At 40.6% G+C, this 229,794-nt stretch overlaps 12 protein-coding genes and 2 long non-coding RNA genes across 28 annotated transcripts; 5 read left to right on the top strand and 9 right to left on the bottom strand.

Annotated features, from left to right (window-relative positions):
* Nucleotides 1-13,746: 13,746 nt before the first annotated feature.
* Nucleotides 13,747-20,433, bottom strand: LOC105042527 (uncharacterized). 4 transcript variants are annotated; one of them, XR_003800941.2, is made up of 6 exons: nucleotides 20,150-20,432; nucleotides 17,978-18,562; nucleotides 16,220-16,535; nucleotides 15,997-16,074; nucleotides 15,510-15,888; nucleotides 13,747-15,402 (listed from the first exon to the last, which is right to left on the bottom strand). XR_003800941.2 is itself a non-coding variant. In XM_073252825.1 (5 exons), exons 1-5 carry the CDS (start codon nucleotides 20,155-20,157, stop codon nucleotides 13,859-13,861), a joined length of 1,074 nt encoding a protein of 357 aa, XP_073108926.1. In that variant the 5' UTR covers nucleotides 20,158-20,433; the 3' UTR covers nucleotides 13,747-13,858. The 4 variants fall into 4 exon arrangements, 3 of the variants coding, with proteins under 3 accessions (XP_073108926.1, XP_073108927.1, XP_010918088.1); XM_073252825.1 differs by lacking the exon at nucleotides 15,510-15,888 and having other exon boundaries at nucleotides 13,747-13,945; nucleotides 20,150-20,433; XM_073252826.1 differs by lacking the exon at nucleotides 15,510-15,888 and having other exon boundaries at nucleotides 13,747-13,945; nucleotides 17,978-18,559.
* A 9,847-nt stretch (nucleotides 20,434-30,280) lies between these two features.
* LOC105042520 (uncharacterized) lies at nucleotides 30,281-33,175 on the bottom strand. Its single transcript, XR_831544.4, has 2 exons — nucleotides 32,904-33,175; nucleotides 30,281-30,622 (listed from the first exon to the last, which is right to left on the bottom strand). It is a non-coding gene; the product is annotated as an uncharacterized lncRNA (long non-coding RNA).
* A 4,198-nt stretch (nucleotides 33,176-37,373) lies between these two features.
* LOC105043033 (serine/threonine-protein kinase D6PKL1) lies at nucleotides 37,374-47,696 on the top strand. The gene is given in 4 exon segments (XM_073251259.1): nucleotides 37,374-37,472; nucleotides 37,474-37,894; nucleotides 37,897-38,236; nucleotides 47,507-47,696. Coding segments are annotated over 4 exon segments (1,050 nt in total).
* A 3,070-nt stretch (nucleotides 47,697-50,766) lies between these two features.
* Nucleotides 50,767-54,987, top strand: LOC105042512 (uncharacterized). Its single transcript, XM_010919769.4, has 2 exons — nucleotides 50,767-53,499; nucleotides 54,499-54,987. Exons 1-2 carry the CDS (start codon nucleotides 50,883-50,885, stop codon nucleotides 54,834-54,836), a joined length of 2,955 nt encoding a protein of 984 aa, XP_010918071.1. The 5' UTR covers nucleotides 50,767-50,882; the 3' UTR covers nucleotides 54,837-54,987.
* A 30,641-nt stretch (nucleotides 54,988-85,628) lies between these two features.
* LOC105043027 (probable purine permease 4) lies at nucleotides 85,629-87,309 on the bottom strand. Its single transcript, XM_010920421.4, has one exon. It carries the CDS (start codon nucleotides 87,275-87,277, stop codon nucleotides 86,153-86,155), a length of 1,125 nt encoding a protein of 374 aa, XP_010918723.2. The 5' UTR covers nucleotides 87,278-87,309; the 3' UTR covers nucleotides 85,629-86,152.
* Nucleotides 87,310-91,927: 4,618 nt separating this feature from the next.
* Nucleotides 91,928-99,449, bottom strand: LOC105042496 (uncharacterized). 3 transcript variants are annotated; one of them, XM_010919741.4, is made up of 9 exons: nucleotides 99,066-99,449; nucleotides 98,066-98,130; nucleotides 97,742-97,886; nucleotides 97,588-97,670; nucleotides 96,156-96,608; nucleotides 95,527-96,066; nucleotides 94,428-94,640; nucleotides 93,327-93,482; nucleotides 91,928-92,673 (listed from the first exon to the last, which is right to left on the bottom strand). In XM_010919741.4, exons 1-9 carry the CDS (start codon nucleotides 99,091-99,093, stop codon nucleotides 92,542-92,544), a joined length of 1,815 nt encoding a protein of 604 aa, XP_010918043.1. In that variant the 5' UTR covers nucleotides 99,094-99,449; the 3' UTR covers nucleotides 91,928-92,541. The 3 variants fall into 3 exon arrangements, with proteins under 3 accessions (XP_010918043.1, XP_010918049.1, XP_010918057.1); XM_010919747.4 differs by having other exon boundaries at nucleotides 97,588-97,664; XM_010919755.4 differs by having other exon boundaries at nucleotides 98,066-98,122.
* A 7,107-nt stretch (nucleotides 99,450-106,556) lies between these two features.
* LOC105042485 (large ribosomal subunit protein eL43z) lies at nucleotides 106,557-109,987 on the top strand. Of its 2 annotated transcripts, XM_010919729.3 has the most exons (5): nucleotides 106,557-106,698; nucleotides 107,725-107,764; nucleotides 107,868-107,956; nucleotides 109,517-109,599; nucleotides 109,691-109,987. In XM_010919729.3, the coding sequence occupies exons 1-5, from the start codon at nucleotides 106,696-106,698 to the stop codon at nucleotides 109,752-109,754; spliced, it is 279 nt and encodes a 92-aa protein (XP_010918031.1). In that variant the 5' UTR covers nucleotides 106,557-106,695; the 3' UTR covers nucleotides 109,755-109,987. The 2 variants fall into 2 exon arrangements, with proteins under 2 accessions (XP_010918031.1, XP_010918022.1); XM_010919720.2 differs by lacking the exon at nucleotides 106,557-106,698 and having other exon boundaries at nucleotides 107,719-107,764.
* Nucleotides 109,988-111,778: 1,791 nt separating this feature from the next.
* LOC105042476 (peroxynitrite isomerase Rv2717c) lies at nucleotides 111,779-115,373 on the bottom strand. The gene is made up of 4 exons (XM_010919712.4): nucleotides 115,116-115,373; nucleotides 114,876-115,016; nucleotides 113,742-113,810; nucleotides 111,779-112,033 (listed from the first exon to the last, which is right to left on the bottom strand). Exons 1-4 carry the CDS (start codon nucleotides 115,281-115,283, stop codon nucleotides 111,914-111,916), a joined length of 498 nt encoding a protein of 165 aa, XP_010918014.1. The 5' UTR covers nucleotides 115,284-115,373; the 3' UTR covers nucleotides 111,779-111,913.
* A 10,896-nt stretch (nucleotides 115,374-126,269) lies between these two features.
* LOC105042469 (aspartic proteinase NANA, chloroplast) lies at nucleotides 126,270-128,564 on the bottom strand. The gene is made up of 2 exons (XM_010919701.4): nucleotides 127,683-128,564; nucleotides 126,270-127,157 (listed from the first exon to the last, which is right to left on the bottom strand). The coding sequence occupies exons 1-2, from the start codon at nucleotides 128,264-128,266 to the stop codon at nucleotides 126,344-126,346; spliced, it is 1,398 nt and encodes a 465-aa protein (XP_010918003.1). The 5' UTR covers nucleotides 128,267-128,564; the 3' UTR covers nucleotides 126,270-126,343.
* A 2,977-nt stretch (nucleotides 128,565-131,541) lies between these two features.
* On the bottom strand, nucleotides 131,542-144,647 carry LOC105043005 (uncharacterized). Of its 7 annotated transcripts, none has more exons than XM_073252822.1 (7): nucleotides 143,605-144,112; nucleotides 143,117-143,239; nucleotides 142,123-142,208; nucleotides 140,009-140,092; nucleotides 136,979-137,128; nucleotides 133,262-133,380; nucleotides 131,608-131,950 (listed from the first exon to the last, which is right to left on the bottom strand). In XM_073252822.1, the coding sequence occupies exons 3-6, from the start codon at nucleotides 142,189-142,191 to the stop codon at nucleotides 133,273-133,275; spliced, it is 411 nt and encodes a 136-aa protein (XP_073108923.1). In that variant the 5' UTR covers nucleotides 142,192-142,208; nucleotides 143,117-143,239; nucleotides 143,605-144,112; the 3' UTR covers nucleotides 131,608-131,950; nucleotides 133,262-133,272. The 7 variants fall into 7 exon arrangements, 6 of the variants coding, with proteins under 6 accessions (XP_073108923.1, XP_073108924.1, XP_019710631.1 ...); XM_073252823.1 differs by having other exon boundaries at nucleotides 143,134-143,239; nucleotides 143,709-144,106; XM_019855072.3 differs by having other exon boundaries at nucleotides 143,134-143,239; nucleotides 143,605-144,105.
* A 12,361-nt stretch (nucleotides 144,648-157,008) lies between these two features.
* Nucleotides 157,009-157,672, top strand: LOC109506139 (uncharacterized). Its single transcript, XR_002165190.2, has 2 exons — nucleotides 157,009-157,251; nucleotides 157,475-157,672. It is a non-coding gene; the product is annotated as an uncharacterized lncRNA (long non-coding RNA).
* Nucleotides 157,673-181,032: 23,360 nt separating this feature from the next.
* LOC105042456 (uncharacterized) lies at nucleotides 181,033-200,208 on the top strand. Of its 2 annotated transcripts, XM_010919685.4 has the most exons (17): nucleotides 181,033-181,187; nucleotides 181,273-181,336; nucleotides 184,316-184,424; nucleotides 185,609-185,671; nucleotides 187,323-187,423; nucleotides 190,774-190,840; nucleotides 190,957-191,028; nucleotides 192,110-192,271; nucleotides 192,664-192,737; nucleotides 192,819-192,916; nucleotides 193,716-193,823; nucleotides 194,696-194,793; nucleotides 198,003-198,140; nucleotides 198,402-198,449; nucleotides 198,804-198,918; nucleotides 199,609-199,706; nucleotides 199,876-200,208. In XM_010919685.4, the coding sequence occupies exons 1-17, from the start codon at nucleotides 181,100-181,102 to the stop codon at nucleotides 199,960-199,962; spliced, it is 1,590 nt and encodes a 529-aa protein (XP_010917987.1). In that variant the 5' UTR covers nucleotides 181,033-181,099; the 3' UTR covers nucleotides 199,963-200,208. The 2 variants fall into 2 exon arrangements, 1 of the variants encoding a protein (XP_010917987.1); XR_003800958.2 differs by lacking the exons at nucleotides 199,609-199,706; nucleotides 199,876-200,208 and having other exon boundaries at nucleotides 198,003-198,300; nucleotides 198,804-198,895.
* A 1,366-nt stretch (nucleotides 200,209-201,574) lies between these two features.
* LOC105042443 (small ribosomal subunit protein bS20c) lies at nucleotides 201,575-205,223 on the bottom strand. Its single transcript, XM_010919667.3, has 3 exons — nucleotides 204,992-205,223; nucleotides 204,693-204,865; nucleotides 201,575-201,910 (listed from the first exon to the last, which is right to left on the bottom strand). The coding sequence occupies exons 1-3, from the start codon at nucleotides 205,149-205,151 to the stop codon at nucleotides 201,686-201,688; spliced, it is 558 nt and encodes a 185-aa protein (XP_010917969.1). The 5' UTR covers nucleotides 205,152-205,223; the 3' UTR covers nucleotides 201,575-201,685.
* Nucleotides 205,224-208,087: 2,864 nt separating this feature from the next.
* Nucleotides 208,088-214,023, bottom strand: LOC105042430 (MACPF domain-containing protein NSL1). 2 transcript variants are annotated; one of them, XM_073252821.1, is made up of 7 exons: nucleotides 213,613-214,023; nucleotides 213,158-213,384; nucleotides 211,600-211,804; nucleotides 210,960-211,043; nucleotides 210,691-210,874; nucleotides 209,816-209,982; nucleotides 208,088-209,046 (listed from the first exon to the last, which is right to left on the bottom strand). In XM_073252821.1, the coding sequence occupies exons 1-7, from the start codon at nucleotides 213,883-213,885 to the stop codon at nucleotides 208,366-208,368; spliced, it is 1,821 nt and encodes a 606-aa protein (XP_073108922.1). In that variant the 5' UTR covers nucleotides 213,886-214,023; the 3' UTR covers nucleotides 208,088-208,365. The 2 variants fall into 2 exon arrangements, with proteins under 2 accessions (XP_073108922.1, XP_010917939.1); XM_010919637.4 differs by having other exon boundaries at nucleotides 213,158-213,396; nucleotides 213,613-214,020.
* Nucleotides 214,024-229,794: the final 15,771 nt, after the last annotated feature.

Raw genomic sequence — 229,794 nt, 5'->3', positions numbered from 1 at the left:
TTTTTTAATAGAGATGTGCGCGCAGCTCATGCATAATACTTAGCCATCGTTGAAAAATACGGTCGAAGTTGGGATGAATAAAATCCGAATTCATGCATACTTGAATTGGATGCTGGAGAATCCAATGTAGATTTCTTTGAAGGAAACGACATTTGAGACTTTGCTGTGCGGCCTTTGGGAGGGAAGCCTCGATTCCATCAAAAATGCAAGCAAGCACGAGGAGCCTCTCCCTTCGATCCTTCTCCTCTATTCAAAGTAATCGTGGATGAAAAAATTTCGATTAGGCTGGCATATGGTCCGGACCTAATGGGGTTCGGGATGGTGAGGGTCGATCATCCTAGAGTGATGGATTGTAATAGTGAATGACCTAAAGACTGGTTAGGAGTATGGATCGATTCAAAATTTTTGATTAAGATGTTGAAGTCGAGGTTTCCCTTGGCCCCGCACCTGATGCCCGGGTATTACCTTGGGGCTGGTGACTGAAAGATCGACTGAAGCTAGGATCAGCTATTCAGACTTCGATCTTTGGGTGAAATGAGGTTCGCTGACTGATGCCTGGATCGGTAAGAAGTCAGGGTTGATGGCTGGGGTGGGGATCGACGTTGTGGTCTTCGTCAGAACCTGACATCAATAGGGACATGCTTCAATCCAAGTGTGATACCCTTTCCCAATATGCACTCTCCTATCTTTAGGTATCGGGCGAAGGGAGTAATCCTGCATGTGTTGATCGAGAATGTGAGGTGCCAACTTGACTGCGGGTTGTGCATGCGTCGAGGCACATCCGTGCCTTTGTGTATGCATTGAATGCACGTCGCCTCGAAGCACAGAAGAGAGGAGGCGAAGCGGCACGGCCGCTCCACTTGCGCTTGAATTAAATGAGCATCAGCAAAAGTGGTGCCTACGACCAATCTCCAATCGATATGTATCATCAGTTAATAGGAGTAGTTACGGGGTGCTTGAATTTGGCTCTTCTTTTTATAGAGGAAAAATCTCCCTCCCACCTCCGTCTCATAGTGGAGGCTCACTCCCTGTGTGCTATGGTGCAATGGGGCGATTTCTTTTGCCACAAGCGTACAGTGGGCATCTTCTCTGCGAGTGGGGGAGCCCATCATTTTGGTCAAGGCTATCTTCCATCATCCGAGGGAGGAGAGTCGTCTCATAGATTGCAACTTGGCTTGGGAAATATTGCAAATGACCATCTCGCTCGGGGGTGTTGTGCAATTTTTTCGGATCATGAAAATTTGAGAACACCAGCAAACCACACACGAAAGGGGTGGCATTAGAATTTTGCTTAAAAAGAGAATGCTTCCCTTCTTTTAACTTTTGGAGGTGGCGGCTAGGATTTGCTCCCCTCCTATGATGGCATGCAACCAAAGAGAAAAGAAAAAATGAGGGTTTCGAGAGAAAAAGATTCGATTCATTCCACAATATTACAGGTTACATATATATATAGCCAACGCAATAGGTCAAAACCCAAATCTGAAAAACTTTCTGGACTAACCCAAATACACTCACCCAAACCCATGTACACCCATGATCTGATCATGCACTCCCCCTTGAGTTAGTCCCCTTCAGATCCATCAAATCAGGCCTTAAGATCCTAAGATCAAAATTCGATCTCAGACCCAAACAGAAATCTTGCACATCTATTTTTGCGACTTGAGTTGACTCGATCAGAGCTTGAGTCGACTCGACCACATTCAAGTTAGCTCAATCGAATTTTGAATCGGCTCGACTGTTGTACCACCATCATGCCACGAAATGCTACTCTCTATTTGGATTTCGAGCCGACTCTCTTAGAGATTCGAGCCAGCTTAATCTGATTCGAGTCGACTCCTCTTGGTGTCGAGTCGACTCCTCTGCTAGCAGAAGGTCTTTGCTTGATTTCTTGCTCCATCTTGTGTCCCAGGTGTCTAGAACCCCAACCAAGCTCCTCAAAGTCCTCATCAATTTCGAACCTCGAGCCCATGGAAGCTATGCTCCACCTCTACCCTAGGACCACTCCCATCTTAGCGAACCTGGAGTCTATCACACAGACTCTATCTGTGATCACCTCCAAGACTATGGGGGCACCACAGAATCCCTATAATCTCCACCCTGACACCCCCAAAGCCTTGGAGAGCTCCACTCTTCACTGAGCTCCGATCCTCTGCATGACTTGGCCAATGAGGAGTGAAGCCAACTATGCAGACCTCCTCGCCACCGCAGTATATCTCAGCTCTGGAGCTGTCCGGGAGGCTACCACCCCTCCCTTATGGCTGAAGCTCTCATCCTGCATCTAGATATCTCTCTTGTAGGTCCTGTCATCAATGGCTATGCCCACCACTGATCTAATAGCTGTTCCCGTTGATGCCCTCACAACACCTGTTGCACCACCAGCTACTCCACTTACGACTTTTAACTGTCGGAGCTCTAGTGACTCTTCTCGTCGCTGCTCTAGTGACTCTAGTCACCATTAAGCCAATGGCTCTGACCGTCACTGCTCCTGCGACATACTCTATTGCAGCATCGAAAAATTTTGGAGTGACCGCAGCTCCACTCCATTACCTCTGACCTACCTATGGTCCGTGCTGGTGGAAGTCTCCTCATAGGTCTTCGGATCCTCTCCACATCCTGTCTCTATCGTAGCATATATCTCCAATGCATACGCCTCTAGGCCCTCTCTTGGTGCCCGCTCATTGCTACCCAAGTGCTTGAGAGACTCCACCTCCTTGCCTAGAGATCATACCATAGCCATGATTTTCATCACCACTTGTGAAGGAATCTCTCTTTGGTGCTCCTCCTCCACATATGGATGCACCTGTCCTCGGTGCTCCATCTCCCTATGATCCGACGATCCCGCAATAGGCAGCTCCGATAAACATATCATCAACTGTCTAATCTGTACTGACTGGACCTCTGACTGATCCTCCATGACTGAAGCAATCACCTCGACCTCCTTGGATACAATAAATCCCTTTATCTGGTACAGACAACTCCTCAACCTCCTCCCTCTCATCACAATCCTGTTACCCTTGGAGACATTCAGCACCTCTGAATCGCTTCTAAGAATGAAGTCTTTTTTCTTCAAGTATCCAAGTGATACTACGCTCCTCTTGAGATCCGAGACATGATGCACATCTGTCTAGATCTGCACCCTCCCGTCATACATCCTCAACCTGATGGAATCCACTCCTGCTACATCATAAGAGCTCCCATCTCCTAGTATCACTTGATGTCCCTCACCCATCTGTGTATAAGAAGTAAACCACACTCAGTGAGGTGTACAGTGATAAGAGCTAGCAGAGTCTAGAACTCACCGATCTGTCTTCTTCCTGTGTCTAGCTAAAAACATCAGAAGATCATCTGATACATTGCTCTTAGCCACTGCACTGGATCACTCTGGTCTGAAACCTTCTCCCTTTTCTTTCTTCTTCTGAGGACAATCTCTCTTCATGTGCCCTAGCTACCGACACATATAACACTTTATCTCCCTAATACACCTTGAAGAATTCTGCATCCCTGCTACCTCGCATCTATCCTTCCCCTCCAAGATCTTTTACCAACCACCATGGCATCTTAGGAAAGCTCCATACTATCTCTCACCATCCACTCCCTCTGCTCGTATGTCCAAAGGACGGACACTGTCTCCTCATAGACTAATGTCTCCTTCTCATATAACAGAGTCGTCACCAGCGGATTGAAACTCTTGGATAGCGAGCACAATAACATCAGAAACTTGTCCTCCTTCACAGCCACATCCAAATTGAGTAAATCTATACTCAATTGGTCGAACTGCTAAATATGTCCAACACATCTCCACGTTCTTCTATTCAAAGGCTATAGAGTTGTTTCTTCAGCATAAGCTTGTTGCACATATTTCTTCTCATGTACAGAAAGTACAATCTTGACCATAAATCTTTGGGTGTCTTCTCTTCCAACACGCCATATAGCACTGAGTCCATCAAACACCATCTGATCAGCGAAGAGGCCCTCTTCTCCAAAGAACTCCAAGCCCGATCTATCATCCCCTCTGACTTTTTCTCCAAAGCCATATCCAGTTCCTGTCGAACCAACAGATCTTCCACTCTTGTCCTCCACATCGAGAAGTTTTTCTTCCTATCAAATTTCTCAAAATCAATCTTTGGTCAGCTGCTCATGATGTTTCAACACCACAACCATAAACAATGCAGATCTGATTGAGAAAAAAATTACTTTGATAGGAAACTTCAGATCTTGACGTCTCATTCTTTCTCCACGCTCCATCTAGCTCTGATACCAATTGTTATGCAATTTTTCTAGATCGTAAAAACTCGAGAACACCAACAAACCACACACGAAAGAGATGACATTAGATTTTTGCTTGAGAAGGAAACGCCTCCCTTCTTTCAACCTTTGAAGATGGCGGCTAGGGTTTGCTCCCCTCCTATGATGGTGTACAACCAGAGAGATAAGAGAAAATAAGGGTTTCGAGAGAAAATGATTTAATTCATTCTACAATATTACAGATTATATATATATGTGTGTGTATATATATATATGTATATATATATATGTACATATATATATATGTATATATATATATATATACATATATATATATGTACATATATATATATATATGTATGTATGTATGTATGTATATATATATGTATATATATATATATGTATATATATATATATGTGTGTGTATATGTATATGTATATGTATATATATATGTATATGTATATATATATATATATATATATGTATATATATGTGTGTGTATATATATATATGTATATATATATATATATATGTATATATATATATATATGTATATATATATATATAGCCTATACAATGGGTCAAAATTCAAATTTGAAAATTTTTTTGGACTAATCCAAATGCACTCATCCAAACCTATGTATACCTATTGTCTGATCATGCAGTTTTCCTTGAGTTAGTTTTCTTAAGACCCATCAAACCAGATCTTAAGATCCTAGGATCAAAATTCTATCCTAGACCCAAACAGAAATCCCACACATCTACTTTTGCGACTCAAATCGACTCGGTTAGAGCTTGAGTCGACTTGACCACACTCGAGTTAGCTCGATTGAACTCTGAGTCGGCTCGACTGTCGTGCCACCAGTGCGTCATAAAATACTGCTCTCTATTTGGATTTCGAGCTGGCTCTCTCAAGGGTCCGAGCTGGCTTGTCCTTATCCGAGTCGACTCTTCCTGGTGCCAAGTTAACTCCTCTGCTAACAGAAGACCTTTACTTGGTTCTTTGCTCCACCTTACATTTCAAGTATTTCGAGCCCCAATTAAGCTCCTCGAAGTTCTCACCAACCCGAACCTCGAGCCCATGAAAGCTGTGCACTGTCTCCACCCTAGGACCACTTTCGTCCTAGCGAATCTAGAGTCTATCGCACCGACTCCACCTATGGTCACCTTCAAGGCTATAGGGGCACCACAGAATCCTTATAGAGGGGAGTGTGGATCCGTGATCTCGAGGGATTACTCCGATGCCATGTTCAGAGCGGACATGGCCTCAATGACAATCTCTCATGATGTTTCTGCGAAGTACGGGCTTCCAAAAGGGATGGCCACCGGACCGTGCAGTTGTTCTTAGTGGAGATCGCAGTCTTCACCATCAGGAGATCTCCTCCTCGGGACCCTCAGAGGCCTACTGGTGTGGCCTTCACCCGCCACCACTGGTGCCCCATCTACTTCCCAACTGGATCAGTGAGGACATCAACTGCCGTCAGTCGTCAGACGTGAGAGCGCCTTTTTCTCCTTCTCGCAAGTTGGGAATGCGGAGTCAGAGAGTTCGAGGCCTCTACCATGTGCGGAGAAGAAGTCGCCAGCGTAGTCACTTCCACTATTTCGAAGATCGGAGGGTCGGTGCAGGGAAGGTGATGGTGGACCCAAGTTTTGATTTTCTCCTCCTTGGCAAAAGAAAAGGGAGCCTTTCTTCGGACGAGGTGCAGAGTCGGTGCTAGCATCTGTTGTTTCTTTTTTTTTTCACCTTTTTTGTATGATCGTATTTGCCGCAATCCTTTTTCTGTAATTACTATAAATAAAGTATTTCATTCGGAATTGGACTTACTTCATGTTCGTTTGATCCTTTGCAATTCTACCTTCGAGCTTTAGCGAATTCACGCTGATTAGGTAGAATTATCGGGAACACCATCTATCTCAAACCCTCCTTCCAATAGGACGGGCCTTCAGCCCTCCGTAAGGTAGGGTCTTTAGGTCTTCAGGCTCTCCACTAAAAAGTGAAGCCTTCAGTATCGACCCTATGTACATGAAACGAGAGAATTTGCTAATTCGATTCTAGTTGGTCCTTCTGACGCCCAGCTTCAAGGAGAATTAGATCATAGAAATCAACTTTGTAAAGTTTGGTGACCTCAATTCGATCCTTAAGGATCGCGTCAGTTTAGGCTTCGGTTCTGCCTCAATCAAACTTTGGATAGGTCTTGATCCTTGCTTTAGCTTGTCATTAACCTTGACTTCGGCTTTACCTATGAGAGTTACGGGTCTTTTAAAGCCTGTTCTCTCCAGCTTGGATTGCTTGTCCCCCAATTTCAGACCTAGTCGAGATAGTCTGAGGTACCATCTCCTATTAGGAGATATCGGGAGGGCTCGATCATGGGTCCGGAGGTCTCTACAGGGCTCAGACCTGTGATAGACGGCTTCGACATTGCCCGAGATCGGATCGTCGATGCCGCTTAAAATAGGGTTGACCGCAGTCTTGTGGATGTTCGGGGCTTTATTCACTAGCGGGTAGCCTCAATCCTGCTCACAGATAAATGTGGGGATGCATGCAGGGAGCTTCGGAAAGCTTCGGATTACTTACTAGTAGCCTCACAGCTATTGAGGAATGATTTTGCTGGTGGAGGCTTAGGCGTTGCTTGAAGACAAGTTGTTCATCGAGCAGCTTCAAAATTGCCTAAAGCAGGTGCTTCGGCACCACCCAAAAGTGAGTTGCCGACGTGTTTTGACACCATTAGAGGTCGGGTGCAAGGGAGGAGATCGGCATCATAAACTTCGACACCATCCATAGGAAGCCACTATAATAGGCTTCGAAACCACTTTCAGTCGAACTCCCCAATTTTCATGAAGCCCTCCTCGAAGGCACGGTTCCTATCTGCTGCGTCACTCCCTCATCCGTCTGTCCGCTTGTGAACAATCACAACCCCACAATCACACGAACATTCAAACTGAGTTCTTTGGTGTCGTGGGAAGTGGGTCGGCACCGTGAGATGCACGGAAGGTGTGCGGGAAGCTCCTTAGGCCAGAATCGTGTGCCTCAGTTGGATATACAAGAGAAGCGGGAGGTGCTTCAGCTTCGTGGGCATACCAGAGAGGGTTCAGGCCTACGAAGATCAGTTTGGAGCTACCCAAAGTATGATGCACATGTGAAAACTTTATTTACGATGGGGCATATGGAGGTAGGTGGGATTAGGCCATTGAGGTGTAGATCTAAATGGGCTTTAGCTACACTGTTACTTTATTAACGCCCCCAATGGTCCCTCACGTGAGGCTATGGTAGCAACAATTGCAGATGGGATGCATAGGCAATAGATGGGACATTGCCATATCATGTAATCGAGGCTCACTATTATGACTAATTCTCTCAAGTATTTTTACTTTATCTCAGCCATTGATCGTTGTCGCAGATGACTTCGGTGCTAGCTGGGGATTTGCATGTGAGAAGCTTCTCTATTTCGATAGTAGCTGGTGATCTTCGATCCCTCACCAAAGAGAGGTCTACTCTACTGAAGAGTGGGGTTTTTAGCTGATGGGTTTCGGCTTCTGCCTTCTTGGGCTTATTCTGTCCTACTCTGACCCAGTCTTCTCCTTTTCCACTTGAAGAGAGGGATCTTCGATCGATAGATTCTGACTTCTATCTTCATGATGTACTCTGGCCTACTCTGCCCCAGTCTTTTTCTCTCCTACTTGAAGAGTAGGATCTTCGATCAATGGATTTCGACTTCCACCTTCATGGGCATACTCTGACCTACTCCAACCTAGTCTTCTCTCCTATTTGAAGAGTGGGGTCTTCAACCGATGGGTTTCAGCTTCTATCTTCATGGATGTACTCTATCCAACTCCAACCCAGTCTTCTCCTCTCCCACTTGAAGAGTGGGATCTTCGATCAATGGGTTTCGACTTCCACCATGGGCGTACTCTGACCTACTCCGATCCAATCTTCTCCTCTTTCACTTAAAGAGTGAAATCTTCGATCAATGAGTTTCGACTTTCACCTTCATGGGTGTACTCTGGCCTACTCTGATCCAGTCTTCTCCCCCACTTGAAGAGTAGGATCTTCGATCGATGGATTTTGACTTTCACCTTTATGGACATACTCTGGCCTACTCTGACCCAGTCTTCTCCCCCACTTGAAGAATGGGATCTTCGATCGATGGATTTTGGCTTCCACCTTCATGGACGTACTCTGACCTACTCCGATCTAGCTGGCATGGCCTCTGTCCCTCATGAGAGGCTTGGCGCATCTTTGACTCGAGGCTAAGTGATATCTTTGCTCTATCGAAACTCGACAGCATCTTTGCTCCATCGAGATCCATCTTCAGCTCCTTCAAGACTCGATGGCATCTTTTCTCTTTCGAAGCTCGATGGCATCTTTGCTCTATCAAGGTCTGAAGGATTTCGCCTTACCTCGATCTGACAGAAGTGGGTGGCTACTTTGATCCCTCGCTAGAGGCTTCACCACACTCGACACCGTGGACCTTGAGGATGCAGGACTCGATAATATTTTTTCTCTATCGAAACTCAATGGTATTTTTGCTTTATCGAGATCCGTCTTCGGCTCCTTTAGGACTCAACGACATCTTTGCTCTATCGAAGCTCGATGGCATCTTTGCTCTATCAAAATTTGAAAGATTTCAACCTATTTCGATCTGACCGATGTGTGTGGCTACTCCAACCCCTCACAGGAGGCTTCACCATACTTGACATCGTAGGCCTTGAGGATATGGGACTCGATGGTATCTTTGCTCTATCAAAACTTAATGACATCTTTGCTCTATCAAGAACCGTCTTTGACTCAAGACTCGATGGTATTTTTACTCTATCGAAACTCGACGGTATCTTTACTCTATCGAGTCTCATCTACGACTCCTTCAAGACTCGACGGTATCTTTACTCTACTGAAGTTCGATGGCATCTTTGCTCTATCGAGGCTCGAAGGATTTCACCCTACTTTGATCTGATCGATGTGGGTGGCTACTCCGGCCTCCATGGGAGGCTTCATCGTACTTGACATCGTAGGCCTCGAAGGTGCAGGACTCGATAGTATTTTTGCTCTATTAAAACTCGACAGCATCTTTACTCTATCAAGATCCATCTTCGACTTGAGACTCGATGGTATCTTTGCTTTATTGAAACTCGACGGCATCTTTGCTCAATCGAGGTCCGTCTTCGATTTGGGACTTGGTGGTATTTTTACGCTACCGAAACTCGATGGCATTTTTACTCTATCAAAATCCATCTTTGACTTTTTGCTGAAGAGCAAGGTCTTAAAATCTCAGACGACTAAAATTTTCATGGACGTTGACTTACTGAAAAATAGAGTTCGGCCTTTGAAGATCTGGATCGATTATTCTCCACTACTTAGTCATCGAGGGCTTCAGCCTCTTGGTGAAGAGCGAGGTCTTGTTTGCTGATCTTGGATTGCCTTTGGTTGCCTTCATCTTAGCCTCCAGAAGCTTGATTTTGAAAGGTTGTCCTCACTTCAGCTTTGGATTTAAGCTTTTACTAAAAAGCTAAGGATCTGTTATTCTGCAAGAAGAAAATAGAAAAGTAGAAGAGACTTAGGTGCCTGTTACTATGGAAGTTATTTCTGTTGGAGGGCCCTTGGATTTTGCTTGACTTCGCATCATTCATCTTGGCTTGGATGTGAACTTTACCTCAGCTTGGTGGTTTATTTTTTCTTTAGATCAGTCTGATTCTGGACTTCGGATTTGTTTGAATCTGACTTTAGATCGGTCTAATTTTGGGGTTTGGATCAGTCTTGATTTTGGCTTCAGCTTCGATCTTGATTTTGGCTTTGGCTTCGGTCTTGATTTTAACTTCGGCTTCGGCCTTAGTTTGGATGCTCACAGACCTACAGTCTTTTTCAGAAGAAAAAGAAATAAAGTAAAGAATGAGGACTTAGGAACCCCTTATCGAAAAATTTTATGCAAGTCTTTTGAAACTTGTTTCCTCTTCCGATCTGAATTGCGTGCCCCCTATTGCTTAGGCACAACTGGAAGTGCCTGGGGGGATATTAACCGATCCATTTGGTTTGTTGCTATTGGTGCTAGTTTCTGTCTGGTATCGGAGCGGTTGGAGTTAGTGGTGCATCGGATTGTCGAGGGGGAGGGGGCGAGATCTTTTTTCGAGATCCCTTTTGGGGCTCTTTTATAGATGGAGGCAGGAGCTTTTGAAGGATAATTTATTGGCACAATCACAGATGTCATGGCAAAATTGTTGCTCGACAGTTGTTGCCGGACCCGTGGGGGGGCCTTGAGTGGTGCTTAGGGAGTAGTAGTCAGCCGGGCATGAGGCTATTGTGAGACTGAGAGAACATCCAATGAAGGGTCAGCCAACCAAAGGTTGGCCGCCTTGAACTGCCTTCCGAGGAAGGGGGCCATACACAGAGGGATAGAGGGGGCCGTCCCATCCAGTTTATCAAAGATTTTCTGTCCTCATTAAATATTTTCGAGAGCCATGCTTGGCCTTCCAACTTTTTTGAGTTGGGTGAATAATATCATTTCATGACAAGTGGGGGGCCACACCCATTAATGACATAAGTTGATAGCCGGAGGCTTGAGGATGGTTTGGCTTTTACTTCACTCCTGGCCACCCACTTATTTCAACAAGATGATGTGATGGGTCTATACAAAACTCCTTTGGGGTCATCATGGCAAGCCATTGGGTACATTGATTGGACCAAGGAGGAACAAGCTCCAACAGCTGGTCATGCTCTGGTGGGCAGTGAAGTCAGGGCGAACGTCTGAATCGGGGCCAACGACTGAAGCTGAGACTGACGGTCGAAGATAGAGTCAGTGGTCAAGACATGAACAGGAGGTAACAGGACAATGATTGAAGTGGGTCGGCAGTCAATGAGGGCAGGATTGAAGGCTGATGGAGGCCTGATAGAGTGGACCGATCAAATCGACAACATCTTGGGCCTTCGATTCTTTCATATCTTCAATCCAAACGAAATTTTTTCCAACATCTCATGTCTTCGACTAGTACGAAGTCCACCCCCATCTTTTTCTCCCTTTTTTCTTTCTCCCTCTTCTTTTAATGTATATTTGAAAAGAGAAGAAGTTATGAGGAGAGAAAGAGGGTCCTTAAAATGAGAGGAGGTTTCTTCTAAAGATTGAATGTTGGGCTAATTTTTGTCCTGGGATACTTGATGCCGTTAAGGTGGCGCAACGGAGTTCCTTTGATAAAATGATCACTCCCTCCCATGAACAAGCTTGTATCCTCCCTACTTAAATTTGTTGCTCTCCATTCTTGAACCTAACCAAGAGAGCTTAAAGGGAGGGGCGCCTCTCGTTTAACGAGGTAGAACTTAATAGTTGCATGGTGTGGACCACCTTGTTTTTTTGAAAAGTCGGTAGAAAGAGTTGTGAGGCTTCCTCCGGTGGCTAACGTAGAGCGTGATTTCTATCCAAAGCTTCTGCCGGCGAGCATGCCTTGGGTTAAGACACTGTACTCTTCCCCAAAAGTCGACAAAAGCCACCCTTCCTCTAGTGCCAATCTATTGCAATGGGAATCTGTTCTGGACCGGAGGCGCTGAAGCAGAGCGACATCCGATGAGTCAACGGTGATCAGGCCTGCAAGAAAAGTCTCCACTGGAGGTGGCTCCGGCAGGAATCCTTCGACACTCAAGTCAGATTTTTTGCAACAGGTGGGAAAGAGCGAGCATTTATGAGGGAGAGAAAAAGCATATCTTTGGGTCTCCTTCTTACCTCTTTTTATAAGGGAGGCTGGAGCCATGAGAAAGCACGGGGTTCAGAGCTATCCCTTAATTGAGTGTCTTTGAAATCCATGCATAGCTGTTAGGTTTTCTTGAGTTTGATGAGTAGTCACTTCATAGCACATGGGAGCCCCATCTATTAATGGTATGAGTTGACAACTAGAGGTTGAGAGTATAGGGGGCTTGCCTTATTCATGATTACTCTTTCTTTTTAGTGGATGACATGATGGGCTATAAAGAGGTCTCATGGGGGCTAACGACCAAAGCTGGTAGTGAAGGTCGATGCTGAGACAGTAGCCAAATATTAATCGGCTAAGAGTGAGTCGGCAGCCGATGCAGGGGCCATGGCCACCATAGGGGCTCGTAGGCTGAGACAGGGGTCGAACGAGCGCAGGGAGCTCGGGCACCTACGGAGAGAAGCCGAACATCCTAAAATATTTTGATATAGTCACTGGCATAACATATGATTAGAAATAAGGATCGGTCAAGGATCCTTGAAGAAAAAGCTTGAGCTACGATTCCTCTTAGATTAGTGCCTGAAGTCCGAGAGCTATCTCCAGACTGAAAGTTGACTTGATAGCTGCTTGGAGACTTCGAATATATGCCATCAGGCACGACAGTCGAACCATAAATCAGGAGAGATAGGCCTCGGGCTGGTCATGTGTCAGCAGACGGAGAGCTTAGCGTGAATGCTAAGATCAGGGCCAAAGGCCAAAGTTCGAGGTCCACTGGTTCGGGTTGGATGCCGAAGTGGTTTATTCCCTCATGGGGTGACATGACCTGAAGGGACCGTGCAAGGGCCGATCCTCCTAAAGTAATGAGTTATACTAGTGAATAGCCTTGAGGCTGGTTAGGAGTAAGGATTGGCCAAAGATTTTCGAGGTAGATACTAGAGTTGGGGCTTCCTCCGACTCGATGTCCGATGTTCGGGTTTCGCTTTCGAGCCGACGACTAAAAACTCGATCGAGGTAAACATCAGCCGTCTGAGCTGAGATAATCTGTTGAAGTCTCGATTGATAGATGAAGCCAGGCGATCGAAATAGAAAATCCGTTTGTCTGGGAACTGAAGCTAGCTACTGAGATGGGGTCGGACGCATGCGGAGGGCATGGGCATCCGTTGGCCGAAGTCGGACACGCAGGCACATCCTTCTGCCCCTCTTCCTTTCCTGCCATCTTTTCTCTTTCTTCCATCTCTTTTTCTCTCCCTTTTATCTTGTTATGATCTCCCTGGGAGGATGGGATGAGAGGGAGGGAGGCAATTAATGCCTCTGTCATATTTAGATGACCCAAGGCAATGCTCATAACATGTGCACAGTGGACAATGCACAGCGGCAATTAATGAAATATACGGGGCAATATGACCGATGGAGGCCTTGTAGCCCTAACAATGGGCTGGTTAAATTGTTACCATGCTGGACCTCCGATCTCTTCTTATCTTCTGCCGAAACGAAATTTTTCCCAACAAAAGCTTTATCCTTCATTTCGTTATATTGATGGTTGTTTAGTTTTCTTAGTCCCTGATCTATGTGGATCACAAGTTATAATTTCTAACTTCTTAATTTCCATAGATGCCATTAGATTTATTGCAAAGAGATTAAAATAATACTAAATTAATTCGAGAGAGGAATCATTTATGTATAAAATCAGTATAGAAAGATACAAAAACATGCATAAGCATGTATATCCTTAAATACAAGTTGCATCATGCATCAACTATTAGAACGTAAATGAAATATCACTCCAAACAAATTGTCATATTGTCAAATTGTAGTCAATGGCTGAGGAGAGATTTCTCCTTTTTTTTTTTTTTTTTTTTGAAAGGAGAAATCATATATCTCTCAGTGACAGTTTGAAGTTATCTACATGGTTAAACCGATACTGCTTGATCCTCCCAAAGAAGGCTACACTCCTGAAACTAAATTTGCCCTGCTGCCTGAGAAGATAGAGCCCCCTGTTTTTTTCTCTTTTGGTGAAGAGAAGATAGAGCCCTGTGGAATGCATGAGGATTATGATGGGATGCAATAATTGAATAAATAAAAAATGACGTTCTATGCATCTTCACCCAAAAAAAAAAAATGATGTGGTATGTATGATTGGCCAGAGCAACAAACTTGTCACATCACAAACCGAGCCAAGGGTGTGCCTTCCTCCAACACCAAGGTGCGCAAAAGGCATAATTAGGATTGCGTTTGTATTTCCAAATCACCCTCATGGATGGGAAATTTGTACGTTTCGCTGTCATATCTTTGCAGCAAGTCTTCCATCCTTCTTAGCTGCACAAACAACTTTGTCGCCCTGAAAACAAAAACTTTCTTTATAAAGAACCCTATCTTGGGCAGCCAAACACTTCTTACACCCACCGCTATTTCTCCACCGCTATTTCTCCGGAGTGCATCGATAACGTTGCTCTTAACTATAAAACAGCACGCGGGCATGTATGGGAAACTAGCAGACAGGCGCCATAAAATACAAAGAATGGAGAAACGCAGATGATTAGGTATGTACAGCCAATGGCCAAAGAAAACAGCATCTAACTAATAGTTGGACTTTTAAGCGACTAAAGTCACTCGATTCATCGCCAGACCGCTTCCTAGGCGCTATTTTGGAGCCAAGGCCATCGGATCGTTCTGTATTTAACCTTGTTCCAACTCTTGTCAGGCAGGGGACCCGCACCAAAAAGGAAAAACATTGGAGAGGGGCGTAACTCGGAATTCAAACTTCTCCAGTTTTTGCCCTTTGCTGACCCAGCATTTAGACTGGCCGATCCTCGAAATCCAAGGGATGCGGATTAATTATTCCGGATAATTCTCAACAAACTTGTCCCACACTGTGTACCTTGTCGCTGGCTTGACTTGCATGTGAGGTCGGACGCGTTGGAAAAGTCCAAAAACATGCAGCTTCTCAGTCAAACAGATAGCCCAATCCCATAGAAGAAGTGAAGAAGAAATCATGTCCACGTTTAGGGCCCTGAGTGCGCACCCACTACCCTTCTTCAATTCCCAAAAGCCTCCTTGAAAAGTTTACCCACGGACATCACAGGTATTACTAATTTCATTCGATGAATTTCTTCTCATTAAAATGGGAACTGGAGATCTGTACAAGAGCTCGAGGATTGGAAGGGCCGACACCACTCCTCCATCCGCTTGAGAGAACAACCAAAAAGATTAAAGAAAGCAAAGAGAAAAACAAACGGGAAACCAAAGGTTTAAGGGAAGAAAAATAAGCGAGAAACAGAAAAGATGCCTAGCGTCGGGCATCTTGCGGGGGAGAACACCTCAAAACAAAAGCATCACAAACGCTCCACCATCCGATCTTCGCTTCCTCTTTTTTCCCCCTTAATTTTCTCTTATCAGCCCTGGCTTCGGATTCTTATCGCTCTTACTCATCTCCATCACTACTCCGAATCACTGTCCATGCTCTCCATTCCCTTCAACCCTCTACGCTTCTGCGATCAAAAGCAACAAAAATTTATTGCGACCACCCACAAGATTCCAAAAGAAAATAATAAGAACAAAAAATAATAATAAAATAGGATAAATCTCAGGGGAAAACCTTTTGGCCCCAGAGGGAAGGGGAAGACCAAAAAGGCAGAAGGGGGGAAGAAATAAGGATGCCTTTATTAATTGTGACCATCAATGAGGACAGCACCCACCGGTCGGCACGGCCCCACGTGACAGCGAAAGCCAACCAATTATTTTCCCCCTTTTATTCAAAATTATTATTATTATTTTAATAATTTTATTTGTCCTCTACCCATAAAAAAGAAACCAAAGGGGAGGGAGAGCAAAAGATATAAAGCGGGGAAAGTGGCCAATCGATCAGACGGCTGCAATAAGAGGCGGACATCCAGGAATGCTCCTCCAAAAGGCAATACTCGCTAGGTCACAGGATGGACATAGTGCTAGACACCATACGTCCACGTCCATGTACCCTATTTGTTCGGTATTATTATCAGAGTAGGAGTGGTGTAAATAATAAGAAATCAGGAGCCGAAGATTCAAGAAAAGAAGATAAAAAAACTGATAATAATAGTTAATACCTTCTTCACGCATTTCTTCTCCCTCACTTCGTATCGTCCTCTCGTCAAGTCCGAAAGCCACATCCCTGGAAAACAATACTGCACCCACCCCAAAAACATATAACAAATTAGGGAAGACCATAGATACAAAATAAATATAAATAAATAACAAAATGCGAAGACAAATTTGGTATAATTCCAATTGCAAGAAATAGAACAAAGAGGTAATGGAAAGGAAGGAAACCTGGAGGCTTTTATCGATGTTCTTGGCCCGTTTCTTGGGGCGCTGGGGAAGCTTGGTGCCTTTCATCGCCAAAAAGTCGTCCTCTTTCTCCTTTCTTGAGAGGGAGATGTAGATCCTGGGCCACTCGAAGTGCTCCAGGCTCACCTTCTCCACCGTGTTGCTGCCGCCTGTCTCCTGATCGGACGGCGGCTTCGAGTCCGCTGGGTTGGCGTCAGTGGCGGTGCCGTTGGGGGCCGTCTTGTGGGCCTTCTCCGGCGGGGAAGGCGGGGATCGCTTGTCGGATCGTGACAGGCCGCCCGATCGCTCTTCGACGCCCCTGATCATGGCGAGAAAAGAAGAGGGGAATTTTTTTAGAGGTCCGAAAGGAAAGCAGGTGAGAAACGGACGGGAAGACGGGACACTCGCGATGACCAACTAATATCCCTTTGGTTCCCACTCAAAAGATGTGGAAAGTGGCAATATTTATAGCCCACAGTAGCTCTCCTTGTTACCGTGTCGAACCGAGGCGATACAAAGAACGCAAAGGATGAGCCCTCCGCGCATAGCGAACACATTCCGAACAAATTAAGCTACTACTTTCAAAAAAGAAATTCCCAAAAATAAAAGGGAAAAAAATTCCCAATGAAGAAAAGCTAGGGTTTGCTGTAACCAGGAAAGGAGCCCAAAATATTTCCAGAGAGGGGAGGAAGATTAGACCGTAGAGGTAAGATCAAAATTACTACTCAATAAATAATGTATTTTTGGGGCAACAAGAACGGCGCAGGGGCAGCAAGGTATTTTTGGCTATCAAATGGGTGGGATTCTTGCTCTCTCTCACATGGAACCGATTGGGATAAGACACAAAGGAGAGAAGATCTTTGCATTACCCATCGAACGAACAAAAAATGTTTAAAAAAAAATACAAAAACCCTACAGAAATTATCACCTGTCTAATCAAGATCTATAGCTAAGACAGCCGAAATTAAAATTAAGTAGTTTCTATGAGAACTTTATTATTAACCATCGAAGATAAAAACCCACAGGAAATAAACCGAAGCCAGAGGTACACGAAACCAAAGCATGATATCAAACACGCTCACTTTTTCGCACTCCACCTCAAACGTTCGCGTACAAGTAATGAGACTAAAAAGCTTATGTAACAAAAAAAATAAGACTAAAAAGCCAAAAGTTCCCGTCTGAGCTTCGTGAAATATCCAAAAAAAAATCACGAAAGGCATTCTTCAATTCTATCAAAAAGAAAAAATATATATTTCTCTTAATTACAGTTTTCTCTATTTATTTTTTACATTACAAAATAAGAAGTAATTTTACTTTTATAATATACTTTAGATGTCATAAAACTAGTTCTTCTACTTATCTTTTCAAACCAAAAACTTTTTAAAAATATATACTCTACAAAATAGACCATCCCAAAAAGAGATATAGCCTTCAAACTTACGCCCGGATAACACAGCTTGCATATACCATATATAGGGTTTTCAGGACAACTAAACCAAGATGAATTTGAAAATTAAAAAAAAAAAAAAAAGAAAATCCACGAATTAAAAATAAAAAATCCGATAAGTTAAAGCCAGGAGAGAAACGAACTCACTCTCCTGGCTCCAGGCACCCAACACAATAGCAGCATCCGTTCTTTCCCCTCTAACCATAGGTTACCATAGGGGGAAAAAAAAAAAACAGAGAAAAAGGTCGAATAGTTTTTTTTCCTAAAAAACAGAGAAAGGGGGATAACAGAGAGGAGTTGTTGAAAATGGATACCTGTGGAACGAAGATGTCATGGCGTCGCGGGTGGCAAAGCAGGGGCGGAGATTGGCACCGCGCGTGTAGGACCCACAGGGCGGGGGCATCGCTGCCGATGCCGCCGCGGCGGCGAGCTTCTCTGAACCAGCGGCCGCCGATCTCCGCTGGATCTTGATGCGTGAGTGGGCCGACGAATCATCCCCGGCCGCCCCCCGGCTCTCCGCCCTCGCCCCTCGGGATCTCTTGTTGTGGCCCCACTGAAGCAGCACCTCCCCGCCCCCGGGCGACACCCCGTTGATCTCATGGTGCTGGCTCGGGGCCTTCACGGCCGCGGAAGTGGAGGCGACGGCCGCGGCGGCGGCGGCGGAGGAGGAGGGCGGTTGGTTCTCGGAGTGGGAGGGGTCGGAGGGGAAGGAGACGTGGGAGAAGTGGTGGTCCTGATGCGCGGTCGATCCCGATCCGGAGCGCCTCAGAGGTTTGCCTTCGAAGGGGGAATAGTTTGGGGTCCGGACACCGTTGTCGGCGTCGTCTTCCTTGCAGGCTCTCAGGCTGTGCTTCCTTCCGTTGCTGAGCGGGACGCAATCTGGGCTTACTCTGTATCTGCTAACAAAGAGAAGATAAAAAAAGAGGTCATCAAGGGCACGGAAACGAACAATATGTGGAGGATCTAATGCTATAGCTATCCAAAAAGACCAGAAATGCAGATCGAAGACGGATTCGGGCAAAAGGCAACACATCCAGCTTTCAGAGAAGGGAAAAGTTTAAGAAATGTGGATTCTTTGTATGCCAAATAGCATCGAGGCCTTTAAATGAGCAAAATCCAGGCTTCTTGCCAAAATTACAGCGGAGAGAGGATTTTGCTCGATTTCTTAGGTAATATTCAAGAAAAACATGGAAAATCAATTGGATCAATCGAACTCCGAAGAACTCGATCCATAGAATCCAATACAATCAACTCTTTGTCTCGTAAAGAAGAAGGGCAGGTAGTAAAAGAGGGGGAGATAAACCAAAAAAAAGGTCATGTATCTTCTAGAAACTAAAGCAGAAGGCCTCGAACAAGAGAACAACAAAACTCCTTATAAAACTCTGAAAGATCTTTCAACCACCAAGAAATGAAAAGGAAACACCGCAACACACGCAATAATCTCATCTTACAACTTCAAATAAAGAGTTTTTTAAGAAAATCTTAATGAAGGGAAAAAATAAGAGAAAAAGGAACACAGAAAGCAGGAGAACCACCACAGAGATGGCCATCCGGCGAATTCTTAGCCCGCCGGCTACCATCGCCGGAGATCTCCAACAATCACCACTGGAAAACAAATTGGACTAAATCCCAAGAAAAACCAAACGAGAAACAAAGGAGAAGAGGAATAAAATAAAAGAAAATACGGAAAAAAAATAGCTCTGGGCTTCCATCTAAATACTAGCCTTGCTTTCCTTCGACCCTGGAATTCTCCCAAATGATTCTAGAGAAACCTGATACGCCTCTTAACTTAGTCTTCATAGGAAGAACGAAATCAGGCAACGCTCCGCCGGAAATCCACAAACGAGGCAGAGGAAAAAGAAGTCCCAGAGACCATCTCTTCCCAATATATGGCCGAAATCCAGCGCTAGCCGATCTAAAAACTCTAAGACTCAGGGAAAACCACCAGAAAATCGATGACAACAACCGATACAAAGGCACCGCAGGGGAGCAGCGTGATCCAAGACCCTCGCTGCAGATCAGAAAACCTCGACGAGAACCGACGTTTGCTCTCCTTTTCCGGTCAAAAGCCTAAAATGACAAAACCACAGCCGATAAGAACAACAACTAAAACAAAAATGGTAGAGAGTCGAATTGCCGGAATCCCAGAAAAGCCAAGCCGGATTCGGCAAAAGGAGAGCAAACCGTGCCAGAACCGACCGGCTCTCCGCTCCCAAGACCAAGGAAACTCGATCTATAACCAAAGACCCGCTGGAATACAAAGCAATATTCGACCAGAGAAGCGCTCGAGGCCTCCATCCTCCACAGTCCAGCGATCTCTTTATCAACAAGAAAAGAAACAAAACATCGATCTCAAACTAGGAGACCACATGAGAACGAATCCAAAACCTTCGAAATTAGAACGCCACAAAAAAGTACCAAAACAGAGAGACAGATGGAGAGAGAGAGAGAGAGAGAGGAAGAGAGAGCGAGAGATCTGAGCAAACCTCATCATGTCCAATGCCGAGGGGATTCACCGAGCGTTCGCCGTTCAAAACTCTCGAAAAATCGCATAGCTTTCTCGAGAGAAGCGCATCGATGGCGTTCTCCAAAGAACCGGAGTTCTCGTCTCTCGGATGCGAGAAAGATTCAGAGAAACAGAAGAAATCTATAGGAGATACGAGAAGAAGAGCTTGAGAGATAGAAAGAGGAGTCAGTCGGGAGGACAGGGGAAGAGAGAGACAGAGAGAGGGGAGGAGGAGGAAGAGAGGCAGCAGCGAGGACGATGAAGGAGAAATGGTGTTAAAATAGCGGCTTTATCGAAAGCGGCCTTCCCATAATACCCCCGCTTCTTGCCTTCCAATTTCCGAAATGCCCCTTCCTCCGCTCCGCCCTGGTTTCCTCCCGACGCCCAGGGGCGTTTTCGAAATTAGGGTGGCCTGCTACGGGCTTTTCCGAAATAAGAAGGGTCCCGCTTGCGGTTCGTGCGTGGGATTACTTATTCCATCCTTCATCCGTATAATGGTCCCAATGCGATCAGAGATACCTACCTGCCATCCATCATCTCTGAAACAGATATCACCCTCGATTCGGTATGACCTTTTATGGTGACCGTCAGATGGAATTGCTGTTACTCGCTGTCGCTTATGTGGCAATCTATATAATGTATTTTCGGTAAACTGGCAAACTATACTATCACACCGGTTATTGGAAAGCCCACTCCTCTTTTCTAGAAGCACTAGGCCGGTAATTCTGCGGCCGCCAATAAAGCCGGTTCGCGTCTGGGCGAGAGAGTGAAAGTCTGAAAACATCCACGGTTTACCATAACGGCCGTTATAACGGTTTAAAATAATGAGTTCTATATAACAACCCAAATTATATAGGTGGCCGATGTGTTTGACCGGTCGTAAAGAACGTGCTCGCATGGCGCTTGCCAAAATGGAATCCAAGTCATATCATCCTATTACAACAGTGATTAAATTTATAATAAAAAAAGTATTGTCTAAGACTATAGTGACACATTATTAGCTGATTCGTTAAAATCTATTCACTATTTTTTTTACTTTTGGTAAAGATTTAATCACTATTTTTGTTATAACAATAAATCGCAAGTTTGAAACAGTATCCATCGGTTAGGCGCCGAAGGCATCGTAGCACGTTGGTTGGTGATTACCTTTGGACTGTCGTGGATCAGGAGTGGCTAACGGATCGGATCAATTATAAATGAATCGAATCGTAAATGGATCAAATCAAAAAATGATCAATTCAAATATAATCTGTTTATTAAACAGATCATAAATTTAAATCTGAATCCGACCTATTTATTAAGCAGGTAACTCGATCCGATCCGTTTAATCCATTTATTAAATAAATTAAATTAGGTTAAACAGGTTAAATAGATTAAACGGATCAAGTTAAATGGATCAGAAACAGATTAAACAGGTTTTAAACAAGTTAAACAGATCGAGTTAAATGGATCAGAAATAGGTTAAACAGGTTAAATGGATTATCTGATTCAATCCAATCTAAATATTAAACAGAGTTAAATGGGTTAAACGGATCAGATATATAAAATACATATCCGACCCAATTATTAAACGGATCAATCCGTTTATGATCCGAACCCGTTTAGCCTAAATCCAAACCTGTTTATGGAGAGTCGAACACTTATCGGATTGATGGATCGGATCATATTTTGCCAGCACTACCGTGGATCAGTGGGATACGGGTATGCCACTGTAAACCATTCTGCCATGTTTCATTTTTTCTATATATTTTGAAAAAAATAATAATATAAGATTTAAGGTATATTTATCGACACCAGCAATTAGAACTAAAACTAGATCGGATACCACCATATCTACATCCATATTTGTTGTCCGATGAATACTGTTGGGGTAAATCCTCGTCTCTCAACCGATCAAGTGTAATCCTCATTTCTCTACCGACTCAGTGTGCAACTGATTAAGAGGACCACGCCAATGTTGATACCTGTTGAAGAACTAATTCAGAGTTCCAACGACCATGGTCAACTAGGACTTAGTCAGGTTTTAGTCCACTAAATTTGGCGCACGGCTCGTTATCCAGTTAGTAATTTTTTTGATTTTTTGCCAACTTTCTCAATCACGAGATAATAGAGGCCGAGCGATAGTTATTCAACGTGGGTGTTACCCACGATCTCATCTACCCACGACCATGAGAACGTGGGGCACAATAACCATCCACTATTCACCCCTTAGTTTTAATGGCAGCTTAATAAGGTAACTGTCCACTAAAGACAATAATTCTCGTGTCTCGAATTTTAAAGGGCAAAATTTACACGATATTGATTTGCTCTACTCTATCTAAAGTGGTAAGCGGGAGGACTGAGATAATATTTTTTCAGACTATTAAACATTTTGCTCTCATATTTTGGTCTTTTCGATTGTTCCCAATCTCCGATTGACTTTAGCATTGAAGGATTCTCCATCGGACAACTTATAGCAATCGGATTTGGTTTTTCAAGTTTCTCGCCATCTAGCAACCAAGCACAAGATTTCGACTCACGATCAATCATCTCATCAGAGATTTATGGCAACAGCTTGGTGCATTAGGTAGGGGAAAGCGAAACCATAGCCAAGACAAGAGCACAAAATATTCCGCTCAACGTTCATCCCGGCATGAAGCACTTCCGATGACTAATACAGAACCCAGTGCCTCACATCCGATGATTACAGCAGACCAGCAACAATTCGCTATCCTGATGCAGTAGGTGAAAATCTTTACAGAAGCTATGTATAATCTGCAATAGGCTACGGAGCAACAATAGCGGCAGCAATGGCCGGAGGAACCGACGCTACAAACTATGCCGTCTAAGCATAGTCGACGACCCCTTTCTCCATCCCATCAACAAACTTGACATTCTCACTGTACTGATCTTCAACCTGTTTAGCACTCGCATAGTGTTGATTCCCGACATATTCGATATACTGATTCGAAGGATCACCGATCTCTCTCCCCTCAACGAATCTCGAAAAAAGAAAAGAGACCGCGATCACCTTCTAATTCTTTCGGGAAAGGTTCTACCCTAGGATATTTCTGACATTTTGATGAATCCCAACAACGATTAAACGATTATGACCGTAAACTACAAGAGCTTGACCTTAGACCGCAACAAATACAAATATAAAAATAGATATTATTTAGATATAAAAACTTATATCTATATTTATTTTAAACGGATATAGATACAATTCAGATATTAGAAGTATAGATATAATTATAGCTATTACTTAGATAATTAAATTTTATAACTATAAAATCAAAGATATTATTAAATAAATGATAAATCAAGTTAATAACATGTTTATATAGCTATATATTTTTTTTAAAAATTAATAAATATTATATAAAATTATATAGATTCAGATATTTGGATGCGGATCGGATAATTATCTATCTATATCCATTTTTCATTGATGGATATGAATATGGACACAGATATTGGTCAGATATCTAAATTTTTATCTATATCTAAATTGATTCGGATATAAAAATGAATCTGGATAAATAACATCCATGCTACCTTCACCTCCTATCAGCAAAAGGTTTTTTTTTATGACAGTCTTTTCATAATTCGAGCGGTAACTTAACTTACTTAATTACTTATTTTTATTTTAATTTTAAATATTCCGTTACCTATATGTCCCATCCATTGATTCTAGGGCAACCTGAGATCCCATTCCCCAATCGTCCGATCGAAAATCTAAGGAATGGCTTATGTACCCTCCCTCCCCTTGTTTCAGGGAAACGGGTTCTTCCCGACCAATTTTCTTCGACAATCACGGAGCGTGCCATTTGACTCTAATTGGCTTGCGATTATTGGGTTCAATTTTTCTTAGTAATGTAATATGGGAACCACAGCCGATCGTACGGCCAGGGATCGGGATGGAGGTTGATAAGAACCCCGCAGCGAATCAATCCAATCGGATGGACGGCTATGATGGACGTAGAAGGGGATGCTATCTTTGGAGTACCTTCACTCGCGGGCACGTGTAACCCAGCACGTTAGATTCGACGGATGACACTCGTAGGATGCGACTTGGGACCCACCACCAACGACGGATTGGTAACTATGATTTGGAAACGATGAAGCGACCAACACCTGCCCTAAGAGCCCAATATATTGGTAAGGGTTTCGTGATGGCTTTATTTTTCCCATTTCCGTTTAAAAATTAATATTTAGAAAAGGGGCATCTTTTTGACATGCTGATGGATAGGAGGCATCACGCCGAATGGATGATCTTGATCGTGTGATGAATACGGATTTCTCCTCCAATTGTGACGCAGTGGAGTGGCACCGCCATTATATCATCCATCCAGAATGCGAACCACTTCAAACACCATCCAATTCTATTTACCTTGGTTTAGAATGATATGTAAGTATTCAAGTATGTGGGTTTGTTGTTGATTGTTGGATCGGAATTCTTTCTGATGCCGACTTGGACCCGAAAAGTCTAATCTTCCAATCAAGATCTATAATTTGTCTCGAGGTTGTGATTGGATAAGATCAACAATGACAAATAGAGCGGTGCGTCTCATCAAATTATGTGAGACTTGAGGAATCATAGCTATCACACCAATCATAAATGAACCAATCTCTCCAAACCAAGTTGACTCCAAAAGAGTTTAAAAAATTCTTGATGATTTTTATGCAAAATATTATCTATTTTTATGATGAAATTCATGAAAAAAAAATAAAAGCTTTTCAAAAAAGAAAAAAAAAATCAAAACTATAGTAGTAAGTTCTTCAACCTTATCATTTGAAAAATAAATAATCAAAATATTAGATTATTTTTACAAAAGTAAATTTTGTGACAAAAGTAACTTGAAAATCTGTTAATCAAGATATAGAAACCAAAAAGTTCAAATCTCCGAGATTATATGTATTCTTATATATGTGTGCATGCAAGCGTGTTTCAGAAAACCAATATTGACCAAAAGGATTTTATGCAAAGTATGACCAAGTGACCTTATTTGGCAACAACCATGCTTCCAATTTTTCACATTCAATATTGGGAGCGTGATTAACATTTATGGTAAATAAGAAAGCATTTGACTTTCGGTAAAACCTAGGTAAGCTGGCCATATTAAGAATAATAGAACCTTAAAAGCTTGACTCTGCTATTCGAAAACGTATACAGCAGCAGATGTAGCAAAAACTATAGTTGTTAAAGATTAAAAGTGAGAAAATGCTTCAGGATGCCCGTTTTGCAGATAAAAAAATTATCGGTCCCGCAGCTCCAAGTCGAAAACTATATGATCAGCAGACTCTCGTGTACGACAATAAATCCGGTAAGTTTTACGGGTCCTCCAGAAACATTGCAAGAAAATTATTAATATCTATCACACATAAAAGCTGATGGAGATAAGACGTTTTTTTATTCCTCCCTCCATATTGTTCAGAAAATGATGTTCCACGGAGGACCAAAACACAATTGTGACCCCATGAAGACGATTAACAAATCTTGGAATTAATATTAGTCACGTCAAAGAGACCATGAAAGTATAGGAACCACGAACCAATTTTTGTTCAGGTATCCGATAGTGGAAGGCAGACTAGCTCGATTCAGGAACCTGGTAACTAGATGAAATCAACTCTGTAAAATCATTATAGTTTAAAGCCGATGGATATCATTTAACAAAAAATACGATATTCTTCGTTTGCATAAATACAAAGCTATAATGCAATTATACTAAATAAAATTAGAAGCAATTTCGGTAAATAATATTCTTCTTGACTTGCAGTTCCAGAAAGGGGAATGAGAGTTTAATTTCAACCACGGTTGCCAAAAAGGATAAAAAGAGTAAAGTTTAAGCACCTATCTGCACTAAAATCCTCTTATGCATCAACGGTAGATTTACCGTAACCTATGGCTTCCCAACCACAGACCCCACAACTAACCAGAATCCTTTTTGAACCCAACTGATTTGAAATCTAGACCCATTTCTGCCTGCATGGGTCTCAACTCCGGACCTGACCCATGGTAGCCTCACTTCGGTCTTAACCACCACAAAGCCGGCCAGCCCAACTTATATGACGGAAAACCAGGCACACATCCTAGACCTTGAGACCAACAGTTGGGTCCAGGCCGACTCAACCCACTTCCATTCCCCACTCACAGGATTAATGGTCTAGCCAGGGTCCACGAAGCTACATAAAAATAAAGCATGATGTGTGTGTGAGAGAGAGAGGAATGGATACCGAAATCACTCGAAGACGTCACCACCTTCTGATCTATTGGCCATAATGAACGTGTGCGCATGTGCTCCATAAGGTGAGGATAGATACCAGTCTTGCAGCCATCTTATTTTTATTACTCTCTTCATCTCATAGCGGTTGTGTATTGAAGTCATGGCCTGATTAAAAGAACCTTAGAATAGCAAGATAAAAATTTATCACCCTTTTTCCCCCTCAGTCACGGGCATGGGCCACGCAACGTTACGGACTCGTGACAAAACTTTAATATATCTGCTGAGATTAAATGAGGGCAGTCAAAGATTATTGATTGCATATAGATAGATGGGAATTCTTTATACGAAGCAAATTGTTGGAGAGTAGATCAGGATTTCTTGACAATATTTTTGGCCATCCCTACTATTTATGATGCAACCTGTTCTCCACATAAAAGCAAGCTTGTGCTTTCCTCCTGCTAACCCCCTAAAAGCTGGAAGCCTCGTTCCAGCTGACAGATAGATCATAACCATCCGTCAATCTTGATTCCAGGCCACGCACCAAGCTGGATACGGATCCTACAGAAAGATACAAATGATGTGCAAACCGAGGGTAGATGGTGGACCTCGCTTATGTTACAAATGTTCAGAGACAGCAAGATATTTGCTCTGATAAAACATAGCAAGCCACCAACTTAATTTTAGCAACGGGAAAAAATAAAAAGGATGGTGAAACTTTGACTCGTAGGGTAAAGAAATCTTGCTTCCCAGATAGGCTCTAGGATAGTAAATATGTTATTAACCACCTAACAACAGCTAATTCTGACTTGTGGTTAGAACCTAAAGCAAATAAAAGTAGGGAAGGGAAGGGTGCTAACGGAGAACCAGCAGCATAACTGATATTGACAGGTGGTCACAAAATTTTGAAACAATACGGGCTTTTCATCTACCAAGTATTCATACAGAAATTGAATCGATAATGAAGATTTATTTTTCTTTTTCTTATTTTGCTTCAAAACGCAAACAAATCGTTCTTAGGTGAGTTTAATATGATTATCTGTGATAGAGTAAACAACCTTTTGTAGAAACAAGAGAGATTTGACCGAGACAAATCTCCAGTGGAAGACAAATTGTCAAGGCTATCCCTTGACGGAGCATGATAGATGGAAATTATCCTTTCCAGATCCTGATCTTGAGTCAGATTTCATCACTCTTCAGTTGACTCCATGCTCCTCTACCTGTGATTCCCTTCTACACGAATTCATCCAGAAGAATCAAATAGTTAATAAAACCATTAGTATCAAGCCTTATCTCAACTACAGGGTGGCTTATAAAAGCCTTCTGCACCAAACTCTACCATGGATGTCGCTCCAGCAGTACCTAATGCTGAAACCTTAACAGGTTGTCCGCCAAACATCAACCCTCCCACCTTTTCAACAGGCTACCAGGCACCGGCATAGGCCCAGTGAGATGACTTTTTCTCCAACTTAGATATAATAGCCTCCAAAAACGATCCCTCAGGTTCTCTACTAATTAGATTTTTCTACATGGATTTCCTTACAGGATGGTCTCCTCTGACAGAATCCTTGCTACTTTATTAACCTTTACAATTTTATGCTGACTCAACTTTTTTCAGTGAATAGTGTGCAAATATTTGCTCTATTATTACTATCTCAGCTTGACTTGATAATGTGCAACAACATATCATAGAAAACCTGGTTCAGACCTCTTCATAGACTGGTTCTTCTGAACACCATTCTACCACCGCAATGTTATAGCTTTCTCTATACATGAAGATATGACAAGATGATGACTAACAAAGTTCAATGTCGCAATCATCATTCATGTATAATGTTTCGCAGAGAAATGCTGCTGCATTAATAATATCTCAGCATCTCAAACAATTGAAGTACTTGTTATCATACCGCTGACCATAAAATGTCTGACTATACAGCCGTGTTAAAACAAGAAGTCCATGTTACAGGTGCCATTCAATTCTCATGTTTGCCAGAGAAATAGTCACTATTACCATCTTGACAAGACCACAGACAGGATTTCACAAATAAAATCAGATACTTCATTACAACTAATTTAACTTATTGAGATGGTTAACCCCAACTCTGTTACAATGTTGCTCAACGAACGGTGCCTTACAAAATAACCATTATCCTATTAATTCAACAAGAAACTCCAAACATGATGAAATGACAAGATCCAGGTTTTTAATAAGAACCTCCCGCAAAATCTCAGTTTAGTCATCTAATAGTCATTTTTGTTATTTTCAATATGCAGGTAAGTTGGAAAGTGACTTTGAGAGCATATTTCAGCAATATGCAGAAATAAGTTACACACGGCAAAACTAATTAGAAATTATGCCTAATTTGTAAGCAATTGCTTCAAAAGGAACTTCAAGCATGGGACCAAAAATCACCTGATTTGAAGCTTGATTGGATGTAGTACCACAAAGATAGGTCTAAATTATGATCATTTTTAAGCTTTGTTCATCTTCGATTTTTTTTTCCTTTTTTGGTAAGAAGCTTTGTTCATCTTCTCTAGTGAGCTTAAGAAACTTTTGGTCTACATTCCAAGAAAAGAAGCATAATCAAGTCCCCCATAAACCAAGATTCAGAAGGATATCTTCGAAGAATAATCCATGTAGGTGAAAGAGGCCTTAAGAGTGAGAGTTAAGATCATCAAAGTGACTAACTAAAAAACTAAGAATAATAGATGAATGAGAAATCCACTCCCAAAACTTTGTGAATTATGGGAAGCAGTGCAAGTAATTGAGCAAATTAATCTAATATATCAGAATGTCTAAGCAATCAAACAAGAAAGGAACGGAAGCATGCACAAGCTCTTTCTTCATATCTGCCTGTTTATCACCATCATCTCCTTCCTCCTCCTCACTGAAACCTCAATTGTGATTTATTAGAAAATCAAAAACAAATTGTTCAAAAATGCTTCAGCAACACTTATTGTTAAACATAAAAGCCTGATCAACAATATGAAGTAACATAGATCCATAGCAGCAATCAAATAGTTGATAACTTGAGTTTCTTTCTCATACATAAAGGTGAAATTCGATCAAAGTCAATTGGCAAATTTATTTACTTTTGCCATTTGGACTTACTTAGGTGCAACAAAATATCAACCCCAAAAGCTTATGAATTCTTCGAATGATGCAATGAGTGATTAAAGGTAATATCTGTGAATGTCTTAAGATTCAGATCCATGCGAACCTCTCCAGATATAATTCCTACAATCTCAAGGTGTTTTATGATTCAGTCATTCACACATGCACATGCATTATAGCTGCTTCTTTGTTGTATTATCATGATTATAACCCATGGATAATGCTGAAACATTTTTGGGCAATTCGTTCAAATTTTATTCTTCTGAATCACATGTAAGTGGTTTGCTTTTATATACTTAAGATTTCAATCAATCATACAGGAATACAATGCAGATTTGTATAAGTAATTCTGTAGTTGATAATTGAAATTTAAATCAAAATCATTTTGCAGACTTGTTTACTTCTGCTAATCGGACTTATTTAACTTCTCATTCCACCCTCAATGAAGTAAACAGAAAATCATACTCCTGACGTTTGGAAGTGGCTTACCCTTTCCTGCATTTGTTTGATTACCTTTCACCACGAATGAAGTGGTAGAATCTTAAATGTACTAAATATGTAATGATCGCAGCATAAATGCTATATAGAGACTATGCATCGCTAGCTTGCAGTCAAAGAGGAGATCAGATATAAAGAAACAGGAGGAGAAAAGTTTTTTTTTTTTTTTTTTAAGTACACAAGAGAACTGAATCATTTACCTGTACAAGAAGTCATTTTGCCAATGAAAACATTAAGAAGATTCGTATATCCTATAGCTATGAGGCACAAAGAATGCAAAAAGACAAGTTTCACATTTTCTGAAACAACATTCTACTAATATTTGGTCTTGCATTTTACTCCAATAGATACATATGAGAAGAAATCATCAAATATGCATAAACCAAGCATTTGTAGACCAATGCCACAAAAGATGTAGCAATCGTAAGCAGAAGCCATCAAGCACAAGCAAATGTAGGCCTGACATTACTTTAAAAGAAAGGTTGCTAGACAAAAACCTGATAAATCCATTCAATAATGATCTAAACTCCTCTATTAGAAAAGCCTTGATATCCATTCTTCAGTCTTCTATATGCTTCCCTGGTGCAACAAGGCCTGAGGGACCCACTCTCTTTTCTTTCCATCATGACTATTCTAGCTGCAATATATCAACGAAAGTTTTTAATACATACATACATGTGTGCCTGTATATTTAGGAACCTATATCGGTATCTGTTTATCCCTCGATCTATATATATAGATGAATTACTTTCCTCTCAAGAAGAGAGGGTATCTGTAACATCCAAGTAACACTACTAAGCAAATTTGATGATTATGAGGAAGAACCAAACTGAATTTCATTGAGCCACTATCATAGATCAGGATAATGAATGACATTAGCAATTGAGATGGAAGATCATTAGCAACATTACAATAAAAAATCCAGCTTATGAATCATGATGATTGAAAATATATGTCATCATGATTGCAAATATCATCAAGAAAGTCAAGTCATTTATACAAATGGTAAAGAAAAAAAGAAGTGGGCAGCTTCCAGTTTGATGATATTTGTGTCCCTACCCACTAGTGATTGCTAAATTGTCAAAATCTCATGAATTTGTTTGGAACTTAGATATCATAATCAAATTTATAAAACATTATGCTGATGCTTTATTACAATAAATGGAATGGATATGTAAACTTGCTAATGCACATAAGATGGTCTATTTCCCATGTCAGACTGGTTAGTATACGGACACCACAGGGATATGTACTTGCACATGGACAGCAATTACCCTAGACATGTTACATGCAGTAACTTGCTCATAACAGTCTCTCCAAATTGGTAATATGCACACAATTATAACCTACAGATACCAGCTTGGTTACCATTACAATGCTCACATGCACATATACAAGAATAACATTCAGAATTACTTGTATAAGCACAAATATAACATGAACACAACAATATCACTTACTCAAATTTCCTGTTTCCTATTTCTTTACTAAATAGCTTTTTCTGGGTGGTTTACTTCAACCTTTCAACATAAGCCCAAGAACCTATCCTCACTAAAACCTCCTCAAATACTCATTACACCTGCCCACACCATCTAAGTTGTCTCTTCTCAGTTCCATGCCCATAAACAATCTGATAGATTTAGAAAATTAGGTGACTGCAATCTAGCCATGTGAAGTTGCAAGCCTTATTTTATTGAGTTGATCGTGCATCACCTTAGAATTACCTGTCGACTTCATCCACCTAGCTTTAGGTATACCAGTCATGTCTCTGGTAATCCTGCATTCTTGCACACAACAGGCCTCAGATAATGAAAATGATCATACTATAGCGCTTCTTGACAATTACATTCCGCATACAACCTTCTAAGTAAGATTTTCATCAATCAGTTTCCAACCCCATCTTATCAATCAGCACTATATCATCAGCAAACAACAACTGAGGTGCATTTTCATGTCTATGAACAATAAGTTCATCTAATACGAGTGTAAAGAATATATAACAAGATCATGTATAAGCTAAGCTCATATTAGAAGGGAAGAATCAATATCAGGAGCAAGTACATGATGCAGCTAACAAGACTAGCTCTTTTACGTCCTCACTATGGCTCATTACTTTTATTATTGCTGCAGTCACAATTAGGGTTTGAGGGTTAGTTCTGTTCAAGGCCCCAACTTCAAGCTTGCCTGACAGCATTGGAAGCCCTCCCTCAATCACTGATATAATAAACCTTGCCCTGAATGCTATCAATCAGCTTTTTTGCTTAGTTGAACATCTGTTCAAGAAAAAGGAAAGGATAGTAATAATAACTCAGTAATACAGTTCTCAAATGTCCCCTCCTCATAAGATTCATCTTGCAGACATGATGTAGACTGCTGAAAGAAGGCGGCAAAGACAACTCATGAACCTGAAACACCCCAACCAGAGCCCCCATGCCATGCAGTGGCAAATTAGTCCCTAGGAATCAAAGCTATTCTTATCATGTACAATTAATTCATTTTGGTAAGAAGCATGAATCTTTCACTCATTATTTGAACATTTCTCGAGCTTCTAAAAAAAATCTCCAAATAACCATTCCTTAGTTTCTTGATAAACCTTTCAAGTCAGTATAGCGCATCCTAGCATTCACACGAACGCTTCCACCACTAGCCCCAAATTAATGATCATTAGCTGACAAATAATTTCTGAGTAAAGATCCAAGCATAACAATCCTTACAGTTTTTTAAAGGAAACAAAGAAAAATATGAAAAAATATCAAAATGTGCGATCCTGCACGTAATTGGATCCCCTATGTGACAAAAAATAAAAAGAAATCAAGGAATATCCAGTTGATATCGGTCAAAGGGTACATATAAACGGTGGTAAAGAAAGATTCTTTGTAAACGGAGTGATTCTTGTAGAGTGTGAGGTGGGAACTTACTGCGCCTTGGCCGTCTTGGGTCACCGCTGGAGGGAAATTTGCCGAGCTCCCCCATTCTCTCCTCCTCCTCTTCCTCCTTTCCCCTCCCTCCGATGGCGGTTGCGACCGCACGTCGACCTCCTCCTTGTCACCGACGGCGTCCTTCTCCGGCGGGATCGGCGATTCTGGTGGAGATTCTTAATCCTTAACGGTGGCTTCGAAAGGATCCACCTCTCCGGAACCAAAACCCTCTTGTTTTCTCGGCAAAGAAGGTGGCGCCCACCGGCCCACGGGCGGGCCCTCAGGCCCAAACTCTTAGTCGGGTTTCAGGCCTGATTCATTTAAATTGATATTTTTCTGGCCCAAACCCGGCCCGTGATCAGCTCCAGTGGTGGGAGCTCGGCGGTTACCAACCAACTCTACATCAATTCGAAGTCAGTTAAATATGTATTTAGACATTAAGCCTAAGGTCCGCTGCAGAGTTTATTTTAATTTTATTAGAATGCATATATGTTTCCATAATTGGCCAAGGTTTGCCTTTGTATCTTTTTTCTATTTCAACCAACTAATTTGTGATCTCGTAACTCAAACTTGCAACCTCCCCCAGGAGGTAAGAAACTAACTTATAGAACAAGTTTTTTTTTTTTTTTTTTTCTTTTTTTTTTTTCTTTTAAATGCTAAATATTACATCTTTTTTTGTCTTTTCATGATTTTTAAATTAATTACAAAAATATAACTATGGAGATGCAGACAAGCTGAGCTGAGCTGATTAGAGCATCTAAAGTAGTAAATGGTACTCGAAATCTTAATGATCTAATCAGATTATTTTAATAGTAATCAGTTTTGATAATGATCAGATTTGGATCATATTTGTATGCGACCTAATTTCTTATCAAAATAAACTCAGATTAAGCTATGTTTGAATCTGAAAAACCAACAACTAAATTTTGAAACACATACCATGTCCTTAGTAAATGTAAATATAAGAATACGAAGAAAATTGGTTACATGATGTCTATTAATTCATTTTCTTTGTATAGATTTTAATTCCAAAATTCCAACCATTTTTATGTTTCAATCAAATAAAATATAAATAAAATTTCAATTGTATTTCAAAAGTAATTAGGTTTTTCAAAAGATCAAGTATTAGCTTCCCATATCATACTCCTTATATATTACCATCTGCTATGGACAATTGTAATAAGGGTCATTTTAGTTTTGAAAATTGTTAACCCTTGATTAGTTGCACCGCTAAAATCATGTACAAATTGGACCTAAAAAAAATTCAAATATGAACTCTAATCTGATTATTAATAGAGTTTGATACAAGTTTGGAGCTTATTTGTTTTGAAAGATTCAAATCCGAATCATAAATCAAATTTTCTTTTGAAGTTCGATTGCAGAAACTATATGGGTAGGATTTGAATTCAACCTATCATAAATCAATGTATTTATAATTGAAACATTATAAATATAGCTAGGACAACTTGTATATAAATCTTATTTGTGTGAGCAGCATTGTGTATAAATCTTATTCATGTCAGTGCAATAACTAATTTCATATGTAAGAAGAATCTAAATGGAGATGCTTAACACATCCATGTCAGGGGACTTGCTTTGCAAGTAGTCCATGATATTGTAGACACCTTTCGTGCCAACATACCATGCTTATTCCCCCTGCACCTCCAATGCTGCAAAATAATAATAATAATAAGAAGGAGAAGAAGAAAAAAAAGAATAATAATAATTATTATTATTCTCATGTAGAGGTTCCTCCCAGCAAATTCGGATTAGTACCTTGAAGCATCTAGATCTGCTGGATTGCAACTGTTTGGGTGAAAAGGTGACCTTTGCAATTCATGAATCATTATGTGAGAAAGCACAGAAACTCATGATGAAAAAAATATACAACCAGCTCACATAACAAGAAACACTTCAGTAGAATAATTGAAAAGCTGATGACCCATACGAACTCAGCCCCTATTGTTGTTCTGTATAGTTATAAAATAAACATAAAAAAAGAAAAATGATGGGAAAGGAAAGATTGAGCTCTTTTTAAAGACCATATTTTTGAAAAGTTAATCATAGAATATTTTCTTAACAAGAAAAATTTAATAAAAATTTAATTAAGACATAGAAATCTATAATGAATGATTAAAAAATATAAATAATATGTTCACATAATTTTTACAGAAATGATAATGACAAAGATGTTGACATGATAAGAAGAAATCAGCACCATACACCAATTCATTGTGAAACATGGTAAAGACAATCTTGGATCAATACTTAGAATGTTTGAAATGACAAAGCTATCGACACTGAAAATATGTCACTGCTAAAAAATCAAGCTACGAGCAAGGTCCAATCTTTAGCTAGTTAATGAGGAAAGAAGCACAAAAAAAATATGATAAGGAAACAAATAAAAAAATAGACAAAAGAGTGAATACCTGTTGAACACAAACCTAGAGCTTGGTGACCCTCTTAGCTGATAGTAATCTCAAATTCTATTTTCTTCTTTGAAATCAACCAAAGAATCTCATTTAGGTGTAAATTGACATCTTTATCATCTATTTTTATATAATGATCCTTAGAGATAAATGAAAAAAAAATGGAGAAATCAAAATCCATGGAACCTATCATGGAACAAAACAAAGGCTACTCTAGAACAATAATCAAACTTCCAAAATGGTGAGAAAAATTGACAACAAGAAAAGATACACCCAATAGCATTATTTATCACATCTAAAAAAAAATATGTTATCCACAGAGCATTAGTTTGTATTAATCAATATTAATTATAATTAAAAGTCTAAAATACTATCAATATATATATATATATATATATATATATATATATATATATATATATATATGTTATGTTGGAAGTTCCTGATCTATTCATATTAGAATTTTATTTTTAATTTATTTTTGTTCTATATTTCTATACTAATTGAAATAGTTTATTTTTTAGTACTATTCTATTTTAGTTAAATTGAATCTTAGTATTAATATATTTAAATTTATTTTTTTGATTATAATACGAGAGAGATCACGATTTTATAAGTAGTTTGAGAGGGTTACACAAAAAGTGTATAAATGTAAGTTATCTTTATAAGAAATTAAATTTATTATTTTAAATTTTATTTTTAAAATATTTTTTATATTTAATATTTATTTTGGATTTGGATTGGTACATTCAATTTATTCTAATTAATTTATATATAATATCATTTATATGTACATAATATTGTTTGAATTTGAACTAATTAAATAGTTCCGTACACAATAACAAGAGTACAACAAGCTTATCAAATTATAGGAGATATTTTAAATATTTTACTGGAAGCGGTCCTAATTCAGTTGTACCACAACAGCTATAGATTCCTCATAATTTTCGGTTATGCCATCGCCATTCGTTTTTTCCCTCGGGCGTGCCAGAACGATACCCTCGCGCTAAATCTGGCCGGTGCTCGGTTGAGGCCTTCTTTTTCCCATTGGCGACCGCTGCCATCGTCTCTGTTACCCACCCCCACCCCCACCCCCACCTCTCCTCTCTATCTCTTTCTATTTCTGAGATATATTTATCTATCCATATGCCTGCTCTAATTCCAGGTCTATATTTATCCAGCTATTTATTTATGTATTCCACGCTCTCTTCTCTCTTCCTTCTCCCCTCTCCTCCACGCTTTACTCTTCCCTCCCCACGACCCCACCAACATTCTCGATGGCTTTCGTGGTGGGCTCTCATCACCAAATCCCATTCGGGATTGTCCGTTTAGCTTCTGGTTCTGGGAAATTTCATCTCGTAGTCTATCTGACAAAGGGTTAGAGATCGTGGAGTTGGTCGGGAATAGCTGACGGTTATAAGAGAATGTATCAGATTCTAAGGATAATTCTCAGATGGACCAGCTTGGTATAAAGTTATTCCTTCTTCCCCCCTCTGCGGATTATTATTAATTGGACATGGAAATATGAATCATGCCTTTAATTAATTTAGTATTTGTTGTTTGTAGGCATCCTTCGGAAACCTCTAATTATTTCTGATTATTTAATTTTTTATTGGGTGATATTTTAATGATGCTGGGTTATTGAATTTTGGGTTGATTGCACTATGTGGTTTTTTCTCCTGTTAACCGGTCCCCCCTTTTTTTTAACTCAATTTGATAGAATTCCCTCAAATTTAATAGTATACATTTTGCCGTTTGTTTCTCTTTTCCCAACTATTGGTTTATTGCACATTTTATGGTTATTAAATTAACGGTATGCAAAGGGAACATCATTTCGTCAAAAATTTTAATACATAACATGGTTGTAAAAATGCAATTTTTGTTGCTATAATTTTGGTAATATCTTATATTGCTTTCTTGATATATGCTCAGAAATCGGTTATTGTGTATTTTGTTCCTGTTTCTGTCCATGCAACATTTTAACTTATCTGCTTGTGGTGTGATAACATAAACCAGCTTGTTGCCTGATGCACATATTCGCATGGACTGTCAGATGAATGCTGTTTCCTCAGAGAAATCATTGTGCGGGAACAAAATATTGGATCCAATTTCAGAGTATAATAGTGATACAATGAGAAGTCTTGAGTCATGGAACTGGAACTACCCAGTATCCTATTTCTTGCCCCTGTCCAAGCCCAAGCCGAGTACCTGCTGCAAATATAGTAGCAACACTGGAGAAAGCATCAAGGAACTGGAAAAATTTGGAGCCAGTCGCCAGATATGGTACTGCTTTGACAACAAAGCAATCATGGCCACTGTCAGGCCCCACAAACCCCTGAACTAACCAGGAAATACCAATGAAATCAGAGACATCATCTTCAATGACTATGTCGACCTTGAGGACAACATCATGTATGAAATAATACGATGCAAAGATCAGCGATTCACATACCTCTGTCGACCAAGGTAGCACTGGTAGCACCTGTAGTGACAGCTTAGACAGTTCCACCACAGCATCCATCAAGCGACACATTGGAAGTGATAAGGCAATTTGGACAGTTATTCGAAAGATCCCCCTCTTGGCCTAAACCATTTCAAGATCCTCAAGCACCTTGGTTATGGAGACATTGGCAGTGTTTATCTTGTCCATCTCAAGGACACTAGCACCTTTTTTGCAATGAAGATGACGAACAAGGCATCACTTGTTAGTATGAATAAGCTAATCCGGGCACAAACTGAAAGGAAAATTCTCTGCCTCCTTGATAACCCTTTTCTGCCAACTTTATATTCTCAATTTGAAACAGACAAGTTTTATTGCTTAGTTATGGGGTACTGTAGCAGTGGCAGTCTGCACTCTCTGCAGCAGAAGCAGCCTAACAAGTATTTTAGTGAGCAAGCTGCATGGTGAGCTTCTAACTTCTATTCTGCTGCTTCCATTTATTTCATTTTATGTTAATTGATTTTCTGCAACCGTGATAATGTATTATAGTAAGACATAAGAAAATTATATATAGTCTTCAGGTGGAAGGCACATTGTAGCATTTAGTCATTCCATTGCAAATATTTTCAATATTTTTCCCTTAGTGAACCTTCCTGTAGGCATCTTCCAACTTTTGTTTCCACATTGGGCTTGTGATAGGGTCGCGATGTTGTCATTAGAATACCATGATTATCAAATTAATTTTGATTTCAATAAAAATTTTAAAAAAAATCGTAGAAAGTAGAGAGTCGGATAGAATCCACAGAGAAGACATGATTTTGATTTAAAATCTTTGATTTTATAAAAAAAATAAAATTTTAAGGAAAGTAATTTAAGTCAGAAAATAGAAATTAAAAATACGAAAAATAAATCGGATACTAAGTTCTACTATTTAGATCCTAGCTTCTACTTGCAATAAAAATAAATAACAAGAATTTAAAGAGTATAAAAATAAATTGGTACTAAGATTTACTAACTAGATCTTAGCGTCTACTTGCAATAAAAATAAAAGACAGAAATTTAAAGTGCAAAAAAATAAATTTTGCATTAATTGAAATTGAAATTCAAGTTTAAAAAATTTAAAAAGAACAGAAAAATAAAATAAAACTGTAACAAAGATCTGAAGTTGACCGACGCAGCCCCATCGGAAAGATGATTGATGATCTCTCATTCTTCCTTCGTACTCCGTAGAGTGAACCGGCTTCTCTTCTTCTTCTCCTTGGGTCTCTAAATTTTTCTAATTTTTTTTAATTTTTTTTATTTTTTCACTGCTTTTTTCTTCTCTTATTCTCGGACCTCCTACTTATAGGTGAATTTTTTATCTTTTTCTGATAGCAAAAGGAGTCCTAAAACTCTTAAAAATCGTATTATATCCGTAGCATTTAATTCTGACTGTTGAATTGCATTTGGACCGCCCAGATCAGCTCAGAAATCAGCGTTTAAATCCTTCTCTCGATTGAGAATGATATCAGCCGTTGATCAGAGCGATTGATTTGATTTCAGCCATCGGATGGCGTTCAATCTCTTCTATTCTCAGTCGGAAATGCTGTCAGCCATCGGATCGAATGATAGATGGATTTTCAACTGGCAATGAATGTGGACCGTTGGATCTCGCTCAGAATCGGTTTGAATATCGATCACACACTGAAAGTGGGCCACCATCGCTAGATATGGGATAACATAATATCAGCCGCCCGATCACGTATTCGGAGCGATATCAGCCGTCGGATTGCGTGAATTTCTTTCATTCGTTTGTGAACCGTGCCAAACACGATAAACTATTTTTGTGGACCACGCCCTTGAATCCATGGATCGATCGGCCGGTCCACTGTGCACCGAAGGCTATAAAAATTATTTTTAAGGTATTTTGGCTTGATTTTTGCTCCGATTTTGTGCCTGAAAAATAGAAAAAAATATACGTTAAATTATTCATTAATTTTTTATTATTTTGATGCTTAAATTGCTCGATTAAATTAACATCTATTTTTCATAAATATGTTCTAATTTTATATTTTTTAAAATTATTTATTTTTATAAAAAAATCTAATTTATTTATGAAATTAGATTTTTAAGAAGATGTTAGCACCATAAAATATCAAAAATATCTAAAATAAATATAAAAATATATCACTTATCACATCTTCCAACTTGAACTTTGCTTGTTCTCGAGTAAAGAAAGGATTTAGAATTAAGTACCGTTTAACTTAGAGTTTCGAATTTTACTAGGTAATTTTCAAAAAGACCATTGATGTTCCGTAGAGCGTGAGTGAAGTATGTCATTGAAGTATTAATACTAATCAATGTGGGAGTTAAACTAAGAATACTAAATTTTTTCTGAACTTTTTCTAAATTACTCTACTTTTATCTCCAAATCATCCAACTTTCATAGGGACGAGTATATTGTTACTTCCATCTTTCATTTGTTATAAAAAAATATCTCCATATTGTCCACTTTTTGACGTGAACCACAATGCTTACTTAGGCAAAGAGTTCCAGTTACTTGATAGGAGATCAATGTTTCGATTTTTTTTTTAATATTGTACGCTATTGAATGTCTTAACCCCTTAAGCTTTCTATTTGACCCATATAGCGAGTTTTCAGTCAATGACTCCCGAACCAGATGACTTTAGGGCACTAGGTATAGAATACCCTTCGGACCTACTTTTTCGAATCAAACAGGCTACGAGTTAAAACTAGCTTTACAACAAAGCTTTTTTGCCCTTCATACCTTTTGATGCGAAACTCAATATTTGCTTAGGCAAAGAGGCCCGATTACTCAGTATGAAGTACTTAAAATTTTTTTTCTCTTTTTTTTAATATATGAAGAAACGTATAGTTATTCTATACAAGTCCATAGAAAGTAAACTCTTCTTTGATGCTGATAGAAAAATTTAAAAATACTCAAGAAAAAACTGTTTAAGTTCTAAACTTAACTCTTTATTGAGTTTTCTTAATACTTGATCCTCAATATCTCACAAACTCTCTAGTTTGTGCATCAATTTTTTTAAAAAAATAATACTTGATTTAACTCGATTCTTAAGTGTAATCAGGTGCTTAAATGCTAAATACTTACTTGAGGATTTTAAAAATTTTAAAAATTTTTATTCTCTCCCTCAACTTAATCAACATTGTTCTCAATGGAGTAAAAAAAATAAAGGGTGCATACAAAGAAAAAGAAAAAGGAGAGATGTCACTTGATCTAGAAGTCTTTTCAAAATTGATTCTCCTCTCAACTTAGCCAATATTATCTTCAAATCTCTACAAAAGATACGAAGTAAGATTCGATTAACCTAAACAAAATATAAAAAATATTAAAAAGCAAAAGTTAAAACTGGATTGCCTCCTAGAAAGTATTAAGTTTACTGTCTTTAGTCAGATCATATCGATTCTCTTACCTATCCTGTGTCAAATATTGGATTGACAAATTTCAATGATTTTGAATTGTCAATCTCAGAAAGATGGCCTACAATAAATTTTAATATTTTATTGTCAATCTTTAGAAAATATTTCACGTCCCTATTCTTAATTTTAGGAAGATAATTTACAAACACATTCACAGTCTTTTGTTTGTTGAGAATTTCTCCTATTTGTTCTTCTAAAATGCTCATGAATTGAGTTTTTGGATTAGAAGTTGAGTTCGATGCAATGGGTACCGAGAAGGGTGTCATTTGATTCTAAACATGCATACTCAGATGTGATCAAGGACGATTTTAGTTCTGGAGGAGATGATGATTTTAAAGAAGAAGAACCGACTTCTAGGGCTGAAGAAAATGAGACTCTTAGTTTATATATCTTGGGTAACTCATCCGCTCTCTTCTTTGTTTTTCTCACTTAAATTGAAACTAACATCAGTACCAATTTCGAACTTAGGTTCTTCTATACGATTAGTCTCAGTACCAACTTTCTTTTCTAAATTCATATTTTGGCTAGCATCAGTACTGGCCTTACTCACCTGGTCTTGGTATGGATCCTTAAGAATCTTACTACTTTTAAGCTCAGAGATTATTTTGTCATTTTCAAATTAAGAATTTTTAGACAGGACAGTAGATTGATGATTAGGTCCAGATGGTTGGTGGATGGATGGGTTGTTTTTGAAATTCGATATTGGTTGGTTCGGTAATTGACTTATTTCTCTCCTCATGGTAGACTCAACTAACTGATCTATTTGTACTTCTAGCCTGGCGATGGATTGCTTTTGGATCATAATCATTTGTTAAAGTTGGCTAAACCTATCGTTGGCTAGAGGGGTCTGTTGAGGAGGTGGGTATGAAGGTTGATTGTAATAGGATGGCTAGGTAGGCTGACTAGGCTGACCTCTATTATAGGCATAATTTTGATATTGGGGTATATTTTAAAAGTTTTGCACCGGAAGAATTTGGATCTGAGCTTGAGTCTGTTGAGGTCTCCAAGAAAAATTAGAGTGATTTCTCCAATCTTGGTTATATGTGTTTAAGAATGGGTCATTGACAGGATTGGAGTAATCTTGAGCAGTTTAAACTTGTTTTTGGATGAAAGATAGAATCTGTGTAGCTGTGGGATATTTACTCATATGATGGCCTGGACTAGCACAGATAGAACAAATCTCCTGATAATTAGAAGATGATGTGTATTGCGCAAGAGATTGTTAATTTAGAACTAGAAATTTATCTATAAGAAGGTCGACTTTATCTAATTTTTAGGCTATCAGGTTCAAATCAGCCTTAGGACTAGAGTCTGAATGTTTGATCCCATAGAATGATGAAAATATCGATGGATTATAGGTGGAAGGAATAAAATATTCCCTCATCTGTCTAGGTAGTTTTTCAAGATTTTTAGCCATTTGATTATCAGATTTAACATGAATCAGCCGTTCAATTTCAGAATTAGATTCAACTAGGTTAGAAAAAAAATTCTACCGTGCATCTACCAGTGTAAACCCTAATGTGTGTGGTTTAGATTTTTTTTTTAAGAAGAAGAGAGAAAGAAAAGAGAAGAGGAAGAAAGAGAGAACTTCTAAAAGTGAGAACCTTAAGAAAGTCCTAGATCTAAAGACGATAGATGAGAAGAATTAGTTGTGGTTAAGTATTAATTACAATCAAGTTAGCAAACAATTAAACTTAGACACCTATAGGTTTCTTAGATCTAACAGTTCAATGTAGAATGGCTCGGTCTAGATGTAAATTGGGTATGTTTTTACTTCCTTTAACTAGCCAGGTAAGAGGTAGGATCATGGGGGTCCCCCCGTTGCTTACCTTAGACACCAATTAAATTGATCAGGTAAGCTAACGGAACCAATTAAATAACCACGGTCCACTTAGGCTTAATCTTTGTAACTTCTTGCCTTAGACACCAGCTTCAGGAGTGAGTCCAAACTTATTTTGTACTTGACTTTACCACAATACTCAAACTGAACTCAATTGTCCTAGGGGTCAACGTCTACTTAATTTTAATTAAGCTTGGGTTAATGCGGGATGCTGGTTGGTTGTTTTTAGACTAAGAAAGGATGATGAAATCCCCACCTTATCTTATTATGGGTGTTGCCCTTAAGTTGATTTGAGATGAATATGTACAACCAATTTCAAACAAGGGGTTCTATGCAACTAAATTAGATGCATAAAACTAATCAAACTTGAAAGCTTACCTTGTCTTCAGCGATCATCAAAAGTAAATCTAAGATGATGAATGCTTCTAAACAATTAAGTTTCTACTCTTGTCATTCGATTTTTATTAGATTTATGTGGGTGAATTTTATGTTAATTTGAAAAAAAAGAGTAATTAATACTAAAAAAAATAGATAGGGTTAGGGTTAGGATTGATCTCACCAAATTGAAGTGTTTCACCCTTCTTTTCTTCTCATTTTTTTCTCTGCAAAAAGATTAAAAAAATCAAAAAAGTTAGTAAGTTATATTCACAAGAAAATTAAAAAAAATAAATATTAAAATTGATGCCTTCTCCGACAATGACGCCAAAAAATTGATAGGGTCGTGATGTTGTCGTTAGGACATCATGATTATCAAATTAATTTTGATTTTAATAAAAATTAAAAAAAATACGTAGAAAGTAGCGAGTCGGATCGAATCCACAGAGAAGACAGGATTTTGATTTGAAATCTTTGATTTTATAAAATAAAATAAAATTTTGAGAAAAGCAATTTAAGTCAGAAAACAGAGATTAAAAATATGAAAAATAAATCGGGTACTAAGATCTACTATTTAGATCCTAACTTCTACTTGCAATAAAAATAAATAACAAGAATTTAAAGAGCATAAAAATAAATTGATACTAAGATCTACTAACTAGATCCTAGCATTTACTTGCAATAAAAATAAAAGACAGAAATTTAAAGTGCAAGAAAATAAATTTTGTATTAATTGAAATTAAAATTCAAGTACAAAAAATTTAAAAAGAATAGAAAAATAAAATAAAACTGTAATAAGGATTTGAAGTTAATCGGCGCAGCCTCATCGGGAAGATGATTGATGATCTCTCTTTCTTCCTTCGTACTCCGTAGAGCGAATCGACTTCTCTTCTTTTTCTCGTTGGATCCCTAAACTTCTCTATTTTTTTAAATTTTATTTTTATTTTTTCATTGCTTTTCTCTTCTCTTATTCTCGGATCTCCTATTTATAGGTGAATTTTTCACCTTTTTCTGATAGCAAAAAGAGTCCTAAAACCCTTAAAAATCATATTATACCTGTAGCATTTAATTCTGGCTGTTGGATTGCATTTGGACCGCCCAGATCAGCCCAGAAATCAGCGTTTAAATCCTTCTATTGATCGGGAATGATGTCAGCCATTGATCAGAGCGATTGATTTGATTTCAGCCATCGGATCGCTCAGAATCGGTTTGAACCGTCGGATCACGCACTGGGAGTGGGCCACCACCTCTGGACATGGGATAACATAATATCAGCCGTCCGATCGCGTATTCAGAGCGATATCAGCCGTCGGATCGCGTGAATTTCTTCCACCCGCCTGTGAACTGCGCCAAATACCGCGAACTGTTTTCGTGGACGGCGCCCTTGAATCCGTGGACCGATCGGCCGGTCCATCGTGCACGGAAGGCTGTAAAAATTATTTTTTCAGGTATTTTGGCTTGATTTTTGCTCCGATTTTGTGCCTGAAAAATAGAAAAAAATATACGTTAAATTGCTCATTAATTTTTCATTATTTTGGTGCTTAAATTGCTTGATTAAATTAACATCTATTTTTCATAAATATACTCTAATTTTATATTTTTTAAAATTATTTATTTTATAAAAAAATCTAATTTATTTATGAAATTAAATTTTTAAGAAGATGTTAGCACCATAAAATATCAAAAATACCTAAAATAAATATAAAAATATATGACTTATCAGCTTGCATTGGACGTTCCCTTTTCTTGTACTATTGTACTCCTTATCTACTTACTGCCTTCTTAAGTTTTCTTTGTTTTTCTTTTGATGCAATACTTCATCCTTAAATTGAATCAGTAATTATAATCTTTGCATACCTGGGGACTTGCAATCATATCAGGGCTTCAGGTTCTGGTTGATCTGTTCTACTCACTGTTGATTAGTTCTACCAGGCAAAATTACAATTTTGCCTTACTCTTTCTACAAATGTGCATGAGTCCTCCATTTGGCATGGATTATATGGTAATGTTTTATTTACATGGCAAACAAGAAATGGGAAGTTTCATGGTTGAAGTATTCAGAAAGACTGAGTGAGTGGAATAACTTTTTCTTTTAGTATATAAAATGACTTGTGCTCATTATATTATTCAACATACGGAATCTTTACTTTCATGGCTTAGAAATACTCTTGGGGCTTCCTGGATTCAACTGATTTCAGTCCACAGAGAAGTCTGTTATTTCTCTATCATTCTGCTGTTTTGTGTCCTTCTAACTGCTGCTATCAACTGCAGAGTTTTGTTTCCCTTTTTTTTTCAAAAGAGCAAGCAGCAGGTTCTGTTAACTCATACATTCTTATTCTCTACTTATTCTTGTCTCAACAGAATCATGGGGGAAGCATTTCACTTCCTCCATTTCCCATCAAGGAAAAAAAAAGGAAAAAACTCTTGTGGCATCTCCTTCTTCATGACAACTCATTTCCAGCAGAAGAAAGTTAGAATGTTCATGTCATGGAAGAGATGCTCTGTAAGTGGTCTGAAGTTGATGTCAAATCCTATATTTGGCACTCCACCTATATGTAGAATCACCTGTCTCAATGTGTTTACAGGAGTGGCAGAGAGGATTCTATGGGAACTAGGAGTTTGTTTTGGGGGTTGGGAGATGTACACTTGGAATAATCTTTAAACGTGTAGAAAATGTGGTAGCTTATCAAGATGCTCGCTTATTTTAGTTTGAAGAAAGAAAGGAATTTAGGTGGGTCCTTCTGGAGAGTCAAAGAATTCCCTTTTTCTCATGATAAAAAAGGGCAAGAAGGGTATCATAGTGGAATTTTCGGATGATATTAAGAGAAGGCGAGGAATATATCATATCTCAGTGATGGTAAAGCTTTTCTTGAATCTGAGATGGTAAATACCTTATAATAAACTATATGAAATTATTGGGAAGGCATTTCTTATGGGGTTCTCAAATGTTATTGAGATTGTGGGGCCTATTTCGGGCTAGTAGCTCTAACTTTGTTTTCTTTCCTTTTTCCCCCTCTGTCGAATTGATCCTCCAGAATCCAATAATGTTGTGTTCATGAATGTTGATTTAGGGATGGTATTTTGGTTTAGAGTTCAGATTAGATTAGGGGTTATTTTCTCAGTTAGAACTGTTTATGTGGATTCTAGTTTGGAATCCTCGAGAATCCAACAGTTTTATGTTCATAGACATTGGTTTGGGGATGGCATTTTGTTTTAGAGTTCATATTAGATTAGGAGTTATATCTTCAGTTAGAACTGTCTGCGTGGACCTAGTTTGAAATCCTCAAGAATCCAACAATCATTTGCATTTTATTATAGAGTTCAGATTAGATTAGAAGTCATATTCTGAGTTAGAACTGTCTGTGGATCTTAGTTTGGTTCTTCTTCTTCTTGCTGCTGCTCCTGCTGTTGCTGCTGCTTCTTCTGCTTATTCTTTTCTGAGACCAACAATCTGCTTTAGGTTAGGCTAGGCAAGTCCTGTTCACAACCTCCAAGCATGATTACATAGTACATGTGTAAAGCATGTATTTTCTTTTTCCTGGTTGAACGTTAGAATGTTTTGTGCCTCTTTTCTTCCTCACCTTTCTCTCCATTTCCATTCTTCAAAAGGAGCAGATTATTATTGTATATTTAAATCACAAACTCAATCATACTTTCTTTCTAAAGATAAACCCCATTCACAACTCCATTATGTAGTATCAGCCGTCAGTAAAGAAAAAATAACAAAAAAATACATTTGTCTCACTCTCTTTAGTCACAAAATTCCTCTTCTTTATTGTCACCAGGATCTTCCCTTCTCGTATACAGGTCTGTCTGAGCCCATATCGACATATCCTTAGAGCCCACATTCAACAAATCAATCTAACATACGTGGTAGGAATATTTCAAATTTCTTTCAATTCAACAATTTGTTTACATGTTTCTGTATTGCTTGGAACAGCTTGTTTTTGCTTCTGAATGTTGGTTGCACGAGCACTTGCGCATGCTTGGTGTTATATATAGGGACCTGAAACCAGAAAATGTGCTTGTTCAAGAAGAGGGTCATATTATGCTATCTGACTTTGACCTGTCGCTGCAGTGCTTCATCAACCCAACCCTTGTCAAGTACTCCTCAACCCATGCTGACATCAGCGAAAGCATGCTTGATAGCGAGCATGCAGTGCAGAGCTTTATCCAACCAACTACATTCTTTCCCTGCATACTTCCTAAGAGGAACAGGAAATCCAAATCAGACTTTGGCCTTGGCAAAGGGGCCCTCCCAGAACTAATGGCGGAGCCAACGAATGCACGCTCAATGTCATTCATTGGGACTCATTAGTATCTGGCCCCTGAGATCATCCGAGAAGAGGCCCAGGGGAGTGCAGTTGACTGGTGGATGTTTGGCATCTTTCAATATGAGCTAATGCATGGGACGATCCCTTTCAAGAGGTCGGGAAATCGAGATACACTTTTTAATATGGTAGGCCAGCCACTGAAATAGGTGCCAGTCGTGAGTTCAGCTGCCCGAGACCCTCATTGGCAGCCTTCTGGTGAAGGACCACAGAAAAGGATTGCATGCTGAAGAGGTGCTACAGAGATTAAGCAACATCCATTTTTTGAGGGGGTGAACTGGGCGTTGGTGAGGAGCTGCACACCACCTCATATATACCTGAACCAGTAGACTTCGCACGATTTGCTCACAAGGAAGTTCTTAATGTTGGGAACAAGGCTGCTGAAAATGGCATTAATGGCAATGGCATGAGTAAGGGCAATACAAATGATTCTCCTCATCTTGATTTTGAGTATTTTTGCCCAAATATTTTGACTAGTTCTAGTTAAAAGACTAGTAAAATCATTGTTATACATCCTGCTTGGAATGATTTATCAATAGAATTTATTTGTGTGAAAGTGAAAGTTGTGTCTTCAATCAGCAAAAGGTGCTTGGTCTGTTGTGGTTCAATCACTTGTGGTAAGAATGGCCTTCTTGCAGCTCTTTTCTCCTTTCTTTTCTTCTATATTTTTTTTCCCCTTGGTGATTTGGTTGATGCTTCAGCTTCTCATTTTTATTTAGAGAATATACATGGTATATGGTCTTTACTGTAAAACAAACTTACCTATAAGAGCAGCTATTGGATTGTGTGACTTCTGTCAGGAATATGTTGTATTTTGTTTCAGTTGAGATGAAGAAAACAAATTTTTCTTAATCATTGCATATTATAGATTATTAATCATATTACTCATCTTATTTGAAGAGAAGCAGCTCTGGACCCTCCGGTGAGGAAGTTTTTGCCATGCATTAATAATGTTTTGCTCTTGCGAGGAAACCACCATCTTTCAAATTTTTAGTTTCAGATGGTCACCCTTGGTGAATCAAATTATTTCCCAGTGCACAACCCTCTCACTTTATCTTCTTTTTAACATGCATGAACATGTGTGATGGATGATTTGTTTCCTGCCAGTGTCTATGCACATGCTTTTTTCACGAGGATCTGACCTATGTCTTTAGGGTTATTTTTGAAGGCAAAAGCAGCCTTCATTAATCAAATAAATCTCTTCATGGCTGACAACGGGAAAACTCTCTTTTGCAACCATGTGTTAGCTGAAGACAGGGAATGGGTACATTCTTTTTATCCACCAAAATCAATCTTTTCTTTTGCATTGTGTAGTCTGGATCCAAAGCAGGATTTACCCAAGATATGGGGTAAAAGTATGAGATGGTCCCGGCAGTAAAGGTAGATGAGGATAGTACCATGTATCGCTCTCTTACGTGAATCTCTAGGCGATGTCGTCTTTCTGCTAGCTAGTAGTAATATCCTCACCATCATTCTTCTCATCATCATTTTCTGTCTTCTTTGCAGCAGTTTCTACAGTGATTGGAGAAGTGAATTTATGGTGGGTGATAAACCACCAGGTGTTCATAGTTGGACAAACTTGTACTTGCATGTTCCAACCAGAGTTTCAGGCATATGATAGAGAACTTTTTTTCTTGTTGTGGCTTAGGCTTTTTTTGAATGTTGTCAAAGTGAAGGAAAGGAACAAAATAGAGATCTAAATCCAAGCGTGGATAAAGACCTATTGATCTAATTATTTGGGGTGCGAGATTTCTAGCGGAGGTTACATTACTTGCATGCATCTTGGCCCTTTATGGTAGTACCCTTCATCCAGAAATGCATATAAGCTTTGAAGAATTCCAAATAACCTGATGTCATCTCATTACATCAGAATAAAATTTTGATGTTAAATCTTTGTTTCACTCAATTCATTGCCTCATTCACCAATGCAATTCACAAGGGTTGGACAAATCATTAAATGCCACATCAGAAGCATATTGGTCTCTGAATTGGGGTGAACAAAGTGGCTCTAATGGCACCAATTTTCCTTTGCATGACCAACTTTAAACCTTGAAGCAGGCTCCACTAGACAAGTTAAGTACTCGCTTTGTCTTGCAAAGTTACTAGCATCTACTTCTCTCCTCCATTAAATAGAATGATCAGATATTGACCGTTGAATTAGCCTTTGACTCTAATTATTGGGGTCTGGAATAATTATAGTTCTTTGGATCATGGATTGCACACGTAGACCCCTCATCAGGGTCAATGTTGAATACTAGCTTAAGGTCTCTAAAGGGTTTATCAAGACCCCAGCTCTTTATATAATTCCTTTTCCATTGCCTTTTGACCTCGCACTACTGAATCATAAAGATTCAGCAATATGGTTCTAACAGCTGCTCTTTGCCATGATAGGACCCCACATTATTCCTAAATCATTCAACTTCAAATAAAAACTTCCATAAACGCCTCAATTACCTAAAATATCTGTGGTTTTGTCGACAATTAAGTCTTTCAAAGACTGCATACAGAGGCTTCGATGCCAACCAAAATGGTTTCAGGAGCCTGCATGCTGTTCGTATTGCACGACAAATGCATCTATCTGCTTCGTGGCTGATATAATCTGAAAAATTTTCGAACACCTCAGAGAAACCATGCCCATTGTCCCTATCTGAACAAAGGATCGATTGGCAATCCTTTTTATATTAATAAGTACTTGTCAGTGTTTTCTTGTGAGTAAAAATAGTTACATGACACAGTGGATGCATGGTAATTCCTCTTGTCATGATTTGGAGTTGTGAACTAAGCTGACCAGTCTTTTGACTGCTCTACTTTAGCCAGCAATATTGGAGGATGCGGAGGGTGTTTCGGGAAATTTGTTCATGCAGAGGGGCTTTCACCAAGGGCTCCCCTCTGATCCAACGGTCGCTTGGATCCGCTTTTAATACACTCGAGCGCTTTAGCTTTTCTTTTCAAAAAGAAAAAGAAAGAGAGCCCAAGGGCCTAGACCCACCTCCATTTCAATGCCACCCAACTCTCGGAGCTTTCCTTGAAGTTGCTTTGCTTTCTCTTTTCCTTCACCCCTCACAGATAGAAAGATAGAACCTCCGGAGAACCGACCTTCTCTTCCCTCCCACAAAGCTCACCATGGCTCTCTTCCTCTCTCTCCTCCTCCTCTTCCTCTTCTCTCCTTCCTCTGCTTCTCCCAACAATTCCCTGAGTTCATCTCTAAGAAAGCAAGCTTCCATCTTGGTTTCCCTCAAGCAGTCTTTCTACACTTCAGACTTGTTACTCGAGAGCTGGAACATGTCAAACCATGCAGCCCTTTGCTCGTGGGCTGGTGTCCGATGCGACGACACCAAGCGTTTAGTGGTTGAGCTCAATGTATCCAACTCAAACATCTCTGGTTTCATCTCCCCAGCAATAGCCGAGCTCAAGAGTCTTCGTTACCTGTCAGTCGCCAGTAACAGCCTCTCGGGGGAGTTCCCACCGATCATCACTAAGCTCTCGGGCCTCCAACATCTCAACATATCCAACAACCTGTTTAATGGCACCTTGGCGTGGAAATTCTATACAATGGTGGAGCTAGAAGTGTTTGATGCTTACAATAATGACTTCTCTGGCTTTCTTCCTCTTGGCCTTTCTATGCTACCGAAGCTTCGGCACCTTGACCTTGGCGGAAATTACTTCTCAGGAGCCATCCCAGCGAGCTATGGTGATTTCAAGGGGCTGAGCTATCTCTCGCTCGCCGGAAATGATCTGAGTGGGTTCATACCCGTCGAGCTCGGTAAACTCGGTAGTCTAGAACAGCTCTACTTGGGTTACTACAACGAGTTCGATGGCGGTATCCCGGCCGAGCTCGGGACGTTGGCCAATCTAGTCCATCTTGATCTCTCCAGCTGTGGCTTGGAGGGCGAGATCCCACCCCAATTGGGCAATCTCAAGAAGCTGGACACCCTCTTCCTGCATGCCAATCAGCTCATTGGCATCATTCCTCCCCAGTTAGGCAACTTGAGCAGTTTGAGATACCTCGACATCTCAAACAATGCTCTCACCGGCGAGATCCCAAAGAAGTTCTCCCAGCTCCGGGAGCTCGTCTTGCTGCATATGTTCATGAACCGGCTTCATGGAGAGATCCCAGAGTTCATGGCAGAGCTGCCCAATTTGGAGACCTTGATGCTCTGGCGGAACAATTTCACCGGGACAATCCCTCCTGAGCTCGGGAGGAACGGGAAGCTCCGAGAGCTCGACTTGTCTAGTAACAAGCTCACCGGAGTAGTCCCGAAAGCACTCTGTTTCGGTAGGAGGCTGGAGATACTAATTCTTCTCAACAACTTTCTCTTCGGTCCCTTACCGGATGATCTCGGTGAATGCACTACACTCTCGAGGGTTCGTATGGGTCAGAATTACTTGAGTGGATCCATTCCTCGGGGGTTTCTCTACCTACCGGAGCTGTCACTGATGGAATTGCAGAACAATTATCTTACTGGAGTGATAACAGAGGACCCAACAAAGAAGCCTGCCAAGCTAGGCCAGCTGAATCTCTCGAACAACAGGTTGTTTGGGCCTATTCCATCATCCATCGGAAACTTCTCGGCGTTGCAGATTCTTCTTCTTGGCGGTAACCAGTTCACGGGGCTGGTACCACCTCAGGTGGGCCTTCTGAATCACATGCTGAAGATAGATATGAGCAGGAACAACTTCTCTGGCACAATTCCTCCTGAGATAGGGGATTGCCTCCTGCTGACATACTTGGACTTGAGCCAAAACCAGCTCAGTGGACCGATCCCGGCTCAAATCTCTCGAATTCGCATACTGAATTATCTCAACGTCTCATGGAACCATTTGAACCAGAGCATTCCAAAGGAGATTGGAAGCATGAAGAGTCTTACTTCAGTAGACTTCTCGCACAATGATTTCTCCGGTAGAATTCCGGAAACCGGGCAGTTTGCTTACTTCAATGCCTCATCTTATCTTGGCAATCCTCAGCTCTGTGGATCTGTTTCGAATCCTTGCAATTTCACGTCGACGTCTCAGTTCCGATCAGACCGACATGTCGGTGCCAGATCACAACTCCCTGGAAAATTTAAGCTCCTCTTCGCGCTGGGCCTCTTAACATGTTCTATTGTTTTTGCCACAACGGTTGTCATCAAGACCCGGTCGATGATAAGAAGGAACTCAAAGTCATGGAAGCTCACAGCATTCCAAAAGCTAGAGTTTGGGAGCGAAGACATCGTAGAATGCCTCAAAGAGAACTACATTATTGGGAGAGGAGGAGCTGGAATTGTCTACAGAGGAACCATGCCAAACGGGGAGCAGGTTGCAGTGAAGCGGTTGCTGGGGATAACCAAAGGGTCTTCACATGATAATGGATTCTCTGCAGAGATACAGACTTTGGGTAAGATCAGGCATCGGTATATCGTGAGGTTGCTCGCATTCTGTACTAATAAGGAGACTAATTTGCTTGTCTACGAGTACATGCGGAACGGAAGTTTGGGAGAAGTACTTCATGGGAAGAGAGGAGGCTATCTCAATTGGCAGATCAGGCTCAGGATTGCAACTGAGGCAGCGAAGGGATTATGTTACTTGCACCATGACTGCTGTCCTCCCATACTTCACAGGGATGTCAAGTCCAACAACATTTTACTGGATGCAGACTTTGAAGCTCATGTCGCAGACTTCGGCCTGGCGAAATATTTGAGGGACACTGGAGCCTCCGAGTGCATGTCAGCCATCGCTGGTTCTTATGGCTACATTGCTCCAGGTATGTGCTGGAAGCGTTGTTTAGAATTTAGCAGCTTGAACTTAAACCAATTGATCCGAAATTTTCGATTAATTTTAGCTATTTTGATCACTGACCTTCTCTAGTGTTTTATGTTCTTGCTAATGAGTAGAAAAAGCGGTGCTACTTGCACTTCCATTATCCCAACTGAGGAACTGTTTGCATATCTATATATCTAATAAGTTATTCCTTGAAAAACATATCATATTAGTTATATATTACAAGGCCTTAAATCGACTCTCAAAACCATGAATATTCCTCTTGCCTTTAGACCAATCATCTCTGATGCTCTGATATTTTCTAGTTATTCTTTTGATGGAGGAGATATACTGAATAAAATACACCAGCAGACAGGGCTAAAGCAATGAGCTTTATCTAGAGCAGTCCTAAGAAGGAGAGCACTGAGGACCCAACTCCTCAAAGAAAGAAAGTAGCATCCCTTTTGCTTTTTCCCTCCTTCCACCGTTTGGTGCCACCAACCCTCTCTCTCTCTCTCTCTCTCTCCCTCCCTCCACACCTCCCTCCCTCCCAAACCAATTCCCCTCCTGGCTAGCTTTCGAAACCCAGGACCAGTTTGTTTCCAACACAATAACCTCACCTTTTTGACCCAACCCCATCATTCTGTCAATAACAAACTCCGGATTCCAAACACTGTCTCTTAGGAATCCTGATTGGGATCCATGCTTTATATTTTCTCTAATTCCTAGAAGACAAAAGCATATATAACAACAAAATAAAGTATTGGCGGCACCTCATTTGCTTTTTCTTCCCATACAAGTGCTCCATTGCCCATGTTTCACATCATGTTGGTCTCCTTACTTGGAAGATATTCTCACTTCCAACCTCCATTTCTTGACATAGAATCCAATGTTATCTTACATATAAAATTTCAACTTTGCCCAACCTAAAAATAATATTGACATTTATCTTCAAATGCGGCCATAATAATGCTCGGTTATCCAATTTTTTATCTTCAAACAGAATATGCATACACTCTGAAGGTTGATGAGAAGAGCGATGTTTATAGCTTTGGAGTTGTTCTATTAGAGCTGATCACCGGTAGGCGACCGGTGGGTGACTTTGGGGAGGAAGGACTAGATATTGTCCAGTGGGCCAGGATGAACACAAATTGGAGCAAAGAAGGGGTGGTGAAGATTTTAGACCCAAGGCTGATCAATGTTCCATTGGAGGAGGCAATGCAGGTGTTCTTTGTCGGGATGCTCTGCATCCAAGAGCAGAGTGTCGAGCGACCAACCATGCGAGAGGTTGTCCAGATGCTAGAGCAGACGAAGCAGTTTTTCGGGTTTCAGTCACGCTGATCTTCTTCAATGTTTTAGAATCACTGCAATTTTACAGAGAGCTTTCTCTTGGTGCATGGTAGGGATTATAATGGGGTAGGGTCCTCAGCTTGTTAGGGGTGTTTTTTGTCAAATTATATGTGCATGGCTTTTAGATGGTTGTTAGCTAGTGTACGTAATGGGTGCAGTAATGTGTACGCTCTGTCTGCTAATTTTATATGTTACCTGATAAAAATCTCTTTGATAAATCCCTGCGTGAGAAGCTTGTTAGATGTCCCTACTTTTTGGATACCGGGCTTTTATTAGCAGTCCATCCGTGGTGCTTGGTATACCATCCAATTCCTTGTTATCAATTTAATGGGGGTGCTTGTTAACTACCTAAGAAAAGCTAAACATAGACACCTCTGACAAGTTCTGCTCTGTTACTATCTTATCTTATTGACAGATGGCACTGAAAGGATTATATTGTATTGCCACTGATGTGATACAAAGTGAAGCCCATGTTTTAGGTTGGTGCGGGCATGACTCAATTCCATGGATAGTCCTTGTAGTCCTAATGCTGTTAGGTGGTCGTGATGCAGGTACATACAGGATCCAAGTGACTGTGGGGAGGTGCAGGGGTTGCCATACTCAAGAACAGGTCCCAGCTTTTGTGCATAATTGTTAGTGGAACTAGTTACTGGTGATCAACACAGCACCATCATGCTATTTTCCTCTGTAGAGTCTCAGCAACATGTCTATATGGTAGCCTGTGAGCACTGAAACATGCTTCTATCATTCAGGAATCGGGAAGGAAACCAATAGTTGCACGGTCTGTGAAGAGATGCTAATCGGTGTCGTAAAGAATCTACATAGAGACATGACACTGCGAATTTAATTGTACAACTTTGATAGAGCAATGCTGTATGTGGACTCTTGACTCACTAAAGTGTGGCTCCTTTTCGCCGACTATACCTGAAAATTTGTGGCACGAATAGAGTCCTTGAGCCCATGATGCGAAGAAAGGCACGAAATCCGATGCAGCGTGTTGATTATGTAGCTAGTATTGGAGGGGCAATACCATATGTCAGAAGAGGATAGAGAGGTGATGTTGCTAGAGTATAGTGTCCATGTTGAGTATTACTGTCACACTTTGTGCATTTGCAACTTGGTAACATGATCCAAATAACACCATGCGAACTTTTATATTTTTTATTTTCATCAAAGTTCAACGTAATAGCTGCAACTGGCTCCACCGCATGCGAGGAGAACACTGAAAATTTAAGCGTAGACTGCTTATATCCACCGTGCTACTAGCATGCCATTGTGTAGTCCCTTTCACTCCCAACAAAAGCAGCAGTGTGATAAAGAACCCAAAGAGAAAAGGCAAGAAACACTCTTTCTTCCTTTGTTTTGCCAACCATATGATGAGAAAATAATGAAGCCAGCATGCCTGCACCAGTTGGATCAAAATTTATGCAACACAAGATGACAGAGACGATGACAAAATTTCTTTCTTGAATCATTGATTTTGACCTCACTTGACTGGACTTTGCCAGTCTCAGTTTTCTAGCTTGACAGTATGAATAGATGAGCATCTGAATTCATCTATATTATGATATTTTAAATTTAAATTTTAAAATATCAAATTTTATCTATTTATGACCTTGTGTATATATGACTGTAACTTATGAGGATTGATTGGATCAACAATTTGTTTAGAAAATTTGGATTAGCTTTCTTATTCAATTATTTGATTTTAGGATTGATGGCTTATATTCTATCTATATATATCAAATACCTTGTACACATTTTTCAATATGAATGAACAAGTTTTTACATGGTATCGGAGCTATTGTGAAACTTGAATCCAGTTCATCATCTCATCCAAACATGGATTCAGCTTCTCCCTATTACCTTGCTCTGATAACCCAAGTATTATTTTGATTTCTTGTTTACTCACCGGAGAGAATTATCCCATTTGGGTACGTGCCATGACAAATGCAGTTCGTGCAAAGAATAAACTATGTTTTGTTGATGGGAGTTTGTCGAAGTCGGAGACATCTTCATCAGATGCTTCGATGTGGGCAAAGTGCGACTCCATGGTCATGTCTTGGCTGTTCAATTTTTTGGCCAAAGAATTATATTACATTGTTGCATATACAGGCATCACCATGGATATGTGGACGATCTTGCTGATCGATTTTCTCAAGGAAATGCTCTCCGGATTCATCATCTCCATCGGAAACTCAGTTTATTATCTAAGAAAGGTCTCTTTATTTCTTCTTATTTTATAAAGTTGAAATCTTTATGGGATGAATTGACTGCATATGTCTCGGTACCAAAGTGTTCATATGGTGCAGCAAAGGAGTTTGTGCAGGAACGTGAAAAGAAAAAATACACCAGTTTTTTATGGGACTTGGTGACTCTTTTAGTTCCATTCAATCACAAATCCTCAATCAGGAGCCTTTGCCTAATTTGAGTCGAGTTTATGCCTTAGTTTGCCAGGATAAGAAACAGCATGCCCTTCATGCTACTCATCAGATAAATATTGAAGCCACTGCTCTACATATGCGAGGCAACAAATCTTTAGCCTCTTCAATATAGTTCCTTCTACATAGAGTAAGGACAAAAAATGAAACATCTACGAGCATTGTCGAAAGCCAGGGCATGATGTATCTCACTGTTATAAACTTATTGGCTTCTCATCTTATTGGCAAGTTAACAAGTTTCAGCAGAAAAAAGGTGGCATGTCTTCATCGAACCATAGTTTTGGGGTTTCTACTGCTCATCATGCCCAGGCCGTAGGGGGTTCTTCTCCACTTTGTGGCTTATCTGCATATCAATACCAGGAACTTCTTTCTCTTCTGAACAATGATGAAACCGTGGTGAATGAAAATGTGTCTGGTAACATTTCTTTTATTCCTGTACTTGTTAATTGGGTTTAGATACCGAAACCTCTAATCATATAACTTCGAGTTATTCATCTTTGTCATCCTCTTCTAATTCTTCTTTTGTTCGGTTGTCAAATAGAATATAATTACCGATTTCACATGTTGAGAATATTTCTCTTAATACCGACTTAATTTTCAATGTAATTTAATTTCTATTCAAAAGCTTACCCATGATGCCAATTGTTTTGTAACTTTCTTGTCAATTTTTTGTGTCATTTAGGACCAAGTATCGAGGAGGCTGATTGGATTGGGTGACGCACAATATGGAGTTTATTACCTTTGTTTTGTGACCGCTTCTCTTGTTTCATCAGTATGTCATACCACCAATATGGTTTTGTGGCATCAACGTCTTGGTCATGTTTCTTTTCATAGTTTATCTAAGCTTTGTTATTTGTCTTCAATTCCTAATAATGTTATTGCATGTTATATTTGTCATTGATCAAAACAAACGTGTGTTCCATTTTCATTAAGTCAAAATAATGCAAGTACTCATTTTTCTTTAATACACTGTGATGTGTGGGGGCAATATCCAACTACTTTATCAGGTGCTCATTATTTTTTAACTACCATTGATAATTTTAGTCATGTTACTTAAATTTTTCTATTGAAACACAAGTCTGATATTTATCATTATTTTACTCATTTTCATGCTATGGTTTGCACTCAATTTAATATTTCTATTCAAAATGTGCACATGGACAATGGCATCGAGTTTACATCTTCTCTAATTCAAATTTTTTTTTTCAACACGGCATTATTCATTAAACTTCATGTGTTGACACACCTCAATAGAATGATCGTGTGGAATGTAAGCATCATCACCGTTTAGAAGTTGCCCAAGCACTTCATTTTTAGGATAATCTTCCTATTCATTTTTAGGGCGAATGTGTGCTTACTGCTACCTACATAATTAACCATACACCTCTTAATATTTTATCTGGAAAGATACCTTAAGAGCTCTTATTTTCTATCACTCCTTATGATCATTTTCGAGTCTTTGGTTATCTTTGCTATTCTTAAATTCATGATCGATCTCGTATCAAATTTGATGCTCGAACTGTTAAATGTATTTTTGTGGGTTACCTCATAGTAAGAAAGGCTGGTGGATTTATGATTTGGCTACTTATCAAATTTATGTTTCATAAAATGTTATTTTTTATGAGTATGTTTTTTTCTTTTCGGATGGCTCCTTGGGTATTATTATGGATAGTTCATCTTCCCCAGTTATATCCAACATAGTCGATGATGATGATGTTTCCTACGTATCCATGTCAACCTCTCTGGTTCCCAGTCCTACATTTGATGCCTTGGTTCATGACCATGATTCCGCTATTGGTCATGAATCTGGTAGCTTCAATTCTTCTTTTCTAGCTATTGACTCTACATCCTCCACACATGATCGGCCTCCAACTTCTCTCTCTATAAGGCCTAAGCATGTTACTCATCCCCTATCATATCTACAATATTACATTTGCCAATCTTTAGATAATACTTCATGTCAGCTTCCCGCCAATACTGCTTCTTCAGGTACTAATCATTTTTTTTCTCATTTAATTTTATATCACCATTTTTTTACCACTCATCATGCTTTCTTAGTAGCTCTTAGTTCCCATGAAAAATCTAAAACCTATTTTCAGATAGTTCAATATGCACATTGGCGTGATGCAATGGCCAAAGAGCTTGCTGCTCTTGAGACCAATCGCACTTGGGTTGTCACTTCTCGACCCCCTGGAAAATGGCCTATCACTTGCAAATAAGTGTATAAAATCAAATTTAATCCAGATAATTCGATTGAACAATACATAGCTCATCTTGTGGCTCGAGACTTCAGTCAAGTAGAAGGTCAGGATTTTTATGAGACGTTTGCTTCTATGGCTAAGTTGATCATTGTTCGGTGTTTATTGGTTGTTGCTGCAGTGAAAGGTTGGAAACTTCACCAACTTGATGTTAACAATATTTTTTTATATGAAAATCTAAAAGAAAAAATTTATATGACTCTTCCTTTTGGATATAAATCTACACAGCCAGGAATGGTGTGTTAGCTGTGTAAATCTTTATATGGCTTATGTTAGGCATCTCATTAGTGGTTCGAAATATTTTTAGATACTATTTAATGGTATGATTTTATCTCATCACCTGATGATCCTTCTCTCTTTACTTATACACGTGGCCATATTTTTCTTATTATCTTGATATACGTGGATGATCTTATTTTGATAGGCAATGGCCCACTCAAATATTTTTTGGGTATTAAGGTAGCCCGATCTCCTTCTGACATTTTTTTCTCTCAAAAAAAATATACTTTTGATATTTTAACGGAATGTGGGATGCTAAGAGCTCGGCCTTCTGATTTTCCTATGGTTCAATAGCATCGTCTTTCTAGTGACTCAAGTGATCCTATTTTAGATCTCGTGCAATGTCGCCGCATTATTGGGCATCTAATTTATTTGACTATCACTCGATCAGATATCACCTATTCAGTGCATATATTAAGTCAGTTCTTACAGGATCCTCACTAGAGTCATCTTGATGCCGCTATGTATTTGCTCCGTTATTTGAAGGATTCTCTAGGATAAGGTATTCTATTTCCTACAGATAGTGACCTCACTTTACATGCTTATTGTGACTCTGATTAGGCGGCCTGTCCTATGACTAGACGATCGATTACTGGTTACTTTATCATGTTGGGCTCTTTTTTTATATCTTGAAAAATCAAGAAATATAGTACCATCTCTCATTTTTCAATTGAAGCCGAGTATCGTGCCATGACGGCTACAGCTAGTGAATTTGTTTGGCTCAAACATTTGATAAGTTCTTTTGGTATTTCTTTCCTATTGCCTATCTTACTATACTGTGATAATTAAGCTGCGCCTCACATTACTGTCAACCCATTTTTCATGAGAGAACCAAGCATATCGAGATGGATTGCCATTTTGTCTGAAATTTGATTTAATAGGATCTTCTTTCTCTAGCTCACATCTCCACTTCAATGCAATCAGCTGATTTATTCACCAAAGCCTTAGGTCGATGTTAATTTCAGCATTTACTATCTAAGTTGGGCATTTGTGATCTTCACACTCCAACTTGAGGGGGCGTATTATGATATTTCAAATTTCAAATTTTAAATATCAAATCTTGTCTATTTATGTATATATGGCTGTAATTTATTTGGATTGCTTGGGTCAACAATTTGTTTAAAAAAATTGAATTGACTTCCTTATTCAATTATTTGATTTTAAGATTGATGGCTTGTATCTTTTATATATATATATATATATTAAACATCTTGTACATTTTTTTCAACGGACAAGTTTTTACAATCCATCAACTAAGAGTTAAAGGATAGACGTATAGAAGCAAAAGAATGGAACAAGAGAAACAGAGAGATTTGTTTTTCTGTTTTTCTTTTGGATTTGCTTATATTTCACACAGAACATACCTTGCTGTCATTGTACCTGATTGCTTCATAGAGTTTCCATGATGATGGAGCTTGAGAAGATTCTCACGTTTGATAGTACTATGGCATGCAGAGTAATGGAAGAAAAAGGCATTTCTGATTAATGAAAAGGATGCCTAGATTCTTTTTCTTTTTCTTTTTCTTTTTTCAATTTTTTAAATATATTTTCACAAACATTGCTGGCTAGCCCAGTGCATTGTGGGTGTTTTTGGTGCTGCTGATTCCTGAGGAAAGGGCTGTTTGTTTTCTTAGTTGGGGATGTCATGGTCCGACATAGACCATAACCAAAATCTGGAACACAAACAAACCTCCTAATTGTCATGCATAGTGCATGGAATTACCTTGTTTTCTTTCCCAGTATGCAGGTGATTATAGCTGAAACGATGATGCATCTCTAATTAGGTGGGCAACTCTTTTTTTTTTTTTTTTTCCTTTTTCTTTCCCCTACTTGGATCAATTTAGAGGTGATTACTAGTTTGGAAATTGATGATTTGCTTGCATTGAAGAGTGTCTCTTATCGGTATGGTTGTACTATTGGAATACTAAAAATTGAATGAATAATCATACCAACAATCGCTCAGCAAACCAAAAAGATGCTAATGAAATTCAATTGTTATAATTACCATTCATCATTGACAAAGTACAAAATCGGTCGAAAAACTAATGGTAAACTTTACCATCCCCTGATCAGATCAACAATTTGGGTATTTTTGACATGCATTTTAGAAAGAGACCAACTCATGAAGAAAGACATGCCTTGCCTTTTAAATAATTTAAATTATTGTAGAATTAGTTGTTTATTCTAAGGGTTAAAACTTGAAAGAATTAAACGTGGTCATAAACTTGTACTGCCTCTTCTTTTTTGCCTTTGTGTGCGGGGACTGCGATTGAGACCTTCTTGTACCCACCAAAAAACACACAAGCTGGATGGATCTGCAGGCAAAATTGCACGGCCTGCCTCATCTCAAACTTCCATAGCCTTTTTTTTTTTTTTTTTTTTTCTTTTTTTTTTTTTTGCAGCACTGTACACGACTATATCCCCCAAGAAACCCCATTAAAACTATAGAAAAATAGACTTCTCGGAAGCGAAGTGCAGGGTCATTGTCGCCCAACGGCGACGACAACCACGGCAGCTAAACGACACCGCTCTTAGAGATTCGAGTCCTTCGTCCTCTTCCCCCACCTTTAAACTTCGATCCCGAAAGAGCCGGCCGAACTCGTACGTGCCGCGCGACGAGATGGCGCGTGGTTATGCGTGTATGGGGAGCCGAGTAGGGGATCTGGATTCCGTTCCGGTGGTCCTGCGGAGTCTGTTTACCGCAGCGGTGTCAGGCGAATAAGGACAAACAGGGGAAGCGCCGGTCGGTCGCGCTGTCGTGCGTGACGTGATGGGTGAGCAGTGCATGGACCGACGCAGGGCTCCCCCTGAGGCTTTTGGTCCGCTCGGAGACGACGGCTTGGAGTTGGAAGGGATGGAAGAAAGCTGTGAGCAGCGCGCAGGAAGTACGTCGCGGCCGAAGAAGAGCTTTTGAAAGGATCCAAAGAGACCGATGGAAATATATGGATCTTTTCTCCTGGAGCAGCTGCAGCTAACGACGCTCCTCTCGCTGTAGAAACGCATGCTTGCTCACCGTCCTGGTCGGCTCCTTGGATGTAACCAGTGTTTGTGTGAGTGCGAGAGAGAGATGGACATGATGTATGAGATACCTACATCTTGGTTGCTGTGATATTTGGTACTACTGAAAATTTTCTGATGACTCTTGACACTGCATACATATGAATATATGGTAACCAAGTTGGCTTGGCCAATGCTGCAAGTCTCGGATACATATTCCTCTTGCATCAATCATGAATATTGCTATATTATATATGGTGCAAGATCTTGCATCATCCAAGTCCTTTTTCTTTTCTTTTCTTTTTTTTCATGAAAGAATCAAGTCTTAAAATTTTCACTTGAATTAACTTTGATTACTCAATGAATGTGTCCAAGTCCAAATCCAGTAGGATCTAACTCAGCAAGATCCATTTAGAGATGGTGAATTGGAGGCTATTTTAGCCTCTTAGCCAAGTTTAAGCTGACTCAAACCAAGCCAAACTTAAAACACTCAATCCCGCATTGAAACCGCTGCTGCTCAAATCACATACATAGGGAAAGCACCTTACCTCCTCTGCCTTCTCAAATAAAATAAAATAAAAAGAAAAACCAACCTCTGCTGCTCAAATCAAGCACCAGCTCGATTCTTGGATTCGTAGAACGTGTGGCACCAAGCATACTAATAGATCCAGATTTGGATTGAAAGGTCCAATAGCACCCTTATCAAGAGCCCCAACCCCAATTCTCCGCAATGCATGTGTGGCACCGTAGACCATAAGAAGTCTACAGTCATTCCATATACGGTGTATATTATTTGATGATTGTCCCAACTGTACCGTACTCTAGGGTATGTCAGTACACTGTGTACACTGCCGAGATTCCTACCTTATCAAAACCAACAAGTAGCCGTTTGGGCTAGCGAGTTTACCGAAGCTCACAGGGGGTCCATCCAGCTGACTTGGGACCACCTGCTTGCCTATGGCTGAAGTCCAAACCCGGTAGGACCTAACTCAACAACATGCATGTACAGATGGAGAATTGGAGGCTATTTTAGCCTTTTAGCTAAGTTTAAGCGGACTCAAACCAAGCCAAACCTAAAGTACCTGATACTACGTACAATCAAACCTCTGCTGCTCAAATCAAGAACCAGTTGGATTCTTGGATTTGTAGAACTTGTAGCACGGAATTTAGAATGAGCACATTCATAGATCCACGTCCGGGTTGAAAGGTTGAATAGCACCCTTAGCAAGACCACGGATTCTCTACTGTTCAATATCCGGTGCATATTATTTAATGGCTGTCGATCCTCTGCTGGTGTCCATCCGTACTGCACCATTCCCTGTGGTACCGTATGCGCGCCATGCAGAATCCTGTGCGCCTTAACAAAACCAACAAGTACGTAGCATCTTGCATTAAATCAACATGGGCTAACGAGTTTACCGAAGCTGACATGGGGCCCATGCTGCTGACTTGGACCCACCCTGTTTTCCCTTGGCTAAAGGCCCGGCCCATCCCATCTGCCTTTTGCGCTCTATGTTGTAGTCTTGTAGAGGCGGCAACCTTTAGTTGTTGGTTTTGGACCCGCGTGGACCATTCTTGACCAAATCTCCGTTAAAAGTTGCAAACTCCTCCTTTTTTTTCTTTTTTTTTCTTTTTTTCTTTTTTTTTTGTAAGGAAGGCAAAGAGTCATCCATCACTTTATTGAAAGAATAAATATTTGTCGCAATGATAGACTAGCTTTAGGATGAAATGTTGTAGTTGGAGGTCCACCGACTTCTTCCTAACATCCGGATCTATTTTTCTGGTTTCGCCGTGCTATCTATTCATTATATTTTTCGAGAAGTAAACAGTATTATCGATGAAAATTTTTTTATGGCTGAGCATACTGATGATTAGATCTGATATCAAAATCGGACTATGAATCTTACATAATATTTTATTTTTTAATTTTTTGAAGTGTTCTCATAGTAGATTTATATGAGTATCTGTTTGTACCCAAAAAAAAGAAAAAAATGGAGAGAATGATAGTACTGTTACTATACAATGGGAATCAAAAAAATTAGCACAGTGCGGTAGGTAGTGCAACAAAAAAATTTAACCAAAGAAGAGATGCTGCAGGGAAAATATCCTCGTTCTGGATCTGACAGAAACAACGAACAAAATTGTGAATAGTTGGAACCGGTTCATCTTTCGTAGAGTAGACCAGCCACCCTAGCAAAACCATAAAGTTGTTCCTCGCTACAGGGAATGGACCGATCCTCGAATAGCTGCAGCACCTCCTTCCGACCCACAGCAATTCTCTGCAGTTGAGCTTTTACTAGGGAACATTATTGAGTTCGTTTCCCCCAACCACACCAAGTTATCCCAGCAGCGATCACGGAGAGCAAATTTCAGCAAAGCTTCGAGGAACAAGAGGGATATTCAGGTCATCACAAAACCAAGTCCAAAACATAGCCACCAAGATCTCTACCAAGCTTTCTTTGAAGGAAATGGCCAACCACGATCAAGGAGGCTCTTATATATCTTTCAGACCAATTTAGCCATTGACCATGTCACAACTCTAGAATTAAGAAAATTATATAAAGAGGCTGACGAGAAGCTACCAGAGTTATCCAGCAGCCATATAACTTTGTATTGATCCGAGTGCAAAGCAATGTTCGCTAGAAGGGACAAAAGATGAGATTTTCCGGTGGATTTTCGTACTAGAAGAGACAAACACTTCGTTTCATCTGGCAAGCCAAAGAGCGAAGTGCGAGATCTATTTTGCAAGCAAAAACAAGTTAGCTAGCTAGCACAAGGTCACATCCGTCTGGGGTGGAAATTTTTCACTCAAATTTGGTAACCCATTCAATCCCGCTTGGAATTAACAAGTTTTTGGGAGGAATGGAGTTCATAGGATCACGTGAGGGTTTTTATAATTTAATTGAGTTTACCTAGGATCAACCAGCTATGAATGAATTTATTTTAAGTTTAGTCCCTACACCCCAAGGTTCATCATGAATACATTAGGCAATCCTCAAAACCTAGCCCCAAAGTCCCCTGGGTTTGTAACATATCATAGACGGTATAACCCTTGTTAGAATGATGAGGAAGAACAAGTGGAAGATCACATACATTATTTAGTCCCATATGGAATAATTAATGTGAGAGAGTATTGTTATATATGATTGAGTTCCAAACCAAAACGGTTAAGGTTTTTGGTGGAATTAGATTCATTATATTTAGAATTTATCATGTTTTCTTCCCTACATTAACACCCTCCACCAACCCCATCCAATTGATGTTTCTAACTGCACCAGTGGATTGGACGAGGATCTCTATAAAATAATGAATTCAATACGATTCGTTGAACATAATTGTAAATGGGTTGGATATAATTTGGGAGATTTTTTTTTTTTTTTCAAATCAAATTTGACACGGCTCAGACCTGACTCCACCCGTTGCTACCCCTACTTTCCTCCCTCCCTTTCAATTTTCATACAAACTAATTAAACCCATTAGTTTTTGATTTAGTAACTCATATTCCCTTAATTTGTTGTCTATTTAACTAACCTAAATGTCTTCACCTGATAGCTTGTGAGGCTCCACGGCAAATCCCACTGGGCTTATACCTGACTCGTGAATCCGATAGGTGGGTTGTCTGGATTGGGTCAAATTGGCCCAATCCAGGTCAACAAAGCCAATACCGGTTGTTTACTATACATTAGCCTCTTCAGAAAAACCAGAGGCTACATATTAAGACCTCAATTCTTTCTTCTCATTAAGATCTTTAAACATTCAAACTGCTGTGCCTTCACGTGGCAGTCACTCTAAGTCCCTACACCTCTAATTATTTCTTCTTATTTCAATAAAAGATTGGTGGTCATGCATCCCTTTCCCTCGATATTAAAATATTGCCTCATTAGCATGACTTTTTTGGTTATGTTTTTGCATTTTATCGTGAAATTCACAATTTTATGATTCGAAAAATTATTACTTTTTTTATCAGTAAAGAACATAAAAAATAAAAAAGAAGTTGATATAAATGCATCATTTGACATCTCAATATCTAGAAGTACAGAATTTAGACTATTTCCCAAGGTGTCTTCCCTGGGACATCTACAACTGCAATGAAGGTCCCCATTGAGCACTTGGATACATTTTTGTCAAAATTCTCCCTGCCTACTTCATGAATTTCACTCTCATCTGGCAAAACAGGTGCTTTCATAGCTCCACCTTCACGAATCATATCATTTGTTAGACAGAATTATGATCTATAAATTGTGAAAAAAAAAAAGGGAAGTTCCTTATACCATCAGACTCTACCAAATGGAGCAAAGCTGCCATTGCAAAGAACTTACCGCTGTGCAGGTAACATGGCACTTGATCATAGAGCTCGATCCCTCTTATGCCAGCATGCCTTCCTCTTCCTTCAACTCGCCTGCGCCGACGCTTATCGGGACTTGCTGCAGCTCTCAACCTCTAGATATGGAGGTTGAGGGTATTCCTGAAGTGGCTTCATGAATTCATTTGTTTCACATAGTGCTGTGAATTTTGAGTCACTGATATTTCTCAAGGGGATTTAGTTGTCAGTTTTTTATTTTACCATTATAGGTTGAATTGCTGTGTGTGTCTATATATATATATATATATATATATATATATATATATATATATATATATATATATGAGAACTTCTTGAATCAAATGGAATCTTTTGGATATGTGTGTCAAAGTTTGCGTGGACAATTGAGCTTGTTGCGGCCAATCCCCTCATCGCCTGGTCGTCGGGAACGAGCGCCTGCAAAAGAAAGTCCGCACAGACCGGAGGAGGCTCCGGCGGGGACCCTCCGACGGTCAAGTCAGAGAGGAGACTAGGCAACAGTAAAAGGAAACAATGAGCTCAACGAGAGAGAGAGAGGGGGAGAGGGAGAGCTTGAGAGTTTTCGAAGGGATCTCCTGCACTGTTGCCTTCCCCGATATATATATAGTAAGAGAGGGTATGGTCCCGCCGTCGATGATGTAGACAACTGAAGAGTTGTCAAATCACCAGGGTTGTCACGTCATTGACGAGCTGACAGGTCCTAGGAATTAATTTGCGTCCTTGGCAGGACAGCGCCCCAGGCTTCCTGGCAGGACAACGCCTCCTGACGTTCGTACGGCATTTTCTTGATAGGACTGCAGCCCATGCCGCTCATTCGGCTTCTAGAAGGGCCTATGGAAGTCGGACGTCAGTTGTCCAAACCGACGGTGAGTCGGTGGTGTCCCCTCCGACAGGGAGTCGGCGATGCTAGATCGATTTTCAGACGATCAGAGGTAGAGTCGATCGGTCCGGCCGATCCACTCCGACCGGGCACGATCGGTAGTCGCTGTTGGTATTGCCCATCGTCGGACGGGCGGAGTCGGTCGGTCCTTCCTCGTGAATAAGTCGGCATCGGGACCCGTCGGAGTCGGTGTCGAGGATGGATCGGCGTCGTGACTCGTCGGTGAGTCAGCACTGGTGAGTCGACATTAGGGTCGGTCGGTATATCCCAAAAGTTGCCCCCCCACTCCTGAGCCTGATGTCACATCGTTGCGCGTTTCCATGCGGGTGGGGCGTTGGGCGAAAGGAGTGGATTTTTTGTAGCATCATGCCTTGATTTTGCTGATCTCACCAGCAGACGATCCGGACAAATCGACATCATGCGTCCTGACGTTCGATGATTTGACGTCGGGTGATCCGGTGTCAGGTGACCCAGTGCCGGATGATCTGGTATCAGACGATCTGATGTCAGACGATCCAGTGTCGGACGATCTGGTGTCAGATGATCCGGCGTCGGATGGTCTGGTGTCAGACGATCCCGTGTCAGATGATCCGGCGTCGGATGGTCTGGTGTCAAACGATCCCATGTCAGGCGCCTTCTGGGGAACGCCAACCACCGCCTGGCACCATCTTTGGGAGCGCGGACCGCTGTCAGGCGTCCCATCGGGGACGCGAATCGCCGTAGGCGATTTAATTCAGAGGCGCGGCTTTCCTGCCACGCGTCGGGAGGTCGTTGGGCCGACATCATTCGTATTAATGAAGGCGACGTGGCCCGATCTGGGATGGGTGCGCCGAACCGTCGGGCCGGAAGAGGGCCCGGATGCCGCCACGTGTCGACCATCCGAGAGGTCTTGGTTGGCACGGCCACATCCTGGCCGTCGGAAAACCCTATATATATGGGGCCGCTCGTACTCAAAGCCTCATTTCTCACGGTCTTGCTGCGGAGACTCTGCCCAAACGGTCTCTCCTTCGTCGCAGGTAGCTGCCCCCATCCCCGTTCTTGCAAAGGTTCATCCGGAGTCCGTGCTCCCTTTTGCTTTGCTCATGCTTCCTTTGAAATCTTTTCTTTTCTTTCTCCTTCTTCTCCGGTTTTCCCTTCTTCTTGGTTCCGGTGTCATGGCCAGGACCTCTCCTCGGGAAGCTCGGTCGGGGAACCCGACCGATGATCTTCGGTCGACCCCGGAAGTGGAGGTTTCCTCGCTTTCGGGGTCGAATGTCGATCGGCTTCGGGATCAGTACCGTATCCCGGAGCAGTTCCGACTCTCCGCCCTTGGGGCCGGAGGACGGGTTAACAACCCGCCCGCGGGCCAGGTGGCTCTGTACGTCGAGGACCTCTGGCCTGGTCTTCGACTTTCGATTCCGGAGTTCGTTCAGAATCTGCTGGATTATTACGAACTTTGTCCGGCGCAACTGGCGCCGAACTCAGTTCGGCTAATAATCAGCTTCGTCCTATTGTGTCAGCTCTTGCCGACCAACCCTCGGATCTCTCTCTTTCGGGCATTCTTTGTCCTCCGACCCCACCCTAAGGCCCGAGGGTGGTGGCTCTTCAACCCCCGAAAGGGCTTTTCTTTCATTACTGGTCTTCCATCGTCCATCCACGGGTGGAAGAACCAGTTTTTCTTTGTTTCTTCTTCTTCTCCCTGGGGCTTCCCTTCTCATTGGGGCGTGCCTCGGACCGAGGCAAACGAGAACAGCCGAGTGAAGGCGGACGACCGGGAGGACTTCCACCGACTCAAGGATATGTCGGTACCGAAGCAGAGGGAGCTTGTTACCGAACAAGCCCTCTATGATGCTGGCCTGAGCCTGGTCTCCCGTCTAGGTACCGCCCGATCCATCGGTTGTCTTTTCATTTCGCGTTTGTCCCCGAACATACACTGATTCTCTTGTCGAAATCGCAGGGATGCCGCCGAGGATGAGGCCGACCGACGCCGAAATCAGACAGTATGCGGCGAGGAAGAGGCCGGCGTCCGGGGCCGGACCCTCACGACCGTCGAAGAAACCCTCAACAGCACGCCGACCGTCGCCGCATCGACGGTCGATCAGTCGGAGCCGGTAATTGCACTTTCGGCTCCGACAGTGCAACCGGAGGAGCAACCGACGGAGGAAGCAGCTGAAGGAACATCGGTGGTTTCGCCGATTGAAGAGGCGTCGGACGTCGTTCGAGAACCCGAACGTCATCCGTCGGCGCCTGCTGCTGCGATGGGGGGTGCTCAGTCAAGCTCGAGCATCCCCTCCTTACCCGATCTACGGGCATGGGCGGCCGATCGGGGGAAAGCCCCGATGGCCCCTGCTGACGACCTAAGGTCGGAAAGTCGCACCGCGTCAGCTGGCGCTCGGGCCCCCAAAGGAGCGTCAGCCCTGGCCGACCACAACTTGGCCAGGAGGCTATGTCAGGGAATCCTCCTCCCAGCCGACGTGGAGGTTCTGAAGGCTCGGCAGGTGATCGAGATGCTGTCTTCGTTTTACCCGACCATGGTTGGGGTAAGTTCCGCTTTGTCCCTTTTCTTCTTACTGTCTTCGTTATTTCGCCTTCCTGACGGTTAGTCCATGTTTGCAGCTGATTTACACTATGTTCGAACTAGAGGCCGGGTACCGGAGGTTCGGGGACATCCGGGCGGCTTGGAAGGACAGGGCGACAGCCGTCGAAGCTGACAAGGAGGTGCTGGTCGAACATTTGAAGCAGTCGACCGACCGGGAGGCGAGGCTTGAAGACGAGATCTCTCGTCTCGGGTCCGAACTTAAGTCGGCCCGAAAGGAAGCCAAGCGTAAGGGTTGGACCGCGCACCGACTGCGGCACGAACGGGATGGCGCGCCGTCGAGCTTGAGGCTGAACGCGACAGCTCCGGGTTAGCATGGAGAACTCGCCAAGGCCGAGGAGGACTTGTCGATTGCCCAAGCCGATGCTGACATAGCGAAGGCAGAGGCGGAGTCGGCGAAGGAATCCTTCGATTGGGTGGAAGCGGAGGCGAGGTCGGTGAAGGAGTCACTGAGTCGGGTGGTGGAGGACTTCCGCGGCTCCGACTGATATCAGGAGGAACTCCTGAAAATCGGCTTCGCGTCATACCGGGTGGGGTACGAAGACGGTCGGAATGCAGTCCAGGCCTTGTACCCGGAGCTGGACCTCAGCGGTATCATTCCCCCAGGAGCCGAGGACCAAGCTACGGAAGAGGTGGCCGACCCATCGTCGGGAGATGCCGCTGCGGTGGAAGAGACCGTCCCAGAGCAGATCGCCGAAGAAGAGACGGTCCCGACTCCCGACCCAGCTCCGATCTCTGATCCAGCACCGACCTCCGATCTAGCACCGACCTTCGATCCAGCGCCGACCGTCGATCCAGCGTCGATCATGGTGGATACATCGGTCATCCCCGAGCTCTCCTCGGTCGAAGAGATTGACTCCGAAGAATGATCGAGGTCTTATCTTCTTTTTGTTTTTCTTTGCGCACTTGTAACCGGGCTTCGGCCCAATTTTGTAGACCTGAATGTACTTAAGAAATTTTTGATTTCGTTCTCAACTTCTTTCTCTTGCCTGTCAGGATGTGCTGCGACTTAGAGTCCTGGAGTCATAGGGTCGGAGAGTCGCAGACCCGACGTACCACATTAGGACACTTAACGACATCCCAAGTTGTTAGTCGAGATAGTCGGTAGCACGCCATAGGGTAGGCAAGATGAACTCCGACCATGAACCGCCCGTCCTAAGGCCTGACCCGAACGTCCGTCGCTAGGTCGTGAATCGTAGGCCAAAGTCGAATGTGCGTCGTCCTGGCATGAGTCGGGGGTCGACCGACTTCCAGACACGAGTCCGTTGAGTCGGGCGCGCTAGCGGAGTCGAAGGTCATTCGTGGGGACGAAGGTCGACCGACCTTCGGGCGTACCCCGATGACCCGAATGTCGTCCGATACGATCAGTCGGATGGCATCTGATACATCGTCGTACGGCGTCGACGTGTTTGGTCGAGAAAGCGATGGTAAGCCGACTTTCCACTACCCAGACTTAGGTCGGGTGCTTACATCGCGTCGTGTGATAAACGGTGGTAAGCCGAATACCCTTCGATCGGTCGCGACCTGGTCGGTAAGTCGCGGAAGCGACGTCGGTCGCATTGGCCCTTTGCCTTTTCCGACCGGGGTCGGGTCGGCAAGTCAGTCGATCGTTCTGCTCGATCGTTTTGGCCCAGTGTTTTAGCTGTAGAAGGAGTGTAACTCCCGTCGTCGCAGATGCGTCGGTTTTTTAAGCATCTGATGCATCATCGGCGGTCGGTCTGTGGGTCCGCAGTGGAACGTCAAGTCCGAGTTGGGACGTCGGGGGCTCGCACCCCTTGGTGAGCGTCGAACAACAGTCGAAGAGTCGAAATTTCAGACTCCGAAGTTTAAAACTGAGTTCGTATTCCAAATGGAGAGATACAGAGTTCACTGATAGTACAACCTCAGATTGTCGGCGTTCCAAGTCCGTGGGATGGCTGTCCCTTCTAGGGTCTCTAGCCGATAAGCTCTCGGCCCGTAGGTGTCGGCTATCTTGTAGGGTCCCTCCCAATTCAGAAACAATTTCTTCGATCCAGGGGTTTCGAGACTTCCACCTTTCTCAAGACCAGGTCTCCAGGTCGGAAGAGCTTCGGCTTCACCCTGGCGTTGTAGTACCGGACCACCTTTTATCGGTAGTAAGCCATACGGAGTTGTGCCTCACGTCGGAGTTTGAGTAAGAGGTCCAAGTCGGCTCTCCGACACTCAGAGTTGTCTGGCTCACGATACTGCTCAACCCTGGTTGATGGTAACCCGATCTCCAGCGGGATCATGGCTTCCGTTCCATAGGCCAAGCTGAAAGGTGATTCCACGATCGGGACCTGGGGTGTCGTCCGGTATGCCCACAAGACGGAGTTCAGCTCCTCGACCCAGAGGCCCTTGGCTTCATTCAGTCGGATTTTGAGCCCATGTAGTATGGTCCGGTTGGTCACCCCGACCTCACCGTTGGACTGTGGATGCCCGATCGAGGTTAGTCGGTGCGTGATTTGAAACCTTGCACAGAAGTCTCTGAAGTCCTGGTTGTCGAACTGTCGCCCATTGTCGGTAATGATGGTGTTTGACAGTCCGAACCTGAAAATGATGGACTTCTGTACGAAGTCTTCCATCTTTCGCTCAGTGATTTGCGCTAAGGGTTCGGCTTCCACCCACTTAGTGAAGTAGTCGATCGTGACGACGATGAACTTCCGTTGTCCAGATGCTGGAGGAAAGGGTCCGAGTATGTCAATTCCCCACTGGGCGAAGGGCCACGGGGCGACGACCGGAGCAAGCTGGCTGGCGGGTCGGTATTGTATGTTGGCATACCTTTGGCACGGTTCGCACCTCCGAACTAACTCAGCTGCGTCCTTCTTCATAGTGGGCCAGTAGTAGCCCTGTCGCAAGACTTTGTAAGCCAAGGACTTGCCCCCCAAGTGATCGCCACAGATTCCTTCATGTACTTCTCTAAGAGCATAGTCTGCGTCGGTCGGTCCTAGGCACTTCAACAAGGGAAGGGAGAATGACCTTTTGTATAGTCGGCCGTCGATCATCACATATTGGGAAGCCGCCCATCGGAGTCGTTTGGCTTCCGCGGGGTCTTCAGGGGTAGATCCGTCGGTCAGGTACTGAGCGATCGGGTCCATCCAGCTCGGCTCTGTCGCCAATTGCAGCACCTCTTCGACCTTGTCGATGCTCGATCGTTCAAGATTTTCTACGAACATCCGGCCCAAGGTGCCGTAGTCGGATGTCGCGAGCCTGGAGAGCGCGTCGGCCCGAGCATTTTCCGTCTTGGGGATGTGAAAGATCTCGAAGTACTTGAAGGGTGCCACGAGATCTTTTACTTTTTGGTGGTATTTAGCCATGGTCGGATCCCATGCTTCGAACTCGCCTTTGACCTGTCCGACGATCAGTTGAGAGTCGGAGAAGACTTTGAGTCGGTCGACTACGAGCTCCAGTGCCAACCTCAAGCCCGCGACGAGCGTCTCATATTCAGCCTGATTGTTGGAGGCCTTGAAGTCGAATCGGAGGGCGTGCTCGGTAACCACTCCCTCCGAGTTGGTGAGCAGAAAACCGGCCCCGCTCCCTCGAGCGTTGGAGGCTCCGTCGATGTGCAACACCCAGGTTGAATCGGGGTCACATTCGGAGGTCCCAACCTCGTCGGGGCTCCCTTCTTCTGACGGTCGGCCGGTCGTTGGGCATTCGGCGACAAAGTCGGCCAGAACCTGGGCTTTGAGAGTAGGTCACGGCCGGTATTGGATGTCGAATTTGCTCAGTCTCACAGCCCACTTCGCCAGCTATCCCAATGTGTCAGGGCGATGCAGGATTGCTCTCAGAGGTTGGTCGGTGAGGACCACGATAGCATGTGCCTGGAAGTATGGACGGAGCCGCTGTGCTGAACTGACCAGAGCGAAAATCATTTTCTCTGCCTTCGAGTACCGAGTCTCAGTTTCGTGAAGCACTTTGCTGACATAATATATCAGTTGGTGAACTCGGTTCTCGTTCTCTCGGACGAGCACCGAACTAACTGCCTCCGGGGAGGTAGCCAGGTAAAGGTACAGGATCTCTCTGACCTCCGGCCTTACAAGTAGGGGCGGAGAAGCCAGGTATTTCTTCAGTTCCTCGAAGGCTTGTCGACACTCGTCCGGCCAAGAGAAATGCTTGGCTTGTCGCAGGATTTTGAAGAACGGGAGGCATCTCTCGGCCGATCGAGAAATGAATCGGCTGAGTGTGATGATCCTTCCGTTGAGCTGCTGCACCTCCTTCCTGGTGTCCGGATGTCGCATATCGATAATGGCCTTGATCTTCTCGGGGTTAGCCTCGATTCCTCGTTGCGAAACGAGGAACCCAAGGAACTTCCCCGAGGTCACTCCGAAGGCGCACTTAGTCGGGTTCAGCTTCATCTGGTGTCGTCGTAGAGTGCGGAAGGTTTCTTCGAGATCCCGCACATGATCCAAAATTTGTGCACTCTTCACCAGCATGTCGTCGACATATACTTCCATGTTGCACCCGATCTGGTCTTTGAAGACCTTGTTGACAAGTCGTTGGTAAGTGGCGCCAGCGTTCTTCAATCCGAAAGGTATTACTCTGTAGCAGTAGAGGCCCTTGGCGGTCATGAAGGCGGTGTGTTCCTCATCTTCGGGCGCCATCCGGACCTGATTGTACCCGGTGAAAGCATCCATGAAGCTGAGCAGTCGATAACCGGACGTTGCATCCACCAGCTGGTCGATCTTCGAAAGTGGGAAGCTGTCCTTCGGACAGGCCCGATTCAAGTCGGTGTAGTCGATGCAGATTCTCCACTTTTCGTTGGCTCTTTTCACCATTACGACGTTGGCGAGCCAATCGGGATAGATGGTCTCTCTGACGAAGCCTGCCTCGAGTAGCTTATCTACCTCCTCGTCAATGGCCTTCTGTCTTTCAAAAGCAAAAGACCTTTTCTTCTGCCTCACCGGCCTCATCGCTGGGTCGATGTTGAGTCGGTGTGTCATTGTCTCTGGGGGGATTCCCGACATATCCGCCGCTGACCAGGCGAATACGTCGGCATTGGCCTTCAGTAGCTCCGCCAAATGTCGTCGCTCAAGGTTGGGTAATTGAGACCCGACCCACACCTTTCGGTCGGGATTCTCTGCTATTGAGATGGGAACGAGCTATTCGGTCGGTTCACCCCGCTCTTCTTCTTCCCATTGGTCCAGCTTGTCGACCGTTAGGGGGCCTTCGATTCGTCGCTTTGAGCAGAGATCTGAAAGCATCGTCTGGCGAGCCATTGATCTCCGCGCATCTCTCCAACTCCATTTTTGATCGAAAACCGAACCAGGAGATGATATGTCAAAACTATCGCCTTGAGGGCGTTTAGTCCGGGTCTTCCAAGTATGGCGTTGTAGGCCGAGGGCACTTAGACGACCGCAAAAGTCAAGTGAACTGTGCTTTGTCGTGGTTCAGCTCCACCGTCACAGGCAGGGTAACCTCTCCTTCCACCGCGATGGCATCTCCAACGAAGCTTATTAGGGGTGCAGAGACTTTCTTGAGTCGATCGGTCGACAATCGCATCCGAGAGAAGGTCGAGTAAAACAAAACGTTCGTTGAACTTTCATTATCTACAAAGATTCTTTTTACATCATAATTGGCTATTGTTGCCGAGATAACAACAGCATCATCATGGGGGGTTTGGATGCCCCGAACATCTTCATCTGTAAAAGTAATTACATTGTCCGGGCGCAGCTTCTTCATCGGTTCCCCTCTAGCGGACGTCCCCGGGCCCAGCCGTTTGGAAATCATATTGATGACCCCGGTCGTAGGTTGGTTATTCGTCGCTTCTTCAGTCGGTTGGGGTCGTTAATCGGCGACGGACCGGGTCGGCGGATTCCTCCGGAACTTACCGAGGTATCTCCGGTGTATGAGGACTTCGATCTCATCCTTAAGTTGGATGTATTGCTCGGTATTGTGGCCGTGGCCCCGATGGAATCGGCAGTACTTCCGTCGGTCGAGGCCCTTTGCCTTCAGAGGTGGAGGCCACCGCAGGTACTCTTCCCCTTCGATCTCCATCAAAATCTGCGCACGAGGAGCAGAGAGAGGAGTGTAGGAGTCGTACCTGGGGCGTGTCGGCCTTGGGCTCCACCGTCGGGGTGACCTCTGGTTCTGTTGTGGGGGTGAGACCCGACTGTCGGTCGGGGGCCTGCTAGACATGGCAGGGTCCCGACCCTTCCTTCGCTTCTCCTTCGGGCCCTTGGGCTCGGTCAGGCGCCGGTCGGAAGCTCCTTCATCCGCGCGCATGTACTTGTACGCGCGCTCCAGCAATTCAGCGTACGTTCGGAGGAGGGTTTTGTCCAGGGAGTAGGTGAATCGGGATGCCCTCAGCCCGCGCTTCATGGCCGAGACGGTCATGTCTCCATTGAGGTCCTGAACCTCAAGCGTGGCCACGTTGAATCGCGCCACGAAGTGTCGGAGCGTCTCGTTTTCTCTCTGTTTGAGGGAGAAAAGGCTGTCCGACGTTCGCGGCGGCTTCCGACTGGTGCTGAAGTGGGCCACGAAGGAGTGCTCGAGCTTCCCGAAGGAGTGGATACTTCCCGATCGAAGGTCGGAGTACCAGGCCCTGGCAGCTTTACAGAGCGTAACGGGGAAGCCGATGCAAAGGAGAGCGTCGGTTGCCCCTTGGATCGTCATGAGAGCTTTGTAGCTCTCTAGGTGGTCGATTGGGTCGGTGGAGCCGTCGTAAGGCTCTACGTGTAGCATCTTGAACCGACTGGGGATCGGTTCATCGAGGATGAGTCGAGAGAGAGGTTGGACGGTCTGAAAGTCAACGTCGTTCGAGAACTTCTGCCCGTCCACCTGCAACTGGGCAAGCCGACGGTCGATTTCCTCGAACCTGCATTCGTAGTCGTCGATCCGTCGGTACTGAGAAACCTCGGGGGTGGAGTCTCCCGACGAATCCGAGAGGGAAGCAGACGGTGTTCGCGACCGCTTCTCCTTCCTCGCTCGTTCCAGCTGGGAAGGAGATGGCCGTCGAGACCGATGGGTGTCACACCGCGGGCGCCCCTCCTCCTCTCAGTGGGAGCGCTGTGGCAGGTGCTCCGGAGGAGGCGGCGGAGATCGATGCGGGCGTCGGCGGCTGCTCCTGGAGGGCATCGGACGTGCCGCTGATTGTTCGGTCGGTGAGAGCGGCAACCGGATCGGTTGTTGCTGAAGGCTTTTGACTGCGTCTGTCAGCATGGTCATCTACCATACGATTGCCGCGATTTGTGCCTCCGTGGTCACTGCGGGATGCGGAGAGCTAGGTTCCGCCATGGAGGGTGGAGGAGAGGCCTCTTTCCGACAGAAAGAGTGCCTCGCCGATCCAGTGACCCTCGATCGCTGAGCTCTTGTCTTTGTCATCTTGGATTCCGTGGGGGGACCTCCCTGGTGCTGTTGATGGAAGAACCCATCCCCCTACCTGGCGCGCCAAATCTGTTGCAGCCAATCCCCTCGTCGCCTGGTCGCTGGGAACGAGCGCCTGCAAAAGAAAGTCCGCACTGACCGGAGGAGACTCCGGCGGGGACCCTCCGACGGTCAAGTCAGAGAGGAGACTAGGCAACAGTAAAAGGAAACGAGGAGCTCAACGAGAGAGAGAGAGGGAGAGGGAGAGCTTGAGAGTTTTCGAAGGGACCTCCTACACTGTTGCCTTCCCCGATATATATATAGTGAGAGAGGATATGGTCCCGCCGTCGATGATGTAGCCAACTAAAGAGTTGTCAAATCGCCAGGGTTGTCACGTCGTTGACGAGCTGACAGGTCCTAGGAATTAATTTGCGTCCTTGGTAGGATAGCGCCTCAGGCTTCCTGGTAGGACAACGTCCCCTGGCGTTCGTACGGCGTTTTCTTGATAGGACTGCAGCCCATGCCGCTCATTCGGCTTCTAGAAGGGCCTATGGAAGTCGGACGTCAGTTGTCCAAACCGACGGTGAGTCGGTAGTGTCCCATCCGACAGGGAGTCGGCGATGCTAGATCGGCTTTCAGACGATCAGAGGTAGAGTCGATCAGTCCGGCCGATCCGCTCCGATCGGGCACGATTGGTAGTCGCTGTTGGTATTGCCCATCGTCGGACGGGCGGAGTCGGTCAGTCCTTCCTCGTGAATAAGTCAGCATCGGGACCCGTCGAAGTCGGTGTCGAGGATGGATCGGCATCGTGACCCGTCGGTGAGTCGGCACTGATGAGTCGGCATTAGGGTCGGTCGATATATTCCAACAGAGCTAATGCAAGCATCCAGGCAAATTGGATATATTGTTTCAGAAAAGCCTGTTTGGAATTTGATAGAATATGGGCAGCTTTTCTCCAAAGAAAAGTAAATGGTAGAAAGAAACCAGAAGAGGAAAGAGAAAAAAATGAAAGGTCCATTTGGATTATTAGGCTAAACATGCTATTGAATTTGTGGATTGGATCAGTACAGCCAACAAAATCATGGGTTTACAGGCTAGGCCCAATCCATCAATCTAATAAAATTTTTGTTCAAGCATCCAAATGTGTCCTAAATGGGAGAGGATTTCGCTCTGAAGAAAGGATCCAATATAGATATTTCATAACATATATTCATATAAATAATATTGGGTTCATCTTGTGCTTCGACTTGGGAAGATAGCTCGAAACCTGTACTCTTGGGCCCAAAGAGAAGCCCTACACATGCTAATGTCTGATGTCCCATAATAGGCCTATATATGTAGGTGTAACCAAAATTTGAAAAAAGCCCATTGAGGCATCACGGAGCAATCCTCCAAATGAATTCTTTGAATTATTCGTTTTTCTCATGTATGTTTGCCTCTTCTAGGAACGTTGTTTGAGCAGAGTCCAGAACTTGGGATCCCCTCTGCGTCATTAGAAAATTTTAAGGTTCCGTTGGAAAAAATTATATTCAAATTTTTTTTTTCCCATTATCTTTGTTCTCTTCCATTAACAGGGAGTTTTCCCCAAATATCATCATCATCCATGGATGTAAGGCACAGAGCCACAAACTAAACCACATAAATCTCTATAGCTCTTGTATGCTCTTTATTTGTTTTACTTATTCTATATTTAGATTTTTTTTGTACAACACACTAAGATAATTTTTGAAAGTTTATACCATTTTACTTTCAAGCTTACAAATTTTTCGAAAAAAATTTATAAATAATTTTTTTAAATAAATTACAGAAACATCTCCTTAATTTTAACTAAATTTTATTTATATCTTTATACTTTTAAAAATACGAAACTGACCTTTCTAATTAACGATATTTTCAATATGATCCAACTGTTCATTTTATCAATAAACGATGTTAGATTTCTTGTTCATTAGATGAAAATGCTCTTTGTTCATAGATAGACTTGGAGAATGAAGAAGATGATAAGAAAAAGTGGATGAAGAGGAAGGGAAGGAGGAGAGAATGGTCACGGGTAAGGAATGGATTAGAAAATAAAGAGAACAAGAAAGAAAAGAGGATAGAGAGGAAGAAAAGGAGAAAAAATGAGTTATTGATGGGAAGGAACGAAGGTGGAAGGGACCACCGTAAAGAGGATGGCTTATCGGCGGTTTGGAGAAAAATAGGGATGAGAAGGTGAAATGAATAAGGAGGAAGAAAAGGAGGTGGAGGAAGCTACCATGGAGGAGAAGAAATGAGTGAAGAAGAAGAAAAATGAGAAGAATTTTTTTACCGATGTGAAAAAGTAATGTAGAGGGGGTCATCTAAAAGGATAAAGCTCATAGGTTGGTTTAGATGAGAAATAGGATGAGGGGGAGAGGCCGTCAGCAAGGAAGAGGGTGGAGGAGAAGAGGATGCAGAGGAAGAAAATGGAGAAGACAAGAAAGAATAAAGATGGAGGAGGCCGTCATATAGGGAGATGCTTTATGGGCGGCTTGGAGGAAAAGTGGATGGGAAGGAAATGGAGGAGAAATGAGAGGAAAAAAATGAGTGGAGAAAAGAGAGGAGAAGAATGGGTGGAGAAAAAGGAGAAAGGGGAGGAGGAGAAATGAATGAAAAGAAAAGGGAGGAAGAGAAAGGAGAAAAGGAAAGAAGAGGAAGAAAGAGGGACATCGGCTATGGAGGACGAGGGAGGAGGAAAGATATGGGTATTTTTGTTATTTTAAAAAAATTTATTAATAAAGATTGATGACGGGATTACATCGAAATATATCGACTACTAGAAGGGCTAATTTGACACTTTTTAAAGTACAGAGGGATGTAAATGAAATTGAACTAAAGTAGAAGAGGTGTTCATGTAATTTACTCTTTTTCTTAATGCAGTTATGCTCTCATAGATGAGAATATTAAAAAAATAAATAAATAAAAATTTTAAAGTAAAAAAAAGGAAAAAAGAAAATAAATTATTTTTCAATCTTGCCTAATTTCTATATAAATACAGACTACAAAGAGGAGTACGATGATAATTTTGGAGACTGGACTGTCTTTTATTTAACCTCGCCAGAATTGATGTTGTTGCTTTGCTCATTTGGCTAGTCTGCTGTTATCTGGATCTGAATTATTTCGTGCTAATGTTCATGATGGTTAACATCATGCGATGAAGGTGGAGGCTTTGAACAATGATTTTCGTCATTATTTTTATTTTTTTTTATGAAAAAGATTGTCCTTGTCTTTGATTTCTAGCCAGCATACGTCGTTTCTGTCATGGTGATGAACCTTAAATCCATGCCTTTCCACTCATCCAATGCATGAAGAGAGAATGCTTAAAGAGGAAAAGAAGCTGGGCCAAACATGATGATGACCCATAACAATTCATACTTTTTAAAGTGGTGATGGGAAATGATATGCCAATATTTTTAATGCATGTTGCTAGTTCTTTGACATATAAAAAAATTGGGCTATGATCACATCAATCCGCACTTTTAATTAACTGTTGAGACTATGGATTACCACAAGTTGTGTTTTATAATGATAAATGATGGTCCCTATGCCAAAACGCCAGACGATATCAGGACACTATATGCCAAACTACTTTAGAATTTGATTTGATTCCATTCACCAGGGGTCTCTTTCATTGTTGGGTGCTGCAAACTATTCGAAATAATAAAAAAATGATGATAGTTAGAGTGAAACAAATAGTCGGTAATTCAAAATATACGATGCACGTGCATCGATTTTGATTTGAGTCTAATTTAATAGTAAAAATTTAACAAAATAAAAACTTATTATTGTGATATACGAGGACGGCATTATTAGATCTACATTAATTATTAGTTCAAAAAAATTTTAATTTATATAGGATGAAACTTTTTTTTCCGTGATACGTGATACCTTTTTAGAAGAATAAAATCGAAAAATTTCATGCCATAGTGGCTAAAGATCAAAACGGATAATATCTCTTGTATATCAGAACGGATCTATAAAATATCTTTTGAAGAGTAAAATTATGAGATCTCATAAATTAAAATTTAAAAAATATATTTATATTTTTTAATTGGCTTTTAGATTCAATTGTAGTTCATAGTTATCAGCTATTCGGATATCATCCACATATCCATGATCTAATGTGCCATAATCTAACAGAAGATGATGCGCACGCTGATGCATGCCTCCAAACATTTAATAGTTTCTTGATCCGCTTCTTCTTGAAGGCGACGCGCACAAACCCTAAGCTAAAAAGATTTTCTTAAAAAAAAAATTAAAATCAAATCTTCCGCCACAAATAAAGTGAAAACCCGAATCTAATCACAAGGCTGACCTTTTTAACGACGTGGAAACCACCGCGGGTGTTTCGGGATGGGATGAGAACGGTGACCTGATCCTCTTTCTTTATTCCGATGGGCCAGCCCTGCTTTTAGCTTAACGCACTCTTTCTCCAGATAAAATATATATTTATATGTATGTTAAAATTATAATCCATTTTTTTAATTATCTAATTACGTGAGAGTACATTGGATGTGCTGACGGACAGCTGGGAGGATTTATTCTAGCTAGCGTTCGGATCCTCCCCGGTGCATGTATTATACTGGAGACTCCACTGCTTGTTCGGATCACATGGCCATCTCACCTGAGATCCAACGCCTCTCGGCAAGAATAAAGTAGCACATTTTGTTATATCTCCACTGTCTCCCATCCAAAAAGAAAGAAAAGACATGTATAGATGATTATTGGCCATAACATGACAACTTTTCTAATAATCTATATCCGAAGCAAAAGGTTGCTCCTCGAGATAGGCATGCCAAAGTCAAACCAGGAATTTTAGACCTATAATATTCCGGGAATAATCTCAATAGCTGAATAAGTTCCTGGACCAATTCAACAATAGAATCATGTTTGCATTACATCTACATCGATAACTATGATCTAAAGACCGACACATAACAAAATGCATGAGCTGAAATATTAAGAATACAGACCGAACAAATGCCATGTAGATCGAGAAAGACAAGAATCAATCTAAGATAAAGCTTTTGTGGATCAGAGTATAAAGATAATGGCTGGCCAACAATTACCATTATCCACGTATAGAAGAAGTGGGTGGTACATCTGATTAACCACTATCATGAATATGGAGAAGTAGTATAACTACCGAGAATATAGGAACAAACAGAGGAAAGATAACTACAATGCGTCACTATAATAAGCTTTGAGGTATACAATAATAAAGACAGATGTCAAGGTTCAATAGGGATACTTACCCTAGTAGTTGAGTTGAGCCATATATAAATATCACATTATAACACTAAAGAGGGACTCTTTCACAAATTAATGAAATCGGCTTGTCATTAAGGTCCTTGCTTTTATCTTTTTAAATTCCTCACTTTTACTTTTTTCAACAGAATTCTAATTTAATTACAAGTAGAAGTAGCAATAAATATTTTGAGCATAAATCCAACCATCCATATACATTCTTGTTCTTCTGAACAGCTAGTGCATGATGAAAATCCTCGAAGATCAAGCCATTTGGACCTAGACTATTCTAATCATCATCTACTTATTATCCTATTTCCAGATACTTCAATGCCGATGTTACGTCTACTTACAATCTAGTCACAAAACTTATTATCCTTCTTCATCAACTGCTTGTCAAACTAATTCATATATAGGGTCGTCAAAGCAATTCATAATAGGTCCCAATTTTTTTTTGCTTGATTAGTGAACAAGTTGTGTTAAAGGTAGTCTGAGAAAATCATATTAGGTCCAAATATATACATATATATAGTTGTCTTAGCTTAATAAGCTAAATTTTAGCAGGGTTTCGTTTAGGATTCATATTCTTATCTGCGGGGATCCGAATGCTATTACTCTCTTCAGCAAAAATGTTATAAACCTTGACATTATATAGAAAAAAACAATGGTTTGCGAGTATCCGTATGCTACAAGTTTCAGGGGATTCATATGACCCAGCATTGGTTTATTTCCATGTAATTCTCAATCAACTGCTGGTCCCGTCCTTTTCAGAACCTCGAACCGAATGATCTTGGAGCCACGGATCATGAAGAAAGGAGAGTATACATATGGGAGTCCGCAGGCTAGGTCAGAGGGTATCCAAAGGATTCCACGAGGCGAAGATGAGTGCCAATGACCCCGATGCCTCGAAGAAATATCTATCTAGCATTAAATAATGAGCATCAGTGGCTCCCCTCCATTGTTTCCAAGTCAAGGAATCTCCGAGAAGACTTACACGGAAGCGGACTTTTTTTTCTCGTGATAAGACTATATGTAAAAAGTAGTGCATGCAGCCTAACTTAATCGACCCACAGTACTAAAAAGCACATAAGAACAAAGGTGACCATGGATGCATGGGCGCATTGGGTAGTCGCATGGCATCATGAAACTCGAGTCAAACATTCGATGAGAATTAATATTAATTTTTTGTTGGAGGTTATGCTTCACATCAGCTTGTTGACGACGTAACATTTAAGTTTGTATATGCATCTTTTGATATGAAAAAAAAATCTATATGCAGTTTCTGGTCCTGCAAGGTCTTCTTTTATCCATGGATGGTGACTACACACCAAAGTACAGGCCTCAAGCCCAATCGCCTTGACCTCTCAAATGTGGAGACAAAATTTGTATCCAATATCACCCTGACACGTGCGACTACCAAGAAACATAGTAGTCTCGTGACTCGTGAGAAGAGGATTATTAATTTTTGTTATTGGAGGTTATCATTCACATCAGCTTACTGACAACATAACCAGTTTGTATAGATTTTTTTGATAAGGAAAAAAACAAGTGTAAATTTAGTTTCTCGTTCTGCAAGGCCTTTTTTTTATCCGCAGATGGTGACTAGACACCGAAGTATGGATCTCATCCCCAAATGCCTTGACCTCTGAAACCATGGTGACGTCAAAATTTGTATCCAAGATCACCCTGACATATGAGACTAGCAACAAACATAGTAGTCTCGTGACTCGTGAGAAGAGGATTCTTAATCTTTTTGCTATGGAAGTTGTCCTTCGCGTCAGCTTATTGACAACATAACCAGTTTGTATAGATTTTCTGATAAAAAAAAGAAAAATCTAAATTTAGTTTCTCGTTCTGCAGGGTCCTTTTAGTCCACAGATGGTGACTACACACCAAAGTATAGACCTCACCCCCTGATGCCTTGACCTCTGATATCATGGTGAAGACAAAATTTGTATCCAAGACCCTGACATATATGACTATCAAGAAACAATGTAGTCTCGTGAGCTGGTACTTTTTTTCTTATTTGAACTACTTCTCCGCAAAAAAATTGTTTGGATACTCTTTCTTTTACGATAATTAAATTAACCGCTAACGAACGCTTGTGGAATAATATATAACTGCAAGGATGCTCAAATAATTTGTTTGGATAATCTTAATTTCTTGAATAATTTGACTAATTAATTAATTTAATGGGCGCGTGTTCATTCCATGGGCATTTTGAGCTCATAGAAACTCGACCCTGCCGAGCTCCTTCATGAGTTGAACTCAGCGCAAAGTCTTCCCACCAAATGCAATCCACTCATGCCTGAATACCAACAAATAATTCGATGTTAAAAAATGACTGATGTGCTTTGCGAGGAAAGAGACATAGCCCCACTCACCTCCATCCAAAGTGTCAATCAATCCAAGCACTTGGCATAAAATGCATAACCGCACAAGAGAAAGGCGACAAAAACAATGGAGTCTGATATTTTATGTGGATGCCATGCCAAAATGAGAAACACTAACCCTGGTGAAGTGCCCATTATATCTCTCAAATAATCCCACAGCAACCAACTTGCATAGGTTGTTAATATACTATTCGAAGTTGGCCAACCAACAAGCACTAGAATAACTAATGGCATGATTCAGAATTAGAAAAACATCAGACCCAAGGCCCAACATGAGTACACATAACACACACCTATCTTTTATTCTATAAGGTGCCTGTCTATTGTCTTAATTGATCCATCTTTCCAGCAACGAACTTTAAAACCAACTCACCCTTTCCTTTTTTTGCAGCCAATCACAACCTCCAACCTAACAAAAACCACCCTCCCTTTTTTATTTTTATTTCTTTTACAAGGAAAAACCACCCTCTTTACCCAACCCCATTGAGCCACTACAAAACAAAGCGGAAACAGGAACAGAACAAAACAAAGAAAAAGACAGCCTTAAACCACTCAGAGATTACAATCCCCATCCTCCACTACTCACCGCCGCCCAACCTCTCCTTGTCCCCTTCCTCCACCACCACCACCACCACCTCCCTTTCCTCACTCTCCTCTTCCTTCTTCTTCTTGTTATACTCCCCACAGAGATATGAGGAGAACCCCCACAAGCACAATGCCAGCGCCACCGCCTTCTGCCCGCCGAACATGTCTCCGAAAGCCACCACTCCGCCGACGACGTTCACCGCCAGCAGCGCTGTCATGCAGATCCCGCTGTTGAGCGACGACGTCAAGAACACCATCCCGGCGGTCCCCATGAAGCACAGCTGCCAGCTCACCACCGTCGCCGCGATCGTCACCCAGTACCCCGCCTTCCCCAAATCCCACCGCTTCTCAACACTCCACCTCCCTCCGGCCGCCACCCCCGTCGCAGCCAGCGCCGCCGCCGCCGCCTCCATCACCACCTGCACCTCCATCACCATCCGGTACCCGTCCACCTTTCTGTACACCAACTCCATGATCGGGAGGTAGGCGGCGAAGAGCCCGGCGGCGCCCAGGGTGGAGGCGAAGCCGAGGAAAAATTGCCCGCGGGAGACGCCGGCGGGCCGGTCGGAGTTGGAGCCGATGGCGAGGAGGATGGAGGCGAGCGTAAGAAGAACGACGCAGTTGAGATTCGAGAAGGTTAGCGGCCGGCGAAGGAGAAGAGAGGTGAGCACAAGAATGAAGGCAAGCTGGGACGAGAGAATAAGAGAATTGGTGGACACCGGAAGGTAAGCTTGGCCGCAAGAGATGAGGAGATTGTTGATGCCCAGGAGGAGGCCAAGAAACACGCATAGAGCGAAAAGGCGAGGAGTGAAGCGAGAGAAGGGGGGAGAAGACGAGGGAGCGAGATAGATGGGGACGAGAAGGAGAGGGAAGCCGGCCGACTGGACGAGGGTGGCAACCCACAGCTTCGAACCGCGGTGGACGAAGTAGAACCGGGAGAGGAGCGTGGAGGCGAGGGTGCCCACGAAAAGAGCCACGTAGTTGACCGCCAGGAGGCGGTAGTATGACCTCCGGTCTGATCCCCCGCGGAGCATCGTACTCGCTTGGGTTTGATCTCCTCCTCCTCCTCCTCCTCCTCCGCTCCCTCCTCCTTCGACTTGGGCGAGGGTGGTGGCCATGAGCGACCGGAAGGACTGGTGGGATACGAGTGGCTTGTTCGTGGCTTTATACGTGGAGGCCTCAGCAGTATTTCCCCTCCAGAACTGTTCATGTCTTAGTTTGTTACCCCTACGTTGGCAAACTGGGTGGACGACGCGTGTCCAATAACTTTGTCTTTTATGGTTGGAGCGTTTCGTATGTTGTTCATTTGAGGAATATCGGAACGTGACCCTGTGAGAAACGCGTGAAAAGTGGCTTTCTCATGCATGTTACGCTTCGCGAGGAGGTGGTAGTTATCCGGTTGGCTCTTCCGGTGTGAGTCCAGCACACTGGAAGACACAGCGACTTAAAATTGTCAGTAATTACGGCAAGTTTATCCGGTATAGGTCCAGCACACTGGAAAACGTAAAGGGTGTTACTAAGGTGATGCTGTGTGTAGGAAGTGGTAATAACTAGAGAAAGCAAACTAATATGCGTCCCATGGGAATCCAGCACACCGGAAAACATAGAGGGTTAAGGAGAGTGATGGTACATATTGCAAGTGATATTTTAGGGGAAGCAAGGATATATAGGGCGGTAGCTCTCCGTAGAAGAAGGGCACTGGAAATTTTTCGTGGAGGCCAGCTAAGGAAACGACGAAGAGATGGTCTAGGATAGAAAGGTGCTCATATAGAGAGAGTTAATGAGGAGCAGGGCAGGTGTGAAGTAGGCTTGGCTCTGACCTGAAACGGCTAGCTAGAAACGGCTCGACAGAGAAAAAGAGGATAGAGAGAGAAAGGTGTCGATCTGGTGCTATTCTTACAAAGAGGTGAGAAGGGTGGTCCAAATGGCAAGGCTAGGCTTGAGGGATGGAACACATGCCCTTCCCCTGTGCGTTGGTCTTTGTGGTCTTCTGGAAAGTCTAGCTTCCTTTGATATATAGGGCCAAAGGTGTGTATCGTATAGGGAAGTACACCTCATTCCCCTGAGACCGAAGTGGTTGGGCATGCAGAGTGGGGTTAATTAACTTTGGCGAGGGGATGGGATGTATGGGGATGCAGCACTTTGGGCTGGTGCCTCGATACAATTGAGATGAGGCTCGGACAAAATGGCTTGTCTTTTGTTTGTAGCTCCAAACTTTCAATGCAATGGAGAGCACGCTGAGAGACAAGGGGACTTAACTTTCCTTTGAAGCATGATGCCGGGGCAAAGATGTTGATTAGAGTACTTGGATGTAGTCAATCACCATTCATTAATCTAAGCTTGTTGTGCATTCCACTTACCTCCCACCATGTAACAGATAAACCCAATATCCGGTACGAAAGGAGATGAGATTTAGGTGCAATGGAGATGGTGATAGTATAATGCTATATGTTTCTCGAAATCCATGTATCAACGCCGGCCAGCTATTGACACGTGTCCCACGAATTCTGAGGAGTACTCTTTTGTTGAATTCTTAGGGACCTTGTTTGGTGCTGACATGACGCAAGTGGCTTCACCTGGAATTTTCACAATGCAGCCAAAACCCATTTCACTAAACACTTGAAATTATCATTTTTCCGGAGTATCACATATCAGGTAGTTGAGTGGGCACCATTATGTCTCTCAAATCGGTGCCAAATTTACATTCGCCAGGCACTTTCATACCCAAAAGCTAGCATAATTAATTAAATGTAATCAACCCACCTCAATCTTCTGGTACCCATATATATAGAAAAATTTCCATATACTGGACATTATTAACGACATGCCACCAAAACCCGTTCCATTTGTCAAATACCAAAAATTATCATTTCTTCATATGGCATCATGGACCTGAGAGGGCAGGATACTGTAAGAGCAAAAGCTAATTATATGAAGTTCTAGTACATGACTACTCTTGGGGATAAAAAGAAGAAGAAAAGGAAACAAAATTTATACCATAAAAACTTTCCCCCTTCATATTTAGGTAGAGCTTAAGTGAGAGCCACATCTCTGCTAGTTAAGAAAAGATATCGCCTCCTCTTTTTGTGGATACACACGCACATGCATGTGTTTGGTTTCTGTTGAATTCACACTTCCAGTTAGCAACCACCGAAATGGTACCCTTGCCACTCGAAGCAAGGAGTAGGAGTTGGATGCCAAAGACCTTCTGAGTCCTTGTTTTATAGTATTGCACTTCTGCGGGCATCGGACCCGGTTTGCTCGGGGATTTGGATTTGATCTCAAATAGAGGGATGCAGGAGTCATAGTTAGAAAAAAGAAAGAGGGAAAAAAAATTGCAAGGCTACCTTTAATGAAGGGAACACAAGCAAATTCCCCCGATCGTTGTGCTTGGTTGTCTTCTGGAAAGTCTGGCTTTCTTTTATATGGTCAAAGGTGCATCGTATAGGTAAGTACGCCTCATTCGATCCACAGAGGCCGGTTGGCTGGGTATATAGAATAAGGCTAGTTAACTTTGGGGAGGGATGGGATGGGGATGCACTCGGGCCGGGATCCTCTGCACCAGTCCGGTTCAATACTCGATGGTACAATTGAAAGATGAAGGGTTATGAAACAAAGTATACCACCGTACATCACACGTAGAGACATCTTACGTGGGAATAGGCTCCCTCGGTACCACAGTTGCTGCGAGCATTGAGCTCAACTAGATGGGTTAAGCTACGAAGGGTAAAGTGCTGGTTGAGACCCCTCACCGTTCTCTGTGGAGGGAAACAAAAAGGGGTTAATAAAAGGAAAAACAAAAAGAACGTAAGACATAGTAAAATTAGGATTTTTTTTTTTTTTTTTTTGCCTTATGCTAGGAGGAAGTGATTTAGAAAATAGGAAGCCCTACTCTCCTCTCTCAAGAACCAAGTCCTGTTTACCAAAAAAAAAGAACCAAGTCCAACTCCAAATTCTTCAAGCGATCCTGATTGGAAAGTCCTAGGCTTTGCTCTTTTTTATTAAACCCAATATATATTGTTGATCTATTTTTCGCCACCTTAAACAATTAGCGTAATGGGAGTAGTTGACATAAAATCAGAGTTCAAGTTCGTAAAGGTTACAATTTCAAATCTTAACCTAGTTAAGTTATTTAACACATGCTTGTCATCTTAACAGCTTTTAATTGTTCTGTTAATTTGTTTATCGAGAGCGTGATCCAAAATTCAATCTTTCAGGATGGTAATTAAATTTTTTTTAAAATAATTTTGGACTGAAAAAATAGAACAACCCTCTTTAGACATGGAAGATACTAGATTCCATAGATCTCTCCTTTCACACATCTATAAATGCCCTCATTCCTCTTGATTTTTCTTTTTTTTCTGAAAAGAGAGAAACAGTACATATGTATCGCCAAAAAATGGTGATACATTTATTATATTATATGAATATTAAATTTTTTTTAATGAAATCAACTGTTAAAATTAGAGTGGATGGATTAGTTTGATTTTAAGGAGTATTTGGTTGGAAGAAATTAATATCTGAAATAGGAATGAAAATAGATAACTCACATTCCAACAATTTGATTGGGAGAATCCCATTTTGATTCCAATTCTGGGACAGAATTCAAATGACCCAATTCTCCAAAAATCCAATCCCAATTCTCTTCTAACGATTCAAATATTCATTTTAATTCTGATCTCGATTCCAATTATGAATCAAACACTTTGGAGGGATATAGTCATTCAGATTCATGTTCGAATCCATTTTGATTCTAGTTCCATGAACCAAACACCCCTTCAAAAATTTTCAATCTGCCTGCAACCGATAAGGCCTTGGGCTAAAAAAAAAAAAAGAGAGTACACCATTGTGGGTTCGGTCTATCATTATGTAGCGACTTGCACTTCATACTCGTTGGTCACTTCACAACATGCTCTGGGCCTCTAGGCGTATAACATCCTCTCTCGAGGATAACAGGCCAAGACGAACCAAAGTCTGAGGACTCGTTAAATCAGCCAGAACCCAAAGTGGCTATTTATCTCCTCCACGTTTCAATTCAAAAGATCCCTAAATATCGAGCCCCATTTCAGTTTTTCCATGCCTCTCAGGCTTTGTCCGACCCACAGTCTCTTTTTACTTGAGAAACACCAGATCATTGTTACAGTCCCACATTAGCTGATTGAAAGAGTGCAAATTTGGTTAAAGATGGACGGTATCCCATCCAACGGTTTAATCTCTTCAAGCTACAGGTCCGAGACATCTCCTGCCCTTGACAGCCTTTTCCAATCTGGAGATCCAAAGTAGTCATTATTGCGGCACCACCACCCCCCCTTTACTCACGCATTATATAACGTTGATGACTGGATGGCCTACCCACCGCGAATTGCACGGGGGGCATCCAAACTGAATGAAATGTCAACCATTCTTTTGGTAGCTGTCGTGTCACCATCAACACTGCTAGCTGAGAGCCAAAGCACGCCGACTGCCGTCAATTCACCTCCATATTCCGTGGAGTTGACGGAAAGAAACGCATTAGCTTCCAGAGATCATGAAGACAAGACACGGACGTTTTCCTGATCACCATCAAGTCACATAAACTGACGTGGTCTGCTGACGCCTGACCAATAACCAATTACTTTATGAAAGCTCCACTAAAGTTCAAGGACACCAACCCAAGTTAAGGGGTTACAAAAAGCCAGATGTAGCGCTTCAGAATCTTCTGTAATTAATCATCTTTAATAGGAAGGGGGGAAAGAAAAAATCAGCTATAAAGAAAGAGCAGGAGAAGATTAAAAAAAGAGAAAATATTTTTGATTTCATCTTTTTGCAGTTCTTTCTCTACCTTCTTTCCCTTTTTTTTTTTTTTTTCCTTTTTTTCCCCTCAATTTTACAACACTGTATCAGCACAAATCATGAGCTTCAAGTTGGAAAGCTCCAGTCTAGCAACCTGCAAGACCCACCACCTACCAACGATCTACCCACCCCCACAAATGGGACTGCACCTTGAACCACCATACAACCCACCTAAAACCTTCCACCAAAACAGATGCCCCAGAAAACATGAAAGAAAGAAATGAGAACAACCAATTCCCTCCAAGGAGAAGAAAACCTGAGAGAAAATTCTACAGAATCCGTTGGCATCGGACCTGTCAATGCCACCAGCACTGGTCTGTGCTTACTACGAACAGCCATTGAATCACTCCCCAATCATTGTAAACTTGCTCATGGGGAATAATCAGTTATTTTCAGAGGCACTGCTTTTTTATTTTTTTGATGCCAGATGCCCAACATATTGACTATTCTAGGATTCCAATCTGCCTTACCTAGCCAATGAACCAGAATTTCTTTATTTTTGCATGGCTTGTCGCCTTCTTGCCCAATTTAGACAGGCATCCTCCCACTGTTACTTCACTGCAACCACCAACTTTTGCTCTTCCTTGGTCTTACCGGCAGCCATCTCTATCGACTGAGGACTCGAAATTTTGAACTTTGGATCCCCTTGCTTTGCAAATTTGCCCAATTCATCAGCTTTTGGCTGGAAAAGGTGCAAAACAAAAACATTAGTCAAGCTCTAATGTTGTCTGTAAAATACTTGAATGACTGGCATTCTAACGAGGGAATAGACTCACAAAACATACAGCACAGAGCAACTCATAATATAATCAACTATGGTGTGTCATGATGCCGATCAATAATGCCAAGAAACACAACTTCATGTAGCACAGACATTATATTTGGTTATTGAATTGACTGGCAACTGTCTTTTCCTAACATGCATGGCCAAACTCCAGTTAATATAGTTCATTAAAAAACAGACCCACTGCTGAAGCAATGATCCACAACTTTCTCGATGCCACCAGAATTTGCCATGATGCCCAACCAATTAGATCTATTCAACTGGTGGCAGTTAGTACTCAGGTCCATAGCAAATCCAAGAAATTTTACATTAACAATGGCAGACCCAAGATTGCATGCGACAATTCTTTTCCAGTAAATACATCACTTATTCAGTAGACGTGCATAATGCCCAACCACTTTATCAGGGTACTTTTTCCCTTGCTTACACATAATAGTATAATAACCTCCGCGGCCAAAATAATGTACAGCCAACCAATAGACATGCAATTAGCCGAATGGCATCAGAGAAAAAAATAAGATCCAAGATACTGTTGTGAAGGAAAACATTACCATTGAACGAACCAAATTTGGAGTAGGTTGCTTGTTCCGTTTCTCCTGCATTACTTTCTGCCGATTCTCATAAAAGCCAAAGTCATCCAGTATGGAAGTCTTTGAGGCATAGCTCTTAAAAATGTTCAACATCTCAGTACCTTGGGGAAATTTCACCTGACATAAACGCATCATAAGAATTTGATTGTAATATATATATAACATATGCAAACAAGGTAATGCCTGAAAAAGATCTATGAAATTATCAGAGAAAAAAAAAAAGGAACATGTGACAGGGTGGACCATACAAAATTCATCCAGAAAATGAAACCTCCAGACCAAAATTCCACAGCTGCCTCAAATCAATGAATAAAAGAAGGATCGGAACTACATAGTGCGTATGCATAGTGGCATGTCCACCGCCTTACTGGATCTCCAGATTGGAATGGCTGGTGATGAGATGTTGCACCATCCTTGACAGCTGGACTAGCCTTACAACGATAGTGCAACATATTTTTGAGAGAAATTACAGCGCAACACCAGTGTTTAGACAGCAGATCACACAACCAACTTACAGACTCCTTCCTAACGTGCTGACTTCACATATTAAGAATGAAATGCAACCAATAGCTTACAATAATTAACGTTTATGGCAAACCAGGACTGACTGAAAGAAATTAAATAACGCATGAGTTAACATCAATCTAAGAAGTCTCATTTATCTTAAAAGCATTATAAGCTTCATCTTTAGTGAGGGGTAAAAGTAAGGTCACTAAAAAAACTCATACACTCATCACCTCTAAAAACTTTACAATTAGAATGATAAAATTCTCTTTTACGAATACTTGGCATTTTGTTGCTATCAAATTTGATGTCCAAAGAGGGTAATTGTCGTTTCAACATTGCCAATATTCCCAATTTTTGGGAAAAAGATATTACAGTCATTTACCAAAATTCAAAATGTTGAAGGCAGAATTAATAAAATATCTAATAAATCCAAAGTTCATGTTTAATCAAACTTTGCACAATCAGACGTGAACAGGACTGGCCATATAGGCATTTTGATAAACCTGGTGATTGCACAAATTATCGAGCAGTAACAGTATAGTTTATGAAGGGTACCTCTTGTGTATCTCTGCTATTTGTAACAGGCTTGTTGTCATTGTTCTCTAATATTATATGACGAAACTGTGGATTCGGAACATCCTTTATTATGTGCCACTTTACTGGGAAAAACCCATTCCACTTGTCTTGTTGCCAAAAATCCATGTTCTTGCTAAAATCTACTGGACCAATCATTTCAGCTACACCACAAAACTGACCACTTGCGTTAACCTGAGCATTAGAAAAGAAAAATTAAAAGATGAAAGCAAAAGGATAAGCTGAATATTAATTTGGAACAAAATCCTATAAATGAAAAACTGCATTATGGTTAAGTTACTAATATTCTCTTAGCAATGCTGTGGGTGGAAAGAAAAAGGAATTTGGAACGGTCACACTCCGAGTCCCACAAACCTCAATCTCAGAAGTTCAACTCAAATCTTGCTGCAGCTGAAACACACCATGTATCACCAGGACAAATATGTAGTAGCTACAAAGTTACTTAAAAATCAGAAAGAAGCTGTAATGCAGTTGGATTACTATTATCCAAACACTAATTGATATTTTAAACAAAACAATGATGGCATCTAGAACGAAAAGGGGAAAAAAACTAAATCCTACAAATCCCAATGTCTTCATCCAAATTCCAGCTTGTTGCTGAATTTAATCATACCACAAAAAGTTTAAGCAAGAGTATGCATCTTAAACATGCACCTCAATGAGAAAACTGACAAGCATGATTAAGCATGTCTCTATCGAAATAATTGCAGCAACTTACCGGCAGGGCTCTAAGACACATGGGTGTATCAGAGTCAAGTAAATGTCAGCACCATCTGAGATCCATAAATATTTGCTCTACTTAAATTTCCAATAATTTGAGGAAACCTTGATAGTAAAAAGCATGTCTCTTCAATAACAAGTTTATTTTCTTGTTAGATACAAACAATTATATAAATGTTACAAATACCAAAAAAAAAAAAAGTGCAACTTTATCCAATTGATTGTAAATCATATCCTGGTGCCGGTGCCTAGAAAATCATAGCCCACAATTCTAGTTAATAGAAATTATTATATCAGGTTACATCTACAATTACCCCTGTAAAAGGATTAGTATACTTACAGAAAAGAAAAGGAACACAGGACACTTGCTACCCTTTTCTGCCATCTTTTCCTGTGCAACTTGAAAAGCATTGTGAAGCCTTTGATTTCCATTTGGAGTGCTTGCCCACACATTGTACTTAATACTCTTGTGAATGTCATCTTCACTGTATGATTTTATCACATAGAACAAAGCATGATCATACTTTGTAGGAAAATCAGGATGGTTAAAGTCATCTTTATTTATAATAGCAGAAATCGAGACGGTACTATTGTGATTCTTCTCAGCAATGAGAGATCCAACAGGTTCAACCTGGGAGTTCCAAGAACTTTTGGAGCTATTTGTTCTTGGACCACGGTTCTGTTCATTTAGCAAATCAAAATCGCCAAGGCCATTCAGCTTGTTTCTTGGTTTCAGCTTCTCATTGCCAACCAAACTTGTTCCATTTTCTTTTAAATTAATGGAGCTGCTTGGATACAGCAGGCCACCTTTCCCTTGGTTGGTGTACGGGGCAAACTTGTTTATGGGAAGATAACCTTTGGATAGAACAGCGGCAGCTACCTAAACATTAAGAATGTGTCAAAAGATAACACAAAATTCTAATGCAGGCAATGGTTCTGAAGTTATTAAATATGTATAAAATGCATTACCTTATTCACGGGCTTCAGAGGTTGACCCCCTACTGCAGGAGTTAGTGACACATCTGATGCTGGTGAGGATCCTTTTGTTTCTGAGGCAGATGTTGAGGTTGGTGAAGCTTTTGAATGAGCAAATGTGTGGCTCTGAGAAGAGAAATTAGGCTTGCTACATGGATTTGATTGATCTCCATTAATTGTGTTTGCTTGGATCACACCTGGAAAAAGAAGAGATGGATCCCATGGGTATGCAGGAACCAGCTCAGGTCCATATGCAACAGGTTGAGGGAAAGGTCCTGGAGACGCAAGTGGTTGAGGGATTATTGGAGTTGGGTAATATGGCTGTTGACCCAAGCACTGTCCATCAACACCAACAACAGCTCCAGGTAAGAATGTACTGTAAGAAGTATATCCAGGTTGAACGCCTGGCAAATAGTATAGAAAGGATCCATTATCTGCTTGAATGGCCTGAGATAAAGCATAAATATATGTTAGTGGTGGCCAATATTGCATAACCAGCTCGTATCTTACAAAAGCATAAGTCATTACCCATACAATCATTTATCTATCCACGACTATAATCACAAACAAAGATACCAACATCAGAGGGAGATGCTTAGCTGTAGATAAGCTATGTGATGTTCCAGCAATTACAGTTAATCAGAAAGGTAAGAAATCAAGGATCTTTAACTGAGGTATTTCCTGCTGATTTCACCTTTTATTTTTTTCATCCCATTGTTTATATCCATTAGTCAGGAAAAGAAAAAAACTTAGATTTGCAAGATTATCATTTCCACTGAGCTCCTACAGATGGTAGGATGCCATGGAAAAGAAACCAGACACATCATGCTCCACAAAACGTTGCTCATTTAACTATTACATAAAATTCACTGGAATAGTTAATGGAATGAAAAAAGTAGAGACACTATAACAGACATGACAAATACCCATTAGAAATGATATTGAAGATTCTTGTTGTTCAATAAGAAAAACCTTCCATAGCCATATCAACAGTTAAAGAAAAATCAACTTTAAGACAAGTTAGATAGTAAAGAAATGTCTGAACGTCCCTTGACAAGATACAAGACAACATCCATCTTGGAAAAAGTGAAAAATCAGAACTTTTATATAATTTGCAACCTATATTACGTCCACAAAGATTGAATAATAGAAATAACGACAATGATAATAATAGTAATAATAGTAATATCAATGGTAAAAGTAACTTCACAACGAGAAAAGAAAAGTAACAGTAACAGTAAAACTAACAGTATATAGCAATAGAGTCAAGGAGAAATTAAATTAAGGACAAAAGAAATTAGCTTTTTCGTGTTCCATGAGCTGCACACGCATTATGGCTTGCCCCAGATAAGGAATAAATACAAAAACTAATACCCGCTTCAAAGTAACAAAATATATATATGATAATGTGAATCAGAAAACTTACAGGAGGCTGGGTTTCTAAGCCATCAGATCCCAAAAAGTAACTTTGGTCTTCCCATTCTCCAAATGATCCATTAAAACCTGTGCCTGCTCTACCATCAGACATGGGAAAAATATATTTCTCAAAAGTTGATAAAACACATAGGATAAGAACCAACCTGGATAGTAGTATCCATAGTAATACATGTACTGATCACCCACCAGAGCCTCCTGGTCCACCTCACTTTCTTTGATACTGCTCGTTGCATCCCCTGAGGAGATGCAAGATGTTGAATCACAGGGGCTTGCATCTTTAAGACCGGACTAAAGATAAACAGAGAAGCAGAAATATCAAAGTGTTAAAAAGAAACCCAGAGTCAGGACTTAGTTACATCAAAAAGCGCAAGAAATAGAAGACGAAAAATGGAAGATCAAGTGAAAAAAAGAAAGGGGGGGTGGAATTTTTATTATTATAGAATCGATCCAATAAGAACAAAGCATACCATCTTGACATTGCTGGCTTTTGGTGGTGGGTCAATCTTCAGATTTTTCATAGCCTCCTTAATAGCTGGAAAAGTCAAGGTTCACAAATTCGGAAATTCTTCCACAAGAGAGAGAGAGAGAGAGAGAGAAGAGAAGAGAACTTCAATTCTTTTCAATAGACTCCAATTCATCGAACTCATATTGGATCTCGCAAAGCAGAGGCGGACCCCAAAAAAACCAATACAAATAAGCTAATATAACCAGTAAATAACACGACCCTGATAAGTCTCGGATCTACCGAACAGAAAACTACCAGACAGATCAAGATGTAAACATTTTTATCATTCTTATATGAATCCTCGCAGATCCAAGGTCTAGAAACTGATTCAATAAATCCAATCGATCAAAGAAAAGAGAAAAGGGAGAAAAGAGATTTAAGGCACCCAATAAGAAACGTTCCAAAGCATGCAATTCCAAAGAATCCAGTCTATGAAGCGAGAAAACGAGAAAAAAATGATTAACAAATATACGAAACAATCGCTAAGTTTCTTACATCTAAGGACGGTAATCGACTCAACACAAGCCCCGAAAGAACCAGAGCTCTATACAACAGACGTACACAACAAAAAATTTCTAAACTTGAAAGCCGACAAGACCATCAGAAGATTAGACATCCAATACGACAACATCTAACCAGAAATTTCTATACAACAGACGTACACAATAATTCAATAAACACCGTCGCAACAGCTGATCTAATCCAAATCCAAAAATATTTGTCATAAAAGATTCATTGCAGAGCTGAACTCCGACCAAAAAATCAAAGGAGACCCAAATCAGGAACAACGGACGGGGAGACATTAGAACATCGATTAAAGATTCGCTACCAAGGACCAAATTCACGATATATCAAAGAAAAACTTTTTTTTTTTTTTAAGCGACAGAATACACGAAATTATATAGAACGAAAGAATAGAAAATAAAAATAAAAATAAAACTTTTATCAAAAATCAAGGATACCCTTCTCCGGTTTGGCTGCCGCGTCCATTAGATCACACCACAAATCGCCGCAAAAGAACCCTAGGCTTGTTCTTCCTTCCTCCAGCTCGAAAACCGAACCAAGAACCACCCCCTGCCGAAACCCTAGCCCGATCGGCAGGCAAAAAGACGTCCGCTATCGGTGGCGGAAGTCGCCGGAGCCGACAACCGCTTCCGAGGAACGGAGAAGGAAGAGAGGAGGGCGGAAAGAAATGGCGGAGCCGCAGAGGGCCGGGAGGCGGATGGGGAAAAGGGAACGGCGGGGAGGCACCCACGTCACCTCTCACAAGCGATCCTACGGTCCACGCCGCTTCGCGCTCCGCAGCAGCTGGGCACCAGTCCGTCCGACGCTCCGAGAAGCGGCAGTCGGGGGCATCTAAAATCCACAGGGCGTATTTCCATTGTTCCGTAGAAATCTTCTAGATTAACCGTCCTGATGGACAAAACGAGTAGTAGTTTTGTCGTCTATGTTGTTAACTTTTGTTTTCTTGGATGGTTCACGTTAAGATACAAGATATCTGTATTTAAGTCAACCGCACGCATGGGTCCATAAATAAGGGCAGGTATCGCATTATGGGAAATACCAAATGTGGCATGTGTGCTGATTATGGAATTTCTGACCACCACCAGTGAGCTCACCGGTGAACTGGACCACAGATAAGTAGGTAACCCTGGGGATTTGGATGTGGAATATTGCTAGTCGCAACCATGAAGACATACCCGGTGAAGGAACGGAACCCAGCACATGGAGGCGGGGTTATAGTGCGTAGGTGCCTATTGTTAATTTTTTATGCCCAATAGCTTTGGGATTTAAAGTTATCCGGCATTTTAACACAATAAATAGCGTTATTAATCTCCAAGCTTTTAGACTCGTCGATGGAATGGGGTAGAGCGATGCGCTCTCTCTTTCTTTCTCTCTCCTCAGTTGCTTAATGGAGAAGCTTAGAGAGCGGGGGGGAGGGAGGGAGGGGGGACCGGGGACGGTGGACACACGTCATTGGTGACGTGGATCACTTATGTCCAGCAACGCGAGGGATTGGGAGAGATTATTGGTCAGGAGAAATGAGGCAGTGGCCTGTAGGTGTCCGAAACGTCACCCGAACGAAGAAGCTTGTAAACTTAGGCCAGGCATGGCAGGCCGACGCGTGGCACCATCGTATACAACCACGTGGTGGTCGCGGATCACCTCGTTATGTTATGAGGTGTCCTTGCGAATGTAATACGATAAATTTATAGCACGGACGTAACTCATCATGACTACAGAGGCCATGATTAGGGACCTCTTAAACAAGTCGCTCTTAGCCTTGCCTTAAAACGGTTTATGTAGCATTATTAATTGCAAGGTGATATGGTGATACCTTCAATCATGCAAGATAACCCTGCTATTTATTATTTCTGCAGGTGTAGCTTGTACATGTAAGGAGGAGGGAGCATTGGAGTGTTGTGGTTTTCTTTGGTCTTTTTTTAATTGGAAGTCAGGGAATCAAATCAACTCATGGTATAGCCTTATCTTCGAAGTGGGGTGACTAGATTACGTGTCATGCCTTCCTAATATTGCTGGAATCAAAAAGAGTTTCATTATATAACGAAGGTATCTATTGCTTGTTCTTTAAAAAGAGAAATAGAGAAAAATCTTGATTCTCACTTCCCCTTAGATGTGTCTGAATTATTCCACTAAACAACAAAACATGGAGATTGAAATCTATTACAGTAGATTTCTGACTCGGACTGGAGTTACTGGAGTGAGGCAGCACTATGTAAAGATGATGGCAACCGAATCTATAAAACAAATCCGTGACCAAGGGTGGCACCAGTGGGGATCCTTCCACACTCGAGTAAGAAATTTGGAACATATAAGAAAAAGAGCGAGAAAGAGTTATGTACCTTAGGAGTTCCTTAATTATTTCTATTTTTAGAGATGAGAGCCATGGAAGAGAAGAATTAGGATTCGTTCCGACTCCTTTGGATGCACTACTCCAAAATCTCCGATCTGATTTTTCGAGATTGAGAGATTGTCGTTGTCTTATCTAGCCTGTAGCCAACTATTCTTTATGATGGTATGATTTGATGGAATTGTGTGAGAGTTTATTGTCAACTTTTCTGAATACAATAATCAAAATAGAGATCGGAATGAAGATCGAAAAGAGCGTGGCTCAATGGCTTGCCACATATATGATTGGCAATAAAGATTGGTAAGAGGTGCCAAGGTCGGAGCTAATGTGGGGGTCGAAATCCAAAACTTGAATTGGTGTTCGATGTTTGGAGACCACTTGGATGATGAGAGCGGGGGTCAATGTATAGATCAACAATCCGATGCACCTAAAGATGGGGTCAGTCGTCGATGCTGGGGTCAGCAGTTCAAGAGTTGATTGGGAGCTTACAATTGGAAATGCTAACGATGAGGTCAGAATGCTGTACACAGGTCGACGACCGATATGTGGATCAATGGTCGATGTGTGGGTCGGCCACAACTAGAATCTATTCGTGTCTTCGGATCAGGAGACAGGATTTTACTCATGATAGAACCGAAAAAGAAATTTCTCAAAAAATTTGTTTCTATTTTCTAATTTAATGCAATCTAATTGTAAAGGTTAATAATGAGCCTCTATAATTATATAGAGGAGAATCATCATTAGGAGACAACCTTTTTGGCTATGTTAAGGCCCGTCAACATATAGGCTAACTAATTTCCTTGAAGTGTCTTGATTACAAATGAGAGAAACATATCGAGATATAAACTATCAGAATTGACGGCCTGTGTGGTTTAGTTTACATATTTGCACCCCTCTTCTCACACCCTTGCATTGTGTAGATGTTTCAAGCTGGATCATATGAAAAGTATTATTCTTCTTGTTCATCTTTTTGAGAAAAAAAAAATCATGTGTATTTTAACTTCAACAAATGAACTTGTTTTCTAATATACCCTAAGAAATTCTGTCTTTGAACAATATTAAATGCAAAATTCAATAGCAAATGCATGATATATTAATTATAGCCAAGGAAATATAGCAATCACTGCAACTTAGATTCACAAGTTCACGCCCTCATTTCCTTAGCAAATTCATTGGATGGAGATTTCAAGCTCAGGCTTGGGAAATAACATTTTCCCTATATCTCAAGGAGGAAGGGCCGGAGGAGGAGGACGATAGCTTATTTTTATATTGACTTTGATAGGTAGCTCTAACTCTTTGGTTACTGGCAAAGTTTTTAATTAGTTAGTGTTACGGATCCGTACCTCGACTTCGACTGCAATACCCTTGACACTGGCTGAGCTATAGAAGATTGGTGCCTATCAGATATATGACAGAAATGAATGCTGTCGGACATACCCCATCAGTAGTGGTTTTCGACTCCTCGGCCTTGGACAATCTATCATAGTCCATCCATGACCGATCTATTTCTGATCGCTTGAAACCAACACGTACTATAGTCTCCACGACCTCGTCCATGGTCAATCTACTGTAGCTCGTCCATATAGACCTATCAATGGGTCGGACTCGGGTCAAAACCTAGATATCCAGATCCATATCCGATCTTAGTTACTGGTACCAGATTCGGATCTGAATACCCGATGGAACTGGCCTTGAAGTATCGAATATGGATCCTAATAGATCCCGGGTATCCGGATCCGGTTTCGAGACTCGAAACTCCTCATCATAGGTGGCCTTGACGGCGGTAGAGATGATGCAAGGCAAAAGGAGGGTGCACAGAGCGACAAAGCCATGGAAGGTAGTAGTGGAGGAGGAGAGGCAGCCTAGATGGCGGTGGAGACGATGCAAGGCAGAGGGAGGGGGTACAGATCTCGCAGGGGAGAGGCGGTCCGGATCTCCTCCATCCACAGCCTTGGTGCCGGGGTCCAACCATCGGCGAGCATGGGTGTTCACGTCGAATGGGGTCTTGGTCTCGCGATGGAAATTGAGCATGGGGATGAAGATGGTGCGGTCATGGCCCTAACGGAAGCGGCCGAAGGACGGGGGCTCCGAGGCGGAGAGGATGCTAAAAGTAGGGGGGTGGAGATGTGGATCTCGAGAAAATTGGCCTCAACCAAGGCAACGGAGAGGGAGCGCATGGTGACAACGAGGTGGGTGATGAGATTGCGGTCGGCAGTAGGATTGGCAAAATATGATCCGACCCGCTAATCCGATCCGTATTCGATCCGCCACAAAACAGATTTGGGTTTAGGCTAAACGGGTTTGGGTCATAAACGAATCGATCTGTTTAATCCGTTTAATGATTGGGTCAGATATGAATTTTAGATATCTGACCCATTTAACCTGTTTAATATTTAGGTCAGATAACTCATTTAACCTGTTTAACCTATTTCTGACCCATTTGACCCGATCTGTTTAACCCATTTAAGATCCGTTTAACCTGTTTAAAACATGTTTAACCTATTTCTGATCCATTTAACTCGACTTGTTTAACCCGTTTAATCTGTTTAATCCGTTTAACCTAATTTGACCTATTTAATAAATGGATTAAATGGGGTCGGGTCGGATTATCTATTTAATAAACAGATCGGGTTCAGATTTGAATTTTTGATTCGTTTAATAAACAGATTGGGTTTGGGTTGACCATTTTCTGATCCGATCTGTTTATGATCCGATCTGACCTGATGTCACCCCTAGTCGGCAGTGGCCATGACCTCATTGCCGACGGTGAGGAGGGGCGAGTTTGGGTAGATCGGAAGTGAGGAGCTAGAGGAGGGAGTCGAAAGCCGACGTTAGTGTCGGGGTTCGGCCGCCGACGAGTGGATCTCACAATGAAGAGGAAAAGGCACCGTCGGGGTCCTCGAGGAGACTGAGAGACTGAGAGAGAGTCTCAGATGGGATATTAAATATTTTTAATATATATATTATATTATATTATCAGATCTCGGATCTATTGGGTCTAGGTATTAAATATCCAGACTCTACCCGTTTATATTATGTTTTATCGGGTCCGGATCCGGATCCGGATAAACGGATCCAATGCTAGTACCAGATCTGAACCCGTCGGATAAATACCTGTAGGTCTCGGGCTTGGATCCGGCTTGTTGACAGCTCTATGTCCATGATCGAGCTATGTTCTTCATCGATAGATCCCTCTCTCCCTCTCCTAAACTGAGAAAGTTCAGTTAGAATGGAATTCCTCCGCAATCAGATGTCCCGTAAAAGAAAAATATTTCATTCGAATCAAACTGTGCGACAAATCCAAAAAATCATTAGGACTCTGAGAAGGATACGACTTCAATTTTTTCTCTATAAATAAAGGAATTCTGGGATCCTCAAAATAAGCTCTTGACTTCTTATTCTCTTCTCTTATTGTTCTCCATCTCCTAACTTGAGTGTCAAAGGATCTTCATCGGAGAACACTCCGATGAGAATTTTTTGCAGATATTCGGATGGAGCCTTAGTAATAGTCTCTTCCTTGACCATCTCCACCTTGACAGTCGATCTCAGAAGGACAGATCAGGAGTAATAATTAGTATTTATTTAGATCCTTACAAAATCTTACTTGAAAAAATAAACAACCACCAAAGGAATCTCACGGTGAGATGCGCAAATAGGATTTTTTAGAAAATATGATTAAACAAATCAAAAGTTTGCAAAAAATTTAGAAAGTTGTAGCATAGTTAGAATGAGAATTGCAAGTATTAATGCCCACATAGCAACTGTGCTTTGCAGCTTTGGTGTAAATATTAAACAACAAGCTAATCATCGACCGCAATCAAATTTGCTATAACACCAATATTATACGTGCACCATTTTTTTAGTGTCTTATTTAGCGTCGATGCATAATCAGTTATAATCTCATCTTGCATGTTTTTATGATCGCATCAGTTATTGAACAAGGGACTGCACAGATATTCATGCATTGGCCTTTCATGCTAGTTCTAGAATATAATGACAACTATCAAAAATCAACTAATATAAATATTTTTAATCACAACTATTTACTTGTTCTATCAGGTGCATCATGCAACCTAGTTATGGGCTCTTGATCTAATGCATGTCTTGATCAGGGTTGCGAGTTTCTTGGAAGATTGTTTCCAGGATAGAACCAATCCGAAAATAACCAATGTCTGACCCAAATTGAAATCATTTGGATTAGATGGATTTTAAAATATAAGTTGTTTCAAATATGGACCAGATTTGGAGATATATTTTAGAAAGTATGTATGTGTGTGTGTGTATGTCGGCCCTATTGATGGAGTGGTATACTAAGTACCCAAGCTAACCCAAACCAATCTAAAAGCAATGAACTACATTCTCGTTACCTGCATTGAATCCACCAACGTTAACTACTTCTAAGTGTCAACTCTTATATAGTTAATCATCAGTTTATGTTGTATTTTTTTTGGTACCAAAGAAACAACAACAAAAACTGATGATTATGTTGTTGATTATAATTTGCAAGACAAAAAAAAAATGTAGTTGATTATAATTTTGTCATTTTGGACTTGTTTAGTTTGCAGGAAGTGGAGGGACATATGGTCAATGCTGAGGGAAAAACCTCCTATTGTTCGGTTGAAATTTTTAAAGAAGGGAGATTGAAAAAAATATTTTTATAAAAATATAAATCTCATATTTTATGGAAAAAAAAATTCATATAGGACATAGTATTTTGGAGTTCGAATAAGATGGATATTGGAGGCTTTTTTTTTTGAAAAATATTTTTTTAAAATATCAAAGATCTACAGCTGAAATGAATATTCTTTTTCTCGTCACATCTCAAATCCTCCGTCGTGATCTAAATCAAAAATATCCTTAATTACCATAATTTTTTATTTTATAAATAATTATAATTTGTAAAGTAGGATAAGATTTTTCATATAGTAAGAATATAATAAATGTTTTACATATTTATCCAATAAAATAAATACTCAATTAAATATAAGCTATTCTGTAATAAATTATTTTTTTATTATCTATTAAATATGTTAAAATTATTTTTCAATATGTCATATTTTCAAGAATAATATTATATAGAAGAAAAAATCTTCTCGCAAATCAAATAAGTCCTCAAATGCCATGTGAAGTGGGTTTCTCGATACTGTTTGAACATTGATCTTTTTTTTTTTTTTTTTAACGGTAAACTAGTGTTTGAACATTGTTTTGTTGTTATGTACATGCTTAAGATATAATTGACTAATCCATTAATATATGTCATATATAGTTTAAATGTGAATTATTCTTAACACAGTTTGATACGAATTACCTGATGGATTTGATAAAATAAATCCTAACTCCAGTCCGATCTAACTTGAACAAAATGGGTTAAGCACGGTTCAAATGTTGGGTAGGATTTGGGTTGAGCCAATCCGCTTGCTCAACAAAATCCGCTTGCATCATTCACGTGACACTCACGTGCCAAAAAATCAGGACAATCGTGAGTCGCATCAATCGGGCGGTCAACAACGCACGACACACATTACTCCTCCCGCCCCTAACACCTTGGCATATCGGACGGCCGTGATCGATGCACGGCCCAAGAGGGTCCCCGCTCACTCCTAAAACCCTAATCCTATAAAGAGGAGACGTCGGCCAAGCGCGCGCTCCTCTCGTCTGCTCCAGGGTTCTTACGAGCTTTCGGCGTTCCGAGCTAGACCAGGTCCCCCGCCGCCGACGTCATGGTACGTTTTTGTCCCCCTTCTGCTGTCCATTCCTTGAGTTTCTTGGTCTGAGAATCTGATTGAGGATTCCGGCACAAAATCTTTGATTATTCTTTTATCTATCTCGGTTTTCTGTAGATATTAGGAATCGTTCATGTTCTTCTTGAATCCGTTTAGATGAATCTTTTCTTGAGTTTAGACTCTAAATTTTCGCGATGATTTGGAAAGAGAATATATCTGTAGTAAGATTGATCAGAGTTTCGGTAGGCAAGGATTCGAGGTTGAAGACTTGAGTGATCCTCTCAAAATTCTGAGATGTTATTTGGGAATGTATTGTTTCGTTTTATCCCCTTTTTCTTGGGTAAAGAAGTCTTGGTAAATTCTGGTACCTCTTTGTGCCTCCATTCGTGATTGCCATTTTGTGAAATGTATATTGGTTTTGGTACGGAGATGACTTGAGATACCCAAGTTGCAGGGGCAGTTGATGGTAATAAATGGTTAGCAAGTCATGCTTAACAGTTCTTTTTTTTTTTTTTTTGGAATTTCTGAGACCAGAATCACAAATTTCGCTTCATTGAATTATCGTTTAAGTTGTATGAATATCAGTTTTAAGTGACTGTGCGAATTAATATTTTAAGGCTGTGCACGTAAAGGTGTGAGATTCTTTATTTGACAAACCCTTATAACTGCATTGGCGGATCTTACATGGTTAGGGATTTATTCTTTACTTCTAAAAGAAGCTTATGTTAAATAACAAGTTATTCTATTGCAATTAGGGGAAAGCTAAAGGTTTCTGATGAAGATTTATAGCTCTTAGTCATAGGCTTATGTTTGGAGTTAACATCATAAAGAGGGAATTTACGAGTTTCATTTTCTATTAATTAGTGCAAAATAGGTGGTGGTATTGAATCTCCCATTGGTTTTATCCTATATATCTCATGTTTTGGAAATCTATAATTTGAATGAATTGAGAATTATATTCTTATAATTATTTAGTTACTTGAGTCCTGTTGACGTATGCATCTGTCTCTTCTTTTCTTGATGCAGACAAAGCGCACCAAGAAGGCTGGAATTGTTGGCAAATATGGTAACCGATGGTTCATAGCTGCTTTGCTTTCCTTGTCTGTCTCTCTTATTGCATCAGCTATTGCATATTTTCTCTTTCATTATTATTATCTCTTGGGATCCAGGTACCAGATATGGTGCTAGTTTGCGAAAGCAAATCAAGAAAATGGAAGTCTCACAACATGCAAAGTATTTCTGTGAGTTCTGTGGAAAGGTATTGCTTCTTGCGTGGAGAATATCTTGGTATTGATTAGCTTTTTATGTGCTAATTGGAAAACATTTTTTTCTTTGCTTGTTGTGGTATAAGGAGATTTTGCTTAAACTTTATTCTTCCTAACGTCAATTAGAAGTGGCTTGAAGTTAGTAAAAAATTAGTTGGGTTGGGTGTTTATGAATGAATAAAATTAAAGGGCCATTAGTTGAATTAGTATATGTTTCCCTGCTTATCAAATTCCATGATCCAAATGTGAGTTTCTGACGTTTTCTAACCCTTTCATCAAAAAAATAGAGGAAGAAAAAAAATCATGAGGGTATGAATCGTCATATCTGTTAAGGCTGGATATTTCAATTGAAGCTTGCAAACCAATTAAGATTTGCACATATCTGGAGTTTAAAGACCCACGAGTCAAAGCATGTTCGAACAGTCAATTATTTTTGAAAACATAAATATGGCGATCATGGCAAAGCTAATGGTAACTTCGATGGAGATAATGGAGGTGCCTATGGTGTTGGGGGTGGGGTGGTAGTGTGATAGTGATATGGTGGAGGTGGCGATGATGGCAGCGGTTGTGCTGGTAGGCTGGTAGTGGCATGGAGCCAATGACAATGATGATAATGGTATGGTGGAAGCAGTGGTGGCAGGTGCCAGTCATACGGTGGAGACCATAATGATGATGGTGGCGGCAGCGGCAATGGTGGTGGCAGTGGTGCCAGCAATATGGTGGAAGTGATGATGATGCCGGGATGGTGTAGTGAAGGTGGCAACAGGGTTGGCGGCGGCGGTGGAGGTGATGACCTGATGGTGGTAGAGATGGTGACAATGGTGATGGAGGTGGTGCTGGCGATGGAAAAAAAATATGAGTTTTTTATTTTTTAAATTATTGAAAGTCATGGATTCTTGCTTTAGTTTTTTTAGAAACAATGAATATGACATTTGAAAAACATAAAAAAATTATAATTACACCAAAATGTTTTTTGCCTTCGTTTCTGTGATTTTTGAAACAAGAGATAAAAGCAACACAAAACAAGTTCTTAAAGTTCAACTTTTTTATTATTTCCAGAGTTTGTTTCTGCAATCAATTGGTTTAATTTCACTTATATTTATAAATAACCTCTCGCATTTAGGAATAAATTCCTTTATTCAGTTCCTTGAGAGGAGGCTATACTTGAATTTGACCTGAAAGAGATAATTATGTTGCTCATCTCCTGGGTGTATTAATGCACAAGCCCCCTTTTTTTGGGTTGATGGGAGGATATGGTAAATACATAGTCTTAGGGTTGAGGTTCTGATTATTGCCCATCCTTTTATTAGGGCAATGCATGGGTGAGGGATGTGTTTGACCTTTGTATGTCATTCATCTCAAACTAATGTTTATATCTTGATAGTTATTTCGCACCCTACATTTGTAAAAGAATGTGTTACTTGATTATTTTCATTTCTATTCTAACAGGTTTTTCATTGGGCCTTTTTTCTCTTTAAATCTTTATTGCTTTGTTCTGTTAAAGATCCTGCTCACTAGATGAATATATTGGAAAATTTTATATGTTTTCACAGTATGCTGTGAAGAGAAAGGCGGTTGGAATTTGGGGGTGCAAGGACTGTGGCAAGGTCAAGGCTGGGGGTGCTTACACGTTGAAGTGAGTGCTGCACTATTTTTCTGCTTTCTGTTTAGCACTGCTGATATATATCATTCTCTGGTTGTAATTTCATAATTTGTGATGTTTATAGTACTGCTAGTGCGGTTACTGTGCGAAGCACAATTCGTCGGTTGAGAGAAGCAACTGAAGGGTGATCGGCAATTGGCGAATGGGCGATCATCTGATTTTGGTAGAGTGAAGTGTGTTAGAAGTGGATTTCATATGTCTTTTTTAAATCTAGTAACTTGAATTTGACTATCAATGATAAAGACAATCTGTTCCAAATTTGATCATGTTTAGGCATTTGAATTGCCAGACTGCTTGTTTATCACATTTGGCCTTTGTAACTTTTGTTCCAAAAGTAAAAGCCAGATCTTTTTGGAAGTAACTCTTTAATGTTTTTTATGATTGCGCTTCTGCTTGAAGAGCAATACTAGATGCTTTTGGTTTGTTTGAATCTCTCTGGATTATTTCATGTCTGAATCACCATGTATGATAGCTGTGATCAGCAAATAGGTTTATCCTTTGCACCTGTATATTTATACTGGGCTTGTTGATCTTTTCTGGTGTAGGCTTAATGTGAATAAGATACAGTCCGGTGCATCCAATACATATGTTTTGAAAATAACAGCTTGTTTTGCATGTTCTAAGAGGACAGTGTTTTAACCTCGTCGGATCCTAACGAAGCTAGCAGTTTCGGTTACTAATTTGAAGATGTTGACATAATCGTATGCTAACTGGGGTGTGATTTCCTTTTGGGGGCATTTATGAAGTTCTCTAGATGTAGGGGGCTGTTACTTGGGTCCTGCTGGACTGGCTCTCGGACCTTCACCTAGTTGACAAAAAAAAAACTGGGTGAACCTTGGGCTGAGCCACATGCGGACCAACCTTGGTTAGCATATGCTCTTCATGGACCTCGTTTCAAAGACGGATGTAAGCATTCCCTTTTTGCCTCTTTGATCTTGATATATTTGGTTTGTCAGCCGATGTTGATGTGGGCCGTCGTGTCCTTAGATTCTGTCTTACGGAAGATCATTTTTTGCCACCAGGACAAGGCATAGAGATCATTTTTTTAGGTTAATGTGTAGGTGCTGCTCTATAGTTCCAATTGCCGCTTGGAGGATTTGCCAGAAAGGGATCAGTTGTATAACCGTATGATGCAACGCTTAGACATGTTCATCACCAGCTTGCTGCACATCTTTCTGCAGCCGTGCGGGTGATAGCTAAGTAGGTTGTGTTGTAAGGTGATTAGACTCTTAGTAATGCAGTAATTCCTCTGATGCTCCAGGGCTTCCACAGAAAAGTCGAGGCAACAAGTTGGATCCTTGAGTGAGGTGGTGATGTAGGGCTATCGCATTCACCATATTGGCAGGCTTATATGTGCATCACAAATTCTTGCAACTGTGGAGATCTAAGCTGCATGTGTTCTCGCATAGGATCTCTCATGCTATTGGATGGCTGACAATAAAAAAATAACCATTGTCACAATGAGAAGGTGCATATAGTAAACATGGAGCTTTGTGTCCATCATAATGAACAATTGAAGTAACGAAACGCACATATTTGATTTAACATCTACTACAATTGATCCCATGCTTTTCTTTTAATATATAGATGTTAGCAGTATTCATTTGGATGGAGACTCTCATCCGGTCGTCATGCTTTTAGATTGTCATACAGATTGAGGCTATCCATCAGATACTCTTTTCGTATAATGTCGATTGCACATGCCAAGTTCTACGTGACATATAATGTGAATATCGAAGCATTAATTTATGTTCTTTTGTCTACGCTGACCCATCCCCTACAAAACCGAGCTGGAACCATATTAACACTTGATTTGTTCTTGGTCCATCTCGCACCTGCATCCGCCACCAAGCATGGCGGCAGAACCTCAAAACCTCCCAGATTTTGGCTTGCAGCGCCAAACCGCATCTCTTTTCAGGCTTGTTAAACTATGACCAAGGTTTAAATAATGGCTAAAAACCGTTATAAAAGCGACCATGCTGATTATAAGTTTAACTATTTGGCTATCATGACATTTTTTTTCACCTCTAACACAAAATCAAATCTCTGCACTAATTCAAATAATATATCTTATTCTATAAGTAATTAATATATATCATTGTTCTTTATTGTCATTATTAATAAAGCAGAAACTTGGGACAGTAACATGATATACTCATAATGATCATTATAATTATTAAACATGATTGGTTTTGTTCTAACAGTGAAAAAGCTTCATTTCATTTAAACCCAAAAACTTGAATAAGACTAGGAATATTTGCTTATCTAGTCACATCAAATATTTATGTCAAATCTTCTTAAGTAGAGCTTTGAGATGTGGCTGAAGGCTGGACAGATGCGTAGCCATCTGAACAACGTAAGAGAGATTACCATCAGCCATTTTAAAAACTCTGGTAATTTCCTTCACCTGCCAAAAGAAAAGATTGCTTAATAACAATAATTTTGATCGACATGACTACTTAGACCGAAATAATAAATGCCATTGATATTTGAAAGCCATAGGCATTTGATGGCAGGATTTGAGTAAATTTGATTAGTTTTAACATAGTTGCATAGCTCAAGGAAGAAGAATTATTCTTAACACAACAATAATTGGTAATGACTTCTTGCACATAGAAAACACCAGAGAACTGTGAAATAGGGATCTAGCAAATATTTTAGTGTGGAAGAAAGAAAATAGCTGCAAGTCACATGCTACTGCAATCAATGGAATCATGGAAACACAAAATTGATAAAAAGCATATAATAACAAGCAATCTTTTACATGATAACGTTGTGGTAAAAATGACTGCTTCTGACTATGTTCAGACTCAAAAAATTACTTTGGTTTTCTTTTCTGCTAATTGTATGGGTGCCAATCAACATGTCAAAACTTACATTTTTTTATTACACATCAATACTTGTTAGTCTTTGGTTATATGTAAAACTTTGAACTATTTTCAAATTTTTGGTGTATGTAGAGGTAAAGCAGGACTTTTTTTCCTCTTACTTTTGCTAGTTCCTCGTTGAGGGCAGACATGTCTCTCATTATTATTGGATGTCTCTACAGAGGCAACAGTTTCTCTTACCTTTGGTACATCTGGGTCAGGGAGCATAGTAAGATGATTCTATTTTACCACAGAGCTATGATCCAAGAAAAGATTATTGGTGGAAATTGAACATGAAATGAGCAATCATATGCATGCATTTGTGGGTATTAAGGAGTAACTTATTCCTTAAGGAGCAATGTTCCATGCTATATTGTAGATATTTCTATTTTACTCCATTCAATCCATTTCTTCCTATCAGTTCTACCTTTTTTTAAGTGTCATTTTTCAGATATTCGAAGTATGGAAAGTATTGGTTCACAGGTACTTAGGAAAGAAAAAAAAAAAGGGAAAAGAAAAGAAAACAGACAACTTCTTTCCTTAGATAAAGCTAAATGCAGTGTTTTTTAAAGGTATTTTTTCCTTGATATATAGAGTGCTTCTTCTTCTCCTGGCATCAAATATTGAAAGCAAATATCAAATCTACCTGACCTCCTCAGTGGTGCAGCAAGAGACTACAGCTGGTCAGACAACGGTTCTTTATGTAATGACGGCAAAATGCCAGGCAGCTGAGTGGGTGTTCAAAAACGTGTCTCACTTATTGCTCTAAACAACCCTTTTTTTTGTGGAAACTTCTATCTAGTTTCTAAACTATTTATCTGGCTTTTGGTGGAAAATGTTTGCCATGTGCACATCATAGATGACTGATTCTATCCACATCCAAAACTTGAAACATCAGATTGTCAGATGACATCACAGTGCCGGTTCTATTGAAAAATAATTATCCCGTTAGAATTTGGGAGTCTATTGTTGGTTTTAAATCCTTCGAAATGATTTTCCAAATGTAACCACCTGCATATGGCTATATTAGAATCATTTCTTCAAGCACAATTTATTATGAGGAATATGCTAAACACAAGGAATGAAAAAAATACGCAGGGCCAAACTACTTTCCCCCAAAGTTCAGTCTGAAGAGAATGCACTCATATAGCTAGCAAGAAGTAGATCGATGTACTTATTATTCACTCAAGCATGAAGAAGAAAAAATGGTTGCATAGTTTCATATTAATGTGTTTCCACCAAAAGTACCTTTGCTGCATTCCCAACCAGTTCACTTTGTAGTGTCACAATCTTATGTTCGGCATCATAGGAACCCTTCTGCAAATTGATAAAACAGAAAAGAATGTCGATATGGAACAACATATTTCACTTAAAAAAGCTTTTGGCAATGCAAACTATAGCAAGAAATTCAAGGTCATCAAATAATTAACACGATATTTTTATGTATGCTTGATAGGAAGCATGCTCGATTAAGTACTAATCTTTATCAATATTTATCCTCAATAAACAGACCAGAAATCTCATTCTACATGCAAGCTTTACTCTATATATATACTGCGCTAGCTTTATGGATTAGAAATAGATGAATCAAGGATTGAGAAATTTCTACGGCTAGACCTCAAATGCAACATGAATCAGACAACTGGATTCCTAGCCTAGGCAACATTATTCCAAGTGGGGTCTGCATTTAAACCAGTTAGACCAGTGAATAAGAAGGGAAATCTAAATTTTAGGCTTCATTCTCCATTGTAACTATTCACAACGGTCCATTGTTTACCCGAATTCTCCATCTATTAACGTCCATTGGATCGAACAAAACATTATCTTTTGTAATGTTCTCTTGGGAAAAATTGCCAAGAGATGTAATTAACAGGCTATCATAGCGACGTTCCATTGTAGCTGATATTTCCCTTCAAGTTGCCTGATTCCATCATAGGGTTAGGGCTTGCAACCTAGTTGATACTTTCTAATTGTCTTCTCTTTGGCTGTGAATTTTTCCTTTTTGTAAATTTGGGTGGGTTTTCTCCTTGTTCATCAAAAAAAAAAAAAAAAATCTCTTTTTGTTATGGTGCCAATTGCCATGCAACTCCTCGTCAATAGATTCACCTTCGGATCTTCATTTGTTCCTTTTATATATATCAACTTAGAACAACTTGGAAAAAAGAAGAAGAAGAAGAAAAAAAAAAAAAACAAATCGTGCGAGGCTCAATAACTTGGTAAGAATATTGCTTCATAACCCAAACTTTATGCCATAAATGAATGAACCCACAAACCGTTTGTTGTTTTTAAAATAGTAAAAACAGGGGGAGATTACCACTTGGGAAGGAAAAGAGGGAAATGGATTTGTAACCAAGAGAGGATAGAGGAAGCAGAAGAGAGTACCTGGACCTCCACAAGACCGGTGCTTTGGGCAATTACCACTTCGATGGAGCCGTCGGGTTTGGGCCGCCAGTAGCCGCTCTCCGCGTGCATCGGCTCGCCGGAGGTCAGCTTCCATGTCTTCTGGGAGTATGCTATCACTGGCTGTGCTCCATCCCATGCCACACATCAGAGAAATCGATCGATAGATGATGATGATAATAATAATAATCAAATGAAGAGATGGGGATTATAGTTTAGGACCTTTCCGGAGTGGGAGAATTGGAGCTCTTCGCCATAGCGGAAGGAGTTGATGGTCGGGAAACCGCCCTCTCCTTCCCCTCTCCACCTCCCGAGTAGAAACGAAAGAGGGGCTATCGCCGGATGAAGCGGCGGCGGAGGACTGGAACCTGCAGCAGCTCCACCGTCCATCTCTATCCCTCGCCCGATCGCTCCGATCTCTGGTCCTCCGTAGACGGAAGCAAAGGCCACGAGAACGACATCGAGGAGGCCGCCGCCTCAACTCGGTTTGGTCGTTTGGCGAGATGACTTTTCTGGTGGATTGCCTATTACGCGTCTCACCGCAGTCAGCAAGTCATGGACTGACACGTATACAAGCGTTTTGATCATCAGTGCAACATAGCAATATTCGATGCCACGGACGTGTACCCGAGCAGTGGATGAATAAATGGTTGACTATTAGTAATACTGGGGAAAAAAATATGAAACCCGGATGAAACAAATTTATTGCGGTCAATCCATGTTGCACCTATCGTTAGATGAATACTTATAAAAAAAAATATTCATTGATCAAAATTATATTCGATAGAGATCTTTCGATGTTTAAATCAGTAGAGAATGATGAATAGCATATGAAAATTTTGAAATGACAGAATCTCAATTCAAAATTGTCTTATCAATGCTGTCCATTTACCTCCTTTTTATGAATGATTCAGATGTAACCGTCGAGCATGTGATCTCACTTTTTATGCTACTAAATTATTAGGTCATAATCATGAAATTAATTAGCTGTTTATGCCCACTAATGACCATGACAGGTATTTGCTAACCGTTTATAATGGTTAGATATGAATGTTCCGTACATTCCGACCTTATGTGATCGTGAGAAGATAAGCCGACTATATGTCGGTAACTGTAGTAGGTCGGTAGTCGTGAAGATCCGAATGAGCATCGATCGGTAACTCTAATATGCCAATAGTTTTCAGTCGGAGATTAATCAAGTTGTCCATTGTTGGTTGATAATAGCCGATTGTCGGTTGGTCAACTGATTGTGAGTCGAAATATTGTATTCATAAGACCGACGTAGAGTCGGAGTCGAAGGTTGGTTGATTTGTTCCAACAGTTGCCCCCCACTCCCAAGTCCAAGATGGCCTGACATGTATATTATCACGTGGTCTGTCACGTTGAACGAAGAGAGTTGTCACGTGCTGCCTCGAGCTCCGACTCGACTGCTGGTATTAATAATTTTTTGGAATACGAGAGATCTTCAATTATTTTGCTGTTTCGATAGCTGTGAAATTATCATTGGACTGTTCTTTCGGGAAGATAATTCAGCACCCAAAAAATTTAGTTGTCACGTACTGCCTCGAGCCCCAACTCGACTACTGGTATTAATAATTTTTTGGAATACGAGAGATCTCCAACTATTTTGCTGTTTCGATAGCTATGAAATTATCATTGGACTGTCGTTTCGGGAAGATAATTCAGCACCCAAAAAATTCAGATGATTTGATTCTGACTAGTAGATCTTAGCCACGTGTTCAAACATCATTGGCTCTAAGCTGTTTATGCGATAACGGTGAGGTGGCACGATCTAGGAGCAGATATATCGAACCGTCTGATCAATGGTCGGTCTTGATGTCGTCATGTGTCGATATTTAAAAAAATCCAAATTTGACCGATTTCATCTGGACCATTGAGGGGTCCTATATATACATAGTCGCTTTCATCCAGACTTTATTTTGCATTTATCGTCATCTTCTACAACAGAAGGTTCTACTAGAAGATCATCCTAGTACTAGAAGCTTCGAGTTCTATTTTTTGCATCACTTTTGATTTCAGGTTGTGTTCTCCTTTCCTTTTTCTAAGATTTCTCTTCTTAGGGTTTTCTTTTTCTAGTGGGATAGAAACCAATTGCTCGATTGGTTCACCTCTTTCTTCATTTTCTCTTTGGTCTTATTTATCAACGGACAAAAAATCTTCAGATTGATTATTCTATATGGAGATCAAAAAATAGCATCGGACAAGTTGTTGATCTCTACGCATCTCTCCGACTCCGTTTCTTGTTGGAAATCAGATCAATAGATGATATATTGAAACTATTGCTCTCAGGGCATTAAGTCCAAGTCGTCCAAGTATGGCATTATAAGCCGAGAGAACTCGAACAACTGTGAATGTCAATAGAACAGTACTCTGTTGTGGTTGTGTTCCTGCGGTTAATGGGAGAGTGATTTCTCCTTCTATAGTAACTGCATCTCTAGTGAAACCATCTAATGGCGTCGAGATTTTTCTAAATCGATTAGTCGGTAGTCACATTTAGAAGAAAGTCGAGTAAAACAAAATATCTGTTGAGCTTTCATTGTCAACTAAAATTTTTTTTTACATTATAATTTGCTATTATCGTCGAAACAACGACAGCATCATCATGAAGAGTTTGAATTCTTCGAACATCATCTTTCAAAAAAATAATTACATTATTGAGTCATCGTTTCTTCGCCGACTCTTCTTCGAAAGTTGCCCCCCAGTTCTTTGATCATCCGAAAATCATATTGATTACTCCCGTCGTTGGTCGATTGTTGATTATCTCCTCAGCTTGCGGTTGAGGTTGTTGGTCAGTGAGAGATTGAGTCGGACGATCACGTTGGAATTTTTTAAGATAGTCTCATCGAATTAGGACCTCTATCTCATCCCTGAGCTGAATGCACTGTTTGGTATCGTGACCGTGATCACGATGGAACAGACAGTACTTCTTTCTATCATGGCTCCTCGACGGTACTGTCATTGGTGGGGGGTGTCGTAAATACTCCTCTCCTTCGATCTCCATCAAGATCTATGCACAGAGAGGAGTATAGGAGTCATACCTGCCATAGTTATTCGGCTTCAGACTCCGTCGTCGAGGTAAAGCTCGCTTATTGATAGTCGGTCTACTTGATTCGGTCGGAGTTCCACTTTTTTTTTGCTTTTTTTCTGACCTTTTTTGTCTGTTTGACGTCGGTCAGAAGTAGCTTCATCCATGCGAATATACATGTACGCATGCTCTAAAAGTTCAATATAGGTCCGAGGGAGTGTTTTGTCTAGAGAATATGTAAATCTGGATCCCCTCAGATCCCTCTTTATGGCCGATATAGCCATATCTTTATTGAGGTTCCTGATCTCAAGTGTGGCCACGTTAAATCGAGCCGTAAAATTTTTCAACGTCTCTATCTCACCTTGCTTAATAGAGAAGAGATTGTCTGATGTCCGTGGCAGCCTTCGGCTAGTACTGAAGTGAGCCACGAAAAATTGTTCAAACTACTCAAAGGAGTTAATGCTCTCCGACTGCAGCCTAGAATACCATACTCGAGCAGCCTTCCGAATAGTTGCTGGAAAACCAATGCATAAGAGGGCGTCGGTTATCCTCTGGATCATCATGAGAGCCTTATAGCTCTCCAAATAATCGATCGGATCGGTGGAGCCATCGTATGGCTCCATCTACGGCATCTTGAATCGAGATGAAATTGGTTCGTCCAGGATGCGCTGAGAGAGAGGCTGGGCAGTGTGGAAGTCATAGTCGTTGGAGGACTTTCAACTTTCCACTTGAAATCGGACAAGCTGATGGTTAATCTCTTTGAACTTGCGTTCGTAGTCGTCAAGCCACCGTTGCTGGAAAACTCCAAGGATAGAACCCTCTGAAGAGCTTGAAGATGGAGAAGCAGAAGGTGTCCGCAGCCTTTTCTCCTTCCTGATACTGTGTGCACGAGAAGGAGAGGGAGAACGTCGCGAATGATGGGTGGCATGGTGAAACTGATGAGAACGTAGCTGTCCGTCTCGATGAGAATGTCGAGACGGTCGCCATTTTGGAGAAGAGGAGGGTGAACCCGTGGTGGACGGTGGCTATGCCTAGATGGCATTGACTGAGCTATCGGCTCCTCCACCGCAACTGCTGCTGCTGTTGAGTTTGCTGCTGCTGGAGACTTTGAACCGCTTCCATTAGTACCTTCATTTGCTGATAAATACAGCAATTTGTGCGTCCGAAGTAACTAAAGGATGCGAAGAACTGAGCTCTACCATTAGAGGCGGGGGAGGAATATCTTTTTGGTGGGAAGACTGCCTCGCTGATCCTGTCAAGTGTTGAGCTCTAGTTTTTGGCATGGTTGTTTGTATTTTGTCCCCTACCTGGCACACCAATCTGTTGCGGTCAATCCCCTGTTGCGCTCGTCGTCGGAGAAAAGCACCTGCAAAAAAAATCTTTACTGATCAGAATTGTATCCGACGGAGATCCTCTGATGCTAAGTCAGTGAGGAATGGTGAACAGCAGATAAGAATTTTGAAATGACAGAGTCTCAGCTCAGAATTGTCTTACCAATACTGTTTATTTATCTCCCTTTTATAGGAGATTCAGATGTAATCGTCGATCACGTGGTCCCGCTTTTTATCGCATTAAATTATTGGACCATAATCATAGAGTTAATTGGCCGTTTATACCCACTAATGACCGTGACACATATTTGATAACCGTTTATAATGGTTAGATATATTAGTTCCGCACATTCCGGTTAGATATGTCGATAACTGTAGTAGGTCGGTAGTTGTGGAGACACGAATGAGCATCGATCGGTAATTCTGATATGATGATGATCTTCGGTCGGAGATTAACCAAGTTGTTTGTTGTTGGTTGATAATAGCCAACTGTCGGTCGGTCAACTGATTGTTAATCGGAGCATTGTATTCATAAGACCGATGTAGAGTCGGAGTCGGAGGTTGGTTGACTTGTCCCAATAAAATTATATATCAAAAAAATAAATTATATAAAAGAATCAAAGAGCACAGCTCTCAAAGCATCCCAACTTTGTTATTCATCTACATGCATGTATCTCAGAGTGACTAGTGGATGATCCATTGGTGGATTCATGTGAAAGAAGGTAAATCCTTCTTTTCCGTGAAACAAAATAAGAAAGATCTACGTGTGGAGCCCAGCTAAAAACTAATTTCATCTTAGATTATAGGAACAGTAGAAAATATAGATCACCAACCGAACTTGCCAACCTGCCTACGAATTAGAAATGGCTAACAAGCAAGTTCAACTGGATTTAATCTATATACAAGTTTTGTTGTCTTTTGATTGTGGTGAGATGAGATGAGTATGATGGCAGTGTCTCTGTGCTTCATTTCTGAAGGAGGCTGGAACATCGTGTTATGGACGTATACTACAAGTTTTGCGGATCAAAACATACATAATTCTCTCTACCTTCCATGTCTCTTACCTATGAGATCATGACATTAGTTTGAACAATTGAAATTGCTAGACTAAACAAGCAAAACCTACTCTTTGATTCAACAAATCATACTCCCAGAAGTAACCAGTCTGCAAATTACTACCAATTATCGAACCATCACTCTGATCAATTGCTCGAATCGCCAAGCAGCTGCTTCCATCTTCATCCTCGTAAAATAGGTTTTCTTCGTGTGGAACAAATCGAGCTCCATCTTCAAATTCAAATGCCATTCTAGGCATTTGGATTCCATCAAACTCAGGAGCCAAAGAATTAAAGCATACATCCGAGCTGGTTACTGTTACATTGCTGTATGGTTTAAAGAATTCTGCATATAAAGCATGTATGGCCTGAAAGGCAACCCCAGGCACGTATGTAAACGTCGTTCCGGTATCTAAAATCACACCACTGGACTCATTTTGAGCATCAAATTTCCATACCCACTTGGGGATATCTAGCAGCACATCATCGAAGGACAAGCCCGAGACTTCGACATGAAAGAATGAATTTGTCTGTATGAACTTGGTGTACTGCATTTGCTCGGGTTCGAAGCTTATTCCAGATCTCTCGGTTCTTCCGAAGACTAGAAGATTTTTGTTTGATACTCCTTTATTGCTTGCAAGAAAGTAAGAGAACATATATCCAAATCTTGGTGCCAAGTGGCTGGTGAAAGAAGGGTGGTTAGGAGACAATCCAAGGATTCCATCAGCATCATTGAGGTTGATGAAATCCTGCGAGCTGCATCCGAACATCATACCATGGAATTTTAGGTCCAATCTTCGCTTGTCGGATTTAATTGTCACAGTGTCGGTAGCCCAATAACCTGTTGTTGCAGTTCCATCGACGTATTCGTGAGCATAATTGCAGAGATCTCGGGTGGAGGAGGAGCAGTGGTTGATACCAGTGCAAACAGGTGATGAACAATATATGGGAGCAAATGTGGAAGAGCGAGAATGACTAAAGATGTGATTTGAGAAGTTATTGTTATGGCGATATGGAAGGCGATCACAGTAGACCCAAGTGGCATCGCTGCCAGTATCAGGTATTAAATATAGGGTTTGAGGGGGCTCACCCAGCTGAATTGGTACAAGGAGAACTTTGGATGAAGCCTTGCCTGCAGAGAATATAGGGATCTCAATGGATTGGTTCAGCACTTTGTTCTCATTCCATTGGGGAGAACTTGGTAGACTTCTTTGAAAAGAAAATGGAACAAGGAGAGCGAGTATGAAAAGATTAAGTGAGAGATGAGCAAGAAATGAGGTCGTTATGGGTTGCAACATATTGAAGAGTAGGGGATTAATAAAGCTAACTTGCTGTAGTTTGCTCGAGATTGCATTACAGAAGCAAAAATGGTTGTTGTTCAAATATTAGAAAGAAGAGAGAAGTTTTATTCCACGCTTAGAAAGGAAACAGGGGTTTACCATCCCACGAGCACGCTTTCTACGTGGGCTACTTTGGAGTGCACGCGTTCATGACTTGCTCCATGCAAATAGAGTGAAAAAGAATCGGTTAGCTCTTTAATATGAGCATGAGCTGATGGACAGTTGGGAGGGCGAGATTGGATGCGTGGGAAAACAAAGCAATTGTGAACCAAAATATGTGGGATGCCATGACATAGCTTAAAAATATTGTCCACTGTTCATCATTTGTTTCAATGAAAATTTTGTCCTTGGAGGGGTATCTTCAAGTGTATGTTGGCAAATCACAAAAGAATACTATCAGATTACACGGGGCATAAAATAGTTTAGAAATCAACCTCTTCATGTGCAAAATTAACCTTGGAGGCAATTGGTGAGCTACCGTGATTGCTGAAAGTGGCTTCCCCAACTCCAAACCTTAGTTCCAGTAGCAGTATCTTAATCATTTTTTTCACAATGAAAGGGAGGTAGATGTAGCCACCCGGCTTTTACTGAGATTCCAAAAAAATTACGATACAGAGGAGAGAAGATTTAAAGAAGTTATTTTACAGCTGATAAATGGGACCAGGCAGAAAAATGAGAAGAAAGAACTAGACACCTTGTATCATGCCTTCATAAAGATTTCAAGAGATATTTTTAACCTCCACTCAAACTCTCCCAAATTCTGACAAGAGATCCTGGTTACATAATATATACTAGTCATTGAAGATGCGAAATCCTTCTGAAACCATATCTACAATAGATGAATATTAAGAAAAATTCTGAAATTCTGTTCTTTCTAACACATTTACATGTCCAATAGCTGTGAAAAGTATAAGAATAATAGGATGAACCTTTTTCCAATTAGGATAAAGGTGGTCAAAATAGAGTTGAGGATATAGCATTCTAAGGGCCAAGTATATAGCTAGCCGTCCAAATAGATAAGAAAAAGTTGTAGCAAGAAAAAACATAAGAACTTAGGACAGTATAGCGGTCTTAATGATAAAACCTTTCTAGCATATAGCGATCTTAATCATAATTACAACTAAGTTTTCTTTTTTTTCTGATAGCAAAGTTTTATTCTTTATGTTCATTTGTGAGGACTTCGGACAGCCAAATATCAAAATTATGGGCGTCCAATTAACGTCACATGAGAACATGGGCGCATTTCATTTTTCTCATTTGGTTCTCCTTGATGGGTAACATCCAGACATCCAGCTAGCCCCTGGCCACCACCGAATGGTACGTTTCTTTGTGGATTGGTGTCAATAAATACATATCATCTGAAGCAAATTAAATATGGCTGAATTCTGGTGGTCCTTTTTTGAGGGTAATGCCAAGCAGAGCATAAATATATATAGGAAGCTCCTAGGGTTGGGCTCCATGGAGGTGTGACCTAGGGCCCATTCCACCCTGTGCATCTTATCCAGACACTACTTGGTGCACTATGCACTCATCACTAGTTCTTTGTTAAATCCACTGTAATCTTAGTTGATGATATCACTGCTGTCCATCAAATGCACCCTTTTGTACTTGGATCACATGCATTGTACTGTATGTGTTCATCATATCACAACTAGGGGGCTTGTATGGAAGTTACCATTGGATTAATCCTCAAAAGGTTGCATTGTCCTGCAATTGTTGGAACACTCTGTAGTGGTAGAGTTAGAATTTTACTTGATGGGGCCAGCAACTGTAACAATCAACAATTCAAGTTGCTCAGGTAAAAGGGGGAACAAAATCCAGGTCAGGATTCTTTTTTAGTGCTTCTAACTTACTGTAATCAGATATTCTTCTAGAACATTTCCTCACATAGAATCTTTCTCTATTTTTTCTTCTATCACAACCTTCACTATTACCTTATTCTCATGATTGAGCACATTTTGTAATTTTTGGATTGTGTTTTGCCATCATTATTCATATGCCATTAAAACTAATAAGAAATGGAGAGAAGGAGAGATGCAGTTTGTAAGAAGTTTAGCAAACTACTCGTATTGGGACATTGTCATTCTCTCCGTTTTTCTTTCCTTGAAGTCTATTTCTCCTTCCACCACCCACGTCCTGCCTACTCTTCATCTTCCTTTATCTCCTTTTTTTTTTTTTTGTTTGCATTAATAACTTAAATTAAATCTGAGTATATATGTATCTGCAAAAACATGGAAAAAATAAGGCTTGCAAAGGAACGGATGTGGATCATATGCATACAGAAGTTGTTGTATAGGCACATAAAACCGAGAGTTCGTTCTTGTTACTTGAGAAACACTATTATTAACTAAAATATGCAACTAATCATAACCCTCAATATAGCCGTGAATCAATCATGTTCCTCAATTCAACAGACATCCTGCAATCCATGCAGCAGATTTTAGTTTCATGAATATTAGAGAAAAAGAGTATTCCTATTTGAATTTGCCACATCCTATTCCAAGAAACTTGAGAAGAATTTTTCTTCTAACACACAACTTGCCAAACCCACCCTATCTGATAAAAAACTATAGAACCTCCTCATGGGGGCATGAGTCGCCCCCTCCTGAGTCTTGATCCTCCGGGCCCAGCCAATACCACTAGAATATATATCTAAGAAGGTGGCGTGGTGATATATTTGATGCTTAACATCAACATGGGAAGCGCTCCCTGGAGACGCTCTTCTACGATTGGCTAAGCAACCAAATCTGCGAGAAATGTGGTACGAAGTGACAACCTAAACCGTACTGCTCGACCTGTGGCTAGCAAGCGGCTGGATCGGAAAGAAAGTGAAGAACAGCCCATCCTTTTTGTTGTGTAGTTAGCTGGCCATATGCTAGGTGTTCAGGACCGTGCTACTTCATTTTCCACAGCGAGCGTGATCGTGATTTGTGGTGCGCGTAGAAACCCGTAACATGTGCGACGTGCACAATATGCGGGCAAGAACCGTCCGCTAGTGCATGGGAACATGATTGTGTCCACTAATCTGCAACCAAGCTACATCCTCCATGTCCTTTCTTGCTAATTCTAGTAACTCAAAAAGAAAAATAAACTATCCCTAGGTAGTTATCGTACCGTGAATAATATGTGGCTCTGTTACTGCTCTGTTGTTTGGCATACCGCAAGATGCCAACTCAAAAAAGCAGCAGTGAAGGAGGATTCATAGATCAATTACCGTAGGATGGCCAGAGAATGGGGGTAGGTCTACAGAATTATTAAGTGATACATGCTTATAGTAAAGATAATAGTACTGTAGATTGGATGGTGATATATATAATTAATAATACAAGATCTACTTTATAGATGAATGTGATAGATATTTTTTTTGAACGATTAGATATTTTATTATCTGATTTTCATTGATATGTTTATTCTAATTTGATTTAATAAAATCAATTCACTAAAAAATGAGAAGGATACATCAACCAAATGATCTCTCTTTTGGTGAGATTTTTATGCCCTTTTTGGAAGTGTGTGGTGGTTATTCATAAATAATCTTTTACACCAATGAAAGTATGTGAGAAGCTAGTACTAAAAAAGAAGAAATTATCATGATGGAGAGATATAGCTGACCACACTATCTCATTTCTGAAATAATAGATTCTAATAAAAAATTGATTTATCTTATTTCATAATTTTGAGAGTATGAGCGGTGGCTCTTCTCAATCTAGAGATGTCTTTTTAAGACATAGTCTTCATTCTACTCTGCCTCTCCAATCACATAAATTATCCGTTTAGAATCTAAGCAAGCATCCAAGCAGCCCTTTAAATTAAGAAATCATTTCTATTATTAAGAGATAAAACTTTCTTAACCACTTGGCCAACAAATCAATTATCTTTTACTATATTTTTGCCTGTATGCTGCATGCAAGCAGATGAATGAATCATTGCTGTTCTACTCATACTTCTCTTGTTATAATCTAGAAAGGAAAAAAATAAATAAAATGGATGTAGGTTGAGAGAATTCTAATTAGGAGAAAGAAAACAAAATGTAAGCAAAAAGAGCAAGATAAAGAAAAAAAAGACCAAAGAATCAAGCGTGGCCTTAACATTTTACGGAGAGACATAATTATAATTTTTGACAGGAGCAATTTGAGAAACCTGCTACCAGCTGGTTGGAACCCGTCCACTCAAGTGAAAGATTGGAGGTTCAAATTTTAGTGGTCAAGAATAACCATCATAAGCAGCGTAGTGGAGGCATTTTTGGGGAGTGAGTTCGCGCTATGCAGCGGAAGTATAAGCACGATTAGGACGGCGTAGAGCCTAATCATGCTTTGCTGCCAATGTGAAAGACCCAATCAAACAAAACAAAAGCTCCCTTGGTCTTAGATCTTCATAGATATTTCACACACGCGTCGCCATCAACCTCGGGGCGCGGGCCATCAGATACATCTCAAACCTTACGGTGTACCAATCCCTCTCAAATCACGGGCCGTTTGTATAATATCATAGCGGATGCTCCCCAGAGAGCCCCAACAATGGACCCAACTTCTAATCATTCACAATCAAAACCTGATCTCTACATCCCATCTTATTGGTACATGACACATCTTGTGGAACAAAGAGAAAAAAGAGATTTAAATCCACATTTCGACAAAATAAAATAAAATAAACAAAATCAGAGATATCCATTGGATCACTAGCGAGTACACGTGGAGCGCTGAAATCTCAGCCGTCGATTCTTTATATCAAACTCCCAGAGGTGCTCCTGCTGTAGTATATTCCCTATCGTCGACACGCCCGGCCACGGCGCCGAAGCGAACCCGACGCACTTCACGCCGTCTGCCACGTCGATCACGTAGCTCTTAGCCGGCGGCTCGAGCCGCGCCGGACCTTGGAGATGGACCACCAACTTGGGGATCCTCACCCTTGCACCAGCCGTCCAATTGTAACAGTACTCGAACGGATCCACGTCCACCCTCGGGACCCCAGCGAGCCGCCGGCTCAGAGCCGATACCACTGCCTCGTACGCCGGCTCGACTAACACCGTCAAGCTCGTGCCGGAGTCTAGTATCGCCCCTCCACGTCTCCCCACGTCCCACACGCTCATCGGTATCTTGAGTACCTCGCCGTCGACGGAGATGCCGGAGACACCGACGGAGTAGAACGGCGCGAGACGCGGCTCCATGAGAAGCTCGGTTTGGCGCGCCATGGAGGGGAACAGCGCGCCGTTTGGGCCGAAGGTGAGGTAGCTCGAGACGTTCCTGGGGCTAAGGTGATCCACCAGGCAATAGGAGAACCTTCCCCCGAAGCTTGCGGTGGCCCGCGAGGCAAACGAGATACCGCTGTGACCCAGCCCCAACACGCCGTCCGATGAGCGGAAGCTCGATCCGGCGAACGAGGACGTGCACCCGACAATCAGCCCCTTAAGCTTCGCCTTCTGGCCGTTGGATAGCATCACAGTCACCGATTCGGTCGCGAAGATGCCCCGCGCCGTCGATCCGTCCGAGTACCTGTGACCAGAGCCGGTTAGTTAAATGCAAACAGCGGAGACATCTTATGCATCAGTTGATCCGAGTAAAATAACGGAAGTAGTTCCGGCACGAATCGTTTCGGAATCCGAGGACAAATCATCCCAACGGTAACCTTTGGCGTACAAGACTCGACAAATTCGTTACTCCTAACGTTCGATTCGGACGAATGGTGTCAGATTTCGACACTCGTAAAAATGGAAAGACGAGATCATCCGACCACAGGATGGTTCTTGGATACATAAACTAAGACAGCAGACCGCAATACTGAGCAAGTAAATTTATGACACGTACAGTCCCTAAAGGTTTAACAAAGAGACAGCTCAGAGGTCAGAAGGGGACGTTGATGCTATCAAACCATGCTACAGAGCGGTGAAAATCGACCTTCCGTTCAACCTTCTCCGAACAACTTCAGTATACCGGATTAAATTCACGATTTTGAAATAATTTGCATAAAATAGTAAACATTTGGTGGGGATTGGATGGATGGTGGTGCATTGCTCATACCCATAATTGTAAGCGCAAGGGCTAGCCGGAGAGGGACACGTGGTGAGCGAGAAGGGAAGGGAGGTCTTGCACATGTTCGACGAACACCGAATCGGATCGAACGACACGGATTTCTCCGGGCGGAATAGTCTCTGCCCGCCGCCGCAAAGCCTACATCTGCGCGGCCCGAAACCGCACTTGACCCACGTGAGGTCGCTGCCTGTGTCGGCGACAAGCACGAATCTCTGCGCCGGCGTGCCGAGGCGGAACCGGACGAAATACTGCCCCGTGTGGGTGTACGCGCCGGACGTCAGTGGCATTGCGAACGACTCCGCCGCCGCCGCCACTGCCGTGGTGGCGTTCTCGCAAGCCCTCCGAGGCTGCCGGTAGCGACGCCCCCCGATGGTGCCCGAGATCATCCGCTGTCGGAGGTGGTCGCTCTTGACGAGTTCCCTGACGTAGTCGAGGCGAGTCACAGCGGCGAGGGGCGGGGGGCTGCGGTGGAGTGGGACGCGGAGGGAGGTAGAGTGGGACTTGGCGATCGCCGGCACGGCGAGGAGGGCATCGAAGCCAATGAGGAGGGAGAGGAGGAGGAGTGGAGGCATTAGGTTTGGAATGGAGAACCAATAGAAGAGCAGGGGATAGGGATGGAGAGGGGGGAGGTGAGGGGTAGAGTGGGAATATTTCTACGAAAATCTCATCCCCACCTCTCTCTCTTCCTCTCTTCTTGTTCTCCTCTTTGCTCTATTCGTGGCTTCAAAGCATTCCATCAGCTTCCATCTTTCTATTTACCTTCTTCTCGCTCTGTAGGATCGTTGTTAGCAAAAGGACGCGGTTTCTGTTGCCTTGTAATTGTTTTTAATTAAGAATCCATGGAGTATAATTTATAGCTCAAAAGGAAAGGTAATAACTGCACTCTATATTTTTGTTAGGTGGGTGGCATGTTGTGTCTGCTGGGAAGTGCAATTAAGATAGAGGATGGATAAATGGGGGTTGGTGTAGAGAGAGAGAGAGAGGGACAGAGAGATGAGCCTGGGGCACATGATGATAGATCGGATGTGGAGCGGGGAAATAGAGAAGCGTAAACAGGGGTGGAGGAAATGTCCAGAATAATAATTGTTTACAGTTGGGGTGCTTCTAGAGCGCCCGGATTCGGCCCAGCTTATGTCCTGCTTCGCAGAAGGGACAAGCTAACGTGCGCCATCAATGTTACCTTGGGTGATCTTGTTCCTCTTACCGTGTATGTGTGATAAATACACACCCTTCTCCCTGCTTATCCGTCTGGATTTTTTAAAACATGTCAAGTAGATAGAAAATTCGATCTGCGCTCCTTGTTGTTAGTTGCTACTCATCTTATATATGCAGTTCAAACAAAAGGTGACGCATGAATCCTCAATGGGGACTTAATTCCTATGATGATGTATGGATCCCTTTTATAAATGAAAATAAAGTGACCATGCCATGTTGATTATCTGCACTTCTCATCATTTGAACAAAAAGTTTTAGCGTCTCAAAGACGCCTTAGTTTTCGTGGATAGTGAAATAACCAGGTTCTTTCCCCCGGTTATCCCATAGCCAAGCATTGCTTAACTAATTTCACGGATTATTAAAAAAAATGCATGGACTTTAAGTTGGATACGCGAGATAATGTCAGAGCCGGGCTACCAGCAGGTGAATTGCAACGAACGGACATGGAACGTGCAGCACGGATAAGGATCGGGTGAGATTACGAGTGGAGGAATGTGGTCGTGTTGACCGAGGGATTGGGGTCAGGCGGACAGCTGGCGAGCAGTAGTGGGTTCCTAAAAATAATTTAAAAGGCGCTCACATGGTCAGGGGCGGCCGGGCTTCAGACGCTTATGGCGTCGCAGGAACCGTACGATGGGGCATCGACGGCTGACAACGCACGTTTCCCGGGTTAGGTATTTTATGCCTCCTCCACCATGGGTCCCGCCACACCATGTTGGGAGACGGGCGGTGGTCATCGCCGCATGTCGTGGCGATGGATGCTGCGAGAAATCTTTTGAATCCAACGACTATTGTAACCTGCAAGGATAAGGAAGATTGCAAATATATACATAATATATATATATATATATATATATATATATATATATATATATATATATATAGAGAGAGAGAGAGAGAGAGAGAGAGAGACTATGAAGTATAGTTGATTAAAAGATGAAGCAAAAAGGGATAGTAGAATTTTATTCACTGCTTGTCCCTGGGTAAGCTCAAGTTTGCATAAATTCACACATTTGGAACTGAGTATTAATTGATCACAGTATGCATGCTATCTTAGCACGATGGCGTCTTGTCACTGCTTCGGGAAGTACCCTACTAGTTGTATGACAAACACTTAGATCGTCATATACGCATGCTAGGAGATGGTTAGCCATGCTGGATACAGAGATGCACGGCCCCGCGCACAACACAACACCCCACCACCCCGCGCGCCCCACCCCAACCAAAAAAAAAAAAAAAACAAAACAAAACAAAAAGAAAAGAAGAAAAGAAAAAAAAAGAAAAAAGAAAACAACAAAATTCCTTATGATTAATCCATTATTTTATTTCCAAGATATTTAAGAATAATTCATAGAATACAGATTAATGATGCTTTTCTTTGATGCATTCATTTCCCTGGTTGCCTATTCCTGTCTCTGTCGTATATTTTTCCCACATGTATAAAAACACCCAAATACACAAACTATACATTCTTTACTTTCATTTTCTTCAGCTTTTTAATAAACTAAATCTCTCTCCCTCTCTCTCTCTCTCTCTCTCTGTGCGTCCGCAACTTGCTTGGAATTTTCCATGCTAAATTCCAGCAACAACGAGGTCTATAGCATAGCCGCTTCACCCTCCGTAGACTAGCCCGCAGGGCCTACCTACCATGTTAAGGGGTTCTAATTACCAAATGGACCAGATCCAGTGAACCAATCCAATAAGATTTGGACTTTAAGATTCCTTATAGAAGCCTCATGCGAGACGATTAGATCATTGTCTTGAAGAAGACGGTACTACGTCCTGCTCAAGAATCTTGCAATCAGCTAGTCCAGATATACTGCAATCATGCCAAACTGGAATTCTTTTCCACCGGCGAGGAAGGCTAATCCACACCACAAGGATATAATACCACAGTTAGAGACCACCTGTCAGCAAAAATAAAATTGCCTTTCAACTGTCCACTGACAAAAAACATCAAAGCAATCGACGACCAGCAGCCTGCATCACATGGGACAGTTGTGCTGCTCAATCCAGAACTATTTTAGTAGCTTTGTATCTGGACAGCTGATAGTATATGATTTGAGTTCCCAAAGGTAAGTGAGATATCACATGCTAGAAAATTGATAGTACTCCTAATCCTTGCATAAAATAACCAAGGATTTGGTGAGCCAGTAGGCAGATTTTCCATCGACGGACGACTGCTAAGACACCAGAACAAATATACAAGAGAACATGATGTGATTGCAATTTTACAACGACCTACTTCCATGCCTTGTGTAAATTGATTTCGGTGATACAGGGGTACTCTATTCATGCCATCAGGGAAAATAGGGGTTCTAAGGGCCCAGGAGATTCATTAAGATAAGTCGAGGCATCAGGCACCAGGGTTATGGCATCGGCAACCCGCATGCATGTCCCCAAAATATCTTTGGAAGGACAAAATTAAGAAAGCACCGTCCAAACTTGATCGAACCCTAAAATTGATGAGACAAGGCTCATTTATCATGCATAGATTAAAAATGCAGCTAGGGAGCAACCTGACTTCCTGATGTCATGCCTCTAGCCAACACGACAGGATTGGTGTGATGTGTGAACAGCTATGGGGCCCCAGCCGTTCTGAACTTACGTAAGACCATCGAGTCCAAAGATATGACCACTTAAATCTTCTAAGGAGAGAATACAAATCAACCTAAATTATTATAGCATGAGCTTGTGCTTACAGCCTGAGAGAAGCCAGATTCGGCTCAGGAAAATAGCTTTTTAATGGGCAATGAAAAATTGATTTTTAGTTAGAAAGAAAGATAAAGCTTGAAACTATATTTTCAATTTTTTTATAGTATCTCCTATGCTGCTTTATAACCTTTTAAGTCAGGCAAACATTGATAAACAAAAAATAATGACCACCAGGGAACATTAGTCCGCCATGCTGCAAGATAGTCGGCCGTACTTTAACATGTTGGACGGAAAGGAAGAGAATTAGATAGCACCTGTAATGTTCTCCATTGAGTGCAACAGCACCAAATGTTGGAAAAACTGCCACTTCATTTTCAGACAGCCCCCTGCAAACACCAATGCACGAGGCGAACCAAAGTGAAATTATATTTTCTTTCATTTATTCTCTGGACTTATTATATTTATCAGACTGGAATGATAGAAACAGAAGCTAATTAAACCACAAGAACAATATGAACAGAAAAGAGACAAGTATGCTGGCTGGTGGGAAGATCCCTACATCTACTAACAATGATCTTCATTGCTGCCACCACATCAATAAGTATCAGAAGGACAGTTAGCGAACCAGCCAGCATTTCAGCAATATTATAACATGCATGCGTGGAAAAAAAAGTATATGTAATGACATGATGTAAACACAGCATGCAAAGAATAAAATAATTGCAAATCAGACATGCCCAAACATGATGCAAGGATCCCAGAAAACATTCTATTGATTTAGTGAAGCAGACACTTTCTACCAAATGGAATCCATCTTTCACAGTCCCTGATTAGGAATGGAATCAGTTCAGTGTGCTGCATTAACAAATAAGGAGATCACTGTTGAGATATTTCAATAGGCCATATTTGCTTCCTCTCTATCTGTCCCTCCCTCCCACCTTCCCTCTTGTTTTTTTGAGATACAAACAAGAAGCCCTAGGTTAAGGTTCACGAAGTAAATGGCACAAGCATAACAAGATATGACGGAGGACAAGCCTAGAAGGCTAGTGAGAGGAGAAAATGGGGGAGGGGGAGAGAAAGTTCCTTTAGCAAGAGCAATCTTATTGGCAGATATATGAAAAAATTATATTCATCCTTCACATAAGACACTAATGTTTCATTTAACTATAGTTTTAGCCCCATGGAGCAATAAAATTGCGCCGGTGCACCCAAATAAGATCCCAACGAACAAATAAAACCTAACAAAAAAAATCTGAAACTTTTTGCTGATACTAAATTATCTAGACAATTAGACCTTTACTTGATTAATTCGACCAGACCAAGCCAAATCTGGCACTAGACTGACCCAACCAAAATTTCACTTCCGATGGTATTGGCTTGGAGAAATGCCAACACAAGTCGGGCAGGGTTGAGGTACGGTAGGGAGACAGGTTAGTTAAGGATCAGCCCTCAACCCAACCCAACCTACCCAAGTTGTAGCCCTACTCTAGAAAGGTTTTGTATTGTACTCTCACCTCAAAATCACTCCTTCAGCCCACAGATGTAGTCCAAATGCTTTATTTGATGTAAGCCACTTAAAGAATAATAAGGAAAAAACTAGCATGTGTCATGTCATACTCTTCTTCTTTCTATCACTTTATTGCTTATTTGTAATCATAGTTCTGGACATATGGAGCTACCATAATAACAAATAATACCTGCTATGTTGTTACAAGTCGTGGAAAAGCAAGAGAGCATCATCAAGTTTCAGTAAGGATAACTCTAAGATCATCCTACTGTTCTTCAGTTGTTCAGGTTTTTCCCTTCGCTGCAAAACCTGACACAAAAATAAGGTCATAAAACAAGGATAGTTCATACAACAATTATTTGTCACCCATAAAAACTAAAATACACAAAACTTTATCTCTTCTACTAAAAAAGCACACGATGCCATATATTAGCACTCATTTTGGGGATTGTATCATAATTGTTAGCTGATTCAGTCTCATGTCAAACAAAATGCAGAAACTTAGTCCAATATGAATCACTAAGTGTTATCACTGAATGTCACTGGCAAAAAATTATCCACAAAGCTGGACAGAAATAGAGGGGACGAGGTCTTCTAATTATGGTTTGGATTATCATTGCAGAACTAATTTGCAGTAATGGGATCTTGGTCAGCCATTAAACAAAGATAAACCTGCAGAATTCAATTGCACAAGATAGCATGTATGTGTTACATTTATCAATTGTGACGTGCTGTAAAAAGTTGCTTAAACAGAGCCTGACAAGTGTTCTAAGGGCAATAATTGATGATAATAGTAACCTCGAGCAAATACGAAACCTTCCAACTGACTATATATTGCAGTAAAGTATTTGAGGCAAGTATGAGCATAAGCCCTGGCACAATGGTAAGGTTACTCCATTGTGACTTGAAGATCATGGGTTCGAATGGAAACAGCTTCTACGCATGTGCGGTTGAGGTTGCATACATCCAACCCCTCGCAGACCTTGCAACAGCTAGAGCCTCGTGCACAGGACCCTTCTCAGACCTTGCAACTGTGAGAGCCTCATGCACAGGGCTGCCTCCCCTGTTTGAGAGAAAGTATCAAACAAGTTGCATATAAGGCCTGATGAGCTTCGTGACCCATTTGGATGGTTAGGTAATTTTAACCATAGTGGAGAATTGTAGACGAGTGATTGAATGTGGAAGGAAACATGCTTGCAATGCATCGACATCCATATGTACAACCCATCACCCATCACAAATGAAACATCAAAAAGCATATAGACAATCCTAAGAGTATTATCGATTCTAAAATTACTTCAGACCAATCTATATTGATCGCCAGATTCCTAAAATATACTACATACTCAATTAAAACCAAACAGCATATTAGTAATAGAATAATCTAATCCAACACAAAAGAGTCTAACTTCACATGGAATACAACATCGCCTTATTTATCTCAAATAAATTGTGTGAGACAGAGAACCTCTCCACTTTACTTCCCAACCATCATAGTTACTTCTTTAATAGACACAAGTACCTTAGTTCGGTGTCATCCTATGGAAGAGAAACAAGAAAAATGTACCTCCCAAAAGTTCAGTGCGTTCATCAAGTATACATAAATAATAGAAATTATCTTTTTGGGGAATCACAGGCATCTTTCATCCTCTGATTTGCATGACATGCACCATCATAGTGCACCAACTCCAACAAAAAAAAAGGAAGAAGTATGTGTGTTTAAAGCAGGGGGACACTGAAGAGACATGCACGAATAGTTCTTTTTGTAGTGGATGCATCCTGTGATGGCTTAATGATTTAATTGAGATTCACATGCCCCTAACATAGGTTGTTTAAGATCCTCACAATCTTCACACTTGATCAGTCTCTTGCCTGATGATATTTCATAAAGGGATGAATAATGGAAAAGATTGATAACTTGGGACTATGCAGATAAGTATCAGTGCTAAAAATAGGTCAGGAAACGAGTAGAAATAGAGATGAGCTCTAGAGAGAAATCAAGCTATTGATGCAAGCTAAATATCAATATGTTCTCCATAATAATCATCTTCTTGTGGCTCTTTGTTTACCATCAAGTTGGTATATGTATTCTTTGCTTGTATTGTTGATTGCTCAAATGTGCCAGGGGTTCTAAGCCATCCGTTATTCTCTTAGTTAGAGATGATCTAGACCTTTTGCTCAAATACCACTGTAACAAATTGCTTAGCATTTTGTGCACCCACCAAAAAGTCACTCTGATCACATAAACATATAGGCAAGTTCAAAATGTTGTTAGGACTTTTACTAATTATATATGAATTGGTCTTGGGTCTCTAATTCAGGCCATAAGCATCCGATCTCAAGATCTTTTAGACTCTCTAAAGAAATGCTGAAAAAGTTTCACCAACTCAGAAAATAAATTTAAATTCCTTTCTCTACATCCCCATAAAAGAGTCACTTTGTTATGTCCAAAAAAAGATAGCAAATTTCAATATTACCGCGAAATGTGGGGGTCCTGAGGATGAGTGGCATGAAAACAGTGGTCGAAATATATACGCATACTCCAAATCATTTCCCTTCAATTTTCTTTGAAATTAAATAAAGCCTAAACAGATTTGCCGACATCCTGAAAATCTGTTATCATCTATCTCAACAAGAAAAAGAAGACTAGAGTAAAAAGATTCAAATGGTGCAATATTCAATAGAAAGTTCAGTTGCCTTGCTCTGTTAGAACAAATGACAACTGATCATAGTCTAAATTGTATTATTCAGATCATATTTGTAAAAATATATTCAGAAAATAATAAATCATTATGTAAAGGGAAAACATGGTAAAGGATACTAAAGCCATGTTTGAATTTGCTTACTTTGTACACACAAGCCAGGATTGGGAGCTGGGATGCCATTGGTGATGGAACGATAAGATTTGTGTGGTTATCAGTTCAACTGGTGTGACAAAAGGAGTTGGATAGAGAACAGGAGCGACCCCATAAAGTGGCATCTTAAGAGCCAAGATTAGGAGCAAAGTTGGTCATCCATGGAGGAGAATAATTTTTATGGTGATCACAGTTCAAATTAGAACAGGGACGGGAAAAAGAGAGAGCAAAACATATTTCGAGATTGGGTTGGACACCATAATTTAGAAATCCCTACTGAAGTTTGCACAAATTTTAACATGAATACGTCAAAAGGAAGCTCGATATGGTCCAACAACACTTCATAATTTATATGATATCTCTTTAAACACTCAAAACACAGTATAGCATAACGTGCCATTCCTAAATGCACACAAAACTCCTTTCCTTATCATTCCTTCAATCAGGAATCACTGGAAACCTCCTCCACAACAGAGTGTCAGATAACCACATGAAATGAGCCCTCATGTGAATGTCTGTATGAGGTATGTGTCCCTACATAGTCTTTAATGCCAAAACCTTGAGGAGCTTTTTCAGATTAGCACCTCAAGTATGCAGTGAAGAAGATCATAATATTAGCATGCCTTTCAAATAATAATTTCCCATGTTTATTATGGTTCTGTTATTGGCCTTTACATGAGTATTATACATCAACCAAACAAATGAAAGATGACATGGGCTTGTACTCAAGTCTTGTGGATGGGATAAAAATAGCTTAAATATTGATCTTAAGTAATAATATTATGATATGACTGACAATAAAAAACTAAAGATTATACATCAATAATAAAGCTGAAATAAATTTCAACTCGCTTGGGAAAAGTATAAAGTAGCCTCATGTGGCAAGAAATGTTGTAAATCATTTTCAAGCTTATGCAGTGATAAGCACTTGCAGATTGAAATCCTCCCAATAAGCAGCTCATAAACCAAGAATAATATAAAAGAGAAAACAAGCTGCAAGCAATGAACAAAACAAAGATTTCACCATAATGAGGCAAGAATTATTAACAAACCTCATGTTCCTGTTCAATATTGTAAGCAATCTTTTGACTCAAATTTAAGGCAGCATGGTACTTATCATTCAGGATATGTTCCCAATGTGCAACTTTTTTCACTTTCCACAAGAAAAGTTCTTTCTGACCAGCTGCATGTGAAACAACTTTCTGCAGGAACTATCAGACTGCCAATTTAATAACACTTTCACTTCCACAATATCTAAGAGGGCAAGGACAAAAGAAAATTAGAAATAAAGAAACATAAGCCTAACACAACAATCGCAATCTCTTTATTATCGCCAAATCAAACAATATCAATCTCTAACACAATGCAAAGCTGTAAAATGCTATCTGCATTGCACCATAGTAATATCATCTTGAGGATGTGATTTAAAAGAAGTCAATTCAGAGGGTGCAGGTTGCATAATATACCGCTTTCGCAAAAAGAGCATGCCATTATCACTGGGCAAGGCACATATCTGGCTTAAAAACAAATGATTGAAGGCTATTCCTTCACACACTATCTGACAATTGTAAGACCTACAACAGCAAAATCTAGAACTTTGACTTATCAAACCTTATTTGAATTTCAGAGGTTTTGATAGTAGTTATTCGATACGTTAGATCTTTTTTCCGGTGCTATAAATAACTCCTTTTGGTTCCAGAAATAAATATAATTTGCATAGATTATTTTCAGTACAGATACAAAGCACGACATGGTTAGATGGTTTCCCTTGTATTTTGTACTCAATTCATAATAAGCATATGGATAAATGTCTAGACATATCATAATAGAGGTTACAGAAGAAATTTAACCTCACTTTCGGAAGATGTCTGAATATCGACAACTGATAAGATTGTTTATTTTAGTGGTAGTTGACAAAGGACTGATTGTTATGAAGATTTGCAAGTTCAAAAACTGCACTACGGCATCTTAAGATGATATAGTATGCATTCAAAGTGAACAGAGCCCTCCATTCTGCATTATGTGAGGTCCACCCATAAGCAGGTCATTCCGAAATGGTCCTACATCATAGTGCAGTTGACTTCAAATTTAGTCTCTTTTATGTAGCAGATGGGACATAACATGATATCCTAGCTAGAACAAATGCTTCAATCATAGGCATGGAAGAAAACAAGTTCATGTCCTCAATAAGTTTTTTTCACATTGAATAAAATTCTAAATGCATTTGTTGTATTAAGGTCTATGTTGTCTTGATATCCAAAATTTGACATGTATCAACCCATGAATTTGCGAGGATTGAGAAATTTTTCACGTTTTCATGATCAAAAGACCCAATGGACCAAAATTCTGAAACTTTTTTCAGATATCCCTATATATAATGGGAAAGGCTTTGAGGTCAGTTTCATGCAACCACCCACAAACCCTAAAGCTGGGCCCATCTCAATAAAAAAAGCATCCTGCCTCTCAGTGCTTTCACCATATTTCTCCGGTACCATCACATAATACAGGGGAAAGAGAGAGAGAGAGGAGCAAACTGCCACAACCCTGGGCCCCTTCCTCTCCTCACCCTAGTCCCACTAATTGAAAAAAGATGCGCCCATGGTTTGAGTACCAGTTTTGGTACCCATATAAATACCATGCTAGTATAGTATCAATAGCCGATTCATTGTACTGACACTCAGTACACCCCTACACTAAGTATTGGTTCACTAGAGGAATGATATAGTATGTTCCGTAAGGAAAAGGAACAGTTTAGTTTGGTGAACCATGTCATGCACGTGTATCACACATGGAGGATTCTAGTGTTAAATAATAAAATTTGGGAGGCAATGCAATTAACCAAATGAATTAAAAATTAAAATTAAAAATTAAAAAATTAGACTCCTAATAAAAAATTAGAAAAAATCACGTCCTTTAATTTTAGCTCAGTTTCATTTACACCCCCTACATTTTAAAAAATATCGAACTGATCCTAGTTATTGATATATTCTAATGTGGCCTAATCGTTCACTTATCAATAAACGGTGTTATCTTTTTTTCTCAATGGACAGAAATATCCCTTGCTTATCGGTGAGCTTGGAGAACGAAGAAGAAGATGAGGAGAAGGGAGCCACCGTAGAGGAGAATGGCTTATGGGCAGCTTGGAGGAGGAGGGAGGAGGTAATTAATCAGAGAGGAGGGATGAAGAGGATGAGAAGGGGGAAGAAGAAGGAAGAGGATCAGAAAGAAGAAGAGGGGGCCACATGGAGAGAGATGGCTTATGGACAGCTTGAAAGAGGAGGAAGGGAAGAGAAGGGGATCACTCGGAGAGGAAGAAGGAGGAAGAAGGGAGGAGGATGAGGAGGAGGAATGAGAGGTGGTGAAGGAATGGATGGAGGTGGAGGGAGCTCCCATGGAGGAAAAGAATGGATGAAGAAAGGGAGGAGGAAGGAGGAAGGAGGAAGAAAGAGAGATGTCGCAACAGAGGAGAAAGAGATCAATTGAAGAGGAAGGAGGAGGAGGAGGAGGAGAAGGCAGTGGAGGAATGGGTGGAGGTAGAGAGAGCCACCATGGAAGAGAAAAAATGGATGAAGAAGAGGAAAAAAAAGGAGGGAGAAGAGGGATGCTGGCAATGGAGGAGATCAATCGGAGGAAGAGGAAAGAGAGGCGGTAAAGGAATGGACAAAGGTGAAGGGAGCCACCATCGAGAAGGAGAAATGGGTGAAGAGAAAGGGGAGGAGGGAGGAAGGAGGAGGGAGAAAGAGGATCGCCGGTGACGGAGGAGGAAGGGATCAATCAAAGAGGAGGGAGAAGATAGAAATAAGGATATTTTTGTCATTTTATAAATTAATGGTATCACATGACGGTCACGTAACATCATTTCATTAACAGAGATAGACGACTGGAGCACATTGGAACATTTCGATGACTAGAAGGGTCAGTAAAAATTGACCATCTTTAAATTATAGAGATGTAAGTGAAATTGGACTAAAATTGAGGGGATGTTCCTATAATTTTTTTCAAAAATTATAATGAATTCCGATATCATACTAGAGAATGATTATATAATTATGTAGATGCCAAAACATATGCATATTTCATACCTCCATATCTAAGTATTCATCCTTCCAAAGCTTGTGTAGAATTTCTTGTGCATCCTTCTTCCCAACAAATGTGATATTCACAATCTATAAATTGCAAACAAATATGAACCTAAAAGAATGTGTATCTAAACAAGTCATGCAATGCATACAAGAATTTTGCATTCTTAAGAATACAGCAGCAACCGAGCTTTTTTTGACTTTTCTAACTAGAGACTCCACATAACATCGGGAAAATAAGCACTGACACCATCATACATAAAATTGCAGAACCTCTATATTAAAGCAAGAGGGAAGAAAAATTATAAATCAGTAGAAGGATCTACACAATGTTGCCAAAAAACCACTCTAACGTAGTCCTCTTTCTTTTCTGGGTGAATTCTAATGCAGGAACATGATAGGAAGCTTGAGTAATTTACTCACGCTTGTTACCTGAGCAGACCCTTAACTATGCTTTTTGTAGTTGGCCTTATGTTTAAGGTTATATAGAGATGTAAACATTCTACAATGAGAAATAAGATGATCCTAATGATGATACTCAGTGTAAGCAAATATCATGTGATTCATGTCTCAAATTCCACCACCCACGCCCCCCACAAAAAAAAAAGTCAATGATGATGAGAAACCCACATAATCTTGGTTAATCATACGGCTTGACAAAAATAATGAATATCTATCAAGCATGGAAATGAAATAATTGGACTTGTAGCAATTAATAGAGTACTTCAACTAAGGAATAAACAAATATCATTGGCTTTCAACAATAGAATTTGAACTAAATGTTAAGATTAGAAATGAGGATCAAATGTGTGATTAGTAAGTTAAGTGCTTCATCTTTATAAAAAACTGGTATGGCGAATGAAATGCAACCTTCTAAGACTACTTCCATAGAATTTCTAAAAAGAATGACAAAAACCTAAACCAGAGCATCTATGAAAAGTCATGAGAAAAGATTTACCAGAAAGGACTTCTAAAATTGAAGAATATGAAAAGAAATTAAGGTATACTATGCAAACAAATCACAAGCTCTGAAAGAAGTTTGCTTTGTCATCAGAATACTGACTAAACAGGAAGCATAGTTGGAAAACGCAATGCATGGTGGTAGCACATCTAAAAGGAACTTCAATTGAAAACATTCTTCCAAAAATAAAACAGTTTGTGCATATCCAAGAGTTGTGCAACAAGCACTTAGGATCACATGGTTGACGTGTACTTAATCAAACATTTTAAACATTTTAACTAGGCGAGCCTTTTCTCATCTATAAGCATGCATCTTTATGGAACGAACTACAACCAATCAATTTCTGAGTACTTCTCTAGCAATCAATATAAACTTAATATGCATGTAATGGTAAAAAAGTGTATACTAATTAATGTGTATTTCCTATATTAAAATGTTTCTCAACATGTTTCTGAATTGTTTTTCAATCTTCTCATGGTTATCTGAAATGCTACTTATACATATGAGCTGTCCCATCTATAACCTTTTTCATGCTTCCAATCTGTAAAAAAGAATCATTTTCTAATTCATTGGATCTAATCAGCAAGATCAAGCATCAAGAGTAAGCATTTATGGAAAATCAAGAATATTGCAATTCTATAATAATCTAAAATGCACGGCATGGAATAATTCCTTCAGGTAGAACAAACTCATTACACGATCCGCCTCAAATGGATGTCCATTCTTAATAAACAATCTGAATAATATGAATATCCTATATGCCTTTTTTCCATATCTTCTAAAGACAAGTGCCTCTACCCGAAATTTTTTATAAAAAAATAAAATTTAAAAAAAAAAAAGAAAGAAAGAAAGAACAATGTGAATAGTTTGGGGAGCAATCCTCACCTCTCCCGAGGGCAACAAAAAAAGACATGTTCAGAACTTATGTACCTCATCATTTCAACAAGTATCTATAATTAGATAAGGTAAAACATAAGCTACATCAAGCATGACAGATGGACAGTGTCAAAGATCAGGTAAAACATAAGCTAGAATTATGAAAATTTCCTTTCATATCACACATGAATGCCTCAGATAATAAGAGAATCTAACCAACAGTGTATGATGCTCCTGCACCCCAAATGCATGATTGACAACAAAGTTGGTCAAGAATTACTCTTATATGTTCCGATGTCATAGAGATACCTCCAGGCTTCGGTCTCACCCCTTCTAAAATGCCATCCATTGTTGCTCTAACTGATTCTGTAAAAGACATTGTATAAGTAGCTTTAAATGAAACTTACTATGAAACACACAAGAAAAGATGTTTAAATATTAATTCTTATAGCATAAAACAATTCAAAATATTCATATCTATTAATGTATATTTTCCAAAAATCATGAAAATGCAGAGATTTTTGGCAATTGTACGATCAATAACATATCTCCAGCGACCCCTACAAACCATAAAGAAGTAAACTTCCAGAGTACTAGTGCAAGTTATGCATAGATCTATATTTTAAGAAAATTAGGCTTAGTGATGCAGCTGTAGTAATATGGATATCTAATTATTCACATTAATCCATTTTTTTGAGCATATATTAGAAACAAAAGGCAAACTAATATCTTATCTTTACAAACAAAAATTTATAAGTGCAGACAACAAAAGAGAATCATATAGAATATGACATAAGAATCTTCATGCAGATTACCCATATGTAAAGGAAAAATCTCTAGAGATCTATTTGTTATTTCACAAACCTTCATCCTCAATAACTCAAGGAAGCGTGAATTTTATCCCAATGATTCTTCAACTTCTTGAGACATCATAAAACTATGTTCTTCAAGAGTTTAAAGTATGAAACAAGCTGTTCATGAACAGATCGAGTTCAGGTAAACTCTGACTCATGATCGGCTTGATTACAAAACAAGCCGAGCTTGAGGTGTGATGAACTTGTTTGATCTTAGGTTGTTTACACCCCTAACCCATACTGGCCCTACTAGAGAACATAACTGATTAGCAGATCTTGATGCATGATAGGAGCATTCCGCATCTTCAACCACAAAAGAAGCAAAGTTTTGCTCTAAAGGTCAAGCAAACCACCAAAAATATATTTTGCCAAAAATGCTATCTTGTTTCGTGCATAGACAATTTCATGCTTTATAGGTACCAGCCACCGCATGTTACCAGGAGTATCATCTTTAGCTTTTTGTTAACCACTTGACTCAATCATTGCTTCCAATACAACACCAGCATCAAGCCCGAGTCTTGATCTCACATGTGCAACACAAGCCTAAGATGCAAAAAACAAGTAAATTAATACAAACTAGTTTCGTGATACAAAGTAAGATATCCTGAAAAGGTTTATAACAAACATTAGTTAGAAAAGCTACGAGAACTAAAAGCATACCAAACTGGATATTGAAAATTTAACTAATTTTGTTTAATATAGGAACAATATTCTCCTCCCACCCCCTAACGGATTTTTTTTTTTTTTAAAGTAAAAAAGAAGATATGAGCAAGGCTCACTGAAAATAAAGCAGCTGGGAGAAGATCTCCATTACAGGTCATGGCTAGGAAGCAATCCTTAGTGCTACAATAGTCTCAGAAAGTCCAGACAGTAGCAAGGGGGAAAATTTTCATGCAATCAATACGTACCCATCAGATTGACAATACATTCATTTAAAGAGGGACAGAGGGGTTCAAGATCCCCATCTCCAGCCCAACCCTAGGGTGAACGCAGGCAAGGATAATGGCAGTACGCTTGTTGGGGTCGGCATAGAGACGAGGCATTGACAATGATCTTGTCATTGCCTTTGTGGTCGAAGAGGACCAATGATGTGATGGAGGGGGCATTCACATGATGAGGACCAGCAAGCTTCATGACCGTCGGCGAGGGCAGTGCACTTGTCGTCTAGACCCCATTACTTGCGGGAGAGAGAAAGAGAAAGTGAAGGACTGATCGATCACCTAGGGCTGGGATCTGCTAAAAAATTAACAGGAGAGGAAAGCAGAGGGGCTTGGGCCTGAATCGGTTCCGGGTTGTGATTGGGAGGTGAACCGGCAATTGCCGATCAATACCACCTGACCAGGTGAAACTAGTCAATTTCCCAATTCCTGGCCCGATTGGTATGGTGTGGGGTGCACCACCTGGTTCAGGAGTCAATGCTGGTTTTTAGTACTAGACTGAGCATCAAAATGTGTCAACAGAAGGCTAAAATGGATGCAATATAGAGGTGGTAAAATTCATGAATGACAAATATTGGAGGTGGAGTCAAAAAGAATATGCAAGACTGAGAATGACCTAGATAGAAAAAAGATATGATCATGCATTGCAAATGATCTAGCTTTTAACAAGAACTGATGGCAAATTGAATTTCCTAAAGCTGAGACACCAGAAAGGCCTAAGGATTGTCAGCTACGAATTTGGCCATGCACAATATGGATAATGGATTTTGCTAGTATCATCTCCAGCATATTAATGTTCAAATTTTGAACAACATATTTTGTGTACTCATGTATGGTATTACAATAGAAAGATAAATTACTGAAATGCATCATTAATAGCAATGATTATTTAATTGGATCACCGCTTTCAAAATATTCTGGCCAAAAAAAATGTTGAAAAAGGCCCTCCAACAGTAAAAAAGATTTTACATGAAATTAAGCAAATGTTTTGATTTTGGAGCTATGCACCAAATATTTCAATTTTGGTAAAGTGTTGGCTTTCAAAGGACATCTGATGTTAAGCAATTACGGATACAATGTAAACAAATATTGGTTCAAAAGGCACCCAACTCAAAGATTTGAGCAAAGGTCAGACAAAATCGACAATCAAAATACTGTAAAGGCATACTAGGGCCACTTTCAGCTGATTAAAGCAACTGAGGTGAACATTGCTGGTCGCTGATTTATTAGATGTTTCAGATTTGGTTGCTGATTTGAGTACTCCAGAAGTTTAATCCATTACTTAATGGTTACTTGTGTGAGAAATAAAAAAGAGGAATCTTGATTGTGAATTTATATAGCCAGCCCCTCTATCCTATTTTCTTTATTTAACTTGCGGTCTTATTGCAGAGTCACAGATAGGGCTGCAAGTAGACTAGATTGACCAGCTTCGTGTTTGGAGCAAATCCAAAATTAATTTGGTCCAACCCCAACCAATGTTATTTGGACAAGGCTCGAATTCAAAAACATGACCTGTTGGGAATGTGGATTGGATTTGGATCCTTAAATTCCCAATCAGAACCTGAATGACGCAAACCAATCAAAAACTAGTAAAGTATATATTTCAAAACCCTCCTTGAATATAAGAAATTAGTCTTCTTTTCATGTTATAATTGGTCAATAATTTATGCTATTGATTATAATTATATGTGGTTATCAATCAAACCTTATGTAGAATATGTTTTTGATAATATTTTCATTTTGTTTACTTTTATTTTATCACATAAGACGCTTATGGCATTATTAGGTGATCAGTTTATGTATGTTTATTACGATTTATGTTTGGATTACTTTGACCGATGTAACTTGAAAATCTGATGGATTTATAAATTAAGATTAAATCCAACCCAACCTATTCAAAAGGAATTGGATTAGGTTCGGGTTCCATTTTTTGACCTGATTCAAAAATGGATTGGCTCTGGGTTGTGCCCATGCCCGATCCAAAGTGAGGAAAAAACCTTTCCAACAAAAGTAAGATAACACCAATAAGTTGTACCACTTGAATCTCCTAAGTTCCATAAGCTTTCTCAAAAGCAAATGAACCCCACCAGAAAGTTGCTAAACTTTAACCTATAAGACCACTTTTATAGGAAGCGCTACCATCAAATTTTGGAACAATCAGTTCATGATTCATATCCTATGCGACCTTACTTAACACCAACCTGAGAAATTTAGTTGGTAAAGACACAGTAGCACTATATAGTCTGAGCTTCCTCTTTAAATCTGGCCTATACAGTCATGTGACACCTTCATCTTTTGCACAGAGATGACCAGTAAGAATTCTTGTGAAGAACATTTTCTCTTACAATACTTTTGAGGTTCTTGATTAATCACCTAGAATATAAATATTAAATCATACAGTGTCTTAAAGGAAACATGGCAATTACCTCTAGAATTGGTTCTAGTTCATTCAACTTCCACAGCCTTTTTTTTTTTTTTAATCAACTGTGAGAGAAAGTTAGCAAAAATACCAAGACAAATGGGGGAAGCTAAAATGAGGAACTAAATAATCATTTGCACTCACAAGGTTTATTCAACCAATAGCTCAAGGCATGCACTATTTAAAATCATTGCCTCACTGAATATTGTTTCCAAGACCTCCTCTGCTTTTGCATGTGTTAGAGTGAGGGCTGGGATGGTGAGAAGAGGGGCAAAGTTTTCAGACAGAGAACAGCTAGTAATAACAGCAAGTTGTGAACCCACGATGTTTGATGATCACCTACCAGCTGTTCCTCAATAAGTGGAATGTCTCAATAGGAACAATGTTAAACCTTCTGATTCCCATTACAACCACAAAGTTTGAAAGAATCAAGCGAGGGCAAAAAGATACAATGAAAAAAAAAATAAGGAAAAAAAAATGTAAATATTGGAAATGCAAAATTGAAAAGAACGGGCAGATCCCACCATACACTAGAAGAACTTCGGAATAAATACCAGATGTGCATAATATGGAAATAAATTCTCTCTAATATACTCCCAGAAACTTGGGGGGACCAAAGAAAATTGAGAAGTATTTCAAAAACCATACCTTCTTCTTGAGACAAAGTAAAAAATTCTCAAAATTTGCACCCCAAAGTACTTCATTATAGTCATCGCATCTTGAGCCCCTTGATCCATCTCTAAAACTCCATACTTGCGCTGTTACAAATTATGCAGATTTAAGCAAATAAATAAATAACTAATGTTTATCATGTACTAATGCATAACATCACAAACAAGCACATCAACAAGTTCAAATAACCAATATGCATTTCATCAAAAAAATAACCAATATGTATAAAGAAGATTCTAAATGCTCAAATTGAACAAACTTTTATCTTTTTTTTTTAATAAAACTAGACAAAAAGGCATCATAGTACTAAGTCCCATAGGAGGAGGGAAAAAATGTTGCATTAAATTATATAGAACTTGTTAGTAACTACCTAAAATCTCTCTCTCTCTCTCAATTCTTTTTTTTTTACCCCAGGTTAGTTCACCTTATAGGTCAATGGTTTGCACATCAGGGGAATCCTCCTCCACCAAAGCCCTCCAAACCTCACACCCAACCCCCTCCCCACCCCCTTGCGGGCGCTTGGCCAACTTAGTGTCTACATGTGTTAGATTGCACTTGGACCAGGTCATGTATACACCCAACCATGCCTAAACCACTTCAGTTTGACCTGACATGGACCATCCTTAGACCAAGCTACAACATCCACAATTTGGCCAATCCATCAAACTGCCAGACATCAGACCCATTGAAACTACCCCTGTGAAAAAATCCCATCGACATGAGGATACCTGGTCAGAAATCACTCTGCAGCAAGAAAGGGGTATGAGCCATGAACTTGCAAACTCAACCCTAAGCCGAATATATCATTTCACAATGCTTATAAATATATCCAACCTATAATTCTATGCCAAATAAATTGTAGTAAAACACCAATAATACAAAGGCACCTCTATAAATTAAAAAACATCCACTCTACTAACCATTCATATGATGCATATGCACTAAAGCTTGCAACACAATAACCAAAGTAAACCTGAAATGCCTATTTACAATGGAAAAAGTCACTTGACTGGAAGAATTAAAGCATGTTATTGGGAGTCTGTTTATGGTATCAAAGATACCGACCTTACCACCAACAGACACACCTAGATACTGATCGGGCGCTCTTATATCTGTAGGCTCCATAGCATTATCAGTAATTCAGAAAATCTTTCAGCATCTGAAAGGGCTGCAGCTATCATAGCTTGTTGTTCTACAGAATGGGTTTCTTCACTAGACTGTAAAACAAAATATACCAAATATATCAGATCCTGTCACACTGTTGCAATGAAATAGCAAATGATAAGAACTAAATTCAACCCAGCAAGAATTCTTGCCAAATAATCACCATAGTCCCGAACATGGATAGTAAAAGAACTTAGTCAGTCATTTGTAAAACCAGACTATCACTGTAGTAACCAATAAAAGCTCCTGTCTGAAAATCTTTACAAGGTCAAACTTGAAATATATACACAAATTTGTCTTATCAGCAGACTTATAAATTATAGTGATTGGGGAAAGCATTCAATCTCTGAGGGAACATATATACCTCAGGAACGTGAACACAAACTTTGATGCTATAATATTATGACTGGATGGGAATAGAAAAGCTAGGGTTTCAGGACAAGAAAGAAGAGGAACATAGCCGTGAAACCAAATCTCATGAAAAATATGCCCAAGATGCAAGAAGATCTGCATGAACATTCCCCTAAATGTTAGTATAATAAACTAAATATTTGATTCAAGTTTTGCCATCTCGCAACCAAATCCTATACTGGTATCATCCTATTATAATATCGGTATGCACTATATTATGAGACAATGAGACATACCGAGTGTCAGTATATTACGAGATTGCATACTGGTTTGATAACAATACAGTATGGTATGGTACCGACTAGAGAATAATATTTTCCCAACCATGGTAAACAAGGCTTTGCTTTAATTTGTGCACTCTTTTCAACATTCACTATCATAATGGGACAAGTCCTCAGTCAAAATCTTGTTCTAAACCTCTCTTTTGAGGTTTGTCTCAATGTTCCCAAAGACAAATCTCTATTCAAAAAGTTGTCTTTACCATATTATATAAGGACTCGAGCAAGCAATTTTCAATGCTTTCATCATACTGTTCGTGAAGTTGCTTCATCACTACACTCTTCTACATCACATTCATTCTGCTGCATAGCACACTACCATGTTCTGCCATAATTTGTCATGTTACTTCGACCACAACCTGCTTAAAGCAATATGGAAAGCTTTAGCTTCGAACAAAAAAACTCCAGGAATTCTCATATTTATTGGTATTCTGTTCTCTTGTCAAGGGTGACCTATAATCACAACATAAGTGCAACACCTTGTTAATCAATCATGTACACCTCTCTCATTTTTATGACACTTATGTCCTCCAAACGTTGTGCTTGACATCCTGAACACAAGGGAAAGTTTCACATGTCACTTGTGTGGTAAGCAACTTCACTAGTACATCTCACACTAATTTTTGATCATGCATTTTTTAATGACTACTACAAACTTTTCTTAACTCCTTTTTGCCCCCTCTTAACTGATGTGGCTCCATATTAATGTTAATGGAGCTAAGAACCTCCTATTAGGTGTCTAACTATTGCATCAATATTTTCCTTAAGAACCAGGACATCTTTCAAAGAAGACATCCAGATTTGTCACCCCTTCTTATCTTAAGAGTGACGATCAATATCTCAAAAAATCTTAACAAACGATAGATGCCACTTAAATTAATGAGTAGATATTTCATAACCAAACAAAACACAAGTTTGAATTTGATCCACATGCTCCAATTTTTAGTATCCTGTCCACCAGGCTGCTAGGTAAAACTCTACTCTATGACAGGTCATGATTTTGGATGATGAAGAGGTATTAAAGAAAATGATTGACTATGGTCGTGTTTAGATGCTAAGGCCCAATCTGTGCACAGTGCAGCTCTTGCCCTAGTTACTTCATGATATTAATATAGCATCAACCTGCACCTTCAAGTAATGGGTAACAAGAGGTGATGTGTAATTCGAGGCATCCTCCGCTTAAGGATTACAGTTTTTCATACTAATTCTTCAGATAACAATATGCACGTTGATTTTATCTCTATTGTCAATGAATAGAACATGTGAGAAAGAGATTTTCATAAAGTTGATCCATTTAAAGGAAACACAGTGTTGGTTACATTCACCATCCGAACATTGCAGACCGGTGGCTATGATTATCAGCAAAAATCAAAAAATCATACAGAAACATAATATTGAAACTTATCTTAGCACCACGTTTTCTTGTTGATCTAGTTTCATCTTGTGGAGGTGGCTCAATGAAGGGTTCAGATCTTGGACAACGTTCCACATAGCGTGCACTTACAAGTCGATCAAAATTTGCACGCAGCCCTTCCCGCACACTTGCACTGACTAAAGATGATGTGAACACCAAGACAGTAATACTCAAGAACTTCAGTAAGACAAGATTCCAGAGGTAGATCTCATACTAAAATTCGACAGGAATTTTGAAATCGGAAATAAACCGCTAAAAAGTACTGGAGAAGAAAAGAATCAGTTCCCACCACTCGGGAATAACCCCATGAAATCAGATGAGCTTTCGATTTACTTCAAGAAATTGATCAGAAAACGGCAATAAAGTGGATGGATTCAGGTGCCAAATTAAATCACGAGCCAAAACGTTAAAATGCAAGGAAAGAATCCGATGACTGACCTGTGGGCAGAGGTCGTCACTTACAACGGCCAAGAACTTGGAGAATCCCATTCGATCGAGGATGTTGTCGAAGAGGGCCATGTAATGGGTCACCGCCTTGGTCACAACTCCAAGCCCAGCTTCCAAGAATAAAGCAACAAAGATAACAAGATCAGAGCGAGCCAAGATTTGGTATTCCATCGATTAAGAAAGAAACAGAGATAAACAAAGCACCTGGTCTTGGAGAGAAGAAGGCCGGGACGCAGTTGTGCTGGATGAGGACGAGGAGGCAGTTCTTGACCTGGGATGAGGAGAGCTCGGCGAAGCGGATGATTTCTTGGAGGGAGAGGGTCCAGAAGAAGATTTACGTGCGTTAGGAGAGGAGAGACGCGGATGATGGGGGGAGGTTGGGGGGGGGGGTGGGGAAGGCGATGGGACCTTACGGCGATGAGATCGACGAAGTGGGCGGTGCCATCATTTCTTGGATTTGCTCCAAGAAGGAGCGGAGAGGAGGAAGAAGGACGACGAGACGCCTCTGCTTTTGTGGCCATTTTAAAGCTTTTACCTCAAACCTAAACCTTTGGATTTGGGGGGAAAGGTTTATGGGTTCCGGGCGTCCTGATGATACATGGTCGACCGCGTGATGCGTGCGGTCCGCGCGATGGAACGGCTATTTTTATACGCACTCTGTCCGCATAACTTATTTTATACGCGCTGTGGATGCGCATTTTTGAAATGTGCAACGAGCAATGATGGAGGTGGCAACTTGTCTCCTCCTGGTATTTGTTGTGGATATCAGGGTTCCAATCCGAAACTTCTAGCAATGATTTAAAAACCGGAATGTTTAAAAAGGAGCGACACCAGTCACCAATTCAAGCATCGAGCCAACCAAAATCAAACCATAACGTTAGCAATAATATCATAAATTTATTAATTATTGGTTATATACAAAAATAGATTAAAATTATAACTACATAAATAAGAGCATAAGAGCCCTGTATATATATAGCATATAATTTCACAGCTTGAATGGCAATAGACGGACAAATCAAACATAGTGAATAATTAAAAAAATATTTGGTTAGAGAAAGTGGGGATCCGTAATCGAAATCAGAATGAGTGACTCTTATTCCAACCATTTGGTTGGGAGGAGTTCCATTCCGATTCTGGAGTGGAATGTGAATAGCTCCATTTATATAGAACTCAATCCTTACTCTCCTCTATAGATTCAATTTTTCATTCTAATTCCGATTTTGATTTCGATCACGAACCAAACTCTTTGGGGATGTAGTCATTTCGATTTCAAATCATTCTAATTTTCATTCTCATTCTGATTTCGGTTGCAAATCAAACCTCTTAAATAGATTGGAACAATCAATATTACATTCTCAAAAATGACTGATTGAGCTTTAACAAATAAATCATATAATATAATATTATGCAGGTTATTGTTTTATGTGTAAAAAGTTACCATAAAGAATTTCAACAAACAACGCAAAGAACAAGGGGGTGGGGTTCTTGTCCTCACCAACCAACTTACCGAAGATCAAAAAGTAGATGAAGGGAGAGGGAGAGGAGGGTTGGGGTGGGCGGGAGATGGATCTACAACAATGAAGATAAATGTTCAGGGGGTGTTTGGTTCGTAATCGAAATCAGAATAGGAATGAGAATCGGAATGGCTTGGAATTGGATTCGGAATGGTCAAATTTCTCGAAGCGTTTGGTTCGTGACCGAAATCGGAATCGAAATTGAAATGAAAAATTGAATCCATAGAAGAGAGTAGGGATTGAGTTCTATATAGATTGAGCCATTCTCATTCCATCTCGGAATCAGAATCGGAATCGGAATGAGACTCCTCTTAATCTAACGGTTAGAATGGGAGTTATCCATTTCGATTCCGATTCTAGATCCTCATTCTCTTCAACTAAATACATCTTCAATTATCATGATCAGATGGTAGTTGAGGATTCAACCATCTTTTATTTGCACCAATATCAAAGAGAAGGTATCAAGAGCTTCAAGTTGGAGTGGGACAGAAGATGCCAATAGTTTCTGCTATTAATTACAAAGAAAGACCTCATATTATTGCCGCTAGCAAGCTTGTCAGAGGACTTTGACAAGCGAGGCAAAGAACAAGGGGGTGGGCGTCTTGCCACCAACAACCAACTTATCGAAGATTAAAAAGCAGATGGATGGAGAGAGAGAGAGAGAAAGAGAAGGGCGAGACAGAGAGAGAGAGATAGATCTAGAACAATAAAGATAAGTATTCAATTACCATGACAAGATGGTGGTTAAGGATTCAACCATCCATCGTATGCACAAGCATCAAAGAGAAGGCAACGAGAGCTCGAAGTTGGAGTGGGAGAGAAGGTGTCGATGGTCTCTGCTATTGATTGCAAACAAAGATCCTATCTTAATCACCACATGTAAATTAAAGAGATATTTGATCCATAATCAAAATCAGAATGATAATGAAAATTGAAATGATTTGGAATAGGAATCGAAATGGTCAAATCCCCCAAAGCATTTGGTTCATGATCAGAATCAAAATTAAAATTGGAATTGGAATAGAAAATTGAATCCACAGAGGAAAATAGGAATTGAGTTCTATATAGATCGATTCATTCCTATTTCACTTCAGAATCAAAATCAGAATGAGACTTCTCCCAACTAAATAGTTAGAATGAGAGTCATTTATTTCGATTTCGATTTCAGACCTCTATTCTTTCCAACCAAATATCTCCTAAGAGCCAAGACAAAAAATTGAACGTAGAGCTGTTTGAATCAATCACTACTTTATAGTTATCATGGTTTCATCATATTTTTAATGAGAAAGGCTGTTTTTCCTATTTAATTCAAAGATTTATAAGTTTATCTGGATGAAGGTTTAATCAGATGACAGTTCAATCGGCTAGTTTGTTCTGATTTTTGAATATAGCTTTTAAGATTGGTTTGAGTTACAGGAATCTAGAAAAGAACTACCCCAGTCAACATATAGCACACTATTCATGATCCCATTTCAATCGATAATAAAAAAACTAGTCGAAGACCCGCGCATTGCGCATGGCTGGATATATGAAAATAATTTTTCTTCTAAATCTGATCAGATTAAAATATACATATATATATAATAAAATAATATTCGTTCAAATTTTTATGGTCACTTCATATTCTCAACTATTTATATAAATAGGTTTTAATTATAAAAATATAATAATATTATATGTTAATAAATAATTTATATATGAAAAGGTATTCTTTTCAGATGGTACAATAAAATTTATTTGAGAAGCTGAGTTGACAACACTCCGATATTCCTTCACATAATATATATATATATATATATATATATATATATATATATATATATATATATATATATATATATATATATATATATATATATATATATATATATGATATCATCTATATCTATAATATTGGTGTTGATAAATTATCATCCGTTTGCGGCATATATTAATTTACGTTGCTTCACTCAAACATCTATATTTAATAATATGACCATGACCAATGGCCCTGCTTTAACTTTATATATCTTGGGTCTTTTTTTTTCTTTTTTTTGCCTCCATTGTCGAATTTCAACCATCCATGGAGGTCAATTTTTCATTATTAATATAACAAAATTCAAATGTTTGAAGAATCTAAAATTGAAAAAGGATTTCATTGGTTGTATTGTCCAACTTCCCACGTTGGATTGTTTAAGTTTAATCACCACTTCTTTTTACCGGCCAAACTTTTCATCCAAGTCAAGTAACTAAAACATAAACTCATGTATCCTATTCGATAATTTGATTGTAATGACTCATGTTGGAGGTCTTTTGACTCTATATTGGCAAATTTAAGACTTGTTGAATTATAAACCCTACTATCTAAAATGTTCATTCAATTGAATTAGACGAAACATGGCCTAATAAAATATAAGATCTTAAAACTCCAAGGCCTCCTGGTGAGCAAAATAATCAAGGTGTCATTTGTAAACAGTTATATTTTTATATCTTTAGAAATACAAATATATATTTTATTTTTAAAAATTAAATATATTTAGTATAGTCAGTTAGTTTTGAATATATATATATGGTAATGGTGGTATAAGCAATGGAGATGACAGATTAATGATGATCTTTTGATGGCAAAGACAACAATAGAGGTGAAGATGAAAATAATGACAGAAATGATTACAAAGACATCGAGAAAGTAGCGATAATGATAGTGACTGCAACGACAATATGATGTAGACAATAATAATGATGGTGGTGCAATGGCAAAGATGATTCTAATAGATATAGTGGTAACAACAATGGCCACAATGTAGCGGAGAAGATGATAGTGACTGTGGCAATAATTCATGTAGAGATTATAAAACTATCAGTCTCTTATTTTAAAAAATATTAAAATAGTAAAAATAAAATATATTTTAGTAAAAATAAAAATAATAACATTGGATATATTTTTTTTCTCAGTTTTTATTATTTTGATTCTTTAAAATATAAAATAAAAACAAAAGCACTATCAAATGGATATCATTATTTTATTTTTTTGAAGCAAATGATGGCAATCCAGCACCATTCATTAAGAGAATGAATGAGGATAAAATAAAAAAAAAAAAGAGAAGACAAAAGTTGCAATTTCAAGGTTGGACTAATGCAATGCATAACCAGCTCTGCCCAGAAATTGATCATGATGTTATGAAAATAAACAAAGGGATTGGATTATTTATTGGAACATAGATTTACATAAATTACATAATCCAAAGTAGTAGACTTGCCAAGTGGAAATCAAGGGCTGCTATATACCCAAATTAGATACAATAAGATAGTGGTTATGATAACCATCATTATTGTGGACATGTGAAAATAGCGGCTCGATTGTATCCTTACTCAAGAGGTAAAATATCAATTTATAGGTTATATGTTCAAACTTTAAACATTTATCCACGGGCACCCGAATTTCAAATAATAGTCATCATCTCCACTGTGCCATAGCTTTTTTTTTTTTTTTTGATTACATGGAAAAAAAAAGCCAAAATATGCAAGCTGCTTAAATAACAAAAGTGCAGCATAAAATTATAGTAATATATTTTAAATTTTAATTCAATTTTATTTATATTTTTATATTTAAAAAAATATCAAATCGATCTTTTTAATTAGCGATATATTTCAATATAGTTCGATCATTCATTTTATCAATAGATGGTATTAAATTTTTCTTTTAATAGATGAAAATATCTCTTGTTCATAGATAGGTTTGAAGGAGAAAGAAGATGAGAAAGAAAAGTGAATGAAGAGGAATAGGAGGATAGAAAAATAATGATGGGTAAGGAATAGATTAGAGGAGGAGAAAAAGGACAAGAAAGAGAAGATGAGGGAGAAAGAGAGGAAAAAAATAGATTATCAATGAAAAGGAGCGAAGGTGAAAGAGGCCGCCACGAAGGAAATAGCTTATGGATGGTTTGGAGGATGAGGAGGTGAAATGAATAGGAGGAAGCAAAGAAGGTAGAGGGAGCTACTATGGGGAGAAGAAATGAGTGAAGAGGAAAGAGAAGGGGAAGGATTTTTTTGCCAGTGAAAAGAGGTAGATGTAGAGGGGGTCATCTAAAGGGATAGAGCTTATAGGTTGGTTTAGAAGAGAAAGAAGATGAAAAGAAAGAGAAAGAGGTGGAAGGGGAGGGGGGAGAGGGGCCACCGGTAAGAAATATGGTGGAGGAGGAGGAAGGAAAGGAGAAGAGGATAGGGAGGAAGAAGATGGGCCGAAAAGACAAGAAGAGATGAAGATAGAGGAGGCCATCGTATGGAGGATGGTTTATGGACGGTTTGAAGGAGAAGGATGAGGAGGAGAAGTAGATGGGAAGAAAGATGAGGAGAATGGATGGAAAAAGGGGAGGAGAAGAAAGGAGAGGAGGAGAATGGGTAGAAAAAGGAGAGGAGGAGAAATGGATGAGAAGAAAGGAGAGGAGGAGGAAAGAAGAGGGAGAAAGAGAGACACCATCATGGAGGAGAAGGAGATCAATCGGAGAAGAGGGAAGAGATAGATATTTTTATTATTTTAAAAAATTTTATTAATAAAGATGAATGATTAAATTATATTTAAATATATTGATAATTAAAATAATTAATTTAATATTTTTTAAAATATAGAAGATATGAATAAGGTTGAATTAAAGTAGAGAAGACCGTTCTATAATTTTTTTCAAATTAATATAATGATGTCTTCTGGTTTCGTTATAACGTCCCTTAGTTTTGGCCCATGCTGCGTACGGGATATGGATAGAATCAACGCCGAAGCGGCAAGAGACGTTGGGAAAGGCGTGCGGAAGTTGGATGCCGAGTCAGAGTCCGTCGCTGCTTGTCCATCACATTCCTATCTCTTTCGGGATAATTATGCACCCATCAATTAGATGTCAATAATAAATGGGCTCGGGTTATATCTTTCGCGCAGAAGAATGATTGATTTTTTTTTTTACGACATCAACCGTTGGATCGCCGATCTGCTGGAATTTCAAAGAGATCAATCTCCTTTCGTGCGAAAGGTCCAACCGGAACCCTAAATAAAGAACCAAATTAAAGCCCTCGTCTCCTCTCGAGAAAAAGCCACCCTCAAACCAAACCCCTCCATCCCTATTCCCCTCCCTCATCTGTGGAAATCAGCGCTTGGTTCCCATCTCCGTTCTCGTCCGGCGGAATAAAGGCGAGAGAGAGAGAGAGGGATAAAGCGAAAATGTTCGAGTTCTTCATCCTCGGGTGCACTGGAATCGTGGTGTTCCTCCACAGCGCTAATTTCCTCTTCCACGCCCTCTCGCAGCGGATCACCGTCCGATCCCTCAGGTAGGGTGATCGGCTCCATCCCTTCTTTTTATCTTCTATTGTCGTTTCTAGCCGCCGGATCCCTCCTCTGGCGGACGGTTTATGTATTTTTTTTTTCCTCTATCACAGTTCCTTTCTTCTTTTTTTTTTTGGATTTGGAATTTTAGATGGAGATTTTTTTTTTTTTGGTTCATGTTGTATTTTTGGGCTTTCTGACAAGAATTTTTGCTGTTCTTCTTTACAGCTTTCTGGGATTCATCGGATGGTAGGAAGGATTAGTTCGAGGATATGTCGGCACTCCAATTTGTATAATTTTTTGATATTATTGTCAACAAAAAAGTCGCGAAGATGCTCTATTAATGTAGACTTAACCGTGTAACTAAAGGAAAGGGGTTTTTTTGTTTGGTCTTATAATGCATTTGTTCTTCCTTTCTTCTCTTTACTTAAACGTCGGTACTATCCTTCGACCTTGATAGTTTTTCATCACCGAGTACCTGGTCGATTTATTTGTTTATCTACCTACTTTTATCTTTCTATCTATTTATCTAATATTTGTTTTTATTTATTTGGCAACAAAGCTAGTGATGGAGTTAGGTGCAACGGTTGCTTGGAGAGCAATTAAAACTTGGAATGTCTGTTTTATCCCTTTTTATATCCTTTACGTATTTTCTTATTTTAGTTTCAACTAATATCTTATTGTCTCTCATCCTAATTTTTCTGAGCTTTACCGTCCCTTGACTTCTATATCAAACACCTGTTTTAGAAACTGGTGGAGAATATTGAGAAATGCTCGCAGTTCTCCGGTCCCATGTTGCTTAATCATATTTTCTCTGTTTTGTCTTTCTTTTATACATGATATATGATTGCAGACATTGGTATAAGATGCAATCAATAATTTGCTTTCTTTTTCTTTTCTTTTTTTTTTTCTGGGTAACTTGTTATGATTCTTGGTAGATGAGAGTGGATGCAATCAATAATTTGCTTTCTTTCTTCTTTTTTTTTTTTTTCTGGGTAACTTGTTATGATTCTTGGTAGATGAGAGTGGATGCGCGTGCACTTGGAGAATATTTGAGAAATTCTCGCCAGTAAACTTTAGGCCTGTGTTTTGATAAATATATGTGCTAACAAAAATTTGTTTGGATGTATGCATGCAATTTGGAGGTTCGGAATGGCTCTGGGTGCTTACGATTCTATGTCTTGGGATCTCATCCATAAATTTATGCTAGCCATAAATGATTATTTCAGTTCTGAAAAATTTGGAGAGCTGTCTGAATAACGTTTTGCCCCTCTATCTTAGCGGTGGTACATTGATGCAAGCATAGATGGTTGTTTAAAGAATTTTCAATTATTTATGTAACTTCGGAAACACCCTTCAGTAGAGCCCATTGCTCTCTCTCCTCACTTTCTTCGAATGGGCAAACATAAAGCAATAGAAGTGTATGAAAACGAGAAATATGTATAGCTCATTGAAGAGCGTGATGTTCCACCGATACCCAAGATTTACCCAGCCTTGAAGAGGGGAAAAAAAAAAAGGTTATAAGTTAATATCTCAGTGGCTAATCTTATCAGCAAGCCCTATAGGTGATACTAGAATGAAGTTAGAGGTTCTCGCCGATGCGCTGGCCTTAAAATTTAATGCATCTCACGAGTGAGTGATGCTACGCTAGAATGAAGTTAGAGGTTCTCGCTGATGCCGTGGCCTTCAATTTATCCCCTGTTGGCTAACTTGTCCGTCAACCCACTGCCTTTCTTGTGCCTTTCTTGTACATATGGTTCAGGGAGAAATCCTTTGTGCACCATAGATGGTGCAAAAAATCCGACGTAAAGTGCATAATTTTATGTGATTGATCTACATAGTCATCATTTTTCAATATATTTTTAATATCTGTATCCATATTATGACATCATATATGAAGTTATAATTTTGATGCAGGGTGTCATGATATATCGCAGGATGCCATAATTTTTTTCAAAAAGTAGAAGTATTTTTGTCATTCAAAATTTTCAAATGAAAAAATGAAACTGCAGACATTAAATGCACGTTGAAAAGTAGTTGGATAAAAATATCTCCTTTTATATTATGACATCCTGACATTCTGAATAATATTATAATATTTTGCATGCAGGAAGTCATAATATGTCATAAGATGTCATAATTTTTTTTAAAAAATAGAGATATTTTCGTCATGTAAAATTTTTAAACGAAAAAATAGAACTGCAGGCATTAAATGTGCGTTGGAAAACGATGACTATATTGATCAATCACATAAAGTGATGCACTCAACATTAGATTTTTTGCACTATCCATGATGCACAAAAAATTTCTCATGTTTTAGATTCTTGAAACCCTATAAAAGAGATATATCATTTAAGTGGCGTAATTGCATGAGGGATTTTCCCGTCCCTTGATAAGATATTTTGTTCTTGACAATTTGCCTTGCAGCAGCATAAAGAACTTTATGATTGAGTGCCTTATAGTTAGTTTGTAGGAGGATGCTCTGGGCTGGCTGGGGGGCATTATCTGTTAAGAAATTTTTTGTGCACCACGTGCGGTGCACGGATGCGGTAATTGGCTCTGGGTCGGATAAAATTTTTTTTTTTTTTTTCTGTATCACTGTCTAGTCTCATGCATTAGCTAATCACCGCACGTGATGGGCAAAGCATTTCTCTTGTCTGTTATCTGTGTGGCTTATAGACCTATTATGGAGTCTTTCTCCGTACTAGCAATGCTCGGATTTGCTGCTCTTATATGAAAGAAATTAAAAAAAAATCTTTGTGCATCGCGTGTGGTATAATAAAATTTATATGGATCGTGCTATTTAATCACATCGAAATACATAATCATCGCTTTCCAACGTACATTTAATACATGTAATTTTATTTTTTTATTTAAAATTTTGAATAATAAAAATATCTCTTCTGGTCTGAAAAAATTATGATATCTTGTGATTATATTATGACATTTCGTTGTCAAATTATGACTTCTGCATACAAGATGTCATAATTTTTCTTTCAAAAATTACGAAGACGAAAGAATATTTTCGTCATTATTGAAAATTTATAAAATTTTTAAATAATAAAAATATTTCTTCCTTTCTTATTACATCTTTTGACCAAATTATGAGTAGAAAGTCATAATTTATCCACGAAATATGATAATATGATCACACGATATTATAATTTTTTTTAAAAAAAATATTTTTATCATTTAAAATTTTAAATAAAAAAATAAAAATACTTTTGAAAAGTACTGGCTAGGAGACGATGTAATTTTTTCACACCGGATTCCATGTGCAAAGAATTACTCAAGAAATTATAACCTTGATCCGGCCCTCATTGCTTGACCCAGGGTTCCTTCCCCACGCACCCTCGCCCCCTAGAAAATCGGCGGCTCCCTCTTCTCCGATGGTTACGCGCTACTGCTACGACGGCAAAAGAGCAAAAGAGCAAAAGAGAAGGCCTCTTGTCTTTCTCCTGTACAATGCCTTCCCTCCTCATCGTCTCCGAGACCTTTGCCGCTTGCCTCCTCCTCCCGAAGCCCTCCGCCATCCCCGATGCCATTGCCTCCCTCCTCGCTGACCTCCGCCTCTCCCATGTCGCCTCCACCCATCTCTCCATCGCTCTCTCCGATGGTGAGCGTCGCCGCGTTTCCATCAGTCTCTCCCTCCTCCGTGATGCCGCCATCCTCCTCGACGATCCCACGAGCCTGGACGACATGGGCGCAGAGGTGGCGGAACACCGCGTAGGCCTTCGCAATAGGTACCGACGAGAGGCGACCGAGCTGTGGCCGGCGTGGGTGTTCGAAGGGGTGCTGGACCCGCAAAGTGGCGGCATGCAGCGGTGGACCCACTCTTCTTCTACGTTGTCTTGCTCGGTGAACGGCTGCTGGTTGCGGCGGCGGCGGCGGAGGGCGGGGATGAATGGGGCACGGTTCAACTTCTTGCATGGATCCCACGCCTAGCTCCCGAAAGTTAACCCTCACGACCATGAGTTCTTCCTCGACCTCCCTGCCTGCCTTGGCCACGATGGTGCGCTCAGCGTCGCCAACGTCCACCACACAGCAGAGGAGTAACTATCTGAGGAGTCTAACCCCACTCGAACCCTAGCTTTCTCATTTCCCGAAATGTCTCTCACAGCTGGGAAGAAGCAAGACATTGCCTCACCAAATCCTTTCCCTTTACCCCGCCTCCTCCTTTCCTCAGCCCCTTCGAGCATCGCTCCAAAATGTCACGGTGGAGATGGCCACCGCGAACACCTTTGATCTCCCCGAGGATGATCCATCACGAAAGCAACATGTGCGCAGCAGCAAAATATCGCAGCTAATAAGCCTGGCCCCTCGTGGTCGGAGATGATGTCCGGATGATCCCCTTTGTGGCGAAGTTCCAAAAGAAGTTCGTCCCTTCGTCTCAGGCATCGAGTTATAAAGTGCTCGGATTAAGTTGGTGGTGTCAAGAATGGAATAGTTTTTTTTTTTTTTTTTGAGTGGAGGTGGTGGAGTAAATTTTCGTTGCAACGAATATTTTTTTCGAGAGGAGTAAATTTTCCTTGCAACGGTGACACAACTATGTCATCAATGCAACAAATCAATCAACAACTAAAAATTGATGAAATACAGAAATAGTATGGATGTTATTCATAAAAATTAATAAAATATATAAAATTGATGAAATATAAAGGGATGTTTGGTTTGCGATTGAAATTAAAATATAAATCGAAATCGAAAACGATCGAAATAAGAATCGAAATGATCAAATCTTTCAAAATATTTGGTTCATGCTCAGAATCGAAATTGATGATTTTCATTGTTGTTGTTTGGTTCATTTAAAAATAAGAATCGAAATAAAATTTTATTTTAAAAATATAAATTAAAATAAATTTTATATAAAATTAAAAATTTTTAAATAAGAGAGGAAATATTTTATAAAATAAAAAATAAATAATAAATAATTTTAAAAAAAATAATTGAGACTCTATCGATTATTTTTATAATATATCAAGGTTAGTACTTAGTAGTCCAAAATGAAGGAAATGAAGGGACTCGTCCTTATTCGACTCTCCAAAATTATTTGACACTCCCTCTCTCTCTCCCCCCTTTCTCCTTCCAGTCTCTGTCTTGTCTATTTCTTTCTCTATACCATTACTTTGGTCCCCCTCTCTATCTCCCATATCTCCCTTGTTGGTGTAAAAATCCGCTTGCGCCGGAGAAGCTGGAGTCGAGGGAGTCGCGGTCGCCGTCGGGACCTGCAAAGGAAGTCTAAACCGGAGGTGGGGTTGCTCCGGCAAGACCCTCCGACGCTCAAGTCAGTTCTCTGCCTCAACAAGAATGGAGCGCTCGAATGGAGAATTTAGCAGAGTTTTGAGATAAAAAGTGAGAACTTATCGAATAACGTATCTGGGGTTTTCCTTTCATAGACGGAGAGGGCAACAGATTGATAACGACGCCTGTAACCGTCTGGCAGTGGGCTGCCCAGGGTCAGGCAGAGTTTGTTGCGAAGAGTAGTGGAGTGGACCCGTGGCCATCACCGGGGCATGCCACGTGGAGTCTACCGCGGGGAGTGGAGCGGCGTCTGTTGTCGCGACTTGCCAGCGGATGGGAGAATCGCGTGGTATCCATCGCAGGAAGTGGAGCAGAATCATGGCCGTTATTGTGGTCTGCCAGGGAGTAGTGGAGCTGTGCGGGATCCGTCGTAGGAAGTGGAGCAGTGCTGTGACCGTTATTGCGGCCTGTCAGGGAGTGATGGAGCTGTGCGGAATCCGCCGCAGGAAGTGGAGCAGTGCTGTGACCGTTACTGCGGCCTGTCAGGGAGTGATGGAGCTGCGTGGAATCCGCCGCAGGAAGTGGAGCAGGATCGTGGCCGTTATTGTGGCCTGCCTGGGAGTGCAGATCCGTCGGCTGAAGTTCGGCAGCAGTCGGAGCTGATGACGGAGTCCGGCTCCCGTAGGAGTCTGGGCGGAGTCCTCATTGCGGTTGGAGTCGTGGACGGAGCCCGGCTCCCATGGGAGTTCGGGCGGAGTCCTCTCGGAGTTGAAGTCACGGGCGGAGTCCGGCTCCCGTAGGAGTCCGGGCGGAGTCCCCTGCAATTAAAGTCAGGCGCGAAGTCCGGCTCCCATAGGAGTCCGGACGGAGCTTACCGGCAGTCGAGGTTGGCGACGGAGCCCGGCTCCCATAGGAGTCCGGGCGGAGTCCCGCTTGAGGTCGGAGTCGTAGGCGGAGCCCGGCTCCCGTGGGAGTCCGGGCGGAGTCCTCTCGGAGTTGAAGTCGCGAGCGGAGCCCGGCTCCCGTAGGAGTCCGGGCGGAGTCCCCTGCAATTAAAGTCAGGCGCGAAGTCCGGCTCCCATAGGAGTCCGGACGGAGCTTACCGGCAGTCGAGGTTGGCGACGGAGCCCGGCTCCCGTAGGAGTCCGGGCGGAGTCCCGCTTGAGGTCGGAGTCGTAGGCGGAGCCCGGCTCCCGTGGGAGTCCGGCCGGAGTCCTCTCGGAGTTGAAGTCGCGGGCGGAGCCCGGCTCCCGTAGGAATCCGGGCGAAGTCCCCTGCAATTAAAGTCAGGCACGAAGTCTGGCTCCCATAGGAGTCCGGACGGAGCTTACCGGCAGTCGAGGTTGGCGACGGAGTCCGGCTCCCGTAGGAGTCCGGGCGGAGTCCCGCTTGAGGTCGGAGTCGTAGGCGGAGCCCGGCTCCCGTGGGAGTCCGGGCGGAGTCCTTTCGGAGTTGATTCTGCTGAGAATTTCGGCTGTGGATATTTTGTACCCAACACCAGTCCCCCTACTTTCGAGTTTGAATTTCGAATGAAGGAAGTACAGAGATATAGCCGAAGTTGTCCCCTCGAATCCTGCGCACGGCCGCCCCCATATATTTTTACGTTAAATGTGCGCGTGCTGGAGTCTTTTCGAATCGGGGCGATACGAAGGGACCCTTCGAAATTCCCGCCAGTACACTGGCCCAGGTACGGTGCCATAATGGCCCTGCCGATTCGTCAGCCGCTTTTAGCCGTCCACCGGGGGGAGTGAGACACGTGTCTGACGTGGGCTGGCCTGGGAGGATTCACGATCATTATGGCGCCGGATCCCAGGGTCTATTTAAATCCGTCCTTCCACCTTTAGGGGCCCTACTCCGTTCCAGAGTTTTTATCTGTGTCTGTCTTCCCTTCGAGAGCTCTGTTTCAGTTGGCATCTTCTCGAGCCGTAGGCGCCCTCCAAATCATCCCTGTCTTCGTCCCTCTGGTCCCTCAGAGCGATCTAGGTTAGTTCCGACACCTTCAACCTTCTTCCCACCGCTTAGGGACTTCTTCTCTGTCATTATTTTTTGTATTCCTCCGAGTTAGTTTCCTGTGACCTCTCGCCCCTCATCCGGTCCGTCTTCTTAGGGATCTTTAGAGCTCTCCTTCAAACCTACCCGAAATGTCGTCCGGCTCTTCTGCTCCCTGCAGTTCCGGGAGTTCTTCCGCCTCAAACCCCCAGGTCCCTTGCTCTGTAGACGAACCTGCGTCTGGGGCTGGGCTCCGTCCGATTTTTGCACCGGGCGCCATTCCATGTTCCCTGACTCCAGAGGAACTCCTTCTGATAAGGGTTCAGTATGGAGTTCCTCCGGAGTACGACCTGGAGCTGCCTGACCCTTCTGACCGGGCCAGCACTCCCCCATCCGGTCATTTTTGTCTGTATCAGGAAGCGTTCCGTGCCGGACTCCGGCTTCCGCTTCCTTCCTTTGTTGTTGCCCTCTTCCGCTTCTTAGACATCTCCTTGGCTTCTGTGGCCCCGAATTCTTTTAGGTTTTTGATAGGATTTCTCTCCCTTTGCCACGTAGTCGAGGTCCAACCGTCTCTCTCCCTGTTTAGGCACTTCTATACTTTCAAGCGCCATCCTTCGGTGAAGGACTGGTGGTACTTCTCCCCCCAGTTCGGTAAGAAGGGGTTGCTGAAAGGTGCCCCTTCTTCGATCCACAATTGGAAGGAGAAATACCTCTTCGTCCACTGTCCGACCCTGAGGCTGGGCCTGCCCCCTTGGGGCTCTCTGAGGGATTCTGTTCGCCGAGCTCCTAGTCTGGGGGAGGATGACCTCCAGGCTGCCCGGAAGCTTCTTGCCTATTCCGCTCCTTCCCTTCCCAATCTTCTGAGGGAGCAATTTCTTTTCAACATCAGCCTGAGCCCCTAGGATCCTGCGAGTATTCATCTTTTCCTTTATCTTCTCTTTTCATGTCTTTCTCCTTTTTCTTTCCCTTTTTATCTCTTCTTCCTTCTCTTTCTTTTTCTCCTCTCTTTCTCTCTTTCTTTCTCCCCCCCCCTTTTTTTTTGACTCTTGATTGATTGGTTTGCTTCTTTTTCTTCTTTCTTTTTCTCTCTCTTTTTTTTCTTTTTTTTTTTTTAAGGGATGGACGCCGAAGCAGCGCGGATGTTTGCCAGGGGCCTCAGGGCCCACAAGAGAAAGGGCTTCGCAACCTCCGGATCAGCGAAGAGGGCCAGGGCGGAGGAGCCGAGCTTGGCCGCACCTGCCCAGGTGGCCCCAGCATTAACATTCCCTCGGATGCCGAGGCAACGGCTCCCCGAGCCTCCTCGAGGAGTCTGCCGACTGGGGCCCTTGTTTCGGGGGTCCGCTCCACGGAGGCGCCCGTGGCCGAGAGGGGGAAGAGGAAGAAATCGGTGGCCTGCAGGGTGAGTAGCCGCCGAACTGCCACCGACGAGTCCCTCTGCTCTGAAGAGGGGCCGGAGAATCCCTTCAATGACAGAGATTTGATCAGACGGTTGATCGACGGCTGCATTCTGCCCGACGTCGTCGAGAGGATCGGCCGCGTCGATCCTGAGCAGCGAGCTTGGGACTCTTTGGGGTCCTTCCTTGAGGTAAGCAAATCTTTATTTACCTGGCTACTCGGCCTTTGTTCTGATTCCCTAACTGCCCTTGCAGATTGGGCACCAGCTCCTCGCCAATATCGAGGCGGTGAACCGTGCGAGGAGGGACATCCTCCAGGTGGAGGAGCGCTGCCGGGCCGAGGTTGCTCGCCTTCAAGCGAAGACGGTCGAAGTAGCCGCCCTCCAAGAGGCCCTGGAAAGAGAGAAACAAGCCCGGGAGGAGGAGAGGCAGACCTTGGAGGAGTCGGCGAGAAGGGCGGAGGCCGAGGTCGCCAACTTGGCTGAGCAGATTTCGGTCTTGGTCTCAGAGGCCAGAGTCCTTGCGGTAGAGGAATTCAAGGCTTCCGCGGAGATGAGGGACTTGAATGTCCAATTCGGTCAGGAGGCGTTCATCAAGGGGTTTGAGCTCTGCCAAGAGAAGGTGGCCAGAAAATTTTCGGAGCTCGATCTCAGCTTCCTAGGCGAGGAGTCCGAAGACGAGACCGGCCCCTCGCCAGCCGCCACCGCAATTGCAGTCCCCTCGCCGGGGACGCCGAATTCTCCAACCCCCGCCCCCGAGGTCTGAGATCTCCGGCCTTGTATTTTTATTTCATCGTAACTTTTTTTTTTCTTTTTTGTCTTCAAAAAATCATCCAATCAATAAAGTTGAAATTTTTTGTCGCGGATGGCTTCTCCTCCCTCCCCTTCTTTTCTCTGTTTTTCTTCCTGCGATGAATCGTGCTTTGACGCTTTTGCCTTCCGATGGCAGTGTCCTGCAGAAGCACTTCCCCTGCCCCTGGGGATCCCGCTGAAGTCGACGATCCAGCGGCTGAAGAAGGAAGTTTTTCACTTGACAAAGAAGTCGAAGAAGATGGAAGGCGAGCTTCGCAGATTGAGAAAAGGTCATTCTGAAGCCACCGCGGAGGCCACCCACTTTCGAAATCTCCACGTGAAGGGGATCATGGAGTATAGCCGGAGGAAGGCGGCTTTCGCGAAGGAGCTTGATGAATGCAAGAAGAGCGCCAGCGACCGAATTTGGGCTCAGGCCGCCAGGATTAGCGCCCTCAAGGTGAAACTGTCAGCCGCGAAGGGGAAGATCGGCCAGCTGGAAGGAGGTTCGTCCCGGCTCTTGGCCCGGGTCGACGGCGACCAGGGGTGGTCGAAGAAGGTCTCCGACCTCCAGCAGCAGCTTCAGGACGCCGAGGTGAGCCACGACGTGCATCTGGCCAGCTGGCGCAGGCAGGTGGAGGAATATAAAGGGAGACTCAGGGCGGCGACCGACGAAGTCGCCCGTCTCCAGAGGCAGCTGGCCAGCAGGGCTCAGCTTACTTCCGTCCGGGATTCTGATGAGCTCCAGTCCCTAAGAGGAACCGTTGAAGGGATTTCAGTCGCCATCGGGGAAAAGACAGTCGAGCTGCAACAACTGAAGATTCAACTGGCATACGAGCAGCGGGCCGTCGCGGACGCGGAGGCAGAATCCAAGGTCTTGAGGAAGAGGCATCGAGAGGCGGAGGTCGAGAGCCAGCGACTTCGTCGGGCGCTCCAGGATGCGCTCGTTCGTGCGTTGTGTTAAATTATCATCCGTCGAACTTTTCTTGTCGTTCGACTTGTCCGATGTAGACGTCGTTGGGAGGCACCTAGTCGTCGATGCGTTAGCTCGCCTTCTTCGTCGTACGTGGCCGCAAGCCCGAGCTTGACGGTCCGAACTCTGCATTACTTCGGGGATGTCGCTGTCTTCCTGACCTGTGTCGGGAGTCTTTTTAGAAGTCGGGGGTGTTTGGTAGGAACTCCCCGTCTCCGTTGGGACGAAGTCCTTTAGGTCTTTGGGGCGGTTCGTCCTTCATCTGTTTCCACCGTGGTTCGTCACCCTTCCTTTTTAATTTTTCTCCTCTTTTTCGAGTGAGGACCCTTCCCTCACTTTTTGCGGGGTTGCATAGGAGCACGGAGGTGTCGCTAGGGGGCTTTTTCCCTTCATCCGATCTTGTTGGGCGGCCGGATTTCGTTCCCGTCAGGGCGAGGTTTTTCTCCCATTCCCGCGAGGGCATGTAAGGGTCATTGCCAGGACGGGCGGAGTCTTCCTTGCTGCAGAAGTCGCGGGGTGGAGTCCGGGCGAAATCTCTCTTGCTGCAGAAGTCGTGGACGGAGTCCGGCTCCCGTGGGAGTCCGGGTGGAGTCTTCCTTGGCGTCGTGGACAGAGTCCGGCTCCCGTAATAGTCCGGGTGGAGTCTTCCTTGGCATCGTGGACGGAGTCCGGCTCCCGTAGGAGTCTGGGTGGAGTCTTCCTTGGCGTCGTGGACTGAGCCCGGCTCCCATAGGAGTCCGGGTGGAGTCTTCCTGGGTATCGTGGACGGAGTCCGGCTCCCGTAGGAGTCTGGGTGGAGTCTTCCTTGACGTCGTGGATGGAGCCCGGCTCCCGTAGGAGTTCGGGTAGAGTCTTCCTTGGCGTCGTGGATGCAGCCCGGCTCCCGTAGGAGTCCGGGCCTTCCACTTTGCTCAAGCCAAGGCGAGGTTCTCCTCCCGTTCCCGACTTGGCTGTGGGGGCGCGTTAGGGCGTTGTAAGGCCTCTCCCCCTATCCGGTCTAAAAGAATCGGATCTTTGACTTTGCTCATGTCAGGATGAGGTTCTCCTCCTGTTCCTGACATGGCTGTGGGGGCACATTAGGGCGCTGTAAGGCCTCTCTCCCCATCCGGTCTAAAAGAACCGAGCCTTTGACTTTGCTCATGTCAGGACGAGGTCCTCCTCCTGTTCCTGACATAGCTGTGGGGGCACATTAGGGCGCTGTAAGGCCTCTCCCCCCATCCGGTCTAAAAGAACCGGGCCTTTGACTTTGCTCATGTCAGGACGAGGTTCTCCTCCTGTTCCTGACATGGCTGTGGGGGCACATTAGGGCGCTGTAAGGCCTCTCCCCCCATCCGGTCTAAAAGAACCGGGCCTTTGACTTTGCTCATGTCAGGACGAGGTTCTCCTCCTGTTCCTGACATGGCTGTGGGGGCACATTAGGGCACTGTAAGACCTCTCCCCCCATTCGATTTCGAGATAGTCGGACTTTCATTTTAGGTATGTTAGGATGGGGTTCTCCCTCGGTTCCTAACATAACTTTGTTTCAGGTGTTTGGAGGGGTCATATCCAGTCGTGACAAATCCATGCCAGAGGGGAAGAGTACGTTAAGTAGAAAGAAATTTAGATTCAAGGTGAAATCGTAAGTGATACATTTACAGATTTTTCGAGTTCCATGGTTGCGGGAGGCCTGCTCCTCCTTGAGGCCCTCCGGTGATGGAGTCGATGGTCCCGATGGGAGGCTGATCCCCGGGTTGCTCCTCCCTTCTTGACGGTTCAGGCTGCGGAAGGGCCCTTGGTCGATCTCCTCTACCCTCAGGCCTACATCGGATGAACCTGTCGAGTCGACCTCGCCGAATGAGCTCCTCGATCTCGTCCCAGAGCTGGATGCATTCTTCTGTGTCGTGGCCGTGGTCGCGGTGGTAGGGGCAGAACTTGTTGGGGTTGCGCTTCCCGGGATGTGTGCGCATCCTCTCCGGCCTAGGGAGCTGCTCTCTGACCTCCATCAGTACCTGGACCTTCGAGGCGTTGAGGGGGGCGTAGTTGCGGAATCTCCCTGGTGGGGGACCCCGCCGAACCCCACGATCCGGACTTCTCTGCCTGCGCACCCGGGGTGGAGTATGGGCGCGCTTGTGCCCAGGAGGAGATCGAGAACGCGGCCGGGCTTCCCTTGGCCTTTTTTCAATTGCGGGCCTACTCGAGTCTCCCGCTTGCCGCTCCCTCGCTGTCTCTTCATCCTTCATTTTGAAGGCTTCTTCCGCTCGGACGTATCCTTCAGCCCGAGCTAGCAAATCAGCAAAATCTCTGGGGTACTTCTTCTCCAGGGAGAACAAAAGGTCATTCTTCTGAAGGCCACCCTTCAGGGCGGCCATTACGACTGATTGGTCCAAGTTTCGGACCTCCAGCACTGCGACGTTGAAACGGTTGATGTAGGCCCGAATGGACTCCCCTTCTCTCTGCTTGATGTTGATGAGAGACTCCGAACCCTTCTGGGGGCGCCGGCTGCTAACAAAATAGGCCACAAATTGGTGGCTCATTTGATCGAAGGAAAAGATGGTACCCGGTTTCAAAGCCGAGTACCAGTTCCTCGCCGCTTCCTTCAAGATGGACGGGAAGGCCCGGCATAGGATGGCATCAGGAGCACCGTGAAGCAGCATCATCGTCCGGAAGGCTTCCAGATGATCAACCGAGTCCGAAGTCCCGTCGTAGCTTTCGAACTGGGGAAGCTTGAAGTTTGACGGGATCGGTTCCTGCATGATCATTTGAGAGAAGGGAGGGTCAGTACAAATATTCTCACTATAAGTGGGGGGTGCATGGCGGAGTTCTTCGATCCGTCGGTTCATCTCCTGGAGCCTCCGATCCAGAAAATTCTCTCAACTTCGAGTCTCGAGGGTCCTCTGGCAGAATGGGGGCAGGGATCTTCCAGGGGTGGAGTCGTGGTCCGATTGAGGGCTCTCCACCCTCGGGTTCATTTTCTCAGGAAGGACGGGGCGGCTGGCCCAGGTGGCCCACCCCACCGTCGGATTCTGGTGTTCCGGGGATGCCCTTTCCGGGCGTACCGATGCCTGCGGCTGCTGTTGCTGCATAGCTTGCACAGCTTCAGTGAGGCCCCTGACCTGCTGCGCCAGCAGGTCAAATTGCTCCGCACCGACCGCCACCGTCGGAGGAGGAGGAGGAGGTTGAGAAACAGGAGGGGAGGCCGGAGCCTGAGACCTGGCCGCGGAGGCCGTAGACCGTCGCGTGGACGCCTTGCGGGGAGACATCGAGTAAGGATCCCAAGGGGGAGACAGGAAGTGGGTGCCGGAGGAGACGATCGGAGGTGGCTCCGTTGAGCGCTCCTTTAAGAACAAGAGTACTGCGAAGACACAGCCCCTTCCTCTAGCGCCAATCCTGTTGGTGCAAAAATCTGCTTGCGTCGGAGAAGCTAGAGTCGAGGGAGTCGCGGTCGCCGTCGGGACCTGCAAAGGAAGTCTAAACCAGAGGTGGGGTTGCTCCGGCAAGACCCTCCGACGCTCAAGTCAGTTTTCTGCCTCAACAAGAATGGAGTGCTTGAACAGAGAATTTAGCAGAGTTTTGAGATAAAAAGTAAGAGCTTATCGAATAACGTATCTGGGGTTTCCCTTTTATAGACGGAGAGGGCAACAGATTGATAGCGACGCCTGTAACCGTCTGGCAGTGAGCTGCCCAGGGTCAGGCGGAGTTTGTTGCGAAGAGTAGTGGAGTTGACCCGTGGCCATCACCGGGGTGTGCCACGTGGAGTCTACCGCGGGGAGTGGAGCGGCGTCTGTTGTCGCGATTTGCCAGCGGATGGGAGAATCGCGCGGTATCCATCGCAGGAAGTGGAGCAAGATCGTGGCCGTTATTGTGGCCTGCCAGGGAGTAGTGAAGCTGCGCGGGATCCATCGTAGGAAGTAGAGCAGTGCTGTCACCGTTACTGCGGCCTGTCAGGGAGTGATGGAGCTACGCGAAATCCGCCGCAGGAAGTGGAGCAGTGCTGTGACCGTTACTACGGCCTGTCAGGGAGTGATGGAGCTGCACGGAATTCGCCGCAGGAAGTGAAGCAAGATCGTGGCCGTTATTGTGGCCTGCCTGGGAGTGCAGTTCCGTCGGCTGAAGTTCGACAGCAGTCGGAGCTGATGACGGAGTCCGGCTCCCGTAGGAGTCCGGACGGAGTCCTCCTTGCGGTTGGAGTCGTGGGCGGAGCCCGGCTCCCGTGGGAGTTCGGGCGGAGTCCTCTCGAAGTTGAAGTCGCGGGCGGAGCCCGGCTCCCGTAGGAGTTCGGGCGGAGTCCCCTGCAATTAATGTCAGGCGCGAAGTCCGACTCCTATAGGAGTCCGGACGGAGCTTACCGGCAGTCGAGGTTGGCGACGGAGCCCGGCTCCCGTAGGAGTCCGGGCGGAGTCCCGCTTGAGGTCGGAGTCGTAGGCGGAGCCCGGCTCCCGTGGGAGTCCGGGCGGAGTCCTCTCGGAGTTGAAGTCGCGGGCGGAGCCCGTCTCCCGTAGGAGTCCGGGCGGAGTCCCCTGCAATTAAAGTCAGGCGCGAAGTCCGGCTCCCATAGGAGTTCGGACGGAGCTTACCGGCAGTCGAGGTTGGCGACGGAGCCCAGTTCCCGTAGGAGTCCGGGCGGAGTCCCGCTTGAGGTCGGAGTCGTAGGCGGAGCCCGGCTCTCGTGGGAGTCCGGGCGGAGTCCTCTCGGAGTTGAAGTCGCGGGCAGAGTCCGGCTCCCGTAGGAGTCCGGGAGGAGTCTCCTGCAATTAAAGTCAGGCGCGAAGTCCGGCTCCCATAGGAGTCCGGACGGAGCTTACCGGCAGTCGAGGTTGGCGACGGAGCCCGGCTTCCGTAGGAGTCCTGGCGGAGTCCCGCTTGAGGTCGGAGTCGTAGGCGGAGCCCGGCTCCCGTGGGAGTCCGGGCAGAGTCCTCTCGGAGTTGAAGTCGCGGGCGGAGCCCGACTCCCGTAGGAGTCCGGGCGGAGTCCCCTGCAATTAAAGTCAGGCGCGAAGTCCGGCTCCCATAGGAGTCCGGACGGAGCTTACCGACAGTCGAGGTTGGCGACAGAGCCCGGCTCCCGTAGGAGTCCGGGCGGAGTCCCGCTTGAGGTCGGAGTCGTAGGTGGAGCCCGGCTCCCGTGGGAGTCCGGGCGGAGTCCTCTCGGAGTTGAAGTCGCGGGCGGAGCCCGGCTCCCGTAGGAGTTCGGGCGGAGTCCCCTGCAATTAAAGTCAGGCGCGAAGTCCGGCTCCCATAGGAGTCCGGATGGAGCTTACCGGCAGTCGAGGTTGGCGACGGAGCCCGGCTCCCGTAGGAGTCCGGGCGGAGTCCCGCTTGAGGTCGGAGTCGTAGGTGGAGCCCGACTCCTGTGGGAGTCCGGGCGGAGTCCTCTCGGAGTTGAAGTCGCGGGCGGAGCCCGGCTCCCGTAGGAGTCCGGGCGGAGTCCCCTGTAATTAAAGTCAGGCGCGAAGTCCGGCTCCCATAGGAGTCCGGACGGAGCTTACCGGCAGTCGAGGTTGGCGACGGAGCCCTGCTCCTGTATGAGTCCGGGCGGAGTCCCGCTTGAGGTCGGAGTCGTAGGCGGAGCCCGACTCCCGTGGGAGTCCGGGCGGAGTCCTTTCAGAGTTGATTCTGCTGAGAACTTCGGCTGTGGATATTTTGTACCCAACACCCCTCATCAATTAGCCCCTCTCATCTTCCCTCTAAGATCTCCTCTTATCCCCTCGAGCTCTTGAGCAGAGGAATAATAATGGTGGCTAAGAAGTCGAGAATAGTGATCGTCAGGGTGGGGATGGCAAGTCTCACCGCCGCCCACCGCCTCTACACCTCCTTCGATGACCTCTTTGACCTCTGCATCATCGAGGCCAGCGATCGGATCGATGGACGAATCCTAACCGTCGAGTTTGCTCGAGACCGCATCAAGATGGATGCCATTTGGATCCATAGCATTGGCAGCAGCCCCATCTACGCCATAGCCTAAGACCTCCAGGCCCTCACCGACCCCCATCCATGGGAGCACATGAATGGCTTCCCCACCGACCCCCTCACCATCACCTAGGGCGGCACCATTATCAATCCATCATGCATTGTCGCCCCTGTCACCGCTCTTTACCGTCGCCTCATGGACTCCGCTCGCGCCAGCAATGCACTTGTCGACCCCAAGGACCCTAGAGTCTGCATTGCCACCTCCTGTCCCGATGCCATTAACCTGGTCTTCGACCTCGTTGACACCCTCCTCGACTCTGTCCCCATGGTTGCCATCACTGGCTAGGTCCCTCACCTCATGATCGACACTGGCGCCTTCCAGGAGACGTCTATCATCGATAGGTAATTTTTTTTTTTAATTTTATCTCATTTCAGTGGAATGAGATTTTGACTCCCCTATAGATGGTTCGGATTTAGTTACGGAGGAATTGGGCCATTCCCATTCCTCATTAGAATGAAAATCGGAATAGGACTCTCCCAACCAAATGGTTGGAATGAGAGTTGTTACGGGGGATATCGTGAGTACCTCGGATCGGCACTGCATCGTAAGGTATTTCAGACTCTCGGGTCGTCAATACGATCGCTGATTATCGTATGAGCTGAGGAGTCAATCTTTCTACTGAGCTGAGGCATCTGCGAAATCCAACCTGTGCATGAGCTGTCTCAGTTGACTTATCTCTTTATTGTGTACGACAGCTGTCCATCCCGAACAGATAATAATTCAGCATAACAGTCTCTTCTAATCTCGTGAGAGCAATCAATGGCTGAATTATCTCGCCCACTATGACAATTTCAATTATCTGACAATCTCGAGATTGTACGATCATACAGCTATACAACCAGCTGTTCGATATTCTTCTATATAAACAATCAGAGCCTTGAGGATCTAAGTAAGTCAAATCAAATCTCTCTCAAAGAATCAGTTGCTATTCCTTGGTTCTCTATTTTTCTAACTTGAGCATCGGAAGGTCTTCGTCGGAGCCACAACCTCCGGTTTGGGACTTGTTTTGCAGGTTGCTTCAGTGCCAGCATTCCTGCACTGGGATCTGACGTATGATTTCTAACCTCAAGCGTCCGTCTTTCAACCTCAATCAATTTAAGTAGCAACAGATAGAGGAAGGGCCTACATTCGCATTCATAGCTCCAAGATAGACATCTTTTCGATTTTTCAATGCCGTCGCTTTCCGACACACGATCAGTCAAACCGATAATCAAGTTCAACCACTGGCACCAGAAGTCCCTCCATCGAATCAATCGATCTTTTTGGTGCCAGTCATGGCTAACTAATTTGATCAGCTCTCTCAGCAAGTTCAACATCTGACAACCGTAATTCAAGCGGTCCAGACCTGTCTCGCATCCTTTCAAGCGGTGCCACAACCTCCCTAGGCTATCCCTGCACCCTCTATGATGGTGCGTCACATGATTCCCATGGTGGTGCCGTCTGTGCCTTCTACAGCGGTGCCTCTGCAGAACCTTGCTTCAATTGTGGCTCCACAACCACCACCTCAACTAGAGCTGCGATGCCTCTTCGAAGTTCAGAGAGGAGGCTGACTCATCAGAGTCATCCTAGGGCCCAGCAGCTGGCCCAACGGTGATCTCCAAGCCCACAATCAGACCATGACTTAACTCCCAGACGTTGATCTCCTCTGCTCTCCGAGGCTGATACCGTCTGTAAGGTCGACTTCGAAAGGCGATTTCAGAAGCTCGACCAGTAGTTACGTTAAAAAATAGAAAAAGTCCTCAACAATAATAGCTCCTTGATACTGTCCTACAAAGGATATAACAGCCAGCCACCTTTCATCTCGAGGATTGTGAAGAAACCACTCCTCCTGCTCTTTAAGTTAGCTTAGTTGGAGGTCTACAATGGGACCGTTGACCCCGTTGATCATATGGAGACTTTCAAGATAGCAATGCTCCTTCAAGGGGCATTAGATGCTATCTTCTGTCGAGTATTCTCTCCAATCCTTAATGCGACTGCTCAACAGTAGTACTCAAGTCTGAGACCGACATCTATCCATTCTTTTGAAGATCTGTGTTGATCTTTCGTCGATCATTTTATCAGTAGCTGACGATAGTAGAAGCAGTCTGACTATCTCTACATCATCAAGTAAAAAGAGGATGAGTCGATTCGCTCATTCATGAATAGATTCAACTTGGTGACTTTGGAGGTCCAAAGCTTGGACCAGTCGACCGCGATGGCCACAATGATGAATGATCTGCTGAAGAACGACTTGAAAAAATTATTAATAAAAATTTATCCTTGAGATCATTTGGATATGCTTGCGCGTGTGGAGAAGTATGCCTGCATGGAAGAGGCCTTTATCGATGATACTCATGTCGATTCAGCCGCGGCAGAACCTAGCAAGGAGCACCATCTGAGATGAATAGAGAAAAGCCGCCTGTGCTCTTGATCTCCACCCCCCAGGCAGAATAATGGGGGTCGAGGTCATCGATCTCGGAGTCCCCCAAGAAGAGTTTGATGACTATCACCGTCTGGGTAGTATGATAGCTACACACCCCTCACTATTCCTCGAAATGAGGTATTTTTATAAGTGGAGCCTATGTTACCTGCACCTCAGTTGATGAGAATAAGGCTGGAACATCATCGGGATCCAACTAAATATTGCTTTTATCATCGTGACCGTGGCCACGATACTGAAGACTGCCATCAACTTCGCGACGAGATCGAGAGGCTCATTAGACAGGGACGGCTAAATCATTTTGTCAGAAGAGCGACCCCTCAATGTCGAGCTCTGAGAGCTCCACAGCCACCCCCTATGCCTTAGCAACCTCTTCCTCTGCCTCACTGTAGCAGGCACCAGCTCGACAGTAGCAGCATCAGGTCGGAGAGTAGGTGGTGGAAAAAGAGCGATCCGTCCAAGGAGAAATCCACATAATTACTGGGGGGGTCATCTGGGGCCCCTGATGGGCATAGATTTTAGAGAAGGCCTGGTTGACGGACGTCCCCAACTAGCTAAGGAGAATTTGAGCCGGATAGTGAAATTCGGCTCACGTCTATGTGAGGTAACCAAATACCGACTAATTTATATTTTATAGGAGAATATGGATCTTTTCATTTGGACTACTGCAAATATGCCTGACATCAATGCTGAAGTGATATCCCATCACCTAAAGACGGACCCAACTTGTCGATCGAAAAAGTAGAAGAGGTGGAGTCTCACCCTGGAACGTCAGGAGGCTATAGTTAAGGAAGCTAAATCAACTCAACAAAACTCCAATTTAAATTCGACAAACCTCTGCATATATTAACAATGATGTAATAATGCTTTTTATGGAAATAAAATTTGTAGGGCCACAAGTTTATGATGGGCACCCGAGTTGTTCAAGAGTTGCTTCCTCCTCCTACTTGAGATCCTGAACCATAACGACGGTCAACTAACGCGAGGGAACTTATCAGACCCTCAGAAGGTCATCGAGAGTGTATGCCACAGGCACAAGCTCGCCACCGACATATAATGCCTTTTGCATGAAGACGAGAAGTACTAAATGCCACAGGTACACAACGCCACTCGTGAGAGATAACTTATCAGACCTTCAGAAGGGTACCGAGAGTGTATGCCACAGGCACAAACTTGCCGCCGGCACATAATACCTCTCGCACGAAGATGAGAAGTGCTAGATACCGCAGGCATAAGATCGCCGTAGACACACAATGCCACTCAAGAGGAATAACTTATCAGACTCTCAGAAGGCAATCGAGAGTGCATGCCATAAGTATAAGCTCATCACCGACACATAATGCCTCTCGCACGAAGACGAGAAGTGTTAGATGTCACAGGCACAAGATTATCGTAGGTGCATAACGCCACTCATGAGGGATAACTTATCAAACCCTTAGAAGATCATCGAGAGTGCATGCCACAGGCATAAGCTCGCCGCCGGCACATAATGCTTTTTGCACGAAGATGAGAAGTACTGGATACCGTAGATACAAGATCACCACAGGCATACAACATCACTTGTGAGAGATAACTTATCAGACTCTCAGAAGGCCGTCAAGAGTGCATGTCACAGATACAAGCTCGCTGTCGGCACATAATGTCTCTCGTACGAAGATGAGAAGTGCTAGACGTCACAGGCACAAGATCACCGCAGCCATACAACACTACTTGTGGGGGCTAACTTGTCAGACTCTCGAGAAGACCTCGATAACTCTGAGGTGGGGCTAACTTACAACACCCCAGCAGAGCTCGAGTCGCTCGAGAAGATAAGAAGTGCTAGATGCCGTAGGCACAAGATTGCCATCAGCACATTCTGCCTCCTCAGAAGAAGAGCAAAAAGATAAACAACATATGGCCAGAGTAATCATCTTAACAGTATTTCTTTCACCTGAAGCGTTATCCCAGACTTAGGAATAGGAGGATAGTGTTGAGATGGTTATTATGATGCCTCAATTATGCTAAAGCTATGCTACCTAGAATTTCACTTGTACTGAGATGAACAGTGCCGATCTAAGCATTTGACTATGCTAATCTCTACAAGTCGAGCAAAGCGTAGGCTATGTTGTTCTTTACAAGTTGAGCAAGATTCATACAGAATTCATAAATTCAAATTTAAAGATGAAAGCAAAGCAATTTATTTTATTAAAGTCTTTACAAAAAAAAAAGCTGATACATGCTTTACAAAGAGAGGACAATTGCTCCAGACAGTGTCTTGTGAACAAGAGAAGAAAATGAAGAAGGTAAGAAGAAGAAGAAGAAGAGGAGAGCATAAATCATTCTGCAGGAGGATTGCCAGGACAATCGTCTGTAGGATTGTATTCCTCGACATAGACGATGCCTTCAGTCTGGATGACTGCATCGGTCTTGTCCGTCTCATCTGAAAAGTAGGATGTCATCGTGAACCTTGATAAGTTATCAAATAATACCACCTACAAATCTTCGTCCAAACAATCAGTATGAAGCTGTTGAATGAAGTCAGGAGGAAGGTGCATCTGAGCAACGGACTTGCACTTCTCAAAGCCCGCGAAGAACGCTGCCCTGCAAGCTTGGGCTATAACCTTAGCCCCTTCTTTCTCCAACTGCTTTCTCCTGCTTTCAGTACGTTTAAGTAAAATCTCCTAATCTATAAATTGATCCCAGAAAAGCTTGTGATTTATCTTTCTCTCTTTTAGCTTTTTTTTTTTCAGATGCTCCACCTTCGATCCAGCCTCCTGGATTCTTGAGAATGGTTTCGAGGAGGTCTGAACTCCCTTGAAAGTAAAATGCCCATCTCCTCGAGAAGCTCTCTCTCCACGGCTCGTCCCCTTGGAAGTCCCAGCCCTCTTGGATAGACCTCTACTGGGCTCCTTCGAGGGTGAGTTTCAAGATGAGGAGAGCCTCTTCTCCCTTCAGGTGCCCTCCTCAGATGCTCCAAATCATCACGAGCCCGGTGATAGTCTCTCTCAGCTTCAGATTTTTGTTTCTCGAAGATTTTAATCCGCTCTTCAAGACCTTTGATCTTCTCATCATCCTTGGATTTCAGCTGCTTTGGATTTCAGCCGCTCAAAGGCTACGATCTTCCTTTCAGCCTGCCCCTGTTCTTCATCTTGATGGAAAATTGACTTCTGGGTCTCCTAGAGAGCCTCCTCAGTAAAGCTGAGTTTCTTGACTAGCTTGGCATTGTTCCTCTCTAGCTGCTTTGATCGGTACTTCAATAAGTTGATTTCTTTCTTCTCCATTACCGAAACATCGAGATTGAAACTCGCAAGACTCACCAAATATTGGCCCACATATGCAAGGGATCTTAAAGCATCGGCAAATTGCTTCTCTTCCTTTTGGTCATCGAGGAATAGCCTCTCGGCTGGCACTAGGAGATTCTTCAGGTACTCCACCACGGATTGAAGTTTTTCTCTTGCGGATGGAGCACGAAGTATCGGATCTGAAGGATTCGCAGGAGAAGTGGATTCGAGAAGGTGACAAGCAGGAGTCGCTGTCTCCAGAGACTTTTCAGTTTCTGTCGCCATCATCAAATCATTCTTCGGATTATCAACCGCCTTCTCCATCCGCGATATCTTAGCCAGATCCTTTTTGAAGCGTCCCACGACGCTCGTCTCCAATATTGTCTCCGATGGTGCCCCATCGATCGAAACTTTTTCTAGCAAATCCTGCACCACAGTATTTGATGATGGGGATGTAGGCTCGACGACAGGAACGGCATGATCTTCTTCCTTGATCATGATTCCGCTTTAGCAATCGACCATGATTCCGCTTTAGCAATCGAAACCACAACCTATCTCCTTCGAGCCAGAATTTGCTTTAGCCTCTTTACGTGCTGTGGATCCATCCTACTTAGGGAAGTGACGAGAAATCAACACAAGAAAATCTATGGATACTTGTTCTTCAAAAGCGCAAATTTAAAGGAGAAAGAAAATAAAAAGCCGCTGCAAAATAATTAAAGCCTCGAGAGGACCATCGTCTGAGTGGTCCCAGCAATTATGTCTGTCCGCATCGGCTGTATCAAGCTGACATCACGAGCCTTAAATATGGAAGACAGGCATAAAGGTAGAAACACTCAGCATCGGGTCCGAGGCATTTTTGGAGTACTCTCTTCACTTGATTCTTAGACTCGGGAGTAGAGGGGTAGTGTTACGGGGGATACCGTGAGCACCTCGAATTGACACGCATTGCAAGGCATTTCAGACTCTCGGATCGTCAACACGATCGCTGATTGTCGTATGAGCTGAGGAGTCAGTCTTCCTATTGAGCCGAGGCATTCGCGAAGTCCGATCTGTGCATTAGTTGCCTCAGCTGACTTATCTGTTCATTATGTGCGACAGCTGTCCATCCTGAACAGATAATTATCCAGCGTAATAGTCTCCTCTGATCTCGTGGGAGCAATCAAAGACTGAATTATCTCACCCACTATGACAATTTCAATAGCCCGATAATCTACGGATGGCACGATCACATAGCTATACAATCAGCTGTCCGATATCCTTCTATATAAATAATCAGAGTCTTGAAGATCCAAGTAAGTCAAATCAAATCACTCTCAAAGAGCCAGTTGCTGCTCTTTTGTTCTCTGTTTTTCTGATTTGAGTATCGGAGGGTCCTCGTCGGAGCCACAATCTCTTATTTGGGATTTATTTTGCAGGTTGCTCAAGTATCAGTATCCCTGCACTAGGATCAGACGTCTAATTTTCAACTTCAAACATCCGTCTTTCAGTCTCAATCGATTTAAACAGCAACAGAAGTCATCTATTTCGATTCTTATTTTAGGTCTCAATTGTCCCAATCATATATCTCTTAAAAATTTTTATTGATTTGTTATAGGTTTGACGTGGTATCACATATATTTTTCGGATCAGCTAATGTCGTAGACCGGGTCTGGGATATAATTTTTCCTTTACGTGGAAAACCGTCGATCCCGAACGGCAGCCCACGCGACTTCGGCCTATTCCATCGCCACGTGGCTTCTTAGTCCCGCCCTCGCGTCGATTATTATAAATTAAGTTCCCAAGGAACCCACCTAGTCCAAGAACGCCCTCGCTCGCCCCTTTCTTCTTGTTTCCCTTTCTTCGATGGCAGCAGCAATGGAGGACGAGGGAGCCCCACTGCCGGAGCTAGCTTCGTTGCTCGAAGCCGCTTCCGATTTCGCCTCATATCCTGGTATCGTAATCCTCCTAGACTCTCTCTTCTCCTCACTTCTCATCCAATCCCTATTTACAAATGTTCTCTTCCTCATATCGTACAGGCTTTCAGAACGATGCTTCGGCAAAGCAATTCCTCGATCGTTATCCCTTAACCGTCCTCTTTGGGTAGATCTTTTCTCTTGTAATCATCGAGTTTTCTTGGTTCGGTTGAGTATCTTTAATTTGACGAAGAAGTGAGGGTTCTTTTGATCTGTTCAAGTGAAAGAAAACCAATCCGGAAATCGAGTGTATAAAACCTAATGACCTGATTCGCTTTTATGGCTAATCTTAACTAGGGTTACATGTTTCTGGAATATTGTCAGTAGGGTTTTCTGACTGCAGTCATTCTAATTCGCCCTTTACCCTATGCTTTATTTTTGTTTTCCCTTGTTCTTCCTTAGTGTTTTTTTTTCCCTGCTTGAACAAATCTCTCTCTTTCTCTCTCTCTCGCACGCGCACGCACGCACGCACGCACACGCGCACACGCGCGCGCGCCAACAAGAGATTATGACTTTGGTGTTGGCCTGGATCACCAAGCTTCAGGCACTTCCCTATGAAGGAGATACTGGACAATTGAGACTCACTGAAATATTTAAATAAGCCGTTATTGTTGATGTGCAGCTTCTCCTACATTAGCAACAAGCCTTCTCGGACGATCATCTAAGATCTGGTGTAGGGTTCACTTTACAGCATTGTAAACTAGCTCCTGTAGATTTTGCATCAGGTACAATAACAACTTAATGAATGCAATCCTCTTGTCAGTGCCTCTTTCCCATCAGTTTTTTGAACTGCTCTATTTCTGTAACTGGGGCAGGAGATATTCAGTCCATGGAAGAGTAGAAATTTCATCCATTATAACCTACATTACTTTGGCCATAAGAAAAGTGCAAACTATTTGGAGTTTGAAATTGTCTGTCTTAAATTTGTAGAAAGGGCTACATCCACCATCATAACATTAAAATATATGCACACAGACACACACACAGACACACAACTTGTAGTAATAAATTTCTTCTTCTTGTTCTTGTTGTTGTTCTTCTTCCTTAACAGCAGATGTGGAATAACCTACTATTCTATAGTGATGATCTTGACATAATATATTTGTATGAATACATTCTTGTGTCAATAAAAGGGTGATTGGATATTTTTTAATACATGTCAAATGCATGGAACATTCTTTGACTGTGCAACAATTAAATCATGAACAAATGTACATTGTGCCATTGATTTGAATAACACTCTGCATAACTGTTTATAATTTCTTTTGAGCATAAACTTCATCGGATGCATTACCTTGATTAAAACTTTGGGAACCTTATTGAGACAAAGGTTTTTATCGTCTGTCATTATCATAGTTTTCATGATTGTAGTTATTCATATTTTTGATTCTCATGCTCAAAGATTGTTTCTACTAGCTTCTAAAACCATGCAATTTTCACTGCCATAAGGAACTTTTAGCAATGCTGAACCTCATGCTACATTTATTGAGACAGAGAATTTTGTGGTATTTCATGGAATCTTTTTTGTGTTGTTTGTATTTTACTTGAGAAATACAATGGATAATTAGGGGTTGTCTTTACGATAAATAATCAATGTTACAAACCTTCTTTTGTTTTTCTGAATCAATTAAGAGTTTATGAGTTTCATGCTGCTTCAAGCTTTAACTTGTTGTAAGTGCATTCTCCAGACTTATACCAAACTGATTGGTCTTATACTTCATCTGCTGCAAGACTCAAGCGTTCGCCCCTCATATTTTCCAATGAAAAACTGATGATTCATGATTTATGAGCAACTGGATAAGGACAAGTCCTATCTTCTCTGTTATTTGTAGATTATACTAAGGAATTCTGCAGTGTGATGCTTTCAGACAGTGGGATATATCATACCAAATGACACTTCAAGATAAATATCAAAGTTCTGCTTGTGTTAGATGCAAAGTGTTGCACTCCAGCTTTCTGCGAGTGTTCGGCTTAAGGATGCCGTATCACAAGTGCTGGCTTTTTAATACCCAATAAACTGAATTGCTAAACAATATTAGCTTCAAGTGCTTAGATTATTGTGGTGCAATGTCACTTCTTCCTGATTAATGTTGCCTCATAGGCATTAGCTTTTTAATGAAGTGTACCATTTATTAATCAAATTAATCTAGTATTCAAAAGTTCTTTATATTTCTTTTAAATTTTGTTATATCGTCTATTCTTGATATATTTGTATATTTGTATTGTGTGAGTCTTCACTTTTTTGGATATTTAACTGTGGAATGCCTGGCACCTGTGCTTAACATGGTAGTAACACCTACCACTTTCTCCTTTTCTTTCTTGCATGTTCCCGTTTGCCCATAACTGCAGGTATCTATATGAAGTCTCGATATTAATAAATACAAAGGAATCATGGTAGCTACAGATTCCAATGTCGGGTTTCTGTTAATCATTGATGGGAAACTAAAGTTTAATACAGCTTTCATAAATTTCAGCTTTATTACTAGGTTTGTTGGTTTTGTGTACAAAAGGACCTAAATTCATTTACAAGTGTTTTTTTTAATGATTTGGTTGCTGCTTTCATCAAAAAAGAGATTTTGTGTCATACACACTATTACAACTAGTTCAATTCCTGGGCTTTATGGGACCCAAATAAACTCACAAATTCATGCATCATTCAAGTTATTGTAGGAGGTTGACATTTGTATGGGCAATTAGTGTTAATAGCATAGATTGAATTTATTGTTTGTTTCAAAAATCTAGCTTTATTGTCTTATCCCTGGGCTATTTAATAATCAACTGATTTTCACTTGAGTGAGTTTGTATGTGGTACGATATTGCAAACTTTCTTCCAAATGATTTTTCTTCTTGCATATCTTTTTCAGTATCCACTGACCTGCAAAATTCTATATTTAATGGCCTTTTGTGACCTTTTACTGAAGTGCAATTATAATCTGTCCTTGTGACTGGATTTTCATACAAAGGTGCAATGAATACATGTATCACACTTAGACTGGCTGCATATCAGCTGATGCCAATTTGAGTGTTTCATTCATATGTGATTTTTTAATGAAAGATAACATGGATATAAGCATTTTGCTTGTAATCATCTTTTTTTTATCTCCAGTGTGTTGCAGACCAAGGCCGATGTACCTGGGTTAGAGGATACTATAGTTGCCTGCTTAGAGAGAATATTCAAAACAAAATATGGAGCCTCTCTTCTCACAAATTATGCTGTATGCATCATATTGTTTTTAAATAGTTCTTATGCATTAGCCTTTCATAGCTTTTGTGATTGCTGGGGAAATTTTTAAGGTGCATTGGATGGTATAGGTGAAAGCTTTTGTACATAGGCTTTTATCTCAATGATTTTGTATTGTTGGATCTTGATCTGGTTCAAATCCCAATCTTGTAAATTTATGCTCACTTTTGTACTTAAAACTGCAAACTTTTTGTCATTGGATCTCTCTGAATTCTTAAAGAAGTCTGTTATTTCTTTTTCTTCCCTCTTTTAATTTAATTCAGAAACCTTAAATATTATTCATGGTGGAATACTACTTGAGAGTATCAGTACATATTCATCCCAAACATTTTAAATTTGTACATATTGCTATCTTAAAACTGGGACTATAGCAAAGTGGATTATATCCAATTTCATACATATAGATGGGATGACAACATCACCACCTAACTGTTTCATACTTAAAAATTTCCACAAGATGTAGAATAAGTGATATAGTTTAGTGTCCTAAAAGATCAGAAGCAAAATTGTCTGTAGACTGCTTATTTACTCCATAATTTGCGAGTTACTATGTTGCAACATAAATAAATAAATAAATAAAAAATTTATTGAGAACCTAAAGCTTTTCCTGAAAAAAGAAAAAAAAAAGGACTTGAGGCTCACATAAATCCTCACATTTATACAATTAGTAATCTTTCTAATTTGATAGTCATTGAATCCATCTCTTGCTGATCTTTCTTGCTTAAAATAAGAGGCCAAAAAACTTACCAAGGACTCATAATTGGACTCACGTGGATAACATAATCGAACAATTTCAACCTTTCTGTGGCAGTTTCGGTTGGTTGCATCATTATTGTTGCACAGATAGAAATTGCGGACTATTTTATTTGATCAAGAAAATGAGTCATGCCTAACAGAATTATAGGGAATAAATATCCATCTCCATAGGCTAAAAATCTAATGAACATGGTAAGATTATAAAAATCTAAAATCTTGCTGGCTGTGCTCGAACTTGATTAGTTTCTTCAAAATATAATAAAAATAAAGTAAACTTGCATACGTTTTGCAGAAGCTGAACAAGAATTCAAAATTCTAACTTGATCTTACGTTGTACATATTTGAAATTTAAAGTTCCAGTTTGTTCTCAATGCTAATTTCTGCTTTTGACGTTTTCTGCAGCCTTTTATACAAGCTGGATTGCAGGCAAACTCTCAAACTGTCAGATGCCTGGCTTGTAAAGCTGTATGTGTCCACCAAGTGAAATTTCTGCAAAATATAGGATATGCTTTTTCCTATTTCATATTGATTTAGCTTCCTCAACTTCCAAACCATTGGATTTCACTTGCAATATGTAGCTACTTCTCTCAATTCCTAAAGAAATAGTAATATTTGCCTATGTTGCAGTTTTATGCAGCAATTTTGGAAATCTTGTATTTGATGTTGTGGCTGGAAATAGCTGAACACAATTGCCTGCATAGATTAACCGGATTATAACATTTGATAAATTGATGCAAGTATATGCAATCCCTCATGTCAAGAAATTTTCGTTGGGTTATGTTTTTTTCTTCTTGCCAATCTGCCTTTGTTGGGGAGATTGCTTGCCTAGGAATTTGAAAGAGACATAAGCTTTCTAAGATCTGGATGTTCCTTAGGCTCATGTGCAAAATTAAGCCTTTAACTTTTGAGAATTGAGAGTATGAAGGAAAAGGGCATGCTATGAAAATTTTTTTTTATCTTGTTTCAAAGATAGTGGAGATCAATTTTGTGGCATTTTTGAGTATACTATCTTAGTGGAACAAGATTCATTCTTGCAAATTCTTCTTATATTACCTGTCACCACCACATTTTTCAGATATTCTGTAATAGAAAATCTAACCAATATTTTCAGGACAATGTGCGAAAGGACTTCTAGGACTTGTTGCTAGTCTGAATGGCTAGAAAGTAACAAGAAAGTTTCTCACAGAAATTTCAGAAGCATCTTTCCTGTGAAAGATGCTTAATACCTCGTCATGCGTGCCATTTGTTTTGCTGGCTTACTTTGAATAGTCCTTGTTGTGGGCTTATGCTTCTTTCGTTTCTCTAGTTGTTTCAACTGCCACTATATCCTGGTACTTTCATCACAAAGGGTCTTCTTTTTTGAGATTTGATGGTGGCTTTAGCTGTTTGTGTTTACCATCTTACCATCTTTCTCTTTTTTACATGTCTTGAGAGGCACCTTGCTACCGTTTTTATAAAGAAGTCTGTTCAAATTATGCAGGATAATCAGACAGAATGTAGAGGTGGCATTGTAATAATGCATGTGACAATTGCTATTAAATCCATTTTGTTTGGTGGACCAACTTGAGAATTGCCTTGATGGAGTAAGAAATATCTGTTAGTAAACAGTTTGCTTACTTGTGTGCCGTGACAGGATCCTTTTTGTGTGTTTTGGTTTTTCCCCAGTATTGGTTCCTTGATGTGTTGTACAAGCAAGAGACTTGCATGATTTCTTTCCATGTAAATTTAGCGGGAGGGAGACATGATTGACTAAAATATTGGTTTAAGGTTTCAATTCAATTTGATGACCATTTTGTGCATTACTAATATATGACATGCAGAATTCCTGGAAATCTACTGGTGCATTATAGGATGCTGACAATGTATTTTAGTCACAAACATGATAACATTTTAAAGAATCTTAATTTTCAGATTTAGCATTTTCTGAATTTTGTGATGTACAAAATGGTCTGAGAATGACAAAATTCTAGAATCAATGCAGTGGTAAGACTTTTATTGGCATGTTGCTCATTAATTTGTGAATTTTCTAACTGTTAATAAGCCAAAAGCCACATCTCTCCATATGCAGAACCAAGTCTAGTTTGAAATACTTATGCCATCTTTGTATATTTGCCAGGTATCTTATATTTTGCAGAACACTGAAGATAGTGTAGCTGCTGTCCAGATTATTGTTGGGTATAGCATTTATCCACTTTTGATTAACTGCTTACTTGAAGGGTACGTGACCTCTCTATCCTGTTCCTATTTCACCCTTTTTTTTCTTGTTTGCATTACTATTTCTTTCATGTTTTTTTGAGCAAGTATTTCTTTCCATGTTGAATTTTGTCCACAAAATCCTGTGATCACTGACTAGTAATTTGGCCTTGGTTTGAACATAAGAATGCTTTTGGTCATATACCTTGAAGCTTCCCTATGCATATAAGTGGATATTTCTTTTCATGTTTTTTTATTAAGTATTTCTTTCCATGTTGAAATTTGTTCATCGAATCCTGTTATCACAGTGTACTAGTTTGGCCTTGGCTTGAACATAAGAATACTAGGTATTTGGTCATATACGTTGAAACTTGTCCATGCGTATAAATGGATTTTTTTTTTTTTTTATTGATGCATGCTTAGGCTTTTTCCTAACTCTGTTTTTCTTGTACACCCCCAATGTTTCTTTTTTAAAATCTGAATTATATTTGCTAAAAAAGGAATAAACTTTTTTTTGGTATCACATTTTGTTAATTAAGATGAACTGAATGCTGGGATGAAACTTATTCTTAGCAATTGTACATGGAAATATAGATTTCTGTCAGCCTTTGCATGCAGAAACTACACTATCTCAAGATGCATGTGCTTTTAAAATGTATTAAAAAAACATGATGTGAAGTTGGAATTGCATTTATAGTCAATGCATTCATGGTGTTCCTTTTCTTTCACATGTTATTGTGTGAGAATTAAGGATTTAGGTCTTAGTGGGACGTCCCATGGGACATCAGGTTGGGGTACCATCTATGTGTTAGGGCAGGACTGTCCTGCTAGCATCCTAGTGTCTCGATCGGGATGTCTTGGGATATCTTCTGTCCAAAGTGTTGGGATGGGATGGGACGAGACGGCAGCGCATCCCGTTCCATGGAAAAATCGGGATGGCCCTGTCCCATGAGATTTAAAACCTTGGTGAGAATGGAGGTTATGCTGGTTGTATTTGCATCTGTGTGCTATGGCCATCTCAAATTTGGTGTACTTCCTTAGGTTAATATAACTTTGGGCTTGCAGTGAATCATTACATGCTTTGTCATCAGCAACCATTGCTTCCTAAGCTAATTTCTTGGTAGAATTACTTGCAAGTACCAAAATACCAATAATATGGTACCCAAATTTCAAAATACCATTGCTTCCTAAGGTTTGAAGTACCAAGAGGAAAAGATGAAAGAGGTGTGAGAGGGGAATGGAGGGAACTGCACCAGAATGTGCATGTCATGTTACCATTTCTTCCAATTGTGTTTTTTTCTCTTTAAGCAGCATATTTGAGTGCTCTTATGAATGTGGTTGAACATATTATGTCATGGGGTTAGGTAAGTTCTGATTCTATGTGAAGCATTGGTGATGTAGGGGGAAAAGGAAGAAGAGGCAATTTGATTGATGAGGTTATGCTTTGATGCTTTGAAGATCAACATGCAAACAGAAGAAAACTAGATTGAAGAATCCTTCGCTTGGTGAAAGAAGTTCTTTTGAAAAGAATTTTATTAATATCTCAAAGGCCACACCTTGCAATATATTATGTGCATATTTATAGGACATAAACCCCAACCCCAATTTGGGCACTAAATCGGATACAAAATCATACTCGAAATTGGACTTGACAATAAGAAAACATACTAGAATTATTCTATTCTAAATATGGAAATCTGGCTAAAATTTGCTATTGCCTCTAATGGAAAACTATCTCTGATGCAATATTTGCTTACGAATTCGCTGGCTCCTTCGATGCCTTGCATGGTCTAGTTGGTCATAGTATTTGTTGATTGCACCCTGTTCGGCATCAGTTAGCACCAACCACATGAAAAGATAGTCAATTGTGTTGATGACTTTTCGAAGATGCAGAAAGATACAATGGAGTCCTCTTATTATTATTATTATTATTTTTTTAATTTACATAGTAATGTATCGCTTTAGAGTTTTTTTAAGTCATTATGAATGTACAAGTCATCTATTTTTGTCCTATATACCCAGGTTGAATTTGCATTTTGTTTCAGAGAAATGTCAACCAGGTGGCACACCATATTGTCATCTCAATGCGGAAACTAAGATCTTAATAAAATCTTCAAGAAAAGCAAATTTTACAGACTGTGCAATTGGATCAAGTGGTTGACTCTACATTTATTTGTCTGTTGTAGCATAGCATGTAATTGATGTGTATTTAAAAATTCGAAAGTTTAATAGATTCATTTGTTAATTTATGTTGTTAAGGACACAGTAAGGTATATAATATGACAGAGTACGGAAATAGGTCTACATTGCATTATAACTGTGCCTCCAATGTTTATGAACAACTCTCCAGAACTTATTCCCCAAAAAGAAAATGTTAAATAAACTAGCTTGCCAATCTTTATCCTACTTTTAAATGGAGGTCAAACTTTCTCACTTGCAGCCAATCTCTCTTAAGAAACAATAAGCAACTTCAAGTATGTGACTGTCTCTCTATGTCTATCTATATATATATAATGTGTGTGTGTGTGTTTGGCTTGATACGAACCTTTCAAATGAGTGAGCTATGTATATTCACCCTAGGATAGTAGCTTGTGAAATCATTTATGAGCTTTACTGACTGCATCCTTGTTGCAGGATTTATACTTGATTTCTGTATTCGGCTAGCCATTATTTATTGTTTCTCCAAATCACCATATTGTTATGCGACAAATTAAGGTTGCTCCGTTATTAGTCATACAGCCTATGCAGTTTCTGATCCATGCTGGTGCATTCTTATTACCATGCTTGTTTGTGCAAGTATTAGAGTCCTTGGTATGGTGTATACTCAAAACTAGAGTATTTTGTATTCTCTTTCGTAAGTATCCTCTTACAAATGAAAAATCAGCTTGCATAAATTGGTCCCAACACAGGCAATGTAGGATCAAATTAGACATGTTTTGACCTCCCAAAAAGGCTTTGGTTCATATGTTACAAAGAGGTTCTTCATTTATCTCATCTAGCTTTTGATAGGGAGCTGGTAGTGTCTAAAGAAAAACAAAAATAAAATGTCACTGGTATGGTGTTAATTGCTCTTGTAGCTTCTTTTTTGTCTGCATGGTTAGTTCATTTACACTTTTATTTTTGTCTCTATAACACTCATGAAGGTGCCAGCTCATTAAGCTGGTAAAGCTTATCCCACTTTCACCAGAGTTAGGGGGTGTAGCAGTATTGGATGGAGGGCTATGACAATTGCCTACCCTTCTAGAGAGAGAGAGAGAGAGAGAGAGAGAGAGAGAGTCTTAAGCTTATCTTTTGAGTTTTGATGTGTCTTTTGTCAAGTGTCTCCATACTAGTATTCTCTCAAACTCTTGTTAATATGCATACTATTTACACAGGAATGAACAAACTTCAAACGCTTCGCTGGATGCTATCACAAATATTGCTCAAGTTCCTGAGGGAATTGTAAGGACTTTCTGCAACTGAAGCTGACCATTCTGGGGATTGTAATAAAAGCTTTACCACCTATTTGCTGCCGGCTAATTCCCCCTTTTCTCTTTGGGTTGATGTTTTATGTTTAGAGTATCATCTTTCCAGCTCATAGTGTGGAATCAGTGCAACTCAAAAATGTAGCAGCTCAGTCCTCTTCGCTGGTAGGTTGCAAATTCTCTTTTATAGTTTCAGCTGTATACTTGGTCAAGGCTTCTTTGTCTAATATTTGATTGTTTCTGCTTCTTGGAGATTCCAATTTCAGTTTGATCATGTGGAACTATTTTTCACTAACCGAGGCTAAAAGGCGATAAAGATGTTATAAATACAGTTATATTAGATAGAATAATCTTTTCTTTATGAAACACCGTATCTTATAATAGTCTTTATTAAACATTTTATCTTATAATCACATATTCTTTTTTCCATCTGAAAAGGCACATGGAGGAAATTCTCCACCTTACTAGTGATTAATCTTTTAAAGTATTATGAAAGTTCTCATTGTCTTGTATATGGATGATCAATATAGGTATTCAGCATTCTAATATTGTAATCACATTGTATGTTGATGAATATTCTCTGCTTATGATTATGCATTTCAGACTATTTTAGCATGAATTATAAACATTATATCTGCATGCTGATGGATAATAGGATATATAAATAAACTGAAGGAACAGCAACATACTGACATTCTAGACAAAAAAAAAAAAAAAAAAAAGTAGCATTCTCTGGTGGCTGCATTACTTTTCTCTGCATGACCTGTTCTTACAAAAATTGTCAGAACAAAAACGTTGGAACTCGAAGAATTTCAAGCCAATTGACTCAAACACACTGGTCCTAAATGTGTCTATCAAGAACATCTAGGAACATTTTAGCAATTAAGATGCTTGGGCTGACACATCTTCTCCAGCTGTATTGAGCATGACCTATGAATAGTAATACGTAAATCCTTGCAACAATTACTCTTTTTTTTTTTCCTCAACTTATCCAACATCCATTTATGTTATTGTGCTGAATGTTTTGCCCTTTATTCATATCATAGGGAGCATACCATAATGAAAATGATGTTGTCTGATCGTTTCCTTACAAGTTACTCATTCTTTTCCAAGTTTTGATTCCTTATGCTTTGAATTTCCTTCAAATAGTTGCAATATTTTTAGAAATTTATGCAAGACATATTCTACAATGTATTGTTTTCATGCTTAAATATTTCTTCTGAATATATGTGAATGAATGTTACAGGCACGAATTCGGATTTTAGCTCTCATCGCAAAACTTTTCTCTCTTTCTAGCTCTGTTGCAACAGCAGTTTATAACTCAAACCTGCTGAACTTATTTGAGATAGAAATCAATAACAAACATGATATGCTGACCACCCTGAGTGCTATGGAGCTTTTATACGAGGTAAAAACAACATGTACATTTTATCTTGTTCTCTTCTTGAGGGAAGCTGAATTATTGGCCCATTGATCTTAAATTTTTTAATCAATTTCTTTCTTAGTTTCGCTCTAAATCTAGTTTTCCATAGTTGATGATCATTATCTGAGCTGCATGAGTGTACATGTTAGAAATTTTTATTGCTACCGGGAATAGTTTAAAAATTATAGGCACTTCTTAGAAGTAAAGAAGGTACCTCATTGGTTGGACAACTGATTGTCACCAAGTTTTGTGTGTCTTAAATTTTTCACTTGCTACTTAACATTCCATATTCAACTTGAACAGCAGGATTTGAAGTTGTCTGAATTTCTTTGTAAATCAAAATTTAGTTACTCTTAAATGATTTCTTTTTTGCATAGTTGGTTTCCTCTCCCTACAGTTCCAGTTTTGTACTGAAGACAACCTTGCTCCAGCTCTTGACTGATATAATCAGGTACCTATTATGTACAGTCCTGTTTTCATCTCACAATTTATTGGACAGTACTTCTCTTCTAAATATTGATCTTCTTTTCAGCAACTTTTCAGTAGATTCCATTTTACGATCTAGGGCAGTTTTGATCAGTGGGAGGCTTCTTTCTTCAGCTGATGCTTATACAACTATTGATGAATCAAGTAAGGACCATCCTTTAAATTCCAAATGATCATTATCCCTTAAAATTTCTCTATGTTATGAGTTGTATGTGGCATATGATTTACTGTGCTTTTATTTTCTCCATTGATATATGATGCGTAACATGAGTTATATAGACTGGTATTTGAATGGATGACTTGAATGACCTGAGTTGTTTTGGATGCTACATGGTCCTTCTAATGTTGGGAATACATGTGGCTATTCTTTGCAGAGTTTGGTGTCTGTGTGTATGTTGCTTAGTCTGTCCATTGTGATTAACTACCCTATATTGTTCATAAATGTCTTTGTTGGGTTCATCTTCCCTTACATCTTGAATGCCTATCCTGACAGCTACGGATGACAATGTATGATTGTGGTGTCAACGTTGGTGGCTCTCCCCTAGTCATTTGAAAGGTTTGAGTTATAATGAACAGGGAAGGAAAGGCTCCTGCTAGTGATTGTTCGTGAATGACTCTTGAATCTTCTTCTTGCACCTTCTTTCTGATTTAAACAGCGATCACTCCATATCTAATATGTCTATTGCAATGCTTATTCAATGTTGCTTTTAATTCCTGTTTTGTTGTAGGTCATGCCAAGTTGCTAGCTCTTTGTTATGCTAGAGCATGTTAGTTTTGCTTGTGCTTTCAATTCTATATAATTTATTATATCTATTTAATCATGTTCATTAATATATCATCTGCAGGTTACAATCAAGTTTAAGGTTTCATCTTCATTGTTGTCTATAAATAGTAAGAGCTGATAAATTTACAGAACTTATCTTGCGTCTGAACTTGGTTTCAGGCATTACAGCCCTTCTCTTGGCCATTGATGGAGAATTAAAGCTGCTAGGAGGTCAGAATACAGATGAATGTGAGAGTGCGTTAGAAGCTTTGGGTCTAATCGGAGCAAGTATGCCAACATAGTGATTTATGCTTTTTTTTGTGTGTGTGTGTGATTACAACTATTAGCAGTATAATATTTGTGTTCTCTAGAGTTATCTCCATGCAGTATAATATTTGTGTTTTCTAGAATTCCTTCCTAAGCTTCCTGTTCCATCAGGCACTGTCTTCGTTATCTTGATTTCTACCCTTCAACCTCATCTGGTCATTGCTTCCCAGTTCCCACTTAAGCTCCTGGCCCTTCTTGTAACACATTTGCACTGAGTTTCTTATGAGTCCTTGGTTGTGTAAGCTTTGATTCTTCCACCTGTAAATTCTTGTATGAACTGACAGCATTAGGTTGCTAATTGTTCTGTCCTTGCATGCCTACAAGTTTTGCAATTGTTATCCCTTACCAAATATGTACTCTTTATGTTTCCATCGAGAAGTTTCTGCACTTTGTTATTCTCAGGTTATATGTTGTTCTAATTCTAGTGGGAGTTAATGTCTGATGCATGTATGTCAATGAGACAGATATTCACTTGAAGGAGGCTGAATTTTAGAAAGATATCTTGGTGGCTATCTTGAATATTTGGCCTTAGTTTATAGGATGATTTGTCTTTGAGCTGTTGTGGTCATCATAGTAAGTGGTAACTGTATTGGCTCAATATGAATAATGTCTTTTTTCTAGAATATCTTCTTGAGGTTTATATTAACAATTGTCATGCTCATCGTCCAACATGCCTAATGTCTTTGTTGTACCTTGTGGTCTTAAACATGCCTAATTTTTCTAGGTTATGCCTTTATATGTTTTAATCATTATCTTCTTTGAATCAAGTTTCCAAGAAATTTTGCTTGTATTGCTTTTGAAGGTGTTCTTATATCCATTTTTGATGTTGCTAGCAAATCAAGGAGCAGCTCTGTTACTTACAAATCCATCAGTTGTGGCGAGGCATGTTTTTGAATCTGCCTTTAATCGCCAGAGTAGAGGCAAACAACTGGTAAGCATGTAACATTATTGTCTTATTATTCAATATGTGTTGTCTGTTTATTCTGCTAGTCTGAGGCCCTTCGCTTATATGATCCTCCTTCCTTTCTGGGTGCTTAATCTTTCCCTCTGTAGTAATGGCAAAACCATTCCTTGATCTTATCGTCTGTGATATTGTGTTTGTAAGTCATTATGCACATGTAGTTCAATGCAACAATTATGGCGCATGTTAAGTCTATATGTCAGTAGTCCCTATTGGACTTTTAGATTAGGCCGACGCTGCTTGGGTTCTGTGACATTTGGTGTTTATAGGCATGTTGGATTGCAGTTGGCGTTATGTTCAATCAACCATCATTACTGGTAGCTCTGTGGAACTAGGATACTAGTGCCTGACAACTGTGGTAATGTCCTCAAGCCGTCGAATACTAAAGCTGTGTATGCTACATGTATGTTTCAGGACCAGTAGGTAATCTAACCTATTGGTTCTTACTCGTAGTAAGTCCCATTAATGTATAAACAAAAACACAGTCAGGGTTATGATTTATCAATCATTAGCACACCAGAACATGCAATCAGGATGAGATTTGCTTATTTTAGCATATTTGATTGTGGTAGAGATATCACTTTAACATTAGACATTCATATATCATAGTAAATTTGCTTATTAATACAACTAAATATATGCAAATAATCATCTTCAATAGTTCAATTATTATTTATATTCCCAAAATCTAACTGAAACTGCTTTCTGTTGAGAAATTCCACTTTTCAACCCTGCTTGATTCTAAGCTGCTCTTTTTCTTTCTTCATGATTTCCTTTGATTTTTATTTGTTTTGAGAATTATAACTCTAATGGACAAACCCATCACATGTATCTCATTGACTTCTATGGGAAGCTCATGTCCTGAAATTATTGGTGGAATTACTCCTAGAGTGTAGAAGTCTATCCTACTTTTGACCCTTTATCCTCAAACATCCCAAGCCACTCATATTGTCAATCCATGATAATATCATCTTCCCATGTCAATACTTTATCAAATCTGTTAATGTAAGTCTATCAACACTCAAGTAAAAAAGTCTTGTTGGTTCATGCAGAAACAAAGGATGTTGTCAATTATGTTGCCGTATAAGCTCATGCAAAAATTATGTTGCAGTACCATCTATCTTAAGAAAGTCATACTAACATGTCTCACAAGTCAAATATGCATTAGACACTTAAGATGCATATCTGATTCTTGGTCTTTAGGATATTAAGACCGTGGGGAATTAGATTTTTCAAACACCATGTCTGATGCTGCTCTCATGCAAATGTAATGGGCGGTTGTAAGTAGGCTTTAGTTGCTAACTTGTTATCAAACTTTGTGTAGAGATGGTGGCTTTAGAACTTTGTCAAATGTTGTAGCTGTTTTCCTGCTTGAGCTAGCTTTTGAATTCTGATTGGGAAACCTGTTTTGATAAGATATATTATTATTGCAAAAAAAAAAAAAAAAATACTGTATATGGATGGTAAACATCAGGAAATTATCAATGACTTACATTTTTTTGCTGATGATAACTTGTTAAAATCTCCAATTTTAGTAGCATTCCACCTTTTTAAACATACTTCTGACTATCTACATGTGAAATCAAGAGTAACATTATCATTGTTATGAGTTGGTCAAGTTTTAGTAAGTTAGCATCAACATCAAAGATGCACTTGTGAATTGTATATAAGATGAAACAACTTAATAAATATTATCTTTATAACATTTTCTAGTCTACAGTCTTAACATTAATCATTTTTTACAATAGATAATGGGAACTCTGGAGCATCTGTCGTCTGTCGGTTGGACATCTGTGTTTTCCTCATGTGATGATCATATGAGAAGGGAAACTTGATCTTTTTTAAAATTTTAACGCAATCTGTTTCTTAGAGTTACAACACTATCTATTCTCTTACCTGAGTCCCATCTCTGAAATCTAATACATATTTTCTTAAAATGGTTGCTAGATGACCTCCCAAAATCCCTGCCTCTCTTTTTCTTACTTCGCCGCTTTGGAAAACTATATTTCTAAAAGTAAAATTTATTTCATCCTTCCACATGGATTGTACATGTCAACATCTAGTATAACATAATTAAAATGATTTTTTTTTCTCCTAATGATTTTTTTTGCTCCTCATGATTTTTTTCCCTCCTGTATATTCATGTATCTTTTCTTTTCTGAGCTATACAAAGATGTGCCTACATCCAACTCTCATGTCTGTGTCCATGCGGCACTTGTTGCTATGTAGGTGTTTACTGATTGCCATTCCAGATTTTTGGACATCATGGAACTTAACCTTTTTTGTATGTCCATAGAAATCGTCAATGAGTACAAAATGTGTTCAACCTTAACACCTTCCAGTTTTTGCTGCTTGTGAAGCTCTGTAGTCTGTACCAATACAATGGCTTAAAATGCTATTGAAAAGTCGACGATGTTGATCAGGCCTTAGGCACCTGAACATGAATAATATCATGCAATAAGCCATTCTTTTTTAGTTTGTATACATTATAAGGAGCTAATAAAATCATTGAGGCGTTCTCTTGGTGTTATCTGTGGTAAATGGTGCCATCTGGAACACCAAATGTAGGTCCTATGAGATGATTGAGTGCTCTGATGATATGAGAGAGCTCAAAGGCTAAGTTGGTGTTATTTTGGGACGAGAATTCCCCTTCCAACAGATGATGGTTGGATGGGAGAGTTAAAGGGATAAGTATAGAGGGATAAGGATGGCACCTTCCTCCCTGAAGCTTCACCCCAGGCTCTTATGCTACAGTCTTTTAATGCCGGAACACTGCAGATGCATCAGTTAAAAAAAAAATTTGTGATATTATTCCAGTAGAATTATTATCTGTGATTCTTTGTCAGAATAATTAATATGTGTTGTTTTTGGTTATCTTTATGTTCAGCCATTCTATTCAGATTAAGACCTTATTGATTTATTCAATTTCTGCTGTATTAGTCAATGAAAATTCAGGCTGATTACTGTTGGAGTCTCAATATTGTTATAATTCTCACATTGCTATATATCTTTGTTGATATTGGTCTCTGTGTTCCTGTGGATTGGTTGGTAGCATATGATACCATTAGTTCATCTATAATCTCTTGTTTTGTTTTTTTTTTTAGCTATCCATTGGTGGTTGAGGGGCCTTCATCTGGCATTTTTATACCTAGTTATGAGATTTATCTTATTACTGTCAGGCTGCTTTGCATGCCCTTGGAAGCATTTGTGGAGTTGACCGGCCAGAAGACAGCATGCTGCTGGATGATAAGGCGGAGGAATGTCTTAGGCGCTTTATTTATGCTACAGCTGCCAGCAGTCCAAAGTTGACACCATCTGTTAGTTTCATCAATTTTATATTATTATTTTTCTTTGTTGCCTAAGACAAGGCCATCTTGATGCAACATTGATGAACTAATAAATTGTGGGTGAGCATATTTATGGGTTAAATGCTTGGTATTCTACTGCAACGTGGGGCGGTGACAGGCAGTTAACCTAGTAATATATTCATGTTCTTATTTTTTACTTTTTCTGTTTATCTTCATGGGTCTTTTTAGGCCTATAGCAAATGTATTCTAAAAGTTTTGTTTGGTTGGCAGGGTTTACTTCTCTCACTACTTCAACAGGAACCTGACTTACGATTAGCTGTAAGCAATTATTGAAATGTCCAAAAACATTTCGGAATTGGATATTTTCTGACTTCATACCTATTGCAAATCTATTGTCACATGCGAATACTGTTCAATTAGTTATCTATCTTGGTACAATTGGCCACTTATGTATTATTAGTTGATTATTAACTTTTGTTTCTTCCCTAGCTTCTCATTTATTTAATAATGATAATTAAGTCATGACTATTGGTAATTTTTGTTCTAATGCATTGGCAAAAATGCATCCTAACAAGACCAAGAAGTGGCCTGACATCTCTTAGTAGAGTCCAAAAGGGTCCTTCGTAAGAAGTAAATAATAACAACTTATATAGATTGTTTAAATGCTCACAGGGTTACAGACTGATATCTGGATTAGTGGCTCGGTCATGGTGCTTGATGGAGGTTTGCTCAAAACAGGAGATTATCACTATTGTGACTGATGCAACAATTGAAGATACAAAAAATGGTTTGCTTCACTCTAGATAATTAGAGAATCACTTCATTTTCCGTGTATGCATTTAAGCAACTCCTATTGTCTATATATATGTGTGTGTGTGTGTGTATGAACATGTCTGTTTCTGTATATATTAACATGTCTGTTTCTGTTCTCATGATGGCTCATGATTAGATTGAAATTGAGTGTCAGTGATGTCTGAGCAGTTTTTGAGGAGCTTTTAACACAGTCTTTTGTTTGACTGCCATTTGATGTCTAGCCTGTTTACAGTTAAGCATTGTAGGTCTGGTTATTGTACACAGGCCTGTTTCTTTGTGCAGCTATATCTGTTTTATACAAAGCCAGTGACTGAACATAAAATAGTCATCGGAGTCATGGAGTGGAAATAAAATTTTGTACTAAACCTTAATGGTTCTCATTCCAAGTGCTCTACGAGATTAGACAGTTTTGATAGGTGATGCTAATTCTTTTTTTTTTTTTTGCCCAACCATCAAAATAATTCCCTGTTATATATTTCAAAATTTCATACACTGTTATATTAAACATAATGGGGTCAATGAGCCCCAAGTCGAATGAAGATCAAATTGTTGTGGGAAGCAACTAGCTTTACAATTTTTTGTTTATATTTCAATTTAAGGAGCATTGACTGTTTGTACTATCCATCATGGTTCCTAAATTTTGATGATTGATTTTGATGTTCAGGCATGGAAGCTCGATATCAATGTTGCACAGCCATCAGCAAGGCTTTATCAACTTCAAATTTGGTCCATGACACCCCTATTGCTGAATTAGCAGGGAAGGTACGTTTGTAAGTTTTAGATGAACTTGGCAAACGCAAAGAGCTTGTACTTGTGACAAAAAACAAGATCTTATAATGTGGCTTGAGTGCAGGAGTATCCCTTAAACTAATGAAAATAAACAGACAAGAAGACAAAACGGAGGCATGACATTAAGTTTTGGTGTTTTCAGTTGCAGGAAGCTGTTAGAAGGGGTCCTTATCTTGCTAAAAAACACGTCGAAGCTCAGCCTGTTGTCATCACTGCAGAGAGATTTTGAGTGCGCCAATATTTTAAGCAAGTGTCAAGTTATATGATATAATATCCTTTCTTGGAATTGTAATGTTTTATTGATCATAATTAGGAGGATGGTTGCTCAATGTACAAAAGTAGCGTGATCATGTGATTCGCTGATCAAGCTTAACAGAGTCCGAAACTTAGCAACTCCTCTCCAAGTAGATTTTGCACGGTTGCCATGTATATACCACTATAAGTATTCGCTGTCAATCTGTTTCTGTTGCACTAAGTTGGTTACCATAATTTCTGCAGTTCGTTTATTGTTGTGGGGGGGGTTGGGGGGTGTGGTGTCGGGAGGGGGAGAGAGGGATGGGAATGTTTCAATCCCTTTGAAATTTAATCTCAAATTTCTCTAATAATCTAAATCTCATTCTGCTATTTGAAACACCATAAATCCGTCGTTAAAGGCCCATCCGCTATATGTTGTAAGCAACCGTCGGTGAACGAGAAGTAGTACTCCGACCGCGGAGACGGAGTCCCACGGAAACTGGAGAAGGTGCGGAGAAGAACGGCCGCTACTTCGCGAAGGAGGTGCGTTTTCCTTCTTGTCTTGCCGCTTTTCGCTTCTGCTTATAGCGTGGCCTTGCCTTTTAAATGTTCTACGGAACGCTCACTTCTTTTTGAGCTTTGATGGTTATCCTTGGGAAGTCGGTTTGGACTTCGTCCTGTACCCAAAATTTAGACCTTTTGGTCTGGTTAAGTTCTCAGTGCCCAAGCCTAGAGCTCGTTTCCCGACTTTGTCGCCGGACCGGTGCGGTGCTCCTGCTGTTGCTTGTCCCGGGCACGGCAGCATTCGAAGCACTGGCACATGGACGGTGCGGTGGGAGTGTCATATGCTGGCAACCTACTCGGCATGGCTGTATGGAGTGTTTAATTTCTAATTCTTTGATACATATTTTAATATTAAATATTAAAAATAGATTAGAACTATCAATTTTCAAATTTTTTTATTTAATGATTAAAATAAAAATTTGAGTTGTTTGTTAACTCTTATCATTAAATGAACAAAACAACAAAAATAAAAATCATTCATTTTGATTGTTATTCTAGTCACAAATCAAATATTTTTAAAAATATAATCATTTCAATCTATTTTAATTCTGATTGTGAATCAAACACTCCTCTGTTGTGCCTGCAGCAGGTGCCACAAAATATTTCCTAAGATGATGTACAAGCTACTGGGAAAATTTACTCCACCATGTGCTTGCCTACAGATGGGCCCGTAATAGCTGATGAAAAGTTGAAAACCTGTAAGCTGAAGCTGTTGGTACCCATGAATAAATCTTCACCAGTGACCACCCACATTTTTAATAATTATATTTATTATTCTGATAATTTTATAATGCAAAAAGGTAAAAAAAGAGAGAGAAGGTAGACGCCAAAATAGGTAAAAAAAGGGCAAGAAATCCAAGTAGTTACAAACATAATATGGATCTGTCACGCTAATATTGACCCTGTGACCCACCAGCTGCAGGATAGTTATAATTATTCAATAATTGTAGCCGGGCGTGCTCTTTTCAGATATTGTCCAGTCCATGTTGTTATGGAAAACGTAATACCAAGTTAAATCTACATTAGACTGCTGCTAGATAAGATTAGGGGGCCCCAAACAGATTTTTTTTAATAAAAAAAAAATCATATGAACTTGATCTGCAATATGCATAGCATTTCACATCATTCATAATATCAAACGAACAAGGCTAATATTATGCAGCTGCCACAGGTGTGTACCAGCCATGGTGGATCTCCACAGCTTTCTTCCTCCTAGCAAGCCTGGACTTCCTATGAGCCCCCGTGTTCCGGTGCAGCGTGCCTACCTTCACTGCCTTGTCAATTACTGAATATGCCTCTGCAATTAGTTTCTCAATTGGAAGAATTTCTTCAGCTTGGGCATCAGATTTCTTTTTCACCACGTCTAGAGCTTCAAAAACCTAAAGCAGAAGCAAAACTCTCAGGGATCTCTACTCGAAAAAGTTAACCCGGGTAAGCCAAAATGAATTGTTTCACAACAAATGCATACCAATGACTTTCACCATGCCAACCATGTTTGGATTAACCTCCCGACCACCAAAGACACACAAAAAGGAGATGAAAAAGAAGAGGATAGCATATATACCACCACAGGCAAGTGTTTTGCCCCTTTTTTTTTTAATTGTGTGTGTGTGTGTGTGTAATCACTTATTTTCCTAGGCAAAATTACTGTTTCTCCAAGATTATTCCATTTTATACCTTCAACTATCTCTACTGGTAATCTAGAGACAAGGTGAGATAAGCTCACCTTGCCAAAGCTTCCCATGGTGCAATCAACTTTATTTCATAAAAGGCACAAAGTCATGAAGCATCAAAAGTTTAGAAAATTCCTAATTTGTCCTATCCTACATATTCTTTTAAAGGACACAAAATTATAAGTGTCAAACACGGAGCAGCAAGATTGAACAAGTATCCTAAATTCAAATTAGGGGCAATGATCGGAAAAAAAATGGGGAAATCTAAAATGTGAATACACATTTCCATGTTGCATAAGCTTAAAGATGAAGATCTAAAGGATCCCTCAGATATACATTATCAAAGTGTTTGGCTTATATAGGGATGTTTTTAGTTTTGCATAAAGCCTTATTGGACGCTTAGATTTAACAATTTACAAGTTACTCCAGTATCAAAAGCTATTCCTAAGTTACAACAGAAAGTTGAATATTGAAATTGCAAAATGAAAATTCCAATATCTGTAACATTTCCAGATCAAAGGTTGGTTGAATAGAATAGATGTAGGCATGTTCCTAGAAGCTATTTCCACAACTTGAGAGAGAGAGAGAGAGAGAGAGAGAGAGAGAGAGAGAGAGAGAGAGAGTTAAGGTAGCAAAATAAATGGTTTTCACCATTATTCCATTTATAAACCCTTCTTCTCGCCAAATTATGCCCTTGATAAAATTTTCTTTTGTGGTGTTGGTAGTACAAATACTTTTACAACAACTAGGAATGAAGATTAAACTCATGCATACAATACTTTGTTGCATAAGATGGAATATTGCATCAACATGATTGCTAGAGAATCTACATGAGGTGATATAAGAACAGACCAAATACATACAGAGAAACTTGGTGGATCAGTAAGATCAAAATGGCGATAGAGAGTGACAACGCTTACAAGGAGTGGTGATAAAAAAATGCCAAAGTACAAGGAACAATGAAATTAGGGAGCTGGTAGGTGATAGTTGCAGAGTATGTTTTTGATGAACAATGAATAGAAAAAATAGACCGAGAAAAACCATGTGTACCATAATTCAATCTGGTTAACCAACTTACTTTCAAAAGTAAACAAACAGGTGATGGCTTATAAATGATGGAATGCTAGCTATGGCATGTAATGCAACAATTAAAGTTAGGTTGTTATGGTTACATACCTTACCCGTTGAAATCTTGAAGCTGAGGAGCAACAAAGACATCAAAAAAATTGACCTATGCTAGTATACCAAAAATCCACCAACTACTTCAGTGGCGGAGCCTGACACCAAATATTGAGAGGACAAAATAATAATTTATTAATAATTTTTAAATAAAATATTTTATAATGAATAATAAAATAAATAAATATATATATCCAAAAATATTACAAAAATATTAATAAATATTTAATTTTATGTATAGACAAAGATAAGTAAAAAATATTATTTTATGTTATTTGCAAAATGATTTTGTTTGTGTAAAATCTCAATAATTTCTTTCACATTAAAAGTTGAAGAATAAATAAAAGATTAAAATAATTAATAAACAACTATTTTTTTCTTTAAAAAATTTATTATTTTTAATAAAAAATTAATATATAAATTAATTATATGATTTTTTTTTAAAATTAATGGATTTATAATGCGTGTAAGACTAAAATATTGGGAGGGCCACCATATATATATAAATATATAAATATTAAATTTTTTACGCTCCGCCACTGAACTACTTTGAGAATTGAACTTAGCACCATTCTTTGTGGTTATAGGAAAGAAAGATGGCACAAAATTTAAGGGCCAATAAAAATAAAAAAAAATCAAGAAAAAGAAAGCTTTTCAAGGTTAGCCAGCACATTAGACGAGGTAGTAAGAAGAAAAATATAGATATAGACATTTTAGACTTGAAAAAAAGAAGAGGGGTGCTAAGGAAAACATCCAATCGTTCATATACCAAATAGCAAGGAGCAAAGCAATACTCGTAGTCTATCCAAATTTTTGTTAAAGAAATGGATATACATACAAGATTAGATGCAGTTAATAGACAATGTTAGCCCCGACTTACAGGAATTTTCAGTGCTATAGTTTCATATCTTCAAACTTCCAGTCGCTAAATTTTGTTTTTTTTCCCTTTCAGTATTCTATATAAACTTCATTTTTACTCCTTATAAGTTCATGAAAAGCCTTTGCCTTTTGATTTGGGGTTTAGCAAATTACGATAAGTATCAACAAGTGATAAAATGATGCTTAGTTTCATGTTCCTGATCGTATCTTGAATTTATGGCCAATTATTACCCCCCCACAAAAAAAAGTAGGAGCCATTTTGGCTTATTTTAGTCAATCATACCATTTGAACAAAAGAAGCAGGGAAAAATAAAAATTTTAACCTAAAATCCGAGGTCCAGCAAGTTCTAAGCTAAACAGACCAAGAGAAAAGGAAACCAGAAATGAGAAATTTAGGAGAAAAAGCCATCAATTGGAGGGGTTACTTTACCTTCTTCATCCGGGTCTTGATTTCGGACTTGCGAGCTTTATTGTAAATCCTACGTTTCTCGGCCTGGCGAGCCCTCTTGGCAGCCGAGTCAGCCTTCTTCTTGGGAGCCGCCTCGCACACGACAGACCTCCGAGAAGATGTGGGTCTCTCCACCGCCGTCAAGGCATTAGTCCCTTGAAATCCATGCGACCAGAGCTCAAAAGAGTTAGCTTTATTTAATCTTCGAGAAGATTAAGTAGATAAAAAAAAAGAAAAGAAAAAGAAAAAGAAAAGATTGGTGGTGGTTTGGGAATACCCACCTCTGGGGAATGCGATAAGGGAGAGATTCGAACCGAAGGCAACAGATTTGATGGCCGGGGAGCGGAAAGGGAGGCCGTTGCTGGTTCCGGTGGAGTGGGCGCGAAGAGAAAAGGGTTTTGTGCTGCAAGGAAGAGCGAGGCAGGAAGCAACTGCGGCCATGGCGGCTTCGTCTCCGAGCTCCCAAGTCTATCGCTTTATCCCCAGCGCCGGACGACAGAAGCGGACAAAGCAGAGTCACTTAAAGAGGCCGTATTTGGAGGACATCAATTGTGCTCTGATCGGCCAATCACAGCCATCCGTCCGATGGATGTATGGACGATCTTTGGATGAAGATTCAGTTTTAGATGCATCAGATCGATGGGCTTTGTGAGTCGTGTTTAGCACAGATGACGGATGTATGATGCCCCCGCCACATTACTCCCGTGCGACTCTCAGGACTCGTTTGATCGACGAAAAGCGGAGGAAGGGAGAGGTGCTTTCTGAAAAAAGATGAATTTTTTTTTTTGTTTGAAATTATATAAAAAATATTCATATTATATTAATATAATATTTAATATATTAGTATTATATTAACATAATAAATTATTATATTCTAATATTATATTATAATATATTGATGTTATATTTATATTAATATAAATATAATATTAAAATTTATATAAAATTTATAAATAAAAATATATGATTTTATATCTATCAAAGATATAATAAGTATTTTACATAATTTTTTTTTAAAATTTAGATACCCATCCAAATATAAATTATTTTATAATAAATTATTTTTTTATAATTAATTAAATATATCAAAATTTTATTTTTAAAAAATAATTTTATAAAAAATTATTTATTTATTTATTTATTTTTTTTATTTTTTTTACGAACTAGACGAGTCCTTGGAGTCCTCCGCCACTGCGGAGGTCATGGGATCAAAAAATGGTGGTTGAAACGGGTGCTTACAAATATTAAGAGCTGCAGGATGGAGTCTGACACCGGCGCCACTGCTAATAGCACTGAGATGTGCATCATTTGGAGGAATAGATAAAAATTATGGTTGATGTAACCAGCAAAAAGGGGGATAAATCCTTCGTGGGCTCGATGTCCAAATATTGGATTCTTTGGAACCGCAGATTTGCGGGTACAACCACGGAGATTAGGAATAGAGTTGATATATATTTTGCAGAGCTTTCTAAGATTGTAACTGACGGTACTCTTCCAGGAGAAAGCAAGATTATTACATCACATTAACCTCAAGCCATAAAATCATGGGGCCATCAGGAAAAAGAACGCCATCACAGGCCACGACTTGAAAAATCCCATAACTCACTCCAATTAAAATTTTGACCGCAGTAACACCTACCAATCAACCAGACCGAGCCTTCCCCAGATTTCCCCTGTAGGCTTCATCACAAGATTCTTCTTGTCGTGCTTTTTATATATTCAAAATAAACAAGCAAATCCTCCCCATCCAAAGGTTCCTATTTTTAAAATTTGAGGTTTAGACAACCAACAAAAGAACTGGCAATGGTTGCTGCAAATGACTTTGAATTGAGGATTTCAAAGCACTGGTGGGGTGCACCTGATGGGTTGGGACATGATCTATCATCCAATCAGCGATGCGGCTGAAGAGTCTGTGGAGTGGCTAGATATGATTCGTGAAATGTTGGTGAAGTGTGATGATGATGGCGGGATATGATTCGTGGGCTGTTGGTGTAGACATTCATGTAAGTCGGAGTTGTTCATTTATATAGAGGAGATCTATGGCCATGTCCTTGAGGTTTTGGCTCAGATGGCCTACCTTCATTAGTGTAGAGGTTGGGGAGTCTTTGTGAATCTGTGACTTGTTGGTATAGATGGCAGGGGATAGGATGTGGATGGGATTTCATGGCTTTTTGGCACCCCTCTGGCAGAAAAAATATTTTCTATAGCGGTTTCTTTGGCAGTAGTGACGTTGGGAGTTGGAGTTCTTGTTGTAGGTCAAGGATAAGAGCGGCATATCTCTATGAGATATCCCAGGAGGAGCCAACTAGACACTCGGATGGTGTGTGGGTCAGAAGATTTGGATCCATCCAAGGATGAGATTGTTTCTGCGAAAGGTAGCTTGGGATGCCTCCTTGTCAAAGTTGTCTTGAGGGGCAGATGGGTTGACCTTCCACTTATTTATCTATGATGCCAGTTGGAGAAGACAGTAGGGTATGCATTATTTTGTGCCTTAGAGCGAAGCAGATACGATAGATTGTAGGATTTACTCTAGATGGTGGCCTTCCTTGGTTTTTTGAGATAGAGCATGCAGTCTGAGATATCTAGGCAGGGTGGAGTCCAAGTTATTTATATTGTCTTTCATATTTGACAGTCTCGAAATAGCTGGGTGTTCGACTTGCAGAAAGATCTGAGTAGATTTGCTCTAGAAAGCTTTAAGTTAGGTTGTAGTGTTTACTCACCTGACGTCGATTGATCTGACCACAGGGTTATCAGATATTTGGAGCCTCCCTTCACTTACATAGCATCCCAGTAGATTTTCATCACTTGAGAGCCCCTACTCTCAACCTACCTCAAAATCAATTTCGACGGTAGTATGGTCAGTAATAATGGAGCTGGGTTTGCTATTCCATGGATTGAATTTCAAACTTATCGCCATTGGTGGCGGTCACTTTTCTGAGCCCACTATCCTATGAGCAAAGCTACAGGCGGTTTAGACTGGTATTGCCTTTACGAGGTTGAATTTGGAGACCGATGCTTTTGTCATCAAGGACGACTCAGCCATAATTGTGATCTAGTTGCGAGGTCATCACAGGAAAGACCCCACACATTCACTGTTAGTTGATATTTGAAGACTTCTGAGGGGATTGCTTTTGTAAATATTCGACATATCTATAAGGAGGCAAACAGTGTGGCAGACTGGACCGTCCTCTTTGTTGCAGAACATTCTGATGATATTCTATAGATTTTTAGATCTTTTTGTAATATTTTATTTTTTAATTGTTTTGGATGTGTTCGTACTAGATTTGTATGAATATTTCATCTTAGCCAAAAAAAAAAAAAAAAAAAAAAAAAAAGCAATGGGCTGCCCATGCTAATCCATATATTAATTGAACAGATTTGATAAAAAATTTGAGAACCTTTTGTATTTCAACCGCTAAGTTTGCAATACACTCAGAACTATGTACAAATAAACAGTTATCATTTCGGACAGAACAAATCTGTGGCGAAAACGCTTGACGACAACATCGCCTAAAATTTCCAGGTTTACACTTGAGCGGAGTGTTTTACCTTCATATCATAGTAGTGATTACACTGGCAAGTGGGAGAAATATGAGGATATTTGATCATCTCCCTCGGACATCGGACACTCCTTTCTGCTGAATAAGCTTTCAGATCAGAGGTCATCCTCAGGCATTGGCACTAACAAAGAATATTTGACTTTAAGAGAGATCTTGCCACCCTCCACGCACAACTTAGCCCCCGTCACCACCCAATACCCGGGCAGGTCGTCTGGCCCCCTCTTCATTTCAGTAGTATCCACAAATCTAGACATCCGTGGCACCCTAATTGGTACCGGGGGCCCTTTTGGAAATATGGCAGAGTTCACCTCCATCTTTGGTTTAGGTTCAGGCATCTGACCTGTGCTGAAACGTGAGCTGATCAAAGCTGAGATGGAGCCTGATTTCCGAGTGATGCTAGTGGGTCCATCCCACTCCGATCGCCGTATCTTCATGGAAGCGATATTGGAGAAGCCAAGCCTGAGAAATAGCACTTTCCTCATACCGATCTCTCTCACTTCCAGCCAGGCCTTGGTCACTATGAAGGCGGAATCATCGATGCTGCCAATGAACTGGACTGGAGCCGTGCAAACATGTGAGAGTAGCGTCCATTTGATGGGCTCATAGTAGGCTCGTTCGTTCGGGTAGCTGTCATCATCAGCATAGGCAGTGTCATCAGAGAGTTGCAAGATGCTGGGGAGCGCACAGAGGTGCTGGAGATGAATTGCCAGGCAATCATTCTTCTTTCCTTCCAAGTATAGCCGAATTCCTGTCACTGGATGATTTCCTGAATCAACCTGTGATAATCGGGTATATCAGGTAATTGCAGCAATGAATACACACACAGCCTCCTCAACATACAAGGACACCAACATTACAAAAATTAACAATGAATTCATCAGAAATCATGTGCTGAACATATAACTATGATATATTGAAATCCACTCGAGGCACAAGCCATTGAGTGGAAACTTCCTTTGAAAATGCTTCAGTTGCTTGGACAAATTTAGAATGACAACTCTTAAAAGGTCTCAAAATATGAAGGGATAGTGAGTTCCATTGTCTCAAGCATAATCAAATTTGTTTTTGTAATGGCGACAAGATAGACACAAATTTAGTCAGCATTTTGTCACTATGCCCAGAAAAAATAGAAGACAAAAGGAAGGAGAAAACCAAGCAGAAGTGCAAATGAGAGGGAAATTTTGAAACATCACAAGAAAAAGAGAGTACAAGTGGAAATATTCATGATAGACTTACTTTAAGAAAATGATTCTTGATTAAATTGTAATTCTAAAAAAATCTCTCTGTTAATAGACTTGGAAGACCATATAATATTACTTTTCTTCATAGATTGTCAAGTCATATTGCATGGACCAAATTTCTTCATGTCATTTCAGCAGTCCACATCTTTGCATCATTTTCTTTTCTACTACTTTGGACACTTAAAAAACACTAGTGCAGTTTCCTGAAGCAAATAGAAGCTTGAAAACTTCTTCGCATAACACGAGGTAGGCCGACTAGGCTGACAGGAGGCAAATAATTAGACATTCACTTACTGATTCTTACCACAGCTGTTTTAACATAAAGCTTGGGGCCCATAAATGTGAACTGGAGGGATGGCATGCTATGCTTCTTGCGCTGGGGACCAAGAGGGAGCTCGCCAAATGCTGGAGCCCATTGACGAGGTAATTGAAATTCTAAAAACTGACGAAGTTCCTCTAATGGTGGCTTATCTGGAAAGATTAGAATCAGAAGCTAAGTGATTTCAAAACAACAAAGATAACAACATAAAAATATTTTTCACAGACAAAAACTATTGTGTTTAGCAAATGTAAGCAATATTTCATTAAGGATTGATGGCTGCATTAAAGTACTTTAGATGCACCATCATTGAGGTGAATGAGAGGTCTGCAATTAGCTTGGCCTGTGCCCTAGGGTAAAATCCTTTATGCAGTTATTCCAAAAATGTCTAGGGCATTTATGCCCAATTCAAATTTTAGCACAGTTACATCAATGGCATATAACCACATCATAGCTACCATATGCTAGAGAGAAACTCTGGAACTTTTCCAGTTCTAGGAAGTTCAAAATAATATGGCTGTACGATATATCCAGAAGTTCATAATCCAATCTCAGACACAAATGTATTGATACATGGACGTCTGAGAAGGTGCTCCTTCAATGGAATGACATATCTGCAACAAACCTGATACAGGACATAGGGAAACTGAAAACTGAACCAACAGGGATTCACTAGTGTTGCTGTGCATGCATCAAGCTGGTTGTTTGGTAGGCAATGCCTTGTAATTGGGTTGAATATGGGACACCTAAGGCTACATTGCAAAGTTACACCAATTTGCTCTGTGGAAGTTCATGTTAATCTAACTGGGCATTTTGACTATCTGCAGAAAAATTTAGCAGGAGAGCCACCAAATACTTACAGCGAAGGTATAGATTCACTGCATGACTTAGAAATCCGCTACCTTGAACACCACCTAAAAGAGAGGTTATGGGCACAAAAGACATTGATATCACCCATGGGGACTCTGGAATAGTTGAAAGCCATTGGTTATGGCTTTGATTGGTGTTGATTCCTCCCCTTCTAACATGAATGCTTACTATATCCTGCACAAATATAAATGGACTTAAGGTGTCAACATTAAACTTCTCCAGAAAACAATCACCTCTAAACATGAATGCAGAGGCTTACATCCTTCTTTGAGTGAGATACAACAGATGGTCTAACTGACTTTAGAACTGCTAAGTTGCGCTCCTGATCAGTCAACTTGCTGTCCTGAAGGACATGAAAGAGAACAATCAAGGGGCTAAATTTCTAGCTTGATATAGCATGGTTAGAGCAATTGTTCCATCTGACAAAAAAAAAAAAGGGGGCCTAATGGGCAACATGTTATGGTCTGGGTACCTGTATTTTTTTTTTGTTCGGTAAGCCATCAGCAAACTATGTGCTAGCATATTTTGAAGTATTATAACTTAATTTGAACATTGTTAAAATGATTTTGAGGAGAAAATGTCATGTTCTAGGTTTGGGTGGCCTTATGATTATCATCAGAAATCAGAACTTCAAGCTGCAGAAATGGAACTATCCATGCAGGCAATGCAAGCTGTAATCCAATATTCCCTCTCAAATGCATGCAATTTGTCCATGAATGCTTAATGCTTGGTTCTACTTCCCTTCAGTGTGGCCTCAAGCATGAGCAGGTAGGACGGCATTACAAGGGTAGCCCCTAAAGAGACCTCATTGCATGCAGGGAAATATAGCAACATTCAGTTGTTGAATTCTGGTTGACATCGTATTTGCATGTTCAGTAAATCATAATTATTGCATTTACCTTCAGCTTTTTTGAAAATTCATCAGCTCCTAAAGCGAAGTTCCCACAGAAATCTTCAGAGAATCTTTCATCAGCTAATCTCTTTAACAAATCCTGCACCTCAGTTTGCTGAAGAACTGACTCCTGCTGCTGCTTAATACAAATGATATCTTTACCACCCATCTTCACCCCAACAATTATGTGAGTACCATATTTTTCAATAAATCTGGAAACAGATATTAAAACATTTAGGTTTCACCAATAACATGATGAAAGAGTTAACAGTCTTATCCCAGCAATGGCATTTTCTCATCATGTGGAGATCAAATTAAATAAGTGACCAATGGATGTCAAAGGAAGTAATATAACAGAGCTTAAAAAAGCCTCAGTGAAGGAAGCTCAAAAAATATTGGTGTACTTGTAAGAAATAACCAATAGTGGGGCGACCTGAATAAATCATCCATCATTAGCTTTTTCTAGGAAGACAACTCTGTTGGAAGAAACTATAAGGAAACAAAAATCTGGTCTCGCATGAAGAAAAGGTCCATGTCTTGGTTGACATGACAAAATAGTTCCATGAAACACAACAATGCATATTTCACACAAGTCCTAAATCTAGATAGAGCAATTTACCTATCATATGTGGGCATTTCTAGGTGGGTAGGATAAGAGGATTGCCAAACACCAAATGCAAGCACATAATGCATAGATTTAACCATGCATATGAATGCATGTGGCATGTTCATGTCTACATGATAAATGTTATGGCCGTATGGGCATGCACAGACATCCACATGGATGCACGCATGATTTTGGTGTGTGTCAGTACCAAATTATGCAGTAAACTATGTTCACGTGACTTTCTAATAATTGCATAATACCATATTTTAACAAGCTAAGTTCTGTTCAGTTATCACCACATTCTCAAGATTATCACTGAGTTCGTAGAGAAAACACCTATTATACATGTTAGGAAGATAAACACAGTGCAGAAGTCTATTATATCCACCATTTATGTTTTCTTTACCATAGAATATTGCATTACTATTCCATAAGTGCGTCCATAGCAGTTCTTAAACAAATGAGATTGGTTAAAACAGATTATTAAAAATTCAGAACTCAATCTATGTAGCTCTAAAGCTGAAATAGTGACATATAAGTGCATGAATAAGTTGTTCTTGGATCATGCCAGTAGTCATGCTGGAGTGAACACAAGTTTAACACAAAGCTTAAAGTAATTCATATGTGTTTCTGTGTTTAAAGCTTCTGTATGCAACTGAGCTTCCAAAAATCATGCAGTTCCTTGCTTGAACATATAAATTATGCATATACAGACAGGTTATGAATCGTGTCTTAATAAAAATGAAGATCAAATTCCCACTCAATATAAGGTAAAAAGCAAAACAAAACTCGAACACTTCCAGTGGTCTGATTGGTGGACCACCTTGTTATTCTGAAAGAAGACCAACAAGCACCAAAACTAGAGAAAGACGAGTAGTCAAGTGCTCGAACACTTTAAAGAGTCCAAGCACAGAAACCGTTCAGAGGCATTTCTTCAGATAATTTGAAGAGAACTTACTCTGCCAAAGCAGCAGGGTCCCATGAAGATGGAACATCCTGTTTAACTTGGTCATTGAGTACTATGTGGGACCTTGCAAGCTCAATGCTGTAAAGCGTTATAAACCAACCATCAAAGCAAAGGTTCTTCGTTCCAGATGCATCCTTCTGCCAGCAGCCCCGGTATTCAAACGTGGCATTAAACAGGCCTGACGGAATCTTCCCAGACAACAACATAGACTGATTAAACTGCTCTGCCATCTAACACCAAAGCAAATATTATCATCGGAAACAGCTAATCATCTCAAAAAAAAAAAAAAAAAAAAAAAAATGAAGCTCGTGAACACAGTACACTAGTCCATGGATTTACTCATGGTACTTGGTGAATTCTGTACAAGATTTAAAAAAAAAAAAAATCGAAACCTAAGATATGATCATGGAGAAACTAAGGAGTAAGCGATAAAAGAGATCAAGAACCTGGTGAAAAGAGACAACATCGGAGCGGAACCGAAGCCGCTCCCCCTTGTCGCACTTGATGGAGTGGGGGACGCCGGGAACCACGATTCCACCGGGCAACATAAGGTCGTGAGCTAGGGTTCCGTCGAGCTCGATCAGCCGCGATCCAGACGGCCCGGTCTTGCAGTAGGTGAGCCTTAGGTCAGAGGAGAGATCGTAGCCGCAGCCCACCGCCGCGACGGCCATCTCCGCCGCCGCCTGCTGCGTCATCAGTCTCAGGTCCCTCGGCCTCATTTCTCCCCCACCATCACCGATCTAGGTTCAGGGTTAGGGGTTTAAGGAGAGAGAAGAGAAGGCGGTGGTGGCCATGGAAGAGGCCTTTGGAAGCTCTCCGTGTTTTTTGTTCGCTCCATCCTTCGCCTCACGCTTTTTATCGTCGCCATCGAAGCTTCGTTTCATTTCGCTTCGAAAGCCCCTGACAGGTACCGAAATATAGATAAATATTAAATAGTCGCGTAGATTGATTTGATACTTACCGTCCGATGGATGGACTAGTCTTCAAGCGTGTGGAATTTCATAGGTCCACTTGTTGGACGGCCTAGATTGATGTGGTCGTTTCAAGTTGTGAATAAAATAACGTGTCCCGAGGGAGATATTGAAGGCAAGTTTGCCGTTACCTGTTTGGACCACGCGAGGCAAGCTGAGACGTGATGGCTACGTGGGAGAAGTCTTGCCGAGAGTAAACACGCGGGTCGCAGGACCTACTTTTTCTTTTTGAATGAGTCAAAGAAATTGTTAAGGGGCCCAAACATTGTACCTAAACCTCTCTGCTCGCAGCTATTGCACATCGTGGCGTGATTCGATTGGATCTTCACAACTACTGTGGGATTGCACCAAAGATGTCACGCCGTGTGTCATGACAGAGAATTATTTGGTACGATCGTTCGGTCGGGCAACAATCATTTTTGGTATTATATGATGGTTGGCGGAATCGTTACACCAGTTAGACGCTACGGACCTACGGTTCAGGCTCGCTGTGACATCACATATAAGAACGTGCGTCCAAAAAAATCGGTGTTATGTATGCACCGTTCCACAGGTTGGCCGGGTCCCGTAAGGCCCACGGAGCGACCACCTTTTGCACCGCTTAGAACATTGAGTCAATAATAGTGTGACCCCTCATGTTTTTTTTTTTTTGTTAAATTTTTTGGAGAACTAACTACAGATGGATAAAAGGGGTTTCCGAGCATGCTTTCACCTAGATTTTTCCAGCTCGTTCAATGCTTATAAAATTGGCCAACCAAGCAATTATATAGTCGAAGAATATCAATGGAAGAGAAAAAAATCATGATGGAGCAAAGAAGTATGATATTCCTTAGTGCATTAGGTATGGGATAACTATCTCAGAATCAAAGATGATGTGGATAGAGATAATGAGATTACTATATTTGGTTGTACTATAATGATCTTAGTAGCAATAATTTCAAATCATTCATAATTCTCAAATCACCGTCCAATCTAGTGATAAAATACTCATCTTTAAGTTCAAGTATTCAAAATCACCTCATGGCAATGATCTCGGATTGAAATTTGAGATAAAAAAAATGCCTCAGCCTAACAAAAAAAAATTATATATCAACATATCATTAATATATGATATCAATATATTATATTGATATTTTATATAATATTTATGATAAATATCATATTATAATATATTATTAATCATATTATTTTTATATATTGTTTAATGATGATTGTAAATTATAATTGAAATATATTATTCTACTTCTACTTATCTTATTTCCTAATCAAAATAGATATTGATCTTAAAAATAAAATATTTAAGAATAGATAAAGATGTTAATTCTATAATAATAATTAATATATTTTTAAGGATTAATAATTTATAATAATATTAATAACTAAATATTAATAAAATATATAAATATTATATATGATTAATCAAAATATTTTATAAGATATATCAAGGATGGTTTTGGTATTATATGATCAATAATTTTGGATTGCCATAGAATACCAAATATGTTTTCCATGGATATTTGAGAATATTTAATTATTGAAATATGGCATACCAAATATGATGATCTAAGATCATTGGGGATTGGATTATCCTAGGATAAAGATCATTAGTGATCTAAAATTACTTTGGTGCTCTTATTTGGGTCACCAAATACCATCTATTGGTTGGTGCTAGAAAGCATCTATCCATATCAACCGCATGATGTGTTGATAAAGAAAAATGAAAGAAATATGGTAATAGGGATGGACACATAGCAGGATTGATGTTGCATCTAGAAGAATTTATCTTTTTTCACATGAATCTATTGTTGGATCATCTATCGCTCACTTTGAGATTTGTGCAAATAGATGAACAATTAACATTGCAAGTGCTTTGATATCTATGTGGTGGGTGATGCAAAGGTGGATTTGTGCAAAAAAAGATGAACCCTTCTTTTGAAAGATACAACTTTGATCCCTCGTAGCACTTTTCTTGTATATATCGCTTTAATACAGTCACCAATGTTGATCCTTCCTAAGCTATTGAGTCATTTTAGATGACTAAAGGATCTTTCTCTACCAATCTTGCCACCAAAAGGCGATCAAGATTACTTAAGATTGAAGGGTGACGTACATATGATCTTTACAAGATCGACTTTTTAACTTTGGTGATTTTACTCTGTGATGAAAAGAAAAAAGATGATGCTACCCAAGCCCAGACATGTACATAAGCAGATCCAGGTGCAACTAAATCAACGTGGTGCTTTCTAGTTTTTGAAAAGGTTAAGCTATTGCAAAAGAATATGCGTTGCCCTTCGTGTTCTCTAAGTACTTTATTGCAATGGGTATTGTTGCTGCAGAGTTTGAAATTTGAAGTGAAGTAGATCGGATCGACTCGAAAGAGATTGGGTTGGAGCGATTCTTGCGATTTGACAAAAACTCCCATAATCTGCAAAATCAGTCAAGAAATCAGATGGAGACCCTCCAATTTTTGTTGACCCTCCGATGCTTAAGTCAGTTCGAGCCTTGAGAACAGGGGTGCAAAAAAGTGAAGCAAGAGAGATTGAGTGAAACTGGAGGAGAACTGGATAGGAGCCAAGAGTCTGGCTTAATTTTCTACTAATAGAATCTTTCTTAGTTTCAGAGAGCAGAACTTATGGATGGAGGATTTTTGATTCTCTATTTATAGAGGGATCGAGGAGGTCGTTCAAGAGTTTGTTAGGTCGTTAGAGGAGTTTGTTAGATGGTTAGAGAGCCACCTATAAGTGAGCTGGTGTACAGCTGTGCATATGAGTTAGATATGAGATCGTGACCAGCTGTATCCTGGTTGAAGAAGTCATCGTGGGCATTTTGTAGAATGATTAAGTCTGTCACAATAGTAACTCACATCGATAGATGATCGGGATGAAATAGAGATGCCATAACATTCATCCCGGATAAAGAATGTATCAGGGTTCAGGTCGGTAGATATCTAATCTGAATATTTTTTGTCAGCTGAGATATCATCCGGATAGAATATAAGAATGTCTTTTATTCAGATAGGTAAAATATCGATCTGAATCTATCGATAGATAAATTGGTATATTAAGATTTGACGCTTTAAGATTGATATCTCTTTAACCTCATATGATGATGCTACGTGTCTCGAGGCTGGTTTAATGCATCAATATTTTACCCCCGACTTTCTATATTCGAGATGATAATTTTCTGATCGGACTAAGAAGTAAGAATATCTTCAGTAAGATTTTCATCAATTTGAAAAATATCAGCCATAAAGACCAAATTTAATCAGTCAAAATATCTTATTTTTGGATTAGCCTTTTCTGGCCCAGTTTATCTTTTGATTCAATCGTTCACCGATCGAGAGATCTCATCTCCGTATTTGATTTTTAGTTTGATTTTTCATCGACCAAGAGAGCTTATCTCTGCACTTGAATCTTTAGTCTGATTTTTACTGATCAAAAGATCTTATCTTCATATTTATTTTTTTATTCGATTTTATACCAATCAGGAGATTTTATCTTCATACTTTAATTTTTGATCCAATTTTTATCGATCAGAAGATCTTAACTTCATATTTGATTTTTCTCTCAATTTTATATCAACCAGGAGATCTTATCTTCGTACCTGAATTTTCGATCCAATTTTTATCGATCAGAAGATCTTATCTCTACACTTAAATTTTTAGTTTGATTTTTATCGATCAAGAGATCTTATCTTCATATTTGACTTTTCACTCAATTTTATATTGATTAGGAGATTTTATCTCCGTATTTAAATTTTTGATCTGATTTTTATCGATTAAGAGATCTTATCTCTATGTTCAATTTTTAGCTTGATTTTTCATGGATCAGAAGATCTTATCTCTGCATTGTACCTTGAGATTTTTTGAGCTGATGTTGCCACCGCCTGGAATAAATGTGCCATGCCTGGAGAGCATAAAAATTAATTACTTAGTTAAAATCGAAGGAACTTGACTTTTCAGAAAATGATCTACCAGATCTTCTATCATCATTACTTGGATGGGTGATTTGAAAATATCGAATAAGAATGTGCGACAACCGTTAATGTTTGATTGGCTCATTAGTTTGAGCATGAATCGATCTGTCGTGGCTGAATCTGGGGGGATGTGTGCTTAACTACCATTGGATCGAGCGTCGGATTAACGTCAGGTGTCACAAATCGGTAAAAAGATTAGTTAATCCAGACTATCGATTCGCCTATAAAAGATTTTTACCCTCCGGTCATTATTCATTTCTGCTGTTATCGTGCGAAGGTGCTGTCAAAATATTTTCGAAGACTTCTCAGCATCGAGCGATCGTCGGAGATAACGAGAAGCTTCGTCAGAGGAGGAGGAGAGGAGTCCACTGTTCATCTCTCGGGAGGATTTCATCTATCTTTCTTAGGTATTAGTCCTCTCTCATTTGTTCTCTTTCAGTCTTATTCTTCTTTCAGCCATAGGGAAGCCCCTCTTTCTCTTTCGATTCTTTTCATTCTTTCCTCACATTTTTTCCTCGAGAAACATATCCAAGAGAGTTAAAAAAGGGAAAGAGACCATAGGTGACCCACAGAGGAGGTTGACTCAGCCCTTATTGGCCATAAAGATAGGAAATTCACCCCGAGGGACCTAAAATTGATTCTGTAGGTGAGAGTTCAGATCATAATGTAGAATCCCCTATGCGTGGTCTCACGAACTACCTCGGCTCAGAAATAGAGAGATCTATTTTGATTGAGGAGAATCTCACAACCCTTAGAGACAAATATGACATATCTGACGAGTATGAAATAATAGTACTAGTTTTGAAAGATTGAATATCTTAATCTCTCGAAGGTTGCATAGCTTTCTATGATGAGTCTCTTCGATCTAAACTGTGGTTCTCATTGCATCCCTTTTTCAGCAATGTCTTTGATTTTTATAGGGTCCATCCTATTCAAATAACTTCAAACATCATTAGGATGATTATAGTATTCATAATTATGCGTAACTTCCTTTACATAGATCTTAAGATCTTCTTATTTAGGTCTTTGGTCCTTTTGAAACGACATCCAAGCGAGAAAGATTGATGGTACTTTTCTCCTTGGAAAGACTGTAAATTTGGATCTAGTCTTTCATCTTCAATTCACGGCTGGAAAGGTTATTTTTTTTTGTCCGGGCTCCCATTCTATGGGATTTTAAGACTTTCTAGAGATGTCCGGATATCCAATATAATTCTAATGATGAAATTCTCTCCAAAAATGAGATGGCCCATCCAACCCTAATCACCGTCAAAACATCCAAACTTTTTTTTTTGATAAACGATCAGATATTGTATGATGCCAATATCAGTCTGTACTCTCCTCGAGGTAAGACTGAAGTATTTTACTTTTTAACTTCTCCCTTCCTTTTTTGTCTTCATTATTCTGAAACACTGTGTTTGATGCAAAAATAAGGTTCAATCTGGTGAAGGTGGAGGATAGAAAGAGGAAGGATCAAGTAAAACCATCTGCCGTTATCTCCGCCTCGAAGAGAGTTAAAAGTGCAGAACCTCCCCCTGCCTCGGTGCTGTCCCGATCTTCATCAGCGACGCCTTCCCCGACCAACTTGAGGAAAAGTGAAGCCTCTTGGAGACAACAAAATTCTCTTTGGGCTCTGTCACTGGAACCTCCACCGTGCCAATTCGTTGTGGTGAGGATCAAGAGCAACAACGCCCAGCCTACATCGCCTTCCAAAGAGCCCAGGTACAAGCCAACCACAATCTTCAGAGCCCCATATAGCTCGGTCGAGGGAGACGTGTGATAAGAATGTCACTCCTAGAGCGGCCCCGATTGGGCCATGATCTCCTCGAATCGATGATGCTAACTGTCGATCTGGAGGTGCATTGCAAGAATAAACTAGAGGAGATCATCAACCATGAATTTGAACAACTCATGCATGTGAGTATTTTTTTCTTTTCTTTTTCTCTCTTTTTTCTCTCTTTTTTTTTCGATGAATGATCGATCTATACTTTTGTCTTGCATGTAGTTGTTGATTTCAAGATCATGCATGAGAACATGATCAACTTGCTGAAGAATAAGGAGGCCATAGATGCCAATCTGATCATTCTATAAGAGTAGAAGAAAAAGATATTTGAACTCATTATCGGATTCAAACATCAACTCGAAGAGAAGTTGAAGGCCCTGAAAGAGAAGAATTAGAATCTACTGGACCTTCAGCAAAAGGTCAATGAATAGGGGAAGAAGATTTTTGATTTGCACACCATTACTGAGAAGAACAAAGAACTAAAGTTGAGGTTTAGAGAGACAGAGAAGGCTAATGAGGCTTATGAGAAGGCCATAGAGGCCTTGAAGAGGCAAATTAAGAAGGAGCAGGACAAAGCGGCCAAGGCGATGGAATTGTACCAAGTTTTTGAGGAGTTCGAGGATGAAGTGTCCGATAGTTCTGAGGGTGCATATGATTATGCCTTCAGTCAGTGCTGCAACCTGATTAAAAAGTTGTATCCCGAGATAGACATCTCTAAGGTCCTTCCAAAAGTAGCCGTCGAGATGGGCGTGAAGGAAGATCTTGAGTCACCCCGTGAAGCGGCAGAGGAGCCAGCGAAGGAGTCTGATCGGTCTTCTATCGAGCCGAAAACAACTAAAGCTATCACCGTAGAGCCCATATCTGTGGTACCCCTAATAAAGGTTGAAGTCCTCGAGATTGGCAAGAAATCGGAGTCCACTCCAGCTATAGAGCTTGCTATTATTGATACTGGGAAGTCGGAGCAACCCAAAAAAGAATCAACCAAGGAGAGCTCCGATGCGTCAGTGATCATCCAGTGAAAATTTTTCTCTTCTTTTCAGGATGTATTGACCTAATATAGATCTTTTTTTTATGGAATATGTAAATTCAATATGGATTCTTATTTTTGTATCTTCTTTAAATATCAATGCAACCGATATTTTCTCAGGCGTGCTTGAATCATGTATTCTAAATTTTATTGCTTGCCAGAATAAAATAATGACATGTATCTTTATAATTCAACAGAACAAAAAATTGATAACTTTAGATTCATCCATCATTAATTTATTAAAAATGAAGGATGGGATGTACCTTTATTTGTATGACCATGGACGGATCATGTTTTAAGATTCAACCCTGAGATCCATGTTTTCAAGAGAACTTGAAGAAAATCTTGCTTCAAAGATCAATATAATATCATATCGATTTGAAACTGATGTAAAATCTCTTCGGTCTCGTATTCGATACAAGACTCATCGATCGATGGAGGGATTAAATCCTCCGAGGCTTTTCCAGACTAAAATCTGGATGAATATTTATGCCCTTCGGGGCTATACCGGATCGAAATCCAGGTTGATGTGTACCCTTCGAAGCTTTATCAGATCAAAATCTAGATTGACATATATGCCCTTTGGGGCTTTACCGGACTAGAATCTGGGTTGATGTATGCCCTTCAGGACTTTATCGGATCAAAATCTGGATTGACATATGTGCCCTTCGGGGCTTTATCGAATTGAAATTTGGATCAGCATGTATGCCCTTCGGGGTTTTTTCAGATCAAAATTTGGATTAACATGTATGCCCTTCGAGACTTTATCGGATCAAAATCTGGATTAACATGTATGCCCTTCAGAGCTTTATCAAATTAGAATCTAGATTAACATGTATGCCCTTCAGGGCATTATCGAACTAAAATCTGAATTTCAATAAAAGAAAAAATACGACATATAAGAAAGAGCTCGTTAGAGCATTTTCATTGATAATATTTTTTGAAATTTTTAAAATTTTAAGTATAAAAAATAATGGATCTATCTAAATTTTTAATTCTATAAGCCTCTGAACAAATTATATTAGTGATCTGATAGGATCTTTTCCAATTAGAAGCTAGTTTACCTTGTTCAGTACGTTTTAAGACTTCAGCTCATCTTAGGACAAGATCATCCTTTTGAAATGACTTCAATTTTACACCGACATTGTAATACTTGATAATTCTCTGCTTATAGATCGTCATTCTGATATAGACTTATTCTCTCACTTCATTAAGAAGATTCAGATCGGTTCTCAATCGGTCTGAATTAGTTGTCTTATAAAATTTTTTGACTCTATCAGATAATAAGTTAATTTTCATTGGGATCATAGCTTCAGTTCTATAAATGAGTTTGAAAGGAATTTCTTCTGTTGAAATCCGATATGTAGATCAGTATGTCCACAGTACACTTTACAGCTCTTCAACCCACAAGCCTTTTGCATCAATGAGCCTTATCTTCAAACCATGAAGGATAGTTTTATTGGTTACTTCAGCTTCACCATTTGACTGTGGATGCCCAACAGAAGTGAATCGATGTTCAATATGAAATTTGGAGTAAAATTTTTTGAACTTGGGGTTGTCAAACTGTCGATTATTATCAGTGATGACAATCCGAGGCAAACCAAACAGACAGCTTATAGATTTCTAAATAAAATCTTGCATCTTTTTCTCTATGATTTGGGCTAGAGGTAGGGGTGACAATCGGATCAGATCGATCATAAACAGATCGGGTCAATGCGAGTCAGATCAGAAAATCATCAATCCAAATTCGATCTATTTATTAAATGGGTCAAAAATTTAAATTTAAATCCGATCTATTTATTAAATAGGTAATTCAATCCGACCTACTTAATCCATTTATCAAATAGGTAAAATTAGGTTAAACAGATTAAACAAGTTAAACGGATTAAATGAATTAAACAGGTTGGATTAAATAGATCAGAAATAGGTTAAACATATTTTAAATAGATTAAACGGATCTTAAATGGGTTAAACAGGTTAATAGGTAGGGTTAAATGAGTCAGAAATAAGTTAAACAGGTTGAATAGGTTAAATGGGTTATCTGACTCAATTCGACCTGAATATTAAACGGGTTAAACAGATCAGATATCTAAAACTCAAATCTGATCCAATTATTAAATGGGTTAAATAGGTCGATCCGTTTATTATCCAAACTCATTTAGCCTAAACTCAAACCTATTTATGGTGGGTCGAACACAGATCTAATTGACGGAACGGGTCATAGTTTACTAATCCTAACTAGAGATTCTGCCTCTACCTATTTAGTAAAATAATCCATACCTATGACCAAAAATTTTTTTTGGCTTGCTACTACTGGGAAAGGCCCCAAAATATCTATCCTCCAAATTGTAAAGGGTCAAGGGACAGTAATAAAAATAAGCTCAGAAGCAAGTTGATATTGGATATTAGTATACTTTTGGCATTGGTCGTACTTATTGACAAGATCAGCTACATCTTTTTGAATAGTCAATCTGTAATAATCTTATCGAATTACTTTATAAGCAATCGATCTGCTCTCCAAATGATTTCAACATATCCCCTCATATACTTCTCGAAGTACGTGGTCAGCTTCATACGGTGTCAAGCATCAAAGTAATAAGACAAGTTATATAAGTGGCCTTCTTGAAGAACATACCATGAAGCTTATCTTCTAATGTTTCTGGCCTTGGTTGGATCATTGGGCAGAACTCCTTTGGATACGTAATCTACGAGGAGATCAATCCAACTCAGCTTATGACCGACCTAATATACAGAGAGCACCTCAATACTAGGCCTGTTAAATTATTCAATCAGTACCTTCTGATTCAGTTCGAAAAAAATCTGAAGTGGGGTGGTGGGATAGAGCGTCAGTCCGAATATTTTTCGATCTAAAAATTTGGAGCACTTCAAGCTCTTCAAAATTTTTGGATAGCTTTTTGATATTCTGCACGTAACGAACCATCGTGAAATCCTTAGCTTCAAATTATCCTCGGACTTGACTAACGACAAGTTGGAATATGTAAATATCTTTAATTTTCTGACTCCGAGCTCTTTTGCCATTCTGAGACCCACTGTCAGGACTTCATATTCAGCACCATTATTGAAAGTATTAAAATTGAACCTCAAGGCCTGCTCAGTCACGAATCCTTCAGGGCTAGCCAAAATCAAATCGATGCTACTTTCTTAAGAATTTGAAGCTCCATCCACATGTAGAATTCAGAATAAATCATCACTTTCGGGACTTGCTAGAATTGACTTGTTATCTGGGATAGTGCATTCCGCAACAAAATCAACTAGTATCTAACCTTTAACTACAATTCAAGATTGGTAGTGAATATCAAATTCACTGAGTTCAATAGCCCATTTGGCAATCTGACCCAAAGTATCAACCCTTTGTAATATCGATTTGAGCAGTTGGTCTATCAATATTGCAATAGCATGAGCTTGGAAGTAAGGCATGAGTCTTTGAGCTGCTACGATCAAAGCATATATCATCTTTTCGATCTTTTTATACCGGATCTCTGCATCCTGCAATGGTTTGCTTGTGTAGTAAATAGACCTTTGAATGTCCATTTCTTTCTGGATAAGAACTAAGCTGACTGCATAAGATGAGAAGAAAATATATATGTATAGTTCTTCACCCTCGATCAGCTTAGAAAGAGAGGCAAAGAGCCAAGATATTTTTTAATATCCTCGAAGGCAGTCTGATGTTCTTTTGTTCAGCTGAAATTTTTGATATTTTTTAATATTTTGAAGAATGAAAGACATCTTTCAGCTGACTTGAAAGTAAATTGACTGAGGGCTTCCACTCATCCAGTGAGCTGCTAGATTTCTTTGATAGAAACCGAGTGTTTTATTTTTAATAATGCTCTAATCTTTTCAGAATTAGCTTCTATTCCTCTTTGATTAATGAGAAAGCCAAAAAATCTATCTGAACCAACTCCGAAGTAGCTTTGTTAGGGTTGAGCTTCATCTTGTGCCTTCTAAGTTTTTCAAATGCTTCCTTCAAGTCGGTAATATATCGATTTTCTTCGATGCTCTTTACTATCATGTCATCAATATAGACCTCCATATTCTGACTAATTTGTTGCTTGAAAATTTTGTTGATGAGGTATTGGAATGTAGCACATGTATTTTTAAGATCAAATGGCATCATTTTGTAATAATACAGACCTCTTTCAGTAACAAAGATAATATTTTCTTCATCTTTTGAAGCCATTTGGATCTGACTGTAGCTTGAGAAAGTATCTATAAAGCTAAAAAGCTTGTGACCGAAGATAGTATCTATGAACTGATCAATTTTTGATAGAGAAAAACTATCTTTCGGACAAATCTTATTGAGATCTCTATAGTCGATGCATATCCTCCATTTACTATTGGCTTTCTTGACCATAACAAGATTAGCTATTCATTTTAGGTAATGAGCTTTCCTGATGAATTGTGCTATAAAAGGCTTGTCAACTTCCTCATCGATGGCTTTTTATCTTTTCAGAATGAAACTTCTTTTCTTCTGCTGAATCGGTTTGAAATTTGGATTCATATTTAGTTTATGAACAATCACATCGGTAGGGATGTCAGGCATATGAGAGGTCATCCAGGAAAAGATGTCAGCATTTGCTCGTAGAAATTTGATCATTTTCTCCCTTAGACTAGGTTTAAGATTCACATCGATTTGGATCATTTTTCTCGGATCATCTCCCAAAAAAATGGCCTCAAGCTTTTCTGCTGGTTCACCTCGAATTTTTTCGACCTCAACCAGTGCATCCAATATACCAATTGGCACAGTTTTCACCGATTGATTTATTTTAGTAGAAATTATAAAATACTATCGAGTCACCTTCTGGTTGCCATGTATTTCACCAACTCCTTCCATAGTCGAGAAACGCACCAATAGATGATAAGTAGAGACAATATCCTTGAGGGCATTGAGACTAGGTCGGTTGAGGATAGCATTACAAGCAGATGGGACTTTGATTACCAAAAAAGTGAGCTGCACTATTGATTGCCTTGGTTTGCATCCTGCTGTGACCGATAAAGTAATTTCTCCTTTAATTGTCATCGAATTTTTTGAGAATCCAACGAAGAGAGTACCGACCTGCTTGAGCTATCCGATCAGGTTCATTTTTGAGAGAGCATCATAAAACAATACATCAGCAGAGCTTCCATTATCAACAAATTTTTTTTTCACATCATACTTTGCTATCGCCATAGAGATGACGACAGTATCATTATGAGGGGTTTGGATCTCTTTTATATCATTTTTAGAAAAAAAATAACATCTTCAGTTCTCTGCCTCTTGAGGGATGGGTCATCAGTACCAGATAGGATGTCGAATATCATATTGATAACACCAGCAGTTGGTCGGTTGTGATCATCAGAAGTTTTTTCTCGTGGAAGCCTATACTCTTCGATTTTGATCGGTCTGACATATTTACCGAGGTAACCCAGGCGCGTCAAGGTTTCTGTCTCATCTCGCAGCTGTTTGTATTTTTTGATGTTATGGCCATGATCTCTGTGGAAGCGACAGTACTTCCATTTGTCTCTCTTCTCTGGAGGGGCTTTCAAAGGGCCAGATCTTCAAAAATATCTTCCTCCTTCAATTTTCATCAGAATTTGAACTCCGAGAGCAGACATAGGGGCATAAGAATTAAAGCGCTGAGGTGGGCTTCTTGACCTTAGATTTTTTTGGGATCGATTTGAATTTTCAATCTGCTCACACTCTCCCTCGATCATTTTTTTCTATTTTTATTTTTTTTTGCCTGCCTCAAGATAGCCTCCTCCTCCACGGTCTGGGCATACTTACATACCTGATCGAGCATCTCATCGTAGGTATCCAAAAAGTTCTTGTTCAAAGAAAAAAATCAAATGGTTGCTCTGGAGTTTTCTTTTTAAAACAGACATAGCAACTGATTCATTAAAAATTTTCACCTCCAGGATGGCCGTGTTGAAACGAGCCATATACTTTCGGAGATCTTTTTCCTTCTGCTGCTGGATAGAGAAAAGATTATCCACGTACCTCAAATGAGATCTGTTAGTGCCAAAATAAATGACGAACAATCTTCCAAGCGACTCAAAGAAGAGATAGACCCTTATAGGAGTCCAGAAAATTAAACCCTTGCTATCTTCTTAAGGGTTGCAGGAAAAATAATGTACAATAGGATATCGGAAGCCTCTTGTAAAGCCATGAGGGTCCTATAATCCTTGATATGATCCATTGGATCAGCAGAGCTATCAAAAGATTCAATGACGGACATCTTGAATCGGTTCGAAATTAGTTCACTTAAGATCTCATAAGAGAATGGAAATCGAAGATTGAAGCTATTTTTATTCTGAGATCGACCTCCTGTCTAGAGTTCTATCAGATGCCTTTCAAGATCCAGAACCCTGTGCTCTAGGTCACCCCCTTTTTGAACTTTCAGAGTATTGAGAGCAAATTTGCTGTCAGCCTTATCAATGTGATGTTCATCTTGATGGGTTGATTGAGGGCTATACTGAGACAAAGCATTTGGAGGAGGAGCTTCTTTAGACGGTTGCTCCTCCTTTTGAAGCTGTTGAGCAGCTAATGTCAGGACTTAGACTTGCTGAACAAGAAAACTAAATTACTGAGAATCAACAGCAATTGACTATTGTGGTAGCACCTCAGATGCTCCTTCTTCTGAAGCGGAGGGAGAGGGATGTTGAGCTCGTGCTTTGACCATTTTTTTCACAAAAAAAATCAAAAAATCTTTCCTCTAGCGCCAATCTATTGCTGCAGAGCTCAAAATCTAGAGTAGAGTGAATCGATTTGGGAGAGATTGGGTCGGAGCGATCCTTATAATTTGTCGAAAACTTTTTCAATCTGCAAAATCAGTCAAAAAAGTGGATGGAGATCTTTTGGTTCTGGACCCTCAGATGCTTAAGTCAGTTTGAGCCTTGAGAGTTGGGGTGAAAAAGAATGGAGGAGCAAAAGAGATTGAATGAAACTGGGGGAGAACTGGATAGGAGTCAAAAATCTGGCTTAATTTTCTACCGACAGAATCTTCCTTAGTTTCAGAGAGCAGAACTTACCGATGAAAGATCCCTGGCCCTCTATTTATAGAAGGTCTGAGGAGACCGTTCTAGAGTTTGTTAAGCCATTAGAGGAGTTTGTTAGGCGGTTAGAGAGCTATCTGTAAGTGAGCTGGCATACAGCTCTGTATATAAGCTGGATATAAGATCATGGCTAGCTGTGGTTTGGTTGAGGAAGTCGCTGTGGGCGTTTTGCAGAACGGTTAAGTCCGTCACAATAGTAACTCACCTCGATAGATGATCGAGCCAAACTAGAGATGCCATAACATTCATCCCGGATAAAAAAAAGTATCATGGTTCAGATCGGCAGACACCCAATCTGAATATTTCTTTATCAGCTGAAACGTCGTTCGGATAGAATATAAGGATGTTTTTTATTCAAATTAGTATTTTACCAATCTAAATCTGTCAACCTGTAAATTAGTATATTAAGATTTGATGTTTTAAGATTGATATTTTTTTGATCTCGTATGATGATGTCATGTGTTTCGAGGTTGATTTAATGCATCAATAGGTATCATGATTTTATCACGATGAAAAGTGTTAAATACGTGATAACATTTGTTTAAAGGTTTTAAGTTGGATATGGAGGCTAAAAAAGCCAAGAGATAAGTATGCATTCTACCAAGATAAGAAAGACAATTAATACTTTGTTTTGGCTAGCAGGGAAATAGCCTGGACCGAGTTTTGTTGCAAGGAAAGTTACGAAGGTATAAGGATCAAGACATGGTGGAGGGATGCATGCATCTGTAGCAACGCAAGCATGAACGAGAAGTCGGCCCCACGAAGCGCCGAAGGCAGATAGGAAAGCAAGTAAAAGCACAAAAAGTTGGCCTAGTCTCACATGGGGCTATCACGGAGAGGACCAATTCCTCTGTTCCACATGGTAAGCTAGCAGCATGGAGATTTTTTCCTTTTTAGGAAAAAACAATGCCTAAAATATATGAGGAGTTAATGGACCATCTATATCCAAAGGGTGTTTGATTGAAAAAAATTAAGATCTAAAATAAAAATTAAAATAAATAATTTTTATTCTAGTCATTTTGTTGGAGGAAGTTTTATTATGATTCTAATTTCGAAGTGGAATGAGAATGGTCCAATTTACTTGAATTCAATCTCTATTTTTTCTTATGGATTCAAACTTTCATTCCGATTTTGATTTCAATCGTGAATAGCTTCAAAAAATTTGATCAATCTGATTTTCATTTCAATCTATTTTGATTCTCATTCTGATGGCAAATCAAACACCCTCTGATTAATTTTTCGGTATACCACATGCCAAGAATTTAACATCCCATATTCTGGCATCATATTTAGCCATATCCAATACATCAAATTAATTTTTAACCTCAAATAAATTTTTTCACTAATTTCTTTTCATAGTGAATAATTAATGTATGACCGTATGATATATAGGATATAATATTTTTTTTCAACTATTCTTGAAATATAATATAGGATAGATATAATAAATAGATGATAAAAATAATATAGAATATAATAAATATAATAAATAAATATAATAAATATAATAATTAAAATATAAATAAAAAAATATAATAATATAAAAATTTAATTATTTTTAGAATAAAAATTATATTAATAATATTATCCATTTAGATGTGATGTGATGAATATATACAAAGCTCATCATATTTTGAGTTCTGATTTTAATCATACATCTATATATTTATATATTTATATAGTATAGAACATAAATATAATAGATAATAAAATATATAATAAAATAAAATAAATATAAAATTTTTATTTATTATTTAAAATAAGATTGTTTTTTTTTTTTTTCATTTAGTATCATTCTTTCGTGTAAAAAATATAATGTGAGGGT

This window comes from Elaeis guineensis, chromosome 2, assembly GCF_000442705.2.
Source record: "Elaeis guineensis isolate ETL-2024a chromosome 2, EG11, whole genome shotgun sequence".
Lineage (NCBI taxonomy): Eukaryota > Viridiplantae > Streptophyta > Magnoliopsida > Arecales > Arecaceae > Elaeis > Elaeis guineensis.
Note: the sequence above shows the minus strand (reverse complement) of the source record. Positions and strands in the feature narration are given on the sequence as shown.

What these genes read in the sequence shown, in the direction of transcription:
- LOC105042527 (XM_073252825.1), bottom strand. An exon ending in ATGACATCTTCGTTCCACAG is followed by an intron (nt 16,536 to 17,977) that starts GTATCCATTTTC and finishes CGCCATGATCAG; the next exon opens with GGGCGTCGAAGAGCGATCGG. An exon ending in ACATCGATAAAAGCCTCCAG is followed by an intron (nt 16,075 to 16,219) that starts GTTTCCTTCCTT and finishes GGGTGGGTGCAG; the next exon opens with TATTGTTTTCCAGGGATGTG.
- LOC105042512 (XM_010919769.4), top strand. Translation starts at nt 50,883, where the DNA reads ATGGCTCTCTTCCTCTCTCTCCTCCTCCTCTTCCTCTTCTCTCCTTCC. An exon ending in TTATGGCTACATTGCTCCAG is followed by an intron (nt 53,500 to 54,498) that starts GTATGTGCTGGA and finishes ATCTTCAAACAG; the next exon opens with AATATGCATACACTCTGAAG.
- LOC105043027 (XM_010920421.4), bottom strand. Translation starts at nt 87,277, where the DNA reads ATGGCCACCACCCTCGCCCAAGTCGAAGGAGGAGGGAGCGGAGGAGGA.
- LOC105042496 (XM_010919741.4), bottom strand. Translation starts at nt 99,093, where the DNA reads ATGGACGCGGCAGCCAAACCGGAGAAGG. An exon ending in GGCAGCCAAACCGGAGAAGG is followed by an intron (nt 98,131 to 99,065) that starts GTATCCTTGATT and finishes TGACTTTTCCAG; the next exon opens with CTATTAAGGAGGCTATGAAA. An exon ending in AAGCCAGCAATGTCAAGATG is followed by an intron (nt 97,887 to 98,065) that starts GTATGCTTTGTT and finishes GTTTATCTTTAG; the next exon opens with TCCGGTCTTAAAGATGCAAG.
- LOC105042485 (XM_010919720.2), top strand. Translation starts at nt 107,719, where the DNA reads ATGCAGACAAAGCGCACCAAGAAGGCTGGAATTGTTGGCAAATATG. An exon ending in TGGAATTGTTGGCAAATATG is followed by an intron (nt 107,765 to 107,867) that starts GTAACCGATGGT and finishes CTTGGGATCCAG; the next exon opens with GTACCAGATATGGTGCTAGT. An exon ending in GGGGGTGCTTACACGTTGAA is followed by an intron (nt 109,600 to 109,690) that starts GTGAGTGCTGCA and finishes TGATGTTTATAG; the next exon opens with TACTGCTAGTGCGGTTACTG.
- LOC105042476 (XM_010919712.4), bottom strand. Translation starts at nt 115,283, where the DNA reads ATGGACGGTGGAGCTGCTGCAGGTTCCAGTCCTCCGCCGCCGCTTCAT. An exon ending in AATTCTCCCACTCCGGAAAG is followed by an intron (nt 115,017 to 115,115) that starts GTCCTAAACTAT and finishes GATGGAGCACAG; the next exon opens with CCAGTGATAGCATACTCCCA. An exon ending in CCGGTCTTGTGGAGGTCCAG is followed by an intron (nt 113,811 to 114,875) that starts GTACTCTCTTCT and finishes ATCAATTTGCAG; the next exon opens with AAGGGTTCCTATGATGCCGA.
- LOC105042469 (XM_010919701.4), bottom strand. Translation starts at nt 128,266, where the DNA reads ATGCCTCCACTCCTCCTCCTCTCCCTCCTCATTGGCTTCGATGCCCTC. An exon ending in CCTTGCGCTTACAATTATGG is followed by an intron (nt 127,158 to 127,682) that starts GTATGAGCAATG and finishes CTCTGGTCACAG; the next exon opens with GTACTCGGACGGATCGACGG.
- LOC105043005 (XM_019855070.3), bottom strand. An exon ending in TGACATCGGAACATATAAGA is followed by an intron (nt 140,093 to 142,122) that starts GTAATTCTTGAC and finishes TGCAATTTATAG; the next exon opens with ATTGTGAATATCACATTTGT. An exon ending in ATATTGAACAGGAACATGAG is followed by an intron (nt 133,381 to 136,978) that starts GTTTGTTAATAA and finishes TTTTTGTGTCAG; the next exon opens with GTTTTGCAGCGAAGGGAAAA.
- LOC105042456 (XM_010919685.4), top strand. Translation starts at nt 181,100, where the DNA reads ATGGCAGCAGCAATGGAGGACGAGGGAGCCCCACTGCCGGAGCTAGCT. An exon ending in GATGCCTGGCTTGTAAAGCT is followed by an intron (nt 185,672 to 187,322) that starts GTATGTGTCCAC and finishes TATATTTGCCAG; the next exon opens with GTATCTTATATTTTGCAGAA. An exon ending in CTCAAGTTCCTGAGGGAATT is followed by an intron (nt 190,841 to 190,956) that starts GTAAGGACTTTC and finishes TTTTATGTTTAG; the next exon opens with AGTATCATCTTTCCAGCTCA.
- LOC105042443 (XM_010919667.3), bottom strand. Translation starts at nt 205,151, where the DNA reads ATGGCCGCAGTTGCTTCCTGCCTCGCTCTTCCTTGCAGCACAAAACCC. An exon ending in CCTTATCGCATTCCCCAGAG is followed by an intron (nt 204,866 to 204,991) that starts GTGGGTATTCCC and finishes ATGGATTTCAAG; the next exon opens with GGACTAATGCCTTGACGGCG. An exon ending in TCAAGACCCGGATGAAGAAG is followed by an intron (nt 201,911 to 204,692) that starts GTAAAGTAACCC and finishes CTTCTGCTTTAG; the next exon opens with GTTTTTGAAGCTCTAGACGT.
- LOC105042430 (XM_010919637.4), bottom strand. Translation starts at nt 213,885, where the DNA reads ATGAGGCCGAGGGACCTGAGACTGATGACGCAGCAGGCGGCGGCGGAG. An exon ending in AATTTTCAAAAAAGCTGAAG is followed by an intron (nt 211,044 to 211,599) that starts GTAAATGCAATA and finishes CATGTCCTTCAG; the next exon opens with GACAGCAAGTTGACTGATCA. An exon ending in AGTGAATCTATACCTTCGCT is followed by an intron (nt 209,983 to 210,690) that starts GTAAGTATTTGG and finishes TAATCTTTCCAG; the next exon opens with ATAAGCCACCATTAGAGGAA.